The sequence below is a fragment of the Pteronotus mesoamericanus genome, unplaced genomic scaffold, assembly GCF_021234165.1.
Source record: "Pteronotus mesoamericanus isolate MK-2021 breed Mesoamerican mustached bat unplaced genomic scaffold, CSHL_Meso_final contig_433, whole genome shotgun sequence".
NCBI classification, from domain to species: Eukaryota; Metazoa; Chordata; class Mammalia; order Chiroptera; family Mormoopidae; genus Pteronotus; species Pteronotus mesoamericanus.
In genome coordinates, this window is record NW_026555163.1 from 251,842 (window position 1) to 492,445 (window position 240,604).

A 240,604-nucleotide genomic window follows, 5' to 3' on the forward strand; every position below is an offset into this window, starting at 1 on the left:
CGGAAAATGTATATATTCTTAAAAAGTCTTTTGTAGCCCTGGCTGGTGTGGTTCAGTGGGTTAAGCACTGACCTGTGAACCAAAGGGTCGCTGGTTCAATTCCCAGTCAGGACACAGGCCTGGGTTGCAGGCTAGGTTCCCAGCGGGGGATGCATGAGAGGTAACCACACATCGATGTTTCTCTCCCTTTCTCTTTCCCTTCCCCTCTCTAAATAAATAAATAAATAAATAAATAAATAAATAAATATATTTTTTAGAAAGTCTTTTGTAAGCACTGAAGAGATGGTTATCAAGTACATCTTTCTCTCCTTTTTTTCCCTATATTACTTTGTCTTAATACTTCTATGTGATGAGAAACTCAAAGCTACTTTTTTTTTTTTTTACTTGTTAGAAGGTTTTACACACATCTAGAGGAAGAAGTTAATACTGATCTCTAACCTAGAGTTCAGGAAACTTCCCCCCACATATTTCTCTCCCTCAACTTAATTTCCCCTCTTTTGTTCCAGATAATTATGATGCTTTTTATCTTTTTTTTAAAAATTAATCTTGCTAGGAATTTTATGAACTGAATTGTGCCCCCCTCCAAATTCATATATTGAAGCCCTAACTCCCAGTGTGATGATATTCGGAGATGGCACCTCTGGGAGGTAATCAGGTTTAGATGAAGTCAAGGGGGTAAGGTCCACATGATGGGATTAGTGACCTTAAAAGAAGAGACACCAGAGAGCTTGTTTCCTCTTTCTGCCATCTGAGGAAAAAGCAAGAAGGTAGCCATCTGCAAGTCAGAAAGAGAGTCCTCATCAGGACCCAACCATGATCCAGGACCCTGATCTTAAACCTCTATCCTCCAGAGCTGTGAGAAAATAAATGTCTATTGTTTAAACTACTCAGTTTATGGTATTTTATTTATAGCTGCCCAAAATGATGAAGGAATGTAAAGATTTAATTAATATTTTCAAAGAACTAAGCTTTGATCTTATTTAATTCTCTTTATTATTTGTTTTCTAGGTCATTGATTTATTATCTTTATTATTTCCTTCCTATACATATATTGAGTTTGATTTTTTCAAGCTTCTTAAGGTAGAAGTACAGATAATCAATTTAAACCTTTCTTCTTTTTCTAGTTTATACACTTAAAGCAAAAATTTACTTTTCAGCACTGCTTCAGGTGCATCTTGCAAATATTTTGATATTTCTGTTTTTCTTTCCATTTATTTTAAATGTCTCTTACAATATTTTCCTTTTACCCGCAGATTATTTGTTGTTTAATTTACAAATATTTGGATTGATGTCCACTTAATGACATGGATCCTTTGCCACTTGAAATGTCTCTTTAATTCTGGTAATCTTCTTGTTTGTAAGTATACTTTTTATGTTATAATCTAGTCATTCTAGCCTTCTTATGACTTGGGCTTGAATAGTATATATTTTTTCCATCTTTTAACCTTTCTACCTCCCTATGAGTCTGCTTCTATTGATTATTTCCTTCTGATCATGGGTCTCATTCTCCTGTTTCCTCATATGTCTTGTAATTTTTTTACTCAATGCTGGACATTGCATATGAGAGCATCACCAGGGCTGTTTTGTTTGTTTTTGTTTTTTCCAGTGGGTACAAGTCTTTTTCTATGAAAGGTGGCTAAAATGAGGACTTGATCATTCAGATTTCACCAACAATCAACTTGACCTGAGACTGATCAGTTGTGTTAATAAAATTTTGTGTACCTTTGCTATCCAGGAGAAACAAGGATTTCCACTTTGCCCTTACGACCAACCTCAGTTTCCTACACCCTCATGTATAGTGGCTGGTCTTTTTTATCTTGTCTGTGCTTAAGCTAGGAGGCAGTTGAGACACGGCCATCATGTAGTTTTGGTCAGCTTGCCTTCAACTTCAGCACCACTACAAAATTCAAACACTATGAAATTGTGCAGTTCTCTGTTTTTCAGTCTTGCCTACACTGCCACTTTTGGAGTAAAATTGGGGGGCAGGGTGGTAGTGATAGTTGAGCCAAATAATTAATTTTTGTATTTGAGGCATTTTAAAATTCCAATCCATTTGGCAACACACACGGTTATTAAGATCTTGGCTGATTCTTCCTCAGTGTTATATAATCTATTCATTTATAAGGTCTGCTTCTCCACCTTCCCAGGCACTTCCCCAGATATGGAAGCAGCTATGACTCTTTGATCACCATGCTTCGTATAATTTAGTTCATTGAACTAAAGTTCATTGAAGTTTACTCTGTCCACTGTTCTTTGTCAATTAAATTGAAGTTTAACTTAATTCATTGAACTAAAGTTCATTGAAGTTTATTCTGTCCACTGTTCTCTGGTAATTGCCATAGAAAAGTATGATTTTCCTTTTTAGCAGAGTTTTTGTTATTGTTACCTTAAGAATAATGGTATTTTCCATTCTATTCCTAAGTGGAAACAGAAGCCATCGTGTTGTTTGTAATAGCAAAAGATTGGAAACAACCAAATGGCTATCAGTAAAGAATTTTTTACTAAATTATATAGTTATATTAAAGAATACTATAAACCGTGTGAAAGAATTAGGATGTTCCTTATTTACTTGTATAAAGAGCTTCCCAGATATATTAAGTGAGAAAAGCAAACTGTAGGACAATGTGTAAAATGCTTTACTGTTTCAGTAAAAGAGAAAAGTCACCTATACTCATATATATTTGAGTCACATATAGATTCATATCACATTCATATATACAAAGAAATTCTTAAAAGACACAAAAGAAATTAGTAAAAATGTTCACTTCATTTTTAAAATTTCTTCATTCTTAAGACTCAGTTTCCACATCTATACAATAGAATAAAAAATATATTTCTCATCAAGTTATACAATAAAAGGAACACAAAGCATTTCATATATTTCAAGACAGCAAGTAGTGGCGGATAAGTAATTAACACAGTGACTTTTGCATTGGGTTATACCTAAAGATGCCTTCATATTTATGTGTTTCTGTGTGTCAGTTATACAATATAAATTAAAATCTGTTTTAATTTTAAAACATTCAAATCTGTTACTTGCACAACAGTCTATTTTTTTCCTTTGGTAAATTGTAGGACTGTGTCTTTCCAAAGCCTATCAACTTAATAATATACCATGCAATGTCATGTAGCCTATAAGAAAAAAATGAATTGGAGGCAAGATGGAGAAGGTGGGAATGGAAGTCACACTGACCTCCTCCCAGGACCAATCTGGAATTACAACTAAATTCTGGAGAAATCACCCAAAACTAACAACTGAACAATAGCGAGAAAGAAGCCTTCTAACCTTGGACAGACAGAAGAATCATCTTTAGCACAATCTGAATGGTAAGGAGTGTGGTGGAGACTTGAGAAGGCTGTCTGGGTTCCCATGGGCAGCAGTACCAGAGGGATATTTAAACAGCCAGTTGGATCCCCCTGGGAAGAAAGGCATCTAAACCATAAGCAGGGATCCCCAAGCTAAAGCACCAGAGCCCAAAAAGTACACAGATAACAACCAGCTGTGAAAAGTGGCAGGGTTGCTCTCTGCCTGAGACAGGCAGCTAGAGATGCAAAGAGCCACTTAAAGGGCCAATGCATAGATTTTCATTTACAGCCACTTACCCTAGGCTCTGACGGAGGGAGAGTGGGCTGGAGACTCCTGAGGAAAGACTGGGGATGGAGGCTTTAGGGAGAAAACTATGGGAATAGCGGCGGGATCCCAGTGCTGAGATACGGGGTCCCCATATAGCAGCAGCCATCTTACTCAGGTAGACCACTCCCCTGAGAGGCAGCAGAGTGAGACAAAACAATAGCTCTGTCCCCCGGAACAGACTCTGCCCTGCTCTATGGTGCCTGATCCTGACTGCTGAGTACAGAGTGACTAGATTAACAAATGAACGAGACAGGCACAGACAAGTTTCCTGGAAGTCTCGAACAGACTGCCTAGGTCAGACGGGGTCAACATCTGACATCATCAGAGACACATCCAGAAAGAAAAAGCAGTAGTATATACTACAGACTACCAAGATGAAATTCACGTGATCTTCTCTATGATTTGCAATATTGTCTTTATTACATAGCTTTTTAACAATCATTTCAGGTCCATCAAGTTTGTGTATATTGTCATTAGATTTTATACTAAGAGTTTATTTCTCTCCTTTCTTATAATACTATTAATCTCTTTACAACCTTATTAATACTGGTTCATTTGCTCTTGATAGTGGGATTGCTGGGGGGAGTTATTTTTGTGGACGTGGTTTGTTTCATGGGCTTTCTGGGTTTGTTCTGGCAGCACCTGCACAAAAACACACAAGACGTGGAGGACAGAGGGACCATCAGTCAACTAGCTAGAGTGTAGGACCCACCAAGAATGACCAAACAACAATTAAAACCCAATTACTTCCACACAGCCAAAATAAATGGCATAAAAGGCATCTAAACAGCAGCAAGTTCAGGAGATGAAGAAGACTGCACCACTGAATCTCAGAGGTCTCCTACCATAGAAGTTCACACCACAAAGTCAGGAAGTCAAGACAGATCAATTTAAGAAGAAGAAGAAAAAGAGTCTCACAAATAATGGGAAGACAAAGAAACACCCCCCATTCAAAGGGAAGGGAGGAATTCCCAGAAAGAGAACTAAATGAAATAGAGGCAAGTAAACTATCAGATATTGAGTTTAAAACACAGGTTATAAGGAAGGTTGATGAGCTCTGTGAGCTCAGAGAGTATTACAAAGAACTACAGGGAAACTATGAGAAATAGTACTGGGAAATTATACCAGCATGAAAAAGGACATAGAAACCATCAACAAGAGGCAAGAGGAAATTAAGAACACAATGTCTGAATTGAAGAGCACAGTAGAAGGAATCAAAATCAGGTTAGATGAAGCAGAGGATCGAATCAGTGAACTGGAAGACAAGGTAGTAAAAAGCTCCCAGAAAGAGCAAGAAAATGAAAAAAAAAAAAAGTAAAAACAATGAAGAGGCATTTAGAGGAATGCAGGACACCTGAAACATAATAATATTCATATAATAGGGATACCAGAAGGAGAAGAAGAGGAGCAAGGGATAGAGAACCTGTTTGAAAAAGTCATGATGGAAAACTTCCCTAGTTGGAGGAGAAGAAAAGTCACACAAGTCGAAGAAGCACAGAGGGTCCCATTCAAGAGGAAACCAATGAGGTCCACTCCAAGACACACCATAGTTAAAATGGCAAATATCAAAGACAAAGAAAGAATCCTAAAGGCAGCAAGGGAGAAACAGGAGGTAACATACAAGGGAGCCCCGATATGGCTAGCAGCTGACTTCTCAACAGAAACCCACAGAAGAGAGTGGCAAGAAGTCTTCCAAGTCATGAAAAGCAAAGGCCTGCAACCAAGAATGCTCTACCCAGCAAGGCTCTCAATTCAAATGCAAGGTGACATTAGGAGTTTCCCAGACAAAAAAGGATAAAAGAATACACCTCCAACAAACCAGCAGTGCAAGATATGCTAAAGGGACTGCGTTAAGAAGATGAAGAAAAAGAATGAAAAAGAGAGGAACACAGGTACAAAGAGAAACAAGGAATAAGTACCTATCAATAATAACCTTAAATGTAAATGGATTAAATATTCCAATCAAAAGACATAGGGTAATTGAATGGATAAGAAAACATGACCCACACATATGCTGCCTACAAGCAACCCACCTCAGAGCAAAGGACCTACACAAACTGAAAGTAAAGGGATGAAAAAAGATATTCCAAGCAAATGGAAAGGAAAAATAGAAAGCTGTGGTAACAATACTTATATCAGACAAAATAGATTTCAAAACAAAGACCATAAAAAGAGACCCAGAAGGACACCTCATAATACTCAAAGGAAGAATCCATCGTGAAGACATACACATTGTAAACCTATATGCACCCAACAAAGGAGTACCCAAATATATAAGGAAAATCTTGGAAGACTTCAAGAAACATATAGAAAGAAACACACTGATAGTAGGGGATTTTAGTACCCCACTGTCAAAAATGGACAGACCTTCCAAATAAAACATAAACAAGGATATTACGAAACTAAACGACACATTAGATCAGATGTCTTAACTGATATAGAACCTTTCATCCCAAAGGAGCAAAATACACATTCTTTTCAAATGCACATAGAACTTTTTCAAAGATAGATCACATGATAGGACACAAAACAGCCTCAACAAATTCAAGAAAATTGAAATCAAAACAAGCATTTTCTTGGACCACAAAGTCTTGAAACTAGAAACTAACCTCAAGGAATAAACTCAAAAACATTCAAACTCATAGACGCTGAATAGCATGCTATTAAACAATGAGTAGCTCAATAATGAGATTAAAGAAGAAATAAAAGTTTCTGGAAACTAGCGAAAATGAACACACAACAGTCCAAAACCTATGGGACACAACAAAGGCAGTCCTCAGAGGGAAGTTCATAGCAATACAGATCTATCTAAAAAAGATAGAAACATTTCAAATAAACAACCTAACCCTCCATCTTCAAGAACTGGAGAAACAACAAACAAATCCCAGAGCAAGTAGAAGGAAGGAAATAATTAAGATCAGACCAGAAATGAATGACACAGAGACTAAAAGGATAATTCGAAGGATCAATAAATCCAGAAGCTGTTTCTTTGAAAGGATAAACAAAATTGACAAGACTTTAAGCAGAGTCATCAAGAAAAAAAGGGAACGACCAAAATAAATAACATCAGAAATGAAAGAGGAGAAATTACAGCTGATACCACAGACATACAAAGGATTGTAAGAAATTACTATGAACAATTATATGCCAAGGAATTTGAAAACCTGGGTGAAATGGACAAATTTCTAGAAAAATATACCATACCAACACTGAATGGAGAAGAAGCAGAAAGCCTGAACAGATCGTTAACAGCTGATGAAATTGAAGCAGTAATCAAAAAACTCCCATCCCATAAAAACCCTGGACTAGACGGTTTCACAGGAGAATTTTTTTTTTTTTACAAAACATTTAAGGGAGACCTAACCCCTGCCTTTCTCAAACTATTCCAAAACATCCAAGAAGAGGGAAAACTCACAAACTCGTTTTATGAGGCAAGCATCATCCTAATCCCAAAACCAGATAAAGACACAACCAAGAAAGAAAACTACAGGCCAATATTGCTGATGAATGTAAACTCTAAAATCCTCAACAAAATATTGGTAAACTGCCTCCAGCAATACATTACAAAGATCATCCACCATGATCAAGTGGGATTCAACCCAGGGATGCCAGGATGGTTCAATATTAGCAAATCAATAAACGTAATACATCACATAAACAAAAGGAAAGACAAAAATCACATGATCATATCAATAGATCTGGAAAAAGCATTTGATCAGGGGCAGCACCCTTTATGATCAAAATACTCAGCACAGTGGGAGTAAAGGGGGCATACCTCAACATAATAAAGGCCATATATGAAAAATCTACAGCCAGCATCATACTCAACAGGCAAAAACTGAAAGCTTTCCCACTAAGATCAGGAACAAGAATAGGTTATCTGCTTTCTCCTTTTCTCTTCTACATAGTGTTGGAAGTCTTGGCCACAATGATCAGAGAAGAAAAAGAAATGAAAGGAGTCCAAATTGGAAAGGAGGAAGTAAAACTGTCATTGTTTGCAGATGACATGATAGTGTACATAGAAAAAAAAAACCCTATCGACTCAACCAAAAACTTAATAAGTGAATTTGTCAAAACAGCAGGATACAAAGTCAATGTTCAGAAATTGAAGGCATTTTTGTACACCAAAAATGAAATATCAGAGGCAGAAATCAGGAAAAAAAAATCCCCTTTACTATAGCAACAAGAAAAATAAAGGACCTAGGAATAAACTTAACCAAGGAGGTAAAAGACCTGTACTCGGAAAACTACAAAACACTAAAGAAAGAAATTAAGGAAGTACATGGTATGTACTTCCAAATAAATGGAATTCATACCATGTTCATGGGCTGGAAGAATTAACATCATCAAAATGTCTATACTACCCAAAGCAATTTATAGATTCAAAGCAATCCCTATTAAAATACCAACAACGTATTTCACAGATATAGAAAAAACATTTCAAAAATGTATATGGAACCATAAATGACCCCGAATAGCTGCAGCTATTTTGAGAAAGAAGAACAAAGTAGGAGGCATCACAATACCTGACATCAAGGCCACTTATTACAAGGCCACTGTATTACAAGGCCACTGTAATCAAAACAGTGTGGTACTGGCATAAGAACAGACAGATAGAACAATGGGACAGGATAGAGAGCCCAGAAATAAACCCATGTCTCTGGTCAATGAATATTCAATAAAGGGGGCAGAAGGGGGCATAAAATGGAGTGAAAAATATCCTCCTCAACAAATGGTGTCAGGAGAGCTGGACAGCTACATCCAGAAAAATGAAATTCGACCACCATCTTACACCATACACAAAAATCAACTGAAGATCGATAAAAGACTTAAATATAAGTCATGACACCATAAAAGTCATAGAGGAGAACATAGGCAGGAAACTCTCAGGTATTCCATGCAGCCATATTTTCACTGACATGTCCCCTAGAGCAAGGGACATAAAGGAAAGCATAAACAAGTGGGACCTCATCAAAATGAGAAGCTTCTGCATGGCTAAAGAAAACATCAGCAAAATTAAAAGCTAACCAAACATATGGGAAAATATACTTGCCAATGATCCCTTGGACAAGGGATTGATCTCCAAAATATATAAAGAACTCACAGGACTCCACTCCAGGAAGACAAACAATCCAATTAAAAAAGGGGCAAAGGACCTGGGCAGACACTTCTCCAAGGAGGACATACACAGGGCCCAGAGACATATGAAAGGATGCTCAGCATCACTAGCCATCAGATGCAAATTAATCACAATGAAATACCACTTCACACCATCATAAACAAATCAACAAATAACAAGCGCAGGTGAGGTTTTGGAGAAAAAGGAACTCTAGTGCACTGTTGGTGGGAATGCAGACTGGTGTAGCCACTGTGGAAAACACTTCGGAATTTCCTCAAAAAACTAAAAATGGAACTGCCTTTGACCCAGCAATTCTACTTCTGGGATTATACCAAGAATCCTGAAACACCAATTTAAAAAAACATATGCACCCCAATGTTCATAGCAGCACGATTTACAATAGCCAAGTGCTGGAGGCAACCTAAGTGTCCATCAGTAAATGAGTGGATCACAAAACTATGGTACATTTACACAATGGAATACTACACAGCAGAAGAAAGAGTGAGCTACTACTGTTTACAACATCATGGATGGAACTGGAGAGCATTATGCTAAGTACAATAAGCCAGGTGGTGAAAGACAAATACCACATGATCTCACCAATAAGTGGAACCTAATCAACAAAACAAGCAAGCAAGAAGAATATAACCAGCTCATTGACAGAAAAAACAAACCAACAGTAACGAGGGGGGCAGATGGAGGCAGGTAACAGGGAAGAGAAAGGAAGGGTCAAGTCAAGGAACATGTATAAAGGACCCATGGACAAAGCCAAAGTGGGGAAGGATTGAGGGTGGGAAGTAGGGGTGGGTGGGGCAGGGGAAAGTGGTGTTGGGAAAATGGCAACCAATGTATTTGAACAATAAAAAGATTTTTAAAATTCTTTAAAAAAAGAAAGAAATGAAGATTTCTCACCAGATGATGAGATGATGATATCACCATCCTACATATCACCTTCACTAATCATGCACAATGTGTACATGAGCCCCCATATCCCAAAGAGAATAGTCCAAATCCATCACTTATTTATTTCAAAGACAATAAAGAAACAATAAAGGGCATTATGTTTACTGCCTTCTCTTTCCCAAAGCACAACAATCCAATCCATATTTTTTATTTTAAAAGTCTCTCTGTAGTTCTTTAAATATATTACTCATTAAGTCATGGCCAGGTGGTTCAGCTGGTTGGAGCATTGTCCCATACTCCAAAAGATCATGGGTTTGATCTCACATTAGAGCACATATCTAGGTTGCGTATTTAATTCCTGGTTGGGACGTGGATGGAAGGCATATGTTTCTCTCTCACATAAATGTCTCTCTCTCTCCCTACCTCTTTCTTTAAGATCAATAAACATATCCTCAGGTGAGGATTTTTTTAAAAATGGCTATCTGAGACTCTTTAGCATACTAGTCATCAAAGCATTTTATATGTACATATATATACATTGCTACTTGCTACTACACATGTACATACATATATGTACATACATTAGATAAATAATTTTTATTAATGTAGTAAAAGACCTTATCAAATGTTACTATTGCTTCTCACGCACCCCATGAACCCAACATCCTCAGATCATAGAGGAGCACTGGGGTATGGAAGTCTAATAGAAGGAGGGCCTTCTCTGGCATGAATTAAAGTTCTTCAGAAACCTAACCGCCAATAAATCCCACCAGCTTGGAGTTTCTGGGATCACTGGGCTGTGACTACAAGAAAAGCAGAGCAGAACAAGGGGCAACTCTTAGAGCCTTGATGCCTGTAACAACACCATTTCCCCTGAGGTCACTGTTGCCCTGGGAATGGAATATAACAGTGGCTTTCTGACATTTTGTGAGGGTGATCTAAGGAAAAAAGTACGTTTTTACATTGGAGTCAGTGCTCAGGTGAGTATGAAAACACACACACGAAACAAACATTTCATATAACATTACTTAACCCTTACTAGGAGCAATGTTTTCTGACATTTTCTCTTTTATTCTATTTCATTTAATTTTGACAAAGATCACTTTCACTAATCATGCACAATGTGTACATGAGCCCCCATATCCCAAAGAGAATAGTCCAAATCCATCACTTATTTATTTCAAAGACAATAAAGAAACAATAAAGGGCATTATGTTTACTGCCTTCTCTTTCCCAAAGCACAACAATCCAATCCATATTTTTTATTTTAAAAGTCTCAAAATTAAATAAAATTTATGTCCTAGCCTACTAATGAGGTTGGGACAAGCAACTCCAGTAAGATTATCCATTTTTATTCTACTATCTTCCCAGGATGTGCATTTTACAAAAACAAATCTGCCCAGTGCCATCTACTGTAACCTCTGGGTATTGCAAGTGCCTTTTAAAACTTCCTGGCAGAGACTTTTTCCTTTTTTTTTTTTAAGGATAAGATTAAATCAGAGAATTCTCCACACCAATATGTGTTCCCCTCCGCCTCCCAAAGTAGAAATGGCTCTGAAACAGTTTAAGGAGAAGTTTAGATGAGTAGGGAACACAAACACCCAGTTCTAAATTCTAAGACCAAACACTTCACATCCAAGTCACAGAACACCCATCTGACTGGGAGCCTCAGGAGCAAAACTGACCTTGTAATCTGTGGTTTACAGAGAGTGACAAGTTTAAATTCAGGACATTCTAGACTAGCACATCATGAAAAGCTATTGTAGTCTATCAAATCCTCCAACCAAGGAATCATTGCTCTACAGACCTTTGTCAAACCTATGTCTATATATATATTTTTTTTTACTAAAGCAACTCATAATATGAATGTCTAGTTTTTCTCTAACTTATTCCAAAAGCTCTTTAGTTTATAACACAAACTAAAATATAGAACTCTATTTTGTTATTTGTGAAAGATAGAGTTTCCATTTTGGCAGGCCACCACAGCTTATGGAATTTTTATATTCAATGGAGGTGAATGTTCCCTACCATTTTGCCTAGGGAGTTACAGCTTTGCATTCATTTCTGGTTGAAATGTGCTTTTGACACAAACACTTTGGGAGAAAGTATAATTTTTTCAGAGCCTGCTTAAATATTCATAAAAAGAGCATATGCTCATCCCCTAAAGCTGAGGACACAGGCTTAAATTTACCCTTGGCTTGCAACTGAGAGATGCCCAGCAACCCAAACTTCCCAAAATATATTATGTGTGACACAAGACTAGAATGCAGAAAATGAAAAGGCTTGCAACAATTTTAATAGCAACTCAAAAGATGAAATTTTTATGAGACGTCTTTAATTTGAAAGTGAAGACAACAATTAAATTGTTGAAGTCTGGTTTTTTTAATCTAGGAATGTAACAATTTTTTTCCCTAAGTGATTTGACATTAACAATTTTAGGATCTATAAGTGAGGATGTGGGTCAATGATACAAAGGCAAATAATGTGAAATTGCTGTTTTCTGCTGTTTCTCTGTAATAATAATCACAAAAATTAAAAAGGATCATACCTAGGCCACTCCTTCTTTATTAATCACATGTAAGTTGTTATTAATTACTCAGAGATGCCAGGGACTCATTCTATCTTCAGTCTCCCACTGCTATCTTGAGGAGAGTTAATTTTTTTGATCAGTTATTAATATGTAATAGTTCAACAGCAAAGTCAAGAAGGTGGGTATAAACCAATAGCTAATGATATCAATAACTAACAGCTAAGAGAAATTCAAAGGAGCTAACTTGCTTTAAAACTACCAAGTGTTAGAACAAGGCCTCCCCATTCTCTCACGAGTCTCTTCTTGTCTTGAGACATTTTATGCTCTCACTTACATATGATTTGTGAGTCAGAAGCATAACTAAGACATTTTTTATGTACATATAGAGCACTCTTCCAGGGGGAATGCAAACGCCTGCCTTATTACAGCAGTTGGAAAGCAATCCTTCATTAAAATGTTAAGATATAGGATTTATCTCCCACTGACTTCTTGAACCATAGCAGCTTCTCTCTTTCAGGTTTATTTATAAAACAATTGTCAAATTAAAATACCAAAAAACTTTAACCATTAGCATTTCATCTTGTAACCTGACAGCTGCATCACTTTAAATATCTGCTTGAAAGTTCAGCTCACTTATAAACACCTGGGATTTACCTACTTGCTGCTACACATGTACATGAGAATGTTATATGTATCTCTGACACTCTAAAGTGACTGGGCGTGGCTGTAACCGATCCTCATCAGTTAATTATCAATAATCACTTGATAAGTGTTCAATCTTCCCTAGGAACTGATAGTCCTCTGTCAGCTTATTCCACTACTTACCCTGGAAACACCAGAGTTGTTTTTTCCCCCCCATAAAACCATGTCAAAAACTCTAAGTTGTTCAGTGCCTATAAGTTAATGAGACTGAGGTGTGCCCATTAGGCAGCCGGCAGCCCTGGGCACCTCTGTGTGGTGGTGCTGGGACAGCTGGAAGGAGCACAGGTCAGGGGCTGGTACGTTAAAAAATGAAAATGGGTGAAAACAGGGCAACAAAATTAAAGCTTTTTCTCAATGTTTACACTTAATAAAGTAATACTTTTAACCAAAACAGTGCAGCACTATGATTGTGCTCTTCACAAAATTATTACAAGATTTTAAAAATATTAATTTGTGCCCTGGCCAGGTGGCTCAGTTGTTTGGAGCATTCTCCCATACACCAGAAGGTTGTGGGTTCATTCAATTCCTGATCAGGGCACATACCTAGGTTCAATCCCCATGTTGGGAGGTTACAGGAGGTAGCCAATCAATGTTCCTTTCACATTGATGTTTCTCAGTCTCTTTCTTGCCCTTTCTCTCTCCCTAAGATCAATGAACCTATCCTCAGGTGAGGACATCTATATCTATATAGATATGGACATAGATATATTCTGTAATCTGTGTAATTGTGTGTATGTCTAAGCTTATTTGCAAATAACTTCAAATTTCCAAGTTTGAGACCAACCCTTTTCTATCTTACCTTTCCTTCTTCCCCTGTAACCTTGAGGACACACACACACACATACAAATATACATATATATGAGATTTTCTGACCTAGAAGAATTCAAATCTAGTTAGGAAGAAAACACCCGCACAGAAAAACAACAGAAACACACACAGCAGAGTAAAACCAGGTGCTGAACTGTAGAGGTGTATATCTAAAATACAGAGTGGCTAGGACACACAATTAGCCAACATTGCATACTAATTATGCAAATTAGGAGAATAAGTCAAGGGAAACCAGGAAAGGGCAGTTGAACAGCACCCTGTAATCATGATAAAGACATTAAAACCTAAGGTGAGATTTGTCAATTGAGAAAGTGCGTCAACTTTCAATCTGCAAGACATCTTCACCAGCTAGCTTCCTGCGGTGGCTCTGGATACTCCCTTCACTCCAACTCACCCGGAATGTAACAGACTCCTGAACAGCCATGTCCCAAATAATTAAAGGGAGGGCCCTACAGCCAACCCCTCACCGCCTGCGGAGCCACCTCTCACTGCATCCTGAAGGTGTGCCCAGGCCAGAGTGTCTTCACTCCACCCGGCTTAGCCTTGTCATTTCTAACCAGTCCAATCAGCATCTCTCTCAGGTGGGCTGAGCAGGGCTGGGCAACTGTGAGGTTTTTGTCTCTTCAGGAATAGACACGCCCTTAGAAACTAAGACTTAGAGCTGGAATGTGGGGTGGTGACCACAGGACAAGGCTCTGGTGCACCAATACAAGATCGGCTCAAGTTGGCCCATGGTGATGGGTCCAGTTTTACAAGGAAAAGTCAAAACCCTTACTCTCACTGTGGCAATGATGGGCAAGAATTGCCCCGTCAGGATGAATCATCATCATCATCATCATCATCATCATCTTTGGTTGACATAGAACGGGACCCAAGTGAAGGCCTGAGTAAGAGCGAACCGGCTGCGCCTCACTCTGGCTGCTCCCTACAGGCACAGGGCACCACCAAGGCCCCGCGTGATGTCCTCAACGTGGCCTGCTCTTGCAACTTTAGTTCTCCATCCTAGGGCTTTGTGAATATCCACTCTGTCATCTGCGTCTCAAGACGTTAAAAACACCCAACCAGAAGCCCTGGCACTGAGCCACTTTAGTGGGACATGTGCAGGGGCGGGAGGGTCGTAGGCTTCATTCGTTCTTTTTCTTTCCTTTTCTAATAACCTGAGCCTCCCCCATCTCAGGTTGAGCTACCTACTTGCGACTTCTCAACTGTGAAAAGAGGAAGCGGGCAGGACGCAGAGGGCAGAAGTGTGGGTCCAGGACCCTTAACAAAGCCAGGCTCTCCCCGCGCTTGCCTGCCTCCGACCCCCTGCCCTAGGTGTACTGCTGAAAACGACCGAAACAAATGGGGAATTCAAGGAGGCAGTTGTTGAGCTCGCGTGTGAGGTTTTGCGGGAGAAAGAAACGGAGACTTGGCCAGCTCTGGTGACGCCACCTCCTCGCCCCCTCTGTCCCCAGATTCCCAGGAGGGAATCGCCCCACCACCACCCCCGCCAAACCCCCGGCCCGGCCCGGGGCAACTTCTCAGGGACCAGGAAGGATCCTCCGTGGCCTGAACTTAAATCTTCACATCGTTGGGAATGCTGTTGCTCTAACAATTATTTTTTTAAATTAAAGCCGAGCTTCAAATACAATAGTAGTGCTACTGAAAGAAGCCCAGAAGAAATAACAGTAACAGCAGTAGCTATCCTTTGACCTCACCCCCTAAACCCGAGGGTCCGACCCGGCTGCCGAGGAGGGTCTAGGGCGGGGAGGGCAGCCTGGGGACAGTGGGGGTCCTGGGATCTGCGGGGCCTCAGGAGACTCTGGGAGGAGGCGGGAGTCCGGGGGACCTCTGGGACCAGGAGGCCGGCGCGCCCCGCCCAAGCGCTGGGGGCCGGGACCGCGAGGAGCCGCCCCCTCCGGGACTTTCTACGGAGCGCGGACAGGAGGCGGGGTGTGCCGCGCGGTTAAAAGCCGCCGCGGCAGCCGCAGGTGCCGCAGTTCACAGGTGCTCGCGCTCTGCTCTCCGGGCCCTCAGCCAGGCGGCGGTGCGCTGCGCAGAGCGAGCGCTGAGGCGGCCGGGCTGGGACCACCCACGACCCGCCCAGGACCCGCGCGAGCGCCCCCGCCGCCACCGAAGCCCTCAAGCCCTCCCTCCGCCGCAGGTGAGCCCGCCCCGCCAGCGCGCCTCTGGTCAACAGCCGTGAGGCTGGCGCCCGACTCGGCGTCTCGGGACGACTGGAGCTGTGGGAACCAGGGAGAGGGGTGAAGAGGACCCGGCGCGGACTGGGGGCCTGGGGTGTCCAGGAACTGTGGGACCAGGCGGGATAAGGTCTCCGGTATGGGCGCTCTGAGACCTAGAGGGAGAGGGGACCTGGCACGGCCAGGGCTGTGGCGATCCGGATCGGGTGCCCGGGATGGACCCCGCGCGCACTAAGGTCCCTGCACGGTCTCCGTCCCGGGCAGTCGCGACAGCGGACCTCGGGCGACGGGCAGGTGTCGAGGGAGAACTTGAGGAAAGTGACTTCCGCCGAGTTCCGAAATTGGAGCAGGGACATTGCGGGGAGGGGACGTGGTGCCACCAACTTGGCGACTAATAGATACCCGCGCGCCGGGAAGGAGGGGGCCCAGGATAAGTAGCCCGCATTGCGATGTATGATCATCGATAACGTTCATCGAGTAAGATCTAATCTGCCATCAGGAGTGTAATTGGCCGAAGGCTCTGATTGGAAAGAAAGCTGGGTTCCGTTTGTTAAGCAGGAGTCCTGCCTGGAGGAGGTAACCTTTGTGAGCCGGACTACCCGCCCTGCAAGCAGGACACTGCAGCCTAAACTTGAGACATGGTTTCTTCGCTTCTTTTTCCTCAACAATCAGAGAGCCTTCGTTTCCAAGTGGCGTTTTCCAGCTGAAAGGTCACAAGCGGCTGAGAAACGTTCCCTAGGGCAGTTGCATAAGCCCTTCTGCTCTTGGAGGGAGGGGGGCATAAACTTAACCAGTGTGTGACCCCTAGTCTTCTGACAGTTGCACACATATGACCATTTACTTGGGACTCTGTCTCAAATGTGTGGCGGCAGCCATTTCCCTACTTGACCTTTGAGTCGTTTAAAAACTCAGGTACTAAGTTTGTCACAATTAGACACACGTGAAAGGGTGGAGTGCTCTGTGGAGGCAGTTGGTCAAGGTCTGCCAGGAAAAAAGGAGGGATTGAGAAATTAAGGGTAAAGAATTGCTTTGGCCTTTTCTGAAACCTGTGCCTTCCTTAAAGAACAGAACTTGCCTCTGCCAGAACTCCAAACAATGGCAAGCTGGTATGGGCCAGGGCAGGACAACAGCTCCCCACTGGTTTCATCCTGCTGGGTTAGTCCATCTTGACCTGTTACCCTGTCCCACTTGTGGGTTAAGTTTTAATTTGCTTCTTTTCCTGAAATGATCTACAAACATGTAGTTGCAGCCACAAAGATAATAGGACTCATTGTAGTTTTCTTGACTGGTGGTGGTTGGATTGGTTTATAAAAGAGTGTGGAGTCCATGTTTGGTACTTTAGAAGAGGACAAAGGCATAAAGCCCTCCTTACTGCCCCCCAATTTTTATCCACATGTACCATGGACAACTTATTTGTATGTGTCCTGTTCTCACTTAGTGCCCATGAAGAACTGAACTGTAATTCCATAAAATACTTTGGTTAGACTATGATTTTTGGTTCTGCTGTCAGACAGGACTAAACTGTGGAACCTTCAGCAGGATGCCCCTGGGAGGATCTCCAGACAGTCTATATTTAAAGGGTCAGGGCTGAACCCTGACTGAACCAGTTTGTTCCAGTGATGCTTGTCTTTTTCAGGCTAAGTAAGGCTAAATGTTTCTGAAGTACATTTCAAGCTTACACAACTTTTGTATCCATGACTGGTCACAGTGGCATTGAATTGTGTCAGCCAGACCTTGGCGTTCCCACCTGAGATGAGGCTCAATGATGAGCCTGATTAGAAATCCATGGGGGCGGGGGCGGGGAACAGGACCTAATTTGCTCAAAATGAGGAGAGCATTATGCTTTTTAGAGAAGAACAGTTCACTGCTAGCATAGAGGGGATGGAAAACGGACTGCTCATCAAGATTGTGAGGAAATACAATCTTGTCTAGAAGATGGGCTGATTGAGACAGATGGTATGTAACTATGAATAAATGGAGACAGTTCATATCCTAGGATGAAGAGAAGGCTGCTGGCTCATAGCAGGTTGATTCACAGGCTTCAAGTCCCCTTTCATTAAGATGTATGTTACGCCAGTGAGCTTTAATTCTGAGTTTCAGTATTCAACACAGTGACGTCACTTTCTGGTGCATCACTGGGAATCACTAAGTTAAATTTTCTGTCATTTTTTTCATAATGTGCCTCCTTAGAAACACTTGTAAATTAAAACCATAGCCCACAATAAAAATGTGCAGTTGCAACACTATATCAAAATAGATAGCCATCAGTTCAGCATGAGGGTGAGGACCATACACAACATTCACAAAAATCTATTAGTGGCTTTTCTCTATAGACAGAAAGTTTCCAACTTGTTCCTTTTCATATAGGAAAAGGAAGTGAGGCCTTTTGTGGAATTTTAACATGCAGTGCTTCAAATGTCAACTTTACTGTTGATAACAAACATTTCACTGCTACATCCCCAAGTCCGTGACGATTCACTGAAATAGCTTAAGGAAAACGGTTCTGCAGGGAGGCATGCCCTGTCGGCTTTTATAGCCAAGGTGGCCAGGTCCTAGTCTCAGTCCCAGTGATACAGTGAGGCTAAAATGCAAGTGCAGCTTTAATGGTTGAATGCCAGTTGTCCAGGGCCCAAGGAATGTCTGCAGAGGGGTCAGTCAGCACTAATTATGCCTTTATGTTAGGAGCACTTTTGTTTCTGGTGCCCCTCCCCCTGAATTTTTATTATGAGCTAAAGATGAGGTTCCTGGCAGGATGGCGCAGTTGGTTGGAGCTTCGTCCCATACACCAAAAGGTTGCAGGTTCAATCCCAAGTCAGGGCACTCATAGGAGGCAACCAATCGATGTTTCTTTCTCACACTGATGTCTCTCTCTCTCTCTCTCTCTCAAATCAATAACATATCCTTGGGTGAAAATTAAAAAAAAAAAGACTTGGTGAATTACTTAGGGGAATAAGCTGCTCTTTATTGGGGAAAACATAATATATTCAAGGTGGTTTGGGAACTATCCTTTTAATCTTATGACAAACTAAGTTGGTTTGGTTTTCACCTTTTGGGTGAGGCTTCGTAAGAGTTGGTGTTTGCTCAGGAAGAGATTTAAGGGTGCTTACTTTCCTAAGACCCAGGGAACTCTCAGATTCTGTTCTGATGAGTCACTCCTCTACTATGTTCATTTTGTCTTTTCCAGTGCGAACCGCCCAGGGAGGATGGATTGGAGCACTCTGCAGACTATTCTGGGGGGTGTCAATAAACACTCCACCAGTATTGGAAAAATTTGGCTCACCGTCCTCTTCATTTTTCGCATCATGATCCTGGTTGTAGCTGCAAAGGAAGTATGGGGAGATGAGCAGGCTGACTTTGTCTGCAACACTCTGCAGCCTGGGTGCAAAAACGTGTGCTATGATCACTACTTCCCCATCTCTCACATCCGACTCTGGGCCCTTCAGCTGATCTTCGTGTCCACACCAGCTCTCTTGGTGGCCATGCATGTGGCCTATCGCAGACATGAGAAGAAAAGGAAGTTCATTAAGGGAGAGATAAAGAGTGAATTTAAAGACATTGAAGAGATCAAAAGCCAGAAGGTCCGAATTGAAGGGTCGCTGTGGTGGACCTATACCAGCAGCATCTTCTTCCGGGTTGTCTTTGAAGCTGCCTTCATGTATGTCTTCTACATCATGTATGATGGGTTCTCGATGCAGCGTTTGGTGAAATGCAATGCCTGGCCTTGCCCCAATACAGTGGACTGCTTTGTTTCCAGGCCCACAGAAAAGACTGTCTTCACAGTGTTTATGATTGCAGTGTCTGGAATTTGCATACTGTTAAATGTCACTGAATTGTGTTATTTGCTAATCAGATATTGTTCTGGAAAGTCAAAAAAACCAGTTTAATACATTACCCAGCTATTAGGTAAAAGACAGCAGGAAAAGGATGAGGCAACCTATGCTTAATTGTCAAGGCCAAGTCACCATTATTTCACCAAGGTCAAGATTTTTATCTTAAACACAACCATTTGAAACTCCTGTAGCTCTCAGGTGAAGCTACAAGTACTTCTGATGGCACTCTTCTAAAACTAAAAAACAAAGGCTTGATCCTATGCCAATATTGATTTTTACTCAAATTAGTTCCAATAAAACCCTGTGCTGGTAGGGTTATTGAAGCAAAATAATTTCATTTTTTGAAGAAAGGATATTGTCATTTGTTTCTATTTCTTTAAGGAAAGGAGAGAAACACCAGGTCCTAAAGAGGATGCTGAGAAGGGTTGGTGGTTCCTCTTAGGGTTCCTTTTGCCATTTTCCCCCTGAATTAAAGGTAAACATAGAGAATCTTGGTTCTTTTATTCACTTTGGAAGTTCTAGTAACAATGGACAGGGTTACCTAATACTTCAAACTCTGTCATACTTTTTTTTATGTGAACACTTGAAAATGTTCTTTTGATCTAGAAGACATTCTGAAAACCATTATATGTTCCTACTATTTCAAAGGCTCAGATAGTGATACATAAGTGGTGTGTAATTAGGTACTGTCACTGAATTTAAAATGTGGTCTCAGTTATGAATAATTTTCAGGACCACTATATTAACTGTGGTATGCAGTTCACAAAAGTGTGGTGACCTCTTGCATGTGAAACAAACCAGACGTTCTTAGTGATGGCTTGACAGCCAATGGCCTCATTTCACAACTTTGGGTGTAATTTTGCAGGAGAAATATAATGTATCACCAACTGCCACCAACTATAGGCTGGCTCAGGATACCCTGTATCCCCTGTCAATATTTGCCTTTTCCATGACTGGTAAAGGGTAGAACACTGATTTGAAGAAGTTGCTTGGAACTATTTTGTTGCCACAGTACAAAGCAGAATCGGCAGCGGGGTGGGCGGTTGGGGGGGGGGGGGTCTGACTATTTTTAAAGAACAAACTGAAAGACTGAACTTTAAATTCTGGTGATTAAAAAAATGAGTTTCATCTGCTTCAAAAGTTTGTTTGCTTTCCTCATCAGCTTCAAGTTTTTTAAAGTGAAAATAGAATTAATAGACTTTAAAAAATAGGCACTATGGTTTAGATAAATATTTAGTAGTTCTGTAGGACACATTGAACCTTATCATGATGCTTGACATGGTTTTCAAAAAAATGGTACTCAGCATTCTTCAATAAGGGTAAACACTTTTCTTTTTGCCAAGAATAGTATTGTAAAAAACATTTTGTAATAATAAATAATAGCTTTAATTACATGCTTGTAACTAAAATAATTTTGTAATGCCTCAAATGTCATTCAAAATATTAAAATATAAATTCATATAATAGTTATTTAAAATGCTTTACAGTTTTTAATAGAATAGCAAGTTTTAATGTCATCTATAGCCAATTTTGTATAAGGAGTTTAATATTTTAAGCATCATAACACCAAAGAGATAAGTTCCCACGTTATCTGTTCACCATCCTTGATTCTTCTGCCCAGTTACAGAAAAGCTTCTGTCACCAGAAAGAGAGAGAGAAAAAAAAGATTTGGCTGAACTACACACTGACCCCAACAGGTTTTTGACAAACACACACACACAGCGTGGTGTGCAGATGGGGTTTGTAGTTTGGAAGGTGCCAGGCTGGGTTCATATAACCACTGTGGCTCCTAGAATCATGGTAGCTGACAATTTAAAACAATATTCATGGTGAAAGTTGGCTAAGGCATGAGAAAAATCCTACAAGTTATCTTTTTCTGTAGAATTATCTTTAGGATTGTCTTTCTGTGTATTTGTATGTAATCGAAGTGGGCCTTAGAAACTGCTTTTTACTCCTTGGTGCACATTTCCATGGGAAATAAACCCGATGGGTCAGCTGTTTCCATGTGTGTGTCCCTCAGGCGCTTTCCCTGAGACAGCAGCTCCAGCCCCGTCCTCACTCAGTCCAAGGCCTTCAAGGCATTTTATACATCAATAATTATGAGTATTTTTATGGAAAATCACATTTTTTAAATGAATTTAAAAGGACCCAAACCAGCCAACTTTCATCCGGATGGTAAGAAAGTGGTAAGAACTAGTTCTTGCCTTTCAACATGCTCTGCACACAGCCTGTTAAAACAGCACATGGTTTTTAAATAGGTATATTCAGTCTTACAAGCCATGAAAATTATGACTCTCAAGGTCCTAAAACACTGGGTCAACTAATTACAGATGACTTCTGACCACTTTTAAGGACTTAGGGATCTGGCCACAGGCCTAAAAATTGAGAGCATGAACTCTGGTTTTTGGTAAAATGGTAATCCTGAATATATATTTTAAATCATTAATTTAAAGAGAAAAAGCTCTGTTGCTTTTTAAAGATTGTCCTGAAGGACTGTGTCAGGTTAGCCATGTCAAGCCCAGGGCTTCATGCAGGGCTCCATGCCTGCAGCACCTGGCTGAGTATCATGAGTTTAGGACATGGGTAAGGCCCCACTGCTAATTCTGTCTTGTACAAGGTGTATTAATAAACTGGGAATTGTGGTCTCAACTCTTCTGTACATGTGCAACTGTCAAAATGTGGATCACAATGGTTATGAGTGGGTCAGAGGCAACTCAGGAAGACAAATGCATTCTCCAGGGTAGCCTGGACCTGGGTTGCCAGTCATTGCTATCACTGACCTAACAGTCAACTGCAGAGCAGCAGGCAAAATGCAAGGGGGTTTGCAGTGGATAGACAGCAGCTCTTTCACTTCTTTAGACTTCAGTTTCCTTACTGAATACGTCCCAAGGTTAATGGCAATGAGATAAGATATTTCGTGCAAAAACCTTCTACCCAGCAAATTGCTAAGTAAGAGATTACTGTCATCTGTTTTCCATTGGATAGGTCCGAAGCTGGAAAAATGATGGGTGGCATTTTAGATAGGAATGACACGTAAAGCTTGAGAAACTGGAAGCTTGAAAAAATGCACATTTACACCACACCTAAAATAAGTACAATACAGGGGAAGAGAGACTAGCTACATTGTTGGGAAAGGAATGGCTGAGTGCCCATGTAACAACACAAAAACCTCTGGTAATGACAGCTATGTCACCCTGCAATTACAGAAAAACCAACGGTGTGCTAGAGAAAGCTTTCATTTACGTAGTTAGGGTCTCCAAGTACCTTCCAACCATGGTACCAAATGCTTTTTCCTGCAACCCTATAGAATAGACTACTCTTATGGAATGGACCAGGGAGGTGAGCTTGAGCAGAGAACATCATACTCGAAGGCCAATGATGGATGTTCCCATTGCAAAAAGGTTGTGGACTGCGCTTCTAGAATTCCCCTACTGTCATTCCTGCTGCTTGTAGCCAGTGCCATAGGGAGTCCCCATCTTCCCACTGCTGATGGAGTTTAGGAGGTTGCCCCTAACCATGAGATACCATTCACTCCATTCCTGCACAGCTCTATTTACTCATTTACTCAGCCAGTGTCTATTGAGTGCCAGCAACTTCTGGGCACTAGGACTGTGACAAAGCAAAACCTCTGTCTTCATGTTGAAGGAGGAAGACTATACATGCATCCCTGTAGGTTGTATATGCCACAGATGTACAATTGAGAAAATAAACTGCCGGAAGGGAACTAGGACCTGCCAGAGGCAGTGAAAATTGCTATTTAGTATTGGGTGCTCAAGGAGGGCCTCTCTGCGAAGAGACCTGAAGGACATGGGGAAGCAGGACAAACAGTGTCTTCAAGAAAGTTGTCCAGTGAGAGAGAAGGGCTGGACACCAGAATCACAGGGACAGCAAGAGGGATGAGGCCAAAGAGGGGCAGGCAGTGCAGATGGACTCATGATAGCTGTGCTGAAATGTCCAGCACCTGTTCTGCTTTCTGTGGGACGCAAGTACCTCTATTTTCCACTGAGAACATTAAAGAGCTGGGAAAAGATCCTACTTCTGACACAGCATTAGTACTAACGTGGTCTGAGCTTGAGTTAGTTTTCTATTAGCCTCATCACCTCTCCTCATTTTCAATTAAAAGGCCACCAACATGCTTTTGTAATAATAAAATTAATATATAAACACATTTGCACTGAAAAGTAAATACAGAAGCATATAAACTCACACGTGGAAATCCCATTTCTCAGCCCCACTCTGAAGTGTCAGCATGAACATCCTGGTGTCTATCCCTCCAGCCTTTTCTGTGCCATCACAGGTACTTAAACACATATGCACACTCACACAGAGCCAATATAGTTTGCATTCTCACATAATTTTTTTTTTCTGTGGCACTTTCTTATTTAGTAATATGCCTTGGAGATCTTTCCGGTCAATGTGTATAGCTCTTGCTCTTTTTATCAGATGTACATGTAACCATCTCCTCGTTGGTGAATTGTTGCATTGTCTCCAGTTTTCACAGAATTCTCATGCTACATTTCTCTTCCAATTAAACCAGATTTTCCCTTTGTCCTGCATGTCCCACAATATTTTCCAACCTAATTCAGGGCTTTATATTTCCCTGTTGAATTTCATTGCTGATTTGGGTTCATCCCTCTGACCCACGTAGATTTTTCTGTGCCCCATATTCAGTCCATAAGCAATTCCTTCCAACTTTATGTCATCTGTCAGTTGAAATAGCCTACATCCTCTGTAGTCACTGAAACCAATAAAAATGCTGACAATGAAATGCCACCAAGGATTGCCTTTGAGCACCTGTGCATTTACCAAGATGGTATGAGTTCGAGTTTTGAGAATAAATGCATTTAACTGCAACTAGTTCACAAGTTTTCATCACAAGCCCAAAATCCAGACTAGAATTCACAATGATGTTGAGCCACTGGCTGCTGCCATCTACTGTCCTGAAGGGTCACTGCAGGGCACTGCCTCTCCCCAGGACCCTCATGATGGCAGGGCCCAGCCAGCCCAGCCCCCTTAGGACCTCCTGCACCTGCACAGGCACACATCCCCTCCTTAAAACCTCACTGCTTCTATTGCTCTGAAGTTTATATTTCCAATTTGTAAAGAGCTATCTAGCCATTTTTGTTTTATTATGGTAACCATGAAAATGAAAAAAAAAAAAAAAAACCTAAACCATACCACTTCCTCTCATAAGTGGTATAATGAGCAATATTAGCAAACTGCTACAATCTCATGATTATAGTGAGTGGCTTGTCAGAAGGTTCTTAGGTAGGTTTTTCCTCTGGTTTAAGTACTCTGTCACCTGGATTTTGAAATCTCACCATCTAGGCCTGTAAACACCACAGTCTGATGATTTCTTAGTCATCACTCATCTGTTAAAAAGTATTTTAAATCACCATCTCACACTATTTAAAGATTCAGTGTTATTTGGGTTTACTTCTATTGCTATAGGGGGAAAATCACCTAATATATTCCATTCAAATTTTTCCTTATTTATTGGATATATACTTTGCCAAACCAAAAATATAGGTTTAGGGCAATTTTGAATCACAATAGATTCAAGACTCTATTGAATCTATTGTGCTAACTAACTCAAGAAAGCATGACTTTTCCCATTTTCCCTACTTTTTCCAAAAGTGAGAGAGAGATTTCATTCAATGTGAACAGATACTTGCACACCCATATTCACAGCATTATTAGACACAATGGCTAAAGGTGGAAACAATCCAAATGTCAATTGACAGATGAAGGGATAAACAAAATGTGGTCTCCTTGTACAATGGAATATTATTCAGCCTTTAAAAAGTAGGGAAATCATGTCATGTGCTACAACATAGATGAGCCTTGAGGACTTCGTACTCAGTGAAATAAGCCAGTTACAAAAGGGCTGATACCGTATGATTCCACTTATATGAGGCACCCAGAGCAGTTAGATTCACAGGGACAGAAAGTAGATGATGGGTGCTGGGGACTGAAAGGAGGGGTGAATGGAGAATTAGTGTTCAATGGTTACAGTTTCAGTTTGGGAAAATAAGTTCTGGAGATGAACACAATAATGTGAATGTACTTGGAAATGTACACTTAAAATTAGTTAACATGATAAATTTTATGTTACATATATTTTACCATAATTTTTATAGCGGGAAAAAAAAAGACCTCCTTTCTTAACATTGAAAGATGCTGACTGATCACAAACGTGTTTTCAAAGTATTCTGGACTCAAGCACACATCAAACACTGTTAATGTCTCTATCCTCTTTATTAGAGTTATAATGAACCAAAATAAATTCCTAAGCCTATATATATTAACTGTAAACATTAAACTAATCAGGCAAGTCTGAGCACACAGGTGTCTTTCCCTGCTCCATGAAAAAGAGTGATGTTCAAGTCTGGTCAAGTCATTTAGGGAAAAAGTGCCAGAAAACCAGTCTGCCTGGCATATAAGACCCATTTGAAGGCAGGAAGATGGTAACAACTGGCAGTTAGTCGGTATGTATATGGAGGCACTTCTCAGCTGAGTGAGGCCCGAGAGTCAGGAGGAGGCTGGCTTTTCTTTCAAATAGCAGGGACACAAGGACGGGGATGCAGTTTCCCACAGGGGCCCCTCTCCCGGGGGTTCCTTTCCTGAGTGCTGTGACTCCCTCCTTTCCTGCTGTTCCCTCTCCCTCCCCTCTTTCTTTAAATTACCTTCTTCCCCTGGGTAGGACACCTCCTCTGCCGCCAGCTCTCAGGTTTGCCCAGAAGGTTCAGAATTTCCTGAGCTGACTTCACATGGCACAAACTATTCACTGTGGAATGAATAGTAAAACAGTGGCTACTTTAGTTCCTTTCACAAGAATTAGGATTCTCAAGATAAAAGATCCCAAAGCATGTTTTGTCTTAAAAACAAAAGCCAAAAACATGGAAAACCACTCAGGCCTATTTTCATAGGAGAGCTCCACCTCCAGCAATTAGGGAGGGCAGACTCTGAACCCTCTTAAAATTGATAGTGTGATCCAACCAGGGCATGTATTTAAAGCCTGGTTTGGATAAAAGGCTACATAGATCTTATGTCATTAACTATGTCATTAATGATGCCACTGCCCAGACTGGTATAGCCCTTTAAGAAAACTGTAGAGGTTGCTTTCAAGCAGCAATTTAAAAATATATCATTAACATGAATATTAATATCTACTTTTTGAAAGTTTCTGTATAACTTCTACCCAATATCTTTACCTTTGAGAATTCATGTAAGTCTTATACAACTGTTTGAGTTTGCTGAAATTATTTCAAGTTCACAGATAAATTAAATTCAGAGATATTAACAGACTTTCCCCCACAATAATATAACTTATAATAATAACCAATGTTGCACAACTTTATAAGTATCCAGGCTAATTTAAAAAGATATCGGCCTGAAACAGCACTTGGCACAGTGGCTGGCACAGAGGTGGCCTCAGTAGATCCTACTGTCCTTTCTCCAGGGACATCCTGTCATCTCTACAAGGGTATTAAAACAGGAGTGATCTTCCCTATGTCACAGGTAAGTAATTAGGCATCAAAGACCCAGAGGGTTTGATGAAGGGACACAGCTAACAAGTGGCAACATCAGGTTTGTAAGACCTGAGCCTTTTGTGACATTGAAATACATAATTTGATTTGAATATATGCCCAAGAGAGCTTTCATGTAACAGGCTATTTTAAATTTCCCTAGTATTTCGACAACTGGCACTCACATAAGCTCATTCTCTGTTTTTAAAAAAATTGTAGACCAGTGACTTTAACTGGAGCTCATTTGAGAGGGAAGTATTTTCTAAAAACCTCTCCATTGCAGGGTCAAGACATGTTTGAATACGCAATACTTATGCCAAGACAAATAGAAGGAAGATGATCTTCTACCATGATAGGGAGGGGCCCTGTGTTCTGAGCTCCGCAAAAAGGGGACTGAGCTGTGCTTCTTAAATCCCCATGGCACTTGGGGTGTGCCCTAATTTTCGAGCTCAGGCTGGTGATTCACCACGTGGACAGGAGGCCTGAATTAATGGAGATGCTGGGTGTTGGAGGAAGTGGCAGTGACTCAGCAAGCGTTTTTCCTTCACCTGAGTCAGTTCCAACACAGCCAAGCCCGGATGGGCTTGTAAAAGGGCGTGGGTCCTCGTCCTCAACCACCAGTGAAGAAGCAGACCTGTCCTCATGAGGAAGGAATAACAGGGTGGTGCCTTGAACTTGGCATGGGAATGACTGGGGAAGCTAAGATGATGGTGCCCAGGCCCTGTGCAGACGCTCCAATCCCTGCTGACAAAGATCAGCCACTAGGTCCTGACCTGCAGGGCTGGACAAGATAACCAGGTTCCAGGCCATATGGAGCCAGGTCAGAAAGAGGCCCAGCCAGAGGCCATGAGGAACTCTCTGGAAGCCTGAACCTCTTGTCAACCACATTTTGGTTGCGGCCTCAGGAGGCAGCAGAGCACTCCAAGGTCCACATCCAAGCAGTGAGGAGAATGGGTGACGCAGGCATCTCCAACCCTGTTTCTGGTGAGATTTGTTCCTGCCTCCTTCCCATTTGCTTGCTCAACCCCCTCTGGAGTGGGAACAGGACCCAGTTCTCCATGAAATGCTGGAGACAAGGTGAGGAAGACAAGGGTGCTGCTGGGGAAAGATTACATTCAGATAAAAAGTGAGACAGCAATTCTCACACAGCAGAAGACACTCCAGGTGGGCCTCGGCGCTGCACCCATGATCCCACGAGGGTGCTCCTGCCTGAGTAGGACCTCACAGTGCTCCTTCCCTTCCTGTCCCTCCCCTCCTGTCCTTTCCTTCATCTACCCCTTTCCATGAGAGGACAGACCTCACTCACCCATGAATTTGGGAGATGGTCTTGGCCATGAGGATCAGCGCCCTCTGGTCCCTCCAGTGTGGACCTGGCCTGCACTATGCTGTGGGTTCTGTTGACTGGGCAGGCTGTGCCTCCACAAGAGGGGTCAGCTGGCAATGAGCAGGCAGCTAATCCATCAACTTTGGAAAGAGGCATCAAAAGCCACTTTATCCTGCCTCTATAAAGCTGACATTTGATTGCCATATGCCCATCCTGTGTCTTCTCATTTTGTTCTGATCTTGGGAGGGAGCCCCCACGGAGCCCTAGTAAAGACCTATGATTCAGTGCAAGTTTGTGAAAGCCCAGTGTCTGTTGGATCTGTTTCCACAGAACAAAGGCAGGAGTGGTTCATTCTGCCTCGGGTGGCTGGAGTGAAGGCATCCCAACAAAGCCTGGGTGCAGCCTGGCTGAGGAGAAATAGAACCTCTCTAGGCAGAGATGGGACAGTAAGACATGCTGGACCAGAGTGATGGTGTGAGCTGAGAGTGACTCTCCTGGTGTGCCATGTGAGTGCCTTCTGGAACTCAATGCCAGCAAGACCCTCCTCATGGGTCCTCCCTCATGGGGACCAGACACTCCCCCAAGACTTCCCTCAAAGGTCCTCTTACTTCCCACACCCTTGCCCAGAACCAAGGCCAACGTTCTCTAGTTGAAGTCTACAGCCATCCTCTTCCATCACCTGCTATGGCCACAAAGGACAACCTTGGTTTTCCTCATTGTCTTTATTCACCCAAGCTCATGTTCTATCATTTCTGGAAGACTCTGAGTCATTCTGTCCATCTGACCCTGACCATCACCTCAGGAGCATCCAGTGTGGTCGGATGATCTCCCCAACGTCACAGAGTAGTTGTCTCATGATCTCTGCCTACCCTCATGGGTCATGGTCACGCGATGTCACAGTACAGTGTGCTCCCTCTGCTGCTGCCCAGAGGCTCCTCTGTTTACCACTTGCTCAGTTCAGGGGATTCCTGGCCAAAGAGACATGGAGACACATGCTGTTTTCTTTCAATCTTCAATGCAACAAATAGGCCAGTTTTCTAAGTCACTGCAAAAAGCTGAGCTTCTAAGATAAAGAATCACGCCCAGAGCTTTTCAGGAAACTCCTTTTATTCCCTAAGTCAGATACACAGGCCCTGGAGAGTCAAGTTCACACAGACAGAAGGCGTCATGGTGGCCACCAGGGGCTGGGGAAGTAGGAGTGGGGAGGTGACCTTCCTGGTTTCTTAGCTCTTTAATGCTCAACCTCTCAGAGGGCTCCAGAACCACCTCCACAACCCACTCTGGAGGCTGGTCAGTAAGGGTTGGTCCAAGCCAAGTGCTAGGGACACTGTCAGTCTGTCACCATTTCCATCTCTGGGGTTGAGAGAGGTGAGCATCCTTCAATCTCTCAAGGAGACATTCCACCTGTGAGGTTTGAAGCTCTTGTCAGCACCTAAAAGAAAGCAGGGGACCTGCTCTGCCCCTTGTGATTACTTACACAGGGTACCCTGGGAATACAACAGCCTACTCTGGGCCATGTCAGCTTCTCCCAACAGCATTCACCTTGGGCATTGTCCTCAAATGTTCATGTCCCCACAGGGCCCAAAACTCCCAGTCCACTCAACTTCACCGTTGCCACTCACTTAGATCTCTTCACCTACCCTGGAGACTCTCAGCCCCCCTGCCTGTGCCCCTCCCAGCTTCACCCCTTCCCACCTCATGGCCAGCACCTCAACCCCTGGCCACACTGACCTTCGGACACACCTTGCACATGATCCCAGCACTGGTTAACTCACCCTGGGTTCTCTCGTCACCTACTCCTTCCAGGAAAACGTGCCCAGCTCTGCTTGTCACCTGCAGTCCAACCTGGGACTGCCAGTCTGTTTTGTCATCCAAGGCCTTGCACATCTGTTCCCAGTCCCAGTGCCAAACTCGTCTTTTATTGCTTCCCTAGTGAAATCCTTCATGCAAGCCCAAATGGTCTCCTCTTGGACCTGTGCACACATCCCATTATCTTTTTTAAAATTGTGATAAAACACACATAACATAAAATTTACCATTTTTAAGTGCCTAGTTCAGTGGTATTACATACATTCATATTGTTGCGCTACCATTGCCTCTGTCTATCTCTAGAACTCTTTTCATCTTGCAAAACTGAAGCTATCCTCATTAAACATTAACTCCCAATTCTCCCTCCCTCCAGCCTCTGGCAACCACCATTATCCATTAAAAGAAATGTCTTTATGAGTTTGATTACTGTCAGTACCTCATATAAATGGAATCATACAGTATCTGTTCTTTGTGACTGGCTTATTTCACTGAGCATAATGTCCTCAAAGTTCATTCATGATGCAGCATATGCCTGAATTTCCTTCTTTTTAAGGCTGAATATGTACTAGGTCTGTCCAGAAAGTATCCATCCATGCACTATGAAAAATAGATATTTATTGAAGAAGATACAAGATACAAGAAACATTGTACAAAGGACAATGATGCCTCAGCCCCTTCAAATTAGGCACTTTGGGACCTCACTAAGTATTCCCAATTGCCATCAGTTGCCTGCTGTATGTTTCTGATTCTCGTTGATGGTCTGAAATCTCTTCCTTTTCAATGGTGATTTTAATTTTGTGGAAAGCCAGAAGGTGCAAGGTGCCAAATATGGGCTGCAGGGAGGCTAAATCACCTGGGTGATCTGATGTTTCACCAAAAGACTGTGCATGAGAAGTGATGGGTGAGCAGGGGCATTGTGATGAAGCTGCCAATTACCAGTTGCCCATAGCTGCAGCCGTTTTTGTTGTATTGCATCTCTCAACCAATGTAGAACATTGAGGTAGAACTCCGTATTAATTGTTTGGCCTAGGGGGCGTATTCCTGATGGACAACACCTTCCCAGTCAAAAAACACAGTTAAAATGGTCTTGATCTTGACTTTGCCATGCTTTCTTCAGGCATGGAGAACCACGCAACTTCCATTTGGATGACTGGGCCTTCGTTTCCAGATAAGTAGACCCATGATTCATCTTGGGTTTTGACTTTCTTGAGGAAAACTGATTCATGGGTAGTGGTTTGAATTAAGTCATTAGCAACTACAGCATGATGTTCTTTCTTCTCTGGTAGCAGAAGCCATGGAACTAATTTTTTCCATGACACATTGCCAAGATCTTGTTTCAAAATCTCAGACACAGTAGTGGAACCTCCAGATCAGCTTCTAGTTCTCATACTGTCTGCCATTGATCTTGATCTTTGTAGATTGCAGCCTGTACACATTCAGCATTCTTAGGTATTCTGCTTATTGCATGCCTTCCAGAATGTGGATCACTTTAAACAGATTCTCAACCATCAGTGAAGCATTTGCACCACACTTTTATTTGCACTGCACTCAACCCCCAAAGCCTTCTGAATCATCTGAATAGTTTCCACAGTGGAATGTTCAAACTTAATGTACATGTGATGCAGGTTTGCTGTTCTACTCACTCAGTCATTTTGAATGCAACAGCCACACAGTACACATGCTCACTCAATGGCATCTACCACTGCCACTGACTAGTACAGTGAAGTCATCATCCATATGTGCATTCCAATCCACTCTCCATGGCTGCCAAGTTATACTGATGTGGCACAAATCGTTCTTGTTATATTATCAATGGCTGCACTTTTTCCAGAGAGACTCCCATATGTATAGACCACATTTTGTTTAACCATTTATCAGTCAGTGAACATTTGGGTTGTTTTCACATTTTAGCTACTGTGAATAATGCTTTAAACATGGCTCTATAAATCTCTCTTGGAAACTCTACTTTCAATTCTTTTGGGTAGCTACTCAGAAGTGAAATTGTCGGATCATACTGTAACTCTATTTTTAATTTTTTGAAGAAACTCTATACTGTTTTCCACAGTGGCTGTACCATTTTGCCAAACAATAGTATGCAAGGGTTTCAATTTATCCCACACCCTCTGTAACACTTGTTGTTTTCTGTTTGTTTGGTTTTTTAGAGTAGCCACCCTAAAGAGCTTGAGTGGTAACTCATTGTAGTTTTGATTTCCTTAATGATTAGTGATACTGAGAATATTTTCATTATTTATTGGCCATTTGTATATCTTTTTTGGAAAAATGTCTATTTAAATTCTTGCTTATTTTTTAATTGGATTGGGGTTTTTTGTTGTTGTTTTTAGGAGTTCTCTATATATTTTGGACAGTAATCCTTTATCAGATATATGACTTTCAAATATTTTCTCCCATTCTGTCAGTTCGCTTTTCACTTTCTTAATAGTGCTCTTTGATGCACAAAAGTTTTTAATTTTCATGAAATTTGTCTATGTTTTTCGCTTGTTGCCTATGACTTTGGTGTCACATGTAAGAAATTCTTGCCAAATTCAATGTTTTGAACATTTTTTTCTATGTTTTCTTCTAAGAGTTTTATTGGCTTAGATCTTACTTTTTTTAAATCTTTGATGTATTTTGAGTAAATTTTTGAATATGGTATTAGGTAAGGATCCAACTTCATTGTTTTGCTTGTGGATATCCAGTTTTCCTAGCTCCATTTGTTCAAGACTATCATTTCTCCACGAATGGTCTTGGCTCCCTTGTCAAAAATGATTTGACCATTTATGTGAGGGATTATTTCTGAACTCTGTATTCTAGTCCATTGGTCTGTCTGTCCTTATGCTAGCACCACACTGTTTTACTTACTGTAGCTTTGTAGTAAGTATTGAAATCAGGAAGTGAGAGTCCTCAGCTTTGTTCTTCCCTTTCATGTTTGTTTTGTTGGAATTTCTTGAGATTCCACATGAATTTTGGGATTGGTTTTCACCCATTACCTTTGCTCTTTGCCTTTGCTACTGTTGTGTCTCTTGTCTAGGCCTTCCTTGCTAACTATCACGCAAATCATTCAAAATCCAGCTCGATTTCTCCCTGACCATTCCTACCACAGTGACTTCCCTCCTCTGAGCCCCTGCTTTAGTCATCCCCCCGACCAGTATTCAAGACAGCATCCAATATCTCTCCCCATTCCTTACCTTTTCAATCCTCAGCTTAAGCATCACCCAATCTAAAGGAGGCCTTTCTGTTAGTTTGTCTTGTAACACCATGGGAGTTTTTCCCCTTTAAAGGCACTCACCATGATTAACAAGTAACTAATTTCTAAGTTAATTTGTATACATGCTGATTCTAAGACACACAGTTCTTTCACATTTTAACATTTCTGAAATAGAGAGCTTATAGCTGATGACAGCTACCATCATAATGATATATATCTGTTTATTCAAGATTTATTTCAACACATATATATAGATATAGATATAGATATAGATATATAGATATATATACATACATATATATACCCAGGCCTTGCCCAGGCTCTCTGACATGTCAATGGATTTATCAGCTATTAGATTAATGAATTAGAAGTTCTCCAAGGCAGCTAGTAAATCCCTCATGCTTCCACACAATTCCTACAACAGTGCTAAGTGCTCTAGACACATCCCAAATGAACAATATTCAAACCAGGTGACATCTCATACTGATTGGTCAGTGCTCGCTAATAGAAATAAAAGAATTAAACACACCTCATTCTTTTATAAGAAAAAGCAATGTGAGTGGTGTTCAAGAATCCAAAGGTTTGTGCTTTCTTTCCCTTGACAAATGCCATTGTAAACAGAATGCTGTTTTCTGAGCATAATCTTCCATTTTCACACTCTGCCTTGAAGATGTTATATGGGAATCACATTTAAAAGTGATGTCATTTTTTTCCTCAGGAGAGTTGATGATGATAGCTGTTTAGAAAAGGACACACTTCTATACTCTTGGTAGCTGCTAACCACTTATAAATATGTAGTCTCTATATAGCAAATAAAATGAATCTTGAATAAGTAGGAAATCAACCTTGTCCCCTGTGAGGGGGCACTGATTTCCTGGTCTGAGTTCAGCAAGTGAGAATGCACAGTGGAGAGGCTTGGGCCAGAGGAGCACAGACGAATTCTACAGCAAGTGCCCTGCAGATGACAAAAGAAGCCTTACAGAGAGGCAAAAAAAAAAAAAAAAAAAAAAGATGAGGGCACAGATTCACTTAATAAAAACAAGGCTTTTCATTTTTGCCTGTTTATTCTCTGCCCAAACTAAAATACAAGGCTGTTTTGCAGTTGATTCTTTCAATGTTTGAGGAATTCACAATTTATGTGTATTCATAGGAAGTAGCTTTTGCAAAGGAAGGGAAATAACCATACCTAGATCTGTGCTTCTGAAGCCATCTGTAGTGAGGACTGTTTTTTCCCCCCTAATCTCTTGAGAATTGATCCTTTTGTAACACATAATATAAATATCACAGCAACGATAAACTGCTATAAATATTTCCAAATAATAGTAATGAGTACCATTTTTTTTGAGCAGCAACTATGCATTAGGCACAGTATTAAGATTATTACATAAACTGGGTTCCTCATTTCTCATCAAAACTATGTTACATAGATTATCTCTGCTTTGTGCCATTTTGGGCACATGTAACTTGCCCAATGCTGGAGACCTAAAGGGGGCAGACCTGTGATTCGAAATGATTTTTTCTTAATTGTTCTGAAAAAAATATATGTATCATTGAGACTGATGGCAGGGAGCTATCAGCAGGAATTAGTTGGGAGACTTGTCCTGCATCATCGTTGCTCATTCCCACAATTGAAGTGGGTGTGGGTAGGAAGAAGGGTGAAAAGGACATGGGGAGAGTAATCAGTGACAAGGACTTACTTGAATGAGGAAAAGAAGACACAATAGATAAGGCAAAAGTAAAATTTAAATGACGGAATTGGGAAGGTAGATTAGAAGAAAATGTAGACAGAAGTTAAAAAGGAAAAGAGTGGAAAAAGAATAAAAAAAAGGTAATCAAGGAACAAGATCTGTTTAATCCACACTGCAAGCAGCAGTAGCAGGGGTCTCATGGCCCTGTCATAAATCTGTCCTTCCCTTAAGAACAAAAGTTGTTTTAAGATGGGTCAGAAGTTAAAGGCTCACTCATTCCTCTTTTTTGCTCTCAGTCTCACTCAATGCCTGCTGGTCAGGAGCAAGTCTCAGCAAACCTCAGGCTTCCCATAGGTGATTCAATGACACTACTCCTCTTCCTGCTACATATGACACAAGACACCTAGGATGTCATTTTGACAAATTTCCAAAATCAACTGGGACATCAAATAGGTTTTATTTAATGCTCTGACACATGTATGAATATCAAGCCTCAGTTATATCTAAATCACCCCTCCCTGCCAGAAGGCCGTCTTCTGTCACCTCTGCACAGATGCATTTCTGGCCACACCTTTCAGGGGTATACCCCCTCCTCCCACCTCAGGTACCTTCACAACCTTACCCTGCTGGGCCTCTAGCCATGGGAACCATCACATCTTGAAGCTAGCCACTTCCTGACAACTTCAATGGTGTATAGGCAAAGTACTGAGGCAAAAGCCATTCTTCAGTAACTTTTGCCAATAGATAACCCTTTGGAGGACACATAAAACAGGGCTAAACCAAACACACACGCACATGTGCACACATACATACACATGCACTGCCAGTTAAGAGCAAGGGCTTGGGAGTAGGCCCTTCCTGGCACTTACTAGATGTATAACTGTGGGTTGATTAACCTTTTGGAGCCTTCCTTTCTTCATTGGAAAAATGAGGCCATATGAAACTCACTGGGCTTCTGGGAAGGCTAATGAGCTAATGTGTATAAAGTTAGTCCCAGTACCTGGCACATAGTAAATTCATCCAATGGATTAGACTTTTCCTCTGAGTCCTTCCTGTTAGAGAAATATTCCCAGGTCCTTCCACCATTTCTCTTTTGTGGTTTTCAATACCCTTTTAAATGGGTCAGCCGCCTTTTAAACCAGTGGTGTCTCATTTAAATAACCTTGATTGGATTGTATCCAAAACTAAAGACATTCCTTGAAATGTGGTCCACAGAGCATAGTGGAGAGACCACCATGCTGTCTCATTGTGGGTGATGCCCTTTAGAGAGCCTGCCTCTGCTGGCAGAAGATGTTTCCTAACCTATTAACATATATGGATGTGTGCTATGATTTCCCTTGATTCATTATCTCTGAGCTTTTTTATAACAAAAAAAAAAAGTGGAATTTATGCTTATGTCTCTTAAAAGGCACTTTTTTGTGTGTGTGGTTTCACCATCATCTAGACTGAAGCAAGTCTGAGCCTTCTCAAATGGTATCAGGAGTTGAGGCAGAATGAATTTTGGACAAGTAATCAGGGAAAAATACTGACGCTGGCTCCTGGCCTGGGGGTCTGCAGTTGTGGGAAAATGAGTGACTGCTCCTTCTTGACACAGCCGAGAGCTGTGCCCCAGCAGAGTGGGTTTCACAGATGCAGAAGCTGGGAAGGCCATGTTTATAGTGGGTCACAAAGCACTCAGGAAAGGGCTGGTTTGGGTATCCTGGGGCTGAGGGGTAGGGAAGAAGTATAGCCCAGTATGTAGGTGAGGGTGGATGATCTTTGCATTTGGCCAAAGCAACAGGGATGACAGCAAAATGGGCTGGACAGGCCTTAAGAATCTAAAGGTGTCTCAGTTATAAAGCTGTGGACTCAGCTGGCAGAAATTTCATATTCCAGATAGCCAGTGAAGAGGTGACTGGCTGGCCCCTAAGGTCTTTAGATGACACTGCCGCAGCTCCCAGAAAACTTGAGTCCTTTGTGGACTGAATACTGAGGAAGCTGGCTGAATATGGAGGCTTGAGAGGGGCAGCCACGTGCCAAGGCTGTCTAGGCTGCTGCAAAGGAGGCCATGTTGGCACTCACATACACCAGTCCACCTGGGACAGCACATGTCTAAACAAAGTGCAGGAAATACCCTGGATGTGAGGACCAGGATTCCTAGGTAGAGTTGCAGACACAGAAACAACCCCTGCAAAATAAACCTCTCTGGAGACAAATTTTGTCTTAATTGTACCGTGTGCTCTCCTGTTTCATCTCACTGTGAGAACAGAATCTGTTTTCACCAAAGAATTTCACCAAAGAATTTCACCATTTTGAAAAGTCACCTACCCTTTCTCTGTCTTGGTTTCCCAATTTTAATAGGCAAAATAACACATACCCCAGAAAATTTATAGAAGATAAAAAAATACTCCTGCCAATATAAGAAATGACAGCACCAGCATTTCAGAACCTGTCGCAATGGCGGGATGGCCTATGTCCCAGATTTGCAAGCAACCTGCTGACTTTACATTACTAATGGTGTTTCTTTTTAGATGTTACCAAGAGTTTCTCAAATTTAGAGACTACTAAGTTCTTTTCCTAGTCAACCTCAGCAGTGTCACAGTGTTATACAAAAAGTACTAGAATTGCAGCTCAAAGACTTGGACTCATGGGCTAGTTTCTAGGTGTAGAAAGCATCTGTACATTGTTTCACCTCTCCACAGCTCAGTTCCTTCCTCTATGGAACAGGAAATACCCCTGCTGTTCTCTCCTCAGACGTTTGCTGTGAGGTTCAAGTAAGGTCAGGCACTTTGAAAACGATAAAACGCCAAGCAGTTGTGAGCAGTTATATTATTGTCATCGGAAATAAGTCCATTCTCAACCAAGAGTGTCTCCATTTCTGAAGTGCCTGAAATGCCAAAACAGGCCTGTGCCACCATGAGAATGGAGCAAGGGGACTCTGATACTCTAGCTTGTCTACAGTTTTATCAGGTGTCTCCTACTTGCTTTAGAAACCACACTGACTCTCTTCACCTTGAAGAGGTGAAATGCAGCCACACTCTAAGCTCTCTGTCTTAATTACCTCCCTGATAACCCATCTTTTCATATTTTTAGGGTCACACAGAAGGTGTATAAAGTTCACTTTTTTACTGTGGTAACATACACATAACATAAAATTTACCACTTTAACCACTTCTAGGTATACCACTTAGTGGAATTAAATACCTATCACTGTCCATCGCTAGAAGTCTTTTCATCTTGCAAAACTGAAACTCTATAACCATTAAACATCCCATCCCCTCCCCCAACCCCTGGCACCAATGATCTGCTTTCTGTCCCTATAAATCTCATTGCTCTGGATACCTCATATAAGTGAATCATACAGGATTTATCCTTTATAACTGACTCATTTCCCGGAACAGAATGTCCTCAAGGTTTATCCATTTGACAGCATTTTTCAGAATTCCTTTTTTTTTCAGTCTAAATAACAGTCCATTTGTAGATAGACCACATTTTACTTAACCACTCACCTGTCAATGGACCCTTGGATTGCCTCCATGCTTTAGGAACTGTTAATAAAGCTGCTATAAATATGGGTCTCCCTTGGAAACTCTGCTTTCAATTCTTTTGGGTATATACCCAGAAGCAGAATCGATGGATCACATGGTAATTGTATTTTTAATTTTTTGAAGAACCTCCATATTGTTTTCCGCAGTGGCCGCACCATGTTGCATTCCAACCAACTGTGCATGAGGGTTCCAATTTTTCCACACACTCTGCAATGCCTGTTTTCTCTGTTGTTTTTTTTTGTTGTTGTTGAGGGGTGGTAGTAGCCACCTTAATGGGTGTGAGTAGTATCTCATTGTAGTTTGGATTTGCACTTCCCTATTAATCAGTGATGCCGAGCATCCCTTTTCATATGCTTACTGGACATCTATATATCTTCTCTGAAGAAATGTCTTAGTCATTTGCCAATTTTTAAATCAGGTTGTTTTGTTATTGTTAAGCTTTAGGAGTTCTCTGTATACTCTGGGTATTAACCCCTTATCACATATATGATTTACCAATATTTCCTCCCATTCTGTAAGTTTCCTTTTTACTCTGTGAATAGTGTCTTTTGGTAAATAAAAAAAAATTAATTTTCATAAAGTCCAATTTGTCTTTTTTTTCTTTTGTTACCTGTGTCTTTGGCGACATATTCAAGAAGTCATTCCAAATCCAATGTCTTAAACTTGTTTTCCTATGTTTTCTTCTAAGAGTTGGTTTACATCTGTTTAGGTCTTTGATGTCTTTTAAGTTAATTTTTGTATATGGTGTTAGGTAAGGATCCAGCTTCATTCTTTTGCATGAGGATATCCAGTTTTCCTACATCTATTTGTTCAAAAGACTGTTCTTCCCCCATTTAATGGTCTTGTCTCCCTTACTAAATTCATTTGACCATATATGTGAGATGATATTTCTGAAGTCTGCATTCTAGTCCATTGGTCTAAATGTCTATACTTATGCCAGCATCACACTGTTTTAATGTAGCTTTGCAGTAAGTTTCACAATCAGGAAATGTTTATTGTCCAATTTTGTTCTTTTTCTTTTTCTAAATTTTATTATTCAATTATAGTTTACATTAAATATTATTTTGTATTAGTTTCAAGTGTACAGCATAGTAGTTAAGATAATCATATACCTTACAATACCCACCTGGCATCATACACAGTTATTACAATATTATTGACTATATCCTTAAGTTGTCTTTATATCCCCATGACTGTTTTGTAACTACCAATTAGTACTTAACCCCTTCACCTTTTCACCCATTCCCCCAACCTTCCTCCCCTCTGGCAACCATCATCCTGTTCTCAGTATCTGTGAGAACAAAATGAAATGATAACCTACTGGACAGGAGAACATATTCACCAATGATACATCATACAAGGGTTTAATATCCAAAATTTATGAGCTCATACAACTCAAAACTAAAATCAAACAATCCAATTCAAAAAATGGGCAGAGGAGACCCAAGATAGTGGAGTAAATGAATGCTACACTAAATTCCTCCCAGGACCAAATTGGAATTACAACTAAATTATAGAAAAATCATCCTAAATAACCAACTGAAGACTAGCTGGAGAGAAGCCTTATAACCATGGACACGTCACTGCAAAGTGACTGGTAAGGAGTGCAGAGGAGGCACAAGACAGCTGGCTGGGCTCTCATGGGCAGCAGCTGAAGTCCCAGAAAGATATTTCAGCAGCTCGGGGCGGGGGGTCCCCCTAAGAAGTGTGGCGCCTAACTCCCAAGCTGGGCTCCCCAGCCTATAGCACCAGAGCTCAAAAGAAACCCAGATAATAACCAGCTGTGAAAAGCAGCAGGGTTTCTGTCTGCCAGGGAGAGATGGCTGGAGATGCCAAGAGCCTCTTAAAGGGCCAACACAAAAAATTCCATTTGCAGCCACTTACTGCGAGCTTCGGCAGAGAGAGGACAGAGAAGACTAGAGACACATGAGAGTCTGGGGCTGGTGGCTCTTGCGAAAGAACTGAAGGAACAGCCACCAGGACCCCTGTGCTGAGTCATTCCTCATACTACAGAGGCCATCTTTCTCAGGCAGAGCACTCCCCTCCAAGTGGCATCAGCCTGAGAGGAAGCAATAGCCCCACCTAAAGGAATTATTTTGCCCCACCATGGAGGACTTAAGCCCTGCTGCTGAGGAGCACAGCTGGAAAACTTTCACTTTTTAAGCCTAAGAGAAAGACTGCAGACAGAGATGGATCTCTGAGAGCTCTCAGACTTTAGCTGACCCTTCCCTGGTCCTGGTTAAAGCTGGCCTTGGTTCTTTATGCACATAAACAGGGCCAACAGAGGGAAGCACAAGCTGTGGATTACTGAAAGCTCCTAACAGGCTACTCAGGGTCAGTTATAGGCAGGGTTTGACATAGGCCTACACCAGATTCTTTGCACATCTACCTAATACATAGAAACAAACACAAAAAGGCAACCAAAAAGGGAAGACAAAGAAACAGGCCCCAAATGAAAGAACAAGAGAATTCTCTAGAAGAAGAACTAGATGAAATGGAAGCAAGAAATCTATTAAAAAGAGTTCAGAGTAATGATTATATAAGGATACTCAACAGCATGGAAAAAAGGCATAGAAACCAGAAAAAAGTATCAGTCAGAAATAAAGAATGCAATATCTAAAATAAATAATACACTGAAAAGAAAAAAACAGTAGGATGGATGAAGAAGAGGATCAAATCAGTGATTTGGAGGACAAGGTAGGAAAAAAAGACCCAACCAGAGTGGCAAAAATAAAAAAGAATGTTATAAAAATAAGGAGATGTTAAGAAACCCCTGGGGCAACATAAAGCATAACAACATCTGCATCATGGGAATACGAGAAGAGAGTGAGCAAGGGATCAAGAACCTATTTGAAGAAATGATATCCAAAAACTTCCCTAACCTTGTGAAGGAAAAAACACACAAGTCTAGGAAGCTCTGAGTGTCTCAAATGAGTTGGACCCAAAGAGGCCTAAGCCAAAACACATCATAATTAAAATGGCAAGGCTTAAAGATAAGGAGAGAATCCTAAAAGCTGCAAGAAAAAAGCAGGTAGTTACGTACAAGAAAGTACCAATCATACTGCCATCTGATTTCTCAATAGGAAAATTTCAGAAGTGGTGTAAAATATTCAAGGTGATGAAAAGCAAGGACCTACAACCAAGGCTACTTTACCCAGCAAAGCTATCATTTAAAATCTAAGGTGAAATAAGGGGATCCGAGACAAGACAAAGCTAAAGCTTTGTTAACACTAAACCAGTACTGCAACAAATGTCTAAGGGCTTGCTTTAAGAAGAAAAAGAGAAAGAAAAAAAAACAGAGGAAAATAGTCTAACAATAAATGACATTAAATACGTATCTAACAGTAATCACCTTAAATGTAAGTGGCTTAAATGCTCCAACCAAAAAGAGGGTAGCTGAATGGATAAGAAAACAAGACCCATATATATGCTGCATCACTAGGCCCACCTGAGATTGAAAAACACATGCAGACTAAAAGTAAAGGGACTGAAAAAGATATTTCACGCAAATAGGAAGGGGATAAAAGCTGGGGTAGCAATACTTATATCCAGTCTACTATGGGATAGGCTTTAACACCAAGGCTATGGTAAGAGATAGAAGGACACTACACAATGATAAAGGAAACAATCCAACAAAAGGATATAACCCAAGTAAACATTTACACATCTAACACAGAAGCACCTAAATATATAAAGCAAATCTTGAAGGACATAAATGAAGAAATCAACAGAAACACAATCATAGTAGGGGATTCTAACACCCCTTTGACTTCAGTGGATAGATCTTCCAAACAGAAAATCAACACGGAGACAGCAGTCTTAAACAACACAAGATCATATGGATTTAATTGATTATCTTCAGAACATTTCACCCCAGAACAGCAGAATACACATACTTTTCAAGTATAAGTGGAACATTTTCTAGAATAGACCTCATGTTAGGACACAAAACAACTCCCAATAAATTTAAGAAGATCAAAATCATATCAAGCATCTTCTCTAACCACAACACTATGAAACTAGAAATCAATTGCAAGAAAAATACACAAAGACATGGAAGCTAAATAACATGTTATTAAACAAGGAATGGGTCAACAATGATATCAAGGAAGAAATAAAAAGATACCTTGAAACAAATGAAAATGAGAACACAACAATCAAAATCTATGGGACACAGGGAAAGCAATCCTCAGAGGGAAATTCATAGCATTATAATCCTAGTTAAAAAAACAAAACAAGAAAAAGCTCAAATAAGTGATCTAACTTTACACTTAAATGAACTTGAAAAAGCATAACAAACAAAACCCAAAGTTAAGTAGAATGAAGGAAATAATAGAGATCAGAACAGAAATAAATGAAACTGAGTCTAAGACAATGATAGAAAAGATCTACACATTCAAGAGCTAGTCCTTTGGAAAGATAAACAAGATTGACAAACCTGTACTAAACTCACCAAGAAAACAAGGGAGAGGACCCACATAAATAAAATTAGGAATGAAAGAGGAAAAACTAACAACTGACAGCAAAGAAATACAGAGGATTATAAAAAATTTTATGAATTATATGCCAACAAATTAAACAACCTGGACAAAATGGATAAATTTTTCCTAGAAACATATAATCTTCCAAAACTAAATCAGGGAGAATTAGAGAATCGGAATAGACAGATTGTACCTAATGAAATTGAAGCTGTAATCAAAAAACTGCCCCCCCCCCAAAAAAAAACCCCACAAAACCCTGGACCAGATGGCTTCACAGGTGAATTTTGCCAAACATTCCAAGAACTAACATCTCTCCTCAAATATTTCAAAAAATTCAAGAGGAAGGAAGGCTCCCAAGCTCATTTTAAGAAGCCAGCATTATTCTAATTCCAAAACCAGATAAAGATACTACAAAGAAAGAAAATTACTGGCCAATATCCATGATGAACATAGATGCTAAAATCATCAACAAAATATAAACAAACCGAACACAGCAGTGTATCAAAAAGATCATAAATCATGATCACATGGGATTTATTCCAGGAATGCAAGGTTGGTAAAAAATTCACAAATCGATAAATGTGATTCATCACATAAACAAAATGAAGGATAAAAACCACATGATCATATTAACAGATGTAGAAAAAGCTTTTGATAAAATCCAGCACTCATTTATGATAAAAACTCTCATCCAAGTGGGGATACAGGGAACATAATAAACATAATTAAGGCTATATATAACAAACCAACTGCCAGCATCATACTCGATGGGCAAAAACTACAAGCATTCCCTTTAAGATCAGGAACAAGACAGGGATGTCCACCTTTACTTCTCTTATTTAACATAGTACTGGAAGTCCTAGCCACAGCAATCAGACAAGAAGAAGAATAAAAAGCATCCAGATTGGAAAGGAAAAAGTAAAACTGTCTTTACTATGATGACATGATACTTTACATAGAGAACTCCAAAGATTCCACCAACAATGAACTAGAACTGATAAATGAATTGAGCAAAGTAGCAGGATATAAAATTAATATTCAGAAATCAGTTGCATTTTTATACACCAATAACGAACTAACAGAAGGGGAAATAAAGAAAACAATCTCATTCACAACTGCTTCAAAAAGAATAAAATCCCTGGAAATAAACATGATCAAGGATGTAAAAGACCTGTACTTGGAAAATTATAAGACACTGAAGAAAGAAACTGAAGAAGATATAAGTAAGTGGAAGCACATACCATCTTCATGAATAGGAAGAATTAACCTCATTAAAATGTCCATACTACCCAAAGCAATCTAAGATTCAGATCAATTCCCATCAAGAGTCCAATGACATATTTCACAGAACTAGAGCAAATATTTCAAAAATTTATATGGAACTACCAAAGGCCCCACATAACAACAGCATTCCTAAGAAAGAAGAACAAAGTTGGAGGAAGCACGCTACCTGATATCAAACTATAGTACAAGGCCATAGTAATCAAAACAGCATGGTATTGGCATAAAAACACACATATAGATCAATGGAACAGAATAGAGAGCCCATAAATAAACCCACACCTTTATAGTCAATTAATATTCAACAGAGGAAGCAAGCATAAATAGGCTAAAGACAGTTTATTCAATAAACGGCATTGGAAAAATTGGATACATATATACAGAAAAATGAAACTAGACCAACTTTTTACACCACTCACAAGACTAAATTCAAAATTGGTTAAAGACTTAAATATTAGAGCCAAAACCATAAAAACCACCAGAAAAAAATACAGGCGGGATAATCTTGGATAGTGCTTGTATATTTTTTCTGATATACTTCCTAAGGTAAGAGAAACAAAAGAAAATACAAACTAACAGGACTACAACAAACTAAAAAGTTTTGCACAGCAAAGGAAAACATCAACAAAATAAAAGAACCCACAGAATAAGAGAACGTATTCTCTGATACATCTGATTAGGGGTTAACATCCAAAATTTATAAAGAACTTATAAAACTCAAACAGCAAAATAACAGACAACTCAATTAAAAAATGGGCAAAGGACCTGAATAGCCACTTCTCCAAAGAGGACATAGAGATGGCCAATAGACCTAGGAAAAGATGCTCAACATCACTAATCCTCAGAGAAATGCAAATTAAAACCACAATGAGATATTATCTCATACCTGTCAGAATGGCTATCATCAATAAGTCAACAAACAAGTATTGGAGAGGATGCGGTGAAAGGGGAACACTTTTGCACAGTTGGTGCGAATGCAGATTAGTGCAGCCACTGTGGGAAGCAGTATGGAGATATCTCAAAAAATTAAAAATGGACCTGTCATTTGACCAGTGATCCTACTTCTGGGAATATATGCAAAGGAACCAAAAACATTAATTTGAAAGAACATAAGCACCCCCATATTCATTACAGTGTTTACTTACAATCACCAAGATATGGAAGCAGCCATATCCATCAGTAGATGAGTGGATAAAACAACCATGGGACATTTACACAATGGAACACTACTCAGTCATAAAAAAAAGAAAATTTTACCCTTCACGACAGTATGGATGGACCTGGAGGGCATTATGCTAAGTGAAATAAGTCAGTCGGAGGAAGACAAATGCCATATGATTTCACTCATACGTAGTATCTAATGAACTGAACTACCAAGCAAAATAGAGACAGATTCAAAGAGAGCAGGATGACAGCTAAGGGGAGAGATGGGGTGGAGGTAATGAGCAAAAAGGAAAAAGGACTCATGGACATGGACAACAGTGTGGTGATTGTGGAGGGAAGGGGGTTATAAGCGGACTAATGGTAATTGAAAAAATAAAACAAAAATAATGCAAAGAAAAAGAAAACAAATGGGACTCTTTGGGTGAGTAAAATTGTTAAATAAATGAATGAATGAATGAATGAATAAATAAATAAAATATGTCAGGTGATTCCAATGTCCATTCAAGTTTAAGAAGCATTGCTCAGGTATTCAGCTTTCTGCTAAAACCTGAAGGATGATGAACCTCAAACTTTGCTGTGCATTAGAATCAACTGGTCAGCATATTTAAAATGCAGATTCTTAAGCCCCAAACCCAGAGATTCTGATTCAGAGGACTGTATTAAAGTCCAAATGTTTGTGTTTTTTTAAACTGTCACCCAAAGATACATGATTCTAATGCAAGCAGATCTAAGAGCCAGTTATGACAATCTCTGGTATAAGTAAACTAACTAACTTTAAGTTCCTTGCTTTTAAGGAACTTAAATCTCATAGAGAAGCAAGTTATTTTAATTGGTGGCAGGAATAGGTTTAGCAAAGAGTGTGAAAAATCACCTCTAGAGGATTTTAGAAATCATATAATCCATTTTCTGCTAGGATGATAGAAATAAAATCTGTATTTGAAAAAAAAATGGGCAGAGGTCCTGAATAGATACTTGTACAAAGAGAATACATAGATGGCCACTAGACATAGGAAAATACATTCAACATCACTAATTGTCAGAGAAATGCAAATTAAACCCATAATTAGATATGGCAGAATGGCTATCATCAATAAATAAACAAACAAGAATAGATGAGGACATGGAGAAAAGGAAACCCTCATGGACTCTTGGTGGAAATGTAGATTGGTACAGCCACTGTGGAAAACAGTATGGCCTCAAAAATATTAAAAATGGAACTGTCTTATGACACAGCAATTCCACTTCTAGGTATATATCCAAAGAAACCCAAAACACTAATTCAAAAGAATAAATGCACCCCTATATTCATTGTAGTCTTATTTACAATAGCCAAGACATTGAAGTAACCTAAGTGCCCATTGATAGATGCATGGACAAAGTAGTAGTGGTACATATATAGAATGGAATGTTATTTGGCCATAAAAAAAGAATGAAATCTTACCATTTGTGACAACATGGATGAGCCTAGATGGTATAATGCTAATTTAAATAAGTCAATCAGAAAAAGGCAGGATTTCTGGCCAAGATGGAGGTGTACGTAAATATACTTTGCCACCTCACACAACCAAAAGAAGGACAACAAATTTAAAAACAAAAAACAACCAGAACTGCCAGAATATCGAACTGTCTGGAAGTGTGACAACCAAGAAGTTAAAGAAGAAAAATTCATCCAGACTGGTAGGAGGGATGGAGATGGGCAGCTGGGGCAAAGATGCGGCTGGAGGCTGGCCAGGCAGCAGCTGGTGGACCAGGTGGTCCCACATTTGTGTGCTGATAAACAGGAAGAACCACTGGGGAGCGAGACAGATGGCGAAACACAGGGTTCCAGCGTGGGAAAGAAAAACCTCAAAACCTCTTGCTATAAAAAACTATGAGGGTTATGGGAGAAGGAGAAACACCCAGTTTCACAGGTGAGTTCACTGGAGAGACCCACAGGGTCCCAGAACATATACAAATCCATCCACTGGGAATCAGCATCAGAAGGGCCCAATTTGCTTGTACGTTGCAGGAGAAGAGACTAAAAACAGGGCGAGAGCCAAGCCAAGTGGCATTGTTCCCTTTCTGACTCCTCCCCCACATACGACACCACAACACAACAAAGTGGGTTGCCAGCCTTGGTGAATAGCTAAGGCTCCACCCCTTAAAACATGCTGAGACAAAGAAATATAGCCCAAATGAAAGAACAGATAAAAACTCCAGAAAAAATACAACTAAATGATGAAGAAATAGCCAATCTATCAGAAGCAATGTTCAAAACACTGGTAATCAGGATGTTCACAGAAATGTTTGAGTAAGGTCACAGAATAGAGGAAAAAGTGAAGGCTACGTAAAATGAAATAAGGAAAAATACACAGGGAACCAACAGTGAAGGGAAGGAAACCAGGACTCAAATCAACGATCTGGAGCAGAAGGAAGAAATAAACATTCAACCAGAAGAGAATGAAGAAACACAAATTCAAAAAGATGAGGAGAGGCTTTGGAATCTCTGGGACAACTTTAAACATTCCAACATCTGAATCATAGGGGTGCCAGAAGGAGAAAAGGAAGAGTAAGAAATTGAAAACTTATCTGAACAAATAATGAAGGAAAACTGCCCCAATCTGGCAAAGGAAATAGACTTCAAGGAAGTCCAGGAAGCTGAGAGAGTCCCAAAGAAGTTGGACCCAAGGAAGCACACACCAAGGCACATCATAATTACATTATACAAGATTAAAGATAAGGAGAGAATCTTAAAAGCAGCAAGAGAAGATAGTTACCCACAAAGGAGTTCCCCTAAGACTATCAGCTGATTTCTCAAAAGAAATGTTGCAGGCAAGAATGGGCTGGCAAGAAGTATTCAAAGTCAAAAAAGGCAATGACCTACATCCAAGATTACTCTGTCCAGTAAAGCTATCATTTAGAATGGAAGGGTAGTGCTAGGAACCATCCCACCTGGTTTCAGGGACTGTAGCCTCGCTGACAGGCGAGAGGATCCCAAGGCTGGAGCTGAGCAAGGATGCTTTGGAAAATAGGCCACTGAGGAGACAAAACCTGTCCTTCTGGCAGGGATGCAGCCCCTGCCTCCCTCACATCACCTTGCTTGGCCCTGGAGGATGGCTGGTTAGTCAGTGATGGGTAAGACCCCTCAATGACAGGGGCAGCCTAAGACATGCACAGTCACATGGGGGCCATCAGGGAAGGACTTGGGGGACTTGGAGAAGGGGCAAAAGACCCTCAGCCCTTGGCTTTGTCATGGCCAGAGTCCTCATTCTATCTGAAAGAAGTGTCCTTATCTCTTGGCTGCTCTGTCCACTGCCTGACTGGATCAGTGAAACAATACTAAAGGCAGGTACTGCCCTAATCTGGATCATGCAGTTCCCCAGGAACAATTAGGTCTGCAAAAGGAATGCATTAAATCCTATGAAACTTACTTTGCTAAGAATGCCCTCAAGGTAATGAGTACTGAAGTTTGGGGTCAAGCATAGAATGTGATCAGTTTCCCAGGTTTCAGGGCCGAATGGGTTCCACTCCATCTACCAGACCCTAACCTGAGGCAAATCTCTGTGTTTCTTCAATTGTTATCTATGATCTCTATCTGTTTTCTGTAAACATAGCCTTTCGACATTGATTGATGAGCTTTGCATGCATGCTGTATACCCCTGTGCATATCGTTCTCAATAAAAGCCACTTCAAGAAAAGGGCTTGGGGCATTCTCCACTAGAGAGAATCGCCACCCCCTTTTCCTGGCAGACCGAGAAGTGCATGGAACGACTTATTTCCTTCATCCGCAGTGGCCTGTTGGGGGACACTGAGCAAGATGCAGTGCCCCCATCAGGGCAAATAAAGTGCTTCCCAGATAAGGTAAAGTTAAAGGAGTTCATCATCACCGAGCTCTTACTATACGAAATGTTAAAGGGACTTACCTAAGAAAAAGAAGATCAAAACTATGAACAGTAAAATGAGAGCAAACTCAAAAGCATCAACAACTGAACCTAAAAACAAAAACAAAAAGCAAACAACTAGAACAGGAACAGAATCACAGAAATGGAGATCATATGGACGGTTATCAGCAGGGAAGGTGTGTTGCAGCCTCCCTAGGCTGGGCAGGCGGATGGAAGAAGATGCGTGGAGCCGCAGGGATGCTTGGCATGCCTTTATTCAGAAGTCACACAGACCAAAAGCCCATGTCTATGTCAGCGTCCTGTCTGTCTGTCTGTCTCTCTCTCTCTCTGAGAAGTCCCTACTTTCTTAAGTACTAGCACAAACAAAGCAGACTTCAGGCCGAAAAGTGAGGTAACCTGGCATGAGCTGCACATGTGAGCCTACTCAAAGCTAATGGGCAGTTTATCGCACCCAGACTCAAGGTCATGAGATCCAGGCTCAAGGCTGGGAGAACACTGCTTCATCAGACTCCTTCAAGGTTGTGAGAAGCTGCTCCCCCTAGTTACCCAAGCATCTGGGTGAGGAAGCCAGACTGCCTCCACTTACCCTACAGAGGGGGAGGAGGCAGAATGGGGGAAAAGGTACAGGGAAGAAGAAGCCTAAATGGTAGGTACAAAATAGACAGGGGGAGGTTAAGAATAGCACAGGAGATGGAGAAGCCAGAGAACTTATTTGTAAAACCCATGGATGTAAAGGGTGCGGAATGCTGGTGGGAAGGGCACGTGAAGGGCAGAGGGAAATAAAGGGGATAAAAAAATGGGACAACTGTAATAGCATAATCATTAAAATATACTTTAAAAAAGAAAAAGGCACATACCATATGATTTTGCTTATATATGGAGTCTAAAGAGCAAAATAAAAAAAAAAATCAAAAGATACCTTAAGAACATGAAAATTAACCAAAATAAGCAAAAATATATGGGACACAGCATAAGCAGTCCTAAGAGGAAAGTTCATAGCAATCCAGGCCTACATCAAGAAATAAGAAAGATCTCAAAAATTGACCTTACACCTAAATCAACTAAAAGAAGAATAACCAGCGAAGCCCAAACTGAGTAGAAGAAAGGGAACAATAAAGATCAGAACAGAAGGAAAACAAAATAGTGTTAAAATCAATACAAAATATAAACAAGATTGATAAACCTTTAACTTGATTCATCAAGAAAAAAAGAGGACTCAAAATCAGAAATGATGAGAAGTAACAACTGATACCACAGAAATATAAAGATTTATAAGAAAATATTATGAACAAGTACATGCCAACAAATTGGACAATGTGGAAGAAATTTTTTAAAAATCCTAAAAACTGTATTTGAAGACTTAATCAAGAAGAAACAGAAAATCTAAACAGACCAATTACAACCAATGAAATTAAATAATCAAAAACCTCCCAAAAAAGAAAAAACTAGACCAAATGGCTTCACAGGTAAATTTTATCAAACATTCAAAGAACTAACATTTATTCTTCTCACATTATTTCAAAAATTTCAAGAGTAGGGAAGATGTAAACCTCATTTTATGAGGCCAGCATTATTCTAATTCCACAATCAGATAAAGACACTACAGAGAAAGAAGTTATATATAGGCCAATATCCCTTATAAACATGGATATAAAATTCCTCAACAAAAATATTAGCAAACAAAATTCAGCAATACATTTAAAAGATCATACACCACGATCAAGTGGTATTTATTCCTGGGATGTAACGTTGGTTCAATATCTGCAAATCAATCAATGGAATATACCACATTAACAAAATTAAGGATAAAGATCATGTGATCATATCAATAGATGCAGAAAAGGCATTTGACTTCAACAAAGCGGGCAGGAGCATAAAATGGAGTAAAAATAGTCTCTTCGACAAATGGTGTTGGGAGATCTGGACATGCAAAAAACTGAAACTCGACCACCAACTTACACCATACACAAAAAAAACTCAAGGTGGATAAAAGACTTATTTATATGCTGCAACACCATAAAAGTCCTAGAGGAGAACAGAGGTAGGAAAATTTCAGACATCCATGCAGCAATATTTTCACTGATACATCCCCTAGAACAAGGCATATAAAGGAAAGAATAAACAAATAGGACTACATCAAATTGAAAAGCTTCTGCACAACTGAAGAAAACATCAGCAAAATGAAAAGGGAACCAACCATATGGGAAACTACATTTGCCAATGATACCTCAGACAAAGGTTTGATCTCCAAAATACATAAAGAACTCACATAACTCCACACCAGAAAGACAAACAATCCAATTAAAAAAATGGGCAAAGGATCTGAACAGACACTTCTCCAGGGAGGACATACACAGGGCCTGGAGACACATGAAAGGATGCTCAGCATCACTAGCCTTCAGAGAGATGGAAATTAAAACCACAATGAGATACCACTTCATACCAGTCAGAATGTCCATCATAAGCAAATCAACAAACAACAAGTGCTGCCAAGGCTGTGGACGAAAGGGAACCCTAGTAGGAATGCAGACTGGTGCAGCCACTGTGGAAAACAGTATGGGAGTTCCCCAAAAAACTAAAAATGGAACTGCCTTTTTGACCCAGCAATTACATAGGGATTATACTCTAAAAATCCTAAAACTGCAATTCAAAAGAACCTATGCATTCTGATGTTCATAGCAGCATTATTTACAATAGCCAAGTGCTGGAAAGAACCACAATGCCCATCAGTAAATGAGTGGGTAAAAAAACTGCGGTACATTTACACAATGGAATACTATGCAGCAGAAAGAAAGGAAGGAACTCCTACTCTCTGCAACAGCATAGATGAAACTGGAGAGTATTATGCTAAGTGAAATAATCCAGGTGGTGAAAGACAAATACCGTATGATCTCACCTGTAAGTGGATCCTAATCAACAAAACAAACAAAGGAGCAAAGGAGAATCAGAGACATGGAAATAAGGAACAAACTGACAGTGGGAAGGGGGAGGAGGAATACAGGGGAAAGAAGGGAATCAAGTCAAGCAACATGTATAAAGGGCGCATGGACAAAGATAATGAAGGAGGAGGATTGAATGTGGAAGGTGGGAGGTGGATAAGGCAGGTGAGAGTAATGTGGGAAAAATGAGGACAACTGTAATTGAATAACAATAAAAAATTTTTTAAAGAAACAGCATTTGACAAAATCTGGCATCCATTTATGTTAAAAACTCTCAGCAAAGTGGGAAGAAAAGGAACATTCCTCAACATAACAAAGGCCATTTGTGACAAACCCATAGCTAACATCATAGTCAATAGTGAAAAGCTAAAAGCATTTTTCTTAATTCAGAAATAAGACAAGGATGTCCACTTTTACCACTATTATTTAACATAGTATTGGAAGTCCTAGGCATAGCAACCAGACAAGAAATATAAATAAAAGGCATCTAAATTAGAAGGGAAGTAGTAAAACTGTCATTATTTGGAGGTGACATGATACTATATATAGATAACCCTAAGAGTCCACCTAAAACTATTAGAACTGATAAATTAATTCAGCAAGATACAAAGTTAATATTAAAAAATCAGTTGCAATTTTATACACCAATAACAAACTATCAAAAAAGTTAAGAAAACAATCCCATTTATAGTTGCATCAAAAAATAAAATAATAATAACTTTATCCAAGGAGGTAAGAGACCCATTCTCAAAAAAGTGTAAGACATGAAAGAAAGAAATGGAAGAAGATACAGATAAATGAAGCCTATACAATGATCAAGGATATGAAGAATTAACATTTTTAAAATGTCCATACTACCTGGAGCAATCTATAGATTTAATGCAATCCTGCCAAAATACCAATGGCATTTTTCACAGAACTACAACAAATAATTCTAAAATTTATATGGAACCACTAGAGACCTTGAATAGGCAAAGCAATTTTGAGAAAAAAGAAAGTTGGAAATATCACACTTCTTGACTTCAAACTATACTACAAGTGTATAGTAATCAAAACAGCACGGTACTGGCATAACAACAGACACATAGGTCAATGGAAGTGAATAACGAGCCCAGAAATAAACCCATGCCTATATGGTCAATTAATATATGACTAAGGAGACTAGAACAAACAATGGGGTAAAGACAGTCTTTTCAATAAATGCTGCTGGGAAAACTGGACAGACACATGCAAAAGAAAGAAACTGGATCACTTGCTACACCATATACAGGAATAAACTCGAATTAAAGACTTAAATGTAAGACCTAAAAACATAAAACTCCAAGAAGAAAACATAGGCAGTAAAATCTCTGGCATTGCTGTTGGTAATTTTTTTAAAATATGTCTCCTTGGACAAGGGAAACAAAAGAAAAATGAACAAATGGGACTTCATCAAACTACAGAATTCTTTCACGGCAATAGAAACCATTAACAAAATGAAAAGACAACCTACTGAATGGGAGAAGATATTTACCAATGACACACCCAATAAGGGGTTAATATTCAAAGCAATAAGGAACTTATACAAAACTTAACACCAAAACAAACAAACAATCCAATTAAAAAATTGGCAGAGGACTTGAATAGACATTTCCCCAAAGAGGACATACGAATGGCCAAAAAATTTAAGAAAAATATGAAAATATGCTCAATATCACTAGTTATAAGGAAAAGGCAAATTAAAACCACAATAAGATACCACCTTATACCTGTTAGAATGGCTATTACAAAAAACACAAGAAATAGCAAGTGTTGAAGAGGATGTGGATAAAAGGAACCTTGACACACTGCTGGTTGGATTGCTAATTGGTAGAGATTCCTCAAAAACTTAAAAATAGAGCTACCATAGGGTCCAGCAATCCATCTTCTGGGAACCTACCCAAAATTTCTGAAAACATTCATAAGGATCTATGTCCCCTTATGTTCACTGCAGCATCATTTACAATAACCAAGATACACAAAGAGCCTAAGTGTCCTTCAACGATGACTGGATAAAGATGCGGTATGTATACTCATATACATGGAATACTACTTAGCTCACAAAAAAAAAAAAAAGTGATTACATGAATGGACCTTGAGAGTATTATACTAAATGAAATAATTCAGATTTTCCAGAACAAGAATTTTATGATTTCACTCATACATGGCATACAAAACAAAAAGTAACAAAAGAACAAATAAAAGCAAACAAACTTAGATATAGACAACAAAATGGTGGGTATCAGAAGGGAAGAGAGGTTGGGGGAGAACACAGAGGATAAAAGGGGTCAAAATATGGTGACGGAAGGAAACTAAACTTTGTGGGATGAGCACCCAATAAAGTATACATATATTATAAAGTTGTACATCGGAAATTTACATAATGTTATTAGCCAATGTTACACTGATAAATTTTATTTAAAGAGAAAAATAAAAAACGCTTTAACCCCAAAATAAATTCCATGGATTATAATCACTCCCTGGTTGACATTCACAAATATCTTACTCCTGTCTTACTCAGATTGTTAAACTTGAGATCTATCCTGTCCACACCTGCACCACAATTGCTTGAGTGAGACACTACAGGAAAACAACTGCAATCAAGCACCACTCAAACAGCGTCAAGTCTCCAAGAGCTCTCAGTGCTATCAGACAATTACAATTGCAAATACAATTATACCCCCCGAGCATTTCACATTCCCAATACCTGAGATGATTATTTCACACTTTGCTCTTCCTCCTCAGCCTCTCACCCCTTTCTCTTCCTATCTGCCTCAACAGATGACTTTGCTTCATAATTCATTGTGTAAATAAATCAGATAATCTCCTCTTTGTCTCCAAATCTATTAACCTGTCTTTATCTAACTAGCCCATGCTCTAGGTGGTCCATCCTTTTAAAATAAAGGGAACATCACTGCTCCCATTCAGGTCACATAACTCCACTTTTCTCTGGACCCATCCCTTCTGCCTTTTCAAGTGTCCTCTCCTGAGTGTCCCCTCCATGCTGCTCAGTCAGCTTCTCTCTGCTGAATCATTCCCATGAATATGTGAATTCATTCAGCACCTCCCTTTCCCACAAATGCCCTTCTCACTATCACCAATTTATTTTTTAACAGCAGGACTTCTAGAAAGTACTGTCTCTATTCACTATCTTGACTCTATTAACTCTGGCTCCCATCCCCACATTTTCACTGAAGCTTCTCTTTTCAAGACCACCAGTCATCTTTATGTCACCAAATCCAATGGACACGTCTATCTTCATCCTTCACATTTACCACAGGATTTGACTCAGTTGACCACTCCCTCCTTATGACAACATCCTCTTCCTATTCCTCTTGATCACTTTTTTAAAAAATCTAACCTCTAACCTTGCTACTCAGAGTGTGACTTTTGGGACCAGGAGCATGAGAACATCTGGGAGCTCCTCAGATCTGCAGACTCAGAACCCAAACTTACTGGATCAGAATCTCCAGGTAACAGGACTACCAGGTAACTCCTGGGACATTAAAGTTACAAGATCATTGCTCTGAATGATGGTGTGCTCAGAGTCCTGTGTTGTATTCTATTCTCCTTCTAGCTCATCTTCAAATGTCAAGAACAAATCAATAATCAATAGCAGACAGTGCAGGTAAAGCTCTTAGCCCAAAGACTGGCACATAGAAAAAGCCTAATAAAGATTATCTACTAAATTATTACATCCAAACTATACACAGGTGTTTGAGGAAAAACACACAATTCCATACACAAATACACCTTATAAGGCAACCTAAGACTAAATCTTTCTCCCCTTCAAAAAACCCCAGAATTTGTTTCCCCCTAAAATATAAAAATTCAAACACATAGAAAACCTCACACTCTGAAACAAACATCCACTTCTATCAAATACAATTATTATGCCACAAAAGCTTCATGTTAACAAGGGGAAGAGTAGAAACACAAAGGAGTGTTCGGTATGCTTACCTGACACTGGATTGTTTCTACCCAATAAGGGTTAAAACTCTTGTAGCATTTGAAACAGAGTTGTTTGAAATAAACCTAAAGAGAAATTTGTCTTTTTTAAATCCAAGATTATATGTACCCTAGGCTCCCAGTTTTTAATTTAAGTAACCCATTCCCTTCCCTTGTACTTAAGTTTTGCTCAACCTCTACCCTGAGGTCTTCACCTCCTCCAGTGTTGTTACTTTTTCTCAGTCTTTGAACCTCATTTTCCTTACCTGTAAAATCGGTGTCCTGCTCTTAGTTTTCCTATGATTATGACAACTACCCAATAACATACATTAAGTACCATAGTAAAAGTCTTCAATGGGGAAGTAGCTATTACAATTTCACTCCCTGTGCAGTTGAACCCCCGACCTTTTCCTTTTGCCCCAGTCCACTAGCCCCTGCTTTCTTATTTTTCTCCCCAGTATTTTTCTCTCCACCCAAAATTCGAATTTCTTGTGTTACCCACCAATATATGTGGTTTCCAGGCTTTGTGTATTCCCTTGTGCACACTGCCTCCCTACCTTACCTGCTGAACTCCTATTTATTCTTTAAAATCCTACTTGGGCATTGTAATACCTTCCCCTGACAAGGTCAGTCATTCCCTCCTGTGCTATCTCTGTACCACGTCCGTGCCACAGGTGCCACTGCATTGTCACCAACGCACACTGTGTCTGTGTCACTCCTATTGGTATAAATGCCTTGAGGACGAGTTCTACATCTTGTACTTTGTATCCTAGTGTCTTGGAGTCTTTAAATTAAATGTTTTTCTTCCAGCAAGAGAATTAAAGTCATTTTTGTTTAGGTAAAGGATCTATTCTCCAGGTTTAGTGAGTGGCTAATGTGAAAAGTCATGTTTCCATTCAGGTCTTGGCATGTCCCTCTCCCTCTCTTTAGCCAGAATAGCACAGGGAACTCCAACTCAAATGCTTGTAGAAGTTAAGAGATACACCAGGTGTAGACTGTTACAAAATGAAGGGCACGTACTCAGAGAAGAGAGAGAAGCTGCTTAGCACCAGCCTATTGTTCTCGTACTGAAATGGAAACCTATCATGGCCAGAGTCTGACTGTTCAGGAACATCTGGAAACAGACTGTGAAATCTTCCCCAATGCCAATATGCTGACAACCAATCAAAGTTAAGGGGGGAACCTGCTTAGCCCCAAGAAGTCTCTCGCACAGGCTAACATTTACAGCAAATTCTTTCTCTTACTGTTCCACCTTATGGACTGACAGTGGAAATTTCCTAGTTCTAATGTCCAAACCTGTTCAAAATACACCAACTGAAGAATGATTCTAGAAAGTCTCAGTGTAAACAAGAAGAGTTCATTTACATAATCTGACATTTTGTCCAACAGAACTACCAAAACCAAGAGACACCAAGACTTGGGTCAGCAGTCAAGGTCATGTGGACTGACCAGTTCAGTTCAGTTCATTTTTTTTGCTGGTTTTTTAAAAAACATTTTATTTATTTCTAGAGAGAGAGCAAGGGAGGGAGAGAGGAGGGAAACATCAATTGGCTGCCTCTTGCACACCCCCAACCTGGGACCTCACCCAAAACCCAGGCATGTGCACTGACCTGTAATCAAACGAGCATCCTTTTGGTCTGTGGGACAATGCCCAACCCACTGAGCCACACCAGTCAGGGCTCAATTCATTTCTAGCACCTATTATGTGCCTGGCATGGAGGATGCTGAGATGAATTAGACAGCATTAAGTCACGCTCTGTTAGGAAACACATCCTTCCTCCACTTGACATCTTTGCCTGCTAAGTCCCACTGACATTTTACTCGCCTTACTGGTTCCAGCAATGCACAATACATAAGAACTCTCCCATTTGGTCTTACAATCTTTACAATGAAAGTAGCCTATTTTCATTCCAAAAACTGCAAATAAAAGGGGAAGAGTCTTTTATTATAGGGGAGGGGGCGGGGGCGGAAGCCAGATCCTTCTTTGCTTGTGGCTCTGTTTAGGAAATACAAAAAGCCTCCTTAACCTCATTCACAGCTGTTTTCAAGGTTACTACATTAACTTAGTGGCTCATCTCTGAAGGATAAATCTGGGATTCTTCTCCCTGCTCTCCCATTTTTTCATATCCACAATGCCACCACCACAGTCTCCCCAGAGCAAAATTCTGACCACATATTTCACCAACTTAAAGCTCTTCTTTGTCTCACATCCCCAGTCAATAATGATTGCCAGACTTTAGGTTTCTACATCTTAAAGCTGGCAGCCTCCTTCCCCAGTGTTATAAAGCATGGAGGCCACATAAAATACACGTTTTCAGAACTTCATCTCATCAGATAAAGGGAGAAAGGGAAGATTTTGCTCTTATTGCCCCAGAAATGGAAGAGGACAGAGAGGAAGGCGCTAGCTGAAGTCTGAGGAGGGGAAGGCAAAGTTCACCTGGAAGTTGGGTTTCCTGAGAGGGTGGGCGTCTCCTTGGGCCTGCTTACTCTGTCTTTCCCCAGGACTCAAGTTATCTTCAGCCCTCAGCTTGTCCTGCTGCGAGTTCCTCCTGCTTGTCCTCTTGCAACCTTAGCCTTCGTGGTGACTTCTGTTGTTGACAGCTGGCCTCCACGGAACCTGAAAGCTCCTGCCTCTCCTCATCCTTCCCATCTGTCTGCAGCTGGACCAAGTCCCTGAGGCCCATCACTGGTGAATAGAGGTCCCAGGCTGGTGATGGCGCCTTGGGGACCCTGTGGCCCCTAGGAGAACAGCTGCGCAGGGTTAGCGGGCACATTGAGCACTGAATGGACCTGTCCACCCGCAGGCTCACTTGTATGCCCACCTCCTTGGTACTGGCCTTGCATAGCCGCAGGCTCAAGCTGGGATTCATCTGGGAGAGAATGACCTTAAGCTGCTCCCTCTTGTAAGGGTCCATGCAGTAGGCCCAAGCATTCGTAGGGACCACCGGCCTCGTCCTGGCCAGGAAAGTGGGGGTGTTACCGAACAAATGGACCCGTGGGGGTATGTCCAGATGCTATTACCGAAATAACACCCCCATTCCCCGGAGTCCCTCAGTTGTAGGTCCTTTGCCCTCCACCCTTGGAATTATAGCTCTGAATGACAGAGTTCGGTGAAAAAGGAACTATTCAAAAGTTATACAGATTTGATTAATGGCTAAATGTCACCCTTAAACCTCAAAATCCCTTTAAAGCAAACACCAGCACACACACTGTCCTGCCTTCGCCTCTTTGCCCTGCTGGTCCAGTCAGGCCAGTCAGGCCAGTCAGGGGTACCGTCCTCCAGAAGAAAAAGAAGTCCGGGGCTCGGCTGGGCAGGTCTCTCGCGGTCTCAGCACCATCCACCTCGTCGCAGCGATCTTCAGCTCTTAATCCATAACCATATGGCACCTTCTCATGGCCCACTAGCAAGAGTCCTTTCTTCCCTCTTTCTTCCCATGTGGTCTTCACACTGTTCCCCAGAGTCTGTGTCCTTTGTTCTCTCCTGCAGGACCCTGTCTCTCCTCCTCCCTCTCCCAGTTACATTCTGCATTAAGTCTTTGAAACCTTCTTGATTACCTTTGGTGATATGCAAAATAACCCTCTTTGCATGTGAGGAATGAAGCTATCCTGTTATTGACATACGAAATGACTCTTAATGGCCCTGCTCAAGGCTCCCATCCCCATGGTGGCCCGCCTTGTGGTAGGGGAAATATATTTTTCTTGGACACCCCGATCTCTGGATCCCGTTACAAATACCCTTTGGTGGGTCCCTGGCTGTGCCCCGTTACAGGGGCACCAGCATTTTGCCTCCAGTAGTGCTGTTGGTGGTCAGAGTCCAGGCTGGCCTAAAGCCGTGTGTTCCCTGGTACAGGCCCTGGGGAACATGGACAAAGTGCTCCATCTGCTGGCCAGGCTTAGTGCAACATCTTGGTGCAGTTCGTATCCTGGTTCTGCCTTCCACCTTCTCCCACCCCTTCTTTCTCCTGGTCAACCTGGTTCAGGTTCACCCCTATCTTTTTAACTTATTTCAGATTCTGATGGGAGCTGCTGCCTATCACCCTAATTGAAGGGGGTGGTGGGAGGAGAGGTTCCTACCTACAGGGGCCTAATTGCCACCTGATTCAAATTGCTCTTCCCTGCGTCTTCAATTCACTGATCCCAAATCTTGTTCAAAGCTGTTTTTCATTGCTGACTTATTCACACACTTGTAATAGTTAGCCATTCATTTATTTATTCCTATAGTAATGTACCATTTTAGAGATCCTGTTTTAAAGCATATTGTGAAAGAAATTCAAGGAATAAAATTATTTGAGCAGCCTTATACTAGACGAGTGTAAGGGAAAAAGTACATTATTATGGCAGGACTAATGAAAACAAAGACGAGAGGAGCAGGAAGCATAAAGTTATGGGGAGGAGGAGGCGTATAGAGTGAAAGAAAATATATTTCAGAGGATTTTTTAACATGCCACACGTTCTCAGTCCACCCCTAGTGAGGACCCCCTCCCGCCAAAAAAAAAAAAAAAAAAAAGGTGGAGGAAGCAAATTGTTCTGATTTAGAGGGTAAATGCAGATTTAATAGCAGGATAGTTAATTATGTGAGATCAAATCCATTTGAATTGAAACCTACACCTTGTTACCAGGCAAGTTACTTTACTGATTCCTCATCAGACCGTACTAACCAATTTATGGAATGACTGTAAGGCTAAATGTGTTACTGCTCACATGTTCAGTAAGCTGCAGTAACTGTTACACAAGGATCCAAGGCCTGTGTTCTTTTGTTATTCAGACCCAGATGACCATAAGCGTTGGTATCTCTCTGTATTTGTCAGGCTTCCTGCTGCAGCTGAGGGTTGTGGTTAAACTGAATGACACCTGAAGAACAAAGTAGAGCCCACCTTTTTTCTAATCCAAGGTTGTGTCTGCCATTCACTGCTCAGGAGCGTACCAGAAGCAGCAGGACGCATGGGCAGCTCCCAACCCCAGAACCCAGTAGAAGGCTTTTAGCCACTAACTAACCCGAATTAAGTCTGAGCCGGGCATGTCTGACCCTGTCCATGGTGAGGACAGAGCCCTGCCTTTCAGGGCAGTTTGGAGGGGACCAACAGGCACACACAGAGTGGTCGATACCGTTAGAATGTAAAAGACACTAGGGCAGCTTGCCGAGGGGAGTAGCTAACACTGCAGGAAGGAATAGGTGGGTTCCCCCCATTTCTCAGGAGGGGAGACAGCTCACAGGTCTTAAACCTGCTACCTTAAAACATCACAGGACTAGAGCTGAAGTCCCCTGGCTGAACATGCCAACCCGTCAACTCCACAGGGAGCAGCGGCTGGAAACCGGTCATCCTCCACCAAGGACCACGCTGGGTTTCAAAGGTTGACGACTTTGGGGCCGGAACAGAGGCCTGTCAGAGACAACAGGCCGTGTACGGCCCCCGAACACCGGACTCGCGGAAGAGCGGGAGTCGCGGAGTGTACGCAGAACGGCCCTCTCAGGGTTTCGTGAGAAGCCGCTGCCTTACAGTCAGGGAATTGACCACTACCTGGACCAACCAAGCCCCGGCGTTCGCTAGCCGAGCTGGGTCGGGCGGCCAGCCTGACTTCCGGGCTGTGCGTATGGTGCGTGCGGCGTCAGGTCGTCAGCGCGTGACGTATGGGAGTGCGGCTTTGGCGGGAGTGTACGAAAACCTTGGAGAAGCGGCTGTACCTGGTACGTGAGGGCAGAGGGTCGGCACCGGAAGGTCCTGCGGTCCAGAAGAGCGGCGTCTGTGGAGGTGGTTAGTGCCGCGGCATGACGCGGGGCGGCCCGGCGGGCCTGGTAATGGTCGCTGCCTGTCTCACGCGGATGGGGGCGATGGACCGGGCCTCCCGGTGGAGGCTCAGCTTCTCCCCTGGGACTTTTGGGCCCTGCCACCCGCTCGGGGGTGGGCTTCTAGCTGTCGCTAGTGTCCCTATCTGAAACTTTTCACACGATAAAGTTACTTTTAGCAGGACAAGGTTTCCCGCTTCCGACACTGTGCCCGCCCCACTTCACCCCAGGTGGTGCCTTTGGAACCAAAACGTCATTTGAATTGGCTTTTACCGCTAATGGGAGCCCTCGCCACACGTTGACTGATAATTAAAATTAATGTCAAAAATGCTGTTCATGGTCGCACTTGCCACATTTCCAATGCTTGATGTGGCTGGTGGCCACTGTTTTGGGCAGCACAAACACACAATGTTCCCATTATCGCGGCGAGTTCCTTTGTTCCAAAAGGTGGAACCGAGATCAATCATGAGTGTCGCTTTAAGCAGCTGTACCCTCTTCTGATTCTGCCGCACTGTCACGTAAGGACCGTACCCCATGAAGTGTGTTCTCTTTTGCAGACTCATTTTCGAAGCGTCGGAGTAATATTGTAGAGAAAAAAATGCCTATTGGATGCAAAGAGAGGCCAACTTTTTTTGAAATTTTTAAGATGCGATGCAACCAAGCAGGTACTGACAGCTTTTATATAAGTCAATCTGTTACAGCGAGCAAATGTTTTTATAAAATTAAGTAAATATACATGCTTGCTGGAAAGAATCCAATACTTCACGTTTTTGTTTAAACTATAAGCTGTTCTTTATGGAATCATAAATCCAGTTAAGAGAATGAACACTTACTAAATGATATAGAACCCCGGTGGACAAAGAGGAGACTGGGCCCTTGATTAGCAGTAGGAAAAATTGTTTTTAAAGCTCAGAACTTCTAGCAAATGAGAACTTCTAGCAAATGGCAATGTTACTTTGTAGCAGAAGTTGTCAATTTTTCTTGGTCTCAGTACTCCTGACACTCTTAAAAATGATTGAAGGCCTCAAAGAGCTTTTCTTTATGTAGGTTGCTATATTAGAAATTAAGAATTTTAAAAATATTTAATAATTCACTTGAAAATGAACTCAATGCATATTAATATGAGTAACATTTTTATGAAAACTACCTATATTTTAAAGAGAAGGGCATTGTTTTACATTTTTGCCATTCTCTAATATCTGGCTTATTCAAAGATGACTAGTCTGTTGTAGTATGTTGTTTTGGTAGAAGACCCAACCTTGCACAGCAATGTAGTTGGGTAAAAAGGAAGTATTTTAATAGTCTTCAGTTAATTGTGGGTATTTTTCTCCCATACTACATCAAAACTTAAGTGATAGTTTCTTAAAAGTTGCAATGTGGAATCTGAAACCATGTCATAAACTGTTCATACTTTTGTTACACTAATTAAATTCTGTCAGCCCTTCTAGTACTTTGAATGAATCTTTTATCTATACTGTTAACATTATGCACTGATTAGGAAAGTGCCTGTATTCTGAATAACAGATATTCCATATATTGACACGTTGCAGTGTCAATATCATATTAGATAGTTCACTGATTTCATCAGAAAAATCTTTTAAGATTGGGAGGATATCAAGCTGACAGAGCTCAGTAAAGTTTAACAAAATTCTAATTTTCATTTGAAATCTCATATTATCATATCATTGACTGCTGTTTTCCCTCAGTGACAGGCTCACTTCATGCATTTTCAGAAAAATGTCTCCCAAATCACCCAACTCAGAATGACTAAGTTATTCATTCTTTCTAGTAAAAATGGCTTTCTATGAAAAAAGTGCTAATTCAGCGCATAACTCATAAGTGCTTTTCTAGACAACTGTTGTACTGAAATAATACAGAAATGCTTATACATACTTTTTGTTTTATCACAGAATATTAAAAAGTTGTGTTTTTAAATATTGGGCTTTAATATAATATTAAAATTTAATTTAATGTAATTTTTACTTCATTAAGGACATTTTTTTGTTGTTGTTTTTTCTTTTATTGATTCCAGGGTGAGGGGAAGGGTGGGAGAAAGAGAGAGAGGGGAACATTGATGTGAGAGAAACATTGATCAGTTGCTTTTGCATGCTCCCTAACAGGGGACCAAATGTGCAACCCAGACATGTGCCCTGACTGGGAATCAAAATGGCGACCTTTGGGTTCACAGACCAATGCTCAACCAGCTGAGCCACACCAGCCAGGGCATTCATTAAGGACATTTTAAATTAAACTGGCTTCCTGTTTTTGTTTTTGTTTTTCTTCACAAGTACATGGTAATGAAGAATACAGTGATTACTAGTGTAGTTTGTTGCCACTTCCTTAACACACAGAGATGTCATCAGTTTTACTCACCTGTGGTTCAGCGTCAACACTGAAAAACATAAATTGTTGCCTTAGTATTACTATGAAAATAGTTTTGATTTTATGGACCTCTTAAAAAGGTCTTCCCCCCCGAAATGGTCCATAGTCCACACTTTTAGAAGCACTACTTTAAGAATAGATAGGTCAGAGTAGAAGTTTTGTTATCTGTCTTTAACAAATAATCATTTTATTCCTTTATTTGTGCATCTGCATGTTCCTTATACCTTTAGATTCATCACATCCACTTTATATAGTCTTTATAAATATTTGAATGGTGTCTATAGAATGCATTCTTACTGTAATTTTTTTTTCTGAATCATGAATGTAAGATAAGGAAAACTTTAGCCCCCGCCGGTGGCTGAGTTGGTTGGAGCATCATCCTGTACACCAAAAGGTTGAGGGTTTGAATCCTGGTCAGGGCACATGCCTAGGTTGTGGATCCAATCCCTGGTCAGTAAGAGCATGAACAGGAAGCTATTGATCAATGTTTCTCCTCCCCCCTTCCTCCTTTCTCTCTAAAAATCAATAAAAACATATCCTTGAGTGAGGATCAAAGAATAAGATAAAACTTTAGAAGAGCTAATATAGTTAAGAGCTGTCTCCTTGTGACTTTTTAAAACTTCTTATACCTTACTACAAATTCATAAGAGAACAGACAAATAACTCTGTTTAATTAATGTGGTTTAACAAAAGTCTTCCACAGTCCAATCTCAAGCATCCTTTTTATAATGATCTTTACTGGCTCACGAATTTTTGTGTCTCTTATTAAAACCAAGATGAGATTTTTATTTTTTACAGATTTAGGACCAATAAGCATTAACTGGTTTGAAGAACTTTCTTCAGAAGCTGCACTGTATAATTCTGAAATTACAGAAGAATCTGAATATAAAATCAGCAGTTATGAACCAAACCTATTTAAAACACCACAAAGAAAACCTTATCAATTGGCTTCAACACCAGTAATATTCCAAGAGCAACGTCTAACTCTGCCACTGTACCAATCTCCTTTAAAAAAATTGGATATGGACAGATTAGATTTAGGTAAGTAATATGATGTAGACTAGGAAAGAATATGAAGCAGGAATTCAGACAAAGCTGTAGTAAGAATCCCCGCTCTGCCATTAACTGTATTATGTTGGTCAGATCAACCTCTGTGCCTTTACTTTCCCCGCCTAAAAAATAAAGATGATAAAAATAATATCTGATAAATTTGGATTAAATAAAATAATGCAGGTACTTAATAAATGTTCCTTTTCCTACCTCCTTTGATTAATACATCTTTCCTACTGAGATTTGCTAAGGTGTATCTTTCCTATACAAAAAAAAACTCCCATAACCCACCCTAGGACTTTATATTGATTACACAAAATTATATTTCTATGTGCTGTCACAGAGAACAAGGAAGATTATTTTTACCAAAATCCTGATTTGATAGCAGTTTCCTTGGCCTATATGCCAGATATTTCCAATCAATCAAATATTGCTCATTTATTACTTGCTCAATTTAAGTAACATCCTTTCCCTTTCTTTGGAGTATTATTTGCTAGTAAGGAGAATTAAAGTACACAGATAAATTATAGTCTAAGGTTGAATGTGGTGCATGGCAAAAAGTACAATGAGAATTGAGAAGACAGCATAAATAATATTGGGGGAATTCAGAGATGATTTATTTGAATTCTTTAAGGGTAGAAAATGGAACAGAGTGATAGTGTTCTAGGCAGAGGAAAAATATGAGGAAGAATATGTAGTTTGTTAAGAGAATAGCAAGTAATTTAAATCATTTGGAGTGTCAAATCTGACAGGGACCAATAACAACGTAAGGCTAAAAAGAGGCAGGTATCAAATGCCAGGCTAAAGAAAGTGAATTTATTTGATAGTTTGTCAAGCAGGAAAATCAGGCAAATTTGATCACGATACTACTTCTTGCTTCAAACCGTGGATTATCTCCCTTTTGCCCTCATGATAAAATTCAGACTCGTTAATGTGATTACAAGGTCCTTATATAATGGCCTTGACCTCTAGGAAGTCAGTCTTGAATGAGAGAAAATATTTAAATATTCTGGTGTGGTATCCATTACAAAAGGAAGTTGGACACAGTACTGTATTGTGGGCATAATGAAGGGAGCAGCCATAGGTCTTAATGTGGTCAGGGAAAGCTCTTTGTTGATACTGAATCTTCTAAAAAGTGAAGGATATGCCTAGAACCAGTGGTTTATTTAAATTTTATCTCCTGGAATTGGTTTATCCTTAGGGAAGGATAGGGATGAGTTAATACAGCTACTTGACTCTCTGCAGAGGACCTAATGTTTTTAAGGTTATAGTGCATAAATAATTCAGTTGACTGTAGTCTCAAGACATTTTGCTTTTAAGTTTACTTTAAATTTGTTATTGAAATGTAAGACCTAAGCTGTTTTTTAAACTACTTTGTTCTAACAGCTCTCTAATGCATTATTTTTAAAAAAGAATTATCCCTGAAGTTCTGTAAAGAACTGTTTGTCTCAGCAGCCTGTCCTTTTGTATGAATTATGAGTTTATCTTATCATTACTTAGCTTATTTATGAGATTCTCAAGTTATTTGGGAAATGCTTATTTTGGTATGCACTTGTTTTTGCCTGGTTCATTTTTAAATGTTTATTCTTTACAGTTGGGTTTCTTTTTATTGCTGATCCAATCTTGATAGTTTATTATTAACTGAAGTCCTTTGTTTATATGTATTAGGCTTTCTTTGACAGGTCTGTGGTTTTTGACAAGTGTATAATGTCATGTATACACTATTACAGTATCATGCAGAATAGTTTCACTGCCCTAAAAATTCTCTGTTTTCCAGTTCACCACAACCCCCCTTCCTCAAGGCCCCTGAACCCCTGGCAACCACTGATCTTTTTACTGTCTATGGTTTTGCCTTTTTCAGAATGTCATATATGTAGTTGGAATCATACAGAATGTAGCCTTTTCAGAGTGGTTTCTTTCACTTAGCAATATAAGATTTATCGATGTCTTCATGGCCTGATAGCTCATTTTTTTAATCACTGAATAATGCTCTATATCTTAGTTGCTTGCAGTTTTTGGAAATTATGAATAAAACTGCTATAAATATTCATGTGCAGGTTTTTTGTGTGGACCTAAGTTTTCACATCATTTAGGTATTTGCTGAGGAGCACAATTTGCTGGATCCTATGTTAGAATTATATTTAGTTTTGTTAGAAACTGCAAACTCTTCCAAAGTGGCCATATCATTTTGTATTTCCACCAGCTATGAATGAGAGTTCATCTTGTACCACATCCTCACCAGCATTTGGTGTTGTCTGTGCTTTTGATTTTCATTCTAGTAAGTGTGTAGTGGTATCTATTGTTTGGTTTATTTTTTTAAGTTCCCCCCTTTTGTTTTTTGATTAGAATCTTTTTAAAGTGACCAGGGAAAAGATGAAATTTCAAAATACAGGTTTAGCTACTTTTTAACATCTTTGAAAGTTTCATAACAGAAGGAGGTTGGATATATTATTGAAGTGGGTTTTTTAACTTACATGTACATGTGGCTTATTAGTGAATGTTACTTGAAAAATGAAAATATAATACAATGTTTTGTGTATGCTACTATGAATAGTTTTCAGTTTTATCTTTGCTTGATTTATTAACACTGGTGGCTTATCTTCCCCAAAGCTTCTCTAGATTAGAGATTGTAGGATCGGTTAAAGCAACTATTTTTAAAAGCAGTTTTTAAGAATAATAATAAGTGCCTCGAGTGCCCAATCTGTGATACAAAAAAATAGTTGAAAAACTATTTTTTGAAAAACTGTAGGTTGAATTTGATAGAATCACATACAGCTTTGGAAACGCTGTCTTAGCATTATTGTCTGAGAAAGTAGATATGTTCATCAGGAACACAAGTATTATGTGTTACTATATACAACCCACTTTTCTAAACCTTCCTAATTTATTCAGCCAATATTCTTGGAGGGACTATAACATCAGAAATTATTGTGGTTGCTAAAGATACAGTGATAAGTTAGAGAAGATCTCTACCTCAGGGAACTCACAGCCTGACAGGGGAAACGGAAACAGTGTATGATAAACTTTGCAGGAACACAGGAGGGGCATGCACTCAGTTTTAGATTAGGGACCAGTGAAGTGTTCTGGAAGAGGTAGTTTCAAAATGGGAGCCCAAAAGAGGATATTCTACGTTAAGAGAAATAGAGAAAGAAACAGTTTGTACAAAGGCCTAGAGAACCATTCTTTGCATGATAACAAGTGGTTGGGTACAGTTGAAGAGAGTATGAAAAAAATGTCATCATAGAAATTAAGACTTGTGAAGGCCTTGTTACCAGGGAGTTTTATTATGAAGTTTGAACTTGATCTTGAGAACAAGATCTTGAAAGGTTTTCAGCAGAAAAGTAATATGGTCAGATTAGGTACCTTGGTGGGTTTTCAATAAATGTCTTTTCCTTTACCCTTATCCCCCATGACACAACAGTACTGTGTGTGACTTAATAATAGGACATAATCCCATTCCACTTTGTCTTCCACTTTTTCTTCCACTTGGTGCACAGTTCAAAAAATTTTCCACTGCTATATTCTGAACTCCTTGACATTAAAGCTGTATCTTGATTGCATATCCGAAGTGCCTTATGTGTATTATATGCTTATAATATGGTTGTTGAAATGGAGGCAGACATCTCTTTTTGGGAAGAATTGACAAATTGAGTAGCCAACTCATACCGAACTCCCCATACATTCTCCTTCCCAGTGTAGTTGAGACCTTTTTGTTTTTAAATGGTTCAGGAAATGAAATTTCACAATACAGAACATATATATCCTTACTGAATTATTGTATTCTTTCAGGAAAGCATATTACCGATAGTAAGCATAAAAGCTGTTGCACAAGGAAGGCTAAAATGGATCAAGCAAATGATGTTAGCAACTCACCTCTAAATTCTTGTCTTAGTGAAAGGTATGATGAAGCTATTATATTAAAATACTTAAATGAAACATTTTTCAGCATATGATATTTGTTTTTTAGAAATACATCTAATTTTCACACTAGTACTCTGGCCGAAAGCCTGGAAAAGGATCTTCTTTTGGGTTGGCCAAAATTTTCATTTAGTTTTTTCCATGTAATGGTTCTAATAGTGCTTAGTTTTCTTTCACTTTATTTGAAACAATTTTGTTAGATTGTATTGTGACAGCTCACATATTAGTGTGCATGTTAAAAAATTGTCAAAATTGGTCTTCTGGCCAAGATGGAGGCATAGATAGATAAACTTTGCCTCCTCATACAACCAAAAGAAGGACAACAACACATTTAAAAACAAAAAACAACCAGAACTGCCAGAAAATCAAACTGTATGGAAGTCCAACAACCAGGGAGTTAAAGAAGAAACATTCATCCAGACAGGCGGGATGGAGACGGGCAGCCAGGGCAGAGAGAATGTGTGGCGAAGCAGCAGCTGAAGGACCGGGCAGGCAAGGTAGAGGCTGGCAGTCCCACAATTGCATGCAGATAAACCTGGAGGGACGGTCCCTCAATTGCATGCAGATAAACCTGGAGAGACAACTGGGGAGTGAGACAGACTGTACAACCCAGGGTTCCAGCATGGGAAAGGAAAGCCTCAAAACCGCTGGCTGTAAAACCTGTGAGGGTTGCAGCAGTGGGAGGAATTCCAAGCCTCTTAGGAGAGTTCGTTGAAGGGGCCCACAGGTCTTAAAATGTACACAAACCCACCCACCCTGGAATGAGCACCAGAAGGATCCAGTTCACTTGTGGGTAGCAGGGGAAATGATGGTAAGCCAACCTAGCGGAGCAAGTGGCATTGTTCCTCTTCTGACCCCTTCCCCCCATACAGCACCACAATGCAGCAATGTGTGTTGCCCTACCCTGGTGAGTACCTGAGGCTCTGCACCTTACAGCCCCTAACACCTACAGCGCTAACATGTGTCAGGACAAAGAAATATGGCCCAAATTAAACAACAGATCAAAACTCAAAAAAAAAAAAATTAAGCAATGAAGAGATAGCAAATCTATCAGATGCAGAGTTCAAACCATTGGTAATCAGGATGCTCGCAGAAATGGTTGAGTATGGTCGCAAAATAGGGGAAAGAGCAAAGGCTATGCAAAGTGAAATAAAAATATACAGAGAACCAACAGTGAAGGGAAGGAAACTGGGACTTAAATCGATGATCCTGAGCAAAAGGAATAAATGAACTTTCAACCAGAACAGTATGAAGAAACAAGAATTCAAAAAAATGAGAGGCTTAGGAATCTGTGGGACCACTTTAAACGTTACAACATCCAAATCGTAGGGATGCCAGAAGAAGAGGGAGTGCAAGAAACCGAAAACTTACTTGAACAAATAATGAGAGAAAACTTCCCCAATCTGTCAAAGGAAATAGACTTCAAAGAAGTCCAGGAAGCTCAGAGAGTCCCAAAGAAGTTGGACCCAAGGAAGCACACACCAAGGCACATCATAATTACATTACCCAAAATTAAAGATAAGGAAAGAATCTTAAAAGCAGCAAGAGAAGAGGAGACAGTTACCTACAAAGGAGTTCCCCTAAGACTATCAGCTGATTTCTCAAAAGAAACCTTGTAGGCAAGAAGGGGCTGGCAAGAAGTATTCAAAGTCATGAAAGGCAAGGACCTACACCCAAGATGACTCTATCCAGCAAAGCTATCATTTAGAATGGAAGGGCAGATAAAGTGCTTCCCAGATAAGGTAAAGTTAGAGGAGTTCATCATCACCAAAGCATTCTTACAGGAAATGTTAAAGGGACTTTTTTAAGAAAAAATATCAAAATTATGAGTAGTAAAATGACGAAAAACTCACAACTATCAGCAACTGAATGTAAAAATAAAAACTAAGCAAACAACTAGAACAGGAATAGCATCACAGAAATGGAGATTACATGGAAGGTAATCAGCGGGGAGGGGGAGAGAGGAGAATGGGGTAAAAAGGTACAGGGAATAAGAAGTATAATTGGTAGGTACAAAATAGATGGAAATATTTAGTATAGGAAATGGAGAAACCAAAAACTTCTATGTATAACACATGGATATGAACTAAGGGATGAGGGAATGCTGGTGGGAGAGGGGTACAGGGCAGAAGGGAATAAAGGGGAGAAAAAAAACAGGACAAGTATTATAGCATAATCAATAAGATAGACTTTAATACATTATCAAAATTGGTGAACTTTGATGCAGCCATTTTAATATCGAAGGCAGAAGAAAATACGCAGCATTTTTGGCGTATTATGTTTTATTATTTCAAGAAAGGTTAAAATGCAAAAAAATATTCGTCCAGTGTATGGAGAAGGTATTGTGACTGATCACATGTGTCAGAAGTGGTTTGTGAAGTTTTTTGGGTACTATTAATGTTTTAACCAAATCTTTGCTGTGCGTTGGGAGATGTTCAGCAGCACCCTTGGCCTTTATCCACTAGAAGGCAATAGTGGGAGATAGCTAACATACTCAAAATATTGAAATCAATAGTTATTGGTGAAAATTAAAAATGTTTCTTTTATTTTACAGAAAAAAACTAAATGGACTTTTTGGCCAACTCAGTATTTTTAAACAATCTCCTTTTAGGTTAAGTTCTTTACTACACTAATTTCTACATTAGAAACATTTACTTTGTTTTTCTTACAATGTTGAATTCAGTGGTTTTTCTGTGTGTTCTTTGAAGTTTTTAAGTAACAAAACTACTAATGATAAAAGACCTTTGAAATACCAGTTTAAAATAAATTATTCATGTATTTTGAATCATTGCAGAGAAAATATGTGGCTATTACAGGTTCACCTTATATAATTTTAAAATTCAAAATATATAATTCCTGCCCTCGCTAGTTTGGCTCAGTTGGTTGGACATTGTCCTGCAAACTAAAAGGTCACTGGTTAGATTCCTAGTCAGGATACATGCCTGGGTTGCAGGCCAGGTCCCTGGTTGGGGACATGTGAGAGGCAACCGATCGATGTTTCTATCTCACATTGATGTTTCTCTCTCTTCCTCTCTCTCCAAAAATGAATAAAATCTTTTAAAATATGTATGTATAATTCCTAACAGCTAAAATTTATGTGTACTTTATACATTACTTTCAATGAGCATGTGAAACATAATTTAGTGATTATTTAATTCGTCATGGAATACTTTTTAAAATAACATAAAACTATTACAGAGTAGTACCATCTAATGATATGATTGAGAGTCCTTTCTAGCAGTAAGATTAGTACATGTTATTTGCCATATCTATTATCTTGAATAATTTGAGGGATTTGCTTTGTTTTCTTTTAGTTCTGGTGTTCTGCCATGTACACACATAACACCACAAAGAGAAAAGTCAGGTATGCTTAAAAGCAAGGCTTTTTATTTTTTAAATATTCTAAATTTTAACAAAAATAAAACTAATTTTTTTTGTGTGTTTTACCCCCAGTGGTATGTGGAAGCTTATTTCATACACCAAAGCTTATGAAGGTAAATATTCTGCCTAGTCTATTTTTGTTATGTATTAATTGAGAATTTGACAACAGTGTCGTACCTTTGCCTTGAGACTTAAAGATATGTACCTACGATCTCACATAGGAATCTAGTAAATGATAAATGAAAAAAATTAGTGAATAAAAATATTTTTTAAAATATTCATTATTGCCTTTCTATGAAATACGTTATTTTCTTTATTTCCAGGGTCAGACTCGGAAACATATTTCTGAAAGTCTAGGGGCTGAGGTAGATCCTGATATGTCTTGGTCAAGTTCTTTAGCCACACCACCAACCCTTAGTGCTACTGTGCTCATAGGTAATACTATCAAATGTTTTTTATAAGAAGGTAAATGGTGTTGATAAATTATCATCTCTAATACTTTGTTAAGAAAATATGAAAAGATAATTAAATAGTAATTAATTAGATAATCCTGTCTTTGATAAGTGTATTAGTTCTAAATAGTATTACCATATTTTACCATGTATAATGCGCACTTTTTTGCCCCAATTTTTGAGGGAAAAATAAGGATGTGCATTAGATGAGGGTAGTACTAATTCTGTATCTATATAATTGTTTTTAATTCTTTTATTTATGCTCATGCATTAGAAGTGTAACTCTAGAAAGCAATAATGACATCCGTATGCAAAATAATACCCTGGAATATGATAATCAGTTTTGTTTCTAAATATAAATAAATTAAACATTGAATTAAAAAATAAAAATGAAGGAGTTTTTTCCTGAAAGTCCGGGCCAAAAACATGGGTGCACATACACAGGAGCACCTATATACACGGCAAAATATGGTATTCTGTTTAGAGCAGACTGGTATCAATCAGAAGTACATTAGGTAGTATTCTGTAGGAATCAGATTAACTTATATGCAAATCAGGATTTTTTTTTATTCTAGCAAAAATGCATTCCATTTTGATTCCTCTTTAACTGAAAAAATAACTTTGTTCTGTTGCTCAGATACAGTAATACAGGTAAAAGCATGTTGAAAATTAAAGTGTTTAACATGTGATATGCCTTTAGACTGTATTATTATCGAAATACATGCTAATGTCTACAAGCATTAGCTTTCAAGTTGTGACCCCACAGCTTAATTTGATTCTCCAAGTCTTTGTGGACAGTATTACCTTAGAGTCAGGATCACCAAACCATTATTTCTTACCCCTTTGCAAATGGTACTAAGGAAGTGACTATAGCTTACCCACTATGTTGATTGACCTTTCCAAATAGTATACTTGGGTCAATTTATCTTGTTTGAAATGTATCGTTTAATCCAATAGTGTTTATGTCTTTTGATGTCTGACTAAAAAATATCTAGTCAGATAAAATCTAGGTTTTTGCATTAACTGTAGTATATGATATACAATACAATATAGGTCAATTGAAATTTTTTTTTTTACAGTCAGAGATGAAGGAGCACCTGCAGCTGTATTTCCTAACACTACTACCGCTGTAAGTAAATAGGAAAGATTGATTATGCTGTTGCAGTTGCTTATAATTTTAGGATGCCTTGAAAAATTATTTAATTTTGCCTTTTTCATTCCTTAATTTATGAGTTATCTAAGCCTTTGAGAAAGGCTCTAAACCTGTTTCTATATGTGATTTTCTTTGACTTTATGTGAGAAACTCTGCTGTGTGTCTGTTTAAGAATAACTTGAATATTTATGGATAATGAGAGTTTTTATATTAGTAATTTTAAAATATAACTTTTGTAGATTTTAAAAAGCAGTTTTTCTGACCATGATGAAAATCTGAGGAAAAATGATATGATTATTCCTTCCGGACCAGGCAATGAAATAAAAAATCAAATAGAAGCTAAAAGTCATGGTAAGTCTTTATGTTTATCTGAATGACTTTTTAACTGACATCATTGAAGTATTATTGCTCCTCTTAAAGAGAAAACACATTGCTTCTCCTTTCTTGATGGCTAAAGGTATTAAGCATAGAAACTAACTTAGATGAAAATGTTAAAAGCATCATGCTAAAACAAGACTATTCAAGATACTGTTGTAACACAAAAACAAAACCCATTACTCAAAGATGGGTTACAGAAATGAAGAATAATACTTAATTAACAAAATGTGAAGACCTTATTTTCTAATCAGAGAGTAAATATGGTTGCATAAATGCCAAGAGTTGCCTAATCATGTCATTGGAATATTGCATTTTTCTTAGTGTGTATATGTCTGTATAAATAGTAAGGATCGGATATCTGTGAGTGGGTATGTGTATATGTGTATAAAACCTCATTTTACTCTCAGTTGTTGTAGAGCCTCAAAATTAATTTAGACCATCTGGTTTAATAAATCTTAGAATATTAAGTATATATATTAAGAGTGGGTTAATTTTAACTGTGTAAACCTGGTAAAGAAAGGGTATTGGTGATGGGAGTATGAATAAAAGGCTTTGAGCTACATCGGAATCAGCTTTATCGGAAGAACGGGAGAGAAGAAGGTGTACCTCCACTCCCTAAAAAAATAGCTAGTACTCAGGATAACCCTTTCAAGGTTTAATTTTGGATTATTTTTTACATACTATTTCTGTGAAAAAGGTTGTGAGAATCATATAAGTTATATGGTTATATTATAAAATGTTATTAATATGCTTCTGTTTTGAATTTTATCAGGATTGGGGAATTCATTTGGTAAAGTAAGTAGCTGCAAAGATCATTTTGGAAGGTCAGTGCCAAATGTCTTAGAAGATGAAGTACATGAAAAGGTTGGAGATATTTCTGAAGAAGATAGTTTTTCATTATGTGTTTCTAAATATAAAAAAAGAAATGTACAAAAAATAAAAACTGGCAAGACTAGAAAAAATATTTTCAATGAAACAAAAATCAGTGAATGTGAAGAAACTAAAAAGCAAATAAAAGAGCGTAAACGTTCATTTTTATCTGAAATGGAAATATATGGCTATAATCCAATAGATTCGAAAATAATAAGTCAGAAGCCCTTTGGGAATGGAAGTGACAGAATCTCTGAGGACACTGTCCAGTCTCCAGCCTCTGAATGGTCTCAGCTAACTCTCTCAGGTCTAAATGGAACCCAGATGGGGAAAATACCCCTGCTGTATATTTCTTCTCGTCACCAAAATGATTCTGAAAAAGAACTCATAGGCACAGAGAAAGAATGTACCAGCTTTGTTACTTTAGAAGATTCTTTGCCACATATATCAAGTATACCAAAGACAGAGAAGATGCTAAAGGAGGAAATAGTAGTGAATAAGAGAGATGAAGGGCAGTGTCTTGAACCACATGAAGAGTACACTTTTGTGGTAAAGAACAGAGTGTCTGAAACTTCCCTAATAGCTTCTCCTCATTGGAGTATCAAAAAGTCTCTATTCACGATGAGAGAATCACCTGAAGGGACACCCGGTCCAGTTTTCTCAAATAATATGACTGATCCAAACTTTAAAGAAGAACCTGAAGCTTCTGAAAGTGGATTGGAAATATGTACTATTTTCTCCCAGAAAGAGAGTTCTTTAAGTACAAGTTCAGTTGATAATGGAAGCTGTCCAGTCACTATCAAACATACATCTGTAGCTTTGAAGAAGACAAATTTAATATCCACTTTGAGAAAGAAAACTAAAAAGTTTGTTTATGCTATAAATGATGAAACATCTTATCAAAGATTAAAAATGCAGAAAGATCAAGAATCAAGACAAAGTAACTATTCTGCCCAGTTTGAAGCAAACACTTTTGAAGCACCATCTGTAGTTACAAATGCTGATTCAGGTACCATTTTGTGTGTGTGTAAATAGTACATACGGTTATATGGATGGTGACAAGTTCTCTTATTCAAATATGTAAATCTCTTTCTTTAATCTTTTTAGCAAGCATACTGCCTCCTGTAGCTTTTCAATTTTTTAAAATCTTTATATCTTGTACAGTTGACCCTTGAACAACACAAAGGTTGGGGTGCCAATCTTCATGCAATTGGAAATTCAAGTATAACTTTTGACTTCCCCAAAACTCATTCATTCTTTGGTATCTACATGGGGCTAGTTCCAGGATACCAAAATCCTGAGATGCTGAAGTCCCTTAGATAAAATGGTGTAGAACAGTGCGTACAGTTAGCCGTCTGCATTCATGGATTCCCAAACACAGATGGAAAATACTGTTTTCCATTCATGGTTTGTAGCAGATACAGTACCTGGGGATAGGGAGGAACGACTATGTTTTTTGAAAAAACTCCACGTATACGTGGACCTGCTCAATTCAAACCCATGTTGTTCAAGGGTCAACTGTATTCAATAACAAGCAATGTCAACATATTATTGTTCAGGCCTTGATTACCAATGTTGAAAAACATTTCATCAAAGTTGCTAGATCAGTGTATATAGTATATGTATAATCATCACTCTTGAGGCAGAGCATGTGATTTATATAAGCATCAAGAGATTGGCTACATAATTCCTGCTTTAATTTCCAGTGTTTATTATATGCAAATTGGACAATTCTATAAATACGTTGTGCTATTTACTATGTATTTTCACTAAAGTAAAAAAATAGGAAAAAAACTAATAACTTCTAGCTAAGTTTAGTGTAAGCCAGTCCTAAAATAAAGCAGTGATTTTTATTTCTCTTACCTAATTTTCTTAAATATTTAGAGATTGCTGAGAGTTATTACCATATCTCTGTGTATCCAGAGTGTGTACACTGAAACTTGTTTTTTATTTCAGCAACATTTAAACATTTAAAGTTTATTTAATCAGTAAACTCTGTTTAAAGGTGATTAGTTCCCTATGAGAAGATTTTAGTGGGTTGGAATATCACAGTGAATAATAGGTTTGGTAGAACTGGAGTACAGAGGAACTGTTTGAGATTTGGGTTAATTTTCAGGAAAAAAAGTATTCAATGTTGTATGTATCAGTTAAAACCAATAAAACGGCTAATATGTAGTGGTGGTCACTGATGAAAGAAAATGAGATTAATAATTTTGACTGGTTAATAGAAAATTCAGAGAGCCTGTAAAATTGAACAGAGCAGTTTAATTCATTTGCCTTTATAAATTGAGATGATGTCGTCTTTCAGGCCCATCATAAGTAGAACTTCATTTTAAAAAGTTGACCTTTTTTGTGTTTTTTTCAAAGTGAAAGACTGAATTAACTGAAGGAAATGGTTACTTTTCTAATTCCTTTCTTTTGCCTTGCTTCTCTATCTTATGTTACATTGATATTAACAATGAATTTTTTTACAATTTTATTTTCCAATAAAATTACTTCGAACTTTATACTTGGAAGCTATCTGCTTTTTGGAACTATGTATTAATTTTAACTGAGTTGATACATATCACACACAAAAAAACTAGGTCCTATTTAGTTGGAAGATGTAATAACTTCAAAATAGAGAATATTTATAATTCTGTTTTAAATCTGACATTCATTTCTTGCTTTTCATGTACTTTTTGTTTTTAAGATACTACCTTTTTAACTTTGTAGAAAATATTTAGTGAATGTGATTGATGGTACTTTAATTGTATTTTGTTACTTTGTCTCTTTATGCATAGGTTTATTGCATTCTGTGGAAAAAAGCTGTTTACGGAATGATTCTGAAGAACCAAGTTTGTCTTTAACCAGCTCTTTTGGGACAATTCTGAGAAAATGTTCTAATAGTGAAAGCAGTTCCTCTAATAAAATATCACAGGATCTTGATTTTAAAGAATCAAAAATTAACGAACAAAAACTGCAGTCATTTATTACCACCGAAACTGATTATCTGTCATGTTTGCAGGGAAAATATTGTGAAGAGGATCCAGGACACCAAAGAGTTTCAAACATAAAAGAAAAGGTCTTACCTGCAGTATGTCACCCTGTAGTGTCACATTCAGAAATAGAATATAGTGGTATTCACTTTCAATCCCAGGAAAGCATTTTATATGGCCTTGAAAATACCAGCATTTTAACTCCTGATTCCAGAGATCCTCCATCAAACCCAGTTGTGATTTTCAGGGAAAAAGAATCATATAAAATGACAGAGAAAGTAAAATGTAAGAATGGTGAAGCTGGTTTTGATTTAAACAAAAATATTCCCATGGAAGAGAATCAAGAAATATTCATTTTAAATGAAAATTCTAAAAAAACTGAGCTGTTGTCACTTGAAAAATACACAATAGCATCACCTCCTATGAAGGTACAACTCAACCAAAATACAGATCTAGTAACCCAAAAAGATGAAGAAAAGACTGCTTTAATTTCAAAAATAACTATCAATTCAAACTCTGAAGAAATTTTCCAAGACAATGAGAAAGATTTTGTCTTTGAAATAACTAATGAATGGAATATTCCTGTTTTAGAAAATACTGAGAAACTTCAAGAGGCAGACCTCAATTGTGTCAGAGAACCTGTTCTGAAGAACTCTACCAATGTAGTAGATATAGGCACAGATGACAAACAAGCAGCAGAAGTGTCAATTATAAAAGATTTTGATTCACCAAATATAGTCCACGATCTTACAGAGAATAACAGAAAGAATGTGACTCGGCAAATGACTCTAGATAAAGATTCAAAATCAGACATGTCCTTGGTTATAGATGAAAAATCAAACCAAAATGATAATTACATAGACAAATTGGCGGGACTCTCAGATGCGATTTTAAATCACAATTTTGGAAATGGCTTCAGAACAGCTTCTAATAAAGATATAAAACCCTCTGAACATAACATTAAGAGAAGTAAAGTGTTCTTCAAAGATATTGAAGAACATTTTTCTACTAGCTTAGCTTGCATTGAAATTCTTAATGCCTCATCATTAGAAAATCAAAAGAAACTGAGCAAACCTCATGCACTTGATTCACAGTCAACTGATAATATATCTGGATGTGTGCAGAGTAGTACATTTGCTTCTGATAGTGAAAATAGTCACACAACTCCTCCAACTTTATCTTTGAAGCAAGATTTTAATTCAAACCATAACTTAACACCTAGCCAAAGGGCAGAAATCACAGAACTTTCTACTATATTGGAAGAATCTGGAAGTCAGTTTGAATTTACACAGTTTCGGAAACCAAGCCACATTATACAGAATAATCCACTTGAAATTCCCAAAAACCACATGCCTGTCTTGCATACCTCTTCTGATGAATGGAAAAATGTTGATTTTCATCTCACAACTAATCCCCTATTCATCAGTCAGGTGGATAGCAACAGGAAGTTTGAAGATAAGCGTAAGTTTGCTTGCTCATTGGAAACCAAATGTAACCAAAGTGCTTCTAGGTATTTAACAGATGAAAATGAAGTGGAGTTTAGAGGCTTTTATTCTGCTCGTGGAACAAAACTGAATGTTTCTAGTGAAGCACTGCAAAGAGCTGTGAGGCTATTCAGTGACATTGGGAATATTAGCGAGGAGTCTTCTGCAGAAGTAGATCCAAGAAGTTTCTCCTCAGGTCAGTGTAATCATTCTGTTGTTTCAATGTTTAAGACAGAAAATTATAACAATGGTAAAAATTTTAATGAAACAAATAATAAAAGCCAACTAATACAACAAAATAATATTGAGGTGATTGCTGGCATTTTTGTTGAAGAAAATTCTGGAGATCAGAAGAAATACATAGAAAGTGAAGATAACAAATGTACTGGTGCCAGTAGAAATTCTTGGAACTTAGGAGAATCTGATGGCAGTGATTCAAGTAAAAATGATACAGTTTGTGTTCATAAAGATGAAAATGGCTTGCCATGTATTGATGAACATAACATACATCTGAAATCATCTGGCCAGTTTATGAAGTGGGGAAACACTGAAGTCAAAGAAGGTGTGTCAGATTTAACTTGTTTGGAAGTTGTGAAAGCTGAAGAAACATTTCATGTTCATACGTCAAATAAAAACCAGTTAATTGCTAGTAAGATGGAACAAAACATAAAAGATTTTGACATTTTTGATATATCCTTTCAGACTGCAAGTGGGAAAAATATCAGCATGTCCAGAGATTCATTAAATAAAGCTGTAAATTTATTTGATCAAAAATATGCAGAAGATGAATTGAAAAGCTTTTCAGATGCCTTGAATTCTGAGTTACTTTCTGGAATAAATGTCAACAAATTAGATATGTCAGGTTATGCAGAAACAGATATGGTTAAAGACAAAACATTGAAAGAAAGTGACTCAGTTGGTAGTGAAAATCAATTACTGACTCTCCAACCAGGACTAGAATGTGAAACCAAAAAGATCAAAGAACCTACCATGTTGGGTTTTCATACAGCTAGTGGGAAAAAGGTAAAAATTGCAAAGGAATCTCTGGACAAAGTGAAAAATCTTTTTGATGAAAAAAAGCAAGGTAAAAATAGTGAAACCATTAATTTTAGCCACGGAGAGGCAAAGATACTAAAGGACAGAGAGCAATGTGAAGAAGGACTTGAATTAGCATGTGAGACCTTTGAAATAACTGACCCAAAGTATGAAGAAATGCAGAATTCTCTAAAGGAGAAAAAACTTGTTTCTAATGAGTTTCTTATGCCATCCAGGCTCTTAGGTGATAATTTATACCGACAAACTGAAAATTTCAAAATGTCAAATAGTATCACTCTGAAAAATGGAAACGTAGAAAAAGAAAAAGCAAAGAGTCCTACAACTTGTTATACAAATCAACCCACTTGCTTAGCCATTGAAAATTCGGCTATACCAGTTTACACAGGACATGGTAGAAAACTTTCTGTGAGAAAGGTTTCACTAGTTGAAACCAAAAAATGGCTTAGAGAAGGGAAATTGGATGATCAACCAGAAAAAATAAATACTTTGAAGGTTGTATGTTTAAAAGACTATCCTGAGGATTATGTAGAAAATCCCTCATGTGGAAATCACTCAAACAGTACCATAACTGAAAATGACAAAAATCATCTCTCTGAAAAACAAGATTCAACTTATTTAAGTGACAGTAGCATGTCTAACAGCTATTCAGACCACTCTTTTTGTCATTCCAATGAGGTATATAATAAATCAAAATCTCTCTCAAAAAATAAAATGGATAATTCTGGTATTGAGCCAATAGTAAAGAATTTCAAAGATGGAAAAAATACTCATTTTTCTGAAGTAATATCCACCATAAGAGAAGTAAATGCATGCCTACAAACTGTAAATGAAGATACTTGTGTTCAGAAATTTGTGACTGACTCTTCACCATACAAAAATAAAAACACAGCAAGTGGTCAAATGGTCTTTGTTTCACATGGACCAAAAATCAGAGAGAGATTTGCAGACAGCTGCACTAAGGTAATTAGGAAAAACACTGAGAGTAAATCAGGCACTGACCACACAAAAACTATGGCAGGTTATTGTGACATGGTGTGTGACTTGGAGGATTTCATTTTTCCTAACTCTCTAGATAGTAAAGAGCATAGCATGCATTCATGTAAGGTTTTTGCTGACATTAGTGAACAAATTCATAGCCAAGGTGTGTCTGGATCAGAGACAGTTTCTGAAATGTTACCTTGTCAGATTAATTTGAAAACTTCTGATACATGTAAATTTGATACAGCCTCCTCTAATGTTTGTGGGATTTTTAGCACAGCAAGCGGGAAATGTGTACAAGTTTCAGATGCTGTCTTACAGAAGACCAGACGGATCTCATCTAAGCTAGAAGAGAGTGCTGAGCAGCTTTTTTCCAAAGTATCATTTGAACCTAATGAGCATTCAGACAAGGTCACAAGAGAAGGTACTATGATACATACCCCCCAAAATTTACTATCATCTCCTTTCTCTGGATTTAGTACAGCAAGTGGAAAATATGTTCCAGTTTCTGAAAGTGCCTTAAACAAAGTTAAGGGAATGTTAGAGGACTTTGATTCACTCAGAACTGAATTTGGTCTTTGCCAGTCACCTACAATTGGACAAGATGTGTCAAAACTACTTCCTCTCTCCTGTATTGACAAGAGAACCCCAGAACACTTTGCAAACTATAAAATGGAAAAAGTCTGCAGTAAATTATCAAATAACTGTAACATTGGAAGTGGTTCTTCAGAAAATACTCACTCTTTTGAAGCTTCTCCATGTCTGTCTCAGTTTAAGCAGGACAAAGAACCCTTGGTTTTAGAAAGCAAAGCATTGCTTGTTGAAAACAATAATCATCTATTGAGAAAAGAACAAGCTTTACCTAAAAATATAAAAATGGAAATTGGGAAGCCTAAAACTTCCTCTAATCTTCCCATGACAACAAATAGAGAAATTTGTTCTACCTATTCCAAAAATCCAGAAAACTATTTTGAAACAGAAGCAGTGGAGATTGCCAAAGCTTTTATGGAAGATGGTGAGCTAACAGATTCAGAACTGCTAAGTCATCCCAAACCCTTTCTTCTCACCTGCCAAAACAAGGAAACGGCTTTGTTAAATTCAAGAATTGGAAAAAGAAGAGCAGATGCCCTTGTGATTGGTAAGTGTCACTTTCCTTTTGGTTTGCCAATCACTTTTAAAATTAAGTCCTTAATAATTCTGGCATGCTATCTTATAGCAATTAGGATATTATATACTAAGCATGTTTTTCCAGACTTTTGATACGTAGTTTGGGGGAATGTGACTTCATTCTTCTCTGAGTCTGTACCAAGAAGTCATGTTTTGAGATTCTCAATGTATTTTTAGAAGTTATTAATATAGTTATAATTGAGAAATTACTGTTAAAAGTTTGAATTTCTCTAAAAACTCTTATTATAACAGCTTGCATAATACAACTTATTAACTGTTTTTATGTATGTAAATACAGATAGCAGAAATTCAGACTCTGGCTATTAGTAACTTAAAAATTGATTTGCAGGCCCATCCTCCTGGGTCTGTCATAGTGCCCCATGCCAGAGCAAGCTGTGACCTTTAACCATTGCCTGGACTCTGCCCTTAGGCTGCCAACACTGAAGCAGGTTGCACAGTGAGGGGAAAAAAGATTGGTTTCTAGTTATAGGTGTTGGCTTGCTTTTCATTTTTTTTCTTTTTAATCTAGGAAGTGTTCTAAAATCAGTTATCCTTAGCAGACAGTATTCTGGTCTTAATGCCATTTGGACTGTATTTCAACTTCTCTTTAAATATATATCTAGCAACTTCCTTTAACTACTAGGATAATTAGATTAGGTATTTTTTCTGTTAATATCTATGATTACAAATAATACTAAATAATTGAATTTCTTGATCACTTACAATTAAAGTAAATGCCAAAACTGACTCTCCAGTGTTTAAGTGGCTGATCTTCAATAACAATCTCCTTTTAAAAATACCATAGACTCAGAATAGTTATCACAAGTCTTGTCCAGTCCCTTCATAATACAGAGAACAACTCTGAAGCCAGTCAGTTATCCTGGTGCCTTTTGACCCTAAGTTATCCTGGTGGATACAGATTTTGCTTAATCGGGTCTTACCCAGGCCTCCTTCTATACCAAGTTTATGTTTTGGACAGAGTGGTTAGTTTAGGATACTTAACCTTAAACTATTGCTCTTGTGCAGAATGCTGAAGTGCAGATGCTTAGTTATTCATAATTCTTTTATGGTAAGTAATGGCTTTATTTATAGGAATCCATTTCATTTAGTTTATGTATATACTGAAGGGAGATGACCTTCCGCTTAGAAGAAAAACAACTTGTAATAAATGTTCTCAACAGCATTGCTGTTTCATGTCCCTCACCTCTGTTATATATTTATATGTAAGTTTATACAGCTAAATCAGCTTCCGGTTACTTGACTAGTACTGGTCATTGTTAAACAATTAAATCACATTATCATCTAACACTTAGTAAACTGTTGCATGGACATTTTTACTTATTACTACAAAATCACTCCCTTTAATAAGGCATCAAAAAGCAAAGCACCTGTTATTACATATCAGTATGATATAGAAATGTATAACTAGGATCATGGTTTACTTTTACTCTCAGCCTTTGTAGAATTTTTAAATAAGAAGTAGTACTTCTACTAAAATTTGAATGTACTTTTGTTAATTTAAAAGTCTTTTCTCCTACTCACTGACTGTAATTTCAATGACCCATAAAATAAATTGCATCTTGAGTTTAATGAAAAAAATAGTTTATTTGGAGAAATTTTGCTGATCCTTATTGCCAGTAAGCCTAGGGTTACATTCAGTACGAGTTTATTAAAAAGTAGCTTATCTGTGGTTATCTGGTAATGTCTGTTTATCCCTAGACCAAATTAAACAGAGGTATTTTAAATAGTCAAACATAATAGAAATTAAATTGATACTGAAAAATGAATATTCTCCTTCAAAACAGAATGGTTGCTATTTAAATTATTATTGTGTATTTTTGCTGAACATATAGTAAGGGTCAGTACTTTAGTTTTAAAAAGTGGAGTATAGGCTTTTTTATTATTTGCTTTAAAAATCTGTATGGAAATTTCTTTTTAGGAGAACCCCCAATCAAAAGAAACTTGTTAAATGAATTTGACAGGATAATAGAAAATCAAGAAAAATCCTTAAAGGCTTCAAAAAGCACTCCAGAAGGTAAAATATGCTTTTTATCCATATTCCCCCCAATAAGTACTATCCATAATATTCTTATAGTTGTTTTTTTCAGCTCTTTTGAGTATATAGATAATTGGACAAGACCTTATAGTTTGATTTGTTAAACTTATATCTTGCTTTATTTATGTTAGTTTCTCCTTCATAAGATCTGGTATGATACAGAGTTTCTCTGTAATTAAGAAATGTGCAATGATTATAAAATAATGGTGTTTTAAATTAAAAAGCTACAAAAATTTAGTAAGAACTTAGTCTAAAAATTTTAAGCGTAGGTTCTGGAATTCGGTCAAGCTTTTGGCACTCGCATTTCACCAAAATCACTGTCCCCTAAGTCACACGGTTATCTCTCTGTGGGCAAGTCCAGCAGACATTTGTGACCTCATTAAACTCCATCTTTCACCATATTCAACATGGTTGGTCACTTCTGGGATCACCATTCTCCCGGTTCTCTTCTTATATGGCCTTAGTCGTCTTTGTTGATTCTTCCATATTCTTTCCTTACTCTAAACATAGGTCTGCCCCAGGACTCTGTCCTTGAATGCTTCCTCTGCCTATACTTCAGTGACTACCAAAATAATACCTGCAGCCTTTCGCCTGTCCTGGAACTGCAGACTGTTTTATTCTTTGTCAATTTGACACTTTCCTACTGGTGTTGCTAATATGCGCAGTTAATATGACCAGTGCTGAACCCTGATTCCATTCCTGCCCCAGACCTGCTCTTTCTATTGTCTTTCCTTTCTCACTGCCATTTTGCCAGCTGATCACACCAAAGCCTTGATGTCATCTTTTACCCTTATTTTCTCATACTTTATACCTAACCCATCAAGTCCTGTAGGTCCTACTTTCAAAATATAACAAGAATCTGATCATTTCTTCTCACTTTTACCCCTTCATCCAAGCCACTGTCATAACTTCTAACTCATCTCCCTGTTTTTGCCATTTCCTTTCTTCCAGGCTAGTTGCAACACAGCAGCCAGAATCACTATTGTAATACAAAGGTCAAATCTTACTTAAAACTGCCTGTAGCTTCCTATCTCACTTAGACTGAAATTAGAAGTTCTTACCGTGGGCTGCTTGAAAATAAATAAAACATATGTAACTATTGTTCACTATATACTTGGCTCCTGGTTTGAAAGGGAAGAGCTGAGATAGTAAGGGAGAAATCTACTAAATTGTGGAGGCTTAGTTCTGAAACACACAGGGTAAAATCCCACAACAGGCAGGAACACTTTGGAATTTTCTCACTAATGACTCATTTAATGATAGAGAGGTGAAGGTTATCTTAAAAACAGACTGTTTTCAATGTCCAGAAAACTATTATTTCTGTTGTTCTTTTCTTTAATTAATTTATTTCTAAGTATGTTTTATTGATTGTGCTATTATAGTCATCCCATTTTTTTCCTCCCCTTTATTTCTCTCCACCTTGCATGCCCCCTCCCTCCAGCATTCCACTGCTCCTTAGTTCATGTCCATGGTTTGTACATATCAGTTCTTTAGATTCTCCATTTCCTATACTTAACATCCCCCGGTCTGTTTTGTACCTACCAGTTATACATATTCTCTGTACCTTTTCCCCCATTCTCCTTCTTTACTGACAATGCTCCATATGATGTCCATTTCTGTGATTCTGTTCTAGTTATTTGCTTAGTTTGTTTTTGTTTTTGTATTTAGGTTTACTTGTTGATAGTTGTGAGTTTCTTGTCATTTTACTGTTCATGGCTTTCATTTCTTCTTTTTCTTAGATAAGTTCCTTGAACATTTCCTATAATAAAGGCCTGGTGATGGTGAACTCCTTTAACTTTACCTTATCTGGGAGGCTCTTTACCTGCCCTACCATTCTTTTTATTTTTCTTTCCTTTTTTTAGATTGTTAAAATACATTTGTCTCCATATACCCACCACCACTTTCCCCTGCTCCACCCATCCCCACCTCCCACCCTCAATCCTTCCCCACTTTGGCTTTTTCCATGGGTCCTTTATACATATTCCTTGACTTGACCCTTCCCCTTCTTTTCCCGTTATCCCCTTCCTTCCTGCCTTCTCGTTACTGTTGGTTTCTTTTTTCTTACGGTGTTGCTGCTTATATTTTTCTTGTTTGTTTTGTTGATTAGGTTCCACTTATAGGGGAGATCATATGGTATTTGCCTTCCACTCCATGGTCATTTTGTTTATCATAATGCTCTTCAGTTCCATCCATGCTATAACAAAGGGTAGTAGGTCTTTTTTTTCTCTCTACTGTGTAGAATTCCATTGTATAAATGTACCATAGTTTTTTGATCCAGTCTTTGGTTGATGGGCACTTAGGTTGCTTCCAGAACTTGGCTGTTGTGAATTGTGCTGCCTGCTATGAACATTGGGGAGCATGGGTTCTTTTGAATTGTTTTTTCAGGATTCTTAGTGTATAATCCTAGCAGTGCAATTGCTGGGTCAAAAGACATTTCCATGTTTAGCTTTTTGAGGGAATTCTAAACTGTTTTCCACAGTAGCTGCATCCATTTGCATTCCCACCAACAACAGGGTTCCCTTTTCTCCACAACCACACCAGCACTTATTGTTTGTTGATTTGTTTCTGATGGCCATTCTGCCCAATGTGAAGAGGTATCTCATTGTGATTTTAATTTGCATAATTCTGACGACTAGTGATGCTGAGCATCCTTTCATATGTCTCTGGGCCCTGTGTATGTCCTCCTTGGAGAAGTGTCTGTTCAGGTCCTTTGCTCATCCTATACTATTCTTAACATCCCTGTCTATTTTGTACGTACAAATTACACTTTTTAATCTCTGAACCAATTTCCCCATTTTCTCCCTTCCCTCTCCCCACTGACAACCCTCCATATGATCTCCATTTCTGTAATTCTGTTCCTGTTCTAGCTGTTTGCTTCATTTGTTATTGTTTTTTAGATTCAGTTGTTGATAATTGTGAGTTTGTTGTCATTTTACTGTTCATAGTTTTGATCTTTTTTGTTAAATAAGTCCCCTTACCATTTCATATAATAAGGGCTTGGTGGTGATGAACTCCTTTAGTTTTACTTTGTCTGGGAAGTACTTTATCTTCCCTTCTATTCTAAATGATATCTTTTTTGGATAGAGTAATCTTGGTTGTAGGTCCTTGCTTTTCATCACATTGAATACTTCCTGTCAGTCCTTTTTTGCCTACAAAGTTCCTTTTGAGAAATGAGTTGATAGTCTTATGGGAACTCCTTTGTAATTAACTCTCTTCTTTTCACTTGCTGCTTTTAAGATTCTTTTTTGTTATCTTTAATGTTTGGCATATTAATTATGATATGTCTTGGTGTGGTCCTCTTTGGGTTCAACTTGTCTGGGACTCTGTACTTCCTGGACTTGTATGTCCAATTCCTTCGCCAAATTAGGGAAGTTTTCTTTCATTATATTTTCAAGTAAGTTTTTTCTTTCTTGTTCTTCCTCTTTTCCTTCTGGCATCCCTATGATTCAGACGTTGGCACTTTTGGAGATGTCCCAGAGTCTAATTCTCTCCTTGTTTTTTTGAATTCTTGTTTCTTCATTCTGTACTAGTTGACTGTTTATTTCTTCGTTATGTTCCAAATCGTTGATTTGAACCCTGGCTTCCTTCCCTTCATTGTTGGTTCCCTGTGGATTTTCCTTTATTTCACTTAATGTAGCTTTCATTTCTTCCCTTATGCGTTTGTTGTACTCAATGATTTCTCTAAGCATCCTTATCACCGGCGTTTTGAACTCTGCATCTGATAGGTTGATTGTCTCCATTTTGCTTAGTTCATTTTCTGGAGTTTTGATCTGTTCTTTCATTTGGGCCATATTTCTTTGTCTCCTCAGTTTGGCAGCCTCCCTGTGTTTGTTTCTGTGTATTAGGTAGAGCTGTTTTGACTCCTTGCCTTGGCTCGCCTGTTACATTGTAAGAGGAAGAGCCTTAAGTATTCACCCAGGGGGCAACCCTCCTCACCGCTTTGTGGCATTCTATGTAGGGGAGCAGTTGGAGAAGGAACAGTGCTACTTGCTCAGCACTCACCCCATTTCCAGTCACTTCACCCACTTCCTGTATATGACTGATACCCCTCTAGCTGTTGCTCTGGTGATGGTTCCCAGAGTGGGTGGGTTTCTATACATTCTAGGACCTTGGGGACCCTTTAAATGGACTCTTCTGAGAGACCAGCAGTTTCTTTTGCCCTCTCAGCTTCCACTGGGCTTTACAGCCAGAAGTTATGAGGCTTTATTCTCGGCACTGGAACTGTGGGCTGCGTGGTCTGGCTTGGGGCTGGGATCGCTCATTCCCCAGGTGTTCCTCCTACGTTTTATCCACCACACATGAATGTGGGACTGCCTGTTCCACCAACCACTGCCACCACTGCTTTACAACCACCACCACCACCACTACCACACTACCCTGGTTCCCCATCTCCACTTCTGCCATTTGGATGAATATTTCTTCTTTAAATCCTTAGTTGTCAGACTTCTATACAGTTCAGTTTTCTAGCAGTTCTGGTGGTTTTTTGTTTTGAGGTTAGTTGTGATTGTTTTTACGGTTGTAAGAGGAGGCAAAGTGTGTCTACCTATGCCTCTGTCTTGGCCGGAACATATTATTATACTCTTAAAAATTATTGAGGATCCCAAAGAACATCTATGTATGTGGGTTATATTTATTTGTATTTACCATGTTAGAAATTGAGACTGAAAATATTTTAATATTTGTAACATTGTGCCTTGGTTATTTTGAAAATAATAGTCCACTTAGCTTTGCAGTTCTTCCAAATATTGGCATATTTTTTATACGATGTTGAGCAACCACTTTTTATCACCATTGATCTAATGTGAAAGTTTTAAGTGTTGGGCAGTTGTCAGGCTAACAGAGCCAGATAAAAGCTTTCCAAAATTCTAGTTTTTGCTTAAAAGCTTACAGTTTACCACTGACAATCAATATTGCTATGTGTTTTAGTTGTAGTGACAAGCTCACTGAAAATCCAAATCTGAATAATTAGTTTTTTGGTTATTTTCTGTAAAAGTGGAATTATGTAAAAACACGCATAAGTGCATTTCCTTGAGCTAATCATTGCACTAACATCTACAACAGGATGCACCAGTAGTATAAATGTCAAGTGAAAGAGACATATATGATATATTACTACTACTGCTGCTATTATTATTATTACTATTATTAAGAAAGCTTTAACAGCTTGGATTCCATAATGGAGTTATGGGCACCACCTGGGATTACCCTTTCAGATCCACTGTCTTACAGTATATACATACATAATAGTTTCAAAGTTAATATGCACATACACCTCATTTTTCTTTCTTACAAGTTTTCAGTATGTTATACAGTGTTTTATAAGTTCTTTGTTTGTTGGTGTTGTTTACTTTAGAACATATCCACATAGCTGCACATCACTCCCAATGAGTATGTAAGGATTGTCCTCATTCTTTTCATGATTGCGTAGTACTTGATCATGTTGGCTCTATTAATGCATTTTTTGACTAGTCCCCTTTCAATGGACTAGTAGGAGGTATAAGAAATACAAGTTACATACTGAGAATAAATAATATCTAAAGTTTAGCTTCTAAACCTTTCAAGACTAAATCTTAAATTTGATATTTGTGTTGGCAATCAGCTAATGCCTTTCAGTTATAATTAACATCAGCTGACTAACTTTATTCTGATTTCTTTTATATGTTTGTACTGTGAGTTATTTGATTTATGGTCATCAACTTATGAATCAAATATGTCTTTTGTAGTTATTTACTGAGCATCTATTATATGCATGGAAAATGTTAAAGTTTATATCAAGTTTTGTGTAAATATTTAAAATAATATGTAATAAGTAAATATAGGAAATAAAATCTCCCATTAGAATTTCATTAATATCTAACATAAATTGCATTTTTATTAAACATAATGTAAAATAACATTTTTCTAGGCACAATAAAAGATAGAAGATTGTTTATGCATCACATTTCTTTAGAGCCAATTACCTGTGGACCCTTTTGGTAAGACATCTTTACATTTTTTTAAATTCTACTAATATATTGTAGGAAAAGCATGCATGTTTTTTACATAAATATTTCTAACAAATAATGGCTCTAACATGCATATAAGAGTTAACGCTTTCCTCTTGAAAGCCTACATCAGGGTTAAATCATTGTGTACTTGGGTCATACTTTATAGTGCTGTCCATTTACTAGCTCATTTTATTTTTAGAGTCATAACTTTATAGTTAAACAAATTTTATGCCATTTTATGGCTGAGGTACTGAAGTTAAATGGAGCTAAGAAAGTTACTCCAAGTTCATTATCAAAAGATGGAATACATGGAAAATATTTTTATCTCTCCTCTAAAATCTTACTAAAATTATTAAGATTTTTTTAAAATGTATAAATCCACAAGAACAATGATAAGAAGAAACAAAATTTTGGAAGTGAAAAAGCATGAAAGACTTAGAAAGCCCATATGTGTCATTAGAGCGAGTAGAGAAAGCTACTCACTCAATTAAGTTTTCTATAAAGAACCTGAGAGACTGAGGTTGGCAGCAACATGTACTGAAGGTGAAGTAGAAAATAGGAAGATTCATTGAAATTTTGTTTAAGAAACATCTATGTCCCTTCCCCCATTGCAAATAGGCAGTTTTCCTTCTTCCAGAAAGTTATTTTCTGGAAAAGAGGAATTGAAAGGATTCTGAATTGAGGATGAGGTGGTGGGAGGGCACTGAAAGCAGAGATTAAGTAAAAATCTATATATTGGTTAGTGCGATTCTCTGTCCTCCTTCCCATACTTGGCTTCCATTGCTGGCAGCTGAGCCTCCGGGTAGAAGACTGAAAGGTTTTTTCCTGGGGAATATGACCAGCTCAGTAGACAGAAGTAAAAATACTGACAGTTGCAACAGCATAGCCATGTCACCAGACAGTGAAGTCAACAATGGGCAAGCCCACCAGCACACAGCTTTCAGTCAGCTCTTCAGTGCCTCAGTCTGAAATAAGAACAGCTAATAAAGGAATACCTGCCTCTAGAAGAAAGCCTGTATGAAAGATAGTATCCAAAGCACAAAGGAAGGGAAGGAAGGGAAAATAAAGAACTTAGAGGGTATAGACTGCAAGGAAAAGAAAACTTTTAAAAAACTTACTAATATTCTCAGGAAAGGGAACATATTGCATCCTTAAAATATGTACAAAAGAGCTCTTAGAAATTAAAAATATGTTAGCACAAATAAATTAACTCACTGGAAGTAACATAAGATCAAAGTTACGAACACTCCCACAATGTAAAAAAAGAGAAATAGATGAAGAAAGTACTAAAAAGATAATCAGAAGAGTTTGAAATTTTGGAGTTTGAGAAAGAATGAACAGGAGAAATGAATAGAGAAATTTTCAAATAATTTATTTTATCAGTACATGAGTGTCCTTGGTTAAAAGGATCCTCAGAGTGAGCAAATGAATTAAATGACCCACATTAAGGGACACCCTTGTGAAATTTTTTAACACTAGGTACAGATAGGAATCTTAAATTTTTCAGAAGGCAAAACAAAGAAAATCAGGTTTCAAACAAAGTTTTAAAGAGTTATATGGCATAAATCCTCTCATCATTAATGATGGAGGCCAGAAGATTATAGATTCTATAATGTATAATACAGAGCAATGCCCTTAAAATTCCAAGAAAAAATGATTTACACCCCAGAATCTTAACACTGATCAATATATCAAAGAAGTGTGAGTATAGACTTTTTATTCAGATGCCAGTTACCAGGTTTATCTCTATAGCATTTACTACCATGTGACATATTTGTCTGTTTCCCTCCACAAGATTGTAAACTCTGTGATTTTATTTTGTGACTCTATTCCCCCAGCCAGAACAGTGCCTATCACATAGTAGGACCTCATTAAATATTTGATGGATAGATGAATGGGTGACTAAATTACTTCTAGGGTAACTTCAATTTCCAGGGGTTTCAAGTTGGGTAAAAGGAAGTATGGGGTTTTCAAAAGATGTCAGTTAGGGAGAACATGTATGCTAGGGAAGATGATAAATTTAACTTTTGCCATGTTGAGTTTGAGAAGAGTGTGGAACAACATAGGGCTGTCTGGTGCTTTGTGCATTTTAAAGTGTAGGAATAACACCTAGGGGAAAATCAGGCATGAGATACAGGTTAATGTTTTTATTGTTAAGTGGATGATAATTTAAGCAATGGATATGACTGACCTTGCCCAGGGAAGTGTTTAGGAAAGAAATCTGACTTTGGAGACAGGCATATTTTTAAGAGTCAGAGAAGAAAAAAACAGCCAAAAGAAAAAACAGAAAAAGAAACAATCAAACAAAGGGGCAATGGTGGTATAGATATTAGTGGTATGAGTTTTAAGAAGAAAAAAGGTGTAGTAGAATGAGTGTACACATGAAACAATATTTGTTTTTTGGCATTTGTGAGATTATTAGTAACTTTCTTGAGAAAAACATCTACAGAGTAGTGGGAGAAATTAAGAGTTCAATGAATCGAAATTGAGGAAGTGGAAATAGCTAGTTTAGATTAACTTATATAGGAAGGTTGGCCACGAGGGGTAAGGTAACAGTGACCATGAATTTGAAGACAAGGCTGAGGAAAAAGTGTTTAAAGAGTGGGCAAGGCTTTCTGGCTAAATGAAAGGAGCACTAAAAAGAAAAAAGTATCAACAGGTGGTAGAAAAAGAAAGGAAAGAGGTAGAATAATGACTGAAAGGTGGGGCTCCTGAAAAGATTGAATTACTTGGGGTCAGGAGTTCAGGTGAAGGCATTAGCCATGAAAAGAAGATGGGTAGCTCTTTCTCTGGTAAAAGAGGTGAATAAGGAGATAGACACAAGGATTTGTCTTTGACAGACTCTTCCATTACGGGAAGTAGATGGTAAAGTCAAAGGCTGGTGTCAGCGTGTGAGAAGTTGTAATGGACTTGAAAAGTGTGGTATTGTTCTGGATGGCAAATGCAAAACAGTTACCAGAATAGTATCACCATATAGCAGTGAGGCTTCCCCTCCCCCCCAAAATGCGTATTCCATAACTTGTGTGTGCGTGTGTATACATTTACTGGTAACTAATCAAACAAATGTTTTCTCCCCCTTGTAGCACAAATAAGGAAAGGCAGAAAATACAGACTCCAAATTTTACTGAACCAGGTCAAGAATTTCTATCCAAATCTCATTTTTATGAACAACTGACTTTGGAAAAATCTTCAAGCAATTTATCAGTTTTGGGGCAGCCATCTTGTAAGGTTTCTGCCACAAGAAATAAAAAAAGGAGACACTCAATGACTACAGGCAAACTGACGAGAGTCTTTGTCCCACCTTTTAAAGCTAAATCACATTCTTACAGAGATGATCAGTGTCTTGGCAGCAATACTAATTTGGAGGAAAAGAAACAAAAACCAAGCAACGTAGTTGAACATGGCTCTGGTGGTAGTAAAAATAATATTATTGACAGTGAAATTCATCAGTCTAACAAAGATAACTCCAATCAAGTAGCCACTATACTCTCAACAAAGTATGAAGAAAAACCTTTAGGTATTGTGTGAAAATTTGTGTTGACATATTTTTGCCTTTCAGTTACATATTTCTTAGATTAAATAATGCCTTGAGCATTTCCCCCCATTTGTGATTATTAATAATTTCAAAACCTTTAATGCTAGAGTTTTTCAAGGCCAAAGATTAAGTTTAAATTATTCTATTTTCTTTCCAAGATAATTACTTGTGGACACAAAATCTAGGGCTGCTATTACTAGAATTTATATATATTTTAAGATTTTATTTATTTATTTATTTTTAGAGAGAAGGGAAGGGAGGGAGAGAAATATCGATGTGCAATTGCCTCTCACGCACCCCCAGCTGGGGACCTGGCCTATGACCCAGGCATGTGGCCTGACTGGGAATCAGTGTGCCAACCCTTTGGATTACAGGCCGGCACTCAATCCCCTGAGCCACACCAGCCAGGGCTGGAATATATTTTAATCAGGCTACCAATTTTCTTCCAAATCTGAAATAAAAATAATAGATTTATTTCTATTCTTTAGAAGTTGAAAATTTTTTTAATTCCTGAAGATTTAAAATTAGAGCTGAGATGTATAATTTTACAAAGCAAGGGTTGTACCTTTAAATTTTATATCAATACTATTTTTTGCTAATTACTTATTCCTTAGCAGATTTAACTGCAAATCTTCAGAATGCCAGAGATATACAGAATATGCGGATTAAAAAGAAACATGAGCAACGTATTTTTCCACAGCCAGGAAGTCTGTATCTTGCTAAAACATCCACTATGCCAAGAATCTCTCTCAAAGCAGCAGTAGAAGGCCAGGTTCCTTCTGCATGTTCCCATAAACAGGTATACCTTTGTAAACAATGCTAGTAGCTTTAAAGTAACATATAATTTTATGTTATTAACTAGTATCTCCAAATTGTTCTGTTTAAAGAAAGAATCAATCGAAGCAGGAATGAATGGGTGAATGAAATCATCATGTTTCCTAATCCACCTACAGGGGCAGCCTTCTTCTTCTATGGTGTCTTATCTTGCAAAGTGATCTGTGCTTCAGAATTAGTATTTCTCTTCTCCCTTCAGAATGTGTTTTATTAGTATGAGTGCTCTCAGCTGGGTGTTAGAGGAAAGTAGTCTTACTGATTTTAAATTGTGAATAACTCATACTCCTACACCCACTAAGAGCTACTCACATTTTTAAAAGAGGATTCTTATTAAGCCATTACGATCTGGTTAGCATTTTAGGCCCCGGAGAAGTGAAAATGACATTGGTAATATTAATAGATAATATTTATTGAGTATTTTCTATGTGCTAGACACTCTTCTAAGTCCTGTGCCTACTTGTTATATCTCATTTAACCTTCACAAGCACCTCAAAGAAAGACACCATTATTTTGTTCATCATTTTACAAATGAGAGGAATGAAGCACAGAAAAGGTGAAGTAACTAAAAAGTCACGTAAGTCACATAACTAGCAAGTAGAAGAGCCACAATTCCAAAGCAAGAAGTCTGACTCCACAGTCAAGTCTGAACAAAGAAAAAGATACTCTGGGGTCAGGCCTCTGAGGTAAAAGTGACAGCCTCCAGTGGAGGTTAAAAAAATTAAAAAGTAAAAAAGTAAGTAAATTATATAGTTTATTAGACTGTGATAAATACTATGAAGATAAAGCTGGAAAGGGGGATTAGGGAGAGTTAGGTGAGGAACGGTGCAGTTTCTTAAATAGAGTAAGTGTCAGGGGGCTTCATTAGGTCTGTGACATTCTATCAGTGACCTAAAGGAAGTCAAGGAAGTAGGCCCAGCCTGTGTAGAAATCTGACCTCCTAAGGTCAGACTCCCTGAAATACTTACACTTTTTACTGTTCTCTTCCTTCTAAATTTTTGGACTTAAAAGTTTTTGTAAAACATTGTTTCTTTTTTCAATCCTGGCAATGACTTCTGATGGCAGATCTATCAGGAAGAATGTACACAGGGGAATCAAAAAGATGCAACAGACTCTCAAATGTGTGGGTCATTTACAGTACATCAGTATTTTAGCTTCTAGTAAATAAGTTAAATGTTTTTATAGTGATTAATATTTAAATGAAAATTTTGGGTAAATTCAGTTTTGGTGTCTTACAATTGCTTTTATTCTATGAAACATTCTCTTTTGTTTGATTTTTTCATTCATAATCAGATTTTTCTATTATTTCTTTTGTGCAGCTATATATGTATGGCATCTCTAAACATTGCATAAAAATTAACAGCAAAAATGCAGAGTCTTTCCAGTTTCACACTCAGGATTATTTTGGTAATGAAGAGGCTGGAAAGGGAGCACAGTTGGCTGATGGTGGATGGCTCATACCCTCCAATGATGGGAAGGCTGGAAAAGAAGAATTTTATAGGTATTCTATGTAAAAAAGATTTGTGTTAACTTTTACATATTCCATCATCCCTCTTCCTCACAAAGACCTCTTTTTTCTCTTTCCTTATCCCTCTTGAACTTAAAAAGTTGTCCAGTAATCAACTTTTTATATATTGAATCATTTTAAAAGCATTATGATTCAATTGACATTCTGTTGAAATTTTTTTTTTAAATCCTCTCCCAAGGATATTCCTTCATTGCTTTTAGAGAGGAAAGGAGAAGGGAGAAAGAGAAATACCGCCACAAGAGAGAAACATCAATTGGTCACCTGCCGCACACTCCTTCCTGTACCGTGGATTGAACCCACAACCCAGGCATGTGCCCTGACTGGGAATCAAACTCGTACCCTTTCAGTTATGGGTCAATATTCCTACCAACTGACCCACATGGCCAGGGCATGTTGAAATCTTTTTAAAAGTAAAATTGTGCTTTGTCTTAGGATTTAATTAATTGGCTTTTCTTACATTGGGACACTTATGCATTTACTAAATAAAGACTGATAAGAAAAATTAAACTTGAATTTGCCTATTATAGGCCCCCACATACATAGTTATATCATATTCTCTTTCATTGTGTATTTCAATAAATATGAAATAGAAATACACAATGAAAATTCATACATTTCAATAGAGCAGTCTAGAGTGGGAAAGAGAATTTTTAAAAAAGTAGGTTGGCCCTGGCAGGGCAGCTTAGTTGGTTGGAGCAAGGTTCTGTGCACCAAAATGGTTGCAGGTTCTATCCCCAATCAGGGCATATAGCTAGGTTGCAGGATTCTATCCCCAGCTGGGTGCTTATGGGAGTCAACCAATCAGTTTCTCTTTCTCTCTCTGTCTTTCTCTGCCTTTCTCAAATCAATGAAAAAACATCCTCCGGTGGAGGTTAAAAAAATTAAAAAGTAAAAAAGTAAGTAAATTATATAGTACATTAGAATGTGATAAATACTATGAAGATAAAGCTGGAAAGGGGGATTAGGGAGAGTTAGGTGAGGAGCGGTGCAGTTTCTTAAATAGAGTAAGTGTCAGGAGGCTTCATTAGGTCTGTGACATTCTATCAGTGACCTAAAGGAGGTCAAGGAAGTAAGCATAGGATCACGTGGGAACAGCATCCGCATTCCAAGGCGCAGCATGCTATAGGAGGAAGGTTAGTGTAGCAGGAGTAGACTGGGTAGCAAAAGTTGTGGTAGGTGAAATAGAGGGCAGGACCTTTCAGGTCTTTGTAAGAACATTGGCTGTACTCTGAGTCACCGGTTTCCAGATATATATTTATCTACATAAATATGTATATTCAGATATATACATTTATAGAGAGAGAAAGGAAGAGAGGGAGAAAGAGAGGGAGAGAAACATCAATGTGTGGTTGCCTCTTGAGCACTTCCCACTGGAGACCTGGACTGCGATCCAGGCATGTGCCCTGACTGGGATTGAACCAGCAACCCTTTGCTTTTCAGTCTAGCACTCAATCCAGTGAGCCGCACCAGCCAGGGTGGACTCTAGATATATTTTGAAGGTGGCACCTTGAGCATTTGCTCAAGGATTAGATGATGAGTGTGAGAGAAAGAGGAGTGAAGATGGCTCCAAAAGATTTTGGCAGCATTTGGGAGGATAGTTACCATGTACAGAAAATTGAGAAGACCAGGGATGGAAGGGATATTGAGAGTTCATTTTGGGACATTTGAAGTTCAGGTTATCAGTAGACATGCAGGTAGAGATGGTGAGTAGGCAGTTGGAGTTCCTAGATAAAATATAGGCTAAAGAAATCAGTTTGAGAGTGGTCAGGATATAGATGCAATTTAAGCCATGGAAAAGAGACTTAGAGCAACCGCAAGTTAGAAATAAATGCCAAAGAGTGGTGTTGCAAACCAAGTGAAGATGGAACTTTGGGGAACAGAGAATAACCAGCTATGTCAGTGCTGCTAGTAGATAAAGTAAAATGGGGACTGAGAATTCATGGCTGAGTTTAGCAACATGGAGGTCATCACTAATCTTAGTAAAATAATTCAGAATTTTGTGGGGCACAAGCCTGATCAGACTGCAATAAGAGGGTGGTGGAGGTAGAGGAGGTGGAGAGAGAGAATGTAGTAATTCTTTTATTTTTAAATACATACTTTATTGATTATGCTATTACAGTTGTCCCATTTTTTTCTCCCCTTCATTCCCCTCCCTGCAGTGCTCCTCCCTCCAGCATTCCCCCATTCCTTAGTTCATGTCCATGGGTCGTGCATATAAGTTCTTTGGCTTCTCCATTTCTTATACTGTTCTTAACCTCCTCCTGCCTATTTTGTACCTACCATTTATGCTGCTTATTCCCTGTACCTTTTACCCCATTTTCCCCCCACCCCCTCCCCTCTGATCTCCATTTCTGTGATTCTGTTCCTGTTCTAGTTGTTTGCTTAGTTTTCATTTTTGTTTTCTGGTGGTTCAGTTGTTGATAGTTGTGAGTTTGTTGTCATTTTACTATTCATAGTTTTTTATCTTATTCCTTTTCTTTGATAAGTCCCTTTAATATTTCACATAATAAGGGCTTGGTGGTGATTAACTCCTTTAACTTGACCTTTTCTGGGAAGCACTTTATCTGCCCTTACATTCTAAATGATAGCTTTGCTGGATAGAGTCATCTTGGGTGTAGGTCCTTGTCTGTCATGACTTTGAATACTTCTTGCCAGCCCCTTCCTGCCTGCAAGATTCCTTTTGAGAAATTGGCTGATAGTCTTAAGGGCATTCCTGTGTAGGTAACTCTCTCCTTTCCTCTTGCTACTTTTAAGATTCTCTCCTTAGCTTTGATCTTGGGTATCTTAATTATGACGTGTGTTGGTGTGTTTCTTCTTGGATCCAATTTCTTTGGAACTCTGAGCTTCCTGGATTTCCTGGAAGGCTATTTCCTTCACCAGATTGAGGAAGTTTTCCTTCATTATTTGTTCAGATAAGTTTTCAATTTTTTGCTGTTCCTCTTTTCCTTCTGGTACCCTTATGATTCAGATGTTGGAACATTTAAAGTTATCTTAGAGGTTCCTAAGCCCCTCCTCATTTTTTTTGAATTCTTGTTTCTTCATTCTGTTCTGGTTGAATGTTTATCTCTTCCTTCTGCTCCCAGTCGTTTATTTGAGTCTTGGTTTCCTTCCTGTATATTTTTACTGTTGGTTCCATGTATATTTTTCTTTATTTCACTTTGCATAGCCTTCACTTTTCCCTCATTTTGCAACCATACTCAACCAATTCAGTGAGCATCCAAATTACCAGTGTTTTGAACTGTGCATCTGAGAGGTTGGCTATCTGTTCATTGTTTAGTTCTGTTTTTAGAACTTTGATCTGTTCTTTCATTTGGGCCATATTTCTTTGTCTCAGTGCATCTGTTACGTTGGAAGGGGCAGAGCCTTAGTATTCGCCAGAGCGGGGCAACCCAGGTCGCTGCATTGTGATGCTGTGTGTGGGACAGGGGTCCAAGAGGGAACAATGCCACTTGCTTGGCTCTTGGCCACTTTCAGCCACTACCCCTGCTACCCACAAGCAAATTGGGCCCTTCTGGTGCCGATTCCTAGGTGGGTGGGTTTGTGTACGTTCTAGGACCCTGTGGGTCTCTCCAATGAACTCTCCTGTGAGGCTGGGAGTTTTTCCTGCCACCACAACCCCCACAGGTTTTTACCTCCAGGGGCTTTGAGGCTTTCTTTTCCCGCACTGGAGCCCTGGATTGCATGGTCTGTCTCGCTCCACAGCTATTCCTCACTGTTTATCCACACGCAAATGTGGGACCACCCGTGCTCCAGTGGCTGCCTTGCCACATGTCCTCTCCTCCCCAGCTGCCCACTTCTGCCCCTCCTACTGGTCTAGATGAGTGTTTCTTCTTTAGTTCTTTGTTGGACTTCCATACGGTTGGATTTTCTAGCAGTTCTGGTTATTTTTTGTTTTTAAATTTATTGTTGTCTTTCTTTTGGTTGCGTGAGGAGGCAAAGTGTATCTACCTATACCTCCATCTTGGCCGGAAGTCAGCCTCAAGCAGAATGTAGTATTTCTTTCAGGCATTGCCTAAAAGAGAACCAGAGGAAAAGGGCAGTATCTGGAGAAAGCAGTAGGATCAGAGGGTGTTAGTTTTGTTGTGTTTACTTGTTTTATGGTAGAAACACTTTTTTTTTATGCTGCTGGAAATTGTCCAGTAGAGGGGAGCAAAATTAATGATTCAGGGGAGAGAAGAGGCATTTCTAGGTCAATGTCCTTGATTAAGCAAGAAAGGTTGGGAACTTGGGTATAAATGACAGGAGAGGACAAAGTGAAGGGTGCAGATGCTGGTGGTTGGTATATGTGAGAGTGGAAGCTTATCAAAGTTCTCTTTGATTATTTCTGCCTCCTTAGTACTAAGAGTGAGAATGGGAAAAGAGGAGGAGTTTGAGATTTGAGTAGAGAGGGGGGCACCAGAACTAGAGAGGGAAGTTCACATGTGATTTCTAAAGACAGTCTCTAATATGAAAAGTAATCCCAAATATAATTAATTTAAATTAAGGATCTCATTTTCCAGTTGAAATAATTGTATTGACTAATATGTTAAGTGGATTTATATTATTTTGATACATATCAAATCATTTTCTAAAATTATATTGCTTACTGATTATACATTAACTCAGAAATGTATTGAATGTTCTTGTATAGTATAGATTTTTGCTAAGAATAATCATGGTTACTGAATTTAATATTATCTTATGTATTTTTTACTATATTATTGCACTTTGTTTAGGGCTCTGTGTGACACCCCAGGTGTGGATCCAAAGCTTATTTCTAGAGGTTGGGTCTTTAATCACTATAGATGGATTGTATGGAAACTGGCAGCTATGGAATTTGCTTTTCCTAAGCAATTTGCTACTAGATGCTTAAACCCAGAAAGGGTGCTTCTTCAGCTAAAATACAGGTGAGTTTAAAGCATTGCATTATGTACTCATATCCTGCAGTGTGATTCAGACTTTTGTGTAGCCTGTGACTTCATGCAATAGAGGTACACGAGCCAGTGAGTGGTGACCTTGCCATCCCACATTGGTATGTAGTTGTATGGAGTAATTCTCTTGTCACCCCACTGACCCCACTTAAGAGAAATTGCACATTCATACACCTCTTACTTCCCTCTTCCCTCATCCCCTCCTTAACTTCTTTGCATATGAGAAGGATATTAATCTCCAGTTTGACCCACTGTTCGCAGTTTGCTAATAAAGTATTTTTGCATTTTGGGGGTTTTAATATTTAATTCATATTTTAACAGTATAAAACTTAATATACTGCTAGCAACCAAATTTTGAATTCTCTTCTATCTCAGCATTTCTTCATTAAAGTTACTAAATTTTTATTTTCAATTATTCGGTGACTGTTTTTACATTGAAATTGTAGACTCACAATTCCTAAAATAATGCATTTTTCTTTTTCTTTTTAGATATGATATGGAAATTGATAGAAGTCAAAGATCAGCTATAAAAAAGATAATGGAAAGGGATGACACAGCTGCAAAAACACTTGTTCTCTGTGTTTCTGAAATACTTTTACCAAGCTCAAGTTTACCTGAAACTTTTAGCGATAAAATGAGTGGTGTGGATACCAGCAAAGCGGCTATTGTGGAACTGACAGATGGATGGTATGCTGTCAAGGCCCAGCTGGACCCTCCCCTGTTGGCTCTCGTACAGAAGGGTAGATTGGCTGTTGGTCAGAAGATCATCACCCACGGAGCAGAACTGGTAGGCTATCCTGATGCCTGCTCGCCTCTTGAAGCCCCAGAATCTCTTATATTAAAGGTATGTTAAATTAATGCACTCTCTTGATAAAAAATCAGTCACTGGTTCAGTTAAATTTTAGAAAGGCTTTACATTTAATTTTTTAAATATACTTATGACTGTTAAGGATATTCTGTTTTTTGAAAATGCACTATAATCTCAGTATAAGCAGCAGTTTCCTCAGACATACTTCTCAGAACTTATCCCCAACATTAAACTGCATGTGACTGTATAAGGCATATGGCGCCCCCCAAAAAGCAGTTATTGATGCAACCCTCCCTGACCCTCTATTCAGGCCCCACAAAGACAACCATTGCAAATCCTGTTGGCTGTTCCTTGGCTTATATGCTGTATCTTCTTCTCGCCTTCAGTTTAAACATAATTAACTATTAGCTTCCTGCCTCAAAAGAGAGCTGAAGTGTGTATTCAATGTTTACGTTATAATGACTATGAAAAATATTTTTTGCAACTCAACATACATATACTATGATTACATTTCCTTTCTTTACAACTTACTGTTTTCCCTGGAGTTACTGTCTTACCCTTTTTCTTTTCCCCCTTAATTTTCTGTGTCCTTACCACCAACTCATTTCCACACAGGAGCTATATAAAACTCATCTCAATGTGTTAAAACAACCTTTCTTGGTTCCATTTCTTGTTCTTGGAGATCCTTGCACCTCTCCATATTTCAACTTTATTCTGAAGAGGAGATTTTCTATATAAGCTCCACATGTATCATTCTGGACAGTATTTTCATCTCTTTCTGTGTCATTAGAATTTCCTGAATTTCATATCTTTCTAGATTTATTCTTTAGTTTTAAGCACACACAACCTCCAGAGGCTTCTTGAGAAAGGGGGTATGCAGCCTTTTTGATCATATTTTAAGGTTATCCAAATACAGACTTTGAAGTTCATATAATTTCTTCGGAATTTTGAATACATTTCCTCTATTATCTTCTTGCTTCTAGTTGTAACTTCTGCCACATTCATGCTATTCTTATTCCCAGCCCTTCACTATGGGATCTTTTTCCAAGACGCTTTCAACATCATTTACTTTGGTGTCAGCCTTACTTTTTAATCAGTGTCCTGGGTACACAGTGGCAATGTCTATAAACATATGTCCTTCGTTGAGTTCTGGGAAAGTTTTTTGAAGTAGTTCTTTGATAATTCCTTGCCTTTCATTTTTCTTCTCTTCATTTTTTAAAAAATTCCTAATACTTAGGCTCTAGGCCTCTTAGATTTGTCCTCTAATGTTCTTGGTTTTTTCCTCCTATCTTCCATTTTGTTGTCTCCCCCAACTCAATTTCTAGTTCTTAATTTTACCTTTTAATCCCTAAAGTGAATTTGTGTCTATTGGCATAACGTTTAATTTTCAAGAGACCATTATTATTCCTTAAATTTTTTTCTTTTTTATGACATCTAGTTCTTGTTTCATGCATACAATATCTTCGCATCTTTCTGAAGCAATTGGCTAATATTTTGATTTACTTTAGTGTCTTCTGCTCCGTGTGTGTGTGTGTGTGTGTGTGTGTGTGTGTGTGTGTTTCCTATGAGAACGTGTTTTCTTGTTTGGATCTCAGGTTGGAGACTTTCCTCAACTGGTGACTGATAGCTGTTTTTTACTCTTCAACAGTGGAACACTAATGATCTGATTAGAAGCTTTGTGTGAGGTGGAGCTTGTCAACTTGTTGGGTGGTAAGACAGGGATTTAATTGTTTTCATTAGGAGACCCTCAAACATCAGTCTGTTCTGAGAGTGGAACAGAGTAAGGAAACTAAAGCGTCCTTTTCAGCATAAGGGTTTTTGTTGCATTTTTATTTTCAATATAGCTTCTGCCTGATGGTCCAGAGTCCAGGATATGTGTGGCTCAGCCTCTTCACAAAGTAAACTCTCCTGGGTTCTTTTTGAACCCAGAGGATAGAAGAACAGTCACCAGGTTGCTTGGTAACTGAGGTCTTAATTTACCTTCATACAAAATCTCAACCATTCCTCCTGTTTTCAGCTTCTGCCTGCAGAGGTACCGGTCACCTTCAGTTTTCTTAAATTATTTTGTTTTATATTGGCATCCTAACAGCAAGTTTGCTAGCTGAGTAACCTTGGGTAGGTTATATAATTTCCTTTATACTTAAATTGTGTCACCTGTAAAATGTGTCATCTCTCTTAGGGTTGTTGTGAAGATTAAATGTTAACATATGTAAAGTACTAACGCTGTGCCAGGCAGTACAGTAAGTGTTCTATGAATCTATGAATGTGTGCTATTTTTTTAACTAGAATTATATTTGAGCTGCTTTATGATTTACCACTCATCCAACAAACTATTAACATCCAAAATTTTGGAAATTTTCTTATCTACTGTCCTCTCCAGTTCTTTGTACTTCTATGGTTTTTTTTGAGGGAGCCTAGGTAAATAAGTATATTTTAATCCATCATGTTTAAATTGAATTGTTTTATTAATTTTTTAATACAAGCATACTTCAGAGATATTGTGGGTTCAGTTCGAGACCACCACGATACAACTAATATCTCAATAAAGCGAATAACATGAATATTTTGGTTCCCCACTGCATATAAAAGTTATGTTTACGCTCTACTTGTAGTCCAGCAATTTTCAGCCTTTTTCATCTCATGGCACACATAAACTAATTACTAAAATTCTGTAGCATACCAAGGAACATATTATATTTTTTGCCAATCTGACCAAAAAAAGGTATAATTCTTTTTATCCTCCCTTAGGACATTTTTTTTCATTGCTTTTAGAAAGAAGGGAAGGGAGAGGGGAAGAGAAACATCAAATCAAGTCATTGATTGCTTGCCTCCTGCATGCACCCAGACCCAGGATCAAACCCACAACCCAGATATATGCCCTGATCAGGAATCGAACCCTTAAACTTTTAGCTATGGGATGATGCTCCAACCAACTGAGCCACACCAGCCAGGGCAAAATAAGTATAATTTCTATTCATTCATACCAGATAGCTATTGTTGTGTTAGCTGTTGTCATTTTTTTAATTTGACAACCTATGAGAAAAGAGGTCAGTGCCCCTGACTAAATAGTTAGATGTTGCATGTTTTAAAAATTCTTGTGACACACCTCTTGCCTGTTGTGGCCACAGCACCAGTTGAAAATTGCTGCCACAGTCTATTAAGTGTGCCAATAGCGTTTTGTCTAAAAAGAACAATGTACATACCTTAATTAAAAAATACTTTATGGCTTAAAAATGCTGACCATCATCTGAGCCTTCAGCAAGTCTTTTTACTGGTGGATAATCTTGCCTCAACGCTGATGGCTGCTGATTGGTCAGGCATTGGTTGCTGAAGGTTGGGGTGGATGTGACAATTCCTTAAAATAGACAATAGTGAAATTTACTGTGTTGATTGACTCTTCCTTTCACAAACAATTTCTCAGAGATCACTGATCACAGACTACCATAACATAATAAAAATGAAAAAATTTGAAATGCTGTGAGAATTGCCAAAATGTGACAGAGGCACAAAGTGAGGAAATGCTGTTGGAAAAATGGTGCCAATGGACTTGCTTGATGCAGGGTTGCCACCAACCTTCAGTTTATAAAATACACACAATATCTGTAAAGTGTAAGAAACATACTGCAACGAAACAAGATATGCCTGTAGTCATATTTACATAACATTAAGACTTTACAATTTTTTCTATTTTTAAACAGCTTTATTGAGACATAATTCACACACTATGCAATACACCCAATGAAAGTGACAATTCCATGGTCACAGAGTTGTGCAGCCATCACCACAATGATTTTTTGAGCATTTTCATCACCAGCCCGCTGTCTGTTGGCAGCACCAGTTCTCCACAGCTTTCAGACACCCACAGGCCTTCCTCAACCTAAAGAGAGAAAAAAAAAAGCCTCCCTTAATCCTGCTCTGCACACTCTGGCCATTGCGCAATAGGTTTCCTTCTTTCCATGACTAAATCTCTTTCTTTAAAAAATTTTTAAAACAATTTTAAAATTATAGTTGACATTTAATATTGTATTAGTGTCAGGTGTATAGTATAGTGGTTAGACAGTTTATACACATAACAAAGTCATCCCCCCAATATTTCCAGTACTTATCTGGTACCATACATATTACAATATTATTGTTGTTACAATATTATTGACTATATTCCTTTTGTTGTTACAATGTTACTGACTATATTCCTTTTGCTATACTTCACATTTCCATGACGATTTTGTAATTGCAAATCCATACCTCTTAATCCCTTCCCCTTTTTCACCCATACCCCTAGCCCCCTTCTTCTCTGGTGACCATCAGTTTGTTCTCTGAATCTGAGTCTGTTTCTTGAACAACTTTTAAGATACTATATTTTGAAAGTACTTTTTACTTTTGTACAATTTTTTTACTTAATCACTTTCTTACTTACCTTCAAAAGTGAATATTTTTGAAGAAGTCCTAAAAAAATAAAAATCTTATTAGATCTGAAATAGAATTGAGTGTATTTACTTAACTTCTAAATTGATATATTCCTTAATTTGTTCAGATTTCTGCTAACAGTACCCGACCTGCTCGCTGGTATGCCAAACTTGGATTTTCTCCAGACCCTAGACCTTTTCCTCTGCCCTTGTCATCACTTTTCAGTGATGGGGGAAATGTTGGTTGTGTTGATGTAGTTATTCAAAGAGTATACCCTATGCAGGTATGACATATTCTTGAAACTTAATCTATATTTCTCTCTTTTTCTAGACAGTTAATTTGAATGATTCCTCCTTACTGTGTATTTCTGTTTGATGCATTATTACAGTGGATGGAGAAGACATCGTCTGGATTATACATATTTCGCAATGAAAGAGAAGAAGAAAAGGAAGCAGCAAAATATGTGGAGGTCCAACAAAGGAAACTAGAAGGCTTATTCACTAAAATTCAAGCACAATTTGAAGAGCATGAAGGTAAAATGAGTTGTACTTTACAAGTTTATATGAAAACAAGTTGTTTTTTTTTAATTAGAGGTTTTGGAGACTTCTAATTTAAATTTTGTAATCAGGTAAATTGTCTTTAACAGATATTTTTCTTCTAATTCTGAATTAAGTATTTCTTATTGTCATTTTTTTTCTTTGTTCTTTTTAAAAAATTGTTGACACTATTTACAGATGTCCCCCATTTTTCCTCCCTTTGCCCACCTCCATCCAGCCCTTGCCTCCCTCCCCTGGCCTTTACCACATGATTGTCTGTGTCCATGGGCTATCCATATATATGCTTTGGCTAATCTCTTCACTTTTTATCCAGTCCTCTCCACCCACCTCCCCTCTGAGATGTCAGTCTGTTCCATGTAACCATGCCTCTACGTCTATTTTGTCCATCAGTTTATTTTGTTCATTAGATTCCACATATAAGTGAGATCGTATAATACTTGTCTTTCACTGACTGGCTTATTTCACCTAGCATAATACTCTCCAAGTCCATCCATGCTGTGGCAAATGGTAAGAGTTCCTTCTTTTTTTTATATCCGCATAGTATTTCATTGTTTAAATGTACTACAGCTTTTTTTATCCATTCATCTAGTGCTAGATTCTTGGGCTTTTAAAAATATTTTTACATAAATATACAGATAAACATTGAACTGACCCCAAATTATTATATCTTTGTTCAACACACTGAGGTTTTAGATACTTAGAATTATCTTAGGTAATAATACCTGGCACATCTATTCCACTATTCAGAAGTCTTAAGTAAATTCCCTCCTAAGCTTCACTACGAAAGCATTTATAGTGCCTGTTTCAGGATTAGAGAAAGAGTTGCAGCGAGGGAAAGAACCATCACATTATTTTCCCTAGGTTTCTGTATGATACCACTTACATGTAAAGTATAAAAAAGGCAAACTCGTAAAAAATAGAGAGGATAGATGGTTATCGCATGGTGGGTTGAGGGGATAATACTGATGGTATTTTAGGTACAAAGTTACAACAAGTAGTAGATAAGCCAGAGATCTAATGTGGAGTATAGTGAATATAATGAACAATATTGTACTACAGTTATGCGATGTGATAAATATTCATACAAAGACAATCATATTGCATATATAAATGTATCAAAATAACATGTTGTACACCTTAAATTTACAATGTTATATGTCAAATACATTTGAAAAGAAAAACACTCAAAAAATTATTTTCCCCTGAGCCATTGACATTCTCTTCTGTGTCTTTTCCTTCATTATGTAATTTTGCAGTTTTTGTTAGCATAGTTGTTGAGTTTTATGTTGTTTTACTTGGAGCTAGAACTTATTTTTTCTGTGGCATAAATTTTAAAGAGTAAAAATCATAGTGTTTTTGCTTACAGGTCATGTAATTTACTTTTTTTATCAACCTTTTTTTATTGCTGAAAACTGTGTTCTGCTTCTCTTCATGATTTTCTATATTATTTAACTTTATGTTCTGTATAAATCTGCAAAAAATTAGACTCTCAAAATTTGATTTTCCTATACATTAATTACTAGCTCATGCTGTTTTCATGATTTGAATGAGTTTTGAAATTATTTACCTAATTTACAATTAATCAAGTAAACTCTTTGACAATTTTTTAAATCATGAATATGCTAGCTTCACATTTTCCTAGAAAACTTATTTTTTAACCTCCCTTATTTATGTGCTTTTTGCTTGATTGTCTTGTTTTCAAGGTTGTTAACTTTGTGGTTTAGCTAATTAGTGATGCTGTTTTCCCTAGACAATATACCAAAACAATGTGCACCATCATGCGCACTAACCAGACAGCAAGTCTGTGCTCTGCAGGATGGTGCAGAGCTCTATGAAGCAGTAAGGACCGCGCCAGATCCCTCTTACCTTGAGGTGAGAGAAGTAGAGGACATGCAGTGAGCCTTAAGGTGAAAGATGTGGCATTCTCCTCCGGCTGTCACTGGAAGCAGTATGTTGAAATGCTGTTTCTCAAAGAGGGCATTTGCATTTCTGGGATCCACAGAGATGAGCCAAACATGGTGGTACATTTTTGATTCTGTATCAAATAGAGGATAGGTAGGAGCTTTAAATAATCTTATATATTAAATAAATGTGGCTTAAAATGCAGGCAAAACTTGATTACTTTTAAAATAGAAGAAGTGTCTTCAAAGCAATATCTTAGTTCCCATGTTCTCAGCTCTTTCTCAGATCCTACCTGGAGTCATTTCATAATCTCTACCTGAAGGGGACTTAAATAGACAAGTGCAGAAGCACTAAACTGTGTTAGAAATAGCCTAGACTTTAGAATCATGGCTCTGTCATTTACTTGCGAAGCAAATTGCACATAATATAGCTATAAAATGAGCATAAAATAAGTTGTTTTAAGATCAAATTAAATAATATATGTAAAAGTGTGGTATTTTATAAAGTTTCTTATAAATATTAGTTGCTGTTGTTAGGACATCATTTCATATATTAAGGTAAATTACCTCCTAAATTTGTAGATCCCCAGGTATCTAATTAATGCAAGGATTGGTTTGCTTAGATAAGGAGGGGGTAAGAAATTTTAGGAAAACTATTGTTTGTTTATTGATGATTCTTATTTATTTGGTATCAGTATATCTTGTATTATAACCTTAAGTTTCTTTAAAAATGGGACTACAAAAAAATAAATAAATAATCCTCCACTAGGAGACTAAGCAGTGCTGTTCTGAATAGAATTCCCTCATGTTCCCAAATGGTACAACTCAGATTCTCCCTGAAAAGTAAGTCTGGTTTGAAAGTCTGTGAATGTACTTGCCACAAGTCTGTAGGCTAAGGCTTTATTTTGCTTTCCTGAAACATCATTTGCCTCTATAGCTTATAATATTACATACGTTGAAGCTTGTGCTTTCTGTGAGTCATCATGAAGATAGTTTTAATTTCATCCACAAAATTTAACAAAATATTTTTTAGTCTGGTATCCTTTTATAGAATTTACTTATAAGGAGGAAGTAATGAGCAGAATAAGAGTTGGAGAACTAAATCCTCGATCCAATCCTGCCACTTGGTAGCTAAGACAAGTGATTTATCTCTCCGGCTTTCCTTCCACCTTCTATCAAGGGAAGATCTAAGGGAGGCTTATCTCTATGGTTCTGAGTTTATGTGATGCTGAGATTTCACTCAAATAAAGTAACCACTCATTCTTAAGAGGGAAAAATAACCACCAATTTCTGAAACACTCCGTCAAAAGGATTTGTTTTTAGAGACTGCTGAATGGTGAAGGACTTTGGAAATCATAGATTTCTTTTTAATTCTTGTTTAAACACTGTCAACATTTTTAGCCATTTTGAGAGAACAGAGAGTTCAAGTCTCCCTACCCCATGTAGATCATAAGATTAAGATTTGTAAGGCAGCAGCAGTCTAGAGTGTTTTCTGTCAGATCCATTTCCTGTTTTATTTGATTTTACTTTTTTGTTTATGCTTTCATTCTTGTTACACTGGGTGAGATTCCCGAGAAGTACAGACAGCAATTTTTTTTCATTGTTGTTCAAGTACAGTTGTCTCCATTCTCCTGCCACCATTTTCCCCTTCCCCCCGCACTCCCGCCAATCCTACCCCGCTATGGCTTTGTCCATGGGTCCTTTATACACGTTCCTTGATGACCCTTCCCCTTCTATCCCCCATTATCCCCCTCTTCCGTCCCTGCTGGTTACTGTTACTTTGTTCTTTATTTCAATGTCTCTGGTTATATTTTGCTCCCTTGTTTGTTTTGTTGGTTAGGTTCCGCTTATAGGTGAGATCATATGGTATTTGTCTTTCACCACCTGGCTTATTTCACTTAGCATAATGCTCTCCAGTTCCATCCATGCTATTGCAAAGGATAGGAGCTCCTTCTTTCTTTCTGCTGTTGAATATCCCATTGTGTAAATGTACCATAGTTTTTTGATCCACTCATTTACCGATGGGCACTTAGGTTGCTTCCAGCACTTGGCTACTGTAAATTTTGCTGCTATGAACATTGGGGTGCATAGGTTCTTTTGAATTGGTGCTTCAGGATTCTTAGGGTATAATCCCAGCAATAGAATTGCTGGGTCAAAAGGCAGTTTGCTTTCCCCAGGGGCTGCACCAGTTTGTATTCCCATCGACAATGTACTAGGGTTCCCTTTTGTCCACAACCTCGCCAGCACTTGTCATTTGTTGATTTGTTTATGATGGCCATTCTGACTGGTGTGACGCAGTATCTCATTGTGATTTTAATTTGCATCTCTCTGATGGCTAGTGATGCTGAACATCCTTTCATGTCTCTGGGCCCTATGTATGTCCTTCTTGGGAAAGTGTCTGTTCAGGTCCTTTGCCGATTTTTTAATTGGATTGTTTGTCTTTGTGGTGTGGAGTTATGTGAGTTCTTCATAAACTTTGGAGATCACACCTTTGCCGAAGAGATCATTGGCAAGTATATTTCCCATACAGTGGGTTGCCTTTTCATTTTGCTGTTTTCTTTAGCTGTGCAGAAGTTTTTATTTTGATGAAGTCCCATTTGTTTATTCTTTCCTTTATGTCCCTTGCTCTAGGGGACATATCAGTGAAAATATTGCTGCGTGGAATACCTGACAGTTTCCTGCCTATGTTCTCCTCTACGACTTTTATGGTGTCATGACTTATATTTAAGCCTTTTATCCATCTTGAGTTTATTTTTGTGTATGGTGTAAGTTGGTGGTTGAGAGTCATTTCTTTGAATGTAGCTGTCCAGCTCTCCCAACACCATTTGTTGAAGAGGCTATTTTTACTCCATTTTATTCTTCTCCCTGCTTTGTTGAATATCAATTGTCCATAGAGACATGGGTTTCTTTATGGGCTCTCTATTCTGTTCATTGATCTATGTGTCTGTTCTTATGCCAGTATCAGGCTGTTTTGATTACAGTCGCCTTGTAACATACTTTGATGTCAGGTATTGTGATGACTCCTACTTTGTTCCTCTTTCTCAAAATTGCTGAGGCTATTTGGGATCGTTTATGGTTCCATATAAATTTTTGGAATGTTTGTTCTTTATCTGTGAAATATGTCATTGTTATTTTAATAGAGATTGTATTGAATCTATAAATAGCCTTGGGCAGTATGGACCTTTTGATGATGTTAATTCTTCCAGTCCATGAACACAGTATATACTTCGATTTATTTGTGTCGTCCTTCATTTCTTTCTTCAGTGTTGTGTAGTTTTCTGAGTATAGGTCTTTCACCTCCTTGGTTAGGTTTATTCCTAGGTACTTTATTTTTCTTGTTGCTATAGCAAGTGGGATATTTTTCCTGATTCCATGGTATACAAAAATGCCTTCGATTTCTGATAATTAACTTTGCATCCCACTCTTTTGCCAAATTCACTTATTAGATTGAGTAGTTTTTTGGTGGAGTCTATGGGGTTTTCTATGTACACTATCATGTCATCTGTAAACAATGATAGTTTTACTTCCTCCTTTCCAATTTGTATCCCTTTTATTTCTTTTTCTTGTCTGATTACTAAGGCTAGGGCTTCCAATACTATTTGAATAGAAGTGGTGAAAGCTGACATCCTTGTCTTGTTTCCGAGCTTAATGGGAAAGCTTTCAGTTTTTGCCTGTTGAGTATGATGTTGGCTGTAGGTTTTTCATATATGGCCTTTATTATGTTGAGGTATGCTCCCTCTACTCCCACTTTTCTGAGTGTTTTTATCATAAATGAGTGCTGTACTTTATCAAATGCTTTTTCCACATCTATTGATGTCATCCCGTGATTTTTGTACAGAAAGCAATTTGGTGAAATGATTGGGAGAGAAGTGTGAAAGCAGCAAGAAGTGCTTGCAACACATGTCTGGTTTTTGGTTTTAGGAGATTTTGGTTTTTATTTTTAGAGGGAGAGAGAGAAAGAGAAACTGATTTGTTCCACTTATTTATGCATTTATTCGTTGATTTTTTAAGATATTTTATTTATTTATTTTTAGACAAAGGGGAAGGGAGAGAGTGAAGCATCAATATGTGGTTGCCTCTCATGTGCCCCCTGCGGGGGACCTGGCCTTCAACCCAGGCATGTGCTCTGACTGGGAATCAAACTGGGGACTCTTTGGTTCGCAGGCCAGCACTCAATCCTCTGAGAGACACCAGCCAGAGCTATTCATTGATTCTTGTATGTGTCTGACCAGAGATCAAACCTACAAACTTGGTGTATCAGGATAATGCTCTAAGTGACAGAGCAGCCCGGCCAGGGCTAGCACGTGTCTGTTTTAAATTGTATCAGCTTCTCTAGAGAGTTCATGAAATTATACTGTGGGGGCTAAGAATGAGGATTCTTGAAGTAACCCTACCTATGTGCCTCTGAAATCATTTATTCTCTCTGCACCTCAGTTTCATCATTTACAATGTGGAAACAATAGCAGTACCTATCTCATAGGGTTATTATACAGATTAAATGAATTAACACATTTCCTCCACATAGATCCGTTTCTCAAATAGAGTGAGCTTTCACCTGTTAGCCATTTTTAATGTCATTAATGTTGATGGATGTGACTATTAGAGTACATTTATAAGCAGGGGTTGTTTTGGCCCTAGGGAAATTGGTCACAAAGATGAGTAAACAGCTTAAGACACCAGAACATATTTCTTACATGATAAGCTGAGTACATTAATCTCAATTTTTGTATTGTCACACCCTTAAAGCAAACTCAACTCTGTTGTGTTTTACCCCCATTTAGAGGATTTCCTTTACAATAGATGAGGTGTTTGTTTTTTTTTTTTTTTGTTTGCTTTTTATTCCAACCTTAAATGCCTTCTTACTTTAAATGATCACAGGCTTATTTTAGTGAAGAGCAGTTAAGAGCCTTGAATAATCATAGACAGATGTTGAATGACAAGAAGCAAGCACAGATCCAGTTGGAATTCCAGAAGGCTATAGAGTCTGCTGAGAAAGGGGAGCAAATGTTATCAAGGGATGTTACAACTGTGTGGAAGCTGCGTATCATAAGCTATGAGAAAAAAGAAAAAGATTCAGGTCAGTATGTAAATTTTTTGTTTTTATCAATTTTAAGTTAAAATATTATTGTATTAATAAAATGATTTCAAATGCTAGATGAAGTGTAAAGTTAGTGCATATCAGAGGAGCAAGGTCTACCAGACCCCATAAAATCTATAGGTCTTTGTTGTTGTCAGTATTATTTTTTTTAGGTAAGAAAAGTTATTTTTCATTTAGTATAAATTTTAAACAAAGGTACATATGACCCAAAGCTTTTATGAGTTTCTCTACCCAACAGTGATCTCCAAGGAGGCCAACAAGGCTCCAGACTTGGCTTCCACTCAGTTGGAAATTAATATAACCCACTTCATCCCTCCCTGAGAACCTGGAAAGGAAAGTAGCAGGAACAAATGCTAGGCCAGCAGCTTTGTGATTTCTGGTGGAACCAGGTTCTGGAGCAGATCAATGAAGGGTGGGGAGCTCTCAGAGTGAGGAGCTGTGGTCCCCAGATCTACCAGCCGAAACTACTGCTTGGTCAACCAGCTCCTCTCCCTTCCATTCCCTACTTTCTCCCTTCTCTTTTGTCATTCCCTGGCTCTTTCCTGTCTTTCTCTCTTCTTGGTTGTTTTCTCCAGCCTCACACCTCTTTGTTTTCATGTCCTCCAAAGTGGCCCCCAAAAGACAGCCATGGTTTTCAGCCCTTTGTAATGGCTGAAAGTTCTAAAATATCCAAATCAAAGAGATGCTTCTTAGTACTTAGAGGTGGACATTTTTACTAGTTGTGCATTCCTTCAGAACTTGTGACCAAATTTTTCTACCAAGCAAACAAGAAGGAGCCTGCATCCACCAGGCCCCATCCTAAGGTGGCCTCTGGGATGGAGCAGAGTTCGTGAGGACAAAGCGGGCACCACGGGCCTCACCTTCACCCTCAAAGGAGCCTGGGTCCTCCAGGTCTCCACAGATGCTAGAACCTGGCCCAGATACCTCTTTCAGGCTAACCTTGGGACCAAAGAAGATTTCCTGGAGTCAAGTTATCAAATTTAGTGTGACAGTCACTTTAGTGTTCAATAAAAACTAGGGACTAGCAATTCTAAATAAAATGTTCTCCTGGTTGGTCCATGGAGAAGAGACCAAATCCATTTGGGATCAGCGACAGGGAAGGACTTTTAGGCCTCCCCCAGTCCACCTGCTTGGATCACTGGCTTTTCCTGCCCTGGAGTAAAATTCATTTTGTTATATCACAGTTCAGCAGATCAGAAGTCTGGAAGGAACTGGCTAGGTTGTCTGCTCAGTGCTTCATGAGGATGAAGTCCAGGTATTTTTATCTCATGCTCAGGGTCCTCTTCCAAGCTCACTGAAGTTCTTGACAGAATGCATTTGCTGTGATTGTAGGGCTGAGATCCCTATTTCTTGTGTAGCATGTCACCAGAGGCCAGTCTGCTTCTAGAGGCCTCCTGCATTCTTTCTCATGTGGCCTTCTCCATTGTCAAACAAGTGACAGTGCATTGCATCCTTCTCATGCTTGACTCTGTGATTTTGTCTTCTTAAGTATTTATTTGTAGACAGGAATTTTAATAATTACAAGTTCTTCCATTATCTTTTTCCTCTTTTTCTGAATAGTTATGTTAAGTATCTGGCGTCCTCCATCGGATTTATATTCCCTGCTAACAGAGGGAAAGAGATACAGAATCTATCATCTTGCAACATCAAGATCTAAAAATAAATCTGGGAGAGCTACAGTACAGTTAACAGTAACTAAAAACACTCAGTTTCAACAAATACAGGTATGTGCTTCTCATTGTAATTTTTCAATTTTTATAAATGCATATGAGTTTACAGAATCTACACATGCTGATTTTTTTTCTTACAGGCTTCAGATGAAATACTGTTCCAAGTTTATCAGCCACGGGAGCCTGTTCTCTTCAAACAGCTATTGAATCCAGACTTCCAGCCACATTGTTCTGAGGTGGACCTAATAGGATTGGTAGTTTCTGTTGTGAAAAAAATAGGTAATATACAGCATATTTAGGTGTAGCTTTCCATTGATGCTTTTGAAAAACATTCTTTTAAAATTTGTTTTAGGATTAATTGGAGCTACAAATCAGCAAATTTGATAATTAGTGATTTGAAAATAGGCCTGTTTTAACCTCAATTCTTAATGTAAATGAGTTGTACAGTATTACAAGGGAAGGACTTACATTCCATTCTGACTAACTTAATTTTAAAGAAATTGCTAGAAAATTTTCTACAGCATTTTAGTGATTATTGCTAGACAGATAATTATAATTTCCCTGTGCAGTTAACTGAACATTCAGGCCTCTGCCCCCAGTGTTGGTTTGGGTTTTTTATCCCTTTGCAACATCTCTCATTATCCATAATGATATCCATTGTTCTAAAGCCTACTTTTTAAAATATAGCTAGCTACTCCAATTTTTTTTATCATTGGTGTTGGTTTGCACGGTATATATATTTTTCCAATGCTTTATTTTTAACCTATCAATGTTTTTATATTCCAAGTTGTTTTTGGTAGACAGCATGAATGTTGAGTCTTGCCTTCTTACCCAATATGACACTCTGTATCTTTTAATTGGCTTAATCTGATCATCTTTAATGTGACTATTGATAATGTTTGATTAAAAGTTCCCACCTTGCTCTCTGTTTTCTCTTAGTCCCATCAGTTCCTCATGTAGGAGAGCAGTTCTTGTGATGTTTCTACATATGCGGTAGCAGCCCTTGTCTCAGGCTGTCTTTTAAAGAATGTTTGTATAGCAAAGAGGCCTGGAAGGATGGAGGGCAGATTTCTTTCCTGAGCAGGAAGTCTGATCTCTTTTCCTCGAGTTTTTGTTTCTGGTTCTATTTTTTTGTTTTTGAGATACCACTTGTAAGTGAGATCATACAATACTGGTCTTTCTCTGTCTGACTTATTTCACTTGGCATAATGCCCTCAAGGTTCATCTGTGTTGCAAATGGCAGGATTTCCTTTTCTATGGATGAATAATATTCCCTTGTAAACACCACATTTTTTTTTAACTGTTCCCCTATTGACAGACACTTATGTTGTTCTCCTGTTTTGGCTGCTATGAATAATGATGCAATGAACATGGGAGTTCAGATATCCCTTAAACATAGTGATTTTATTTCCTTTGGATATATACCCAGAAATGGAAATGGTGGATCATATGGTAGTTCTGTTTTTAATTTACTGAGGAATAAATCATTTTAAATAACAAAAAAATAGCACTGGCTGGTGTGTCTCAGTGGATGGGATGGAATGTCAGCCTTCAAACTGAAAGGTTGCTGGTTTGATTCCTAGGCAGGGCACATGCCTGGGTTGTGTGGGCCAGGTCCCCAGTTGGGGTGCGTGCAAGAGGAAATCGATCGATGTATCTCTTGTACATCACTGTTCCTCTGCTTCTCTTTCTCCCTCTCTCTAAAAATAAGTAAATAAAAATTTAAAAAAAGAAAAAGAAATACCTTTTCAGTGTCAGCTTCAGTTTTTACTGCTCATAGCATCTCAGGCAAGTTCATCTATATTTTATTCTTTAAATATGACATTGAACACTCTTCTTTTCCTTATCTCTTTCTGTATGTTCTATCTACAAAGCCAAACTCTTGTCTCCCTATGTACTAGGAAGTGTTAAGACTATCTTAGGTCTGAGTTTATGCACAAAGACTTCTACTTATTGATGATTTGTGCCAGGTACCCCAGCCTCCTCCCCTGGCAGTTTGTCCTTCATTCTACATCAACTGTGTTGACGTCTTTCTTGCCATTCTTGGGCCTACTGAGTTCACTTTCATCACAGAGCCTTTATACTCACGGTTGCTCCTTCTAGAAGCTTCCCCCCAACAGCCACGTGGCTGACTCCTTTGACTCCTTCAAGTCTTTGGTGAAATGCAACCTTCTAAGAGGCATTTCCCTGACCACCATTTGTAATAGAGCAGTACTCTCTCCATTCCCCAACCTAACTTTAAATTCTCCATAGCACTCAGCAGCGCCTGACAATATATGTTTATGTTTTTTTGTCTCCCTCCTCCAGAATATTAGGTCTACAAGAGCAGAGACTTTGGTACTGCTGTATCTTCAGCTTCTAAAGCAGTGCCTGGTACAGAGCAGGGTCTTAAATATTTGCTGGATTCCTTACTTATCAACTACTCTGTCATGGTTTCTTCCTTCCTTTGATCTTTGGCTAAGGTTTAGTATCCATCTCCTTTTTGAGGAGTCCTCATGTGCACCATATCCCATGGGTTCCTCCTATTTTCCATATGTACCTATTACCTTAATTGTGAGGCTTTGTCTTAGTTAGGTATAATATTTTGAGATTATGCTTACTTTCCTTCCCTCAGAACTTTGTAGAAATTACTCTTTTGGAATTGAACAATCTGGAACTGGCATAATTTTTTCCCTGATTTAGTGACTTTCTTTTTATGTCTGGATATCTAAAGAATATTTTCTTTTGTACTCCAATAAGCTGCGTCTTATTGAAAGCATCCTGTATACAATTCTTCTGGGACACAGGATGCTCTTTTGATCTGCAGACTTAGTGGTTTCTTTATTTCATAGATACTCTGTAATTTCTTTGAACATATTGGCTGTCCATTTACTGAGATTTCAATTTCAAGGATACCAGTTAGTCTTATGTTGCATTATTTTTGTTTGTGTTTTTATCTCTTCCCTGATTGCTTTTATTTTTTTTTTGTCTTTTTCATTTTTGTTCACCATTCTTATATCCAGCCTTTATGTTCATAATTTTATTTTCTGCAATATATTTTATTTCTTGCTATTTCTAATGCATGCATCTGACCCATTGTGATCATATATGATGTTCTCAATTTTATTTCTTTGATCCTGCACTCTCATATCTTACAGGGCTACTTATTCCATATTCAAGCTTTTATTTCCTCAAATATATGTTCCTACTAAGTTCAATAGCATGAATCAGTTTTGAAGAACTTAGAAACTGCCTTTTTTTCCTTTGAGTTTTGTTTTCTTTAATTTTTAAATCATGTTTATTCTGTTACAGTTGTCTCAGTTTTTCCCTCTTTACCCTCCTCCACCCATCCAACCTTACTCCCCGGTACCACAGTCAATTTCCACTCTGTTGTCCACATCCATGGGTCATTCATACATGTTCTTTGTCTAGTATCTTCTTCTTTCCACCATTGTCCTTCCCCATCCCCTCTGGTCACTTTCAGTCTTTTCCATGTTTCCATGCCTGGGGTTTATTTTGTTTGTTGGTATTTTGTTGAATGGATTCCACTGATAGATGAGGACATATGGTATTTGTTTTGCACCAACCAACTTATTTCACTTAGTATAATATTCTCCAGTTCCATCCATGTTGTCGCAAAAGGTAGGAGCTGCTTCTTTCTTTTTTTAATGCATATTGATTTTATTTATTTATTTATTCTTTTAAATATCAAAATCCATTATAAAATATTAAATTTAAATCCATTCTAAAGTCTCAGCAATTAAAACAACATGACACTAGCACTGAAATACTCAAGTAGATCAATGAAATAAAATGAGTATTCTAGAAACAAACATATCTAACAATGTTATATATGATTAAATTGATATTTCAAGTCAATAGGGGAAATGAAGCTTATTCAACAAATAAGGTGCATGGACCACTATTACTTGAATTAAAACAGATATAGAGCCCTATTTCACACATTATACAAAAAATATTCAGGTGAGTTAAAAATCAATATGTAAAATCTAAGGAGTTTCAGGAGAAAATACAAAATAATATTTTTCTTACCCCGAAGTAAAATATACAAACCCAGAAGCTATAAAGGAAAATATTGATAATATGACTATATTAAACATTTAATACTATGCAGTAATATACATATAAAAAAACCAAAGGACAAGTAATAGAATAGGAAAGTACTTGCAACACATCTAAAAAAGGGTTAATAGTTTGGAGTTTTTTTAGGGAAAAAATTCTGCAAACATTTAATCAAAAAATGGATAAAGAATACCAAAAAGTCATTTAAAGTTTTTTTAAAATAATAGAAATAGGCAAGAAATATTCAAAAACAGATTTAGTTTCAACAAATAATAGAGTAACAATTAAAATAACACATCATTGTCACAATCAGATTAATAACTTAAAAATATTGGTAATATCAAGTATTGGGGACTGTGAAAGGAATTGGGTGTTCATAGACTCTTTTTCTTCATCTTCTTAGAGCAGTCCTTTTAGCATACCTTGCAGTGCTGGTTTGGTGGAGGTGTATTCTTTTAGCCTCCTTTTGTCTGGGAAACTCCTTTTTTCAACTTCCATTTTAATTGGGAACCTAGCTGGACAGAGCAGTCTTGATTGCAGTCCTTTGCTTTTCATGACTTGGAATATTTCTTGGCATTCCCTTCTGGCTTGTAATGTTTCTGTTGAGAAGTTAGTTGCTAGCTATATTACGCTCCCTTGTATGTTACTACCTCCCTCTCCCTCGCTTGCTTTAGGAGTCTCTGTTTGTCTTTGATATTTGCCAATAAGGCAAATGGATAGATTTTTACTTGCAGCCACGTACCCTGGGCTCTGGAAAAGGCGGGGGCAGAGTAGGCCAGAGGAGCCTGAGGAGAGACTGGGGGAGAAGGCGCTGGGGAGAGAACAGAGAGTAGCCAGCGGGATCCCAGTGCCGACTTCCTTCCCCCCGCATACGGCGGCAGACCACTCCCCTGAGAGACAGCAGCATGAGAAGACCCAATAACCCCACACCCAGGAGGGACTCTGCCCTGCCCTGTGGTGCCTAAGCCTGACTGCTGAGTGCAGAGTGACTAGATTAACAACTGAAGGAGACAGCCACTGACAGTAGATTCCTGTAAGTCTCAAACAGACTACCTAAGGTCAGATGGGGTCAACATGATGATGTGTCTTGGCGAGGGCCTCATTGGGTTCCTCTTGAATGGGACCCTCTGTGCTTCCTGGACTTGTGTGACTTTTTCTCTCCTCTAATTAGGGAAGTTTTCCATCATGACTTTCAAACAGGTTCTCTATCCCTTCCTCCTCTTCTTCTCCTTCTGGTATCCCTATTATACGGATATTATTAAGTTTCAGGTTGTCCTGCATTTCCTTGAATGCCTCTTCATTTTTTTGTAGTCTTTGTTCATTTTCTTGCCCTTTCTGGGAGCTTTTTTCTACCTTGTCCTCCAGCTTGCTGATTCCTCTGGTTTATCCAGCCTCCTTTTGATTCCCTCTACTGTGTTCTTCAATTCAGAACTTGTATTCTTCACTTCCTCTTGCCTCTTATTAATAGTTTCTATGTCCTTTTTCATGATGATATAGTTTGCAGTAAGTTCCTCATAGTTTCCCTGTAGTTTTTTTAATTCTCTCTGAGCTCACTGAGCTCATTGAGCTTCCTTAGAAAGTTGTTTTGAGCTCAATATCTGATAGTTCACTTGCCTCTATTTCATTTAGCTCTCTTTCTGGGGATTCCTCCTTTCCCTTTGATTGGGGCGGGGAGGGTGTCTCTTTTTCTTTTCATTATTTGTGAGACTAGTTTTTGCTTATGCTGCTTAAATTGATCTGTCTTGATCTCCTGACTTCGTGGTGTGAACTTCTATGGTAGGAGACTGCTGTTTTTTCTTTCTGGATCTGCCTCTGATGATGTCAGATGTTGACCCCATCTGACCTTAGGCAGTCTGTTTGAGACTTACAGGAATCTACTGTCAGTGGCTGTCTCCTTCAGTTGTTAATCTAGTCACTCTGCACTCAGCAGTCAGGCTTAAGCACCACAGGGCAGGGCAGAGTCCCTCCTGGGTGTGGGGTTATTGGGTCTTCTCATGCTGCTGTCTCTCAGGGGAGTGGTCTGCTGCCGTATCGGGGGCGGGGGGGGGAGTCGGCACTGGGATCCCGCTGGCTACTCTCTGTTCTCTCCCCAGCGCCTTCTCCCCCAGTCTCTCCTCAGGCTCCTCTGGCCTACTCTGCCCCCGCCTTTTCCAGAGCCTAGGGTACGTGGCTGCAAGTAAAAATCTATCTATTGGCCCTTTAGACGGCCCTTTGCTCCTCCACCGCCTGTCTCTGGCAGAGAGCAACCCTGCTGCTTTTCGCAGCTGTCTGTTAGCTGTGTACTTATTGGTCTCTGGTGCTGTAGGCTGGAGATCCCCGCTTATGGTTTAGACCCCACTCTTCTCAGGGGGCTCCAACTGGCCATTTCAATATCCCTCTGGTGCTGCCACCTGTGGGTGCCCCACCTGCCTTCTCGAGTCTCTACCGCAGTACTCACCAGTTAGGTTGTGCTAAAGCTGATTCTTCTGTCTGTCCAAGGTTATAAGTCTCCTCTCTCACTATTGTTCAGTTGTTTGTTCCAGGTGATTTCTCCAGAATTTAGTTGTAATTCCAGATAGGTCCTGGGAGGAGGTCAGTGTGACTTCCATTCACTCCTCCACCATCTTGATTCTCCTCTGTTCTGAGTTTTGTTTTCTTATGGGTTGTGCTCTTTACTGTGTTCTTTTCTCCTTTTTTTAATAGGATTTGTTTGGTTAGTTGTGTTTCAGTGCTCTGTGGGTTTACTTTGACTGTAGTATGTTAATATGCTACATTGTTTTCATAGCATTTCATTTCCTCTTGATCAGACTTGGTGACCTTTCCCACACATTTCACACATTCTTTTGTAAATGCTGGGTGAGTAGCAATGAACAAAACGGCAAAAATCCCTGCCCTCATGGAGCTTATGTTATGGTGGAAAGGAGAGATCACAAATAAAATACATAAGTAGCATTTATACTTTTCTTAGTAAGTGCTAAAAAAAAGATGAGGTAGGGAATGACAGGTGGTATTAGGGGGCAGGCAAGAGAAATGTAGCTTTAGATAGGGAGGAGAGGAAGAACCTCGCTGTAGAATTGACATTTGAGTGAGACTTGAAGAGGCACGTGGACATCTAGGGGAGGAACAGTCCAGGCAGAAGAAATGATCATGACACAGCAGGATCCTTTCTGGTGCCTTGAAGCATTGGCAGAGGCCAGGAAGTGAATAATCACAGCCAGGATAGAGGCACTGAAGGACCAGACCATGTGGTGAGCCTTGTATGGAATTCAACTCAATTTCTGAAAGTGATGGGAGAAGCGATACCACCTGACTAGGTTTTCAGAGGATCACTCAAGCTGCTGTATAAGAATAGACTAGAGGGGGACATGAGGGTACCAACAGGGGAACCAACTGGAGGCTATTGAAGAATTTAGGCAAGAGATGGTAATAACAGTTTGGACCAGGCAAAAGCAATGGGAGTGGTGAAAAGTAATCAGGTTCTGGTTGTATTTTGAAGGTAGAAAGACAGCTTGGGCTTGAAGAGAGGAGTCAGTGCCAAGGTTTTTGGTGTAAGAACCTGAAAAAACAGTTGTCATTCTCTGAGAGGGGAAGATTGCAAGGAAAAATAGGTCTGTGGGGAAGGGCAGGAGCTCAGTTTGGACAGTTAAGTTTTTAGGTGCTTAATCTAAGTAGAGAGTTCTATTGGACAGTTGAATGCAGGAATCTGTTCAGGGGGAGTGTCTTGGCTGAAGGTATAAACTGGGAAGTCAACATAAGCCGTGCCACTGGCCAAGGTCTCTGGGTGTGAGAGGAGGTAGAGAAGTAACTCAGCACTCTGATGCCTGGAAGCAGAGGACATGGAAAGGAGCCAGTTAGAGAGACAGGAGTGGCCAGCAAGGTGGGAGGGATCCTGAGAGTGAGCTATTCAGAAGACCAGAGAAAAAGGATTTCTGACAGGTGAATGTGAGTGAGTCTGCTGGCATTTGGTAGCACAGATAATGAGGTTAGGTCTGAGCATTGATTACTGGATTTAGCACCATGGAGGAGCCTTTTAGTGGAGTGGTGGGAAAGACCGAATGAAGTGGGGCAAGGAGATAAGAGGAAAAGCAGCCGTGAATGAAAGCATTTCAGGGGCACCGTATGTGAAGTGAAAACATGCAGAACAAGAGCTAGAAGGGGAATTGGGAGCAAGAGAGTATTTGTGTTTTCAGATGATATTGCTAATAGCATACTAATGAGCTACTGTGTATGGTGAGAGGCCAGTTGTGGAGCACAGTTCTTCGGTTACCACATCGGGATGGTACCTAGGGGGCTGTGGAGTGATGGGCCTCAGCTGGTAACAGAGACGGTTCTTCCATAGTTGGAGGAAAAAAGGGTGAAGGGTGTGCTTACAGATGAAGTGGGAAAGCCGATGTGTGAGTGGAAGTTTGTAGCTCTCCTCTCATTGCCTCTGTTCTTACTGAGAGTCAGAATGGAGGGAAATGCATGAAGTCATCCTCCAAGAAAATAGCAGACTGAATGGACTGCATGGATAATGTGGCTGCCAGCACCCACTGGAGTCCAAGTTCATGAATATGAAATGAAACTGGTCACGTTGATGGTATATTTTTTTAACCATGTTTAGCTATCATGGTGCAGGCATGAAGTTGGTTAGCCAGATGAATGATACACAGGCAAGAGGGCCTAGAATTTGTGGGTGTATGCAAAGGAGGGATTTTAAAATAATTGACCCTAGATTTTAAGCACAAGGCAGAGGGAAGAGGTGACATTAGGAGACTGTGGAATAGTAAACAGGAGATAAGAAAAATGGATTGTGTGTACCAGTGGGGTCAAAGGATTGATTAAGTTAGGGCTTTAGAGTAAGTGAGCTGCAAAGATCAAAAGTTAGAGTTGAAGAATGAGATACTTGATTTCTGGAGGGGAGGAGGTTATTGGAAGTAATAAAGCATTAGGTAAATCCATTGGAGTGGGCAACTGACAAAGCCTGGAGAAGAAGATCATTCAAGAAGGAGACAACAAGGAAGCTGGTGTCCCAGGGTATTGGAAGGATAATCTGTGAGGCTATTGAAATCACCAAGAAGTATAGCCATAGTAATGACAGAATGACTGATTTGTGAGTTAAAATCTTAATTGGTGAAAGGAAGTAAGTGACCCAGGTGTTAGTAGGTGCCTACACAAGAAGAGTAGTGAATGGTGTGGTCTGATAACATGACATTCAAAGCTGAGTGTTCTCAGAGAGGTGCTGGGAGCAGCAGAGGAGCAAGGAAGATATCCCCCACTTTAACCTCCATAAGCACAAGATAGCTGTGTCATCAGAGATGAGCCAGGTTGTGTACAGCAAAAGGATAAAGAGAGCGGATATGGAAAGGTTGAGAGTAGTGAGATTTTACTGAGTTCCAGAGTGTCCAGTGAAAGGATTCTAAGAGACAGGGATTGGTAGGTGATGGTGTCAAAAAGGTAATGTTCAAAGCTTTGTGGAGACCAAGTCCAGGGAATACGGAATGCCCTGGGAGCCTGGCACCTTGTAGAGACTGACATGACAATATTAGTTCTTTTTTTAATAGCTTTTTAAAAAAATATATTTATTTTCAGAGAGAGGGGAAGGGAGGGAGAAGCGAGGGAGAGAAACATCCGTTGGTTGCCTCTTGCACTACCTGGACCACAACCCAATCATGTGCCCTGACGGAATAAAACCGATGACCCTCTGGCTCTCAGGCCAGCACTCAATCCACTGAGCCACACCAGCTAGGACTCTTTTTTAAAAAAATATATTTTATTGACTCTGCTATGATAGTTGTCCCAATTTTTCCTCCTTTGCCCTCCTCCTCCCAGTATCTCCCATTCCCTCCAGCAATCCTGCCCCCTACCTTAGTTCATGTCCACAGGTCATACATACAGGTTCTTTGGCTTCATTCCCTATACAGTTCTTAACATCCCCCTGCCTATCCTGTATGTACCAATTTGCACTTTTTAATCCCTGCACCTTTTCCCCAATTCTCCCCCTTTCCCCGACCCAACTAATAACCCTCCAAATGATCTCCATAGCTATGATTCTGTTTATCTTCTACTTGTTTGCTTAGTTTGTTTTTTAGGTCCAATTATAATAGTTGTGAATTTACTGCCATTTTACTGCTCATAGTTTTGCTCTTTTTCTTAAATCTTAAGTAAGTCCTTTAACATTTCATATAATAAAGGCTTGAATATAATGAACTCCTTTAGCTTTATGTTGTCTGGGAAGCACTTTATATGCCCTTCCATTCTAAATGATAGTTTTGCTGGATAGAGTAATCTAAGTTTTAGGTCCTTTTCATCACTTTGAATACTTCTAGCCAGTCCCTTCTAGCTTGCAAAGTTTTGGGGTTTCTTTTTTTTTTTTTCTTTTTTTTTTAGAAATCAGCTGTCTTACAGGAACTCATTTGTAGGTAACCCTCTGCTTTTCTCTTGCTGCTTTTAAGGTTCTCTCCTTACCCATAACATTTGGCATTTTAATAATGATATGTCTTGGTGTGGTCCTCTTTGCATCCGTCTTGTTTGGGACTCTCTACTTCCTGAACTTGTATGTCTACTTCCTTTGTTAAATTAGGGAAGTTTTCTTTCATTAATTTTTCAAGTAAGTTTTCAATTTCTTGCTCTTTCTCTTCTCCTTCCTGCACCCCTATGATTCAAATGTTGGTACATTTGAAGATGTCCCAGAGGCTCCTTAGCCTATCCTCATTTTTCTGGATTCTTTTTTTTTTTCTTGCTGTTCTGATTAATGTTTTTTTCTTCCTTACATTTCAAATCATTGATTTTATTCTTGGCTTCATCCACTCCATTATTGGTTCCCTGTAAATTTTACTTTATTTCACTGAGTGTAACTTTCTTTTCTGCCTGGGTCTTTTTTATGCTGTTGAAGTACCCAATGAGTTCCTTGAGCATCCTAATAACCAGTGTTTTGAACTGTGCATCTGATGGATTGCTTGTCTTAATTTTGTGTAGTTCTTTTTCTGGAGTTTTGTTCTGTTCTTTCATTTGGACCATATTTCTTTGTCTCTTCATTTTGGCAGCCTCCCTGTGTTTGTTTCTGTGTATTAGGCACAGCTACTTGGATTCCCTGTGTTTGTAGTGTGGCCTGTTGTAGAAAAGTGCACCCATTAAGTTGGATGGAGTGGAGCCTTAGATAATTGCCCATGTGGGGCAATCACTGTTGCTGTTCTGTGGCTCTGTTTGGGGGAGGGCTCAGAAAGGGGACAGTGTCACTGCCTGGCCTCTGAAGTTTTGTCTGCGAGCAACCTGTCTTCCAGCACTTGCCCTGATATCAGACACTTCAGTTTCTCCCCGTATGCCACTGGTGCCCTTCCAGCTGTTGCCCTGGTGCTGAAGCCCAGAGGGAGTGAGTCTGCATAAGTCCTAAGTCCATTGCAGTTCCTTTAAGAAGAGATTTCTGAGGATCCTGCAGTTTCTTCCACCACTCCAACCCCCACTAGTTTTTACAACCAGAAGTTATGGGGACTTATCTTTCTCGCACTGGAACCTTAGGCTGGGTAGTCTGGTGTGGGGCTGGGATCCCTGGCTCCTGAGGTATCCCTCCCGATTTATATCCACCATATGTGGGTGTGAGACTACCCGTGTCTTCACACCTCTCTGCATCTCCATGTCTCCGCCTCTCCTGCCCGTCTGGATGAATGTGGCTTCTTTAATTCCTTGGTTGTCAGACTTCCATACAGCTTGATTTTCTGATGATTCTGGATGATACTTGTTTTGTAGTCTAGTTGTAATTTTTGCTGTCGTTGTGTAAGGAGGCGAGCCTTACACCTACACCTCCATCTTGACCAGAAGTTGAAAGTGTCATTAGTTTTAATGATCCCAAGTCAGATAGTGGTGGAACCAGGTATGGCAGGGAAGAAAAGGTGGAGACTGGCCAGGACCCCATATAATTCTTAACTCTTTTTTATTTATTTTGTATTTATTTAGACATCCTGTTTTTCTTTACATTAATATTTTGATTATAATTAATGTTGAACATCAATTCCAAATTCTAACGTTCAATAATTTAAGATTACTTACATAATATTCTGTGAATTGTAATTATTCACTTTTTTTAATTTTTTATTCTTTTATAATTACTTTATTGTTTTCAAATACATTTGTCTCCACCTTCCCCCCACCACTTTCCCCTGCCCCCCTTAACTCGGTTTTTACTGTATTCAAGACCAATACTGTTTTGCTCTCAGTTCCAGTGTAAGGGCTGGGTGTCTGAGTTCCTGTCCATTGTATATTTCATACTCCTTGGGGATAGTACCTCTGTTCTAGATCACCTTCCCTAATTCAGTGAATAAACCAGTGAATCAGTTTGCTATGCTGCTGTAACAAAGTACCACAGACTGGGTGGTTTAAACAACAGAAATTTGTGTCATGGTTGCGGAGGGTGGAAGTCCAAGATCACGGTGACTTCCTTGACTGCAGGGTTGGTTCCTTCTGAGGCTATGAGGGAGAATCTGCACCAGCCCTCTCTCCTGGCTTCTGGTGGTTTCTTGTCTACAAGCTTTAGCTTGTAGACACATCACCCCGAAGATTTTCGTGCAGATTCACAGAATGTTACGTGTGCATAGTTACGTCCACATGCCCCCTATTTGTAAAGACATTGGATGAGGACCCACCCTAATGACTATCTTAACTTGATTACATCTGCAAAGATATGATTTCCAAATAAGGTCACATTATGGGTTCTGGTGGATATGACTTCAGCATCTTTTGGAGGGACACAGTTCAACCCATAACATCCTGAACTCTGTACCATTCATTCACTTCTGTGAATCCAGGTCGCCTGCTTCCCCCCACAGCCATTTTCGTTATTTCTGATCAGAAGAGGAAAAGAGTAAGGATACCCATTCTATTTGCCTTTCAGGTTTAAGGGTAACAGAATTCTCAAATTTGGGGGGAAGGGGATTCGAAGCTGAACCTTCTGTGCTTGGCTCTATCTAGAGTGCTCTGTTTTCTTTCCTTAATCACCAGTTTTTAAATTTTATATTAGCATATTCCTCATTAATATGTTTTTGGTGAACATTTCTTTTTTAATTTAGTTTGATGTTAAATTTTAGAGGAATAAAATTCTGTCAGAAAGTTTCAGAGTGCCACCAACTTTGGAAGTACTAGTTATCTAATATTACCAATCTATAACACCCAATCTAATCATGTCTCCTAGCTTAGACTCTTTCGTGATGTTCTGTCCCTTAGAAAATGAAACCCAAACTTGTTTATATGCCTGGAAACTCTTGTACTTCCTGCCTTAAGCCACCCTATACACACACCTCAGAGAAACCCTGGTTTCACCGTACCTGACACACAGTAGCATTTAACACTTCCTACCTTTAAAAATGCTTTCCTTTTGCTTAGAATGCCCTTTGTCCTCCCCATCTTGATGAATTTCCCATTCATTGTTCAGCTTCTGCATTACCTCTGAGCCAGATGCTTTTGGTCTGGGTTAGAGCCCCCTTCTCCACTTTTGTGGTATTTTGTGAGTTTGGCTGTTTGAGCATTCATCACATGGTCCTTGGTCCTGTCTCTCCATTTCTGAGCCTCCTTTCTAACCCCTAAACCCTGTAAAACTGTGGTTTCTTCAAAACAGGCCTCCCTCTAACACAGTGGGGGGAGAGTAATTGTTAAAAACTTCAGGTTTGTACAATTCTGTCAAGTCGTCATAGTAATACAATTCATTTGCTCATATCATCCCCCTGTGCAGACAGGGAAACTGGAGCTCAAAGAGGGTAAATAACCTGCCCAATGTCACAGTTCTGTAAAGGGATGTAAACCCACCTTTCAGGTCTCAAGTGTATGTTTTTTCTTGTACTTCCTGCTGACACAGCATACCAAGCCCAACATTTAAGAGTTGGGCTTAAAACAGGGACTTCTATATTGTTAGTCTGTTTTGTTACTATATTACAGAAACCCTGTGATATAAAATGAATTAACCGAGATCACTTCTCAGGTTGGGTTCCCAGGGAAACAGACTCAGAGATTTCTATACAGATTTATTAAGCAAGTGCTGCCCAGGAACAGTGCCCGTGAGGGAGCAAAGGCCATAAGGAGAAGCTGAACGGAGTGCAGAGGCACAGCGAATCCCACGGGGACACGGGTTGGGGTGGCTCTGCAGGGTCAGGCCCACTTGAGGCAAGGGGCCGGTCATTGGATGCTGGCTTCCTCCAGAGAGTGGTTCTGCCTTAGGTACCTCATAGTACCTGGGTTGAGGGCAAAGCCCAGCAAGGAACCCAGGCAGGAATCGTTAGCCAATGCTTCCCAGAAATGGGAAAATGGCTGCCTTGTTCATAGCGATATGCACCCGAAACACCGCATCCACTGTAGGTAGAATCTGTGACAGTGGTTCCATAAACTAAATACTTTTATCGTTTCCATGAAGCTTTCTAAAAGAAATTTAAAAGCTACAAAGAATTCTATGTAAGTTCAGAGTAGACCAGGCTACAAAGCTGCAAAATAATCTTATTCTCATCTTTTTATTTTCATGGAGTTTTTTGTTCATCGCCAATATTCTGTAAACATTACTTTAAAAAATTCTTGCAATTGTTGTCATTTGTACAAGATGGATGGCAGTGAAATAAGACAAGTTTCTTTCAGTGCATGCAGTGTGATCCAGATAGGAAACCTCAGCTTGTGGAAAAATGAAGGAAACTACACTGTAAGCTAATTTTTATATTTTGCATTTTTCTATATGTGTTTCAATAAACATGTATTTTGTAACTGGGGTGAAACAGGACATTTTAAAGAAGGACATTTGGAAGAAGGGCATTACTGTAATCAAGTTTTGAATGTAATTAGAGGCAAATTCCAAAATCAGAAGATTGAACATACTTGGGTTGCGAAACTTGTAATTTCTCTAACAGCAGTATTTAAGATTAAAATCCATTAAATCAATCTATTGATAAATTTGAAAAGTGAAAGGGATACTTGTCCTTTACAACAGGATGAACAACTGATTATCTGACAATGGCAGTTCTTTTCATTCCTACTATTTATAAGGGAAATGTAATTCTCAGAGCAACAGAAATAAGAAAATGTAAATAAGTAGGACTGACTGTTGAGTGCTTAGATTTTCCTAGCCTCAGTCCTAGCCTGACTTATCCAGTCACCCCTTCCCATTTTTTGGCACTGAAAAAATATTTAACTTTTTACTTTGAACTAATTTTAGACCTTCAGAAAAGTTGCAAAAATAATAGTTTCCAAATATCCCTCATCCAGCTTCCCCTGTTAACATCTTGCATAACCGTAATACAACTATTAGAATCAGAAAGTAAACATTGATACAATATTGTTACCTAAACTTTAGATTTATTTGAGTTTGGAACTTCTTACGCTATTTTCTATTTTCTATTCCAGGATCCCACTTACATTTAGTCATATTTCTCCTAAGTCTTCTCCGGTCTTTAACACTTCCTCATGATCTTGACACTCATGAATGGACTGATCAAGTATTATATAGCATTTTCCTCAACTGGGTTTGCCTGATGTTTTCCCATGGTTAGATTAAGTTATACATTTTGAGGAAAGTTACCACAGAAATGATGTCTTGTCTTCTCTGTACATCATATCAAAGGGTGGTCAGTGATGTTGGTATTTCTTATTGCTGGTAATGGCAACAACCTTGGTTACTTGGTTCAGGTGGTTTCTGCTGGGTTCCTTACCTGTAAGTAGCTAACTTTACCTTTGTAGTCAATATAGATCTTGGAGGAGATTTTTTGAGTCTATTCATAACCTACCTCACTGCAAACTCTCACCCATTCATTTAGCATCCATCAGTTGATTCTGTTTTCAACAGTTATTACTGTGATACTTGCCTAATAATGGTTTTCTTTTTTTTCTTTTTTCCTTCTACATTCATTTGAATTGTACTGTGAGGAAGAGCTGCCCCTTTTCTCTGCATTTATTTATTTGATATATATCAGTATGGACTTATGAAAATTTATTTCAGGGATTAAGGTTTAGTACCTTTATTATTTTATTATTCCTATTGTTTCAATTTGGGCCACTAGGAGCTTTTTCAGGTTGACTCCTGTATTTTTTGAGCCCTTCCTTCCTTTTTTGGCATCGCAAGATATTCTAGGTTCATCTTATAAGTTCCCTACCCAGTCTGGGAATCAACTACAGTGAGTCCTCACTTAACATCATTGGTAGGTTCTGCAACTTTAAGTGAAATGCCATATAACAAAACTGCTTTTTCCACAGGCTAGTGTATACAAACAAGGGTTAATTTCCTATGGCATCTCATCAATGTTATAAAAAAACAGTGTTGAACAAAATGAGCTATTGGAGGACTTGTAGCACTTCCCCAAGACACCCTGGATCCCTTTTTCGCTTCCCTTCCCTCCCCTCCCCTCCTCTTCCATTCCTTCCCCTCCCTTTGCCTTCTCTCTCCTTCCCTTCCCTTCCATTTTTTTTTTTTTTTTTTTAGAAAATGGAGTTTAGAACCAATGTCTGATTGCTGGACATGCTCCTTACTACTACAGGGGCATCATTGTTTGCAGGCCCTTTCAGGCTTGGAACTGTTTGTGTTCCAACTTGGATTCCCTCATAGCTGATTGGTTCTGTTTGTTTGGGGGATATATTGAAGGATATGTAGAATATCAATTGTCCTTCTCAGAGTCAGAGCTACACAGAGAGACAAACTCAGAAGTGTCACTCCCCCCTCCTCCCTGCTGACCCAATGCTAGTCCTTTTTCCCCACATCCATACCCAACCCCTGTAGTTCCTGGTTTATCCTTCCTGTATGTTTTGTACAAATGGACAGATACATGTATATTTGCATATAGATTCTAGACTTTCTTTTGTGCTTGTCTTTCTCACCTAACAGTATGTTTGGAAATCACAGCTAGAGCTCTTCTTCATCCTGTTGTCAGCTGCATAGTACTCCATTATAAGGGTGTGTGTCATGGTTTACCCAACTGCTCTCCTGGGCGTGAGCTTAAAGATAGGTTGCTGTTAGTCCTTTATAATTACAAACACTGCTTCAGTAAGTAACCTCATACATGTGTTTTCAACAACCTTTTTTGTGTGTATTTTACTATCATTGGAAGTGTATCTTCAGAGTAGAAAACTAGAAGTGGGATTGCTGGGTGAAAAGTAAGTGCATATGTCACTTTGGTAGGTATTACCAAATTTTTCTCCACAGGGTTGTACAAACTTGTATTGCTACCAGCAGTGTACAAGTATGCCTGTTTCCTATGGCCTCAGGAACAGAATGTGTTGTCAGCTGGCATTGAAATTTTAGCACTATAAATAACAGGTCAACCCTGGGCTTTCCCTAAATTTAGTTATTTTAATTTGTTTTTACAATTAGCATACCAAGATAAACAGACATACTAGAGGTGCCTTGCATTTTTAAATTTATTTAACATATATAATGAAATGGGTTGGTTTTCTTTGTTCTCATTTTAGGTCTTGCTCCTTCGGCGTATTTGTCAGATGAATGCCATAACTTACTAGCAATCAAATTTTGGATAGATCTTAATGAAGACATCATTAAACCTCGCATGTTAATTGCTGCGAGCAACCTGCAATGGCGACCAGAACCCAAATCAGGAATTCCTACTTTATTTGCTGGAAATTTTTCCACATTTTCTACCAGTCCAAAGGAGAGCCATTTTCAAGCAGTGTTCCACAAAATGAAAGATACTATTGAGGTAAAATTAGTTTGACTATTACCACACCTTTTGGTATTTTGAGTCAAATATCAAAGGAGTGGCAGCTTTTATGAAAACTGGATGTTGAGATATGAAATCAGGTGAGGTTTTTAGCAAACATTAATTGCTCATGAACTTGAGGTTGGGGTGACAGCTACCAGGAAAGAGAATGATTTGAGGGGAATTGAGTTAGGAGAGATGGTCAGAAGGATGTTCAAGCTATAGACCATGTAAGCAAACTGAAAACTGGTAACAAGAATAATGTTCATACTAGCTGGTAGTGTGATTAGATAATAATAGGCAGATTCCAAATTTAGTATTTTATACAGTTTATACCTGTCTTGGCTTTGAAATAATCCCAGGTAGGAAAATATTAAAATTACTTTCCTTGTATCATAATGCATTTTTGCTTACATCTATTTATATTTCACATAATGGTATTAAATAAATCTGTTTCAACCAATCCTTGGAACAGACATGAGGCCGTTCTCTCATTTTAGTCCTGAGGACTACTCTGTAGATGTTGGATGATTTACAGCTATTAGTAAATGGAGATGGATCTTGAATCTCAGTCTTCTGACTCCAAATCCGGAATCATCGTACACCTTGCTAATTAAATTCTATGTTTGGGAACAACTCCTAATCCCTCTCCTTCCCTGATGTGTATACTCTTTCTCTTCCCCTCCAACACTGAGCTCTCCTGAATCGCTGATGGTGATTCTGCAATTTTGCATTAGCATATTGTTTGACAGTTGCTATCAAATTTGAGATGTTTCGTTCTTTTTTTCTGGTCTGAATATTTTATTTCTGGTTTTAAAGGTAGCACTTTCTAAAAACATGAATGTGTAGATTTGCATTTTATAAAACAGCTTTTCCAATTAATTTTTTTAGAATATTGATACATTTTGCAATGCTGCAGAAAACAAGCTTATGCATATACTTAATGCAAATGATCCCAAGTGGTCCACTCCAACTAAAGAATGTACTTCAGACCCACACACTGTTCAAACAGTCCTTGGTGCAGGAAGTAAGTTTCTGGTAAGTTAATGTAAATTAAAAGAATTTTATAGCTATATATATGAAGGCAATAAAATATTCTGGTATACACCTAGTAAACATGGTAAAATGCAATTAAATATAATTAGGGAGTGTAATTAATTGTGACTTTTATAGGTATAGCTAGGTTATCTGGAAATTATATCTTGTTTATTGAAGCCAAAATGTAACACTCTCTGGGAGCAAATTTTACAAACAGATGCTTTGATTTTTAGTATTTCAAGTACATGTAATAGAAAAGACTTTTTTGCCTTTATCTTTGTGCTAGGAGAACTATTCAATATAATTAGCGTTGTTTTTAAGCTCAGTTTGATTTAACTCTTTAAATCACAATAAATGCAAATCAAGCTGAAGTATAATATTGGCTAAGGACTAATTCTTTAAGTAGCTAACACTTGGTAAGTGTATCTATATTAACTCATTACCTTCACAAGAACCGTCTCAGATAAATATAATGATCACCATTTTACAGATGAGGGAACTATGGCATAGAGAGGTTAAGAAATTGCCTAAAGTCACAAAGACAGAAAAGTAGGTATTAGAACCCAGGCAGTCTGTGTTCTTAAAATGGTTTTAAAATGCTTATCTTTGTTTAATTTGTTAGTACTAAGAAAAAAAAAGAAAAAAAGATTAAAGCAGAAGTTATGTCCCCTACTTCTTTTTTTATCTTTTACTGTGATTACTCTTCATTCATTCTTTTCATGTCATTTTTATATCCTCTTCTGCTAAACTTATTTCCTTGTGGGGGAATAATAATAAAAATATGAATGTCTCATGAAATCATCTGACCTGCTAGCCATTAGGAGAGTGAGAATGTGTGTGGTATCTGTGTGTTTAAATGTTTTTAATGAAAAGCTGCTAATTTGATTTTGTTTTATATATGAGCACATAATTATATATGCCACTTTTTCATTTGTTTTTAATTAGATGTCTTCACTCAGTAGTGAGATGAACTATCAAAGTCCTTTATCACTTTGTAAGCCAAAAGGGAAGTCTGTTCCCACACCTGTATCGGCCAAAATGACCGCAAAGTCTTGTAAAGGGGAGAAAGCGGTTGATGACCCAAAAAACTGCAAGAAGAGACAAGCCTTGGATTTCTTGAGTAGACTACCTTTACCTCCACCTGTTAGTCCCATTTGTACATTTGTTTCTCCAGCTGCACAGAAGGCATTTCAGCCGCCACGGAGTTGTGGCACCAAATATGAAACACCTATAAAGAAAAAAGAATTGAGTTCTCTTCAGATAACTCCACTTAAAAAATTTAATGACATCTCTTTTTTGGAAATTGATTCAATATCCGACCAAGAACTTGCATTGATAAATACCCAGGCCCTCTTGTCTGGTTCAGCAGGAGAAAACCAAATTGTGTCTATGGATGAGTCCACTAGGACTCCACCCACCTGTTCAAGAGACTATCTCGAACTGAAAAGGCACCATTGTACCTCTACGATCAGAGAACAGGAGAATTCCCACGTCAGTACCAGGGAAATGGAAGACTCCGAGCAGGACACAAGTACAATATAAGCTAGATCTAAGAGACTGCAAAGGCGACAGAACTGAAAATGACAAAAATTAGTTATTAACTCTTAACATTTCTGGTTTGTAACACACATACAGTTTCAAACTGTACACTCATATTTGCAGAATGAGAAATGGTTCCAATTCTACCCAAGTGCTTATATATCATAGGAATGCTTTGCCTGCTTCTTTATTTTTAGTTATACATCTTCAAAGTGACTATATTTGTTAACTCATCAAGAAAAATGTCTTTTTTTTAATTTTAGAGAAAGAGAAAGGGAAGGGGGAAAGAGAGGGAGAGAAACATCGGTCAGCTGCCTCTTGTACATGCTGTGACTGGGGACCGAACCTCAGCCTAGGCATGTGCCCTAACTGGGAATTGAACCAGTGACCTTTCAGCTTGCAGGATGATGCCCAACCAACTGAGCCATACTGTCTGGGGCTCCTTTAAATCTTTATGAGCGGATTTGCTCCCTATAAGTATTTTACAAATGAATTACACATACCATTTTCTTTTAGATTGTGTCCTTAATTAAGTGAAACTAGGTTTCTCAGTACAGTTATTTTGACTCACAAAGTTCCTTTTAATTTAGTTCCTATTTTAGGTGTTTTGTTTTGTTTTGTTTTGTTTAGAAGTAACCGCCCACGAACTACTTTTCCTCAATGCATGAGTTGGTTTTACCATAGTTCTGTCCTGATCAAAAATTGGGCTAAGACATATGACTGGTGTTTTCTTTTGACTAATTGTTCATCTTGAAGCCAGCATAACTACAAGAAAAAGAGAACCCTCAGTGTAATTAATTCCTTTTTATGATCCCAGTGTGATCTCTGAAATTAAATTATTTCAATTAAAATTCAAATACTTGAAATCAGAAGCAGATTTCATAGTACCAGTTTTGATTTAGCAAAATGATGACCTGGACTGCAGCTTAGAAAACCTGTCTTTCCAGTCAGCCTTGATTCTGCCTGCTTTGATTTAGCACCATCACAGGACACAATGGGGCTCCCTGTACCCCTAGTTTTCTCTAGACACCTTCACAACAGAAGTTAACAGTTCAATTCAGGATGATATTCTCATTTGTTACTTTCTTATATTTAATAGAAGAGCAAAAAAGCAGTTCTAACTATGAGCTAATAGCATGGAGAAGCTCTTAAATCAGGTGTTTCAGTGTCTTAAACTTATATATATTTTTTTAATTTTTATTTCTGAATTACAGTTTACATTCAGTATTATTCTCTATTAGTTACAAGTATACAGCAGAGCGAGTAATATGTTTTAAAATCTCATTATAAACACTTTTCAAAGCCAAGGAAAGTCCTTTTATGAAGCAGTTTGTTTCTGTCTGTAGCTGTGATCCATGATTTTCTCTCCTCTAAAATTCATTAATATAACAAGTAGTCAGTTCTACTAGTCTTTTTAACTTGTGTTCTGCCATCTTATTAATGCAATTTAGGTTTTTTTCATAAAACAGTTTAGTCTTCCGGTGCTAATCATTTTTCTGGTGATACATTCTAGAACAGGGGATGAAACTTGAGTCTCAGGAACAGAAAGATTATAAGACTATAATGTTTTTTTCTCCTGTAAAAGCATAACTGTTGTTATCTCCTCCATTATTCATTACCATGTGGATGACCCATAAGAGACATTTAATGCACTGCCTCTTTTTTATAAATTGTAAATAATATAGCTAAGCTATATGAGCAACATATGAAGCTGGAGGATATGTGGATATTATCCCCCTAAAGTGACAATTTAATGATTACCAAGTCAACAGTGTACACTGCATGAGCAATAAGTAGTAAAAGCATTTGTGTTACCTGTTCAGCACTCATAATAATAATAAGTAGTGACAGCCTGTGTACCTCTAAAGCATGCCAGCTCTGTGAATGATAGAGGTACCAACACATGAAATAATACATGTCCGTGTCGAGGATTCAAAAAGCTATATAAATCAGGGAATTGACAGAAAATAAGAGATCACTTCTAGCTGGGATATATAAAGTTGACAGCATTTAACCAATTATTTTTATGCTTCCATACCAAGTATTTTAGGTTTCATATAGGGGGAAAAAAGGCAAATAGACCAGGAATCTATTCATCTGAACTTGGTTAAAGCTCTGGATCTGTAACCTGGGTCTACGTCTCCATAGTGGTCACTCAGCCCCAGTGGCCCAAATGTTTAAGCAGAAAGCCAGACATTAATTGGGAGGGCTTGAATTCTGACCCTTTTGACTTCTTTGGAATCAAAGGAAAGTAAATCCAGTTTGTGCTCTCTGACACTCCTCCCTACTCCACTATCCTCAATGAGTCAAGCCCTCCTGATTAAACAAATTCCGCAATAATCACATTGACTAGGATACTCAGGATCATCTAGCAGGATTGCGTGGACTATCATGATTATTAGAGGATTATTGTGTGTCTTGTTCGGACACACACAGAATTTAGCAAAACTATAATAATACCTTAGGTTTATTTAAATTCAGTAAATTTTAGTTTCATCAGCCAAACTCTATTACTCAAAGGAGATGCCAATTTTTAAAATGTTAATGAAGAATTACAGATGCACTGCTGGTAGTAATTAAGATATTGAGTAGCTTTCAATAGACTCAGATAATGGAATGTCAAAATAAAAGTCTTTCTAAGGTATACAGATAAAATTATGTAAACAAGTAAAAAATAAGGTTAGTTTTGTCTTTTACAGCCTGCTTAAGATTGGTAAATAAATTTATGATATAGAAAAATTGGTTCTCAATATAGTATTCCGTGGGACTTAGGTAATTAAATGTTTTATATTGTTGAACAAAAAAGGCTTAGATTCAATGACAAATCCATATAAAGCAACACCATATATGATTTTTAATAACCATAAAAAACACCATTATATAAGACACTTAAAATAATACTTCACAGAACATTAGCAAGAAGCTGTTGGCCAACAAGAAATAAAGCACACATCCTACCTGGTCTTAACTGTCAGGGTCTCACACCAAATTAATCTGATTCCAACCTGTTGAGATTTAATTTGGATTCAAAATTCAGTATTGGTAGAAGAGGGATATTCCAGAGTTGTGGCAGAACTTCACTGTCAATGCCACATGAAACACCAGGATTGCTCATCTGGTAGCATGATTTTCACATATCCCTCTATGACCTATATACTGGGATGCTTAATTCCTTGCACTCCAAACACTGGGGCTGCCAACGAATGACATTTATAAGAAAAATTTAAAAAACTGCTTAATGATTCATATTAAAAATCAATGTTTCATAAACAAGGCTTCTTTTATTTATACTATTAGCACAACAGCCAAAAGTTATTTAGGTTTAATCCTGCTCAATGATGTGGTAGTTAAAAACACAAGACTATAAATAGTGACTTTAAATAATGACACCAGTTTTCCTCAGTAGCTTGTATAGCTATTAAGAAGGCTTCAACAGACATTTTTAACAATGACATGTCACTAGAATAAAGGAATAATTTCTCAAAGTGTCTACTTTGAAGGACAGTATTCCCTTAGATGTATACTTTCCAGCATATTCATTTTAAAGGAAAATCAATATCATCATTACAGCCACACATCTCACATTTTTGGATACATAGATTTAAAAAGCAATGGCACTAAAACTTTTCCTGCCTCTCACTTGTCCTCCCACCTTTCCAACTTTCCTGATGGAGAATTCCTGAAAAAAATAGATTACTTCAGAGGAAGTAGTACTGAAGCTTATATGTACTATAAACAGTTTATTTTATGAAACTATGTGACTAATTGATTATGTTCTTGCATGTGTTCTCAGGTTTCAGCTTCCAATTAATTCTTTCCCTAGAGAGTGACTTGGTTTAACCAAAACTGCAAAACTCCCAGCATCAGACCATGCATAGAGGATCACTTTAACAAATGTCTGTTGAAGAGTAATATGATGACTTCTGCTTAAAAACATTCATGTTTGACAATTTATACTGGAATTAGAGCTCTGACTAAAACTGAACAAAAAGACTAAATACCAAAAATCGAAGTAAAAACTGATTTAGGAAAACTAGGAATGCCTGTAAGACAGGCCTCTAATACCCATGGTGACTGCCCCCCCTTCTGTTAAAGGAGCTCTCATGTGTGGAGCCCCCAGGAGCCCTCCGGTTTGGAAACTCTGCGTAGGGATTCCAGTGTCCTGCCCTGTTGGAAGGTGATGCGCTGCTCCTGTCCTGGCTTCTGCTCACTCTGCTTGGTTTTTCTGCATGAAGCACACTGTGAAAGGTAACACCGTGCTCATACCGTTCCTTCATTCGGTGTATTTTTTCTCTTGGGACTCCATGAATATTTCTTCTACATGGAAAAACATGCAGACATTTAGTTAATGCCACATATCAAAATGAGTTACTTGTATTTTTCATGTCCTGTACTATTACCTACGTATGCACTCTCTATTCTCAGGATTAACTGTGACAAACACACCTTGTTATGCAGCCCTCTTTCAGGCTCCACTCCTGTTTCCTGCTGCCTTGCACACTCCCAACCACCCTGAGGCTTACAGAGAACTAACACATCAGAAACGCTTTGTTTCTGCAAACCACAATTCTATGCTTCAAGACATGAATGACACTAGGAGATCTTTTTATTACAGATTTGCCTGTTAAGCATGAATATCAGTATATTTACAATCTGTGCATATCAATCAATCCTAGATACTTCTAGATGCTTATTAAACAATCTTAAATTTAGTGGGCATGAAAATCAACTGGGGTTATAGGTCAAATTTTAATTCCTGGAGGTTTCAACCATTGAAAGGGGGCCATGAGCTAGGATTTAACATCCGGCTCAGATGGTTCTGGTTCTCAAACCCACTTTGGAAACTATTATCTCCTTGTAACCATAAAATGAACTAGCCTTATTCCTAAAAAGTAAATTCTTTTCTCACTGGTTACTTTAAATTACTGACATTATCAAATAATAGAGATAATGAATATCAGAATTCATGCATTCAATCAATAAGTTAGTATTATTTGGACATTTTTTACTTTATAAATTAGAAACGACATCTAAAGATATTTAGTCTAAATGCAAAAACACCACTGATGTGCAATCCCGTGCAGAAGAAAGTGCTTTTAAATGTTCATTAATGAAGAAGCATTTTAGCCAAATGTTAAATGTAGTCTTTTAAAGGACTTAGTCTAAGCCAAGATTTAGCATTTAGCATTACATCAGAAAACTGACCCAAAAGTAAAGTCTTCACATTAATAATTCTCAAGTTATCAATATCTAAGAATTACCATTTATGGCCTGAAAACTACCATGTCCATTTCCAGCCTGAAAAGATTCTTTTTGTTCAGTCTGAAACACCTGAAAACAGCAGGACATATAATGAGGAGCTAGAAAAACAAAGAAGTACCTGGCTAACTCTTGCACGTTGAATTTCCAGCGAGTCTCAGGTTCTCGGAATATAACTTCATAGTTATTTTCAAGTGCCTGATTTTTCAAAAGTACATAAAACATTGAACACACAGTATGTATGTGTGGGAATGTTCATACTGGCATTTAACATTCACTACACATCTTTTCTAAAATTTCTTTTGTTTTACCAGTAAGCCAGTACCTCACTTTATCTTAATAAATACATTTGGTTCATGGCCATACTTAGCCACCCTGAGACTGTATTACAGTTCCCAATGATAAATTTTGGTCCATTTTATCTACTATGTAGGAAAATTATAAAGGTTCTTTGTTTTGGACATTTTTAAAAATAGATAGCTGAACTAAATTAAAACATCCTGTCCATGGGAGTGAGCAGTGAACTCGATGCTTCTCAAAGTCCCTTACATGATTATAGATTTCTGTCTACTAAATGCCTCATCCTATTTGTCATGCCTTGGTTTAGGAAATGGCAGTACCATAGGAACAGAACTTATGAAATAAAAGTGATTCTCCCATCACTGACATACCCTTCCCTCCAAAAGTAGCTCTCCCTACTGTGCAGTACAGTGTGGCTCAGTGCACTGTGCCCATTTCTTTGAATTTAGAAAACTATTACAGTTTCCATATAAACACCCAAATATTCATTGTATTCATAAATTACTATGTTTTTATCTCAAACTGAACTTTCAATAATAAAAGTTTAATAAAAAGAGCTAGGTAAAAATATTTCCTCTTCTCTAGATGAATAATTCTAATTAGGGAAGGATTCAAGCATCATATATGGAAAATATCTAATTTCTGGGTCTTATCAATAGATGTGGGTGGCTCAAAAAATTTTACACACCCAGAAAATAAAAACAAACATGACTTCTGTAAGTCACTCTCAGTGTCCCCCCCTAACTTTTGGTTTTGAGTTGTGCCTTAATTAACTTGCCTCTTGTCCCCCCTGTTGATTTCTCTCCCAAGTGGACTCAGTCCATGAACTGAAGTGACCACGAGGTTGACGCTCATTTCCTATCACATTCACCAAAGTCCCACCCTCTGGGCCAAAGTGAAACTGATGAGAATATAGTTAGAGAAAAGTACACCTGTATGTAAGGTATTTTGGCCAAAATGTGAAAAGAGGCCTGAAAATAGACTGCCATGAGCTCAGTTTTGGAGGTATTCGTGTGATGAAAACAGAATACTCAGCTGTCTTCTGCCCCTGACTGTGTCTGTATCCTTCCTCTTTCCTACACCCAACAGGAAATGAAAATTCACTAGCATAAGAGAGGAAACATGTCTGAAAAGAGACCAGACATCAAAATTAAAAGAGAAATGTGCTCATTGTTGTATTCATCTTATTATTTTTTTTATTCTGACAATACAGAACTGAGCGGTTATATTTGTATGCTAGTATCTTAATATGGTTACAGTGTTAATCTTACATCTGTTTGTAAACTAAAAACTTGTGTTGCCCTGGAGCTCCCATGCAGCAACACTAATACAGCTGTCCTCTAATAAAATCTACAACTGCTCGCAAGTTTCAGTGGGGGCTCCATGCGGACCTTCCCTTAGGAAAACAACTGAGACAGAAAAGCTATCAAAAATTCTGACCAAGGACTATTTAAAACTTGTACCCTGAGGTTATAATAGCATGTCAGCAAATTTGAGCCATTGAATAGCAGAGGAATACGAAAATAACACCTCTTTACCTGGACTCTGAGAGAACTGTTAATAAGTATGAGATTGTGGAAGATCAGGAAATGAGAAAAGAACAAAAGTTTCAATTTCTCACAAAATGCCGTAACTGAAAATTCAGAATGATACTTCTTCCTACCATGACTGCATAGGGCTTCATTTCCCAGGCGTGGAGGTTGGTATTATCAATAATTATGGGGGATATGCCATTCCTCATTGCTTTTCTTGCTGCAACACAATGTTATACAACAGTGAACAAAACGGAACAGTCAGACAGAAGGGTGAGCGTACCCATATCTTGTCATTTTTATTACAGCATGTCCTCATCACACAACGTTAATGCCACCTATTTCAGGACCCATTATCGATCATTTTCTTTTTCCTGGAATCTAGGGAGGTTTGGCGTTCTGTTTGGGGGGAAAAATGGCAGAACTTTTGATTAAACTCCTTAAATAAAACGCATTCATTCTACAGCAGCTATAATCTAGGTGCACAATAGGATTTCCCAGGAGTTTGGAAAGGAATTTGTCACCTCTTTTCTGGTTCCATTCATGAGCCTCCTCTAGGAAGTCTGGATTGAACTCATAGGCACCATCTTCCCTGAAGAAAAAGTCATCCGTGCTGAAAATCAGGGCCCTGGGAAAGTCATGTTGCAATTGTCTGGAAAGTGAGGAAGAAGAGATTGTTTTATGACTCTGCATTTTTGTAACAGAAAAGCATCTCCTTCTGTCTCTAACATTTAGCAATTTGTAATTATGAGACCATCAGTTTTGAGTTGCTCAATTCAATTTACAAAGAGAGATGCTTAGCCCTGGCTGGCGTGGCTTAGTTAGGCATCATCCCTCAAAGCAAAAGATCGTTAGCTGGATTCCCAGTCAGGGCACATGCCTGGGTGGTAGGCCTGGTCCCTAGTTGGGGTGCATGCAAAAGGCAACTGATCAACGTTTCTCTCTCTCCCTACCTTCCTCTCTCTAAATAAATAAATGAAAAAAATTTTTTAAAGAGAGAGAGATGCTTAATGTCTCTAGAAGGCATCACTCCTTACTAGGAGGCAAGAGTGGGCCAAGAGGCGACTGTGCGAGTTGCCCAACTCATGGAACTGAGGTGCTGGTCACCGCCACTGACTTCTGCAGCAACTAGACCAACTCTAGAGGAAACCAGAAGTTGAAAGTGTGATGACAGTCTTTCCTTATGGGCCCCAGCCTCTGCTGCCATTCCTCTGGGATATCCCAGCACCCTTCTCTTCACCCTTAAACTCTCAACTGTCCTGGGTCCCACCTCCTGGAGCTCTGTTCTCTCTAAGGAGCCATCTCGGAAACTAATTCTTGCTCAGGTATGAAATGTAGATAAAAGTGATGTGTGTGTACTACCCCTACTAGGTAACATTTGTATTTTAACGGTGAGACCACATGAAAACACAGTCAGAGGAGGAAAGAGGTAAATCCAACATACCCTACATCTTCTGAAACCTCTGTCACTTGCTCTAAATTTGAAAGTATCACAGAAAAATAAAATTACCATGGAGTACTCCCTCCCCCACCCCTTTAAAGCAAACAATTTTTAAAAAGCATACGAAGTTCTGCACAAAATAACTTCACAGAGAAGGTGTTTCTACTTGAAATGCTTATTTGGACTATTTTGGGGGAGAAGATGGCTATTGTGGTATGTAACAAGTTACCCACTTCCTTATCTGTGAAAATCAAGGGGAATGTCACCATGATGAAAGTGATCTCATAACAAGGGAAAGTACCTAGGGCAACCCTTGATGCAGTGAGTGTGTTTCTTTCCTTTCCCTATAGCACTTGCTAGCCTTATTCTAACTTCAAGACAAATTCAAAGCCTGCTCAGAATAAAAAGATACAGTACTTAAAAGCTGGAGGAATGTAAGACTGAGGAATGACAAAGGCAGGGAATGCAAAGAGAAAGCAAATCTATTCAACTCTTTCCTTTGTTCTTCTCAATCAAGAAGAATCACCTCTGGTCAGGAAAGAATGAAATGAACGTGAGGCACTAAGTCCACAGGTGGTGAGTGAGCACTTCCATCTCTCAGGTCTTGCCACTGTCCCTTCTGGTCATGTGCCATATCTCTAAAATTCTGTTTCCTTAACTGAAAAACAGATTAAACAGAGCTGCTAGCATGGCTCAGATGTGGTAAGGTACAGGAAAACACTTTGCAGAGTAAGTTACTTTACAACTACAAAGTAGTGATACTTAGTTAATAATAACAAATGGGGTCAAGTTACCAACCCAGACTGTTTTATATGCCATAGTAGTAAAACACATTGGGGTGTGCACAATCTTGCAGTTACTTAAAGTGAGAGAGAAGGAAGACCAAAATAAAATGAACACATTCCAAACATAGTAAACAAACATCTCTGTCAAAAATTTTGGAGGACTTGGTAGCATTTTTAAAAAAGGCAGCATTGATAGCTGAAAAAGTAATTTCAAATGAAATACATTCTCTTTCTTGATGGGCTGTGGTGGTAAACAGGAAAATTCAGTGGATATGATCTCAAATCTTGATTGAAACAGGAATTGACTATCTCTCTTGACAGCTTTTGGGGGAAAGTAGACCAGAAGATAATATGTTTTAATACCTAGATAATATAAGTATTCAACTCAAACATTTATTGAGCACTTGACATGTGCCACATACTATGCAAAGTGTTAAGGTACAAAAATAAAGTAACTGCTTTCAAAGAGTTCATAGCCCAGCCAAGGAGCCAGACTCTGCACACTGGCCTAACGCACAGTGCAAAGAGCTGGATACATGAACCCTACGAGCATCTAGGGTTGGGAACATGTTTTGATGGAGAAGCTCTGTCCAGGAAACCTTGAGGGATGACGAAAATGTTGCCTTTTGGGGAAAGAACTAAGGAAGAAGCTCCTACTACAGAGTGTTATGAGCAAGCGATGGGGAAAACAAGAACAAAGACACTGTGGTTAAAAGTGCAAATTGTATTTCAAATGCTTCAACAAGTGCTACACAATTTAAAGAGGAAGTCAGCAAGCTGGAGAATGTCCAGAGAGGAGTGGCCAGGTCAACATGAGGCCTGAAAACCAGGGAAACATGTCAGATGAGCAAAGATCACAACGGAGTGTAGGGTGTTGAGAGCAGATGATAGAAGTGGAACATGATGGTCACCCCAGATCCTGGAAAGTCTGTGTGTGGAAAGGGGATGAACTTATTCTGTGGGTCAAGATTTAGGTCAGGTTCAGCTGGACAGTTCTACTGGTCTTGCCTGGGTCCACTTGTACAGGACAGGCCTCATGCAGTCTGGGGTGCTGGCTGCCTAGCAACTGTTACCCACATGGTCTCTCATCCTCACCCAGGCTTGCCCAGGCCTCTTCAGTCATTCCAAGAGGGCATGAGTGGATGCTGCCAGGTGTCTACCACGTGTATCTGTCAAAGTAAGTCACTGTCAACTCCATTGAAGGGTAGGAGACAGAGTGGGAAAGGCAGCAAGAAAAGGTGGCCATTTTAAATCTACCACATATATCAGAAGTGCTATGAGAGAGAAGTACAAAGAGAATTTGATGAAAAATTTAGTTTCCATATAAATATTTTTTACTTGACCTTAAAGATACTTGAACTGAAAAACCCAAATCATGAGTCCTAACTTTAACCTTTAATAAAAACAAGTATTATAAAGACACCACAGAAACAGTGTAAGGACAGCACTGAAGGTATATCAGATGTGTCTATTTTATATTTGTGAACCCTTTACAGTTTCTAAGCTATTTTCACCAACATTATCTAGTCTACAAAATGAAAGCTATGTTCAGAAGTTAAATAATAGTGTATAACTTATTTTCCTTCTTTTGTGTACTAACTTAAGCAACTATGGATATAAGTTCCAAGATCTTTATTTTTCTTTTTGGTCCCAGATATAATATCCCTTCTAAATGTGGTTTCATTTGTTTTCCTAAGTCTGCCACTCACAGGTTTTGTTTTGGTGTTTCAACATTTTCAGAGTTCAGTACTTTTTTTACCTAGTCTTACTGACTCTTGTTTTCCTCTTTAGGACTTATATTATCTATTAGTAGTGAATACTCTCTGATGTTTCCTTTTAAAAGCTTTAAGGCATGAGTGTCCAATTCACATTGTATTCGAGTCTTATAGTCTTTTAGAAAACAAAAACAAATCACAACAAAGACACTACTGTCCTTCTTGATTGCAAAATTTCACCTGAGACTAAAAGTTAAATTGCTCAGGACCGCTATGGGGCTGGACCACTTGCTTACCGTTTCCTAAGGCATGTCTGACTAGAGCCTACATGGTCCTCTTAACAAGCAGCTCCTGTACAGCAATGGAATTGGGGGTTGGGTCATCTTCCTGAATGATCATTCCTTAAAATATATGTTCTATCCTCACCTGAATGTTCAATTAGCATTGGCAGCCCCTGTAGCATCTTGAATGTGCAGGACAATAGAAGCTCCCCCAGCTAAGTAAAGACCTGATTAAACAGACCATCTTGAGATTCTCAGACTTAAATAGAAGCAATAAATACCATTCCATGTGCTTTAGAAGTGGTAAGGACAGTGCCCCAGCTCTAGCTTTTCTTTATGGTGGTCAGGAGTCTGGTGCATGTGGGAAACTGAAAAAATGAAAATACAACAAAAGGGGAGCAAAGGAAAGACAATTATACTACTTCCACAGAACCTTCACCTCACTGGCTCCCCACCAAATTCACTTAAAATCTCTACCATGGGAGAAACTCAGGTACTACCCTTGATTTCACAAATCATCATTCTTCTGTGTAATACTTTATTGCATAATAGAGAGCCATGGAAATACAATTAGATACCTATTTGTCACTTACTGACTTACTTGCTCACTTACTGACAAAGTACAACTTTACTATGTAATTTTGAGTTGTACCCCTAACTTTTCATTATGGAAATTTTCAGACATGCAAAAGTAGACAGAATAATATAATCATTCCCCATGTACCCATGGTCCAACTTCTATAATTATCAGATGACTAATCTAATCTCACCAGATTCATATTTCATTCATTTCAAATATCTTTCCAGTGTTCAAACTTCCATGATTGTCTCATAAAACATATTTCTATGGTGAGTTTGTTTGAATCAAAAGCCAAACAAGGTCTGCACATGTATTTGGTTGCCATTCCCCTCGTCTCATTTATTCTTTTCTGCTATTATTTCCACCTAAACTCCCCCCCACACAAGGGTTTATATTTAGAAAATGTTCAAACTTACATATATACATTGAAAAAATAATACAATGAACACTTCATCTACAGTCACCAGTTGTTTACATTTTGCCTCATTTATTTTTCCCTCACATTTTTTTTAAAATTTTTTCAATTACAGTTTACATTCAGGATTATTTTGTATTAGTTGTAGATGTACAACATAGTGGTTAAACAATCATATATTTTGGAAAGTGTTCCCCCTGATATTTCCAGTACCCATCTGTGGACACCATGCATAGTTATTAGAATATTATTGACTCTATTCCCTATGCTGTACTTGACATCCCCATGACTGTTTTGTAACTACCAATCTGTACTGCTCTATCCATTCACCTTTTTCACCCATTCCCCCAACCCCCTTCTGCTCTGGCAACCGTGAGTTTGTTTCTGTTTTGTTTCTTCATTTGTATTGTTCTTTAGATTCTACATATAAGTGAAATCATATGGTATTTGTTTTTCCCCAACTAACTTACTTCACTTAGCTTACTACCCTCTAGGTCCATCCATGCTGCCACAAATGGTAACATTTCATTCTTTTTATGGCCAAGTAATATTCCATTGTATATAGGTACCATAGTTTTTTTTTTATCTATTTGCCTATTCATGGGCACTTGACTTGCTTCCATATCTCCTCTATTGTAATAACACTGCAATGAACATAGGCATGCATATATTCTTTTGAGTTAGTGTTTTGGGTTTCTTCAGATATATACCCAAAAGTGGAATCACTGGGTCATAAGACTGTTCCATTTTTAAGTTTTTGAGGAAACTTCATACTGCTTCCCACAGTGGCTACACCAATCTGCACTCCCACCAACAGTGCAAAAGGGCTCCCCTTTCTCCATATCCTTGCCAATATTTGTTTGTTGTTTTATTAATGATGGTGATTGTGACAGGTGTGAGGTGATATCTCATTGTAGTTTTAATTTGCATTTCTCTGATGATTAATGATGTTGAGCATCTTTCCATATGTGTATTGGCCATCAGGATATTCTCTTTGGAGAAGTGTCTATTTGGGTCCTTTGCCCATTTTTTAAATTGGATTGTTTGGTTTTTTTGGTGTTGAGTTGTGTAAGTCCTTTACATATTTTGGAAATTAACCCCTTGTCAGATATATCATTGGCAAATGAGTTCTCCCATTCAGTGGATTGTCTTCATTTTGTTGCTGGTTTCCTCTACTGTGCAAAAACTTTTTAGTTTGATATAGTCCCATTTGTTTTATTTTATTTTATTTTTTGTTTCCCTTTCCCAAGGAGATATATCAGAAAAAAAGTTACTAAAAAAAAGTCTGTGATTTTATTGCCTATGTTTTCTTCTTGGAATTTTATAGTATTAAATCTTACATTTAAGTCTTTAATCCATTTTGATTTTATTTTTGTATATGGTATAAGAAGGTGGTCTAATTTCATTTTTTTTTTTTGCCTGTATCTGTCCAATTTTCCCAGCACCATTTGTTGAATAGACTGTTTTTACCCCATTGTATTTGCCTCCTTTGTCAAATATTAATTGATCATATAGGCATGGTTTTATTTCTACGCTCTCTATTCTGTTCCATTGATCTGTGTGTGTTTTTATACCAGTACCATGCTGTTTTGACTACTGTGGCCTTGTAATATAGTTTGATATCAGATAGCATGATCCCTCTGACTTTGTTCTTCTTTTCAAGATTGCTGTGACTAGGGTCTTTTGTGGTTCCATATAAATTTTTGGATTACTTATTCTAGTTTTCACATATGTATTTTTTATTGTATTTTATTGATTATGCTATTACAGTTGTCCTGATTTTTTCCCCTTTGCCCCCCTCCAGCCAGTGTCCCCTACTCCCTCAGGCAATCCCCCCACCATTGTTCATGTCCATGGGTCATGTGTATAAGTCTTTTGGCTACTCCATTTCCTTATATTGTACTTTACATCCCAATGGCTATTCTGTAACTACCTATTTGTACTTCTTAATCCTCTCACCTCTTCACCCATTCTCTCCAACCCCCGCTCCCATTTGGGAACCTTCCAGTAACTAACTTCTCTTGCTTTTTAAGAGTCTCTCTTTATCTTTACCCTTTAGCCTTTTAATAATGATGTGTCTTGGAATGGGCCTCTTTTCATCCACCATAACTGGGACTCTCTGTGCTTCCTGGATTTGCATGTTTATTTCCTTCACTAAATTAGAGAAGTTTTCTTTCACTACTTTTTCAGATAGATTTCCAATTTCTTGCTGTTTCTCTTCTACTTCTGCCACCCCTATGGGGTGAATGTTGGACCTCTTAAAGTAATCCCAGAGTCTGTTTATACTATCCTCCTTTGGGGGGATTCTTTTTTCTTTTTGTTGTTCTGATTCCTTGTTTTTTGCTTCCTTATGTTCCAAATCATTGATTTGATTTCTCAGCTTCATCCACTCTATTGTTGTTTCCCTGTAAATTGTTCTATATTTCAATTAGTGTATCCTTCATTTCTGACTGGGTCTTTTTTATGCTGCTGAGGTCCTCACTAACTTCCTTGAGCATCCTTATAACCAGTGTTTTGAACTCTGCAGCTGCAAAATGGAGATTGTTTATCTCCACTTTGTTTAGCTCTTTTTCTGGAGTTTCAATCTATTCTTTCATTTGGGCCATGTTTTTTTGTCTCCTCCCTGTGATTGTTTCTATGTATTAGGTAGAGCTGCATTGACTCCATATTTTGGTAGTGTGGCCTAATGTAGTAGGCGTCCTGTAGGGTCCAGTGGCACAGTTTCCCCCATCACCCAAGCTGGGTACCCTTTGTGTGGGCTGAGTACACCCTCCACTTGTAGTTGAGCCTTGGTTGCTTTTGGTAGATCAATGGAGGGATTTATCCAGGCCAGTCAGCTGCAAGGACTGGCTGTAACAACTGACCACAAACCTCCACCCTCCATGGAGGATCAGCTATGCAGGGATAGGGTGGTGGTACTCCAAAGTGGTCTGTAGCTGTCCACTGGGTGCATTGGTCCTGGGGTTTCCTGGGTGGTGCAGGCCAAGGTCAGCTCTCACCTGTATTTTGCCTGGGGCACCCTGCCTGAGCTGTAAAGCAATCTGAGATGGCTGCTACTTGTGCTGGGCTTGAAGTTTCCCAGGTGAAGCCAAGCTGTGACTCTAATCTGGCTGTCACTATGGCTCACCAAAGCCAGCTATTGCTTTTTTGGTAGGATTTAGGAGCCAAGACCAGCCATTCTTATGGAAAAGCAGCTTGGGTGGGCCTATAAGATAGGTGGGGTGGAGCCTCTGTGGGTCTCCAAAGTGGGTCACACAGTGTAAGCCAGGTTGATGAAGTCTCAGATATGACACCAGCCTACTGGCTCTTGGGGGTAGGGCTCAGCAAAAGAACAATGGCCTCTGCTCACCCCGATGCCAGACAGTTCAGTCTCTCCATATACACAACTGGTGCCCTTCAAGTTGTCATGCTGGTGCTGGAGCTCAGAGGGACTAAGTCTGAGTAGGTGAGTCCACTGTGTGTGGGTTCCCCTAGAGGAACCGTGTAGGACTTCGGCAGCCTCCTTCACTGACAACTCCCACTGGTTTTTGCAGCCAGAAGTTGTTGGTACTTATCTTCCTTGCACTGGAATCCTGGACTGGTGTCCTTGTTTGGGTCTGGGACTACTTGCTCCCAAGACATCCCTCTCAAATTTTTATCCACATGAGTGTGGGGCCAGCCTGTTCCATGTCCATGCCCCTGCTACCAGTCTGGATGGATGTGGCTTCTTCAGTACCATAGTTATCAGACTTCCATTGAACTCTATTTCTGATGTTCCTGAGTGATGGTTGTTCTGTATTTTAGTTGTAATTTTGATGTGGCTGTGCAAAGAGGTGAGCCATGTCTGCCTACATTGCCATCTTGACTGGAAACCTCTCACATGTATTTTTGATGAACCATTTGAAAATAAGACATCATGACATTTTGTTCCTAAATTCTTTGTCAGATGTCTCCTATGAATAAGAACATTCTCCTGTGTAAATACAATAATATTTTCACATCTAAAAAAATAGCATTAAATTATAATAGCTGATATTAGTAAATTTTAAAATTTAAATCTTTTCAATTTCCCCAGTGGTCCCAATAATATTGGTCATAGGTTCAAATACCGCACTTGGCTATTTTATCTCTTCAGGGTCTTTTAATCTAGAACTGTCCTCATGCCCTCTTTTGTTTTGCTTTTTGAAGAGCCCAGGTCAGTTGACTTGAGAATGACTCATATTTTGTGTGTGTCTGATTGTTTCCTCATGATTAGATCCAGGTTAAACATTTTGGCAGGGAAGTACAGAGGTGATATTTGTGTACTTCTGATTGCACATAACTGTGTGCTAAATTTGATCACTTGGCTAAAAGATGTTGTCAGCCACATCTCTCCATTTGTAATATCATGCAAACTGTGAAACCCCAACCATCTTTCCCTCAATGATCTTTACCTCATTGCTAACGAATGCCTGGCAATTTATTACTTTGGGAATGCAGAATATTGATTTTCTCATTATGTAATTTACTAGGGGGCATTGTCTTGTAAAGAAGTTTCTTTCCCTTCCCTTTTAATAATCCTTTCCATCGTTATTCTTTATGATGCTCAAATTGTTCCATATTTGGCCAGCGGGTATCCCTTCAAGCTATCTCCTGTGTCTTTGTCTAAACAAACATTAAAAATATTGTTTTTCCTGCCCTGGCTGGTGTAGCTCACTTAGTTGGAGCACTGTCCCATAAACTGGAAAGTTGAGGGTTCGATTCCCAGTCAGGGCACATGCATAGATTGTGGGTTTGGGCCCCAGCTGGTGCTTATTATATAAGAGGCAACCAATGGATGTTTCTCTCTCACATCTATGTTTCTCTCCCTCACTTCTCTCCCTAAAATCAATGAGCATGTCTTTGAGAGAGGATAAAAATATATATGTATATATGTATACATATATAGTTTTTCTTTTCTAATTAGCAAAGAAACACATATTCACTACAGCATAGTTTGAAACTGAAAACTACAAAAAAGGAGAGGCTCCTATATTCCCCAGTATAAAAATAAATAGTATTAAAATTTTGATCTTCTCTCCAGGAGATGATTTATTGATTGAGAGATAAACAGAATTTCTTTTTCATCTGACGTTTTGTTTTATAAAAACAGCAACATAGTGTAGAGTATACCAACTTTCATCAAATTTATTTCCACTGTAATTATTTCCCACTTCATGAAATGTTACTCTATGACATTATTTTTAATGTTTATGATATAGGTATTCCTATGGATGTACCATAATTTACTTAACCAGTGCTTGATGGTTAGGCATTTAGTCTGTCCCCAACTTCTTTGATTACCAGCAAGGTTGTGGGCTGGTCATGTCAAGATATTCTTTTGTGAATTGAATTTCTGTGTCCTTGTCTGACTGTTAAGAAAACCTCCTTATTGGGAGATGTATGTCTTTCTTAGTAAATATGTAAATCTATTGAGTACATCAATTCTTTTTAATTTTGTTTATAACAAAACTCTAACATGAGTTTAAATTTTTGGAAATTTTTCTGGTCACATGTATCTCTTTTGTATTTTCTGCCTTTAATAATACATTTACAACAGTCTTTCCCCACCCCACCAAGCTTATGTAAATATTCATCTGTGTTCTAACACATTTTATTCCCCAATCCATTCAAAATTTTATTCTGGCATGTGACATTGGCTAAGGGTCTAACTTGATTTTTTTTTCCACATGGCAACCTGGTTATCCCCAAACAACTGAATAATTGATCAACTCCCCATTGTTTTAAAATACATTTTATTCTATACTACATAAAAAATAATTAGGCTTGTCACTGAGCTTTATATTTCGTTCCACTAAACTTGATGTGTAAATTCTTTTTCATTATCCTCTTTTCCAATATTTATTGATTACATTCAATAGCAGCACATTGTTCCTTTATAAAACTTAAACTTTTATTTTTCCTATTTTCTTGTAAAGATATTTCTAAACAATATCAAATAAAAATATATCTCCTTCTTGATGTTTTGATCCTTCTCATGGTAGACTAAAGTTGGTTCTTCCAATAAATTTTCTCCCCCCTGCCCCAAGAGTTCTAAGCACTAACCAAAGAACTGAGCATATATTAACTGTCTTTAACCTTTATTAACAATTTTATAAATAAGGAACATTTTCTACAGTTATTAGACAGGGAAACAAAGGCTTCGAGACAGTAAATAACTCATCCAGGTTTACAAAGCTTGAATGTAGTGCTGCCACAATTTCACCCAATGTCTATACAAAGTCAGGGCACATGGGTGTTATATACTTTGTGAGCACTTGTGGCTCTGAGAATGCCCTTTCATTGTCTTCACACATTACCAATTTGGCTGAATGAGAATTACTGGATTACAATCCTTTCTCACAGATGTTTATAGTTCAAATTTGTTTCAGTTAAAAGTGGACTCGATTGCATTTAACAGAAACCTCAGATCACAGTGGCTTTTTTAATATATATAGAGAAGAGGGGTCCAGAAATAGAATCCAGAGCTGGTGTCACATGGACCCAGATGTCTACCATCTTTCTTTTTGCTTTAATCTTTCCCCACTTAAACACTAAATATATGTTTCTTTCTTAGCAGGCAGCTCCCATGCCCAGGCAGCTCCCGATACCTTCTCCTGTGTCTCCTAGTGGGCACAGGGTGCCACTGCAACTCCAGCTCTCATCCATATTCTACATAGCAGGAAGCAGCAAGGGGCTGGGAAACAGCTCATAGTTGGTACGTGGCTACACCTAATAAAAAGGAACTAAAGAAGTAGGGGTAGTTAGTTAACAGCTTTTGCAACAGTCTTACCAGGATATGTCTAGGTATTGAATTTATTTCTCACCATTTTTGTGTAGGACTTCACTCAGAAGTATGACCTATTATATCTGTAATTGTTGCTTTGGGTATATTTTTTTCTGGTTTTTATTTGGTTATATATATTCTCACACTCGTCTTCTATGTGACTTTAATTTTCTGCATGTGATTCTGCTCATTTCTATCTCTAATGGACTTTAAAATTCCAACATTTACATTAGATTCTTTCAAAGAAGTATATTTCATTTAGCTCCTTTAACATTTTTCTGCTTCCTGGTCAGGTCTCTTTATATTTCAGACTCATTATGTTTTCTCTGATGTATCATAGAGAGGAATTTTGAGAAAAAATAATAGAAAGGCAGAAGGAATTCTGTAGCAAACAGCTGTATACCCATCTCTAGGAGCTGATAACTGGTTACATTTTCTCATATTTGTTTTGTTTGCTTAATATTCAACCAACCTTCACCCTAACTCTGGCAATTCCAAACACCTTTACTGTCCTTCTCTTTTCCCTTTTCCACAGCACTTATCACTTCCTGAAATAATACAATTTCCTTATATTTTACATCCCTACCTCTGGCGTATAAGGTCCTTGATGTCAGGATCTTTGTTTTGTTCACTGGTGATTCCAAAGCACCTAGAACACTAAGTGGAACACAGTGGGTAAATATTTCCTTTTTTTGTTTTTTTCTTTTGAATATATAATCTTTATTACATTTTTTCCATTACCATTTAGTCCCTTTATCTCCCCTCCCCCCAGCAATCACCACACTGTTGTCCATGAGTCCTTTTTCTTTTTTGCTCAATCCTCCCACCCCCTAATCTCCCCACCCCCCACTAGCTGTGTTCTGTTCTCCATCTGAGTCTGTAAATATTTCTTGAATGAATAAATGAAGTAAAATTATATTTTTTAAATCATGTAGATATATAGACTTAGTCCATTGCTTTTAACTGATATGTTATCAGCATAATAAACATTAACTAATGTTTATTAAGTACTTATTGTGTTCTAAGCACTATTCTGGCTTTACACTTCTCATATTATGCTCAAATAGACCGTGATATAAGTACTGTTAGTAACCCACAGGTTACAAATGAGAAATTAAGACCAGTGAGTGGACACAAAATCAACTTACAGATACCAGTTGCATTTTGACACACTAACAACAAAACACCTGAAAAAGAAATAAAGAAAATAATTCTATTCACAATAGTATCAAAAACAATACACCCTGGCTGGTGTGGCTTAGTGGATTGAGCAATGGCCTGCAAACCAAGGGGTCACTGGGTTGATTCCCAGTCAGGACACATGCCTGGGTTGCAGGCCGGGTCCCCAGTGGGGGACATGTGAGAAGCAACCACACATTGGTGTTTTTCTCCCTCTCTTTCTCTCCACCTTCCCCTCGCTCCAAAAATAAAATAAAATCCTTTTAAAAACCCTTTAAAAAAATAATAAAAGCACTTAGGAATAAATGTAGCCAAGGAGGTGAAAGATCTGTACACTGAAAACTACAAGTCTTTCATGAAAGGAATTGAAGAGACACAAGCAAATTGAAAAGGTATTTCATGTTCATGGATCAGAAGAATTAGTATTGCTAAGATGTCAGTACTACCCAAGCCATCTACAGAGTCAATGCAATCCCTATCAAAATTCCAAGGCATTTTTCACAGACGTAGTACAAACAATCCTAAAATTTATAGACACTACAAAAGACCCCACATAGACAAAGCAAAGTGAGAGAGAAAAACAAAAGCTGGAGGCATCATACGTCCTGATTTCAGACTATACTGCAAGGCTATAGTAATCAAAATAGTATGGCACTAGCATAAAAACAGACACATAAAATCAATGGAACAGGACTATGAGTGCCAGAAATAAACCCTCACATACAGTCAACTAATATTTGACAAGACAGAGAAAGGACAGTCCTTTTAATAAATGGTGTTGGGAAAACTGGATAACCACATGCAGAAAATCTTACACAACTCACAAAACTTAACTTGAAATAGATGAAAGACATAAACTTAAGACCTGAAACCATAAAACTCATAAGAAAATGTAGGGAAAAGCTCCTTGACATTGGTTTTGGCAACATTTATTTTTTGGATATGACACCAAAAACATACACAACAAAAGCAAATATTAACAAGTGGGGCTTTATCAAACTAAAAGTCTTCTGCATAACAAAAGAAACCATCAACAAAATGAAAAGGCAGCCTACTAAGTGGGAGAAAATATTTTCAAATGATATATATATGGGGCTAATATCCAACAAGAACTCATACAACTCAATAGCATAAATAAATAAATAAATACATACATACATACATACATACATCTGATTTTAAAATGGACAGAGGGTCTGAATAGGCATTTTTCCAAAGAAGGCATACAAATGGCCAACAAGTACATGAAAAAAAATGCTCAGCATCATCAGGGAAAGGCAAACCAAAAACCACAATTGCCTAATACCTGTTAAAATGGCTACCATCGAAAAGACAAGAGATATGTAAGTGTTGGCCAAGATGTGGAGAAAAAGGAACCCTTGTAAACTGTTGGTGTGAATGAGTGTAAACTGATGTAGCCACTATGGAAAACAAGATGGAGTTTTCAGAAAAAATTAAGAATAGAACTATGATATGATCTGGCAATTTCACTTCTGGATATGTGCCCAAAGGAAATGAAAACAGGATGTGAAAGAGCTACCTTCTCTCCGATGTTCACTGCAGCATTATTCACAATAGCTAAGATATGAAAACAATGTAAGTGTCCATTAACAGTTGAGTGGATAAAGATGTGCTACATATGTATGATGAAATATTTAGCCATGAGAAAGAGGGAAGTCCTGACATTTGCAACAACATGGATGAAACTTAAGAGCATTATACTATGGGAAATAAATCAGACAGAGAAAGACAAATACTGTATGACCTCACATGTGGAATCTAAAAAAGTCAAACTCATAGAAAAAGAGTAGAGTGGTAGTTACCAGGGGAAGAGGGGTGTGGGAAATAGGGAGCTATTGGTCAAAGAGTATAAACTTCCAGGTATAAAATGAATAAATTCTGGAGATCTAATGTGCAGCATGGTGATTATAGTTAATAACAGTATTATATACTTGAAAGTTGCTAAGAATGTTTTTAAATGCTCTTACCACAAAAAAAAAAAAAAGGTAATTATGTGACACCATAGAGGTATTAGTTAAGCTATGTGGCAAACATTTTGCAATGCACAGGTGTATCAGATCAACACATTGTACATCTTGAATTCAAACGAGGTTGTATGTTATTTATACTAATAAAGCGGGGCGGAAGGAGAGACCAGTGAGTGGCAGAGCTGGATTAAAATCTAGACTACTGGCCCCAGACTATGAACTGAACCACTGATTGAATGTTATAAAATAAGCAAATCACATTTATCTATCTTTTTCTGTAGCAATTTTGCCTATCATGAACAAGTTTCAGTGAACATCTCCTCATGCATATGTGGAATGTTTCTTGAGGATACATATAAATCAAGTGGACAAGCTATGGAAACCTTCTTTTTGCTATTGTTCATTTTTTGAGAGTACAGAGCACAGCAACTGTTTAAAATTTTCTTCTTTCCTTCAGAATTTGTTTCCTCTGGCAGTGTACATGTTCCATAAAGGTGGGGACTTTTGCGTCTCATTCACTGATCTATTCCAAGCATCTAGAAGAATGACAGACACATGAGAGACACTCAATAAATATTTGGTCAATGTATGAATAGTTCTATGAATGGTTCTTGAATGTTAGGCTTTGCAGCCTTAATGATGCAAATGCTTTTTAAAGGACCCCAAACTGTGTGAAGAAAATTTCTATTTAATCCTTCTTATACGTTGATAATCATACCCAAAGCTTGGATGTACGCCCCCAATCGGAGATGCGAGAAAGGATACTTCTTGGATCCCAGCACTTCCTCTTATGATTAGAATTCCCCATGAGGACTTTAAACTAAGAGAAAACAGGTTCCATGACCTAAGAGCCTGAGGGAAAGGGGAGAGAGCTCCCCTGTATGTAACTTGGGACTGTCTCCCCTAAAGCCTAGTGTGGCCTGACCTTCTTGGTGCTGCCAACTACCATGCCAGGGCTGAACGCTTGCAGAGATGGACCTCAACTATCTCCAGCCTCATGCATACCAAGCAAGCTGCAGTGGCTAAAGGAACTCCAGTTGAACAGTTCCCAGTCTGTCCTACTGCTCACTCTTGCTCTTACCCTTCATGCCTGTACAGTAGACCCGTTTATCAGATCCAATCCAGACTCCCAGATGGCCTTCGTGGGTACTCTGTGTAGCAGAAATTCTTTTTAGTCTTCCACGTAAACAGCGATCTTCCACAGAATCTAGCAACAGGACAGGCTCCCCACGTTTGTGTTCTATTGGTCACTTCAACCATGCTCAAACAGAGGAGTTAGAAGCACACTTACCTCAGTACTAACCTGTTTTTAACTGTTTCCAAAAATGTCTTAAGTTAACTATAGACAAAAGAACAGTGGCCATACAGTAAAACTGTCACTCTGGGCTTTTTTGACCACTGCTAAAATGGTCAAAACGGCTGCATCTTTGATACTAATTTTTCAATCCCTTTTTAGTACCACTATTGGGTGAAGGGGATCACACATCTAATGAAGCTTACCTTCCAGTAAAAGACACAGATAACAAACAAGTAAATATATGTCAGGTGGTGCTAATGCAAGGAAGAAATGAAAGTCAAAGTACAGGGCAGAGTGTTGGAGGCACTGCATTAGAGGCAGAGAAAGCCCCGCAGATCCTTGTCTTTGTCATTTCCTTAAAAAGTGTGGGAAAAGAGCATTGAAATATCCTAGCTGTACATTACTTCAGAAAGATTCCCAAATAACTGTGAAAAGAGGATGTAGGTGTGTATGTCCATGAACATCCCTGGTGAGGTAAGACCACTGTGCATTTTACGAAATCCCAAGTCTTGGAATCATGGGTGTGATTCTCTGATCCTAAGGTCCTCATCTATAAGATAAGAACAACTCTCTCTTAGGGCTATTGTAAAGATCCAGTCAGCCAGCCTATATAAAGTGCCATACATACAGTTGACACTCAGTAAATGTGGGCTTTCTTTTCTTTCTCCATTTTCCCTGCCCCTCTCCTGGGCTCTCCCCTTGATAAAAACAAGCCATATACATGATGTGATAGAGATCCTTATGAAGGAATCTTTAGACATTATACTAGTTTTTCTTTATCACATTACATGAATACTTATTTAAAAAGCTGTATTTCCTCCTGACCAATGCGGCTCAGTTGGGCATTGTCCCACAAAGTGAAAGGTTGCCAGTTTGATTCCCGTTTAGGGAACATACCTGGGCTGTAGCTTTGGTCCCAGTCAGGGCACATGTGAGAGGCAGCTGATCAACAATTTTCTCTCACATTGATGTTTCTTCCCCTCTCTTTCTCTCTCCCTTGCCCTCTCCTTAAAAATAAATACATTTATAAAAATCTAAATCTCATCTCCTCCCATTGCTGCCAGTGATACCATATTAATGAAGAAAATTAATCCCGTGGTAATATCTTTTATATCAGAAGAAACATATATATCATCAATAGAGACAAATAATAAAATGTGGCTTCCTTACACTGAAGTTGAAATCCAGGTAAACTTAACCCTCTTACTAGGGCCTTTAGGTGTGTTTTCATTCCACAACAGCTCCAAACAACCTCACCACTCTCTCATCAGTCACTCTCGCTCACCTCTTCCTTTGCTGAAGAAAAAGCTCTGGACTAAAAATCAGGAGAATCCATCCTCATGAGTTGATCAACATGCTTAACCTTTCAGGGTTTATAGTCTTGGGTGTGGACTAGATTAACTCTAAGGGAATATCATGTACATCCCCTGAGGTTTTCCTATAAAAACATTCTTCCCCTTGCATTTCTATCTCTATTTCCACTGCTTCTCTGATCACAAGCCAGTCCTGCAGTATTATATTGTCCCAGTTCAATGGCCTCAGGACTGTGGTGGTGGTGGTGAGTCTTCTGTATAGTTGGACAGCCTTTCCAAGGAGTGATGATAAACACACGCTGCACTGTATGTTCCTACTTTCTGTTAAACACACACGGCATTGACAGTCCTCATTCTCCAGACTGCAGAGAGTCATTGCAAGGAATATGGGCAGTGAGGAGGGAGACTTAGGACCCACTTTTGGAAAATCATTAAAAATATAAAAAGTCAGTAGTTTCTCCAAGTAGACTTAAGTGACTAAAGATCTGAGATGTCACCTGCCTGACACTCTATTTTCACATGCACAGGCTTCACATACCCTGCCCTTTCTATTTTGATTTTGCTTTCATTTCTGAGAGCCCTGACCTCATCCATAAAACTACCAGAGCCCATGCTTCGGGGCGGGCTAGGAGCACTGCCAAGCGCCACAGGCTTTGGGGTCTAACGACTCCGCTTAGCTGACCTCGCTGATCCCCTCTTCTCACCACTTCTCACATTTAACTGATGGTTCATAAAGTATAGCTTTGTCCGTATCTGTCTTGTCACTGCACCACATCAGGAAAGCATCCTTTCACTTCCTTGGAGAACTCTAGTGCCAAGAAATGAATAGGTATTTCTCCACATGGGAAATTCCATGTTATCCAGAGGTACGCATGAGGAGGAAAGATAGCAATCAGCAAGCATCCTCTCAGCTCTCTGAAACCATGTCAGAAACCATATGATGGTGCCAAAAAGAACTACAGCATTACAGAGGATGCAAACTGTGCTGGAGTATGGGTCCCAGACTGCTTTGACTGATATGTGAAGATTCAAAAAACTTTCAGGGAACTGAGATAAGGTTGACAACTTTTAATTTTTCAAATAAGGCCATTAAAAGAAAAGGGAAGAGTACCCTCTACTACTGCCTTTTCTATTTATTTCATTTCAAAATGACAAATTAATGGTATATCCATGCAATAGATTATTCAGCCACAGAAAGTAATGAGTTTCTGACACATGCTATAACATGATACTTGAAAACATAAAGCAAAGTGAAATTAGCCAGAAACAAAAAGACAAATGTTGTGTAATTTCACTTACATGAGGTAGCTAGAGGAGTTATATAGAGAGAGACAGACAGACAGACAGACAGACAGACAGAAAGCAGATCTCAGGTTACCAGAGGCTGAAGACAGCAGGGAGCATTGCTTAATAAGAGAATTATTGCTTAATGGGTACAAAGTTTGTGGTTGGAATGAAGAAAAAATTTGGATAGTGATGATGGTTGCACATCATGCAATTAATGCCACTGAATTGTACCGTTAAAAATAGTTAAAACAGCCGAAAAGGGGGACATTTTCATGCACATGCACACATGCATGTGCACACACGCAGCACAGAAGTAAACAGACTGTCCACAGATGCTTTCACTGAGGTAGAAGGGATGGGTAGATGCAGATCCTGGGGTGTCAGTTCAGTTGTGGAAAGAAAATGCTGGATCATCTGCTGAGTGAAGGGGCCTTGGCTTCAGAATCTCATTTCTTTAATCAACTCTGTACTCCTTTGTTCAGCTTTTAATGTTCTCCATGATCTGGCCCTGCATTTACCTAACCAACACACTCACTCATTGAACCACTGGAGCTATGCAGCCACTCTCCTTGCCAGCCTGGGAGACACCCAGCTCCTTCCCATCTCCTCAGTCCAATGCTAATCCTGTTCTGTTCCGCCACAGCCTCCCCATCTTCAAGGCCACCCCAAGAACCTCCTCTACATGGAAGAAACTACTCTCCCTAATTATTCTGTCTTTCTAATCATCCTCAGTGACAGCCCTGGCCTTGAACACCTACAGCACATAAGGTGGTCTTCCCATTAAATGTCATTAACCCACAGCTGTGTGCAGATTAGTTTTCTATTCCCTAGTCTTGTATGGGCTCCTTCTCAATCTTATTTGGTCTATACTTTACTAAGCTGGTACTAATAGTCGTACAAGTATTCAGTGAATGTTATTATTGTTGGTTAGTGAATAATAATTAACAATGGTTGGTATTTATAAAGCCCACACATTCCAGTGTTTTCCACTCAATCCTCACAATAAATTTGCTAATAGAATAACTTCATTTTAGTGAAAGAGAACCTGAGGTGTTGAAGAATCAAGTGACCTAGGCTAGTTCATATGCTAATACAAAGCAATAAAATATTTATTAACATAAAATTAATAACAATAAGTATTTAAAAATCAATCTCCTTGTGGATTAAAAGTTCCCTGCCCTGGCCAGTGTGGCTCAGTTGGTTGGAGTGTTGTCCCACAAAGCCAAAGGTAGTGGGTTTGATTCCTGGTCAGGGCACATGCCTAAGCTGTGGGTTCAGTCCCTGCATACAGGAGGCAGCCAATCAATGTTTCTTTCTCTCCCTTCCCCTCTACACTTGTCCCCAGGTGAGGATTTAAAACAAAAAAAGTTTGCTACTATATGTTCAACTGAGAATGAACCTAGGAAAGCCTTTTTATATAGCAAATGACATTTATTTTGTTATTTAATAAATGCTTTGTCAACATGGGTCTATCACACCAAGTTGTTGAACAAAACGTTTTTCAAGCATAAAAAATTATTTTCACCTTCAAAAAGTTAACAAGTGATATATACTTGTTGTAGAAACACAAGAAATAAATTAACGGGAAAAGTCCATAATCCCACTATTTAAAGTCAACAACTATCGACAGACGTCTATCTTTTCACACCACTTTCTTTGAACAAAAAATGGGATTTCTGTGTATACAGATATAGGTAGCATACATGTGTGTACGTATAAATACGTGATATAGATGGCTTTGTTACAGGCTTTTTAACTTAACATGGGTGTGAGTAATATTTGCATATCACATGAAAGGGAACATACACATCCATGTTCCCATTAGTGACTGCATGACTTATAAGCCAATCTTCTATTTTTGTATGTTTATACTGGCTCACATTTTTTTCCTATTAAAAAAGCTCTGTGATGAACATTCCTCTATCTTCATGTGCTTGTCCAGTTGTTACCTTCAGATGAATTCCTGGAAATAGGACTTACAGGTCAATGATAAGAACCTATTTTTGCAATGTCTTTTAAATGAAAGAGGTGATAGAACAGACTTGGGAGGCATTTTTTTTTTAGTACTATGATGTACTTAAAAATTTTTTAAACTACATAAAATTATGTTTTTAATGTTGCCAAATAATTTAATAGATGGTTTCCACATCCCAGCCCCTTCACACTATGAAAACAAATAGATGAAAAGAATAGAAATCCAACATTGATTTGGAAGACAAGACATACCCTAATTTCAAAAGCATTTTTATTATTTTTTTAATTAAATGGAAGTTAAAAGTTAAACAGAAAAAAAGATGGACCTGAATTTTTATTTTTGATTCAAAAATACATGTTCATTATAGAAAATCTGCAAAATATAGAAAATACATAGAATATAGAAAATATGAGTTTCCCAAAATCCAACCATACATGATACAGCCTCACACTTTTACCATTTTCTACATGTGTATTTTTTTATTGAGGAAAATCTTTCATCTACTCTACAAAAATTAGTAATTCAAATTATGTACATGTGCATTTTTTTTTTAACAATTTGGCATTCTCCTTCTCTCCCCCACTGACCCATCAAAAAAGTGGGAAAGGCAGAGATCCCTGAGGGCTGCAGCCTGTGACATCCACCACCCCATTTCACCCTCATGCATGCCTCTCTTCTTACTGACCTGTGGCCTATTTCCTTGCTTGCTTCCCAAATTTCTCTATAAATCGCAACTCACCAAAAGCTGTGCCAAGGTCCCTCTTCTCCCAGAACTGCCAACACCCAGCCTAATAAGAGAACTCACAGAGCCAGTCTTCTTCCCAGTAACACACTGAAGATTTACCTCAGCTGATCAACATCTGAAGCAGTAACCAATACCCCTTAAAACTTATATAGCACTTTAAAGTTTAACAAGTTGTCCTGAGGGTGTGGTTCAGTGGGCTGGGAGTCATCCTGCAAAGCAAAAGGTCACTGGTTCAATTACTAGTCAGGGCACATACCTAGGTTGCAGGTTTAGTCTCCAGTCAGGAGGTATGCAAGAGGCAACCAATCGCTGTTTCTCACATTAATGTTTCTCTCCATCTCTTTCTCCCTCCCTCCCCCTCCCCCTGAAAATAAATAAATTTTAAAGTTTAACAAGTTTTCTCACATATTTAATCCTCACAACAACCCTCTGAAGCAGGCAGAGCAGATATCCCCACTTAACAGGAAAGGAAACCGAGGTGCAGGGGAGTTGAGTGAAGATCACAGCTAGTGAGTGGCAAAGCTTAAATGTGAAGCCATTAGTGGACTCCAAGGTCAGAGGTCTTCACCTAGCAATTATTAACAAACCATCTCTGATGACTAGAATTAAGAGAATTAGAAGCCAGAAGAACCTTCAATAAGTCATCTAACCTAACCCTTTCTTAATATTCACATGTAGGAAAGTAAGTCCCAGAGAAGCTAGGTGATTGCCCAAAGCCACAGCTATTTTGTGACAAACAGGATCTAAAGGCACAATCTTCAGACTCCCAGGCCAGTGCTCCCACATCCAGTGTCTTCTGCTTAGCTAAATGTCACCAAGGAATTAAAATCCTAAATGTGCAGAATGGTAGAGCCAGAAGAGACCTTAAAGTCCACTGAGGCCAAGTCACTCACTTTACAGATGAGGAAGGTAAGATTCAAATCCCACCATTTCTGATGGTCAAGTCTATGCACCTCCACTCATCGTAAGACTTCCCTTCTGAGCAACTATAAAATAATGTGGACAAGGACATTTATTTCCTTCTTTGACACTCAGTGTGTGATAGGCCACAGGTCAGCAAAGCCAAAGTAAAACTAAACAGGATTTGAATCCAGAAGTTACTTTGTTATTAACAGATGTCACCCCATGACTTACGACAAAATAACCTCCTCCTGCTGGGCTCCCCAACTCTGCACCCTCCACCTCCCCACCCAGACAAAGAGAAACCTACTGAAATAGGTTTCTTAGGAAAGGGTACAAATAGCCTTCAGGAAGTCACCCATCCCTTTGATCTGTGAAAATGTAACGGTATTGTTTTGCTAAAGGCTTCTACTCCACAAATCAGCTGGAAATTCTATCTAAAACTGGCAACACATCACCAGGGCTGTCAGTTTCCTGACCCTCAAAGGACCCAGACCCTCCTCCCATTCAAACTAGCTCCAGAATGTAAGCTCCCTGTATCTTTCGCCTCATCTCTCTGCGGAAATGGAAAGCTCTCTGAGGACAAGGGATCACTTCTTCCACTGAAAGCATACTCCACGCCAGACACTGTGCCTGGCAGAGTACGGTGGGGTCCCTACCTTCAAGAAACTTACGCAAGGATAAACAGAACCATGTACAAAACCCAGTGCGGTCGCAGAGGTGTAAAAAGGAGGCCCTGGAGCCCAGAAGGCGAGCATCTACTGGTGTGTGGGGTGGCTGCCAATGCTGTAACAGATCTGAGTCCTAAAGGGCTAATGGAATCGTAGGGCTGAGGGAGGTGGCGTGCAGACCAGGCAGGCGTCAGCAAGAGCACAGGCAGGGAGAGAACCGATCAACATTGCTGGAACCTCAGGTGCAAAGCAGGGAGTGATGGGGTTGAGGCTGGCCTGCTGGGCCTAGCAAGGTGGCAGCAGGCGACAAGCCCGCGTTGTCGGAGCTGACCTGGCGCTCCGACCGCCTACGCAATTCGTGGGTGAACTGGTTCGGGCGCCCACCGTGTGGCGCTGTCACCAGGGTCTGCGGGCCGTGCCAACCCCCTCCCTGCGCACCTGAGCGCCTCCACAGCTGCCCCAGCCACGCAGCTGCCTAACCCTCTGGGTTCCCAGCGCGCCGCCAGCCTCCGCCACGGGCCCTGCCCCGCGTCTCTCCGCTAGAGTAAAGACGCCTGTTGACGCTGGTGGCTGTGCCTGCGCACCGGTGGGCGGCCCCACGGCTTTCTCTGCAGTCGCCCCCGGGTTCGTCTGACCACATACCCTGCGGGCCTCCAGCCCCGAAGCCGGGCGGTGCAGGTCCTTGGCCGCGGCCCTGGGCCCACGCAGCTGCGGGCAAGGGCCGTGACACCTGGGGCTGGCGCGGGGGCGCAGCGCCAAGACAATGTTCGGGGAGCGCGGCACGAGACCCACGGCGCGGCCCGGGCTCCGCACAACCAGGCTGGGCCCGGGGGCGCAGGCCGGGCTGGGAGCATTACCTGGCCAGTGTTGTTTTCCCCGAGCCGGGGAGGCCTCGCAGAAGGTAGAGGTGTTTCCTAAAGCTGTGTCGGCGGGGGGGTGTCCCACGCGGGGGCGGCAGGGCCGGGGACCGAGGCTGCGGCTGCTGGAGGCTCAGCCTCCCAAAAGATTCGAGAAAACTCTCCTCCATGGGTGGGGGCTGTAGTAAGGGCTCCGGGTTCCCTGTCCTGAAGTCCCAGCCACAGCCAAAGCTGTTGTTTTTGTGGCGCTCCGGCCATGTGATAGATGGAGGGGCGGGCAATCGCAGCCCAGCCCCTCCTCCCCGCCCGCGGAGCTGCGCTGCGGGGGAGGGGGCGTCCCCACCTGGAAGATACAGTGGCCAAGAGACTGACAGCCGGGAAAGGCAGGCCCCTCTGCGCACCCCTCCTCATCTCCGGTGCCTTGCTCCGCAGGGGAGGACCACCGAGGACACCGAGACCATGCTTGGCCGCCTGGAAGCCATGCCCTCCCCGCCCCACCCGAACGGCCTGGACTTTGAAAGTGAAATAATTTTAGTTGACGGTTGAAGAACGTGGACAACGTTTGACTAGTAACAGTAAAGGCCACTGTCTCCCCCAGTTGTGAGCACTAATATCTGGCGATGTCCCAAAGGCTAACACCACTCTCCCAGGCTGTATCCTTTCTTTCTTTTTTTAATCCTTTTTTTATCAGCCTGCCAAAAATATTCTTAGAAAGCCTTGTTGCCTCCTACATAACTTTAAATATATTCTTTTTCAGAAAGAACACCCCTCAAAACTCAGACTGATCTGTGCACAGTAACATAAACTAGGTCTCCTGAGAAGGAAGCACTACCACACAGGTTCTCGTTCTGCTGTCACCTGAAGAGACTTAGCCTTTCTGAGACCCGTTTCAGCCTCCAGGGAAGGAGCAGTCTACTGAAACCATTTATGGAGAAGTGCCCAGAATTAAGTGCTAGTTTAGAAACTGCAGAACGCCAGTTGGTTGGTCACCATAGTATTCTCCAGTACTGCACACTGGAAACTGACAGAGGGGTCCTGTCTTCCGAACCAAATTTCAAGATGCACAGGCTGAAAAGAGACACCATTAAAAATTAACACCATCCTGGAAAAAGATTATTGTAAAAAAACATTTTCTCTGGCAGCTAAGATATGAAACTTCTGAAAAGGAACTGTGAAGAAATTTTCTTCTAAAAAAAAATCCAGCGGCTTCATAATAAACTTTGGAAGGGACTCTCCAAGCAGGGAGAGCTCTATGCTAAGGATTTCACCTTCCCCTTGGGACTTCCCTTTGTGGCAAGGGGATGATGATCTCCCTTGAAAATCCTTTCCCAGCATTTGAGGGATAAGTTGTGATTCTTAGCACTGCTAAGATACTCTAGAATTTCAAAAGCTTCTCTAATTAGGGGAAAACCATAAGGAACAGAATATATAGGGTGGGGTAAAAGTAGGTTTACATTTATGAGAACACAAAACGGAGTTTATTCTTTTATTATTTATTAATTATTACATTATTTTCCATACAAACTGGAAACCTACTTTCACCTCACTCTGTACATGAATCATAAAAACAGTGATGTTTATAATGTATGTATCCTATCATACTTCTTACAAGAGTGATTTTGCCCAGCCTCAAATACTACATTTTTCATTCTAGACTCCCGCTGTCTAGTACAGGAGCTACCAACCACATGTGGCTATTGGTCACTTGAAATGTGTCTAGTGCAAATTGAGATTAAAATACATACTAAATTTTGAACATTCAGTATGAAGAAAAGAATAATTTTTATACTAATTAATGTTAAAATGGTAATTGGCTGTATTGGGTTAATGTATTAATAAAAATCTCACCTGTTTCTTTTTGCTTTTTTTAATGTGGCTACTAGAAAAGCTTAAATCGCATACATGGCTGGCATATTCGTATGAGGCTTGCACTTCTATTTCCTCTATGGAGGGAGTCCCAGGCATTTTGGGCAGCAGAAAGGCACACAGCACTGGGGGTTAGAGGGTTTGGCACACTCACTCTGCAGTGCCTGGGACAGGTAAAGCAACCTGGTAGATGCTGGTAAATGTGTTGCTCAAAATGAGATAAGCTAGTAAGCCAGGACAAGTAGAACAGAGAAACTGAGACAGGTAGTTTGCAGCCATCTACTAAATCCTATCTTTGCTAAACCAAGGACACTTAAGAGTAAATGGTTCTCCTCTGAAACCAGAGGGTAAATAATTTAAATCACCCTACTCAGGGAGGTAGTTAGCAGAAACCCAATTAGTGCCACTTGCCAACCACACTCAAAGACAGATGAAGATGAGGGAATAAATCTCATTTTGGCTTATCACCATAAGGCTGATGAATATTATATTGAGATCCTCTCCTAAACCCTGGCCTTTAAAAACCCTCAAATGAAGGTCCCATCATGCGCTCCCTCTCCCTCCTGGGAATATGCATTTACCTTTTCCTTCCCCCTTGTCCCTTGTTCCCCCACAGGCATTCATCTCCTAAACTCTAAGGGACCCAACAAGACTTGCAACCAGGGGAGCAATGGGTAGCAGCTGCTGGTCCCAGGCTAACCCCTTGAACCTGTCCCCAAGGTCCCCCTTTTCTCTGACTTCCCAGCGAGCCAACACAGCCCCACCAAGGCTCATTTCATCCTATAACATTTCAAGAGAGCCAAAGCAACCCTGCCTAGGCTGTCCTGTTGTTTTGATGGGGGACTCAAATGTTGGAAAAAATTTTAGTTTCAATTTTTTGGTAATTAGTGCAAGTACAAAGCTATTGTTTCAGGACCTGAAGGTATGACCCACTCTGACTCCAGGAGACCATAAGCAGTTCCACTTTTGTGCCTAAGAAGGACTGCAAGCAGTCAAGATGGTATCTGAGCCACTGTACTCCAGGGTGAGACGCCCGCTGCCCAGGACACAGATGAGAGAATGCTGCAGCTTTTTATCTGAATAACTTTTTCCCTGAATTCCAGTTCCCTTACCTACACTTTTCTTCTCCTTATAAAAGGGGTCCATTTAAAATGAAATTTAAGGTGGTCTGGTAGGGTACAAACCCACCGTCTTCTCAGATAGCTGGCCATCTGAATAAAGCACCCATAAAGATTCAGTCCCTGTCTCTGCTTATTGGGTCTGGTAGGTGACAGGCAGCATGAACACTGGCTTTTCTGGTTTCATATTCTTCTATCCTAAGCCCTTCCTTGTTTCACTGTCCCCAGCTTTAATAAATATACTCTCAAATCACCTGCATAAAGTCAAGAACCCACAAACTACAGGCCAGCCCAGATGGACTCGCTAACAGCCAGGTCTTCTTTCAGGTAACAAGAAGAGAGGTCTGAGCTGGAGACAGAGCTTTGAGAATCCTTGCCTTATGAGAAGGAGAAAGAATGGAGCTGACAGCTAAAGAGGGGGCCCTAGGGATACCAACATTTAAGAATTGTGCCTTTGAAGTGGATCTATTGATGAAGGTCAATAAAGCAGACAGAACTGAAGACAGAGAGGTGTGTGTTGGGTGGGGTGAGGGGCGGCCAGAGAGGGAAAGTTTCAAGGAAAAGAAAGTAGTTGGCTGTAGCTGGAAGTAAACCCAGGTATTTTTCCTTTCTCTCAACTCCCATATTTAACTAGTCAACAAACTCCGTTTCCCTCTATATGTTCCTCAAAATCAGACTGTTGAAGTGTATGTTTCCTCCCATTAGACTGTTAGAACTAACACAGTGCTTGATATTCAGAAGGTGCTCAATAATTGTATGTAGCCCTAAACTCCTTTCTCAGTAGATAATTTTGAGCTGGGGATTATTTTAAGATAACAAAGATAGTGATAATGCCAGTTCAGGAGTAACACAGAGTCAGAGACCATCCCAGACAGATCCTTCCAGGCCCCAGCTACACGGGAACCTCCAGACAGGTGGGCTCCCCTGAGTCAGAGCATCCCTATGGTAACACTCCTAGTGCCCTCAGTTCATCCGTCCAACTTCTCATCTCTAGGGTTTGGGTCCATTTCTCCAGTATAGGATGACCCAAACAATCTCATTTTGCTGCACTAGAAACCATTACCACCATGTACATTAAGAAAATAACTGCTGAAGTCATTTTTGGCAAATGAAGAAACAGAAAGTTTCTCTAGTTGTTACTGTTTAATAAGGAGGTATGCAAGGAGAGCTAATGGAAACCAGAAATGTCATCCTCAAACCTACGGCCCCAAGTAACTCCGGTTTTGGAGTGCTTGGTTATAACCAGGCCCAGCTCCGGCCCCAGGGGTACCTAGATGAAACCAAGATGAGCTTCCATAGCAGCTGAATCTGAGACCCTGTAACCTAGCAGAACCATTTCAAATATACAGGAATTCTCTCTGATCCTACGTTCTTTCTTACCCTGCCAAAAATTTTCTGATTTTTTTTACTAAAAAAATATAAATTAGTCTTATACACATACATAGTCATCTTGTTACCTATATATGTGATATGAACCGAGAGGACAAAGAGAAGTCATCTTGGCCTATGTAACTCCTTTGACGGGGGCCCCTGGCTGCTCTGGCACCTCCAGTTCTCACCTTCCACCATAGACTGCACAACCCGGTTGGTCAGAGGTAGGACCCACCTACTGCCTTTGACTCCTAAATACCATCCCTCACTCTTCTTGTTGTAACAGGACACAGCCAGGGCCCCCCAGAAGGGCTTTGTAATGGGATCCAAAAATTGGGGTGTCCAAGAAAGATATAGAATATTCTCACCTCTCCCACCCCAGGGCAGGCTGCCATGGGGATGGGAGACTTGGAGCAGGGCCATTGAGAGTCATTTTGCATGTCAATAACAGGAGGATAGCTTCACACTTCATAAGCAAAGATAGTTGTTTTGCATACCAACAAGGCCAACCAGGAAGGTTTACTTAAAATTAACCCAAGGGGGCCTGGGAAGCAGCTTCCCCTGCTACAGTGCCTGCCACCTGCAGAAGGAGTCAGAGATGGGGGTTGCGGGGGAGGATTCATGTAGGGGTTTAAAAACCCAGGGTGGCAGCCATGTTGGAGGCTTTTTGACCATGCGGTTTAGGAAGCAGAATGTAACTGGGAAGAGGAGACAGGACCTGTGGGGGAGACAAAGGGACACAGACTCTGGGGAACAATGTGAAGACCACGCAGGAAGAAAAGGGAAGAAAGGATTCTTGCTAGTGGGCCATGAGATGCCACATGGTTTTGGATTAAAAACTGGAGATCACAGCAACACAGCGGATGGTGCTGGGAACAGTAAGAGGCCTGCCTAGCTGAGCTCTGACCTTCTGTACTTTTTCTTCTGAAGGACAGTACCCCTGACTAGTCTGACTGGGCAAAGAGGGGAAGGCAGGACTGTGTGTTGGTGGGCGTTTTAAATGGTGGGTGTTTTGAAGGGATTTTGAGGTTTAAGGGCGACATTTAACCATTAATCAAAACCTGTATAACTTTTGAACAAATAGTTCCTTTCCTTTTCACCAAACTCTGCCATCGAGAGCCATAATTTCAAGAGCAGTGGGCAAAGGACCTACAACCAAGGACCCCGGAGGAAGGGGAAGGCGTTGTTTCAGTAATAGCATCTGGGCAACCCCCACCACAGGTCCGTTATTCGATAACATTGTCACACTGCTCCTTCACAGTGAGGGTCATGTCTTCTATTTCCACAGCACTTATACCACTGTGCACAGGGGCACTTGAGGAGCATAAGCTTCAAGGAGGAAGCCTGGGAATGGGGAAGGGTAGCGCCAGCCCATTTTTCTAAAACTTCATTCTGGAAATTAGGGCAAATAAGCCAGCTGGGGGCATCTGGAACCCAAGCATAATCCTGCATGGACAGTCAGCTGGTGTGCACTGGTGCAGGATAAAACTGGTCATTACCCATGCCATTCTCACTTGTTAAATATTTATAACATAACCCCAGGTTATAGCCATGCTGGTGCAGGTTCTAATGTATTCACTGCAAATCCAAAAATGTTGCTGCAAATACCCCTAAAAAGCAAGTACTTGCCCGATATAGAGTTCCCTCTGCACCTGTCTGTGCTTTGGCCTTAATCCTGGTCAGTTCTTCCCTGAAACCATCCCACCCTACACCCTACACCCTACACCCTACACCAAAGGCAAGTCCAGTTCCACAGAGGCTGCAGGAGCCTTGTGGAGTGCAACCAAACACCAAAGACCCTGGTCTCCGCCTGGAAGAGACCTACAGTCCAGTAGAAAGAGAAACTAAAATGATACAAAATGAACATAAGGAAAACATTGAGCTATTTTAAATAAACCACTCGATTTCCAATAAAGTGGGCAGATAGAATACAAATATTTCATGTATACTCCCCCCATTGAAACCCCGCTAAAATGTAAAAGGGTTTTCTTGTGTTTGGGGGAGGATGTTTTGTTATGATTTTAAAGCACACATTATAAGAAAAGAGAAGATCACAACAACAAAATTTTGAAAACTGGCGTCCAAAGGCCAAGTGTTAATTTGGAAAAAATACCCTAAATGATAGAAAGCCAATAAGCCACACAATTTACCCTTCATAACCTCTAAAATTTCAGGAACTGGAAGATTTGGGGCAGGAAGTGGGACTCTAAACAGGGAGGTCAGGTTGAAAGTCTGTTTAAGAAACAAACATGCACAGAATCAGGAATCTGCCCTTCAGGAAGCCTAAAGATTTACTTCCTGGAGAAGATAACACAGGGTGGTGAAGAATGGGGATAGGAAATAAATTGGGTGAGTCTCCCTGTCTGAAAACTGACATTTATCAGGTATGAATTCTTGTTGGAGACCACTTTGTGTGGTGGGAATTGCAGCCCTGCGCAAGCCGGGCCTTGAATGGGGCCTGTAAATCCTGACCAGAATACTGGGAATGCTGGAGGCAGGCCTGATCCGATGCTAACACCGAGGGTTCCCATGGGAAATCTGGCCTAAAGAATGCATTGTATCCACTGAAGCTTGCTCTGCTTTGCAGTGACCTGATAAGGAAAAACTAGATATTTAAGCTCCAAACAGAAGTAGTGAATTCCTAATTTCAGGAGCCATACCTTAAGGACCATCTGATGTCAGGATGTCTTACAGACCCTGACCTGAGGCAAATCTCTGCATTCCTTCAATTGTTATCTATGATTTCTATCTGTTTTCTGTAAATATAGCCTTTAGGCATTGATTGATAAGCTTGGCATTCATGCTGTGTATTGTTCTCAATAAAAGACACTTCAGAGAAGGGCTTGGGGCATTCTCCTCTAGAGGGAAATGCCTTCCCCTTTTCTTGACAGCCCTTGGTGTCTGGAGCGATTCCTTATTTCATCTGTGGCAAGTCAGAGGGCTCTGTGGGAAGGGGTACACCACAAATTCTCATATCTGAAGCTTGTTAAGTACAAAATAAACTAAAACATAATTTTAAAAAGGAACCTGATATATAGTGCAAGTCCCACAATCCCTAACCAAAATCCTTGAGGTGAGATGTGTTTCAGAATTCAGAAAGCATGTCTATTTGTTTATTTGTATAATCTTAAACTCTGACTGGGGTTTGGAGCTGCCCCCAGTAATCAAACATTAATATTTCTGCAGTGAAATCTGTATATAGTCATACTGATACAGAGACCTGATCAGATCACTGGGGAGGAGTAGGAGCTATAGAAGTAGGGTGCCCAAGGCAATGGTAAACAGTCTTGTATAGGAATTGGCTGAGAAGCTGAACACCTCTGGTGCACCTGGAATCACGGGCTGGAAGATTTAAACAGAAGGAAGCAGAGATTAACTCTCTTTCTTTCTCAAGGATGCCTGGATGATAGTGGTGTAACTGCCTGCATTCCCCAAAGGATGGTATTTTAAATGGGAGAAGGAACTCTGGGCACAGCCTAGGGTTGGTCTGGCTTGGCAGAGGGTGGCAGGGTTATCTTTGTAGGGTATTCTAGAGGAGAAGGGGAGGGGCTCTGAGGCAGAAGCCTGCCATTCTTCCAAAATTGTGTGGCTTTTGTGTCTTCTTTTGTTATTTAGTTTATAAACTAACCTTATAGAAATAAGATAATTAAAAACTAATGGAGAATGATAGAGGAACTCAAGAGTTAAAGATTTCAGCTCTAGTTGATAGGTTTAAGTTTTAAGTGACTAATGCATGTGGAAAGCTGTTATTCCAAAATTGTGTAGATTTTGAATAAAAACTCCTTTCCTTTTTCACCAATCTTCTGCCTCCAGAATTTTGCCTAGAGAGTGGTGGCAGGCAGCAGGACTTCACTTGCTGCAGGGTAACAACACTAAGTGGGGTAAATGAATATAATCAACCTGTTGGGTCAAGTTTTGCTACAACTTAATTTTAATGACAAATATTTAAGAAACAAAACAAAATCAACTTTTGGTTTTCAGAGTGCTTTTGGACTTAAGATATCTTGAAATGGAATCACAGGCCCATAAGTAATCACGTACTTAGATATAGGGCCTACTCTTTGATCCTGATGCCATTTTTAAAATATTGTAAGATACTTGAGTTTTCTGTGCCTTAATTCTTCTATAAAACAAATTAGATTATGGCAAACATCTTCAAAATTGGGTTACAAAATGTTCTAGTTGTTACCTCTTTTGCTGAATATTTTATTACTGAGAAAATTAATCAAGAATGGTTGAACCAATTATCTAAACCAGTTTTGCCATACAGTGAGTATATTGCTGGACATAATCCTCTGGGTTGGCACTGAGCACTCTTTCTTGATTAGGATCTTGAACAGCAAACAAACAGGAGTCCAGGCAAAATGGTGACAGAGTTTGCTGTCAGTTTCCCAGGGTGTTTCTCTATTGATGCCACTCTGCTTGTATCTAGGACTTAACAGTATCCCCACAATTCCCACATCCTGCTTGGTCCTGCCTCATTCAAGAGCCTGTCCTCCTAATGCTGCCCACCTTCCTGTCTCTAAATCAAAACCTGTTCTACTTCCGTTCCCTGAGGATAAGCTATTTATATTATAAAGTCAATAATCAATACACTAATTCATGCAAGTGCATTAACAAGTTTATCAAGTCAATAAATTTGCTCTCCATGATAATACAACTTCTATTTTGCCAGGGGCATTTCAAAAACAATGCTTGAGCCCAAGGAGGTATTCAGGGGAAGGGAATTAACCCTTACCGAAGGCCCTATTATTTCTCAGGCACTATGCTAAATACTTTGCACAGTTATTTCATTTAATCCTCATTTAATATCCCCATGAAGGTTGGTATTATAAAACTTTTTTTTTTTTTTTTTTTACAGGTAAAGAAATTGAGGGTCTGAGAGGGTAATTTAAGCTCATCGTCATCAGTAGCTTCAAGATTGAAACCAAGCCTCTTTCCAGTACTCTCTTTGCCACCTCCTTAAAGGAGTGAGGATTTTGAATAGGCAGGAATGTGGCTTCCAGAGCCAACCATGTTCTCCTGCTATTTCCCTCTTTCTAAACTTCTATTTACCTCTTTAGACCCACTGATCAGTACATTATACCAAACATAAAACAGGGAGGCCATTCTCATTATAATTGTAAAAATATCTGTACATAGCACAACACCCATAAATTTCCCCAACAAAACAAGATTAATAATATGGTATGAGTGCACTGTGTAGGGAAGACCAGGTTCACAGGGAACAGTTTAGCATGAATGTTGAAAATACACATAAAAAATCACAAGTATGGTCCAGAAAGTGTCCTTGACACAAAACATTCACATTCAGCAGATCGGAAAGACTCCCGAATGGCCTGCAGTCGAATGCTTGTTACTGTTACTGGTGTCACACTGGGGCCACCTCCTGGGGGAAGGGAAAGCACTTCCTTCCTAACTTGGGTTATAAGAGGAACCCATGAGAGCAGGAATGTTTTCACTGCCAGATACTCCTTATGTAGAACAGTGTCTGAATTGAGGCAACTTGATAAATATTTGTTGCACACATGAATGCATTTCTTTACCTCCTGTCACTGCAGTTCCTCAGAGCCTCTTATCTCTTCCCCTATGATATCTATCCCTCATTTTCTAGTGGTCCCTCCAAATCTCTAAACACTTTCTTCAAATCTTTACTCCATCTCCTTTTTCTTTAGGCAGAACCAGGATTAAAACAAATGAAAATATTTTTACTGGGTATATGTGTATTTCTAGTTTAGAAAGGGAAACACAGACAACTCTTAGAAATGAGTTAAAATGAAGAGAGAAAACATATGGTAAATGCATTGCATTCAATTCTTATCAAATGCAGACACTTTTACACTGAAATCATAGCAGCTGTGTTTATTCATAATTTATGCATTGGAAAAAAAGTTAAGTAGTGCAGTATGTTTATTTTCATGTCAGCTTGATGTCAAGTTTAAAATATAACATGAGTATCTCTATATGTATTACCTTTTTTCCTAGAGACTCTTTAATATTTAACTATAACCCATATCCTTAATTGTCAGCCTTCATCACAAGTCAATCAGAGCAGTGGTGAACCTCTCATAGACTGTATTGATAGAATGCTCTAAAATATGTTCTAACCAATTAAGGTGAAAAATAAATTTGGTAGCAAAGATCTCAGCTTTGTTGTATTCCACAAGAAGATCTACATTAAAGGAAATAAACACATCACATGTGCAAGAACATACAGGGTTGCTATGGTAACAGACTACATGTTGTATATTTACTATCTAATAGTAGTACATATAAGTTATTACAACCAAATAATGCCTACACCCACTCCCTTCTGATCATATCGAGGTCTCTGGGATGAGTTGTATTTATAGTTCACGGAATTCTCATTTCTTAACCAGTCCTCTTTTGTCTTTTCTAGAAATTATAATTTAAAAACATATAAAATGATTAATATTTGGCATTGGGGTTGTTTGCACTGTCCTTTAACTCATGTAGAAATACTCCCCAAATGTCAAAAGAAACAGAGTAACGTTAAGTGTTGATTTAAACATTTTAAGTATTGGATGTGTGTGTGTGTGTGTGTGTGTGTGTGTGTGTGAGCATTTAGGTAGAAAGAGGTTGTCATGGGGAATGAGGACAATCAAGAAGTTTAGGAAAAGTATTTGGTTTTACGACTTGGGCATATAAAATGAATCTACTTTCCCAAAGCAGTATTTACGTGAACAGTTAAGAAATACCTGCTATCATGAACTATATAATTCTACAATGTTTCACTAAACCTTGATTTTACTATTTATTTCAAAACATAAACCTAGCATTGCCTCTGAGTACATTTAAATCACCATCAATTACTGTAAATAGAACCCCAGCCATACTCTCCTCATTCCATTATATAGAGGACTGGCTTTTCCAGAGTCTCTATGACCTTCCTACCCTTCCTGGCCTGTCATCTTCCAGCCATTTGGAAAATTAACAGCCTGTCAGAATAGTCATGTCTCTCACTATGGACCAACAGAGCACCAATAATGAGGTGCTTCCAAATCAAGTAAACAGGAACCTAATTTGTGGTTGTATCTCTATCATATCAGGATAAGACTGCAAGCTGGACAAGAGAAAATGACTCTCCTAAATGGGCACCTTGGTCACCCAGTGGGCCCTTATACCAGCTTGCAACTTTCTCTTTGGGACTAATTGAAAGAAACATGCATATATTATCCACCCATCCACATATATTCTTTGTCTAATTTAATATAATACATGTGGCTTCATGTTACATTTGATAAACAGGTTTTCTGAAATTTTTTTTTTCAGTTAGAGAAATTCTTTTTCAAAAGCCATAAAAATATACCTTTACTGATGTTTGTATTGCAAATAGTTCATATTCAGTGTCTTCCAGTTGAGGGGAACCACACGGTCATCAGGCAACAAAGATTCTGTGGGAAAAAAAAGGGGGGGGGCAGAATTTTTATCTGTACTGTCACATTTTTACCTTGAGTGTGAAGGTATGCAAACATGGTATCTAGATGACCATAATGGTAAAAGCCAGGTTCTGAAGTTCTTTGTTTTTAATTTTTGTTTTTCTTTTGCTAAAGCAGTAGTTTGTCTCAGACCTTTATCCTCTATTAGTAAGCACTATCCAGACTCAATGGAAATGCTTATGTGACTATATATGTAAAACAGTGTGTTTGGTAGTTCATGCTCTCATTAAATATAACTATAAATATATAACAATAACCAATTATTGAGTTGGCCAAAAAGTTTGTTCGTTTTCCCCCCCCATAAGCTGGCTCTAGTAGTATTTCGTTGTCTTTAAACTCATTCAAAACAATTTTGCTGGCCTGTATTATGACAGGTGTCATATCAGTGTGTATTAAAAAATAACAAAATTGGTGAATTTTTGTGTAGCCATTTTAATATAGAAGATGAAAGAAAATATGCGGCAGTTTTGGCACATTATGTTTTATTATTTCAAGACAGGTAAAAACACAACTGAAACACAAGAAAAAGACTTGTGCAGTGTATAGAGAAGGTGCTGTGACTGCTCAAGTGTGTCAAGAGTGGTTTGAGAAGTTTCATGCTGAAGATTTCTCACTGGATGATGTTCCATGGTCGGGTAGACAGGTTGGAGTTGATAACAATCAAATTGAGACATTAATTGAGAACAATCAATGTTATTCCATGTGGGAAAGAGCAAACATACTCAAAATATCCAAATTAAGCAATGAAAATGATTTGCACCAGCTTGGTTATGTTAATTGCTTTGATGTTTGGGCTCCACATAAGTTAAATGGAAGAAAACCTTCTTGACTGCATTTCTGCATGTGATTCTCTATTTAATGAAAACATTCCGTTTTTAAAACAAATTATGACAGGCAATAAAAAGCGAATACCTCACAGTAATGGGAAATGGAAGAGATCATGGGGCAAGTGAAATGAACCATCACCAACCACACCAAAGGCTAGTCTTCATCTAAAAAAGGTGATGCTGTGTATATGGTGTGACTGGAAGGGAGCCCTCTATTATGAGCTCCTTCTGGAAAACCAAACAATTAATTCCAACAAGTACTGCTCCCAATTAGACCAATTCAAAGTGGCACTCCATGAAAAGCATCTGGAATTACTGAACAGAAAACAACATAATCTTCCATCAGGATAACCTAAGATCACATGCTTCTTTGATGACCAGGCGAAAACTGTTACAGCTTGCTGGGAAGTTCTGATTCATTCACTGTACTCACCAGACATTGCACCTTCAGATTTCCATTTATTTCAGTCTTTAAAAAATTCCCTTAATGGAAAAAAATTAAATTTCCTGAAGGCTGCAAAAGGCATGTGGAACAGTTCTTTGCTCAAAGAGGAAAAGTTTTGGGAAAATGGAGTTGCGAAGTTGACTGAAAGGCGGCAGAAGATAGTGGAACAAAACGGCAAATACGTTGTTCAATAAACTTACTGGTGTAAATGAAAAATGTGCCTTTTATTTTTGTTTTAAAACTGAATGAACTTTTTGGCAATCCTGTTTATTTGTTAAATAAATAAACTGGCACAGTCACAGAGCATAAGATTTAGGTAATTGTCCTTTCCTGTGACATGTATAAAACATTGCAACTATAGCAAATATATTCTTGCAAATTGCTCACAAACAATTAAGGTACTCATAAGTAAGTCCAAATATTGATATATGCATATCGGCTACACCAAAGCACAGAAAATATTTTTCCTGTATTCATATATCTCTAGCAACATGAGTAGTTTGTTTGCTTTCTTTAGGCTTGTATATGGCTCTACTCTATAATCCCACTGTGCCCGCAGAGCTCCTACTTCTTGTTTGCGTTCCTGCCTTATTTACAAGGCCATTGGCCATAGAGAGACCAGTGCTTAGATTGCCCCACCTAGCCACACAAATCATTTTATAGCCTCCACTTAGTTTTCTCCTCTCCTTCTTAAGGAATATGCCCCTTCTAAATGAGAATTTTTTTCCATTTTTCTTTTAATCAACATTTGTATAGACACCACTTATAATTAACTTCCACAAATAAGCCATCCTAGACAAAACCATAACCCCATATTTTCTTCCACAACCCCTTTAATGCTAACCTCACTCATAAAATATTTATAAGCTTGTCATTCATATTTTCCATGTGCAATCATTTTGTTTTGTATTAGTTTTGTCTCCCCATGTAGATGGTAACCTACTTGATAAGTGAGGTCTATTTCCTCTAAAAAGCTTTCCAATGCTTAATTAATAGATATTTGATCATTATGTTAATTATGATGGTATTGTACATTTAAGGGCAGAGAAGGTTAGAGCCCGTGCTTTCTGATACTGATCTATGTAGTGATTGTTAACTTTTTGGGTCATCGACCTTCCTGAGAAGCTTATAAAATCTATAGACTTTCTCCCAGTAAAATAGCACAAAATAACACAAAAAAATTTGCATACCATTTCAGAATATGGATCTTGGACTAGGATCCCTAACCTAAAATGACTTCAATTACCTTATTAAGTTCCCCAAAACAACAAAAGCATTATATTTTTTTAAACTGGGAAGCTTCCTCCAGGCATCTAGGAGGATAGAAAATTGTAGCAAGTAGTTGAGATGGGATTATTCACGAAGTTTACAAAAACAATAAATATAGTAACAGAACTCCAAGGGCAGGCTGATAACGGGAACTCCCTGGCCCTGAGACAGCCAATTTGGGTCTGAGCTGCAAGGACCACCTTTGCCCAGGACAGCAGTTTAGGAACAAAGTAATAAACTCTGGAAGACAAGCTGATAAAAGTGCAGGGCCTAGGCATCCTGGTGGGAGAAGAGAAAGAATTCCAGGAAGACACAGAGCAACTGTAGGGCTTGCAGTTTTGACCTCTCACCTCTTACAACCTCTGTCCCCAAGGAAAGGGTCACGTGCAATTGCATGAAATCACTAACACATGCAATTGACTTACAGATAAGGAAACGTTGGCATATGTGCTCCATTTCTTCTTTAAGACACTTAGCATCTTAAATATGCTTATTATTTAGGAGGAAATTTACTTATAATTCTACTTAAAATAGTAAAAAATTATATTTCCACTTTTTTAATTCACAGGTGAATTTTTCATTTCCAAGAACAATGTTAAGAACCTGAAGGAACCTTTCAAGTCACCAGTCAGACCCCTTTCTAATCTTTTCTATGCCCTTCTCAGACAGTCTTTAAAAATTAAAGTCACCCTGGCCAGTGTGGCTCAGTTGGCTGGAGCATTGTCCAGAAAACCAAAAGGTAGATGGTTTGATTCCTGGTCAGGGCACATATCCAGGTCATGGGTTCAGTCCCTAGTCAGAGCATGAACAAAATACAACCAACTGGCGTTTCTGTCTCATATTGATGTTTCTCTCCCTTTCTCCCTCCTTTCCTCTCTTTCTAAAACAAACAAACAAACAAACAAACAAACAAACAGACACCCCTCTCATCTTTCCTCTCTCTCTAAAAGCAATGAAAGAAAAAAAAGGTCTTCAGGTTAGGACAAAGATAAAATTAAATGCAACTATTACAGGTGATTTTTTTTCATCATTTATGCTTTACTATACCCTTCTTCACTGTTCTTATATTTATATGCCATCTTATGACTGAGAAAGGAAAGGGCTATGTGCCAAACAATGGAAATATAGAATGTAAAGAGTTAAAAAAAAAGTTCCTCCATATATGGTACATAATCACTAGTTTGCCCAGCGTCTATTTAAATTCAGAGTCTAAGTATTCTACATGCTCAAATACATTTAAGACTATTGGTCACAGAGGTCACAAGGAACATGATTCTAAAGATCAAACACCATTTGCTATGAGTCGCCCACTTCCAAAAAGTATCACAAGACTAATTAATTGCATGAAATCACTAACACCAAGTAGAAGCACCTGAAAAATTATATATTCAACTGGACTTTTTATTTGTCATGTATGGGAACTCCAGGAGACCCGCAAAGCTTTATTAGTTGAATAATAATAGTAGCTCAAGTAAATCAAGGTCAGTGTTTGTTGAATATTGATTTCCCTCAGTTTGTAAGAAGTGTAATTGTTTAGTTTTTTCTCATGGCTTCAGCTTTTCACCAAACCTTTCATTTAAAAAGTGAATATCAGAAGTGATCCTAACAGACTACAAAGTATCAGGTGAGATATTTAAAATTCCTGGAGACATAGACCCTGTGTTATTTAGCATATTACCTACTCTTGTCTGAGTTGGAAAGTCAAAAATGGTATCTTCCCTGTACAAGATATCTTCCAAATGCTGGTTGTAGATTGTAGCACACAAGAAGGAACAGGGTTTTTATAAAAATACTGTACAGAGTGCTTTAGCCTCTTAAATGGCAGATACTGAGAGTCAAATTGTCCACCAACACTTAGAAGGGACAATTGGGTAATATCAGAGTAAAATCAGAATAGATAATGATTGAATGTCATATGGTTTTGCTTATTCTCCTCTTCATTATTTATTTCTGAAATTCTATCTTTTTCTTCTTCCAAAATAATTTTTAGTACATGGATTTCTGTTAACAAGTCATATTTCTCCCTTTCTTTTACATTGATACGACTCTGTCTCGGTAAGTTAAAGTTTGGTGCCAAATTGAAAACCCTTTTCTGCCTCCTCTTTCTATTTGTTTACTGTAAGGCACTCTCTGGGATATATCCAGTTTAAGTGAGCAGCTTACAAAGAGACTTGTTTCTCTTTCTATGACTGAATTTATGATCTCAGCTACAAGTGACAAACCTTCATTTTCTATCAATAGCTTCTCCTCTATTAATGTTTCTGGACTGCTTCCTGGTCCTCATGCTCCTTCAGAAGTGGAGACCAATTTAATCAATTGCCCCTTCTTGTTAGGACAAGCCAGCTTTTGCCATCTATCTTTCTTTGATTTCTATTCCCTGATAAAGTTATGAGGTCCCTTAGGCCAGCTAATAGAGTAGGGTTATCTATCAGAGCTCAGCTATAATTCTTCACCAGATATATTATTTGAGGGGTGAAAAAAACCCAACTGTTTTTTGTTATATTTCCTCCTTGTTCCTTTCCTAAAACTTTGTCTCAATTTCTGGATCCATACGGACAGCTCAGAATTGTTGCTTTCGAAGACTTTCATCTACAGCCTCTCTCTTCTGCATAAATGAGCCTGGGGTTTCAGCAAATTGGTCTTAGATGTCTAATACCATGGTAAGCCCATTTCCAATGTGCTTGAAACATTGACTACCTTTTTGCCAGAGTAGTCATAACCTGCTACACAGGGAAGGTTTTGAGTCACTATTGGACAAGTAAGAGAGTTCTCATTTGGCCTCAAGGACAAACTTAGAAACAAGTCTTCCGTAGGGAGGTAATTCTTTCGTGTATTGACCAACTCAACTACAGACATAACATTTGGGAAACTGTCTTAAAGGTTTATATTTTCCCACATTTCATCTTTAAGGCCATTCCCTAAATATCCCAGATTGTTTCACAGATTACCAGTGAAGGTACACCTCAGTCTCTTTTGGTCACTTCAAGTCTTCATCTTTCCCTTCATTCTGAGATGGGTCCTGATAGTATGGCATAAAATAGTCTATAGTTTTGAATGAGGTTTCCTCCATAATTTCACTATGACTGTTCTGCTCTTTATTTCTTTTTCTGTTTCTCTTCTCTTTGGTTTTGCTGAGCCTGTGCTTGTTTTCTTGAAATGTCCATCTCTGAAATATAAAAGAATTAAGAAAATTTATAACAATAATTTGTAGACTATTAGCAAACTAAAACATTACACTCTTAATGTACAGGTTTACAATACATTAGTACCATGGCACACAACTGCTCCTGGCTAGATGGCTACTCTCTTGAGTAGCCACGCCCTCTGCTCCCTTTGCTTAGGGCTGCATATCCTCAAGGAGTCAGGGGAGTTTATTCCCAGTCAGTTTACATTCGAACAACTGTTACTATAATTAGGTAGTATGAACAAACGTTATGTAAACATGATGTCAGCCAATGGAATATGAGTACATGAAAGTTTCCATAAAAATTTAAACTGCCAAGAGATGCAAGACGGAGGAGGAGTGAATGGAAGTCACACAGACCTCCTCCCACAACCAATCTGAAATTACAACTAAATTGTGGAGAAGAAACAACTGAACAATAGCAAGAGAGAAGACTTATATCCTCAGACAGACAGAAGAATCAGCTTTAGCACAATCTGACTGGTAAGGAGTGTGGTGGAGACTCGAGAAGACATACCCACAGGCAGAAGCACCAGAGGGATATTTAAGTGGCCAAGTGGATCCTCCTGAGAAGAGTGGGGTCTAAACCATAAATGGGGATCCCCAGCCTACAGCACCCGAGCCCAAAAATTACACAGATAATAGCCGAGTGCAAAAAGTGGCAGGGTTGGTCTCTGCCAGAGACAGAGCAGGAGATGCAAAGAGCCATTTAAAGGGCCAATGCATAAATTTTTATTTGCAGCCACTAACCCTGGGCTCTGGCAAAGGTGCGGTCAGAGTGGAATAGTGAGGAAAGACTGGGGATGGAGGCTTTGGGGAGAAAACTGAGGAAGTAGCCAGTGGGATCCTGCTGCTGAGTCATCCCCCATAGAGCAGCAGCCATCTTCCTTAGGCAGACCACTCCCCTGAGCAGCAGCAGTCTGAGGGGAAACAATAGCCCTGACCCCAGAAGGGACTCTGCCATGGCCCTGTGGTGCTTAAGCCTGACTGCTGAGTGCAGAGTGGCAGTCACAGACAGTAGATCCATGGCAAAGGATGGGGAAAGAGTGGACTAGAGACGCTTTAGGAGAGACAGGAGGGAGGCTTTGGGGAGAGAACTGAGAAAGTAGCCAGCAGAATCCTGGTGCTGAGTCATACTCATATGGCAGCGGCCATCATGCTCAGGCAGACCACTCTCCTCCAAGAAACAGCAACATGAGGGGAAACAATAGCCCTGACCCCAGGAAGGATTCTGCCCTGCACTGTGATGCTTACGCCTGACTGCTGAGTGTAGAGTGACTAGAGTAACAACTGAAGGAGACACCCACAGAGAGTAGATTCCTGAAAGACTTCCTAAGGTCAGACAGGGTCAATATCTGACATTACCAAAGGCGGATCGAGAAATAACAGAGGTAAATACCAGAGGCTACCAAGACAAAATCTACAGTGGTCTCCATGATTTGATATATTTCCTTTGCTACATAGCTTTGTAACGTTCATTTCTTGTCCATCAAGTTTGTGCATATTAAGTCACTAGATTTGGTACTATAGTTTATTTCTCTTCTTTCTTATAATAGTCTTAATCTCTTTACAGCTTTATTAATACTGGTTCATTTGATGTTGACAGTGAGATTCAGGGGGGAGTTGTTTTTGCAGATGTGGGCTTGTATCCTGGGCTTTGTGGTTTGGTTCTGGCAGCACCTGCACAACAACACATAAGATGTGGTGGATAGAGTGACTCTCAGTCAACCACTGAAGGGTAGGAGCCACCAAAGAATGGCCAAACAACAATCAAAACCCAATTACTTCCAGAGTCAACATAAACAGCATAAAAACCATCCCAAGAACATCAGGTGCAGGAGATCAAGAAGACTGCACCACTGAATCTCACAGGTCCCCCACCATAGATGCTCATGCCACAAAGTCAGGAAGTCAAGATAGGTCCATTTAAAAAGCAGAAGCAAAAAAGAAGAGTCTCACAAATAATGGGAAGAAAAAGAAACACCCCTTCCCCCACAGAAAGGAAAGAAGGAATCCCCAAAAAGAGAACTAAATGAAATAGAGGCAAATAAACTATCAGATATTGAGTTCACAACAATGGTTACAAGGAAACTTAAAGAACTCAGTGAGAATTACGAAAAACTACAGGGAAACTATGAGGAACTTACTGAAAACTATATCAGCATGAAAAAGGACATAGAAACTATCAACAAGAGACAAGAGGAAATAAAGAATACAATTTCTGAATTGAAGAACACAGTAGAAGGAATCAAAAGCAGGCTAGATGAAGCAGAGGATCAAATCAGTGAGCTGGAGGATAAGGCAGAAAAAAGCTCCCAGAAAGAGCAAGAGAATGAAAAAAGGCTCAAAAAGAATGAACAGGGGTTAAGGGAAATGCAGGACAACCTGAAACGTAATAATATCCGTGTAATGGGCATACCAGAAAAGAAGAAGAGGAGCAAGGGATAGAGAACCTGTTTGAAAAAGTCATGATGGAAACTATTCGAGGAGAGAAAAAGTCACGTAAGTCCAGGAAACACAGAGGGTCCCAGTCAAGAGGAACCCAGTGAGGTCCACTCCAAGATGCATCATAATTAAAATGGCAAGTATCAAAGACAAACAGAGAATCCTAAAGGCAGCAAGGAGAAACAAGTAGTAACATACAAGGGAGCCCCGACACAGCTAACAGCTGACTCTTCAACAGAAACACTGCAAGGCAGAAGGGAATGGCAAGAAATATTCCAAGTCATGAAAAGCAAAGGCCCTCAACCAAGACTGTCTACCCAGAAAGGCTCTCAATTAAAGTGGAAGGCAAAATAAGGAGTTTCCCAGACAAAAGAAGGCTAAAGGAGTACACCTCCATCAAACCAGCACTGCAATATATGCTAAAAGAACCGCTTTAAGAATATGAAGAAAAAAAGTGAGAGAGAGAGAGAGAAAGAGAGAGAGAGAGAGAGAGAGAGGAACACAGGTACAAAAGGATAAAATGAATAAGTACTTATCAACAATAACCTTAAATGTAAATCAATCAAATGCTTCAATCAAAAGACATAGAATAGCCGAATGGATAAGAAAACATGACCCACATGTATGCTGCCTATAAGAGACCCACCGCAGAACAAAAGATCTACACAGACTGAAAGTGAAGGGTTGGAAAAAAAGAATCCAGGCAAGCGGGCAGGGGAAAAAGCTGGGGTAGCAATGCTTTTATCAGACAAACAAAGGCCATACAGAGACACAGAAGGACACTTCATAATACTCAAAGGAAGAATCCATCAAGAAGACATACGCATTGTAAACCTATATGCACCCAATGTAGGAGCACCCAAATATAGAAGGAAAATCTTGGAGGACTTCAAGAAAGATAGAGACAGCAACACTCTGATAGTAAGGGATTTTAACACCCTACTGTCAACAATGGATAGATCTTCCAAACAAAACATCAACAAGGATATTGTGGAACTGAATGACACATTAATCAAATGAACTTAACTGATATATATAGAACCTTTCATCCCAAAGAGGCAAAATACACATTTTTCCCAAATACACATGGAACATTTTCAAAGCTAGATCGCATGACAGGACACAAAACAAGCCTCAACAAGTTGAAGAAAAATGAAATCATAACAAGCATCTTCTCGGACCACAAGGTCTTGAAACTAGAAACCAACCTCAAGAAAAAAAACTCAAAAACAGTCAAACTCATGGAGACTGAATAGCCTGCTATTCAACAATGAATGAGTCAATAATGAAAGCAAAGAACAAATCAAAAAGTTCTGAAAACAAATAAAAATGAATACACAACAGTCCAAAACCTAAAGGACACAGCAAAGGCAGTCCTGGGAGGGAAGTTCATAGCAATACAGGCCTACCTAAAAATAGATAGAAACATTTCAAATAAACGACCTAACCCTACATCTTCAAGAACTGGAGAAACAAACAAAGCCCAGAAAGAGTAGAAGGAAGGAGATAATCAAGATCAGAGCACAACTGAATGACATAGAGACTAAAAGAATAATTCAAAGGATCAATAAATCCAGGAGCTGGTTCTTTGAAAAGATAAACAAAGTCGACAAGCCTTTAAGCCGACTCATCAGGAAAAAAATGGGAAAAGATCTAAATGAATACAATCAGAAATGAAAGAGGTGAAATTACAACTGATTCCACAGAAATACAAAGGAGTGTAAGAAATTACTATGAACAACTATATGGCAGGATATTTGAAAACCTGGGTGAAATGGACAAATTTCTAGGAAAAAACAATCTTTCAAAACTGAATGAAGAAGAAGAAAGTCTGAACAGACCAATAACAGCTGGCAAAATTGAAGCTGTAATCAAAAAACTCCCGGCACACAAAAGCCCTAGACCAGATGGTTTCATAGGAGAATTTTACAAAATATTTAAGGAAGAGCTAACCCCTGTCCTCCTCAGACTATTCCAAAAAATCCAAGAGGGAAGACTCCCATACTGTTTTTATGGACAGCATCATCCTAATCCCAAAACTACATAAAGACACAATAAAGAAAGAAAACTACAGACCAATAATGCTGATGAATATAGATGCTAAAATCCTCAAAAAAATATTGGCAAACCATATCGAGCAATACATTAAAAAGATCATCCACCATGATCAAGTGGGATTTATCCCAGGGATGCAGAGATGGTACAATAGTTGCAAGTGAATAAATGTAATACATTACATAAATAAAAGACAAAAATCACATGATCACATCAATAGATGTGGAAAAAGCAATTGATCAGGTACAGAACCCATATATGATCAAAACGCTCAGCTAAGTGGGAGGAAAGGGGCATACCTCAACATAATAAAGGCCATATATGAAAAACATATAGCTAACAACATACTTAACAGCCAAAAACTAAAACTTTTCCACTGAGATCAGGAACAAGGCAAGGATGTCAGATTTCACCACTTATATTCAACATAATATTGGAAGTCCTAGCCACAGCGATCAGACAAGAGAAATAAAAGGCATCCAAATTGGAAAGGAGGAAATAAGACTGTCATTGCTTGCAGATCACATGAGGTTTTGTACATAGAAAACCTCATAGATTCCACCAAAAAACTTCTCGAACTAATTATTGAATTTGGCACGTCGCAGAAAACAAAGTCAATATTCAGAAATTGAAGGCATTTTTGTACACCAACAAGGAAAAGTCAGGGGAAAAAAAATCCCATTTGCTATAGCAACAAGAAAAATAAAGTACCTAGGATAAATTTAACCAAGGAGGTAAAAGACCTGTCCTTAGAAAACTACACCTAACTGAAGAAAGAAATTAAGGAGGACACAAATAAATGGAAGCATATACCATGTTCATGGATTGGAAGAATTAACATCATCAAAATGTCCATACTACCCCGAGCAATTTATAGATTCAATGCAATCCTTATTAAAAACCACTGACATACTTCCAGATATAGAACAACATTTCAAAAATTTATAGGGAGCCATAAATGACCCTGAATAGCCACAGCAATTTTCAGAAGAATGAAGTAGGAGGGATCACAATACCTGACCTCACACTGTATTACAAGGTCACTGTAATCAAAACAGTCTAGTACTGGCATAAGAACAGACACATAGATCAATGGAGCAGAATAGAGAGCCCAGAAGTAAACCCATGTCTCTATGGTCAATTAATATTCGACAAAAGAGGCAGAAGCATAAGAAGGAGTAAAAATTGAAAATGGCTGCTTCTTGTGCTGGGCTTGGAGGTTCCCAGGTAAAGATAGGCTGTGAAACTAGGTTGGCTGCTACTAGTGCCAGGTCTGTGGCCACTTAACAAGAGGTTCATGGGTTGGGGAGCTTGCCGAAGCCAGCTGTTTCCTGAGAGAATTAGTAAGATCTGAAGCATGAGCCAAGACAAGTTATTCATATGCAAAAGCCACTGTTAACAGATTGGGTGGTCTGTAAGTTGAGTGGGGTGGAGCCTCTAGGAATCACACACAGCCAGGTTGATGGAGTCTCAGATATAGCTCCTGCCTGCTAGCTCTTTGGCTCTATGGGGGGGTGGGCTCAGAAAAGGAACAATGGCCTCTGTATGCTGTTCTGCCTGGGAAAAAGATGTCCCCTAGCTTTCACCATGATGCCAGACACTTCAGTTATTCCCCTTATGCCACTGGTGCCTTTCAAGCTACTATCTTGGTGCTGGAGCTCAGATGGAGTGAGTCTGAATAAATCTGTGTGTGGGTTCTTTAAGAGAACTGCTTGGGAATCCAGAAGTTTCTTTCACTGACTCAATCCCCACTGGTCTTTACAGCCAGAGTTATGGGGACTTATTTTCCTGGCACTGGAACCCTGGGATGGGGGGCCTGGTGTGGGGCTCGGACCCCTTGCTCCAAAAATATCCCTCCTGAATTTTTATCTACTACACGTGGGTTTGGAACCAGCTTGTTCTGCATGTCTGCAGTTCCACCCCTACTACCAACATGGGTGGATGTTGGATAGATGTGGGTTCTTTAATTCTGAGGTTGTCAGACTTCCATTCAACGCAATTTTTGCCAGTTCTGAGTGATGGCTGTTCTATAGCTTAGTTGTAATTTTAATGTGGTTGTGCGAGGAGGCAAGCTGTGTTTACCTCTGCCTCTATCTTGACCATAAGTCCTCCATGCTTATTGATTTTCGATTTTAGAGAGAGGGGAAGAGAAGGAGAGAGAGGGAGAGAAAGATTGATATGAGAAACATCGACTGGCTGCCTCCTGTATATGCTCCAATCGGAGACTGAATTGCATCCTAGGCATGTCCTGATCGGGAATCGGACCCATGACCTTTCAGTTTATGGGACAACACTCCAACCAACTGAGCCAGTGCTTGACTCTTTTGTATCCTAGGTCACCATGCCTTTGTTTCATATCTGTTGACTGAACATATGTTTCCTTAGCAAAATCTTTAATGTTTTCTCAGACTTTCAGTTATGATCCACTGTGGCTCTTTTTACAACCTTGGGCAAGATATTCACCTGAACTTCACTCCTGGAGACTTACTATGGGCTCTGTGCCTTCAGCAGGCCTAACCCAGATCCTATAAGGAGAGAATTCATATTACCAAACACACATTTCCTGAACATTTCACAACTGTTCCACAGCACAGCAATTTGTCAACATCTTGTTTAGAAAGTCTGAAGGGTTAAGTTATTTAACTAATTAAAAACTGACTTGCTTTTTCTTCTGATTTTCTTTCTCCATTGAACATATCTACTCTGCCTACAATTAACCTCATTTTCTGATAAGTGAATTGTTTCTAAATATAATTTCCTCTACTTCAGTGTAAGAGTAGAAAATAATATAAGAAGTGAGTCAAGAAAAGTTGTACCTTATTAAAATTTAGTATATTATCATTTAAAGAATGAAGTGAGGTACTAGTAATTACATCTTAAAACATTAGTTTCCAGTCAGGATGGCTAAGTAAGTAAATGTGGTCACATCTTCCCACAACCACATCAAAATTACAACTGAACTACCAAGCAACTATCCCTGAGAACTACCTGAAGTCTAGCTAAACAGAAGTCCTATAACCAAGGATATATAGAAGCCGCCGCATTAAGACTGGTGGAAAAGGTGGAGACTCAGAATGGGTTGGCTCCACACCCACATGTGGCAGTCAAAAATCAGGAGGGATAAGTCAGCTGTGGAGGTCCTCCTTGAGGAGTGAGGGGTCCCAGCCCCACATCAGGACCCTCAGTCCAGGCTTCCAGTGCTGGGAAGAGAGAGAAGTCCCCATTACTTCTGGCTGTGAAAACCAGTGGCGATTGTGGCTGAGTGTGGTGAGATGGAGGGCTTCGAGTATCCCAGGCATTACTCTTAACAGGCCTGTGCCTGGACTTACTCAGACTCACTTGCTCTGAACTTCAGCATGGAGGCAGCAATTTGAAAGGTGCCAAGGACATATAGGGAGGAACTGAATTGTCCAGCAAGGGCTGGAGGGGCACCTTCCTTCCAAAAGTGCTGGCAGAGGCCATTTTTCCTTTTCTAAGCCCTCCCTCCACAGAGCTGGCAGGCAGGTGCCATATCTGATTCTCCATCAACCTGGTTCACACTGTTTGCCCCACCCTGGTGATTCCGAGACCATGTTCTGCCCAAATGGCCCAAGCTGTTTCCAGTGCCTTTCCCATATAAACGGCCTATCTTGGCTCATACTGTGGACATTAATAAAATGTCTCAAAGTTTCACAAACCCCAAATAAGCAGCATATGGCCTTGGCATATCTTCTTGTACATCTTGCTAAGAGGTCCCAGACCTGGCACTAGCTGTCCTTGGTTCACAACTTGGCCTGAATACCTCCAAGCCATGCTTAAGTGGCAACTGTCTGCAGATCAATTTTTAGCACATGTTTGGTGGCCCTGGGCAGAGCACTAGTGGTGACTGACTTTGGCCTGCCTATACTTCCTGAGACGCTCTGGAACCAGCACAACCAGTGGGCAGCTTCAGGCCATGCTGAAACACCACCCAACCACTTCCACAAGCAACACTCAAAGAGAGACTCCATGGGGTTGCCCCCCCTACATGGCATATCCTTCACTGCAATCACAGCTAGTCCTCATAGCTGACTGGTCTGGGGGTAAATCCATACCATTGATGTGGCAACAGCAGTTGAGGCTAAACTACAACAGGAGCGTACACATAACCCACACAAAAGTGCTCCTGAGCACCCAACTCCAGCGACCCAGAAGACTGTTACACTGGGCCCTACAGGACACCTAGTACATAAGGCCATCCTACTAAGACAGAGAGACATAACAGCTGTCTCTAATACATAGAAACAAACAGAGGGGGTCAGTCAAAATGAGGAGAAAAATATGTTCCAAATGGAAGAACAGAACTCCAAAAAAGAACAAAATGGATATAAGCAACCCACCAGATGGAGATTTCAAAACAATGAACTTAGGTGTAGAGTAGATGAACTTAGTGAGAACTTCAACAAAGAAATAGGAAATATAGCCCTGGTTGGTGTGGCTCAGTGGAATGAGTGCTGGTCTGCAAACTGGGAGATCACCAGTTCAATTCCCAGTTAGGGGACATGCCTGTGTTGCAGGCCAGACCTCCATTGGGGGGTAAGTGAGGGGCAACCACACACTGATGTTTCTCTCCATCTCTCCCTCCTTTCCCCTCTCTCTAAAAATAAGTAAACTCTTTTAAAAAGAGAGAGATAGGAAATACATAAATGAAAATAGAAAATATAAGAAAGAACTGTCAGAAATGAAGAATACTTAAAATGAAGAAACATTACAGGGAATCAATAGAAAAGTAGATGAAGCAGAGGATCAAATCTGCAATTTGGAATACAAGGAAGCAGAAAACATTCAATCAGAACAGCAAAAAAAATAAAAAAACAAAAAAACAAACAAAAAAAAAAAACAAAACCCAAAACAAAACAAAACAAAACAAAAAACAAAAGTATGAGGATAGTATAAGGAGCCTCTGGAACAACTTCAAGCATATCAATATTTGCATCATTGAGGTCCTGGAAGGAAAATAGAGACCAAGGAATTCTATGTGAAAAAATTATGGGCCCTGGCCAGTGTGGCTTGGGTGGTTGGAGCATTACCCTGTACACCAAAAGACTGAGGGTTTGATTCCTGGTTAGGGCACATGCCTAGATTGTGGGTTCAGTCTGTGGTAGAGTCATGTATGAGAGGCAACTGATCAATGTCTCTCTCTTGCATTGGTGTTTCTCTCCCTCTCTCTTCCTCCCATCTCCTCTCTCTAAAATCAATTAGCATGCCCTCAGATGAGGATAAAAAAATAATATAATAAAAATTAAAAATGATGGAAACTCCCCTAACCTGGTGAAGGAAATAGACATACATGTCCGGGAAGTATGGAGAGTCCTGAACAAGAGGAACCTAAAGAGGTCCACACAAAGATACATCACAGTTAAAAATGCCAAAGGCTAAAAACAATGAGAGAATCTTAAAATCAGCAAAAGACAGTTAGTAACCTACAAAGGAGTTCCCAGAAGACTGCCAGCTGATTTCTCAACAGAAATTTTCAGGCCAGAAGGGACTGGCATGAAATATTCAAAGTGATAAAAAGCAAGGACCAACAACCAAGATTACTCTACCCAACAAAGCTATCACTTAGAATTGAAGGACAGATAAAGAGCTTCTCAGACAAGAAAAGCTAAAGAAGTTCATCACCATCAAACCACTTTTACAAGATATGTTAAAGGATCTTCTTTAAGAAGAAAAAAAAAGATAAAAATATGAATAAAATGGCAATAAATACATATCTATCAACAATTACTTTAAGTGCAAATGAATTAAATGCTCCAATAAAAAGACATATTGTGGCTAAATGGAAAATAAAACAAAACCCTTACATATGCTGTCTACAAGAGACTCATTTCAGATCGAAAGACACAAACTGAAAGTAAAGGAATGGAAAAAGATATTTAATGAAAATGGAATGAAAAAATGGAAGCTGAAGTAGCAGTATTTATGCTACACAAAATGGACTTTAAAACAAAGGCTATTATAAAAAAGAGGCTAAGAAAGACCTAGCAATTTCACTTCTGGGTGTTTAGGCAAAGAATTCCAAAACACTTAATTGAAAGGATGTATCATTCATATTTTCATTACAGCATTATTTACAATAGCCAAGATATAGAAGCCACCTAAGTTCCCATCAATAGATGACTGAAGAAGTGGTGTATATTTACAATGGAATATGGGTCAGTCATAAAAAAGAATGAAATCTTGCCATTTGCAGCAATATGGATAGACCTAGAGTACTGTGCTGAGTGAAATAAGTCAGACAGAGAAAGACAAGTGCCATATGATTACACTTATATATGGAAATTAAAAAACAAAGTTAACAAACAAGCAGAAAAGAAACAGACTCATAGATTCCAAGAACATTTTGATGATTACAGATGAGAGAGGGCTGGTGGATGGGTGAAAAACGTGACGCAGTTAAGAAGTACAAATTAGTTGTTACAGAATAGTTGTAGGGATGTAAAGTACAGCTTAGGGAATATAGACAATAACCCTTACCTTTTATATGGTGTCAGATGAGTACTAGATTTACTGGGTGATCACTTTGTAAGTTACATAAATGTTTACTCACTGGGTTGTACATCTGAAACTAATATAAAATTGTATATCCACTATAGTTGTAAAATTTAAAAAATTATAAACTGCCCTTCCTACCCTCTAACATATACTTTGTTCTTGTCTACTCAATCTTATGACAAACGCTGTCATTTCCTTAACTGTATTAAAAAAAAATAGAAAGCCAATATCCATTCAAATTGATGTTCCCTTTTTAAATTACTCATTTCATAGGAGCCCACGCTGCACTTAGCTAGTAAGAGTTTCACAAAACCACAGGGAAGCTGATAGCACACTGTCGCATAAACATTACACACAATACCATAACTGAAAAACAAGGGGAAAAAATGTCTCCATGAAAACCAAGAAGGGAGAAAGGACGCTCACTATTTTCATTATGCTTAACATTAAAAAACAATTTTTTCTTCTTTTAAAGAAATGGGTTCATGTGGTCTGGCCAATACACTGCTCTGTGAAACGAATACCAAATCTGTCAGTAATGGTGAGAATATCAAATTGATTGGATCCTAACAGTCCATACAACGTAAGTGAAGAAATGGTGCCATGTTATTCATGATAAAAGGGCACATTCATCATCACCAATTATTTTGCCCTATTCCACAGCTTAACTCTTGTTGCCTATGCTGAGGAATGTATCTTTGACAAATAACCAAAAAAATCACTTTATCCTTCTAGATCTCTCACAGCAGTTGTAACTAGCATAAAAAATCAACTGGTTTGTTTTGTTTCCTGCCCATCCCTAGTGTACATCCACAGTAAAGAGGTGAAATCATCAAAAGGCAAACAAAATCACAGAATTTCAAGGCTAACACAAAAGCTATTTCAGATGAAACTCCAATATACTCATCTCACTTAATCCATCCAATAACCCTGTTTTATAGATTGAGAAAGTATTATCCTCACTTACTTACAATGAAGTTTTAGAAAATTAAGCGACTTACCTGAGTTGCAGTCAGAACTGCAATTTATCTTCAAGTTCTATGTTCTCCTAAAATTTAAGGATTCTGCCCTTCACAATCCCTGAGGTGACTAAACATTCTGAAACTACAGAACTGTGTTGTGCTGTGGCCATTTCTAGTCTCATGCAACATACTATATACTTCTTAATAAAACATGTTCCATTTCAGAAACTTTTAATTAAAAATTAAGAACCACTGACCCAAATACCCTCATTGACATGAGAAGAAACTGTGGAAGAGATAAGGCTCTATCTCACAAGAGCCTCAACTAGTTAATGATAATCAGATTAGTCTCCTAGGGCTGTGACAAAGTACCGGACTTAACGAACAGAAATTCATTTTCTCACAATTGTGGAGGTTAGAAGACAGATCACGGTATCAGCAGGGTTGGTTTCTACTAAGGCCTCTCTTCTTGGCTGGAAGATGGTCCTCTTTCTCTGGTGTACTTCATATGGTCTTTCCTTTTTGCCTGTCTATATCCTGATCTCTTCTTCTAATGACACCAGTCTTACGAAAGCCCATCCATGTGACCTTATTTTATCTTAATACCTCTTTAATGGTACTATCTCCAAATACAGTTGCAGTCTGAGGTACTGGGGGTTAGAACCTCAACATATGAATTTTGAGGGGACATTATTCATCCCATAAAACTCTGCCCTCTGACTCCCACACAGTTCATGTCCTTCTCATACACAAAATATATTCACCCAACTCCAACAGGTTCCAAACTTAGTTCATTCCAGCATTACTTCTAAGTCCAAAATCTCACTGAAATGTCACTTAAATCATGTAGAGTGGACTAGAGATGATTCATAATGAGGCAAAATTTCTCTCCAGCAGTGAACCTGTGAATCTGGACAAATTACCTGCTTCCAAAAACAATGCTGAGACAGTCATAGGATAGACAATCCCATCCCAAAAGGAAGAAATGAGAAAGGACTGAGGAACCCCAAGCAAGTCCAAAACATAACAAGGTAAATTCCATTAGATCGTAAGGCTCAAGAAGAATCCTCTTTGGCTTCATGTTCTGTCCTCCAGGCTTACTGGGATGGAGGTCCTGACTTCCATGCCCATCAGTGTGGTAGTCCCAGCCCCTCTGTACCCAGCTTGTCATACTTCTCATCTCATGGGTGCAGTAGCAGCCCTACCAACCTCTACGACATCTTTAGCATCATTTTTCTTTTCTTGGAGAAACACATTTACAACCAGATAGCTTTACCGACTCATCTTGTAGAATCCCCAACATCTGACAGACTCCATTTTGTCCCATCTCTCCCCTCAGTCCATGCTGGCAGTGTTACTGCAGGCACAACCCCTTCTCTATTCCTGCTGAGATAGCTTAATGGACACGTAAGTCACATACCTGTAATCTCTTTTTCAGAAAATGGTGTCTAAAAACAAACTTGATGTCTCTAGAACAGACTTTCTAATTTTTCACAATATGTATACGTAGGTAATTTTCCAAATCTTCAAGTCTTGTTTCCTTTTTTGCTGAGAAATTCTCATCTTCAAGTTCTCTCCCTTCAATTGCATCTTACTATGAGCAGCAAGGAGATACCAGGCCATACCTTTAACTCTTCGTGCTTAAAAATCTCAGCTACCTCTGCAAGTCCATCACTTACAAGTTCTACTTTCCATAAAACACTGGAACACAATTTAGACAAATTCTCTGCCACTTTGTAACAAAATATGCTTTCCTTCAGTTTCCATAACTTCTTCCTCATTTCTGTTTGGTATTTCACCAGAACCTTTAGCATTCATATTCCTACCAACATTCTGCTCACGATCATATGTGTGTATTTCTAAGATGACAGAAGCCTTCTCAACAGCTCTTTCACAGCCCTTACTAGAATCTCCTTCAACATTTATATTTCTACCACAACCTCTCAAGGCAACCTTGGTTTTTCTAACATTTCAAAAACACTTCCAACCTCTATTATACACAGTTCCAAAGCCATTTCTACATTTTACAGTGTTTTTTAAAGAAGAATCCTAAGTAACAAAGTCTGTTAGTTTGCTGAAGCTACAAAGTACCACAGATTGGGTGGCTTAAACAGAAATTTTCTCACAATTTTGGCTGTTAGAAGTCTAAGATCATGGTGTCAGCAGGGTTGGTTTCTTTTAAGGCCTCTCTCTTTGGTTTGTAGATGACTGTCTTTCTCTAGTGTCTTTACAAGTTCTTCTCTTTGTCTGTATGTCCTCGTTATAAGGACACCAGTCATAGTGGATTAGGGTCCAACCATATGACTTCATTTAATCACAATCACTTCTTTTCTAAAGTGATTAAAAAGGCCCTATATCCAAAAACAGCCAGTTTAGGTACGTGGGCTTAGGATTTGAACACATAAATTTTGAGAGAACAGTTCAGCCCATTACAAGTGACAACTACTCATATTCATTTATTGTGTGAATATTGAATATCACTCTCTCCCAGCTATTGTGCTAGTTGATCATTATGTCATAGTGAGCAAAACAGTATCTGACTCAAGTTTTAAAATAATAGAAAATATATACAGACATCTCTCAGAGATACTGTGAGTCCAGTTCCAGTGTCATAAAGTAGAAAGGCCATGAGGATGGCTACAATAAAGCAAATATTACAATAAAGTTGAGTCAGTTGAATTTTTGATTTCCTAGTATGAAAGTTTACATTATACTGTAGTCTATTAAATGTGCAATAGTATATCAAAAAAAATGTACATACCCTAACTTAAAAAATATTTAATTTTTTAAAAACACAAACAATTATCTTAGCTGTCAGTGAGTCACAATCTTTATGCTGGTGGAGGGTGTTGCCTCAAAGGTGATGGCTTCTGACCAGAGTGGTAGTTGCTGAAGGCTGGGGTGGCAGATTTCTATGTAGCATGAGATGCTATTTGATAAAACTTTCAGAATTTAAGTCAATCATCTCAAATCCTGCTGTATCAACTAAGCTGATGCAATATTCTAAATCCTTTCTTGCCATTTTCAACAAGCTTCATAGCATCTTGAACAGGAGTAGCTTTCATTTCAAAAAACCACTCCCTTTGCTTACCCATAAGCCATTCCTCACCCATTAAAATTTTAGCATGAGAATGCAACAATTCAGTCACATCTTCAGGCATCTTCTAGTTCCCTTATCACTTCTACCAAATGTGCAATTACTTCCTCCACGGAAGTCTTGAACCCTCTCAAAGTCATCCATGAGGGTTGGCATCAACTTCTTCCAAACTCCTGTAAATGTTGATCTTTTGACATCTTGCCCATGAATCATGCATGTTCTTAATAGCTTCTAGAATGGTGAATACTTTTCAGGTTTTCAAATTTGTCTATATCCATCAGGAAAATCCCTATCTATGGCAGTGATAGTCTTAAAAAATGTTATTTCTTAAATAGTAAGACTTTAAAGTCATAATTACTCAATGATCCAGGGACTGTAGAATAATTGTTAGCAGGCATGGAAACATTTATCTCACTGTACATCTCCATTTCTTGAGTGATCAGGTGCATTTTCAATGAGCAGTTATATTTTGAATTTTTTTTTTTAATCCTAAACCGGTCTCAACACCCTGTTTAAAGTATTCAGTAAACAGTAAGCAATGTGTGGCCATCCAGGCTTTGTTTATAGAGCAAAGGCAGAGTAGATTTTGCATAATTCTTAAAGGCCATAGGGTTGTCAGAATGGTAAATATGTACTGGCTTCAACTTAGTCACTGGCTGCATTAGCCCTTAACAGAGGTCAGCCTGTACTTTGACACTTTAAAGCCAGACACTGACTTTACCTCTCTAGCTATAAAAGTCCCAGATGACATCTCCCAACATGAGTTTATTGTGTTGAAAATCTGTTGTTGACTGTAACCACCTTCATTAGTTATTTTAGCTACCTCTTCAAAGATAACTTCCTGAAGCTTCTACATCAGCACTTGTTTCACCTTGAACTTTTCTGTTATGGAAGATGGCTTTTTCCCTGCAACCTCATAAACCAATTTCTGGTAGCTTTAAAATCTTCTGCAGCTTCCTCACCTCTCTCAGACTTCGCAGAATGGAAGGGTTTTGTCTGAATTAGGCTTTGGCTGAACAGAATGTTGTGGCTGGCTTCTATCTACACCGCTAAAACTTTGTCCGTATCAGCAATAAGGCTATTTTGCTTTCTTGTGATTCATGTGTTCACTGGAATAGCACTTTTAATTTCCTTCAAGAACTTTCCCTTTGCATTCACAACTTGGCTGTTTTGTGCAAAAGGTGTAACTTTCAAATTCTCTCGGCTTTCAACATGCCATTCTCATTAACCATTTCCAGCTTTTGATTTAAAGTGAGAAATATGAAATTCTTTCTTTCACTTGAACACTTAGAGGCCATTATAGGATTATCAATTGGCCTAATTTCAATACTATTGTGTGTCAGGGCATACAGAGAAGCCTAGGGAGAGGAAGAAAGACGGGGAAAGCTTAAGGAGAGGAAGAAAGACTGGGAATGGCTAATTGTTGTAGTCGTCAGAATACATGTTTATCCATTATTTGTGGTCTTACATTGGTGTGATTTGTCCAAAGTAATAGTAACATTGTAAATCACTGATAACAGGTCATAACAATATAATTATGGTGAAAAAGTATGAAATATGCCCTGGCTGGTGCGGTTCAGTGGACTGAGCACTGGCCTGTCTGTGAACCAAAGGGTCTCTGGTTCAATTCCTGGTCATGGCACATGCTCGGGTTGGGGGCCTGGCCCCCAGTAGGGGATGTGTGAGAGGCAACTACACACTGACGTTTCTCTTCCTCTCTTTCTCCCTCCCTTCACCTTTCTAAAAATACATAAAAATTTTTAAAAACCGGACACCAAGGGAGCAAATGCTGTTGGAAAAATGGCACCAATGAACTTGCTTAATGCAAGAGTTGCCACATACCTTTAATCTGAAAAAAAAAAAAAAACCCTCCCCCACATAGTATCTCAAAGAGCACTAAAAAATGAACCGCAATAAAACAAGGTTTATACCTTTACTCATACAAATTAAGAAGGACATGAGAGCATATAACATTTAATTTTGACCTCACCAAACCAGCTATGTCCAAAAAACCTTCCTTGAAGAGCTCAAATCTGAAGGATGGGTATGGAAGGGGTTGTGTGCACACTGAGTTTTCCAGCAAACAGAATAGCACATTCAAGAAATGAGAAGTGCCCAGTAGTGATGGCATACAGAAAGTAAGAGTGACAAACAGAAGGATGAATAGTAATATAGGGGCTACCATCAACCAGAGTCTTAAATATCAGAGTATAGTTTTTAGTCTTTATCCTAACAGCAATGGGAAGCTCCTGAAGGTTTTATGCATGATCGTATTTTCATTTTACAGTGATCACTCAGGCATGGAGAAGCCACTAAGAGTTCCTAAGGTACTGGTAACATTCTATTTTTTGGCCAGGGTCTGGTTATATATGTCACATACCTATTCAGCAAAGAGGAAGGGGTAGGAGAAAGAAAAAGAAAAAAGGCAAGATTGAAGTTACAGAGAGAAGAAATAACTGACAACGTATAGATTCCTGAGAAGGTAAAAGATGTGATCTGGAGTACATGTGAAGGCTTTACCTTAGATGGGAGGGCTATCCTCTCTACTGAAATAGAAGAGAGAATGGATACAAATGGGGTAGAACAGACTGCCCAAATATTACAATGTGTCCTTTCCACTGAAATCATGCTACCAACATCTTGAAAACTATCCCAAGTATGACAACAAATTAAAGTTAAATTGAGATTTAGCATAAAGAAGGCAAGTAATATATTTTTCAAACAGTAAAACTATACGAAGATATGCATGAATATCAGTTATTCTTCATTGCTGAATAAAGCAATGAATAAGTGTTTCACAATAAAGAGATTTAAACATTTGACTTTAAAAAGTTTATTGAATTTATTGGCATGACAGTGGTTAATAAAATTATAGAAGTTTCAAGTGTACAATTCTATGCCATCTGTATATTATATTCTGTGTTCACCACTCAAAGTCAAGTCTTCTCTGTCACCATTTATCCCCCCTTTATCCTCTTTATTCTCCCCCATAACCCTTTTCCCTCTGGTAATCACTATACTGTTGTCTGTGTCTGAGGGTTTTTTCCCCCGTTATTTATCCCTTCATCTTTTCCACTCAGCCCCCCCAATCCCACTCCTTGGACAGCTGTGAGTCTGGTCTCTGTTATATATGTCTGTTTCTATTTTGTTAGTTTTATTCATTAGATTCCACATATAAATATAATCATATGGTTAAGCACTTGATTTTTTTTTTAAGTTACCCTTAGAAACACAGTTCATTGGAAAAAGGGTTCCAAAAAAATGACAATCTTTTTTTGGACCACTTTAAGATTCATATAAATATCTAAAGTATTTAAGTATTTTTCTCAGATTGAGAATTTCTTGGCAGTGTTAAAAAAAAAATCTCTAAATGACCCTAAATGAAACAGACAACTATAAGCCTCAAGGTTGCTCTCTTTATCCATATTTTAGGATTTCTTATCATAAATCACAAATCTAAAGACTACTGGTGAGGTTTAAAATTTGGAACAAACCTCTGCTGGTGTTAGAGACACCTACCAGTTAAATGATGAACCTTGCTTTCTGCTGGTCTGAATACTCTCTCCCCTAGCAAGTATCAAACAAAACTAATTCACATTCCATTTCCATGTTTCCTGAATTACAAACTGCCTATAAAATTGCTCTACTTAAATCAATGTTTCTAATATCAAAAGGTTGTTGACTGTTTCAACAATAAATATTGACTTATTAAAGGACAAACCCTCAAAAACAGTAGTGACCAAGAAAGACAAGGAAGACCCTGTTTCCATGCATTTAGGGTAAAAGATAATCTTTCTTAACATAATACCATTGTTCTACAGGTTTTTAAACAGCAAAAGGATAGGGAGGGAGAAATACCACTTCTGACTGCCTTCTAGCCTTACCAGTTTCTTTCCTATCATTCCCCAGAATTAAATTTTCCTTTATGTTTTAATGAACTCAAAATGTCTTGCCCAGCCTTCCCATTACATTGTCTGTAAACACTTCAATTTATTTATAATGGAAATGAGATGTTTTAACCACATCTTGTCAGTGTTGCATTGCAATATATTCCAATAAGCTCAACCCCATAATACACTCCTTTCTAGTTTCCTTTCTAGTTTCATGATAACTGCCATCATGAAACCAATGCTATTTCTTCTTTCATGAAGTCTTCCTTATTCTAACAAAATTCCAGCTCTGACTTCATGTTTAGAAACAAATACCCCCCCCCCCCAAACTACTCTTAAGGAATAGTAAAATATCAGACAAAATCCAGTTCTTCTATCTTTAAAGTTAACCAGAACAAAATAAGGCAAATACTAAACAGTAAGATTTCTTCATCTATAAAGGTTTTTTCCCTGTAAAACCTAATTAATTCAATGTATTACTCATATCACAAATTAAAGTAACCAGCTCCTTATTGTTCTTTAATTTTGGAAAATTAAACAACATAAGGAAAAACACCCTCAATTCTTCAGAAACTGAGAACACTGACATTATTTTCATGATATCTGCTACTAGTACACTTAATAAGTGGACATTTAAAAAATTAAGACCACTTACAAGCGGTGTTGATTTATTTTAGGAAATACTGCTTCAAAGTTAATCAGCAAAACAGCCTATGTAATTTAACAATCCAATTATTGAATACTACACATTTTAAATGCTATTTAAAATCAGAAAATATTACATATATAATACATTAAATTTTACACATTAAAGCACAAGCATATGTAAAAATTCAAAAGATGCTGAAACATGATTATCAATTATGTCAATATTTTTTGTAGAAAACATTTAAGCACTAAGTTGTATAAATCATTTAATCTTGACTTAAAAATATGCATTCTAAATAAATGGCCACTTACAGTTTCACTCAAATTCATTGATAAATCAACATACCTTATAACCCTATGAGTCAAAGGTAAAGATGCATTCTCCATTGAAATTTCTTTCCTACTTTATAAAACTAGAAAACTGTAGTTTAAATGATAAAACGGGATATAATGAGCAATATGTGTGGGAGATTTGAATCTCAGTTTCATCTCTCCCTAGACATTACATTGGATACACTGCTTTATCTCTGTAAGTTTTGTTTCCTCCTATAAAACTTACAGATTGTTATGAAAATTACTGTTAACAATCGCATTAAGTAAATGGCAGCAACCTAAATGAATATTAAGACTTGCTGTTATTAACTGCTTCCTACTGATGTAGCAACATTACAGAATATGAAGTACCACCTGTAGAAGTTGAACTCAAAATAGCTATCACCTTTCTTTCAAAATCATTCAGCTCTTTAAGAAGGACAGATTGGAGGACATGATAAAATAGTGATAGTGAATCCTGTAATACTGAATTTCAAACAACTACTTAACTAATCTATCATCATGATTACTATAAAACATTTTTTTTTCTCCAATCCATATATCCGAACACTATAACATGCTTATGGGATTCCTAACAAATGAGTAACACACTGTTTGCTTTTTATATATCTTCCCAGACACTTTCATGTGAAAGATCTACCTGAACAATGGGGCCAGGAAACTAACTGCAAAGATGTGTCAGTAAGTTCAACATGTTAAGTAAGGTTGATAAAAAACAATGAATTCAGCGGAAAATAGGAGGGAAAAAAATTACTTCCATTTTGTCAGTCACTTACCATCCATCAACTTCCTTAAAAATGTTATGAGGTTACACAAGGTTGGCTGAGCAGAGAATGAATAGAAGAAAATGTGTACAGAAAAAGATTATGAAAGAAACATGATTTCTAATATTAAGACAAAACAAACAAACAAACAAACAACCTACAAAGAATTCAGGGAAGACCCCACAATCCCTTCTCAAATTAAATTTTCTCATTTTGTTATGCTAAAAAAAACTGGAGTTCAGAATTACAATTGAAGAGATGGTAATAGTTTTACAATTATAATTACTAGTTGTAGATTGTTGGGAATCACTTTGTGTAGTATCAGAAATTGTAGCCCCATGTGAGCTAGGACCTCCACCTGTAAGCTTCGACTGGAAAGCCAGGAATGCTGGGAGGTGCATGGACCAATACTAACACTAAGGGTCCTCTGGGAAATCTGGCCTTAAAAAAAAAAAAAAGGCAACATAATTACTGAAGCTTGCTCTGTTTTACACTGCTCTGATAAGGAAAAACCAGGTATTTTACTTCACCATAAGGAAATAATTCCTGAGCCCTGAAAACTGTGCCTTAATGAGCATGTGGTGCCAACCTGTCTGAGAGACCTTGGTTTAAAACAAACCTCTGTATTTCTTCAATTTCTTGTCTATAGCCTTTCTGATGAAGACTGATAGGCTTTGCACGCATGCTGTATACCCTTGCGCACATTTTGTTCTCAGTAAAAGCCACTTCAGGAGAAGGGCTCAGGCATTCTCCACAAGAGGGAATCGCTACCCTTTCTTCCTGACAGTGTCTGGAATGACATTTCTTCATCCACAGAGGCTGGGAGAACTCTGTGGGACCAGGTGTCCCCCCTCATCTGGTGCCTGAACAGGGATGGAGGCTACAGGCCATTATCTAGGACTGCACACCTACTGGACAGGAGTTTCGGCACCTTTCATCCCTGTTAAGGGACCCAGCAGAGCCATTGCTTGTTGGTTAGGCCGCGGGTATGCGAAGATAAAGGAATAGAGAAATTTTTTAGGGCCACTTCTCAATTTCTGCCATGCTTTTTCTCCACGTTAGCTAACATCTGGCAGTTCAATTTGAATTCACACCGTTTGCAGGATCTTGAGCTCTCTCTCCTTGAGGGACTGCCTCACTCCGCAGGCAAGGGTGTAACTTAAAAGCCACAGCGCGCTTGCTGCAATAAAGACTCCCATGTAAGGATAAGCTGGATGTGGAGGAGGACAGAACACTAGGTTTCTCGCCAGCCGCAAGCAAGAGTCCAGGCAACAGGAGGCACACAGCAAAAGCACTCATGGCCCAATCCCTGAGGCACACACATTTCTATCTAGGTTTAGTTCCCGAGGGGAGAAAGCAAGAATCTAGCCTGGAGTAAAAGTCCTGGCTTTTCCAGGCACTGTTCTAATTAGGCCTTTTCATTCAAATTTGCCTCACTCCTAAGTCTTTCCCCCCCTTTCCCTGACTACCTATTTACATCTCTACTACTCCCCTGTCTATCTGCTTTACAAAGTAATTGCTGTGTTTGTTTCCCAGCTGAGCAGCCACCTAATCCTCTGGATCTATGCCTTTGATCAAAGAAGATTTTAGCCGAGTGTAAAGTGTTGATTTTTCCAGGTTTTTCTTTCCTAACCAAGCCTTTTTCTCACTCAAATTTGCTTCATTTATAAGTTTCCCCCTCTTCATTTCATAATATACTTCTTGGGTAAAATATTTGGCAACTTGATTAGGCTTAAGTTTTATGAGGCTTATTATACTTATTTTCAAATGTTGGGTGTGTATGTTGCAGAAAGTTCAAGTAAGCTGTAGATTGTCTGTGCAAATTAAAGAACTGTGTAGGGGGAAGGAAGGAAAAAGAAGGAATTAAGGAAAGGAAGGAATTAAGGTGAAGGATTGTGAAGAAGAGGAAGGAGTAAAAAAGATATATGCCACATCCATGTGTAGCATGGGAAGGAAGGACATTAGAAGTAGAAAAGGAATAAAGGAAAAATAAGTCTTTAGAATACTGTGAAATTCTAGACCTAGAAGAACAATAGGGTAATTAACTCGTTAATTAAAACAGCAGGATGCCTGCCTCTCCAATGCTGTAGGAAAAAAGTGACACTTTCAAATTCAGGCATTTTTCAGCTACGCTTGAGATCTAAGCCCGTGACCTCCACTACTATAACTTTTTCACCTTCTCACCCATATATCCAGTTACCAAAAGAAGAGAAAATGTAAGGCATAGAAATACTTTAGCAAATATTGGAAGGACAAGGATTTTCCTTCATACATTGTATTTTTCTCCCTACCTGATCCCTCCAGGATTTGGCATTCTGAAGAAGTGAGTAATGACGTAAGATTTCTATGCATAAAACCAGAAAGACCAGTTGCTAATAGCTTTGTCAGCCAAGACTGACCAGAATTTCATGCCTGAAGGAGGCATGCCTGAGCTCTAGTTGTCAGTAAAAAGAACTGAGGAACTGGGATTGACTTTCAAAGTTAGTAAAACCCCACTGAAAAAAGCCCGGTACCTTGACTAGTTAACTCGGTTAATGGCAGTCTTTCCAGGGAAGGAAGGAAGGTTGCTTTCCTGAAATAGAGCTATGAGGAACCTTAAGGCACAATGGAACTCTCAAGGACTTGAGAGAAGCAAGTGTGTGGCTAAGCTTCTGTGCCCTGAAGGGTGGACTGAAGAGTCAATCTAAAAGTTCCTTATGTGAGTTCCAGCAGAACAGATGTAAAGATCATATGTAATCAGGTACTGCTCTTGTTGGTTCATGCAAACAAATAGGCAAAAATGAAACTGGACTTAATACAGTCCCTTTAATGACTGTGAGGGTAACCTTAGAAAGAAAAATTGTGATTCATCACAATTCTCAGTGGTACACATTGGACTAGTGCAGCTCACTGTCTTCCTCCATTTCGAGGTTGAAACTAGGTTTGTAACATCATCAAAAATGCTTAATTTACGGGGAAGAAGAATCTGTCAATTGCCACTCTTAAATGTCATGCCAGCAAAGGCCTTGCAACTGAGTGTCTTCCCAAAATACAGTTGCACAGATGCAGAGACTGGTTTGTAGGCTGTTGTATAAATTAACTATTTTGCACTAGTTTACTCACTGCAAGTTTGTCTATCCACCTGCAGGAGCCCCTGCATCCATTCCAGACAGGGGACTGAGTCTTACTAAAGGCCTAGAAGACTCAAGGCCCTGTACAGCAGCTGGCCGAACAATAGACTGGTCCCTGTGTCGCCCTGTTGACAACTCAGTCTTCCCTAAAGTTGACAGGAATCAAGCCCACCACATAGCCCCATTATTAATTATACTAGTAACATTACCATTTGAACCCATCAGGGACCTCAAACTCCTCTTCAAGAAACAAAAACCTGTTACAGATAAGTAACATAACTAAACGTGAATTTAATCTTCTTTTTCAAATTTCTAATGCCCTTTCTACCTTCCTGTCAGTACATGCTCAGCCTCCTCCCCAGAAAGGCATTTCTGTCCCTGTGGGATTTAACCTATATTATATAAGGCCCCAAGGTCCTCCCCTCTACTAATCTTGTCGAATTTGTCATCTCAAAGATGCAGAAATCACTACTGGCACCTATGACCTCAGCACCTGGGACCTCAGGCTCTGGACATCTACCATGGGCCAATGGAAGGACACTTTCCTCCACCTTCTCTGACTGACATGAGCATCCCTGACAGTCTCAGAAATCCTTCACCAACTCCCAGAGAGAATGGGGTGAGTTTCATGGTTCTCAAAAGGCAAAGTGTACTGTCCCACCCAAGCCTGAAGCAGCTACAGAAGACAGACCTTCACCCCTCAGCAACCCAAAAAGGAATTTTTGAGAACCATGTCTCTCAAGTGGAAATGAGGCAGGAGACAGCATAGGAAGAACTCTGAGACTGCACTGCTGTTACTGGCCAGCGCCTAGCATCCTGACTGCCAGGAAATGCCTTTTATCCCTTAGGTAGAATAAATAGTCAACAAAGGCAGGGAGGGGGAGGGAGACTTGTCTCACTCACTAACTCAGCAGTCCTGAGCCTAGTCCGATAATATTGCCAGGTGTTCCAACATCACAAGAAACACGTTAGCAAGGAAGGAGGGAAGTCCTTGAAATTCTATGTAGTGTTTCCACTATCTAGGAAAGAAAGCCTTGAAACTGCTTTCATCCCAAGGCCTGAAATGCGGGAAAGGGTCCAAGGTGCCCAAAGCAGCAGCCCATAAATAACTTTAGGTAATTGCACCAACTTTAATTAAAATGCCTCCTGATCATTGTAGTTTTTTGTGCCTTGAGATACATTTGCAAATTGTTCTCCAAGAATCATGTACGTGAAAAGCAGGTAGCGAGCTTCACTGGACTTACTACTGTGTCTACCTTAACAAACAAAAAAGGGGGAGATATTGGGGACCACTTTGTATAGTATCAGAAACTGTAGCCCCATGCAAGCTAGGTCCCCTGCCTGTAAGCCTTGACTGGAAAGCCAGGAATGCTGGGAGGTGCATGGACCAATACTAACACTGAGGGTCCCCTGGGAAATCTGGCCTTAAAAAAAAAAAAAAAAAAAAAAAAAAAAAAAGCAACATAATTACTGAAGCTTGCTCTGTTTTACACTGCCCTGATAAGGAAAAACCAGGTGTTTTACTTCACCATAAGGAGCTAACAACTGTGCCTTAATAAGCATCTCGTGCCAACTTCTCTGACAGACCTTGATTTAAGACAAATCTCTGTATTTCTTCAATTTCTTATCTATAGCCTTTTTGATGTAAACTGATAGGCTTTGCATGCGTGCTGTATGCCCTGCGCACATTTTGTTCTCAATGAAAGCCACTTATTAATTATACTAGTAACATTACTATTTGAACCCATCAGGGACCTCAAACTCCTCTTCAAGAAACAAAAACCTGTTACAGATAAGTAACAGGCTCGGAGCATCCTCCACTAGAGGGAATAGCCACCCCCTTTCCTTGACAGGTAAAGATGTCTGGAACTTGTTATTTCATCCACGGCAAACTGGGGACTTTGTGGGATGGGGTCCTCCGCAGTAGATGAACCAATGCCTAAGCACAATAAAATTTTAGTTTTATATGTCCTATTTGAAAACACAGTTAAAGCTGCAAAACAAGAAAATAATCCAAATAAAGTGTTTTTCAATTAACTCTACTGAACTGGAGCACATTTTAGCCACAAATAAATTATTCTTATTTTTTTCCTTAGTTACTACTAAAGTTGAGAGGCAAAATCCCAACAGGTTATCAAAGGCCCTCAATCTTTCCATTAATTTACCAAAAGTTCAATTAGAAAAAAGAACATGGAAATATGAACGGGACAGCACTCCTAGATAGTCTTTAGTTACTCACCGAATAAGTATAATGTTTGTGTCTAGTTCTAAGATTAGGGGAGACTATGGATGTGTCTATGCAAAATAAAAATAACTTATTTCACTCATATTTAAATTTAAGACAGCTTATTGAAGTTACCGGTTTCTATATTGGGAAGTTTATTATATATGCAATTACTGCAATCATCACACCTGGAATGTGACAGAGTTATCATTCAAAAAACAAAATCTGTACAGAGGAAAGGAAAAAGATGATTTCTAATGTAAATGACTAGAACAGACTTACTTTCCAACAGACACAGCCTTAGCTTTGAGAATAACTATTTACTCTTGAGGATCTCTTTCTAAAGAGTTATTGGTGCTACTCTTTCCCCTTGTTTTTGTGCATATTACAATGACAATCAATTTCCATAGGAAATATACTCAAAATTAACATACATGTATTCTATTACAAAAAGTATACCATTTGGTATAGCCAAAGATAGTGTAAATTATAACCATTCTATTACAAATCCTCTGAATTTAACTGCAAAAATCGCAATCATAAACTTTTAAAGGCTTGGTGTGAAATTTACAAATCATGCGAAAGTAAAAGTTTTAAACTTAAAACACTCGGCAATTTGAATCGAATTAATTTAATTTGCTTTGCAAAGTAAAAGGAATCAAATAGACACACAAGACGATCACTAAATTATTCCTCTTTCAGAATCTACATCAACAAATTTAATACAGCTTTTTACTACCCTAAGAATATTTTAAAGGAGAAAATCTGGTATACATACAGAGACTAACTGGTTTAATAGTACTATAATTTTAAAAATAAAAATTGGGATGGTAACCTTATTTAACTGATAAAGAAAACCATCACAAAATATTAACTGCTCAATTTAATCACTCCTTTTCCTGTAAGTACACAATTACAGCTAACAATTTTAAAGGAAAAAACTTGTACGTACAAATTGTAACCCCAAAAATGTAACTCTAAAAACCACAAAATTCAATCTGCTCTTTCTGCTGCCTCCAAATATTTTAAAAGGTCACTGTTAAAAAACTAAGCAATAGTTTGTTATGATTGTAAACTAAGCAGCTTTATTTACTATGGGTTGCAGATGTTAAAACAAAAACACACATTAAAAAACTTCAATCCTGCCCTGACCAGTGTGGCTCAGTTGGCTGGGTGTTGTTTGGCAAAGCGAAAGGTCACTGATTCGATTCCAGGTCAGGGCACATTTCTGGGTTACCAGCCAGTCCTGGTTGGGGTGAGTGCAACAGGCAACTGATGGATTTTTCTCCCTCCCTTCCCCTCTCTCTTAAAATAAATAAAATATTAAAAACAAAAAACAACAGGAAAAAAAAACACTTCAACCCTAGTAACTGAGTTCCTGCATTCATATTTGAATACTATATAAAACTGCAATAAAGGCTATGAAGGCCAGAAATATTAGCATGTAAAACATATGAAGGATCATAACCACTATTTTTTAAAGTAGCACCTGGATACCTGGGGGTTTTCTTCGTTAAAATAGAACAAATGAAAGCAAAGATTAGGATGAATTATAAGATCTCTGAAATGAATTTTGTCTCAGTTTTCTCTAACAAAGAAATCTATCCAGTGAAATATATGGTTGGTTCTACAGAAAAATTAAAACCAGGAGAAATGAAATACCCTACAGGACTAATCCTCATAATTAATGCTGGGGAACTGCCCAATATATTTTTTATATTAGAATTATAGGTGCTAAATAGAGAAAAGTGATGTACCAGAGTAGTCTCAGGAGCTTTTCCTAATTATATAGTGATTTCCTTATTTGTCCATTCCAGAATCAGAGTTGTGGAGAGGGAAACAAATAGCTTCCGAAGGGTGATAAATCCGTATATATACTATTATAAATATGTATACTTTGGAGAAAACTCCCCAGCCAACTAATACACCTACTATATGGCATTTGATGAAGAATTCTGTTTTAACTGATATAATAATTATAGTTTAGAAATATTCTGTCACACAGATGATTTTACAGAAACATAATTTTACCTATGTAATAAACAGGAGAATCAACTATGGTCCCTATAACAAGCTAGTACTTCTTGTATATGTAAGGTACTTAAGGAAAAATACTAAAGTTTTATGAAAATTTAGTTTTAGGTATGGACTATAAAACTACTCAACATTCTCTACAAAGTAGATAAAATTAGTTTAAAATTCAATTGTAGAAAACATTCTGGTTCTTACCCACTCAGGTGTCTGTCTTCACATCAACTATAGGTATTACAAGATTATAAAAACATTTAAAATACAATTTTATGTAATTTTTATTTATACTTTAAACGACTGCTGGGAACCATCTTCTGTGAGGGCATGTAGTCTTTTTTTTTTTTATTTAAAGAAAGGCTCACTAATATTTTTCAAAGGCAAGCAATAAATGTGTTAGCTGAAAATAGCCACCTTAATGATTGTATGTGACACAGACTTGATTGTGTGAGCCTACAGAGCTTCCCCACCTCTGTCTCTCCTCTGAAGGAGGAAGTCTTTGTGTGCTTTTGTGCACTGGTTCCACTGAATTCATTACAATAGAGATGGACATTTGATATTCATAATGATCCAACATCTGAGCAATCTTCTTTCGAGATACACCGTGTTTATTCCTCCTAACAAAAAAAGAGAAGGATTTTAATTCTTTAAAGAATTTATAGGTTTAGAAAGTAACTTGTTTTAGCATAACAGAGTGCCAAGTCTTAAACTGTAGTTTGCAAATAAATACTAGAAAAACACATCTCATTTACCCACATTTAATTATAACCAAAAAATTTATACTGGCTCTCTCAAAATTTTTAACAGTACTTTAAAAAGGTTTTAAGATACCATAAATCAAAGCAAAATATTAACGTTATACCTTCATCACACAGAACCAACTACTGATTGACTGAGCCACTGAGCTAATCTCCCTCTTTTTAAGTAACAAAACCAAAGACTATGAGAGACTGTTTTGAGAATTATAGAATTGAGTGGACTTGTAGGATTTTCAAAAATCAGTATCAAATATTTATCACTTTTTAAAAAGTTATTTTAGGACACATCCTATTGTATTTTGAAAATTTATAAATCAGTACAAATTATTAGATACAACAATTTAGACATATCTCACAAACATGTTAAGTGAAATAAAATGGACATAATAAATACGTACTACAGGATTCCATTTACATAAAGTTTGGAAAAAACTTCAAAAATTAAATTATGGTGTTATAGCAAAAGATGTTTTAGGAAAAAGAAAATGCTTTAAAGAAAAGCAAGAAAGTAACTGCCAAAAAATTGTTACTGGGAAAAGAAACTTGAAGAATTTCTGAGGTGTTGATAAAACTCTAATGACACGGGTAATGGTTAAATGAGTATCTGACTTACAAGCAATTTGTTAAGCCATGTGTTTATATTTTATATACTTTTCTGTGAGTTTAATTATGAAAACCAAAAGTGGCTTAAAAATTATTCTTGGCCCTCAAAGAACTTTTTACAATTTATTTTACCCTCACGGTTTTCCATAACTTGACTTGGGACATGGCAAAATACACAGAAACATATCATACATTTAATGTTACAGTTCTAGATCTACTAGTTCATTTTTCCCAGAAAAAGGATATAGAAGAAATGTTTACTTTTCAAAATTATCAATGCTTATGTTCAAGTTGAGAAGAGAAAGCAAAAAGAGAAAAGACAGAAGACCAAAAAAGAAATTTCAGTTGAAAATTGGCAAGATCTGACTAAATCCACAAGATGCCAAATTTGATGATTCAATCAATTTTGTACAAAACATTCAAACTATACTAGACATCAGTTAAACTGTAGTTTATAAAGTCAACAGTCCCTCAAAGGTAAAGTCTAACTGTAATTTCATCAATTTGTTGTGTACCATAACCCAAATATCTTCAGTGTTTAAACTTTTGTCTCTAATGCCCAAGGTGCAATACACATGGCAGATAAAAATATCAGATATTAGTAAATCTATCAGTTTACTTAGTCATATATGAACATATGGCGTACAAATCAGAAAAGAAAAGTGAGGTGGCCAAAGGAATGAAAGGCAAGGGAGAAAGAATTAAATTAGTTGGACACCACACAGAACAACACTTTAAGCTGGAAGAGGGCAAACTGGGGGCGGAGGAATAAAAATGGCTTAAAAAAAAGGGAAGTGATGGTTATACAACTCTGAATATGAGGTCTGCCCAGAAAGTATCCAGCCACATACTATGAAAAATATTTATTGAAGACAATACAAGAAACAAAGCAGGCACCTTGGGACCTCACACAGTTTTCCTAGCATCTCTTCCACTGTTCAAAACATTCTGCAAAATCCTTTGTTGCAATCACCAGCAGATGCCCCATCATATTTTCATGAATCTCATCAAGGGTCTGAAATCTCTTCCTTTTCAAAGGTGATTTTAGTTTTGGGAGAACCCAGAAGTTGCAGGGTACCAAATCTAGGTTTTACGGGGGCTGAGTCACCCTGGGTGATTTGATGTTTCAAACAGAAACTCTAGCACATTGTGATGAAGCTGCCAATCACCAGTTGTCCATAGCTGCTGCCTTTTGAATCATCTGAATAGTTTCCACAGAGGCATGCTCAAGTTTAACACAAAATCTGATGCAGATTTGTTGTTCTACTTGCTCAGTCATTTTGAATGTGGAGGTCACACACTACACATGTTCACTCAATAGTGTTTACCATCCCAGCTGACTAATACAGTGAAGTTGTCATTGTACATACACACACATTCCAGTCTACTCTCCTTGGCTGCCAGGTTACATCGATGTTGTGCAAACCATTCTTGTTACAGTAACAATGGCTGGACTTTTTCTGGACAGACCCCCCAAAACACTGAACTCTATACTTTTAATGGGTAAACTATAAAGTATGTCAATGATATCTCAAAGTTGCTACCAAAAGGTGGGTCGGGGGAGTGAAAGTGAAGGAAAACAAAGAGTCACAGTCAAAAAACCAGTGCTGTGAGGAGAAAGTGGTAAAGGTAAACACAAAGAGAAGAACAGGGTTGAAAGTAATACAATCCAAAATCCCTCACCACAAATTCTGAAACTTAAAAATGCTCTGAAAACTGTTTTCTATTGACTCATATGGCAGCAAAACCTAACCAGATCTGTTCTCATCTGGCAACACGATCTACCTGAACTGACAACAGATTATGTGGAGACTTTATCTACTTAGCCTTAGTCATCATTTGCTGCAGAAATATTAAGATGTTGAATGATGACAATCTGCCCAACCTCTAATAAGGGGTGTTATGATTAGGTACATGCCCTATATTACCTTTCTACCAACCAAAAACAAAAAAAAATCTGAATTCCATTGATTCTAAGCAAAAGAGAGAACAAGATGAAAGCATTGGGTAAAAAGGTGATAGGACCTAAAATGGGAAGGCAATGACATTGGTTATGCAGAGAAGAAGCATAGCTAAAAACCAGATGGAGGAGTCCTAATTATCCCTCAAACAAAATTAATAAGAAAAATTTAATAAAATTTAACAAGCATGGTGTCTCTAAAAAAAACAAAACCACACTGAATTAAAGTCAATCTTCCTCTTAACAGAAAGTAAGACATCCTTAATCATAAGTAGCAAAAACATGACAAAGCTAGTAAAGACATTGACTATGTAAAGGAGAAAAGAAAAAAAAGAAAACATTCAAAATAAATTTGAGCGCCTTACTTTTCTAATTCTTCAGGATCAAATTTCCACCAAGTGTCAGGTTCATGAAACTCTACTCTGTATCCTTTTCCTATGGCCTACACAAAGGAAGAAAACAAACCCAGAGAATACTTCTTAAAGTAAAAAGAAGGCAGATATAAATTTCATTTAGACAATACTTCTAAATTTGCTGCACCAAGAAAAATTTTACTTTTAAAATAATATGGTTTACAAAAATTTTAAGACCACTTAACCAACTGTCAAATTCTAGTTACTGTCCTCAAATCCAGGCAAAATGAACATAAGCATATTTCTTAATAAACATTATTCCCATGTTTTTAAAACTAAGTAAACATACTTCTTTAGAAAACAAGGACAATGTTTTAATACTAAAGATCAAAGTAACCAAAATTCCTTAATATAAAAAAATTGACAAGAATAAAATATAAAAACTCTCCTGTATCTCATATTTACCATTTCCACATATGGTTTCATTTCCCAAGCTTGTGTGTTAGTATTGTCTATTATAACTGGAGATCTCCCCTGATTGATAGCTTGCTTAGCTGAAATAAAAAATGAATTTAAAAAATAAAATTTAAACTTTCATTACTAAGAAATTTTCTACACAGAGACACTGAAATAAAGAACAAACTGACAAAAACTGGGGGAGCGGGGAGAGGGGGATAACAGGGGAAAGAAGGGTTGTCAAGGAACATGTATAAAGGACCCATGGATAAAGCCAAAGTGGGGCAGGACTGAGGATGGGATGGGGGAAAGTGGTGGTGCCAAAATGGAGACAACTGCACTTGAACAACAATAAAACATAGAGAGAGAGAAAAAAATGGACCCAAGTACATGCCTAATTTTAGTATATCACTAAAGTGACCTCTCAAAACAAAAAGAAAACAACTAAAAAGAAATTTTCTACATATCTGTACCGAAAATCAAAGCCATGCAATCTCTTGAGTCAGTGCCATGAAAGAAAGAGGACTCCACCAGATTAAAAGGGAATTAGGAGACATAACCACAAGCCATGTGTATTCTCCAGACCAAATGCTGGCTTTGACTAACTATAAAGCACATTTTGGGAAAAAAAATTTGTTGTGCTTACAGCTAATGAAGAGTTTAGTCTAGAGCTCACTTTCATTTATAGGAAATACAAGAGTAAGTTACATTTGAATACGGTCTGAATGTGAAAGAGGTAAACATTTCTTGACATGGAGAGTTGGAGTTTTGTTTACTTAAAATGGCATGTTGCAAGACAATATGTAAATATGATGTAATACTTTAGTCAAAATACAAAGATCTGAGAAGAGTTACTAAAATATTAAGTGGTTATCTGTAAGCACTGACTGGTGTGGCTTGTCTGGGCATCATCCCACAAAGTAAAAGGTCCTGGGTTCTGTCCCGTCAGGGCATGTATGAGAGGCAACCAACTGATGTTTCTCTTGGTCTCTATCTCTCTCCCTTCCCTTCTCACTAAATAGAAATAAATAAAATCTTAAAAAAATATATTAGTCATCTGTTGGTAGTGACAATACATGCCATTTTATGCTTATCTGTATTTTCCAATACTTTACAATTACAAATAATGTCTTTGGTGTATCAGGACGACACTGTTATCACCTAAGCTATCTGGTCAGCGCACAAATAATGCTTTTGAAGTAAGACATGTTTTAAAAAAAAGTGCTATGGATTTATCATTACTTACTGGCAAACCTTTATATACCAACTAGCAAAATACCAGTCGAACTGACTTTGTGGTTAATTTTATTTTTCAATTACAGCTGACATACAATATTGTATTAGTTTCAGGTATACACCCCCCAGTGTTTAGTATGTTTATAACTTACTAAGTGATCATCCCAAAAAATTTCATACCCATCTGACACCAGACATAGCTATGACAATATTATTGACTATGTTCTCTATGTTATACTTTACAACCCTGTGACTATTCTGTTAATAATCAATTTATACTTCTTAACCCCTTCCCCCTTTTCACTCATCCCCCAACTCCCTCCCTCCCATCTGGCAACTATTCAAAATGTTCACTGTATCTATGAGTCTATTTCTGTTCTCATTGTTTATTTTGGTTTTAAGATTCAAGTCCAAGATGTACAGACTCCAAAACAAATGAACTCAAAGACCCCACACCAAGACACATCAAAATTAAAATGCAAAAGGTTAAAGATATAAGAATCTTAAAAGCAGCAAGAGAAAAGCAGTTAGTTACCTACAAGAGAGCTCCCATAGACTGTCAGGGAGTTTCTCAACAGAAACTTGTAGGCCAGAGGGAGTGGCAAGAAATATTCACAGTGATGTAAAGCAAGGACCAGGACTTCAGTCAAGATGGAGGCATAAGTAAACATGGCTTACCTCCTCACACAACCACATGTAAATTACAACTAAACAATAGGACCGCCATTACTCAACTGCCAGAAATCGTACTGGATGGAAGTCTGACAACTGCAGAATTCAAGAAATCACATCCATCCAACTAGTAGGAGGGGCAGAGACATGGAGACACCAAACAGGCTGGTTACACACACACCTGTGGGGGAGAATATTCGGGAGGGATATTTCGGGAGCAGGGGGTGCCATCCCCATACCAGGTACCCCAGCCCAGGGTTCTGATGCCAGGAAGATAAGTCACCATTACTTCTGCCTGCAAAAACCTGCAGGGATTGAATTAGTGGAAGAAACTGCTGGATACTCAAGCAGTTCCTCTTAAAGAACCCACATGGATTTAATCAGATTCACTCCCTCTGAGTTCCAGGACTGGTGTAGCAGCTTGAAAGGCACCAGTGGCATACAGGGAGGAACTGAAGTGTCTGGCATCATGATAAGTACTGACGGACAGCTTTCTCCCAGACAGAAAGGTGAGCAGTGGCCATTGTTCCTTTTTGAGCCCTACCCTCACAGAGCCACAGAGCCAGATGGGTGCCGTATCTGAAACTCCATCAACCTGGCTCACACTGTTTGCCCCACCCTGGTGATTGATTCCCTGAGGCTCTTCCCTACCCAACATACAGATCCACCCAAGCTATTAACAGTGGCTTTTCCATATGAATGGCTAGTCTTGGCCCTTGCTTCACAATTTCTTAAATTCCCTCAAACAAGCAAGAGCCAGCCTCAGTAAGCCCCCACCAAGTCCCCAGCCCAGTACCTCTTGCTAAGTGGCCCTGGACCTGGCACTAGCAACAGCTAGCCTAGGTTTGAAGCTTGTTTTCACTTGGGGACCTCCAAGCCCAGCACAGGTAGCAGCCAACTGCACATTGCTTTGTAGCTCAAGAAAGGTGGCCCAGGCCAGAACACAGGTAGGTGCTGACCTTGGCCTGCACCACCTGGGAAACCCAGAACCTGTGTACCCAGGAGACAACTACAGATCACACTGGAGGACCGCCATCCTGTCCCTGCACAGCTATTCCTCCACAGGACAGATGTTGGTGGTCAATATTCCTTGAAGCTGCCTGGCCTCAGTTAATCCCTCCCACTGATCTCCCAACAGCAATCAGGCCTCAACTACAGTAGAAACAGAAGAGTGGATGAAGCCAAGAATCAAATCAATAATTTGGAATGTAAGGAAACAAAAACCACCAATCAGAAGAAGAAAAAAAGAATCCAAAAAAATGAGGGAAGTGTAAGCAGCTTCCGGGACAACTTCCAAGAGGTCCAACATTCACATTACAGGGGTACCAGAAGAAGAAGAGAAAGATAAAAAAATTTGAGATCTGTTTGAAAAAATAATGAAAGAAAACTTCCCCAATTTGGCAAAGGAATAAACATCCAGGAAGCACAGAGAGTCCCAAACAAGATGGATGCAAAGAGGCCCACACCAAGACACAGCATAATTAAAATGCCAAAGGCTAAAGATAAAGTATCTTAAAAACAGTTAGAGAAAAAGAGTTAGTTACCCACAGGGGCATTCCCAAAAGACTGTCAGCTGATTTCTCAAAAGAGGCTTTTGAGAAAGAGGCTAGAAGGAATTGACAAGAAATATTCAAAGTCATGAAAAGCGGGAATCTACAGTCACGATTGCTCTACCTAGCAAAACTATCATTTAGAATTGATGGGCAGACAAAGCACTTCCCAGACAAGAACAAAACTAAAGGAGTGCATCATCAACAAACCACTGTATGAAATGTTAAAGGGACTTATTTAACAAAAAGAAAATCAAAAGTATGAACAATAAAATGGCAATAAATACATTATCAACAACTGAATCTAAAAAACAAACTAAGCAAACAAGAACAGAAACAGAATGATGGACGCGGAGAGCGTTCTGATGGTTGCCAGGTGGGAGAGGGGTTTGGGGGAATGGGTGAAGGGGTAAGGAGGGTAGTAACAAGCTGGTAGATACAGAATAGCCATGTGGATGTAAAGTACAGTATGGGACATAGAGTAGCCAAAGAACTTACATGCATGACCCAGGGACATGAACAAAGGTGTGGGGACTGCCTGAAGGAGTGGGGGCTACTGGGTAGAAGGGGGGCAAAGGGTGACAAACTGGGACTAGTGTAATAAAAGTTTTTATAAGCAAAGCAAGGACCTACAACCAAGATTACTTTACCCATCAAAGTTCATTATTTCTTAGGACTATGCCTCTTAAACTGGGAGCTGAGATATAATGGAACTTTTAAAAACTCTATCTCCCTATCCCTATACTATCTCTTCCCCCATGAGGTTAGGAATCACTGCCACAGTAGCCATTGTGATGACAGGAGTGTGTACACTTTAAGTGTAAACAGACAAAAAATGTAATTAAGAACCCAAATAAAATTTAAGATGCTGAGGCAAAATGTAATGATATGGAAGTTTTCTTGGGATTTAGAATTCAAACTAGTAAGTTCTACATAATGAAAACATTTATACAGAGATCCAGGGCAGACAGAATTATAAAAATCAGTTAGCTAAGTAGTAATGACTATGACTGAGTACATATTTGGAGGATGTCTTTAAATACTAAAAGAAATTTGGAATTTGGGTCAGAAACAGCTATCCATTTCCAAGATGCTCCTACTTCTCGATCCCCAATCATAAAATGATGAAGTCTTTCATTTATAAAAAGCATAGTAAAGCAATTCTCTTAATGTCTGATAGTCAGGCCTACACCTTCTAGGAGTTACATTCCAGAAGAAGAGTTTATCAACCAAATAGTTGGGAGATCATTCTCTTCCCTGAATCATCATCATCCAATACCACATTCCAGGGCACTCTGGAATAGAGCTCCTAGGGAAACAATGATTAAATACACAAACAATGAGTGTGGTTTTCTTAAACAAATTAACCACCATATTCAAAGAAAGAGAATAATGACACCCTGGAGACGCTTTCAATTTATAATAAAAACCATCTAAGATGAATTTACAGTATTTTGTTTTGTATCATGTGTACTCATGTTTTTGGCCTAAACTTTCAGGAAAGAAAATCTTTTAATTTTTTAATTCAACTTTTTATGTATTTGTATTTAGATACTTTTTTTGTATTATAAAGGAATTTTAGCATTTATTTTTTAACATATTATGGTACAAGAAATTTTATCTAACAAATAATTACAAAACATAAGAACAGATACAAGATACAAGAAATTTGGTACTATGAAACCGATTACCATATTCCAGGGTATTATTCTGCATACAGATTATCATTATTGCTTTCTAGAGTTACACTTCTAAAGCATAAGCAGAAATAAAAGAATGAAAAACATTTATATAGATACGGGATTAGTACTACCCATGTATAATGTGCATCCTTACTTTTCCCTCAAAAATCTGGGCCAAAATGCATATTATATATGGCAAAATAGAGTAGATTCTTCTAATTAAAAAATGAGGCAGGCAGATATTCCAGGAATGGTGTCCAGAATTTAAAGTATGCAATAAATGTTTGTTAGAAAGAGAAATTCTCTCCTAAATAAGCTATGCTTTAATTTCAAAATGTTTAATAATTACTAGTTATCATTACCTGAAAAAGGTATTACTTTAAAAAAGCCCATATTTATTATATTAATAAAACCAGTAGTTTATCCAGAAACCATTGTTTTGTTTTGCAGTATAATTCACATAGCATGAACCTTTTAATGAAAATTCTGGACTAGTCCTCCAAAGAGAAAAATTGTACCACACAAACAAGCTTCCCAGTTCACCAAAGACACACTAACTCCACCCCCTACTTTTATTCATTCCACTATCATCTACTCCCTCCCCTAACATTAGGCCCATAATACCAAACAGTTTTTTTGGAACTGCAATACCAACATTATTTTTGACACTGATGTCCTATGGCAGTTTTTAAAAATAAAACTATTTTTTGAGATTTTTATGCCTGTCTCTAATGTATTTGGAGAAATCCTAGAATGTCATAGAAACAATACTTGGAAGTAGTCTTACAGTCAAACATATCTGACATTTAAACTTTCCTGTGAAACTGTGAACTATAACAGAGTGAAACTTTTTACTAAAAAATATCCTCCCTGAAATTTTACTCTGAAAACGGACAATTTTAAAAAAAGCATTTATTCTGTTTTTCCTGTACATCCTGTATTTTAGGGTGACCTTAGTTGTTAGTTCTAGTTGAGAGGAAGGTCTCATTACAGAAGAATTCTAGCTACTGCACATGGAGGAAACAGTAGACCTAGAAAATCACCATTTTACAACCCTCAATGAAATGACTGATTCAGGAAACATTTTACTGTTAGATAAAACCATTAGGTATAAGGTTGACAGGATACTTGATAAGGGAGGGAGGAGGCTGTCCCTCTGAAGCGACTGGTCATTCTAAGCATCACTAAAAATGGGATAACCAGACTTTCCTTACCCCTTGCAAAAAAGTTGAACCTAATGAATACTCTAGAGGTAATACAGGAGAGAGTTAAATGGTTACCACAAATGCGGACAAAAAGGGGTCACATACTAAACCTGACAAGCTCAGGGTAGGCCTGCATGGCAGCCTTACAAACTGAGAGCCACATATGATGGTCTGAAATTAAAACATCCTAACAAACACCAAGTCATGGTGAGTAGTCATATCTTAGGCCAGTATCCTCCTTGACAAAGGTCGATCTTTACCTTAACTGAGCCTATCTATTAGGTCGATCTTTCCCTTAACTGAGCCTATCTATTGTCTTTTTCCATCTACAATAACATGCCTTTGGAATGTCAGAGTAATTCCCCTTTTCCTGACTCCTCAGGGCACACCCTGACACCAGAGCACAAGACATTGCTACCTTGTTCCCTTGTGTTGCATCTCTATCTCCTGTAAATGTTAACTATCCCACCAAATGTAAAAAACGTACTTATCTACAGGCTTTACTTTTTATCCAGTCTCAGATATTTCCTTTGCATTCTCCCACCTCCCTAATCTATTACCAATGGATTTCATGTAACCCTCTTAAACTTTCCCCTTTGATTCTCATGTATAAGTGGTAAAACTTCCATTTTTCTGGGGCATTTTCTCAATTCATTGAGATTACTTTCCGACAATGGTAGTCGGTTTGGTGTAAATAAACTCATAAAAATTATTATTATTATTTTGAAAGGTTTTATTTATTTTGGGAGAGAGAAGGGAGGGGGGAAAGAGAGGGAGAGAAACATCAATGTGTGGTTGCCTCTCATGTGCCCTCGACTGGGGACCTGGCCTGCAATCCACGCATGTGCCCTAGACTGGCAATTGAACTGGTGACCCTTTGGTTTGCAGGTCAGCACTCAATCCACTGAGCCACACAGGCCAGGGCAAAATAAGCACATAAAAAATCTTAACAGGTTTGGACATTTCTTATGTTGATATAAAGAAGCAAATAGACAACTACAGGATATGGGATATTCTACAGGAAAAACAACTAAGTTTCTTCAAGTTAATGGTATGAGGGTGAAAGAGAGGAAATTGCTACAGATTAACAATTAAAAAAATGTAAAACCATATGTACTGTAAGGATCCTGATTCAAGCAAAATAACTGTAAATAACAGTTATGATGATTGGGGAAATTCAGAAATTCGATTACAGACTGAGTATTACATGATGTCAAAGGATTGAGGTTTTTTTTTTAGGTGTGATGATGGCACTGTAGTTAAAGAACATATTAAGTAAGAAGATGGTTAATTTGAAATGTATAAAGTATAATGTCTAGAATTTTTTAAAAATACTTCAGTAATTAGAAAAGGGGAGGAGTGAGAACAAAAAGAATAAAGCCAATATAGCAAACTCCTGGTAACTGACAATTGTGAGTGATGGGTATATGGGTTTCGTTGTAATCTCTCAACTCTAGGTTTAAATTTTTTCTTTAATAAATCAATTTGTTTAATCATAGTGCATTCATCTATTTAAAAAACTAACTTATACTACATGCATTTACTTACATAGTTCCAGATCAAGTTTCCAATTTGACTGCAACATGAGAATATCTGGGTAACTTTAAAAAAAATACCAATGCTTAGATCCACTCCAAACCAACTAAACCGAATCTCTGGAGCTGACTCAGGCACAGGCCTTTAAAAAATGTCCCCAAGTAATTCAAATGCGCAGCCAAGAATAAGAACCACTATTCCGAGGTGAAGAGAAAGTGACCTATGTGCCTCTAAAAAACGTACTCAATAGAGTTTTCATAGAGTAATATCAATGAGAAAAACTTTTAATATCTACAGGCATTATACTGAGTCTTATTAAACATTAGCATTACTCTTAGAAAAATAGTTCTTGGGAATACTTAACTATAGTATCAGTTCTTTGACTTTATTCGATATAAAATAAAGCCTACCAAAATATCCTACCCCTCTACTTTACCAGTTTATATTGGTACACTACAAAATATTCTATCTAAGTTCTCTGATTGTCACAAAAACCTTGCAAGTACCAGTGCTTCTAATAGGTGAAAATATTGGGTCTCGAAGCTGTTCAAACAGCTTGTGAAAGTCATTCAGCTGGTAAATGTCAAGTTGAGAATAAAATCCCAGTTCCTCTGACTCCTAGTTAAATATTCTATCCCGGGAGACTTGGTCCAAAACAAACCTCTGTTCTGGTTCCAGTCATGGGCATCACCAAGTTGATTAACATTATACCTGTACCCATCTTGGTGGTGAAAATAGTCATCAGTGCTGAACACAATGCCATCACGACTCTGACCAAGCAGAATTCTGTTAAAAAAAAAAAAATCATAAAGTGCCATTTATAAAATCTATAGCCATCAGAAATAAGCCATACAGCAAGTTTATTATGAACTTTGGGTACATACCTGTGAGTATATTGCAAACGGAATAGCAGAGGAGCTAAATCTTGAAATGCTTTCAGATTTCAAATATCAATTCACACTTAAATCTACATAGTTACACAGCCAGTATCAAAACTCTTTTAAAGTGACATTTATATTAAAATTTTTAAAAACAGTGTTTCAACCAATCAGAAAATCGTGTCAATTATTGTCCATGTTTTAACTTTGGTGAATGTGTACTGGGTGTCTAAAATTGCCTAAATTTAGTGTAGCAGGTAACCTAAAAGGCAAATAAGACTAAGCAAGCAATTCATCTGTGGGAAAACTGTATTTAACCCAAGACAGCTTTGATAAACTCGTTTCCATGAAGCACAAAACATAAAACCAGCAAGTAGAAGACAGAAATAGCTTGAGACTTAAGGTTGTGAGTCAACCTATGATCTCCCACAGTATGCTCAAATTTTAGATTTTTAAAAGCTTAAATTACTAAGTGAAATAACAACATATCCCCTGGCTGATGTGGCTCAGTGGATTGAGTGCTGGCCTGAAAACCAAAGGGTTGGCGGTTCAATTCCCATCCAGGGCACATGCCTGGGTTGCAGGGCAGGTCCCCAGTTGGGGATGTGTGCGCGAGAGGCAACCACACATTGATGTTTCTCTCCCTCTCTTTTTCCCTCCCTTCCCCTTTCTCTAAAAACAAATAAATCTTTAAAAAAGAAAAGAAAAGAAAAGAAAAGAAAAGAAAAGAAAAGAAGTAAAAATACTAAATACAAAACACACTCTCGGAACAAGTCCATGGTAATCAAGTTTTGTTCTCACAACATGATCATCTTAAATGTCTAAGCAGTGAGATTAATAAGCATTCAAGTGTTAGAGAATTCCTGTAACTAGTGACTCATGAAAATGACTGGGTATGCTGAGAAAAGGGAAAACAAAGGTAAAAGAATGATTTGAATCCAACAATAACAAGAGCATTGTTTTTTCTATCCTCTCCCTCAACCATTAGGCAACTGGATATGGTTCTGTAATTTTCTGAGAGGGGGAGGGGAGTAGAAGGTGGTAGAAGGGATTGAGAGTAAAAGAATATTGCCCTGGGTTGTTTCAATATGTACTTCCTAATAAAATTTAACAAAAGGATTTCAACTATTATGGTAAAACACATTCTCTCTCTCCTTTTCTCAGTGTTTAATAAAATTATATATATTTACAATAAAAATATAATTGTATGCATTGAAATATACCGAAAATTTTAAATATGCATTTTCACTTAGAATTATGGTTCAAATTACTTCAAACAAATCAAATGAAAGTAAATGTTTTAAATTTGTCTGGGAAGTAGTACTGGATTTCTTTTTTAAGCAGCCATAATTTCCCCAAAATATTTCCACCATCTAATGTATTTGGCATCTTATTTGCTTATACAGATACCCTAGAATATAAAAGTGCTACAATATTAGCATTTCAAACCGAAGCTCAATCTTCTAAAAAGATTTTGAGCAACCATACAATACCTAATTATATTTAACAGTACCAGAATACTGATACCATCTATCCCAGATTCATTTTTTCTTTTCTATTACTTGATTAGCAGGTGACTTTTCAGATTTTAATAATACCATACTACAAAAGTGAAGTGGTTTTTGTGTTCAAGAAATGTTTTAACCTCTCCCAAATTTAAAAAAAGGGAGGGGGGCAGTAAATTAATTTACATCATTAGACCAAGTCAACAACATCAAGCATGAATAAACCTTTATAAGGAACATCTTAAATATATAAATCATAATTGTAACAAGTAATTTTATCTTAGAGAGACTTTTTCTTCCAAGACAGCATAGATAGATTATGCATCCTTTGAAAATTCTCTGAATTATCCCAAACTATGAAACTTTACTTGAATAATTTATACCTAAAATGCCTATATCAATCTGAATATATCCGGTCATACTAACCATTTGAACAAAAAAATAATTTTAAGAATGTTATTTTTTTTTTAAATTCTTAGATTCTACGAGTATTCTTCTTCTTCTTTTTTTTTTTTTTTAATTTTCTCCTGAGGATATGTTTATTGATTTTAGAGAGAGAAGAAGGGGGACAGGAACAGATAAATCGATGTGAGAAAGAAACATCAACTGGTTGCTTCCTGTGCTCACCCTGATCAGAGATCAAACCTAAGTATGTGCTCTGACTAGGAACAGAACCTACAACCTTTTTGGTGCATGGGACAATACTCCAACCAACTGAGCCAACTGCTAGGGCTCTATCAAAATTCTTACAAGTCAGACACAAAAACAGATTCTCAGAATGTCAAAATTCAAAACTCTGAAAAATCAAGTTGCTAATAAAAAAAAAATTAGATAGGGGCCCACTGGCTACTTGGTTTCTATTTTTTTCAAAACTGCCGTCTTTCTGAGAATCTCCTATGTGCCAAGCATTTTATATGTTATTTACAACTTATTTAATTCTCACAACAACCTTGGTAATTTGATGTCAATCCAGAAAATAATTCAGAATTCAGGCCACCAGTTACATAAATAGTGGTGGGAGAGCCAAAACCATTTGTCTAACAATGATCCCTGACTCACGGTATTAATACCCTTGTATAGTCCCCTCCTTGGGTATGGGTTTCAGTCAGTGACTAGAGGTTCTAACAGAATATGGTAGAGGTGATGAAATGCTGCGTCTGAGATTAGGTTACTTTAAAAAGTAGCTTCTGTCTTGGGCTCAGGGCTGGCTCACTTTCTCTCATCAAGATGTAAATGGAAAGAGGTCCAACCAGCAAATAACTGAGGGAGTCTCTAGCCTGCTGCCAGCAAGGAACTGAGCTCCTCAATCCCAAAAGCTCACCAAGAACTGAGTCTCGTCAATAACCTCACAGGTGACTTTCCAAGCAGATCCTCCCCAAGCCAAGCCTTCAGATCAGAACACTGCCCTAAGACAATGTCTTTATCTCAGCATATTAGAAACCTTTAACCAGAAGCACCCAGCTAATTGCACCCAGATTCCTGTCCATTCAGAAACTGTGAGACAATAAATGTTTGTTGCTTTTACAACTCATTTTTACAGTAATGTGTTACAAAGCCATGGGTGACTAATGCACTATGCACTTACACTTTTTCACTTAAAGAACAATCCTGTTTCTTAAACCCTGTTTTGAGAACCCTAGTCTGCAAACTGGTCTACTATGAGAGTTAATATTCATGGTTTATTCTTGAAATTTCTAAGAACTGTACATTATTTTCTTATAAATACAACCACGTGCATTTAAAAATAGAAGTGATTTTCCCAGAAAAATCTGACACTTAATGAACTCTTTTCCTCCTTGTGTACTGAGTGGCCTTGCTTACCTCTAGCCCAAAACCTTTTTATGTGGGCACTTTACTCTGCACACTCTGTGAATTAAGAGTAGAGACCTACATAAGGAAAGGTAAATCTTTTCTCTGGAGTTTAATCCAAGGTCTCCCCCAAAAGAAGGAGGAGGGGGAAAAAAATCTCTTCCTGTCTTTCTGTAAGCTATGATAAATTGTAGTAGTTTCCCACACTGTTGTTAACAAATCACCACATACTTAGTGGCTTAAAACAATACAGATTTATTATCTTACAGTTCTGAAGGTCAGAAATTTGAAATCAGTTTCACTGGGCTAAAATAAGTGCGGCAGGCTAACATTCCTCCTCGAGGCCCTAAAGGAGAACCTGTTTCCTTGCCCCTTCCAGTTTCTAAAAGCCACTTTAAATATCTGGGATCACAGTCTCTTCTTCCATCTTCAAAGACAGGCAGTGTAACATCTTCCCTCCTCTCTGATAACTTCTTCACCTACCTTTTATCTCTGATCACTCCAGACATTTTGCTAATATAATAATAAATTAGTGGCTTGTTTATGCAAATACACTCTTTCTCACTGGTGAAGTCAGCTGAGTATTAAAAATGTGAGTTAACTAAAATATTTTAGAATCAATCCTCCTCCCTGCACGAACAGAGTATAAGGAGCTAACAAAATCTATATCCCACACCCCTGGGAATGACACTCAGTGCTTGGTCCCTAAATGGCCCTCTGTCCATCCACTGACTCAGAAGATTCCGTTTGTTGCCAATTATAACGGGAACAAAATTCTACCTCTAGAATACTGTTGAAATTGCCGCGAATGAACCTTCCATCAAAGTGCTGTCAGTTTTCACTTTATCATACCTACAAAGGTTGTGTGAACTATTTTGCACTAGCTTACTCATAAATATTTAAAGTCTGTACTTTTGTTAGAATTTAAGACTGACTTCATTAAAATGTATTATCAAAATTGTGAATAAACAACTAAATCTTAGCCACTTGCCACCAAGGGTCTTAGGTCAATTATCAATGAATAGAAAGGTAAGGAATTGTGCAGCTTATGCTAAAGGCAAAGAATGCTAAGGGCAAATAACTGAGTTCAGAAGGCTTACTTAGGGCTGACATAAGCCAAAGTCTTGAAAAGTGGAGGCATTTAAGAGAACCTTTGAATAAGCAAAGTCCTGAGAACAAAGAATGGACAAATATTATATCTCCTGCAGTGGAGGGCAGGTACCAATCTAAATGCAAACAGATATGAAGATGGAGAGGTGGGTAAAGACTAAATTAAGGAAGAAAGGGGCTTGAATAATATTCCAAAGAATTTGAACTTTATCTAACCCCCTACATTCATTACCACATAGCAATACAATACTATCTTTTAATTTAGTACCCCAAATCAGCTCAACTCTGATCTACCAAATCTTTGCTTTTTTCTTTTTTCAATGCTCATTTTGAAAGCCAATTCCTATGTGAAGCCATTCCTCACCAGAGAGTATGTGGCTTTATATCCAATCCCAAACAAACAATCCTACTTCATTCAAAAATTGCTGAACTACAGTGATACTCCTGCTTCTTTAACCAACCTCCTCTAAGTCAGGAGTCACATATAGGGCTACTCAAGCATTAGATACTAAAATGAAGGAGCAGAGAAAAAACGCACTCATTAATATCCCTAGTTTGCTCTTTTACCAGTTTTAGGAAATTCTCCCAAGTCCCTTAAACTGAATTTATTCTCTATAGCTTCTATAAAATGAAAAGAATACAATCCATATCACAAGATTTTACATATATTAAAGTACTTTTGTAAATCGTGATACAAATGGTAGTTGCTACTATAAATTCTATTCTTATAACATATACCTAATTCCTCAAATAAATATACATATTATATACTGTCACTTCTATCATCTCCCACTACAACTATCTCCCTGAAATTATACTGAATTATCTTTATTCACCTTCAGTTTCAACATACTCCAATATGTTGTCCCAAACCTAATCTTTTTTCCTTTATGTTTATTCTAAAACTTCATCAGCTGTCCCAAGCTAGATCCCTTGAACATATTTCCAAATTTCAACTAATACTTTTCTAGTATTATATTCTAAATCTAGAGATTGCCCATGTTTGTGACAACTTCTCTATTTCTATCCTTTAAAGAGCTGAAATTTCATTTTCTTTACAAAATCTTCACTAAAGTGAGGGGAATCAAAATGCAAATACCTAAACTTAATGTATAATGATCACAGCTTACAAGCTACTTGAAATGTCTATATCATAAATTTAATCTTTGTCTAATTTCTTGCTTTTAAAGGAAGTTTTGTTTCTTAAAAAGAAACTTTTGTTCAGATTTAGACTTGTTTACACTGTCTTGCAAGTAAATATAAAACATGTACAAAAATGGTTCCTTGAGATTTTTTATTCTCACCCAAACATACCACATAAATTTTCCTTTTCTCCTTATCTAGCATAAAACATCAATCATCCTACATAAACTGCAAAGAATTTTTATTGTTTTTCATTGTGCTACTTTTCACAACTGTACAAATGTACTCAAGTACAACAATATTTTTTTAAAATGTAAACAAAAATATGAATTTGAAATATCTTGTCTTAGATAAAATATCACCAGTTCTAACTCCATTTTAATTCATACAAGGGTGAGCGAAAGTAGGTTTAGTTACACAAAAGTTTATTCTTGAATCATTATTCTATTATTTTCCAAATGAACAACTGTAAATCTAACTTTGCCCACTCCTGTATATTGCTCACCTCAAACTCCTTAAATTTAAAGAAACCAAAAAAGGGTTACCTCTGCCAGTCAATGGTACACACGGGGGGGGTGCTTAAAACACGCTCAAAATTCTTTTCCTTGGTTTGTCTCTTTTGCTTCTCAAGTATTACTCATTCTATTAACAGACAACAAAATCTGTCCACTGTCATAAAGTGAAATAACTAAGTCAAAGCCCAGCTCTTCTTAAACTGCTGACTTAAAACTGAAGGCCAGCACAGTTCTCAAAAAGTATTCGCTTTCACCATTGTCATAATTACACATAGTGTATCTATTTTTAAAGGCCTAAACAAGTTCTTAATATAGATGCCAATTCACCCTTCCTCCATCAGAAAACATCATATGCCACTCTCAAGTATAACATTTTCTACTAGACATATGAAAGCACTTGTTATCAATTACTACTGTTACTTGTGATTTTAAAGTAATGAATTACCAAGTATTCACTTGGTATCCTTTACTTACCGAGATAATGTTGTTTTCCCAGAACCAGGCAAGCCTCTTAAAAGAATAAGTAATTTCTGCAATTTACCTAACTTCTCCTCTTGAAACTGCTGGTTCATAAACCTGTCTGTGCTACTATACTTGTCTTTAGAAGTATCCTTCCAGTATCCTTCACTGGATTCACAGCAACCATTACTCATATGTGCATCTTGTACTCTGTAGACATTTCCAGAGGGAAGATCATTACTGATATTCTCACTACAGTCAGTATATCCAGTGTTCTGATCACAAGTCAACCAATTCCAATTACCATGATAGCTAGTCTCATAACCTCCTTTTTGAATCTGAGAGCCATCTTGGGCATGGAAAATATTTGATGAACTTGGTAGAGCACTGAATCTTTGAATATTTAAATGATAGTTAGAACTGGAAAGAGGGGGACCTCTGGGTATTATAAAAGAATGCATTGATTGCCACTCACGTCTGAAGGAAGTAAAGGGCATGTCACAAAATGTAGGTATTACTTGTCCATGACAAGGATATCTGCCTGGCTCATTCCCCACGTCCTGCTGATAACCATAATGTGACTGAAAAGCACTACTAAGATCTTTTTTTTCTTCTACGTATTTGATCAGATCATTATCATGGCCCTGATAATATGAAATAAATTGTTCCTCAGAGGGTCTTGGTTCCTTACAATTGCCTTCTAAATAATCTTTTTCATTTTCAAGCTCTTCAATTTCTTTGTAGAACTGGAATAATTCATTATCAATCTCTGATTTTTTGCAGTTAAATTTCTGTTTCTCATCTTGTCCTCCTTTGCCATCTATATCATTGATATTGTCTACTTGCTTTCTCCTTCCATTACATTTCTTTTTCTCAGTGGGTTTGTAAATGGGTCCTATAAATGCTTTACTTGTGCTATATATCTCATTATCTGTGGATACCAACGGAGAACTTGCAGCCTGTAAAACTTGTGAATTAATGGACTCAGTAACAGCTGGTTTATTACCAGGCATTTCATCATGCACAGGTTTCAGCAAATCTGTAGTTTTGGTTTTGTCCTCCTGAGAACTATGTTCTTTGACATCAATAATGGTCACAGGGACCAAATCATTTCCAGTTTTCTCTTGGACTCTGTGAAAATTAGAAATACCATGATGGAGGGGGGGGAAAGACTCTTCAGTTGACTTCATTTTTTTGTAGCATGGTTCACTTGTTAATTCTTCCCCATGTCCCAAGGATTTAGCTTCAATTTCACCATAAGGCATCTGAAGAACACATAAATCATACAATTAATAGCTAATATTTTGAAAAGTCTAAACAAAAGTTACTTCAGAAACAAGAAAATAGAAAAAGACATTTAAATTTGCGAGAATAAATGGTAAAATTACCCCAAAATGCAAAAGATATAAAATTGTAATTTTATAGCCACTTACTATTTAAGTATTGTTATAACAAAACTTGAGAGGGGTCTCATTGAGTATTTTTTTTTAAAATACACCTCACCTTTAATCTAAATGATGCATTCCTGAATTGAGACCTTAAAAACTTATTAAGTTTGGAAAGTTGCATCAATAATATACATTTTGATGATAAAAATACACAACTGTGTACTAAGGAGAAAAATCTGCCAACCAAACTGACACATACCCAAACCGGCTGTAGTAAACTGCATGATAAACGTCTTCCATTTAAAACCATTATGTACTTAGGAGTTAATGGATCCAGCTCCCCAACCTGAGACAAGCACATCTCGGGAGCTATCAAACGCCAGGTGAACGGAAAGGCCAGTATTTGTAGGATCCATTCCTGCTAGTAGTGCAAATGTGATTGCCAAACGGGTGCTGTGTGTTCATTTAAACGAAAACAAACAAACAAAAAAACCCTCCAAGTCCCCCCCCCCCCAACAACTTCAGATGCACTAGAAATGACGCAAACATGTCATTTCTGTTTAGAGAAGAACCTCTGGCAACTCCCCAGATCAAAGCGCTCCTCCTTCCAGAAGGTGGGTAAATGCGCAAGATTAAACTCTGCTTCCCTCGACGTTCCTAAGTGGCGCTCAAGAATACAATCCGAATGCCTGTTTTGCTCAGTCATCTTCGTTCTGTCCACTTTCTGGTGCTCCTCCAACACGAAGAAAAAGGAAAGAGCAAAAAGGCGAAAAGAGAACGGCACAGACAGGTCAGAGGCTGGAGGCAGACACAACTTCAAAGAACGCCGAACTCCCGGAAACACAACTCGGCCACCTCCCAGCTTCTCATTTCCACGTTCGAAACGTCAGAAAAGTCCCAGGAAGACAGAGGGGTTGTAGTAACCGAGCGCGGCCTGCACACAACCTGCGACCCAGGGCCTCCCGACTGGGGGGCCGGGGCAACTGTGCGTCATCGCTTTCTCTGTCTCAATGGTAGCAGGTTCAGGTTCTGCCAAGAATTCGTTTGTAGGTGACGGAAGGGTCCAAATGCCGGCGAGTATCCACGTCGCCGACAGGAGAATGAAAAAGGCGAAAACGTCACCACCACTCGCCGCAACACACACACACAAACACGCGCGCGCGAAAAGAACTGTTTACTCATCTTATCTCTCACACACACACACACACTTGAAATGAAGTGTTTACTCACCTTATCCGCAGCTCCGCATTGACTTTCACTTCCCAATGAAACCCTCTTTTGAAAAGATACGGGCTTTAGAGACGCTGAAATGCGGAAACGCGGCCCCAAGGCAGATACCTGGAGGGGCTGAAACTCCAGCGCTAAAGATCCCGGCGACGAACCACACCTCAGCATGCAAGATGGCGGTCATCTCATGGTGACCCGGAAGAAATCGCGGACTCCTTCTGGGCATTGTGGGAGTTGAAGTCTGGCATCACACCTGTCTGCACGTCTCTGCAGACCGCGACTGGTCTCCCAGGATCCACTGCGTCGTAGATGCGGAAACTTGACAACAAACTTAACCCGGAGCTCGATCCTAGAAGTGGAGCTGGGAAGTTGTTTAGAAACTGCAATTTTGGCCAAAAAAGGACAGCGTCGTGCTGTGGGGTTCAACCTTAAAGGAAAGGAGCATGCGAGTGACTGCACTCCAAAAATATGTATAAGTGGCTTTCAGTGCTTTTAAGGTTTTAAGGCTTTTTAACAAAAAATCAGGTTTTTCAAATGGAACTGAACGTTTGATAATCGCAAAGTAGGGCTGCCCGTGTTTTTACAAAACCAACCAACCAAAAAAGAAACCTACTCAGTAACTGTAGGCTTGTGTTATTCCGCTGAAGGACAGGATCGCTGCAGCAGAACCTTGACAACAGATAAAAATGCTTGAGAGAATCGCGCATCATATTTGTGTTTTGTTTTGGGAAAGAAGGACCAATTACTGAGCTTTTCCATTAAAAAGTCAGTATGTAAAAAGGTCTTAGAAAAGCGCTGGTAAAAATAAGGGCTGTGTAAGTGCTTGTTAAATTAGAAATAAATATGGCCCTGGCGGGTAGCTCCGTTGGTCAGAGCATCACCCAGGTAAGCCAAGGTTGCAGGTTCTAGTGTTGTCAGGGGCGTGGCCTGGCTCTGAGAGGGTCTGCCTAGGGCAAGCTGTCCTGTGTGGGTTCTTGACCTCCTGTAGGAAAGATTTTAACACAGTCGAAGTTACTATGAGGATACATTTATTAAAGCTGGGGACAGTAAAACAAGGAAGAGCTTAGTATAGAAAAAGCAACAAGAGAACTTAGGCGGGGCTGCCTTACTTACTGGAAAGTCAGAAAAAAGGGAGCCTTGGGGACAGGTTCAGGGAATTAGCCTGGGACATACTGCCAGCTCCCTATTGCACATTGCCTTAGAGTTTAGGAAACACATGCCTGTGTGAAAAGAAGTTGGGGAAGACAAAGAAAAAGGGAATGGATTTGGCTCTTTCCAGAGGGGGAGCAGACGCCCTGGGTCCTTTTCTTGAGGCTCTTACCTCTCTCCTAAAGCTGAGAATCTTAGGAGAGGTGTCAAGGGAAGGTTTCAGCAGAACAGTCACCAGTTTCCCAGTGTGTCTTTTCAGGGTTGTGGTCTCCAATGACTTGGTCAGTGCCAGGGCAGAGGGTGTTAGTCATTGAAGCTGATCCTAGTGTTGCCCACCTGGTTTTGTTGCTTTTCTGGGCCTGGGGCTGAAATACAACTGAGGCCTAGATGTTATCTTTCAGGAGGTGACCTTTTGTGTCTGGCCATTTTTGTCCAGCTGTCTCAGTTTTCCTGTTCCACTTGCCAAGGAATTTTCCTAGTTTCTTACTGTACTGTCTCACTATTCCTGGTCAGGACATACACAAGAATCAACCAATGAATGCATAAATAAATGGAGCAATAAATCAATGTCTCTCTCCCTCTTCCTTTCCCTCTCCCTTCTTCTCTCCCTAAAGTCAATCAATAAAAAAAAGTAATCATTTTTTTTTAAAGGAAAAAAATATGAACAGAACAACGGGCAATGCTCAGCTCAAGGTCCCGTATCCCTGGACTCATCTCCTGCCCCACATTCTTTCTTGTCTTTACCAGGGAAACTGCTAATCTGTTCATAGTTAAATAAATCTCTGTTGACATACCGTTTTAATTTATTAATGTAATAGTTAAAATCACAGTGCTGAATGTTTGCATTTGATTATTTAATGGCCTTATGACTATGAGGGCTCAACAAAGCAATGCATTCCTTTACAAAGAAAGAATCTTCCTCAATTACAAATTCACACATTGGCATGTGTTTCCTCCTGACTAGAATCAACTTATGCATCCTCCCTCGAAACAACCACATAAATGAAATGCGTCCTTCTCAGAATATTATATCTGGAGGCACATGATATCTGTTTACTATAAGGTGATATTAATCTTTCTCACTCAACTAAGGTGTTACCCACTTTCTCTGCTGTATATTTTCCTCCTTGGAACTAATGAGCAATATGTGAGGGGTTACTTTGAGACCAAATATTTATCTTGATCCCGATCAAACTCTACTTTATGGTTCAGCCTCCACTGATAATTCTTGCTGCAACGGATACTTACTAGGTTGGTTACAAAATATTGATTTTTTTTTCTAACTCACTCAAGCGCTTCACATTTATTAGTCCTTATGATCCTATAAGAAGACTCTTCCTTATTTGTTTATTTACTATCAGTATAAATTCATGTAATCTTTTCTGTTCAAGAAGTTATAATACATTGCTGTCTATATCTGTTTTTAGACTTTTTAGGTCAGTTTTAGACTCACAGAAAAATTGAATAGATAGTACAGAGAATTCCCATGTAATCCCCCCCCCCATACACACATACTACACAGTTTCCCCCATTACTAACCTCTTATGTCATTACAATTAATGAACAAATATTAATACCTTAATATGGGCTACAGTCCCTAGATTTCCTTAGTATTTGCCTAATGTCCTTTCTGGTCCAGGATCCCAAATTATAGGTAGTTATCATTTCTCCTTAGGCTCTTCTTGGCTGTTAATAGTTTCTCAGACTCTACTTGGTTTTGATGACCTTGACAGTTTTGAGGAAAACTGGTCAGGTAACTTGTAGAATGCCATCATCTTAGAATTTATCAGATGCTTTTTCATGAATAGACTAGGGTTATAAGTTTTTGAGAGGAAGGCCACAGGGACAAAGTCATTTTCATCTCACCACTGCAGGAGTACATACTACTCCTAACAATTTATCATTGTTTATATTGAACTTGATCACCTGCTAAAGTTTTTGTTGTCAGGTTTCTCCACTGTAAAGTTATTCTCCCCACCTCCCCTTCTATACTGTACTCCTTGGAAAGAAGTCACTGTGCAGCACATGCTTCTGGAATGGTCTGCCTCCAACAAGTCACTGTCCCCACTGCAGCCATAACGAGTCCACTGACTGGCAGGATTCCTGAGAAAAATGAATGAAACCTGGCTTAGGGTGGGGCCACATGATGATAACTGGTTTATAATGATTGTGTTTGTGGTAGCTTCCTGTGGGCTGGTTCCATAGCCTTTATTTATCTATTTATTTATTTTTAAAAGGTTTTATTTATTTATTTTTAGAGAGAGGGGAAGGGAGGAAGAAAGAAAGGGAGAGAAACATCAATTGGTTGCCTGTCATATGCTCCCTGAGCAGGAGCATAACCCACTACCCAGGCATGTGCCCTGACCAGGAATCAAAATGCAACATTTTGGTTTGCAGGACAGCACCCAACCAACTGAGCCATACTGGTCAGGGTATCCCATAGTCTTTAAGTGAAGCCCTGGGGATCTGAGTCAGGACTTACACTTTTCTGCCCCTTGTATGCTGCCAGGGAACAGTGAATCCTCAACAAGTGCTCAGAGAACTGAAAAGAATTAGTGATGTTGCTGAGCATATACACAGGCACTGCTCTGATGATGCCCTGAGTCTCCTCAACCCTACTGCATTTTTGAGGGATAGGTACTCTTGTCGCATCTCTTTTACAGGTATAAATTGAGATAGAAGAAGAATACATTTCAGTATCACAGAGCTGGTAAGTATCATGAGGGCATCAGATCCTGGAAATCTGGCTCTTCTCACTGCCACCTGGAAAGAGAGGGGCAGGGGAGCTGGACAAAGGGCATCTCCCTCCTGTCTTCATCTGATGTTTTCAGGGAGGCCGTGTTTCCCAGGGGACGTTGGTGGAGGTGGTCCAAAGCAGCTACAGAGGGTCAGGTTACAGCAGCACGGGTTACATGCTCCAGCCTGAACAGGCCAAGGATTCAGCACATTCTCTGGCCCAGCTGTTCCTGTTCATTGCTGTAACATGCTGCCACCTGGGCTCTTGGTGACCCTCACCCGTCTGCTGGCTGCCCTCATTGCAGGTGAGTCAACAAAAAGGTTGATGATATAGCGGCCATGACATTGGAATGCATGCTGTGTGCTGGGACCCATGTTCTCTACCTATTAGACCTCTCATCAACCCTGCACTTATACAAGTAACACTTGCTTTTCATACAAGGACACTGGGGCTCAGAAGGAGTCAATCATTTAGCTAAGAATATGTCATCGGTGTCGGGTCCTGATAAGAACTCAGTCCATGGCCTTCATCACTGTTGGGGCAGTGTCCTGAAGGAAGAGTAGGTCCCTCTTGTGGGTTTTTTGTGCTTCCCTTGTCTTCAGGCCCCCACTCTCTCCACCATGCAAGTGAGGCCACCTTTTGCACACAGCCT

At 38.7% G+C, this 240,604-nt stretch overlaps 4 protein-coding genes, 2 non-coding genes and 1 pseudogene across 16 annotated transcripts; 3 read left to right on the forward strand and 4 right to left on the reverse strand.

Annotated features, from left to right (window-relative positions):
• The first annotated feature begins 15,770 nt into the window (after positions 1-15,770).
• Positions 15,771-20,756, forward strand: GJB2 (gap junction protein beta 2). 2 transcript variants are annotated; one of them, XM_054577447.1, is made up of 2 exons: positions 15,771-15,860; positions 19,082-20,756. In XM_054577447.1, exon 2 carries the CDS (start codon positions 19,101-19,103, stop codon positions 19,779-19,781), a length of 681 nt encoding a protein of 226 aa, XP_054433422.1. In that variant the 5' UTR covers positions 15,771-15,860; positions 19,082-19,100; the 3' UTR covers positions 19,782-20,756. The 2 variants fall into 2 exon arrangements, with proteins under 2 accessions (XP_054433422.1, XP_054433423.1); XM_054577448.1 differs by lacking the exon at positions 15,771-15,860 and adding an exon at positions 15,898-16,034.
• A 35,606-nt stretch (positions 20,757-56,362) lies between these two features.
• Positions 56,363-60,439, reverse strand: LOC129073807 (protein ZAR1-like; annotated as a pseudogene).
• A 2,465-nt stretch (positions 60,440-62,904) lies between these two features.
• On the forward strand, positions 62,905-137,111 carry BRCA2 (BRCA2 DNA repair associated). Its single transcript, XM_054577439.1, has 26 exons — positions 62,905-62,971; positions 65,487-65,729; positions 69,528-69,636; positions 72,971-73,020; positions 73,110-73,150; positions 73,361-73,472; positions 74,569-74,618; positions 74,882-74,993; positions 75,793-76,899; positions 78,674-83,524; positions 85,493-85,588; positions 91,515-91,584; positions 94,680-95,113; positions 95,749-95,930; positions 97,282-97,463; positions 102,206-102,376; positions 102,890-103,244; positions 107,743-107,898; positions 108,004-108,148; positions 109,923-110,044; positions 114,952-115,150; positions 116,732-116,895; positions 116,982-117,120; positions 134,287-134,531; positions 135,423-135,569; positions 136,515-137,111. The coding sequence occupies exons 1-26, from the start codon at positions 62,905-62,907 to the stop codon at positions 137,109-137,111; spliced, it is 10,146 nt and encodes a 3,381-aa protein (XP_054433414.1).
• LOC129073816 (small nucleolar RNA SNORA42/SNORA80 family) lies at positions 83,883-84,013 on the forward strand. Its single transcript, XR_008529475.1, has one exon. It is a non-coding gene; the product is annotated as a small nucleolar RNA SNORA42/SNORA80 family (small nucleolar RNA).
• Positions 137,112-139,875: 2,764 nt separating the features above from the next.
• On the reverse strand, positions 139,876-168,686 carry N4BP2L1 (NEDD4 binding protein 2 like 1). 2 transcript variants are annotated; one of them, XM_054577455.1, is made up of 5 exons: positions 168,413-168,686; positions 144,724-144,851; positions 144,331-144,419; positions 142,489-142,565; positions 139,876-141,425 (listed from the first exon to the last, which is right to left on the reverse strand). In XM_054577455.1, exons 1-5 carry the CDS (start codon positions 168,580-168,582, stop codon positions 141,167-141,169), a joined length of 723 nt encoding a protein of 240 aa, XP_054433430.1. In that variant the 5' UTR covers positions 168,583-168,686; the 3' UTR covers positions 139,876-141,166. The 2 variants fall into 2 exon arrangements, with proteins under 2 accessions (XP_054433430.1, XP_054433431.1); XM_054577456.1 differs by lacking the exon at positions 142,489-142,565 and having other exon boundaries at positions 141,226-141,425.
• LOC129073815 (small nucleolar RNA SNORA16B/SNORA16A family) lies at positions 160,669-160,809 on the reverse strand. The gene has a single exon (XR_008529474.1). It is a non-coding gene; the product is annotated as a small nucleolar RNA SNORA16B/SNORA16A family (small nucleolar RNA).
• A 186-nt stretch (positions 168,687-168,872) lies between the features above and the next one.
• N4BP2L2 (NEDD4 binding protein 2 like 2) lies at positions 168,873-236,252 on the reverse strand. 9 transcript variants are annotated; one of them, XR_008529468.1, is made up of 9 exons: positions 236,070-236,252; positions 233,467-234,716; positions 226,694-226,818; positions 218,161-218,249; positions 217,708-217,784; positions 214,492-214,638; positions 185,717-185,934; positions 180,098-180,182; positions 168,873-169,480 (listed from the first exon to the last, which is right to left on the reverse strand). XR_008529468.1 is itself a non-coding variant. In XM_054577449.1 (7 exons), the coding sequence occupies exons 1-7, from the start codon at positions 236,232-236,234 to the stop codon at positions 185,811-185,813; spliced, it is 1,977 nt and encodes a 658-aa protein (XP_054433424.1). In that variant the 5' UTR covers positions 236,235-236,252; the 3' UTR covers positions 183,308-185,810. The 9 variants fall into 9 exon arrangements, 6 of the variants coding, with proteins under 6 accessions (XP_054433424.1, XP_054433427.1, XP_054433425.1 ...); XM_054577449.1 differs by lacking the exons at positions 168,873-169,480; positions 180,098-180,182 and having other exon boundaries at positions 183,308-185,934; XM_054577450.1 differs by lacking the exons at positions 168,873-169,480; positions 180,098-180,182; positions 185,717-185,934 and adding an exon at positions 211,231-211,708.
• Positions 236,253-240,604: the final 4,352 nt, after the last annotated feature.

Coding starts and splice junctions, on each gene's coding strand:
- GJB2 (XM_054577447.1), top strand. CDS start 19,101: ATGGATTGGAGCACTCTGCAGACTATTCTGGGGGGTGTCAATAAACAC.
- BRCA2 (XM_054577439.1), top strand. CDS start 62,905: ATGCCTATTGGATGCAAAGAGAGGCCAACTTTTTTTGAAATTTTTAAG. Junction 65,730..69,527: donor TATGGACAGATTAGATTTAG/GTAAGTAATATG, acceptor GTATTCTTTCAG/GAAAGCATATTACCGATAGT. Junction 85,589..91,514: donor TTCAAAAAGCACTCCAGAAG/GTAAAATATGCT, acceptor ACATTTTTCTAG/GCACAATAAAAGATAGAAGA.
- N4BP2L1 (XM_054577455.1), bottom strand. CDS start 168,582: ATGGAGGAGAGTTTTCTCGAATCTTTTGGGAGGCTGAGCCTCCAGCAG. Junction 144,420..144,723: donor TGAATGGAACCAGAAAAGAG/GTGACAAATTCC, acceptor ATTGTGTTGCAG/CAAGAAAAGCAATGAGGAAT. Junction 141,426..142,488: donor AACGTGCAAGAGTTAGCCAG/GTACTTCTTTGT, acceptor TTTTCCATGTAG/AAGAAATATTCATGGAGTCC.
- N4BP2L2 (XM_054577449.1), bottom strand. CDS start 236,234: ATGCTGAGGTGTGGTTCGTCGCCGGGATCTTTAGCGCTGGAGTTTCAG. Junction 234,717..236,069: donor AATGCGGAGCTGCGGATAAG/GTGAGTAAACAC, acceptor TGTGTTCTTCAG/ATGCCTTATGGTGAAATTGA. Junction 214,639..217,707: donor GATCCTGAAGAATTAGAAAA/GTAAGGCGCTCA, acceptor TTTTTTTGTTAG/GAGGAATAAACACGGTGTAT.